The sequence below is a fragment of the Symphalangus syndactylus genome, chromosome 18 (assembly GCF_028878055.3).
Source record: "Symphalangus syndactylus isolate Jambi chromosome 18, NHGRI_mSymSyn1-v2.1_pri, whole genome shotgun sequence".
Lineage (NCBI taxonomy): Eukaryota > Metazoa > Chordata > Mammalia > Primates > Hylobatidae > Symphalangus > Symphalangus syndactylus.
The window spans coordinates 91,367,662-91,622,134 of NC_072440.2; the positions used below are offsets into that span (position 1 = coordinate 91,367,662).

A 254,473-nucleotide genomic window follows, 5' to 3' on the forward strand; every position below is an offset into this window, starting at 1 on the left:
CCGCACCTCAAAATGTCCCACCTGATTGACTCTTTCTGTACTTTCCTTCTCCTAGGGTAAAATAGGTCAGACAGCCCAGCCCATCCAAGCACCTCAAACTCCCCCCATTTCCTCTCCTCTCTTCTCAGGGGTCCTATCCTACAACTGCAGCCTCCCAGGGCCCTCATGCTTTCTGTAACCTGCAGAAATGTCTGCTCTGAAAGACAAAGCAATGCTAGCCACTTACCCCAACAAGACAGTCAGTCTCCATCTTCTGGGATATTCATTCTTACCCTGAATTCTAGCCAGGACAGGAAGGGTTGTCCTCTGAGAAGGGATTTCCAGGTTCATAGGAAGATCAAGTGGAGGAAGAATGTCTGGGGATGGAGGAGTCTGCTGGGGGTCCATTAGTCTATTCTCCCTACAGGTAAGAACCCCAGAAAGGGCTGCCTTAACACAAGAGGGGTCACCCTTAAAGTGTTGTCTGGAATTGGTTGCTGAGCACTCGCCAGATAGAATCAGCAGTCAGGAGGGAGAGGTGAAGAGAAGACTGCAGCAGCCATGAGTGAGCATCCAACACACCCAAGAGCAAGGCTTCTTCTTGCCTCCTCAGGTGAAAAGTGGGCAGGGTGGGCCCCTCTGTGACATTCTGTCCCAGGTCGTGGCTCACTGGGTAGATGCCATCTGTGGGCTGAGAATTCATGGAGGCCACTTCTGCAGCCTGCAGGAGGCACAATATGAGATGGCTCAGCCAGGAAAAGTAGGAGTTTGAGAAAGGAAGCTGCACAGCTCTTGATATTCAAGTTGAACACTTAGAAAATGACCCGTCGTGTTCGGCTTAAACTTTTCCATACGCTCAACATTATTAGAATTTCTTCTTAACGACACAAATCATCCTCAGGATCCGGGACAGCTGGATGAAAAAATTTTCTGTTCCCCACCCTTTCCCTTGAGTTCTTATAATGAAGGTGCTTAGTTAACACAAATTACCAGCTTTGCTTTCTACTTTTCTGACAGATGAACAAACATAAAATCATCATTTTATATAGGCCCTGCTGGCCAAATCCATTTCAATTATCTATCACCAGGGCAGAATTCTCCTGGAGAGATGGAAAGACACTGATGGAGGTTTCCGGGTTGTACTATGAACTCCGGTAAGCAGCCTGTTTCACACTCCGTGCTGGAATGTAAGAAGACCTCAGCTATAAACCAAACTACAGAGTTGGGATGTCTAACTTATTTTTAAAAATAACGAAACACTTTTTTACTAGCATAAGTTAGGAGAAAGAGATAGAGAATACAGTTGAAGGAGGCCTAGGTGAGATGCAGGAGGCCTAAGTTCTCATCCCAGCCCAGCAACAATTCTCTGTGGGGCCTGGATGTGTCCTTGGCACATTCCGGGCCTCAGTTTATTCATCTGTAGTGTACAGGGGTAGACTCATTCAGTGTTTTCATATCATGTGCTTTGGATCCCAAAGACCCATGAAGTTACTTTATGGATTTCAGAAATGTTTCATTTCAAAACTTAATATACAAAAAAAATTTTTTTTGTCATTGATAACACTGTGATTTAATACAATCGACAAGATAGCCAGTCCTAACACTGTGCAGATGAACAACTAAAACACTGTGTGACCAGAGGAACTCATTTTTTTTTGAAATCTCATCACAGAGCTCCTCCTGCCACTTGTCTGATTAATTGTAGGGCTCTGAGGTCACAAGACAGACTGTCACAGAACAATAATCATTTGCATCTACTCAGCACTGAAAAGTAGGATTTTCTCCAAGCTGTGAAAACAAAATAAAATATGGAGGTAAATTGGATTCTGAAACTGAACTAAGACATGGATCCCCATAAATGCCCAATTTCTAATTTTGGTGCTGATTAAAACAGCTTCATTGTGCTTTTCTATTTGTCATAAGTTTGAGATAACAAAATATATTTGTTGACATGATAAATTAATTTATTATTAGTCAACGATTAATATAAATAATAATAAATAAATATGCATATCTTCATAAAATAATGCTCTGTCTGTTTTTGTAGCTTAAGGATTCCATATTAAATTTCATTTGAAAAAGTGGTTCCAGTCCTTTATGAAGTCTGAAAACCACTGAACTAATTACCTCCTATTTTCCTTCCCACAAGAGGATACTTTATTCAAATCTTTCTCTGGGGATAGAAGAATTGTATGACTTCAGGAAGTTTCTAGCTTAATCAGAACATTCGTAAGAAAAACAAACAAACAAACTTGGTCCCCACAGCTACAGCTTGCCCTGCTCAGCGCTGCCCCTTCTCCTTGTGAAGGGGTTCAAGGTGGCCCTGGTGTGAGCCCGTGCCCTGAGCCAGTCAGTTACTGTGCTAGATGCAGAAGGTGCCAGAAGACTCCCTCGATGGCTCACCCAGCCTAGTGGCAGAGACTTATCCTTCAGTGTGCACAGTGATACATGGAAAAATGTGCTCGGGAAGGGAGGCAGTCTAACCTTGTCTGAGCATCTCTTCCATGCCAGGCTTCGTAGTGGGCATATTACACATGCTATTTTAAAAATTCTATTTATTGCTACTCAAAATTCTTTGCAATATTGTTTGCCTCTTACAGGAGAAGTGATGGAGGAGGTTACACAGGCATTGGGTGGCAGAGGCAGATCTCAGTTCATCACTACCCATACTCCCCACCAAAAGTAAGCTCCAGGTGGGTGGTAAACAGCATCGCACACTCCCCAGTGTGGAGTCCAGAGAGAGGGCCATTTTTGCAGACCCTGGCAGTCAGGGAAGACTGCAAGGATGAGTGGCATCTGAGCTCAATCTTGAAGGATGAGTAGAAATTCTCCAGGAGGGAAAGAGAGAAAAATTTTTCCAAGTGGTGGAAACAATGTGAGAAAAACAGAAAGGTTTTAGGAGAATGGATGTTCAGCTGGCACACACACACACACACACACACACACACAAAGCATCTTATGTAGCAGGGATGAGAGGTGTGGGTGAGAACACAGGGACCAGCCAGGCAGGGTGGTGACAGCCAGGGTCTTCAGTGCTAGAGACTCAGCCCAGTATTCTGGGCCTCCACACTGCCCTGGTCTCCCACCCTCACTTTCCACTGCCCTGGCACAAAGACCCTGGCCACCAGTGACTCAGACTGTCCTCTATGCCTTTGTTCCCACTGCCCTGTCCACCTGGAGAGCCTTCCCTTGCCCACTTCTGCCTAGGAAAGTCTTTGCTGAGGTCCCAGTCCAGCCAAATCCCACCTCTTATCCGTAGCCTTCCACACCTGATTCCCTCAACCAGATGAGATCTCTTGCCTTTGAAGACCCAGAGTTCTAATATTAGATCAAAGTAAAGCCTCAGTGGATGATCACACAGTGAATGTGTTGTCTTGGCAAGAAAAATGATTGAGGAAAGATACTGAAATAGAGTCTGCGGCCTCAGCCTCAGTAGCATCTTCAGGCCATCTTCACAATCCAGTTAGCAGGCCAACAAGCTCCGCACCCAGACTCTCAGCCCCTTCCCCAGCTCTTATAGCTTCAGACACTGGAATCCCTATCCTTGAAGCCAGGCAGGACCCTCACGGAGCTGGGCACAGCCCTGCGTATAGCGTGCTCCAACTCTCCTTTCTGCAATTTCAGGACATTTCCTTTCCCAATGGCAGAGGTCTAGCATCTAGGAGGTGCTCAGGAAATGTTTGAATGTTTCTTGAACCCAATTGAACTGGAGCTGGGGCCCAGAACTCCCCCACCCGCGCTGAGGGAAACATTCAGAGCAACCCTACAGAACAAAGCCTGGCCTTGGTGGCCAGCTCAGTGTGCCCAGAACATCACATGACTGGACATGAAAGGGCTGAGGAGGATGCTTGCTGGAGGGGCACTTAGCCTGGAAAACCTGAAACCATCCCCTTGACTGAGAGCCGCTAACCACAGCCTCAATGAATGATTAATGATTATGACCGGAGCTTATTGCAAACAGGCATGTGACAGCAGAGCCACTACCCACCCGCAGGACCTGCCCATGTGATTGATGAGCCACCGAGGTGTGCAGGGGGCTGCAGGGAAAAAGGGGCAGCTCAAGCAGCAGCTGCCGGTGGTCACCCATCCTTGGGTTGCGGCGGGGGCGTGCAGAGTGATGCCGGTGCCTGTGTTCTGGGCTGCAGCTCATCTCACAAAAGCCATACCAGCCAACCTGCACAATCTACCCAGGCGACGACAGGAGGGCATGGGGGCCTGGGTCAAACACTAATAAGGAGTGAGGTGCAGAAATAGGTGAGATGGCCCTGGAGGGATCCCTATCTGGTGTGTGCATCGGATAGGATAACTGCAGTTTTGGAACTACAAGGAGGGTGCAAGGTGCTCTGAGAGAAAACTATGGGCTCTGCGTGGACAGAGCAGCTTCAAGAAATGTGTTATCTGGCCTAAGACATTCCCCCTAGCCCTCCACACAACCACTGCCAGCCAGAGACGGACTTTCCTAGGACCCCATATCGCCTTTCAACAGGATCTGCAAAGGAGAAGGGGGGTGGCTGAAGTCAAGTTTCCATTCTGATGCTTTCTCTCTCCTCCGCAGGGCCAGTCCACAGCCAGAGAGCTAAGTCAGTACAACGTCCTCACCCTGCTGACCACTCCCAGCCAGAACCCTCCAGGATGCCCAAGCCGAGCTTTCTGTTTCCCCTTCCAAAGCCATGTCCAGCAGGAGACTGGGCTTGGCTCTCTGATTGATTCAGGACAGGGGACAAATCAGCCACATTCATGGAGCAGGGACTGTGGGAGATGAAGAAGGCACAGCGCCTGCCTTCAGGAGTTTGTGTTCTTGTTAGCAAGACAAGCTTCCCTCCTGCCAGACAAGCTCAGACTGAACAAAGCATCAGCCCCAAATGTGCTGCCGAGAGGGAATGAGAAAAGGGACAGTAACATTGGGTTGAGAGGCCTCCGGGAGAGACCAGGGAACCTGAGAAGGGCTGTTGAGGCCCCTGCTGGGCTGCAGGCTTCTACCCATGACAGGGCCACTGCCCAATCTGGGCCACCAAAGTATACAAGGCCACCATTCCCACCCAGGTCTCCAGAGGCACCTCTGAGTGGCCCTGAGGCAGTGGCAGCAGGCGAGTTCAGCAGGGAACCGAGACCTCTTTGAGACAACGCAGAGAGCCAGCCAGGAGCCCAGGGACAACCCTTGTGGGGGCCGGGCTGCTCTGTGGATCTGGCTCCGTTTCATCTTAATACACTCCTGCATGTACCTGATATCTGATACTCGTCTTACAGCATGCAAATCTAATAAATTCTTGGCTCCTGCAAGTTTCTTCAAAAATATAAAAGAGGATCATATATAAAGAATTTGATTAATATACACCCCGCTAAAACAGCCTGGAACATCTGTGTATTAAGTTCATTTATTAAATTACACCAATCTGTATTTTAATGAGTGAAAGATACAGTACTTATTCTGTCATCCATCAAAATAAACTCAGGAAATACTTAACATTATAATCATTTTTCTTGTTTGAACATGAGTTATGAAATATGAATCCCACACTAAGAATGCTGGGCTTGCCGTCATGATCAAATATGTTTTCACAGGTGCAGCAAATATTCAGTTTTCATTTCTTTCTCCAACTGTTGAAAATATAAACCATGTTTTCTATTCCTCCACTGGGTAACTCTGCCTTCCCTCCACATGGCACCCATTATTGCAGACTTATTACCCCACCGTCTTTTTTCCCCCCAAACACACTCCTCCTAAAGTTGCTTCGTAATGAAAACACAGGCTTCTGTGGGGCCCCCACAGTACAAGCTCTTCCCTGGGGGGGCGGGGGGTGGTCTTTGGGCTCAGGCTGGGGCACTGTCCTTTACTTCCATCCTAATGGCAGCCACGTCCTCTTGGTTGGAGCCTGAGTCCTGGAAGCTGTTTGAAGCAAACAGTCCATCTGGTCAAAAACACAAAAGGCATGGAGCCCTCCAGCCACAGTGAAGCCAACAGTGAAGCTGGAGCATCTCCAGGTCCACTGGCTGCCTCTCAGAAATATCCCACTAAGACGAGGGGGCAACTTTAATAGGAGCTGAAGCCTCAGGAGTGAGTCTAGAGTTTACCTGGGTTCAGCTATCCTTAGACCAGAAGTCTCGGGACCCTTGGAACAAAACTACTCACAAAGCAGCAAGTTTCCAGGAGCTGAGGAAGGCCAGTGCCTGTGCCCAGTGTCAGTGGGAGCTCATCGTGTCGGAGGGTTCTGGGAAAAGCTCCAGCTATGTAATCTGCTGAGCAGGGCCAGCCCTATAGGAGGCACATGAACCCAATGACAAGCTGGCCAGGCTTCTTCCTGAATAACTCACTCTGTGGCGCCCCATCACCAGCAGGGAAGTCACACTTCCACCACACGGCTTCTGCCTCTCTTGGATTTCATTTCTGGCTGCTCCTACCTGGTCCCCTAACACATCCACGACTCACACACTTTACCATTCAGACCTGCTGAGCTACCACCTGCTGGGGCACAAATCTTCCATGTTCTCTCCTACCCCAGGTTTTGCTCTTGCTGTTCCCTCTTCCTAGAATACCCTTCTTTGTTCTTCTTTTTCTTCACCTGGTTAATTATTTAACTTTGATCCCAGGACTCACACCATGGGAAAGCCCTGTGGAGAAGGCCACTCATTTTGACCACTAAGAGTCAGGGAAACCTCACAGAGAAGGTGACGTGGACCCAAGAGCCAGAACTGTCCAGGAGGGAAGGATGGGGAGGCATTCAAGGCAGAAGGAAGCCTATTAGCAAAGGCACAGGGTGCAGAGCACTAGAGCTATTTGCAGATGGAGGAGAGGCAGAGAGAGATGGGTGGGGCACAGGAGATGGGACAGGGATGAGAGTTTTGGAGCCAGATTAGGGAGGATCTTGTGTGCTGGGCCAAGGGATCTTATGCTATAGATAAGGAGAAGTTTCGAAAGGCTTTAAAAATTCAAGGGATGTGTTCAGATTTGGATTTTAGAAATGACGGCTACTGGTGATTCAGTGTAAATAAGGGCATTTGTGAGAGATCCTGGAGCTGGCAGAGAGGCTAGTGGGACCCTGCTAGAGTAATGGAGGTAGGTGTCTTGGGCCTGGGTGGAGGCAGTGCAGGGCACCTCCCCACATGCCAGGAACGTTGCACAGGAGGTGTGCAGGAGCAATTCTGAGGAATTGCACTGATCGCCCAGGCTCCCAGCCTCCCCAGGAGCAGGCTCTGGCTCTCCTGTGCCTGAGGAACCCAGTCTCCTCAGTCCAACCTTCTAGGCCTTGGATCTGTTTGGTCAGTGGCCAGAAGACCTGCTGATTCTCGTAGGATGCAAGCCTAGGGACCTTCCTCCCCAGCCCTCACTTCCCCTCCCTCCCCACTCCATACCCACCTTTAACAAGATCCAGAAACCTGAAACAGCGTCCTTCTGGGTGATTTGAGAGTGCACTTTTGACACCCCGTACAAAGATGGGAACAAGTCATAAATAGGCAATTCACAGAGAGGAAGCATCAGTAGCTAATACTCCCTGTGATTTTCTGAGTAGTTCACAGCAGATATGGCACAGACGCTGACCAATCCAAACAGGTTCAGGCTGCAGCACTGTTGCAGAGTCATGGGAGTGCCCCTCAGGGCCAGGCACCCCTGTGAATACTAGATTATGGGGAGGCCCAGGGCGGAGGTCCTAGTGGAGGGGCTGCGTTGGGGAAGCCAGTGCGGAGGAGCATTTGGGGGCTCAGACAGAGGCTATTTCAACAACTGGCTCCTGCTGGCTGAATATCAGCTTTACTAACGAGCACATAAAGAGATGTTGAAGCTCAGCCATGATTGGGGAAATGCAAATGAAAATAACAATGAATTCCCACTTCACAGGTCAGATTGGCAGGGAGATATCCCCCAGATGCCCATTCAAAGAAGGGAGCACAAGGCATGCATTCAGCAAACAGCCTCGCTGCGGGTCAGCCCCAGCTGCAGAGGAAAGATGGACTATGACAGCCTGGCCATCTCAGCAGTACTCACTCCAGGGCTCCACAGGGTCAGCTAAGGCTTTGCCGTGCCCACTTCCTAGTTCAACTTCTTCCACTACTCAGTCTCACTTCCTCCCGCTTTTGCTCGTAGGTGCTGATTCCTTATAATCAGCTTTTTGTTCACCAACCACCTTCTCAGTGTCTCTGGAGAACCCAGCCTGCAAACCAGAGGGAGTCAATGCTCACACATTGCTGGTGGGAGAATAAGCTGGTGCAGGCCCTTTAGAGAGAAGTCTGACAACACCTAGTGAGATGAAGTGTGCATACTCTCTAAACCCCAGCAATCCCACACCTGGGTGTATGCCCCAGAGAGCCTAGCTCACCTCCCTCACCCACCCACAAGGAGAGGCGGCCAAGCATAGCTGACCCAGCGTTATGTCTGATAGCAGACAGGCCATGGGCAATCTCAGCATCTGTTGCCAGGGATATGGGTGTGTTGTATGTAGTGATGAGCACATGTTGGGATTCCATGTGACAGTCAGACACACTGAAAATGTGTCTGCATAGAGCAACATGTGGAGTTCTCAAGTACGGGAGAACTCAAGATCAGAACACAAGGCAAGGATTTGAGTGCAACTCATTTGCTCAGGCAGTGATCTCCGGAAGCGCTGGTGGAGAGCTGGGTATTCTCACCATGTTGATTGAGGGCCGCTCCAGGGCATTCATTGCCGTGCACTTCCAGCCTGCCTGTCTCTTACCACCAGAGAGAGCCCTCAAAGACTTCTAGGAGCACACAGTAAAAGCCACTGGCACATCCAGGAACAGTGGGTGACAAAGGAATATGGATGCAGCCCTGAGAGCAGCGCTCAGATAAGCGACAGTGAGATGTAGAGCACAGAACTTCATGCAAGGTGCAAGCACATGATGTATTTTAAATGTCTATGCAGATGTCTAAAGAAAGTATGGAAGATGGTCTGGAAGTGCATGCATTAGCACCCTAGAGTAGTGCTCTCATCACCTACTATTCAGGCCCTTGGTGAAGGAGGAATTCCCAACATCGGATAGGTGATACTGACAGCAGCTTAGTCACGTACACTCACAGCCAGGAGAAGAGGACTTGGCACACCATGCAGGGCCACATGGGGGTTGCATTCGGGAGCTGAGTGACCTAGAAGGGGCAGCTTTGTAGTAACAGGAGGCTGGGGTACACCCTAGTTACCCAGAAGGATGTGGTTGGCTTGTTTGAATAATTTCCTGGGTTGGCAGGGAGGTGAAACCCCTTGGGCTGGGGATTGGGTGGGGCACAGCTGGCACAGTTGATAGGGGATTTAGCTAGGCAGGGAGCCTTTCAAGCTGGGTGGGAGCATATCTGGCAAGAGCAAGGGAGCTCACAACTAAGCCTCAGGGGCCTGTGAGGCTCAAAGGTGTTGATGTAGGACCTTAGAAGTGGGTTCCTATGGAAAGAGAGAATGGGACAGACATGGGGACAAAATAAAGCAAAACAAAAGACAAGTCTTGATGTTAGTGTTACGGGGCCTCTTTCTATAAACTTGAGGCCCTCAGAAGTAAGAATACTATTTTTTTAAATTACAGGAAGGGAGAATGAATGGGGTTCAGGTTGGGGGAAGGGATGGAGTAGGCTGTCAGATACAACCAGGCTGCAGGCCAGGGGTCTGTGTTCTCATGGAACAGAAAATGCTCTTTGTTACAAAATGTCCTGGGAGCGATTGCCCATTGAGATAGCAAGAATAGAGGGGAATAAAACTTCAAACAGTTTAATGGATGAGCTAAGCCGATTGGGTGGTGAGACAGGCTGCTCTGAGTGAGAGCAGAGCGGGAGAAGAGCCGGAGGCAGAGGCTGCTAGGGGATGCAGCGGGGCTAAGAGCTTGTTTTCTCTGTCACTCAGACACCTTCCTCTGGAAAAAATGGTAGAGTTACCTTCTGGTGTCCAGAGGGAGCAGTGTGAAGACCTGGACACCTAATAAAATATAATGAGGCAAGTTATAATTACGAAGCTTCTAGACATTGGGACTTTTCTGAAACTTTGACAGGGACAAGGCTGAGATCAGCAACTACAGATACTTCACGCTGGCCTGTGTCACTAGGGTGGGAGGTGGGGTAGGGGGATAGCAGGAGGCCATGTGTCCTCTGAGCTGTCATATCACTCTTCTGAAATCCAGTAGGAAACCCAGGTTAGACTGCTGCACCTATAGATAGCACTCCCAAATCAAAGCCTGCTTTTCTATCAAAGGAGCCCACTAGTCAGAGATTAGTAGCTCTCTGACTGCACCCTCTTCTTTCGGATATGGCAAGGAGTATCCTGGGCTAGAAAGCCCTCCAGAGCCCCAGAGAAAGTCTTTCTGTGCAGAACTGAAAGGGTAGCACTCTTCTGTCTCCTCTCTCTCTCTCTCTCTCTCACACACACACACACACACATACACACACACACACACACACGCAATCCTGGCCTAAGGAACCCTGAGAGCACACACACCTGGTACAGTGGAGAGAGACTTTGGAGACCTGAAATCTGGAAGAGTCTACACTGCAGATCCACACCCACCGCTGTCTGTGTCCTTGGACAAATTACTACAAGACCCACGCTATGTGGCCTTGGGGAAAGGTTCTTCCCTTCCAAGCCTCTATTTCCTGGCAAACAAGAATAAAGTCTGTCTTGCTTAGCTTTCACAATTGGGTGAAAAATTCAACTGGATAACGAATGGGAAGTAACCTAAAAATACGAAGCCCTGGACAAATGCAGTCCAGGCAGCCACCACAATCTGCCCTGTGTGAGATTCTCATGGAAACTGAGGCTAGGACTCCAAGTGGCCAGAGGGAAGACAGGCTGGTTATGCTGTTGATCAGAAGGGACCTGGGTTCTCCCTTCACTCAGCTCTTAGCCAAATGCAACCACCCTGCCCCAACCACGTGGCCACATTTCCCTCAGAGGACACCTCCCACTGACCCTCCAGCTATCGGCTGATCTCACTGGCAATAGCGCTGACAGACATTAGTCCTACTATCTGCTTTGATGTGGAAGCCTCAGCAATGTTCCTAATTGTTTCCTGAACCACTTGGCCAGCTCCATGGTGTTTCCCCTCGATGGCATGTGCAGAGATGCCATAAAACAAACCCATTTTTTAAATCAACCCTGAGAGGCTGCTCTCTGGAAGTGGCCTGATTCATTTTTTTTTTTTCTACAGGGTCACAGACATAACTCAGACTTAGATGTGTCCAAAATGAATTAATGTGTACATTATTCTTGAAATATGCAGTTCCAGATTGTGTTTCATTCGCATAGGCAGCAAAACACCAAAACCAAGATGCTAAAGTCTAATCCTACTGAATTCTAGCCCAGCAATTCCTAAAGTGTGGTCTATGGGGCTCCAGGGTCCCCAAGACCCTTTCAGGAGATCCAGGAGGTCAAGACTGATTTTCATAGTAATACTAAGACAGTATTTACCTTTCTCTGTCCTGACATTTGTATCAATGATGTACAGGACAGTTGAATTCTTCACCTCCACACATTCACAGGAATTTTTTTTTAAAAAACATAGCTTGAATTAAAAATGTTCTTGAAAAGCCCTATTTTCTGGGCTATCTAATACAGTAGTCTTATGTGGCTGTTCTTCACTTTTTCTAGTCTGAATTTAGGAGCTCTATGAGAGCAAAATGAATAACAGATTTCAAAGACAATACAAGAAAAGAATGTCAAATATCTCATTAATAATGACTATTGATTATATGTTGAAATAATATTTTGAATATACTGGGTTCAATAGAATATGTTATTTTAAAAAACAATGTTCTTGATGAAACCGTAAAAGTTATCAATTTTATTGAAGCCAATCTTTTTAATATTCTATGTGATGGGGGTGGAGCCAAGATGGCCAAACAGGAACAGCTCCAGTCTACAGCTCCCACTGTGAGTGACACAGAAGACGGGTGATTTCTGCATTTCCAACTGAGGTACCGGGTTCATCTCACCGGGGAGTGCCAGACAGTGGGTGCAGGACAGTGGGTGCAGCGCACCATGCTTGAGCTGAAGCAGGGCGAGGCATCGCCTCACCCGGGAAGAGCAAGGGGTCAGGGAATTCCCTTTCCCAGTCAAAGAAAGGGGTGACAGATGGCACCTGGAAAATCGGATCACTCCCACCCTAATACTGCACTTTTCCAACAGGCCTAACAAATGGCACACCAGGAGATTATATCCTGCACCTGGCTTGGAGGGTCCTACACCCACGGAGCCTCACTCATTGCTAACATAGCATTCTGAGATCAAACTGCAAGGCGGCAGCAAGGCTGGGGGAGGTGTACCCACCATTGCCCAGGATTGGGTAGGCAAACAGAGCGGCTGGGAAGCTTGAACTGGGTGGAGCCCACCACAGCTCAAGGAGGCCTGCCTGCCTTTGTAGGCTCCACCTCTGGGGGGCAGGGTACAGACAAACAAAGGACAGCAATAACCTCTGCAGACTTAAATGTCCCTGTCTGACAGCTTTGAAGAGAGTAGTGGTTCACCCAGCACGCAGCTTGAGATCTGAGAACGGACAGACTGCCTCCTCAAGGGGGTCCCTGACCCCCGAGTAGCCTAACTGGGAGGCACCCCCCAGTAGTGGAGGACTGACACCTCACATTGCCGGGTACTCCTCTGAGACAAAACTTCTAGAGGAACGATCAGGCAGCAGCATTTGTGGTTCACCAGTATCTGCTGTTCTGCAGCCACGGCTGCTGATACCCAGGCAAACGTGTTCTGGAGTGGACCTCCAGTAAACTCCAACAGACCTGCAGCTGAGGGTCCTGACTGTTAGAAGGAAAACTAACAAACAGAAAGGACATCCACACCAAAAACCCATCTGTACGTCACCATCATCAAAGACCAAAAGTAGATAAAACCACAAAGATGGAGAAACAACAGAGCAGAAAAACTGGAAACTCTAAAAATCAGAGAGCCTCTCCTCCTTCAAAGGAATGCAGCTCCTCACCAGCAATAGAACAAAGCTGGACGGAGAATGACTTTGATGAGTTGAGAGAAGAAGGCTTCAGAAGATCAAACTACTCCGAGCTAAAGGAGGAGGTTCGAACAAAAGGCAAAGAAGTTAAAAACTTTGAAAAAAAATTAGATAAATGGATAACTAGAATAACGAATGGAGAGAAGTCCTTAAAGGACCTGATGGAGCTGAAAACCATGGCACGATTACTAGGTGACGAATGCACAAGCCTCAGTAACCAATGTGATCAACTGGAAGAAAGGGTATCATCAATGGAAGATGAAATGAATGAAATGAAGCGAGAAGAGAAGTTTAGAGAAAAAAGAATAAAAAGAAGCAAACAAACCCTCCAAGAAATATGGGACCATGTGAAAAGACCAAATCTACATCTGATTGGTGTACCTGAAAGTGACAGGGAGAATGGAACCAAGTTGGAAAACATTCTGCAGGATATTATCCAGGAGAACTTCCCCAATCTAGCAAGGCAGGCCAACATTCAAATTCAGGAAATACAGAGAACGCCACAAAGATACTCCTTGAGAAGAGCAACTCCAAGACACATAATTGTCAGATTAACTAAAGTTGAAATGAAGGAAAAAATGTTAAGAGCAGCCAGAGAGAAAGGTCAGGTCACCCACAATGGGAAGCCCATCAGACTAACAGCTGATCTCTTGGCAGAAACTCTACAAGCCAGAAGAGAGTGGGGGCCAATATTCAACATTCTTAAAGAAAAGAATTTTCAACCCAGAATTTCATATCCAGCCAAACTAAGCTTCATAAGTGAAGGAGAAATAAAATACTTTACAGACAAGCAAATTCTTAGAGATTTTGTCACCACCAGGCCTGCTCTAAGAGAGCTCCTGAAGGAAGCACTAAACATGGAAAGGAAAAACCAGTACCAGTCACTGCAAAAACATGCCAAATTGTAAAGACCATCAAGGCTAGGAAGAAACTGCATCAACTAATGAGCAAAATAACCAGCTAACATCATAATGACAGGATCAAATTCACACATAACAATACTAACCTTAAATGTAAATGGGCTAAATGCTCCAATTAAAAGGCACAGACTGGCAAATTGGATAAAGAGTCAAGACCCATCTGAGTGCTGTATTCAGGAAACCCATCTCACATGCAGAGACACATATAGACTCAAAATAAAGGGATGGAGGAAGATCTACCAAGCAAATGGAAAACAAAAAAAGGCAGAGGTTGCAATCCTAGTCTCTGATAAAACAGACTTTAAACCAACAAAGATCCAAAGAGACAAAGAAGGCCATTACATAATGGTAAAGGGAACAATTCAACAAGAAGAGCTAACTATCTTAAATATATATGGACCCAATACAGGAGCACTCAGATTCATAAAGGACGTCCTTAGTGACCTACAAAGAGACTTAGACTCCCACACAATAATAATGGGAGGTTTTAACACCCCACTGTGAACATTAGACAGATCAACGAGACAGAAAGTTAGCAAGGATATCCAGGAATTAAACTCAGCTCTGCACCAAGCAGACCTAATAGACATCTACAGAACTCTCCACCCCAAATCAACAGAATATACATTCTTTTCAGCACCACACCACACCTACTACAAAATTGACCACATAGTTGGAAGTAAAGCATTCCTCACCAAATGTAAAAGAACAGAAATTATAACAAACCGTCTCTCAGACCACAGTGCAATCAAACTAGAATTCATGATTAAGAAACTCACTCAAAACTGCTCAACTACATGGAAACTGAACAAGCTGCTCCTGAATGACTACTGGGTACATAACGAAATGAAGGCAGAAATAAAGATATTCTTTGAAATCAATGAGAAGAAAGACACAACATACCAGAATCTCTGGGACACATTCAAAACAGTGCGTACAGGGAAATTTATAGCACTAAATGCCCACAAGAGAAAGCAGGAAAGATCCAAAATTGACACCCTAACATCACAATTAAAAGAACTAGAGAAGCAAGAGCAAACACATTCAAAAGCTAGCAGAAGGCAAGAAATAACTAAGATCAGAGCAGAACTGAAGGAGATAGAGACACAAAAAACCCTTCAAAAAATCAATGAATCCAGGAGCTGATTTTTTGAAAAGATCAACAAAATTGACAGACCGCTAGCAAGACTGATAAAGAAGAAAAGAGAGAAGAATCAAATAGATGCAATAAAAAATAACAAAGAGAATATCACCAACAATCCCACAGAAATACAAACTACCATCAGAGAATACTATAAACACCTCTATGCAAATAAACTAGAAAATCTAGAAGAAATGGATAAATTCCTGGACACATACACAGTCCCAAGACTAAACCAGGAAGAAGTTGAATCTCTGAATGGACCAATAACAGGCTCTGAAATTGAGGCAATAATTAATAGCTTACCAACCAAAAAAAGTCCAGGACCAGATGGATTCACAGCCAAATTCTACCAGAGGTACAAGGAGGAGCTGGTACCATTCCTTCTGAAACTGTTCCAATCAACAGAAAAAGAGGATATCCTCCCTAACTCATTTTATGAGGCCAGCATCATCCTGATACCAAAGCCTGGCAGAGACACAACAAAAAAAGAGAATTTTAGACCAATATCCTTGATGAACATCGATGCAAAAATTCTCAATAAAATACTGGCAAACCGAATCCAGCAGCACATCAAAAAGCTTATCCACCATGATCAACTGGCTTCATCCCTGGGATACAAGGCTGGTTTGACAAATGCAAATCAACAAATGTAATCCAGCATATAAACAGAACCAAAGACAAAAACCACATGATTATCTCAATAGATGCAGAAAAGGCCTTCGACAAAATTCAACAGCCTTTCATGCTAAAAACTCTCAACAAACTAGGTATTGATGGGATGTATCTCAAAATAATAAGAGCTATTTATGACAAATCGATAGCCAATATCATACTGAATGGACAAAAACTGGAAGCATTCCCTTTGAAAACTGGCACAAGACAGGGATGCCCTCTCTCACCACTCCTATTCAACATAGTGTTGAAAGTTCTGGCCAGGACAATCAGGCAGGAGAAGGAAATAAAGGGCATTCAATTAGGAAAAGAGGAAGTCAAATTGTCCCTGTTTGCAGATGACATGATTGTATATCTAGAAAACCCCATTGTCTCAGCCCAAAATCTCCTTAAGCTGATAAGCAACTTCAGCAAAGTCTCAGGATACAAAATCAATGTGCAAAAATCACAAGCATTCTTATACACCAATAACAGACAAACAGAGAGCCAAATCATGAATGAACTCCCATTCACAATTGCTTCAAAGAGAATAAAATACCTAGGAATCCAACTTACAAGGGATGTGAAGGACCTCTTCAAGGAGAACTACAAACCACCGCTCAATGAAATAAAAGAGGATACAAACAAATGGAAGAACATTCCATGCTCATGGATAGGAAAAAACAATATTGTGAAAATGGCCATACTGCCCAAGGTAATTTATAGATTCAATGCCATCCCCATCAAGCTACCAAGGACTTTCTTCACAGAATTGGAAAAAACTACTTTAAAGTTCATATGGAACCAAAAAAGAGCCCACATTGCCAAGTCAATCCTAAGCCAAAAGAACAAAGCTGGAGGCATCACGCTACCTGACTTCAAACTGTGTCCGGAATTGGTGGGTTCTTGGTCTCACTGACTTCAAGAATGAAGCCGCGGACCCTTGCGGTGAGTGTTACAGCTCTTAAGGTGGCACGTCTGGATTTTGTTCCTTCTGATGTTCGGATGTGTTCCGAGTTTCTTCCTTCTGGTGGGTTTGTGGTCTCGCTGGCTCAGGAGTGAAGCTGCAGACCTTCGCGGTGAGTGTTACAGTTCTTAAGGCGGCGCGTCTGGAGTTGTTCATTCCTCCCGGTGGGCCCGTGGTCTCGCTGGCCTCAGGAGTGAAGCTGCAGACCTCTGCGGTGAGTGTTACAGCTCATAAAAGCAGTGTGGACCCAAAGAGTGAGCAGTAGCAAGATTTATTGCAAAGAGCGAAAGAACAAAGCTTCCACAGTATGGAAGGGGACCTGAGCAGGTTGCCTCTGCTGGCTCAGGCAGTCTGCTTTTATTCTCTTATCTGGTCCCACCCATGTCCTGCTGATTGGTAGAGCTGAGTGGTCTGTTCTGACAGGGCGCTGATTGGTGCTTTACCATCCCTGAGCTAGACATAAAAGTTCTCCACGTCCCCATCAGATCAGTTAGATACAGAGTATCGACACAAAGGTTCTCCAAGGCCCCACCAGAGCAGCTAGATACAGAGTGTCGATTGGTGCATTCACAAACCCTGAGCTAAAGACAGGGTGCTGATTGCTGTGTTTGCAAACCTTGAGCTAGATACAGAGTGCTGATTGGTGTATTTACAATCCTTGAGCTAGACATAGAGGTTCTCCAAAGCCCCACCAGAGCAGCTAGATACAGAGTGTCGATTGGTGCACTCACAGACCCTGAGCTAGACACAGGGTGCTGATTGGTGTATTTACAATCCCTGAGCTAGACATAAAGGTTCTCCAAGGCCCCACCAGAGCAGCTAGATACAGAGTGTCGATTGGTGCATTCACAGACCCTGAGCTAGACATAGGGTGCTGAGTGGTGTGTTTACAATCCCTGAGCTAGACATAAAGGTTCTCCACATCTCCACCAGACTCGGGAGCCCAGCTGGCTTCACCCAGTGGATCCTGCACCAGGGCTGCAGGTGGAGCTGCCTGCCAGTCCCGCGCCATGCGCTTGCACTCCTCAGCCCTTGGGTGGTCGATGGGACTGGACGCTGTGGAGCAGAGGGTTGCGCTCGTCGGGGAGGCTCAGGCTGCACAGGAGCCCATAGAGGGGGTGGGAGGCTCAGGCATGGCGGGCTGCAGGTCCCCAGCCCTGCCCCGCAGGAAGGCAGCTAAGGCCAGGTGAGAAATCAAGCGCAGCACCGGTGGGCTGGCACTGCTGGGGGACCCAGTACACCCTCCACAGCCGCTGGCCTGGGTGCCAAGCCCCTCATTGCCCGGGGCTGGCAGGGCTGGCCAGCTGCTCCAAGTGCGGGGCCCGCCAAGCCCACGCCCACCTGGAACTCCAGCTGTCCCTCAAGCCCTGCATGCAGCCCCGGTTCCTGCTGGCGCCTCTCCCTCCACACCTCCCTGCAAGCTGAGGGAGTGGGCTCCAGCCTTGGCCAGCCCAGAAAAGGGCTCCCACAGTGCAGCGGTGGGCTGAAGGGCTCCTCAAGTGCCACCAAAGTGGGAGCCCAGGCAGAGGAGGCACTGAGAGCAAGCGAGGGCTGTGAGGACTGCCAGCATGCTGTCACCTCCCAAAACTATACTACAAGGCTACAGTAACCAAAATAGCATAGTACTGGTATCAAAACAGAGATATAGACCAATGGAACACAACAGAGCCGTCAGAAATAATACCACACATCTACAACTGTCTGATCTCTGACAAACCTGACAAAAACAAGCAATGGGGAAAGGATTCCCTATTTAATAAATGGTGCTGGGAAAACTGGCTAGCCATAAGTAGAAAGCTGAAACTGAATCCCTTCCTTACAGCTTATACAAAAATTAATTCAAGATGGATTAAAGACTTAAATGTTAGACCTAAAACCAAAAAAACCCTAGAAGAAAACCTAGGCAATACCATTCAGGACATAGGCATGGGCAAGGACTTCATGTCTAAAACACCAAAAGCAATGGCAACAAAAGCCAAAATTGACAAATGGGATCTCATTAAACTAAAGAGCTTCTGCACAGCAAAAGAAACTACCATCAGAGTGAACAGGCAACCTACAGAATGGGAGAACATTTTTGCAACCTACTCATCTGACAAAGGGCTAATATCCAGAATCTACAGTGAACTCCAACAAATTTACAAGAAAAAAACAACCCCATCAAAAAGTGGGCAAAGGACATGAACAGACACTTCTCAAAAGAAGACATTTATGCAGCCCACAGACACATGAAAAAATGCTCCTCATCAATGGCCATCAGAGAAATGCAAATCAAAACCACAATGAGATACCATCTCACACCAGTTAGAATGGCGATCATTAAAAAGTCAGGAAACAACAGGTGCTGGAGAGGATGTGGAGACATAGGAACACTTTTACACTGTTGGTGGGACTATAAACTAGTTCAACCATTGTGGAAGTTGGTGTGGCAATTCCTCAAGGATCTAGAACTAGAAATACCATTTGACCCAGCCATCCCATTACTGGGTATATACCTAAAGGATTGTAAATCATGCTGCTATAAAGACACATGCACAGGTATGTTTATTGCAGCACTATTCACAATAGCAAAGACTTGGAACCAACCCAAATGTCCAACAATGATAGACTGGATTAAGAGAATGTGGCACATATACATCGTGGAATACTATGCAGCCATAAAAAATGATGAGTTCATGTCCTTTGTAGGGACACGGATGAAGCTGGAAACCATCATTCTCAGCAAACTATCGCAAGGACAAAAAACCAAACACCGCATGTTCTCACTCATAGATGGGAATTGAACAATGAGAACACATGGACACAGGAAGGGGAACATCACACACCAGGGACTGTTGTGGGGTGGGGGGAGGGGGAGGGATAGCATTAGGAGATATACCTAATGCTAAATGACGAGTTGATGGGTGCAGCACACCAACATGGTCTCTCATGTATACATATGTAACAAACCTGCACGTTGTGCACATGTACCCTAAACCTTAAAGTACAATAAAAAAAAAAGAATTCATCTGGGAAAAAAATATATATATTCTATGTGATAAAATGGGAGATACTTACCTTGCACTTCTACTATGTCCCCAGGACTACGGTTGGCTCAAGAGAAAGCACTTGTACCATTGTTTGAGTTGCAAACTAAACAAGCCTTTTTCTTTTCTTGTCTTTTTTCATGGAGAACTACCTTTACTCAGCCGAAAAACTGACGATGGTTATTCAAACTTAGGTTTTTGGCAGATATTTCTTTGAAAATGAATAAAGTAAGCCCATCATTTCAAGAAAAACTAACGGTTTTGTTGCTACTGATAAAATTCAAACTTTTAAGTGAAAATTAAGAATTTGGAAAACTTGTATCAGTTACTATGGGCTTGACAGCTTTCCAATACTTACTTTTCTGATGAGATGGTGTATTAGTCAGGGTTCTCTAGAGGGACAAAACTAGTGGAACATATATATATATATAGTACCCCCAAATCAAAGCCTGCTTTTCTATCAAGGGAGTCCACTAGTCAGAGATTAGTAGCTCTCTGACAGCACCCTCTTCTTTCAGATATGGCAAGGAGTACCCTGGGATAGAAAAAAAATTATATATATATATATATATATATATATATTCCATTAGTTCTGTCCCTCTAGAGAAACCTAATACACCATCTCATATATATATATATATATATATATATATATATATATATGGGAGTTTATTAAATATTTATTTACACGATTTATTTACATGATCACAAGGTCCCACAATAGGCCAACTGCAGGCTAAAAAGTGCAAGTGGAGTCAGTCAGAGTTCCAAAACTGAAGAATCTGGAGTCCGATGTTTAAGGGCAGGAAGCATGCAGCATGGGAGAAAGATGTAGGCTGGGAGGCTAGGCCAGTTTCTCTTTTTACGTTTTCCTGCCTGCTTGTATTCTAGTGAACTGGCAGCTGATTAGATTGTGCCCACCCAGTTTAAGGATGGATTTGCCTTTCCCAGCCCACTGACTCAAATGTTAATGTCCTTTGACAACACCCTCACAGACACACCCAAGATCAATACTTTGTATCCTTCAATCCAATCAAGTTGACACTCAGTATTAACCATCACAGATGGGTAGCAGTATTAATGAATGAGATTATTTTATATTAATAAAATATCTTGGTCAACATTTAGAAGATCTGCATAACTCAGTGAACCAATATTTTCAAAATAGCCTAAGTAAGTACAAAATATATATGCATGAGATTTCTATTTAAAGCAAGATAAACCAATAGATCTTAGTGTAGCAGACTAAAAAAAGTTCATTAATGTGGTTTCAGATTTCACAGTGTAACTAACTCCTAGGTACTGGCTGAGTTTGGTATAGTATCACAGAAGAATATCCACAATTATCTGAAAAGATTAGTAAAACACTCCTCCCTTTTCCAACTATATATCTGCATGATGCTGGACTTTCCTCATGAACTGACATGTCTCTTACAAGAATAACTACTTATAGATGTGGCACATCCCACTGCCACTCAGATCCCGATGTCCTACTCTCTGGACATAGGACCCAGTCAGTGTCAAACTCCTCTTCATCTGTGTCTGCAGCTTGAGGAGGCCACAGAGAAGTATCAATGGTGAGAGGAGTGGAGGAACTAAAAATACTGAAAAGTGCATAGAAAAGGTTAATTTCCTGCTAGCTTGTCTCCTATTCCTTACTATGGAAGCGGTCTGTCTCTTGCCCACACTTGAGTCAGATTGCACAAAAAATATTTTACTCTATCCATCTTAGAAGGCATCAGGCTTAAAGAAAAGGGGGTGGGAAGGAAGAGCTCACATTCAGATGGAGAAAAAGTTGGCAGTGTGTGTACCAAACCCTCTTTCTTAGTGGTAGCACTATCTATGAGAAGCATTCTAATATACCTGCATTTTGCATAAATATATGATCTATGACATTTCTAACTAAAAGAATAGCAAAAATTCTTCAGGTATGTGAAGGCATGGAGTGATGTTTAAAGTGTGGTCAAAGTCATTCACTTTGGTCCCTACAAATGTGCCTGGAAATGTGCATGAGAGAGCTCTTAGAGGACAGCTGAGAGGGGACAGGGTGACTGTGTGCAGTGGGGCCAAGGGCTGGCCCTGCGCAAACTCAGAAGCCTCCAAGGAAGAAAGAAGGAATTAGAAAGGCAATCACTAAAGAAAGGAGAAAAGGGGCTCCACGATGGCAGGTCCTGAATCCTGGGACTTACACTCACTCATTGACAGAGAGATGTCGTTTTAAGCTGGAAAGCCCTGTTCACATGGGAAACGTTGCTGTTGTCATTATTAGGGGAAGGGGATGAAACCCATCAAAAGCTGTAAGTGTAGAAAAGAAACAACCCAAAGAATAAATGTCAAACATTGTCACAGAGTTATAGACATTGAAGGGCTGAATGAAACCTAATAAATTATTCTAGGCCAATCCCCTCATTTCCCAAGGAAGCATCAAGGACTTGAAGAGGTTTGGGAACGTGTTGTGGCACACTGCAAGCTGGTGCCAGAGCCAGGACCAGAATCTCTGCCCCAGCACTGGGCTCACTTCCTTACAGCCTCAATGACAGCTGGTGGGTACCAGCCCCAACGGCCATGAAGCCTGGCTGTGTGGAGTCACTTTCATTCAGAAGCCAGAGCAGTGGCCGTGGATTCCAGGGAGCAACGAAGCCTCATCCAAACTCTGGAGACAGGGCTTGAGCCTCCACGGAGCAGATGCCGGAGGTGACATGAGCTGGAGAAATCCTTGCTCCGTGTTAAAATGGCCTACCCACATCTTGTCCTGACCACCAGATGGAGTATGTGAAGCCCTAAGCTGAGCTGACCCTCCAACTAGTTTTATGTTCAATGACACCTGGCCTCAGATCTGTAGCCCTCACCCCACCCAGCAGCCCCACAGCACTCACTGGCTTTCACAGGTAGACTCTCAGAAAGGAGGCTAGAGGGAGAGGGTGGGTGGAGCAGAAGGAAAAGGTGAGAAACGGACCTGTTTTATACCTCCCTCGCCATACTTCCCAAACCCACTGTCCAGCATGGATGTGTGCAATTCTTCTGTCTTTCTATAACTTTGTGTGTATTTGGGGGATGGTAGAGGTTTAAACTCAAGTATTCCTTAAGGCATGTCTGGTTTCCCCAGGACTGTGTCTGTCTTCTGGGAAGCTCCTAATACCGACGGCCTGGGAAGGGAGGTAGCATCGTGCCCACACAGGCACTGCTGAGGTGCCCATTTTCCCATCTGCTCCTCAGCTTTTAGTCCATACCAGTCCCCAGGAGGGCAGCCCTCATTCCAGGCATAAGACCCTTTAGATCCGACTATTCTGTCAGCTAATCTGAACCACCCTTGAGAGCACAGGACTCACTTTCTGCCATGCTGGGGCACGGAGATCTTCCCAGAGAGAATTGCCAACAGGTAGAGCATAGAGCTGCTTATCAACTCCTTCTTCACCCAGGGACACCCTTCCCAAAATGGGCAGGAGTGAAATCTCCGCTGTCACTCAGGATGTCCCTCCCATGTTGGATACACACGGAGTCCTTTCCACTCCCTCGAGAGTATCAGCTTCTGGAAATGCCTGTCAAGACAACTCTTTGTTTTCTCTGCTTCCTACTTCTCCTATATCTGTCCTGGGGGACTGAGCATCAAACGGCTGAGTGGAAGCAGAAGAGGAAAATATATAACTATGGTGGGGGGGAGGAATCCTACATAAGTTAATGTAGCAAAATGTTGTCATGCTATATTTCACATTCTTATAGGGTTTGGGTGTGCAATAAAATTCCTCATGTGTGCTGAATATCTGCAAGCAGGAATGTCACAAAAGAGGCTGAGAATAAATAGAGGAGGTCAGAGACTCGGAAGAAGTGGCCCTAGAGGAGAAATTCCTCCATCTCTCGTCTTTTCTTCTTGGGTGGCAGTGGAGAATTCTGAGAATCACTTGGAGGCTGAGGGCCCTGAAGACACCAGACATGGTGAGGGGCATGGTGGCCCTGCAGGGGCTGCTAGCACATGTTGTGCAGCACCTCTGGGCAAGAGGGTGCCCCTTTGAGATTTCTTTCCCTTTTTTTTTTTTTTTTTTTGAGAAAGAGTCTCGCTCTCTCGCCCAGGCTGGAGTGCAGTGGCGCAATCTGGGCTCACTGCAAGCTCCGCCTCCCGGGTTCACATCATTCTCCTGCTTCAGCCTCCCGAGTAGCTGGGACTACAGGCACCCGCCACCACGCCTGGCTACTTTTTTGTATTTTTAGTAGAGACGGGGTTTCACCGTGTTAGCCAGGATGGTCTCGATCTCCTGGCCTTGTGATCTGCCTGCCTTGGCCTCCCAAAGTGCTGGGATTACAGGCAGGAGCCACCATGCCAGGCCTCCCCTTTGAGATTTCAAATTACAAAAAGATGTCCTGTCCTCTGGCCTGACACAGCTCAGGACCAAAGAGAAGGGCCTAGCAGGCAGGAGAAGGGCTGCATTCCAGCCCGACAAGCCCCCTCGGCCAAGCACTGTTATGCCTCACACAAACTGAATGACCCTAAGTGGGAACACAGCTCCCTTTCATTACAAAACCAGGTTGTATTTTAGATAAGATTACAAGGGAACCTGCAGGAGGGCCTTGATTCCATATTCAATAATCATGGGTAGTTAGGGAACTCAAAACCCAAAACAACAAGGCAATCAGGCATTGGCTCTGCACCTGAGTACCTAGTTGTGGTTTGTTGTTTTGGTTAAAGGAATCTCCACCTCTCAAGTAATATGCTAAAGCCTGAGAATGAACTATTCAAGAAAAATCCCACACTCAAAAGCTTCCTTGCTAGTCTAAATGGTTTTCATGTGCCTATGTATCTCTGCTCCTCAATGTAAATGTCATGGGACACCCTACAGGGACCACAGAGCTTTACAATTCACCTCCCAAGGTTAAACAATGATAAACAAGAGAAGGGAAAAGAATAAAGAAATTAAGCCAGCCCCTGCACATGCCCAATTTTCTGGTAACACAGATCATATCTGAAGCAAAAGCTGCTTCCAATCAGAGTTGGTTGCATAGCTATTATAATACTTTCCACATTGGACATTTTAACTAGTGCACAGTGCATTAGGAGGCCTGTGCATACACTGACTGTCAGGGTGAGGAGGTGCTCTCTAAGGAAAGTCTGCATAAACATGTACGGATTAATCAACCTCCAAGAAACGCCTCCTATCCCTGCTCATCACAATCCAGTGCAAAGTTGTTGTGCAAGTTGCCATGCTAACCTGATTTCAGGCTACTGTTCACACTGTGAAAACAAACTACTGTACCTGAGGAGCTTTCCAGCATCGGCTCGGAGAGGCACTGGTGACATGGCCTCAGGACGCTAGACACTGTCAAGGAAATGCCCAGTGGGGCACATCACTGAGGGCTGAAGTTTGAAGCTCTCTCGAATTCATATGTCCAGAAGATGGTTGGCTTACAGGTGAGAGGCTGTCTGGGCCAGAGCTCTCAATCTCATCCCAAATCCACAAAGCCTCCCTGGTTAGTCAGTCTCTCTCTCAAGAACCTGTCCTTTGCAGCCAACAACTTCTTCCCTCACCTCCAGCTGGCTCCTGAGCAGACACTGGGGAGAGCCGTCCATCTGCATTCTCAAGGTGACTGTGGCAGAGGAACACCACTGTGTTTGCCACATACAAGCTGCAGCACTTTCCATCCTCCCCTGAAGTGAGGGAGAGGCATCTGGCTGAGTTTGTCCAGTGGAATATGAGCAGAAGTGACAGGCGGCACATCTGTGTTAACACAGTTAAAGGCCAGTGTGCCTTCAGCAGCGTTTCTTTCCTTTCAGAGCCCACATATTTAAGACTGCAACATCATAAGTTAAAGGAGCCAGGATTCCTGAGTTACTGCACGGGCGAGTATGGCCAATAAGGACCCCATTTAATCCACATCCGACTTTGAGAGTAAGAAATAAAACTTTCCTGGTCGGGCACAGTGACTCACATCTGTAATCCCAGCACTTTGGGAGGCCGAGGTGGGCAGATCACCTGAGGTCAGGCATTTGAGACCAGCCTGGCCAACATGGTGAAACCCTATCTCTACTAAAAATACAAAAATTAGCCCAGCGTGGTGTCAGGTGCCTGTAATCCCAGCTACTCAGGAGGCTGAGGCAGGAGAATCGCTTGAATCTGGGAGGCAGAGGCTGCAGTGAGCCAAGATTGCACCACTGCACTCCAGCCTGGGTGACAGGAACAAAACTCCATCTGAAAGAAAAGAAAGAAAGAGAGAGAGAGAAGGAAGGAAGGAAGGAAGGAAGGAAGGAAGGAAGGAAGGAAGGAAGGAAGGAAGGAAGGAAGGGAGATGAAAAGAAATAAACCTGTCCTGTGTGAAGCAGCTGAGTCTGCAGGAGTCCTTGTTATAAAGTTAGAGAAGGTGATGTTGACTAATCCAATGGCTCTCTGAGATCATTAGAACCAAAAGTTAATCAGCCCTCCTTTACACCTGGCCCTTCTTTCAACACGCTTTCATTCAACCCCAAAAATGCCCTAGGACTTGATAGACTACAGGCGTGAAGAGTACGTTTCCATTAAGGGAGGCTTCCCAAGAAGGAGGCTTTCAGAAAATGAGAAAAATATGTGTTCTTCTGTCTGGGAAATTCTTTTTTCACTTTCTCCTCCTCCTAGAGGCTAAAAAGGCAACTTGGAATAAATCGGTTTATATTGCCAGACCGATAACAAATGTATAAGTAACATGTGAGGTGTTGATAGAGGCTCTGAAGTAACATAAAAGAGGGTAATGGGATAAAGTGCAGAGGGAAGGGAATTACCATTTTATATTAAACGGTCAAGGTAGTCCCTCTTATAAAGTGGCATTTGGACAAAGATCATAAGGAAGAGCATAAGCCATGTGAATACCTGTGGGAAAGGTGTTCCGGGCAGAAGGAAAAACAGGTGCAAAGGCTCTGGGGCAAGGGCAGAATTTGAGGAAAATTAAGTCATCCAGTGTAGCTGCAGCAGAGTTAAAAAGGGGCCAAGTGCTAAGATATGGGGTCAGAGGGCTGGCCAGAGGCATATCCTGCAGGGCCTTGCAGGCCAGGGAAAGGATTTGGGTTTTCTCTGAGAGAAAATTGGTTCTGTTCTTTCCCACTTCAAATTCTCTGTTTCAGTTTGTACCCAGCAGCCAGAATGACTCTGTTTCAACCCAAGTCATATTGCATCACCTATCTGCTCAAAGTCCCTGCTGCACCTTCACATCAGAGTAAAATCCACAGTCCTCACAGTGGCCGCAAGGTCAGCCCTTCCTACGTGCTCTGGCCCCCATTGCCTCTCTGACCTCAACATTCCCCACTCTGCCTTGGCCATGGTGCCCCCTGGCTGTTCCTCAAATTAAAATTAAAAAAAAAAAGTGACATCGGCAAAAATGGCAAAGACCTCTGAAAATTATCTCTGCTTTAGAAGCAATTGGGAAAACTGGCAAAATTTGTCAAAATCGGTTTTTTCATAACTTTGGAAATAAACACTGGCACCAACCAGGATAGTATTTATGTGAAAAAAGTTCAATTTTGAAAAGAACAGAGTGATTTTAGGCATTTTAACCTGCCCTTTTTTCATCACTCTTGCTCCAGCTCCAGCTCCATGGAAACCTTGAAAACCAACAGCCTTAAATCACACTAAAAACCATCAGCCTGGCAGCCTCTGGAGGGGTAGATTGGCGATGGAGTTCCCTCGAAGCCTAATTCCCAGACAACTACCATTACCTTACCTGGATGTGTGGTGCTTCCCTGGAAGACCCCGTCTACAGGGCTGTCTTTATTTAACCTAATTCATAATTTACCAGCTACAAAAATCCTTTTCCCTAGGAATGTTTGCCAAAACAAATTAGAGGCAATTGATTAACTTTGCAGCTTTGAGGCAGTGGAAACAGTTGGGGGAAACGATATGCTAATCAAAAAAGTTTTTTTTTTTTTTTACTTTAAAACTTTTGTCATCCACAGTTGTTTTAATTTAATTATTTTCTTTTTTTATTATACTTTAAGTTTTAGTGTGCATGTGCACAACGTGCAGGTTAGTTACATATGTATACATGAGCTAGGGAAGGAATTATCCATAGGGGATTTGAAAAGTTATGACATATACCTCGGATTGTAGAAGGTCATATGCATGTGTAGGGCTGTGCACATTCTCAGTAAAGACCTGAGAAAGCCCTAAACTCTCTCTGTGGGCTGACCTTGGGCTCTGGACAAGCATGAAGTGAAGGCAAAGACAGAGTCATCAACAATCTGAGTTTTGGAGACACACACCAACACACACACAGAGCCCCTAGGCAAAGACTGGAAGAATTATTGGTTCCAGACATGTAAGAAAATCCCCATCCAATAATTAGCTGACATGTAAGCTAACCAAGCAGAGACATCAGTGTTCACACACAACAAAGAATACAGACTTTACAGAATTAGTTCAGAAGTCTCTGAAGAAACAAACAATCACAAAAAGAAACAGCAACAACAAGCCAGAGGAAGGGGAGATAACCTGATTTTTAGAGTTGCCACACTGTATTATTTAATTTGTCTGTTTTTTGTTTTGTTTTGTTTTGTTTTGAGACAGAGTCCCACTCTGTCGCCCAGGCTGGAGTGCAGTGGCGCGATCTCTGCTCACTACAAGCTCCGCTTCCCAGGTTCACGCCATTCCCCTGCCTCAGCCTCCCAAGTAGCTGGGACTACAGGTGCCCACCACCACACCCGGCTAATTTTTTGTATTTTTAGTAGAGACAGCATTTTACCATGTTAGCCAGAATGGTCTCAATCTCCTGACCTCGTGATCCGCCCGCCTCGGCCTCCCAATGTGCTGGGATTACAGGTGTGAGCCACCGCGCCCAGCCTAATTTGTCTAGTTTTTAATAAAATATTATGAGAGATACAAAGCAACAAGAACAAGTATATCCCATACAGGGGGAAGGGAGTGGAGAAGCAGCCAACAGAGAAAATCCAAGCATTGTACTTACTAGACTACCACTTTCATTATTACAAACGAGTTAAAAGAACTAAAGGAAACCATGTCTTAAGAACTAAAAGAAAGTATAAGAAAGATATTGCCTAAAATAAATAACATCAATAGAGACAGAAATTATTAAAAAGGAGCCAACTGGAGAATCTGGAAGTAAAAAGTGTAATAATTAATTTAAAATTCACTAAAGGGGCTCAATAACAGATCTGAGCAGGCATAAGAAAGAATCAGCAAACTTGAAGATAGGACAATTGAGATTACTCAATCTGTGAAACAGAAAGACAAATGAATGAAGAAAAATGAACAGATCTTCAAGTACATGTGAAACACTGCCAGGCATACTAACATATGCTTGATATGGGCAGAAAAAAAATATTTGAAGAAATAATGGCTAAACACTTTCCAAATTTGATGAAATACATGAATCTGCACATTCAAGAAGTTTCTAGAACTCCAAGCCTGATAAACTCAAACAAATTGACACTCAGTTACATTGTACCCAAATTGTCAAAAACCAAAGATAGAGAATTTTATAAGCAGCAAGAAAAAAGTGACTCACCATGTACAAGAGACCCTCAATAATATCCAAGGCTGATTTCTCATCAGAAATCATAGAAGCCAGAAAGCAGTGGGATGAAATTTTTTGTTTTTAGACAAGATCTTTCTCTGTTGCCAAGGCTGGAGTGCAGTGGTGTGATCATAGCTCACTGCAGCCTCAACATCCTGGGCTCAAGTGATCCTCTCACGTTAGTCTCTCAAGTAGCTGGGACTACAGGTGCACACCACCACACCAACCAAATTTTCTTATTTTTTGTAGAGTTGGAGTCTTGTCATGTTACTCAGGTGGTCTTGAATTCTCAGGCTCAAGCAATCCACCCACCTCAGCCTCTTGAAGTGCTTGGATTACAGGCATGAGCCACCACGCCCAATCCTGAATGAAATGTTTAAAATGCTGAAAGGAAAAGTCAACCAAGAATTCTATAGCTAACTAAATTAAACGTCAAGAATGAAGAAAAACTAAGATATTCCTAGATAAACAAAAGCTAAGAGATTTTGTTTCTAGTAGGCTTGATCTATAAGAAATGCTAAAAGGAGTCCTTCAGGTCAAAATGAAAGGACATAGAAACTCAGAGCCATATGAAGAGATAAAGAACACTAGTAAAAGTTACACAGTAGTTGCACAGGTCATTATAAAAGCCAGTGCCATTTGCTTTGTAATACCTGTAATCTTCTGTATGATTTAAATGGCAAAATCGTAATTATAAATCTATGTTAATGGCACACAATGTATAAAGATGTAATCTGTGATAATAACTATATAAAATGGAGGCATTGTATAGGAATACAGTATATACTTTTGAAACTAAGTTCATATTATTCAAACTAGTTTGTTGTAAGTTTAAGATATTAATTGTAATCACCAGGACAACTACTAAGAAAATAAGTAATAATCCCAGCACTTTGGGAGGCCGAGGCAGGCAGGTCACTTGAGGTCAGGAGTTCCAACCAACACAGTGAAACCCTGTCTCTACTAAAAATACAAAAAATTAGCTGGGCGTGGTGGCGGGCACCTGTAATCCCAGCTACTTGGGAGACTGAGACAGAAGAATCACTTGAACCCAGTAAGTGGGGGTTGCAGTGAACCAACATTGCACTATTGCACTCCAGCCTGGGTGATAGAGTGAGACTCCATCTCAAAAAAAAAAAAAAAGAAAAGAAAAGAAAAGAAGAAGAAGAAGTAATACACATCAATATATACAAGCATAAAATGCTTTACAGAAATAAAAGGGACTATTTGTAAAGAAACAGCAGGGAATTAAAATGAAACAGTAGAAAATATTTAACATCAAAGAAGGCAGTGATAGAAGAATATAGGAACATAAAAGATGTAAGACATAGAGAAAACAAATAATAAAATGACAGAGGTAATTCCCATCATGGGAGTAAATTACATTAGATGTAAATATATTAAACATTCCAAAGGCAAAGTTTGTCAGATTTTTTAAAAGGACCCAAATATATGCTATCTACAAGAGTTACACCTTTTTAAAAAAATGTTCAGCTTTTATTTTAGATACAGGGAGTACATGTACAGGTTTGTTACATGGGTATATCGCACCTAGGTAGTGAGCATAGTACCAAATAGTTATTCAATCCACTCATCCCTCTAATATTCTTCAGTATCTATTGTTCCTATATTTATGTCCATGTGTGCTCAATATCTAGCTTCCACTTAGAAGTAAGAACATGCGATAGTTTTCTGTTCCTGCATTAATTCACTTAGGATTATGGCCTCCTGCTGCATCCATGCTGCTGCAAAGGACATGATTTCATTCTTTTTTATGGCTGCATAGTATTTCATAGTGTATATGTACCACATTTTTCTTCTCCAATCCACCACTGATGGGCACCTAGGTTGATTCCATGTCTTTGCTGTTGTGAATAGCACAGCAATGAACGTATAAGTGCATGTGTATTTTTGGTATAATGATCTATTTTCCTTTAGGTATATATTCAGTAATGGGATTGCTGGGTTGAATGGTAATTCTATTGTAAGTTCTTTGAGAAATCTCCAAACTGCTTTCCATAGTGGCTAAACTCATTTACATTCCCATCAACAGTATATAAGTATTCCCTTTTCTCTGCAGCCTCACCAGCATCTGTTGTTTTTTGCCTTTTTAGTAATAGCCATTCTGACTAGTATAAGATAGTATCTCTTTGTGATTTTGATTTGCATTTCTCTGATGATTAGTGATGATGAGTATTTGTTCACATTTGTTAGGTGTTTGTATGTCTTTTGTGAAGTGTCTGTTTCTTGCTTGTTCATTTGTTTAAGTTCCTTATAGATTCTAGATATTAGATCTTTGTTGGATGCATAATTAGTGAATATTTTCTCCCGTTCTGTAAGCTGTCTGTTTGCTCTGTTGATGGTTTCTTTTACTGTGCATAAGCTCTTTAGTTTAATTAGATTCCATTTGTCTATTTTTATGTTGCAGCTGCTTTTGAGGACTTAGCCAAAAATTATTTGCCAAGGCCAATGTCAAGAAGGCTATTTCCTAGGTTTTCTTCTAGAATATTTATAGTTTGAGGTCTTTTGTTTAAATCTTTAATAGATATTGAGTTAATTTTTTAATATGATGAAAGGTGAACGTATAGTTTCATTCTTCTGCATATGGCTACCCATTTATCCCAGCACCATTTATTGAATAGGGAGTCCTTTCCCCATTGCTTGTTTTTGTCAGCCTTGTCGAAGATTGGATGATTGTAGATGAGCAGCTTTGTTTCTAGGTTCTGTATTCTATTCTGTCGGTCTATGTGTCTGTTTACCATGCTGTTTTGGTTACTGTAGCCTTATAATATAGTTTGAAGTTGAGTAGTGTGACTAGAACTGATAAAAAATTTTAGAAAGCTTTCAGGATATAAAATCAATGTTCAAAAATCAGTAGCATTTCTATATACCAATAAAGTCCAAGCTGAGAGTCAAACAAGAACACAATTCCATTTACAAAAGCCACAAAGAAAATAAAATATCTAGTGATACAGCTAATCAAGGAAGTGAATGATCTCTACAAGAAGAACTACAAAATACTGCTGAAAGAAATCAAAGATGATGCAAATAAATGGAAAAAATCCCATGTTTATGGATTGGAAGAATCAATATCTTTAAGATGACCACACTACCCAAAGTAATTTACAGATTCAATGCTATTCCTATCAAGAGTTACGCTTTAGATTCAAAAATGAAAACAGGTTGAAACAAAGAATTTTTTAAATGCCAAAGGTAACTAGAATATTAGACAAGAGAGTTCAAGACAAAAAAAAAGTTAATAAAGACAAGTAAGAACATTTACAATGATAAACAGATAACATTAATAAATATCTAACAATAAAGCCGCATAAGAAGCAAAAACTGACAGAATTAAAGAGGTAAATAGACCATTTAACAATAACATTTTGAGACTTCCATATCCCACTTTTAATAATGAAAAGAGCAACTAGATAGCATATCAAAAAATCAAAAGTATAGATGACTGAAAAGACCTGAACAGCACTATTAACCAACTAGACTTGACTCCACTCAATAGCATAATACATGTTCTTCTCAAGTGCTCATGGAATATACTTCAAGATAGACCATATATTAAACCATAAAACAAGTCTCAATCATTTTTAAATGATTAAAATAATAAAAGGTATTTTCTTTTACGATATGGAATGAAATTATAATCAACAAAAGAAGAAAATGTAGTGAGTTTACAAATATGTGAAAATTAAACACACTCCTAAATAACCAATGAACCAAATTAGAAATTACAAAGGAAATTATAAAATACTTCGAGATGTGTGAAAATATAAACACAACACAACAAAAAAGTCTGACAAAAAAAAACAAAGGCAGAAGACTCAAATTACTAAACTCAGGAATGAAAAGCTTTACGGAAATAAAAGGAAATATAAGGGAATATTATAAACAATTGTGTGACAACAAATTAGATAACCTAGATAAAATAGAAAAATTCATAGAAAGACACAAACTACTGAAATCTCAAGAAAAAAATAGAAAATCTGACAGTCCTATGAAAAATAAGAGTTTGAATAGGTAATCAAAGCACTTCCTTCAAAGAAAAGCCCAGAATCAGATGTCTTCACTGTTGAATTCTACCAAACATTTAAAGAATAATTAACACCAATACTTCACAAATTTTTTTAAAACACAGAAGAGGAAGAAGAGCTTCCCAACTCATTCTATGAGGTCAGCATTTCTCTGATACCAACCAAAGACATCACAAGAAAAGAAAACTACAGACAAAAATCTCTCATGAATATAGATACAAATATCCCTCAACAAAATACTAGAAGACCAAATCTAGTAATATATAAAAAAGATCAAGTGAGTTTTATCCCAGAAATGAAACATTGGTTCAACCTATGAAAATTCAACCGTATAATACACCATATTAATATAGTAAAGGACAAAAATGCATAATCATCTCATTTGACAAAATATAAAGCCCTTTCATAGTAATAAAAAACACTCAGCAAACTAAGAATACAAGTAAATTTTTTCAACCTGTTCAAGTGCATCCACAAAAAAAAGAGAAAAAAAACTAGAGCTAACTTTATACTTAATGTTGAGAGAATGAAAACTTTCCACTGAAGATCAGGAATGAGAAAAGGATGCCCTTGCTTATCACTTATATTCAGCATTGTACCTCACACCAGGACAATTAGGAAAGAAAACGAAACAAAAAGCATCCATATTTGAAAAAAAAAAGGAGAAAAACCATTTATATTTGTAGATGGTACTGAATATAATAATATACACACACATATATATGCACACACATAAACTATTAGAACTAATAAGCAGGTTCAAAAGGTTGAAAGATATAAAATCAATACACAAAATATAAAATATAGCATACCAAAAATCAAGTGTATTTCTACAGTAGCAAAGAACAATTCAAAAAATAAATTAAGAAAACAATTCCATTTTAAAAGTATCAAAAAGAATAAATAAAATAACAAAGATGTGCAGGATTTGTACACTGAAAACATCATTAAAAGAAATTAAAGACCTAAATAATTGAGAAGATATCCTGTGTTCCTAGAAGGAAGATTTGATATTTTTAAGGCAGCTGTGCTCCCCAAATTGATCTAGAGATGCAAAGCAATCTCTATTAAAACTCCAGCTGAATTTTTTGCAGAAATTGACAAGCAGATTCCAAAATTCATATGGAAATGCAAGGGACTCAAAATAAACAGCACAGTCTTGGGAATATAAGAACAAAGTTAGAGGACTCACAACTCACAATATCAAAACCTACTACCAAGCTATAGTAATCGAGACTGTGTAGAATTGGCATTAGGATATATATATATAGAAAAATCAAATAGAATGAAGAATCCAGAAATAAACTCATATATTCTACCAGTAATTAATTTAAGACAAGAATGCTATGACAATTAAGTTGGGAAGGAACAATCTTTTCAACAAATGGTATTTGGTCAAGTGGATATCGACATGTAAAGGAATGAATTCATATCCCTGCTTCACACAATATACAAAAGTTAGCCCAAAATGTATTAAAGACCTAAATTTAAGAGTAAAAACTCTAAAACTCTTCAAAGGAAATATAGGTATAAATCTTCATGACCTTGGATTAGTCAATGGTTTCTTAGATATGATACCTAATGCACAAAAAAACAAAGAAAATATAAATAAATTGGACTTCATCAAAATTAAAATATTTGCTTTTGAAAGTACATTAGTGGTTGCCAGGCGCTGGGAGAAGGTGAGAGAATGGAGACTGACTGATAATGGCATGGAGTTTCTTTTATTAAAACCTTTTTAAAAAATTTAAAAAATATCTTCATTGAGATAATCAATAATGATTATATCTTTATTGAGAAAATAATCAATAATGATTATATCTTTATTGAGATATGGCCGGGCACGGTGGCTCACGCTTGTAATCCCAGCACTTTGGGAGGCCGAGGCGGGCGGATCACGAGGTCAGGAGATCGAGACCACAGTGAAACCCCGTCTCTACTAAAAATACAAAAAATTAGCCGGGCGTGGTGGCGGGCGCCTGTAGTCACAGCTACTTGGAGAGGCTGAGGCAGGAGAATGGCGTGAACCCGGGAGGCGGAGCTTGCAGTGAGCCGAGATCGCGCCACTGCACTCCTCCAGCCTGGGTGACAGAGCAAGACTCCGTCTCAAAAAAAAAAAAGAGATAATAATCAATAATGATTATATCTTTATTGAGATAATAATCAATAATGATTATATCTTTATTGAGATAATAATCAATAATGATTATATCTTTATTGAGATAATAATCAATAATGATTATATCTTTATTGAGATAATAATCAATAATGATTATATCTTTATTGAGATAATAATCAATAATAAGGCCTGGCCCAGTGGCTGACACTTGTAACCCCAGCACTTTGGGAGGCTGTGGCGGGTAGATCTTTTGAGGTCAGGAGGTCCACACCAGCCTGGCCAACATGGTGAAACCACGTCTCTACTAAAATTACAAAAATTAGCTTGGTGTGGTAGCGCATGCCTGTAATTCCAGCTACTCAGGAGGCTGAGGCATGAGAATCTCTTGAACTCGGGAGGCAGAGGTTGCAGTGACCCAAGATCTAGCCACTGCACACCAGCCTGAGTGACTGAATGAGGCTCTGTCTTAAAAAAAAAAAAAAAAAGATATAGTCATTCACATTTTATACAATTCACCTAAAACGTAAAATTCAATGGTTTTTAGTATATATTTCAGAGTTGTGCACCCATCGCTACAATCAATTGTAGAACATTTTAATATTCCCAAAAGAAACACTACACCCCTTAGTCATCACCGCCCAATTCCCCTTCCTTTATAGTCATAGGTAACCACTAGTCTATGTTCTGTCTTTATGGATTTGCCTCTTCTGGACATTTTATATAAATAAAATCATACAATATGTGGTCCTTTCTTATTGGCTTCTTTAACTCGGTGTAATATCTTCAATGTTCATCCATGTTGTAGCATGTATCAGTACTTCCTTTCTTCTTATTGCCAAATAATATTCCACTGTATGGACATACCACGTTTTATTTATCTGTTCATTAGTTGATGGACACGTGGATCATTTCTGCTTTTTGACTAGTATGAGTGATGCGGATACAGGGTTTTTTTTGGAATGAAGAAGACATCCTGAAATTAGGTAGTGGTGACTTTGTGAATATTCTAGAAACCACTAATTTGTAGACTTTATGACATGTGAATTATATCTCAAAAAAAGAGTCATACTCTACTTTATGGCCTTTTCACTTGCTGTTTCCTCTTCTAGAATCATCATCCCTAGATACCTATCTGGCTTCCTTTCTACCTGCTCTAATTTCACCTTTAAATGTGTCCTCCCCTTGCCATATGTAATATGTTATACGTATTTATATATCCTATATAGTTTAGTGCTTCTTTTCTTTATTGTCTGCCTTCCCCCATTAAAACAGCACTTGGAATAATGCCTAGCGCAAAATAGCCAACAAATGTTGGTTGAATGAATACATTAGAGGATTTTGTGCAGAGTTGACAAGACCTATCTTAGGTTTTAACAGAATCACTCTGGCTATGTGTGGCAAATAGACACCAGGAGAGAGAGAGTAAAAACAGGAAGACCACTTAAGGTTATTGCCATAGCTCTGTTGCAAGATGTTGATAGCTTGGACTACATGTTCCAACATTTTTTAAAACAGAAACAACTGGTTTTAACTTGTCCTAGGACAAGTTTTCAAATATTTTCTCCCATCCTGTATGTTGTCTGTTTACTCTGTTGATGGTTTCTTTTGCTGTGCAGAAGCTCTTTAATTAGGTTCAACTTGTCAATTTTTGTTTTTGTGGCAGTTACTTTTGAGGACTCAGCAATAAATTATTTGCCAAGGCTGATGTAAAGAAGAGTACTTCCTAGTTTTTATTCTAGGATTTTTAGTTTGTGTTCTTACATTGAAATCTTTAAAGCATTTTGAGTTAATTTTTGTATATTGTGAAATATAGGGATCTAGCTTCAATTTTCTGCATATGGCTAGCCAATTATCCCAGCACAATTTACTGAATAGGGAGTCCTTTTTCCATTGCTTTTGTCCATCTTGTCAAAGATGAAATAGTTATAGGTATGCAGCTTTATTTCTGAGTTTTCTATCTGTTCCATTGGTCTATGTGTCTGTTTTTGTAAGAGTATCATGCTGTTTTGGTTACTGTGGCTACACACTATAGTTTGAAGTTGACTAACGTGATGCCTCTGGCTTTGTTTTTCTTGCTTAGAATTACTTTGGCTGTTTGAGCTTTTTTTTGTTGTTCCATGTGAGTCAACCCAGGTGCCCATCAATGGCAGGGTAGATAAAGAAAATGTGATACATATACACCATGGAATACTACACAGCCATAAAAAGAATGAAATGTCCTTTGCAGCAACATGGTTGAAGCTGGAGGCCATAATCCTAAGCAAATTAATGCAAGAACAGAAAACCAAAATTACATGTTCTCACTTATAAGTGGGAGCTAAACATTGAGCACACATGGACATAAATATGAGAACAATACACATCGTGGACTACTTGAGGATAGTGGAGAGGGGCTGAGTTAAAAAACTACCTATTGGGTACTACGCTCACTACCTGGGTGACAGTATCTATACTCCAAACCTCAATGTCACATAATATGCCCATGTAACAAATCTGCACATGTACTGCCATAAATTTGAAATAAAAGTTGGGGAAAAAAAAACACCTGAAAAGCATGACTAAGAAATTTTGGAAACTATGAGGGTGGGTTAAATGTCAATGAAGAATTAAGATAATTTTTCACAGGAGACACAGGGCCTGGTATGCCTTTGAAGGAAAATGTAATCAGTGCCCAACTGTGAATTGTTTCCATGTGTTTGTCAGCAACCTAATAAAATAATACAAAAGTGTTGATGATGTCCCAGCCCTAGATCTGCCAACTCAGGGTGCTAAGCAGCCCACCAGGCTTGAGGGATCCAGAATCTATTTCTTTCTACTGCTCTGGGATAAACCTTCAACCCTCAGAGTCAGGATGATAGGAATTCACTTCAGTGGAGACTTTGCCTTTTTCTCCACCAATCTGTTTCTCATTCTTCCCCAACACACGCAGAACATGAATGCCTTCTCTTCTCTGCTGGGGCCTCCTTCTTTTATATAGAAAAGGGTCCAACTTCCCTGTCACTGAAAGGGTTATGAGAAAGGGTTTTATTTTTTTTAAGTATAAAAACAACTGGTTTAATAATGGAAAGGCCTAGCGTTTGTTCAATCCATAAGCCAACACTCTGACCCTCTGGTACCATGGAAAGGGATATTACAGGGGCAATCCTGGGCCCAGCCTCAGACAGGGTAATGGTCTTCACCAGGACAAATGAACTTATATTGACCACAGTCATTGACAAAGACTTATACTTCACCTCTCAATGTTTTGTAGTGTTCAGCGGGTTATAAGGATGCTTTTACCAGAGATGCTCTCCTTAAGGCCATCAGTCTATTTGGGGAAGAAATAAGCACAAGTCATCCTGTCCAGCTCAATTGTTAGGTGTTTCTGAGCTGTACATTGGAAAGACTCTCACCATGGAGTGCCCAATATTTTATCTTGATATTTCACAGAGAACATCTGATGAAATAACGTGTGCTCATTCTGGAAGGCCTCAATTACACAATCCCCTATATGTCTCTTGGTTGGCACCCGTCTGATGATCCTAAGCCTCTAAGGCTTCACACACACATACACACACACACACACACACACACACACACACACACAGAGCAATGTGTTTCCATTATTAGAAAGTAACTTCCCAATCCGGCTCTGAGGACCAGTTACTTCAAATCTTCATTTACTCATACATATATTCATTCATTCATTCATTCATCACTGATGGATTAATTTATCCAAATTTCCTAAGGGCTTTCTGTATGCCAGGCATGATGATAAACATCAGAAATAGGTGTGCTGCCCTCAGGGAGCATGCAGTCCAGTTGATGAAACAGAAATATTATTTGACCAAAGGGCAGACACAGGGAGCGCAGAGGAAGGGCTGTGAAATTCAGTCTGCCAGGGATGGGAAGACCTCACAGAGGTCAAAGCATTTAAGTCGTGTCTTCAAAAATGGGTAGGAGTTGTTGAGAGACAAAATTTAAAGGGTGTTCTCTTGTGAGGATCATTAACCATTTTCAGTGTTTAGATTTTCCTATTCTTTGTGGAACCTGACCATACACCAGTTTATAATTAACCATATTAAACCCTCAGCTTTCCCTAAGAGGCTGACAGTTACCACCAGGGTTGGCTGCTTGTAGCTACAATGCTCTGGCATTGGGTGGCTGTTGCTTGTTCTATAAGTACCAGACCCTGAGTCAGTCGACCCCAGGGGAGTCCATCTCATTCCCCAGGCCCATCTCATTCTAGAAAGATCTCTGAGCACCCAGTGTGATACATGGCCTGTGTATTCTCAGTTACCATATGGCTGTGTTAATCTCACTTATTGTTCAATTTAGGAAAGAAGCGAGTGGGTCCCTAGGGGCCTTTCACCAGCACCTATACTTGCCCATGCCTGTCCTTAGGCCTCTTTTCTTTCCCCTCTAGGGTGGTATATTAGTCTATTCTCATGCTGCTATGAAGAAATACCAAGAATGGGTAAGTTATAAAGAAAAGAGGTTTAATTGACTCATAGTTCTGCATGGCTAGGGAGGCCTCAGGAAAATTACAATCATGGCAGAAGGCACCTCTTCACAGGGCAGCAGGAGGAGGGAAAATGAGTGCAAGCAAAGGAAATGCCAGATGCCTATAAAACCATTAGATCTCATGAGAACTCATTATCACGAAACCAGCTTGGGAAAACTGCTCCCATCATTCAGTTATCTCCCACCAGGTCCTTCCCATGACACGTGGGGATTATGGGGTGTATTAGTCTGTTTTCACATGCTGATAAAGACATACCTGAGACTGGGCAATTTACAAAAGAAAGAAGTTTAATGGGCTTACAGTTCCAAGTGGCTGGGGAGGCCTCACAATCAGGTTGAAGGCAAGGAGGAGCAAGTCATGTCTTACATGGATGGCAGCAGGCAGAGAGAGAGTTTATGCAGGGCAACTCTGCCTTATAAAGCCATAAGATCTCATGAGACTTATTCATTGTCACAAGAACAGCATAGGAAAGACCTGCCCCCATGACTCAACCTCCCACTGAGTCCCTCCCACAACATGTGGGAATTCAAGATGAGACTTGGATGGGGACATAGCCAAACCATATCATGGGGATTACAATTCAAGATGAAATTTGGGAAGGGACACAGCCAAATCATATCAGGTGGTGAAAGCCTTCACTCTCACACTGAATTTTCCTGAACACGGTGTCTCCTCTGCACCCCATACCTTGTTTTCTAACATAGTAGATTACAAGGATGGCAGCTAGAAGACCAAGGCTCCTCCAGCTTATAGGAGTGAAGATTTTGAGGGTGGTGCAAAGATGGAAGAACAATATATTTTCCCACATATAGGGGAGGCCATCTGTTTTGCCCATAGTTAGTTGGGGATTACTTCTTTGCTTCATAAGAACTTCAAAATTAACTTATCTCTAATCTGTGCTGTCAGTCACCAAATCTTCCAACTTGCTCAGGTCCTCTACCAACAGCCACTTCAGTTACCTGTAGCTGTTGGATACAAATACTTGAGAAGCTCCTTATAGGGGAAGCTGGTTGCATAATGTTTTCTGGAGCTCCTCTCAACTGCAACAGTCCTCTAGCTCAGGACATTCACTCTCAGGACATGGGTGTTTTGTTAATACCCTTTCCTACGGAGGCCTGGCCAAATCACCAGGGGATAACTGGCAGGTAGACTGAAGAACAGGGAGCTGCAGATGGATTCCCAAGGAGCTGTGATATCTAAGGCACAGGAAAACGATTCCAGAGTGGAGAGTGGATGTAGCCAGGTGGTTGCAGGGAAATGAAAGGAGTGAAGGGTGACAAGGCAGTCTCTCCACAAGGGAGCAGTGGCACCAAGTGTCAGATGCCACAGAGAGGTCAGTTAAGCAAGACCTGAATCCTTGAGAAATTGGGAGGCTGCTGATGAGCTCCACAAGAGCAGTTCTAGTGAAGTGGTGGAGGTGGCAGCCAGGTTGCAGGGAATAACACAGACAGTGAATGGCGGGGTGATGGCTGCACAACAATGGAATTTTCTTAATGCTGCTGAAATGTACACCTAAAAATGGTTAAAATGGTAAATTTCATGCTGTATAGGTTTAACCACACACACACACACACACACAAAGACTAGAAAGTGGTCAGAAGAGAGACAGAGAGAGACTCTGGGACATAAGGAAAGAAGAGAGCTAGAAAGAAAGAAGATAGAAGCGATTTGGTCATAAATTTCTATTTTGCTTTAGGGAGGGAGCAACTTGAGCAAGTTAATAGGCCAAGTGGGGGGAGTTGCTAAACATACATGACAGAGGACTTGATGGTGCAAAAGAGGGAAATGGGGAAAATGAAGTCAAGGGCAAAGTAGAGTGACTGATCTTGGAAAGGAACTGTATTTGCATTATCTTCCAAAATCAGAGGGGAAGCAGGGAGGCTGTGGAGCAAGAGAGATGCAGGCACTGAGGCGTGGAGGAGAGGGGAGAAGGAAGGCTCAGCTTCTGAGCTTAGTGGGCTGTGGCAATAAGGGGGTTGGTGGGGTGGACAAGGCTGAAACCACCACTGTGGGCCTGGATAAGGTGATCACCCAACAATATAAAAAAGGACCTGATTTTTTTGTACTGATTTTATCAAGTAGCAAAGGGCAATGAGGAAATGCTTTTTCTGGTGAGCCGTCTTTCTGTCTTTTCTTGGTCACTCACTCTCAGCTGTGAATTAGTTGTCTTGACTCCAGCTGCCAGAGTCTCCTCCAGAGAAAACTTAGACAAATGTTCCTCCACCCATTAGGCCGGTGTCTCCAGGAGCCTCCAGGTTGACTTAGCTAGAGTTGTCCACAAAATTCAGACTCGACTCCCAGGCTAAGCTCTGGGCAACCAGACACAGGTGTGAGGACAGTCCTAGGAGCAGCCTTGGCAGTACATCCAGCAGAGCTGCTGAGACCAGTAGGCTTGCAGTCACTGGGCCCCATAACTTGGGCTTCCTGCTTAATCAACAAAGACAGTACACACACACCAGGCTGGACAAGACCAGTGTCAGGATTCTCCCTTTGATTCCTGCTTTTCCTCTTTTATTATCACATGGTTGTTGTGATTGCTATTATTACTGTTATCATCACCATTATCATTGTAGTTGAATTCAACCCCATGGGATTTGGAATCCAACACAGAACATAGATAAATGCAGCATAAAAGCATTTTTATCTAGCCTGCCTCGTATATTTTCAGCTTTATAGGATTAAAACCAGCTGAGGTCTGAGGTCTTCCTCAGGCCCACTTGACTACCTTCAGGCACCCTGTGTGGTTTGCCACCCACAGTGGAGAAGACGCTTCTGGGATGCAGATGGCAGAGGATTGGAAAGGCTGGCAGGTAGGTGGTTGGAGAAGTCTCTCATAGCTTCTCCGGCCTGCAGCCATGGGATCCTAACCTCTGCTGCTCAATGTTAACATTGCTCAAATCCCAGACCTCAGGCAAGACTCCAAGGGACAAGAAAACCCAAGGGGCAAGAGAAAAGGGAAGGATAAGGGCCCTGCACCAACGGAGGGAATAGGGGCTAGTTTTGGGAAGTGGGTCAGGTCTGGCTTAAGGTGAACCTCACCATCATTTGCAGGCTACAGGCATTTGTACTAGCTTGAGAGGTGCAAAGGGGGAAGAAATCAAAGAGCAAAATCCATCATCATGGTCGGGGTTTGACCAGCAAGAATAAGCCCCTGGGAAAACGAACACTAAATGCCTCCACCCTGCTCCCCGCATTTCTCTTTGGAATTATGGCGGTATCCCTGGGGCTTCTGGCAGAACTGATGCACTTTGTGGCTGGAGTTCTGAAGCTGGAAGTGCAAGACAACAAAGACACTCTACTCCAAACCCACCTCACCCCCCCAGCAAGGCCTGCTGTGCTGAAAGTCTCTCTTTGTGGAATAATTCTCTGTTGGAAACATTCATTTCTTCAAGAAAACACATTTATCAAATTCTCACATACACCTGCTTAAAACACAAGGCCTCTGAAGGATTTTACTCTGAGTGACCATTAGAAACGGTGTTCACACTGTGAATGAGTTTCGGTTCTCTGATAGGCAGTGTCTTCATCCCATCAAGCTGCTATAATAAAATACCATAAACTGGGCAGCTTATAAACAACAAAAATTTATTTCTTACAGTTCTGGAAGCTGAAGTCCAAGATCAAGGTGCTGGAAGATTCAGCGTCTGGTGAGGACCCATTTTCTGGTCCATAGATGGTGCCTTCTTGCTATGTTCTCAGAAAATGGCAGGGGTGAGCTAAGCTCTCTGAGGTCTCTTTCCTAAGGGCACCGATCTCATTCATGAGAGCTTTGTGCATATGACCTAATCACCCCCCAAAGTCCCCACCTCCTAAAGCAATCGCCTTGGAAGCTAGGTTTCAACATAGGAATACTGAGAGGACATAAACATTCAGATCACAGCAGGCAGAGAGCTGGGGGTATGTGGTAGTGGAGTGGTGGACTGGGATCTCAGACAGGATAAAGGCCTTGACACTGCCCATAGGCAAAATTCCTTGGACTTCATAACGATCTCCAGAAGGCATTTAAAGACCACTTTCAACTCTAAATTTCCAGAGGCTGTGATGAGTCTCTTACAATCTGGATTCCAACCCAGAGAGCCCTGGTTTGAAAGTATATGTTCTTCCAGATTTACTTCATTCTGCAATTCTCTTTTACATGCTCCTCCAGGATGTCTCCTAGGACAGCCACATTCCCTGGTTTTCTTAGGAGATGGGTGTTCCCGTTGTCTGTACTTAGAAGATGGATTGAAGTCACCAAGTCTGCAGAAATGAAAAGAGAGGAAATCAAGCCTGTTGGTGCACAGATCCTTGCCCTTCTAACCCAGTTTGTGCTCATATTTCCTAGAGGAAGGATCCAGGCAGAACCCAAGGGCCAGAGGACACCGTGTTTTCAGAGAAGCTCTTGGTTTCCTGGGAGCTCTTACTGATGTTTTGAGAGGAGAAGTGGACAAGACTGGGGAAGCTGGAGAAGAGACCCTAGTCCCATCCTGGAAATAGATGAATGTCATTGTGATATCCCAAAAAGGAATAGAAATTGATTTTTTTAAGAGAAAAACGGACTTAGGAATAGGAAGAATAGACTTCTATGTGAACGGCATAGAAACGTAAGATCAGAAGGAAGAAGTGGCAAAAGAATAAAAAGTACAAGCAAGATATTAAAAATGAAGAGAAATTACATGAAGATGCTAAGAACAATGAGGTATGTCTTTGGAGAATATCAAGCCTTTAATTTGCATTTTCTTCAAGATTAAAGAAATAATTATGGCCAGGCGTTGCAATCGTTGCATCCAAGACCCTGGCCAGAGCCAGGGAGGTGGAGCTGGGGCTGTATACTCTGCAAACCGGTGGGACAGGAACAGGCAGGAGCCCCGCCCCCTATCGAGTTGGCAGGGTAGGAGCCCTGAGCTCCTGGGCGCAGCTGCAGCCACCCAGCCAGGGCTCTGGGCATCCAGAGCCTGCCCCCATCCTGAGCTCAGCCCCCATCTTGAGCTCTGGGGGCCCAGGAAGCGCCCTCTGCCCCTGCACGCTGAGAAGTGCCTGCTCCCACTCCAAACCTCTCCCTGCTCCCAGTGCCCACTCCAGTGTGGAGCACAGTTGTGGCCAAGCCCAGATGCTTTCCTGACCTGGCCAGGTGTGCACATGCTCTGGGCTGCATTGACGTGCCAGACCCTGCCACCTCAGCCCCCTCCAGACTTTGGGCGCTGACAAGCACAGGAGAAAGGCGGGAGTTGGGGGAGCCGAGGGCAGCTCCGCATGGGCCTGTAGGCACCCCTCTGCAGGAAGAGCCTGGGCACCGTGGAGGGCATATTGATGGCAGGAGGCAGACAGGTTCCCGGGTGGAAAGGGTGGGGTCCCCGCTGAAACCCCACCTTCAAGCCAGGAAAGGCCTGAAGCCTGGGGGTTGGGCTGCTAGTTCCAGGTGAAGTCTGGGGCGTGAAGAAAGGACTTTATCGCTGACAGTTCAGCCAATAAGATGGTGCTTTTTTCAGGCCCACCCATGGCCACCCATGGACCAATCAGCACACACTTCCTCCCTTCTGTGCCTATTAAAATCCAGAACTCAGCCAGACTCACAGACATCAGGACTACCAGCTGCGGAAGGGAGCAATCCTCTTTGGGTCTCCTGAGAGCTGGTCTGTTGCTCAATGAAGCTCTCCACCTTGCTCACCCTCCAGTTGTCTGCGTACTTCGTTCTTCCTGGGTGTGGGACAAGAACTTGGGACCTGTCAAATGGTGGGACTGAAAGAACTATAACACAAACAGAGCTGAAACACGCCCCCTGCTCACCACATTGTGGATGATGAGGAGGAGAGAAGAGCTGCGGCCCTTTGGGAACCCTAGACTTAGGGACTCCCAAAGCCAGGGTTGTGACACCCTCTTTGGGGCTCTGCGATTCCTGGTGTCTCCAAGCTTCTGGGTGCCACCATGTTCCCCAGTGCCCACAATGGAAGCTGCTTGTGGTAGGCCTGGTTCAGCCACAGCCTTGCATGCAGCTGGCACTTGTACCAGTGTCTGGAGCTGCCCACCCTGACACAGTTGGCATGCTTGGCTGTGCACAGTGGCCAGACCCCATGCTCGCTTGCTCACACACCTCTTGCCGCTCTGTGCCTGGCTCGCCCATGGCAGGCATGGGATCCAGGCTGGTGGTGCTAGCTGAGCTCAGCCTGCCAGGCCAAGTGGGCGGAACGAGCCCAGTGGGCTTGAGCAAAACTCAGGCAAAGGCTGCACCAGTTACAGAGGTTTCTGGCTGGAAATGTGACAACCTGAGGATCATGTGACAGTAGCATAAGGGCTACACCTTTGCTGTGCTAAGCCCCTGGATATCATAATTAATTTGTTATCACAGCAAAACTTATCTTATCCTGACTGATATAGTAACTATTCCTTGGAACTATCCAAACAAAACCTCGACTAGAGCTTTAAGATCAGAGTCAAGAGTAGCAGGCTTTAGGAGCAGTGATTGCATTCTATTATTCTTTTCTCAAATTGATTTTTAAAATCAACTAATAACTTTCAATTACTCTCTTAAATCTAAAAAAAAAAAAGTACTTTTCGTATAATTCCAAACTCTTGCATCTGTGTGAGGGTGACATGGTTTTCTTTTCTTTTTTTTTTCATTTCTTGTTTAGTTTTTTTTTGTTAATTTTTGTGGGTACATAGCATGTATATATATTTATGGGGTACATGAGATGTTTTGATAAAGTCATGCAATGTATAGTAATCACATCATGGAAGATGGGATACCATCCCTTCAAGCATTTATCCTCTGGACCACAAACAATCCAGTTATACTACCCCCAGTTATTTTAAAACGTAAAATAAAATTATTATCAACCAAAGCCACCCTGTTGTGCTATCAAATACCAGGCCTTATTCATTCATTTCAACTATATTTTTTGTACCCATTAACCATCCCCACCTCCTCCTCACCCTGCCATTACCTTTCCCAGCCTCTGGCAACCATCCTTCTACTCTCTTGAAATGCTTTTAGGTCTTCAAAGTTCCTCTTATTTTTAGACTGTCTTTCAAGCAAAGGGACTTTCTGTAATAACTAATAAGGACATCCCAAATGTAGTGTTCCAGAATTAAAAGGCAGAACATTTGGAGTTGTGTTTCATTTGTGTTACAGAAGGAATTCACCAGATATTTTTGTAAAGTTAAGGTAATTGAGCTAATGTTTATAATATAAAATACTGATAACAACTTAAAAAACAGAGCATCTCTCTGCCAGCCTCATGATTTATGTGAGACAACATGGTGAAGGAAGAATGTTTCACAATTCATCCAACCCAGCTGGTTGCAAGGAGGAGACAAACACGGGTCTGTGGTTAGAGTTCAAGATTATGCAGTGAGAATAATGTGCTGCTTGCTGACTTTCTCAACTCCACAGAGGTTTTATGAAGATTAAACAGTTAAAGCACTTTGAAGATGACAAATGCTTAAGTACTAAGCATTATTAGTATCTGAAACTATTACTACATCAATTCCTTGTGTAATCAAGTATTATTATTGGAAACTCTGCAAGAAAATCTAATCTTTGGAGATTTTTACTCTGTTTGCAGAACAAAGAGGCATGGGTATCATTTATCCTCAGTACTTTAGACATATGAATCAAGGATACCTAGACATTGAGTGAATATTTCTTGTTTGCCCATATTTCAACTAATAAGAACTTTGTATTTATTGGCATGGCTCAAAAAGCAGTATGGTACTTTGGGGAGGAAATAAAACCCAAAATGATTTAAATTCTAGAATAATTAGAAAGTAAACTGGAAACTACTCAAACATTTTGCCTAAGATTAAAACCCCTCTAATACATTGCTCTTTGAGTAATTAAAACTATAACCTATGGTCTTTAGTAAATTCTGATAGTTTATCTGTACTCAGTTTCAAGTATTTTCTGGTTGGCTTCTTTCCAAAGAGTACACCTGCATGTTAGTTGAACAATGTCTTACTGAAAGATGAAATTAACAAATTTTGTTTGATTTGGACCTTGGTTAAATCTCTGAAGTTAGATACTTATATGCAGAGCCACATAAAGAATACTAGCTTAAATTATTCCACCAGGGACTATAGTAAGATTTTCATTTAGCTAATAGAACGTTAGAATATGCTTAGCTAATGAAAATGATTCATCTCTATTTTTCTATCAAATGTAAAAGTTGGAGGAGGATAAAGATTATTATTTAGGTATAGAACTTCTGGTATTTTAACTTTCTTCCCTTCCATGCTACATTCTCTTCTTAAATTTATTCACTTTGTTTCTGAACTTTGAAAAGTTCTTGACCTATTTTAATTCATGAAAGCGCAATAAAACATTGTTTTGATTTTAAATAATTGGTCTTTAATGCCTTTGATCCCATTTTCCATGTAAAATAAAAGCCTAATGATTCTCATTAAATGGAGGGAATAAAGTTTACTCCAGCAACTATTTTCATTTTATGAGGGCAATTTAAAGTTTTCGCTTTTGTCCATTAATTATATGAGAATGTTGCAAATGTTGGAAGATGGGATTTGTTTCCAATTTTGATCTCAATTGCAGTTACAGCTTTGTACAGAATTAGCACATAACTAAGAGGTGCACCATCCACCCCTCCGTCATCCTCCAGAGTACAGGTGTGTTCAGTAAGAATCTGGCGTCCTTCACAGCTATGCTACAATATCTGAGCAATTACGCTTTCCAGTGAGGCTTGCACCAGAATGACCCCATCTTGCTGCCAGAGCGTGCAAACTCTCCTGACAGTCCAACATGTGGACTTTACCCAGCCTTGACAGAAAAGAACATTGCTGGCTTTTCCTGCCATGCTCTCTGAGGCCCAAAACCATGATGTAGTCAAGATTGGGAAAGAAACCTCAGTAAGAAAAGAGCCTTTTGGTTGCAGCTAGTGTGCCTCCTAGGTTGCATCTCAAAACTTTTGCAAACTGCCTTGGAAAAAGTAATGAATGTTTGAGATTTTTTAAAAAAGATTATTCAATTCTACAATAAAATATTAGAGAAACAAATAAATAAGGACAGATGAAACTAAGCATAGAGGTAGGTATCATGGGGGACATATTAGACAAGAAAGAAGTAGAGCATATGTGTGCAAAACATGGACTGGAATAGACAGAAGGATCAAGGAGGAACTCACTATTCATGGGGCATGTAATGCATCGAATTTTTATGAGGCTCTAAATATTCATGAGATATTTGAATAGCCACCTGGTGATGGTACCCATTTAACCTCCATATTTTCTCAACCCACCACTTAGTTTGGAGTGCTTTGTTATGCAGCAATAGTATTTGGGGGACACTGTGACCCACAGGACACTAATACTCTGCAGAACCACTGCCCAAAGAGAAGAAGTAGTATCTGCATTTTTGAAGGCCATATGTCTCTAGTTTATATATTATAGTATATAGCATATATTATAATTCTATTAATATACATATATAAAGAGCTCTTATAAATCAATAAGAAAATATGAAACAATAGAAAAACTTGGCAAAAGTTGTAAACATACAAGCTCACAGTAAAAGAAAAATATGCATTAAAACATATGTTTTAAAAGCAGTGAATGTTAAAGAGCAAAGGAAGAGAAAGGGAGCAAGGGGAGGAAGGGGATAATCTGGCTTTCACACAGTTGCCCTCTTTTGGCTTCTCCAGCAGCAGGGTGGCAGGAGGGGGAGGAAAAGGAGGAGTCATGTGGCACCTCCTTCTGTGGGTTGCTGGATCAGGCAGGAGACACAATGCTGGCTCCCCTGAGCAGTACAAGTGTGATTCCTTGAAGGGCCACATATTTCTCTTAACTCCCAGCAGGTTTGCCAAAAATATAGATATTTCTAGGCATTCCCAGGGATGTCTCATCTATGCTCAGTTATCCACTTAGATTTCATGCAGCCTTTCCTGTTTCAGGCCTTTGGAAAAGAAATGCTTGTCTCTGATGTGAGAGTTTTACAACCATGAAGCCGTGGTGTTTCCCTCCACAAAATGGGGAGAATGAATGACTCCAACACTCTGTTTGTCGCACAGATTTGAGAAAAGTAAATTGCTAACATTCTTTTTTTTTCTTTTCTTTTTTTATTATACTTTCAGCTCTAGGGTACATGTGCACAATGTGCAGGTTTGTTACATATGTATACATGTGCCATGTTGGTGTGCTACACCCATTAACTCATCATTTACATTAGGTATATGTCCCAGTGCTATCCCTCCCCGCCTCCCCCTACCCCACGACAGGCCACTGTGCATGATGTTCCCCACCCTGTGTCCAAGTGTTCTCATTGTTCGATTCCCACCCGAGTGAAAACATGTGGTGTTTGGTTTTCTGTCCTTGCGATAGTTTGCTCAGAATGATGGTTTCCAGCTTCATCCATGTCCCTACAAAGGACATGAACTCATCATTTTTTATGGCTGCATAGTATTCCGTGGTGTATATGTGCCACATTACCTTAATCCAGTCTATCACTGCTGGACATTTGGGTTGGTTCCAAGTCTTTGCTATTGTGAATAGTGCTGCAATAAACATACGTGTGCATGTATCTTTATAGCAGCATGATTTACAATCCTTTAGGTATATACCCAGTAATGGGATGGCTGGGTCAAATGGTATTTCTAGTTCTAGATCCTTGAGGAATTGCCACACTGACTTCCACAATGGTTGAACTAGTTTACAGTCCCACCAACAGTGTAAAAGTGTTCCTGTTTCTCCACATCCTCTCCAGCACCTGTTGTTTCCTGACTTTTTAATGATGGCCATTCTAACTGGTGTGACATGGTGTCTCATTGTGGTTTTCATTTGCATTTCTCTGATGGCCAGTGATGAGGAGCATTTTTTCATGTGTCTGTGGGCTGCATAAATGTCTTCTTTTGCGAAGTGTCTGTTCATATCCTTTGCCCACTTTTTGATGGGGTTGTTTGATTTTTTTCTCGTAAATTTGTTTAAGTTCTTTGTAGATTCTGGATATTAGCCCTTTGTCAGATGGGTAGATTGTAAAAATTTTTTCCCATTCTGTAAGTTGCCTGTTCACTCTGATGGTAGTTTCTTTTGCTGTGCAGAAGTACTTTAGTTTAATTGGATCCCATTTGTCAATTTTGGCTTTTGTTGCCATTGCTTTTGGTGTTTTAGACATGAAGTCCTTACCCATGTCTATATCCTGAATGGTATTGCCTACATTTTCTTCTAGGGTTTTTATGGTTTTAGGTCTAACATTTAAGTATTTAATCCATCTTGAATTAATTTTTGTATGAGGTGCAAGGAAGGGATCCAGTTTCAGCTTTCTACATATGGCTAGCCAGTTTTCCCAGCACCGTTTATTAAACAGGGAATCCTTTCCCCATTTCTTATTCTTGTCAGGTTTGTCAAAGATGAGATGGTTGTAGATGTGTGGTATTATTTCTGAGGGCTCTGTTGTGTTCCACTGGTCTATATCTCTGTTTTGGTACCAGTAGCATGCTGTTTTGGTTACTGTAGCCTTGTAGTATAGTTTGAAGTCGGGTAGGGTGATGCCTCCAGCTTTGTTCTCTTGGCTTAGGATTGACTTGGCAATGCGGGCTCTTTTTCGGTTCCATATGAACTTTAAAGTGGTTTTTTTCCAATTCTGTGAAGAAAGTCCTTGGTAGCTTGATGGGGATGGCATTGAATCTATAAATTACCTTGGGCAGTATGGCCATTTTCACGATGTTGATTCTTCCTATCCATGAGCATGGAATGTTCTTCCATTTGTTTGTGTCCTCTTGTTTCGTTGAGCAGTGGTTTGTAGTTCTCCTTGAAGAGGTCCTTCACATCCCTTGGAAGTTGGATTCCTAGGTATTTTATTCTCTTTGAAGCAATTGTGAATGGGAGTTCACTCTTTATTTGGCTCTCTGTTTGTTACTGGTGTATAGGAACGCTTGTGATTTTTGCATGTTGATTTTGTATCCTGAGACTTTGCTGAAGTTGCATATCAGCTTAAGGAGGTTTTGGGCTGAGATGATGGGGTTCTCTAAATATACAATCATGTCATCTGCAAACAGGGACAATTTGACTTCCTCTTTTCCTAATTGAATATGTTTTATTTCTTTCTCCTGCCTGATTGTCCTGGCCAGAACTTCCAACACTATGTTGAATAGGAGTGGTGAGAGAGGGCATCCCTGTCTTGTGCCGGTTTTCAAAGGGAATGCTTCCAGTTTTTGCGCATTCAGGATGATATTGGCTATGGGTTTGTCATAAATAGCTCTTATTATTTTCAGATACATCCCATCAATACCTAGTTTGTTGAGAGTTTTTAGCATGAAAGGCTGTTGAATTTTGTCAAAGGCCTTTTCTGCATCTATTGAGATAATCATGTGGTTTTTGTCTTTGGTTCTGTTTATATGCTTGATTACATTTATTGATTTGCATTTGTTGAACCAGCCTTGCATCCGAGGGTGAAGCCACTTGATCGTGGTGGATAAGCTTTTTGATGTGCTGCTGGATTCAGTTTGCCAGTATTTTATTGAGAATTATTGCATCAATGTTCATCAAGGATATTGGTCTAAAATTCTCTTTTTTGGTTGTGTCTCTGCCAGGTTTTGGTATCAGGATGATGCTGGCCTCATAAAATGAGTTAGGGAGGATTCCCTCTTTTTCTATTGATTGGAATAGTTTCAGAAGGAATGGTACCAGCTCCTCTTTGTACCTCTGGTAGAATTCGGCTGTGAATCCGTCTGGTCCTGGACTTTTTTTGGTTGGTAGACTATTAATTATTGCCTCAATCTCAGAGCCTATTATTGGTCTATTCAGGCATTCAACTTCTTCCTGGTTTAGTCTTGGGAGGGTATATGTGTCCAGGAATTTATCCATTTCTTCTAGATTTTCTAGTTTATTTGTGTAGAGGTGTTTATAGTATTCTCTGATGGTAGTTTGTATTTCTGTGGGATAGGTGGTGATATCCCCTTTATCATTTGTTATTGCATGTATTTGATTCTTCTCTCTTTTCTTCTTTATTAGTCTTGCTAGCGGTCTATCAATTTTGTTGATCTTTTCAGAAAACCAGCTCCTGGATTCATTGATTTTTTGAAGGTTTTTTTGTGTCTCTATCTCCTTCAGTTCTGCTCTGATCTTAGTTATTTCTTGCCTTCTCCTAGGTTTTGAATGTGTTTGCTCTTGCTTCTCTAGTTCTTTCAATTGTGATGTTAGGGTGTCAATTTTAGATCTTTCCTGCTTTCTCTTGTGGGCATTTAGTGCTATAAATTTCCCTCTACACGCTGCTTTAAATGTGTCCCAGAGATACTGGTGTGTTGTTTCTTTGTTCTCATTGGTTTCAAAGAATATCTTTATTTCTGCCTTTATTTCATTATGTACTCAATAGTCATTCAGGAGCAGGTTGTTCAATTTCCATGTAGTTGAGTGGTTTTGAGTGAGTTTCTTAATCCTGAGTTCTAGTTTGATTGCACTGTGGTCTGAGAGACAGTTTGTTATAATTTCTGGTTGTTATAATTACCGGTTGTTCCTTTGCTGAGGAGTGTTTTACTTCCAACTATGTGGTCAATTTTGGAATAAGTGCAATGTGGTGCTGAGAAAAATGTATATTCTGCTGATTTGGGGTGGAGAGTTCTGTAGATGTCTATTAGGTCCACTTGGTGCAGAGCTGAGTTCAATTCCTGGATATCTTTGTTAACTTTCTGTCTCGTTGATCTAATGTTGACAGTGGGGTGTTAAAGTCTCCGATTATTATTGTGTGGGTGTCTAAGTCTCTTTGTAGGTCTCTAAGGACTTGCTTTATGAATCTGGGTGCTACTGTATTGGGTGCATATATATTTAGGATAGTTAGCTCTTCCTGTTGAACTGATCCTTTACCATTATGTAATGGCCTTCTTTGTCTCTTTGGATCTTTGTTGGTTTAAAGTCTGTTTTATCAGAGACTAGGATTGCAACCCCTGCTTTTTTTTTGCTTTCCATTTGCTTGGTAGATCTTCCTCCATCCCTTTATTTTGAGCCTAAGTGTGTCTCTGCACGTGAGATGGGTCTCCTGAATACAGCACACTGATGGGTCTTGACTCTTTATCCAATTTGCCAGTCTGTGTCTTTTAATTGGAGCATTTAGACCATTTACATTTAAGGTTAATATTGTTATGTGTGAATTCGATCCTGTCATTATGATGTTAGCTGGTTATTTTGCCGTTAGTTGATGCAATTTCTTCCTAGCCTCAATGGTCTTTAGGATTTGGCATGTTTTTGCAGTGGCTGGTACCAGTTTTTCTTTTCCATGTTTAGTGCTTCCTTCAGGAGCTCTTGTAAGGCAGTCCTGGTGGTGACAAAATCTCTCAGCATTTGCTTGTCTGTAAAGGATTTTATTTATCCTTCTTTTATGAAGCTTAATTTGGCTGGATATGAAATTCTGGGTTGAAAATTCTTTTCTTTAAGAATGTTGAATATCGGCCCCCACTGTCTTCTGGCTTGTAAAGTTTCAGCCGAGAGATCTGCTGTTAGTCTGATGGGCTTCCCTTTGCGGGTAGGCCGACCTTTCTCTCTGGCTGCCCTTAACATTTTTTCCTTCATTTCAACCTTGGTGAATCTGACAATTATGTGTCTTGGGGTTGCTCTTCTTGAGGAGTATCTTTGTAGTGTTCTCTGTATTTCCTGAATCTGAATGTTGGCCTGCCTTGCTAGATTGGGGAAGTTCTCCTGGATAGTATCCTGCAGAGTGTTTTCCAACTTGGTTCCATTCTCCCTGTCACTTTCAGGTACACCAATCAGATGTAGATTTGGTCTTTTCACATAGTCCCATATTTCTTGGAGGCTTTGTTCATTTCTTTTTACTCTTTTTTCTCTAAACTTCTCTTCTAGCTTCATTTCATTCGTTTGATCTTCAATCACTAATACCCTTTCTTCCACTTGATTGAATCAGCTACTGAAGCTTGTATATGCATCATGTAGTTCTCATGCCATGGTTTTCAACTCCATCAAGTCATTTAAGGTCTTCTCTACACTGTTTATTCTAGTTAGCCATTCATCTTATCTTTTTTCAAGGTTTTTAGCTTCTTTGTCATGGGTTCAAACGTCCTCCTTTAGCTCAGAGAAGTTTGTTATTACCGATTGTCTGAAGCCTTCTTCTCTCAACTCGTCAAAGTCATTCTCCATCCAGCTTTGTTCCATTGCTGGCAAGGAGCTACGTTCCTTTGAAGAAGAGGCACTCTGATTTTTAGAATTTTCAGCTTTTCTGCTCTGGTTTCTCCCCATCTTTGTGGTTTTATCTACCTTTAGTCTTTGATGATGGTGACATACAGATGGGGTTTTGGTGTGGATATCCTTTCTGTTTGTTAGTTTTCCTTCCAACAGTCAGGACCCTCAGCTGCAGGTCTGTTGGAGTTTGCTGGAGGTCCACTCCAGACGCTGTTTGCCTGGCTATCACCAGAGGAGGCTGCAGAATAGCCAATATTGCAGAATGGCAAATGTCACTGCCTGATCCTTCCTCTGGAAGCTTCATCTCAGAGGGGCACCTGGCCATATGAGGTGTCAGTTGGCCCCTACTGGGAGGTGCCTCCCAGTTAGGCTACTTGGGGGTCAGGGACCCACTTGAGGATGCAGTCTGTCTGTTCTCAGATCTCAAACTCGAGGCTGGGAGAACCACTACTCTCTTCAAAGCTCAGTTGGAAATGCAGAAATTGCCCATCTTCTGCGTTGCTCACACTGAGAGCTGTAGACTAGAGCTATTCCTATTCAGCCATCTTGGAACCTCCCTGCTAACATTCTTATAAGAGGGAATTCTGTCATGGAACCCACTTAAAGAGATTTAGTTGTGGAAGAATCCAAAGGATCCCTCCATGGAAGTGGTCCTAGGGCATGACAGGCAGGGAGAGTGCTGGGGTTTATGACCCTCCACTCACCTTCATTTCCTTCTTCATTCTTTTACTACCTGAACTTCCATTTATAGCCTTAATACCTAAAGTGGAGTTCGGCAGCATTGTATCACCTTGGAGATTGTTAGTAATGCAGCATCTCCATCCCATCCCGGATTAACTTTGTCAGAATCTGCATTTTAACAAAACCCCCAGGATATTCCTAAACACATGTAAAACCAAAGAGGTACCAATGTATAGAGCTGAATTTGTGAGTTCTCCTGCTCCACTTATTTACATTCACATTCATTTTTAGCTGGGTGGCTCTAGAAAGAAAAGCACTATTCTTCCTTCTTTCTCTTTCTTCATCAAACCCCACCTTGAACAAAGCTGTGGTTGGCAGCATTTTACTCCTGTACCCATCTTTTCCCATTTGCTGTTCCCTTCCTGTTGATAAATGTCTGCACAGGCTCCTCAGACTCCATATATCCTCCTCCCAGAGAGGCTGGAAACACACCCTTAGAAGCAGCTGTGGTGGCCTGGTGAGGCTGCCCTGCATCTTCTTGTGTCAGCTGTCATGCCCAGGGTACAGAGGTTTATGACTTGTTTCTTGTCCTTCCAAATGTTCAGTCAAGATGCCACAGTGTTGAGGTGGCAGGACTGATGACTTATTTAAATATTTTCCCAACTCTGCTCTTTCAGACCATTTCTTCCAGGTTGATGTCACTTGTGTAGGAATATGAATGTAGTGAAATCATGAGGATCATTATCAAGTTTGCCTTTTAACTTTTATATTGATTAAGTCACTAGACTGGCAGTTTCCACCAGCTTTAAATCTACTCTGAAAGGAAGAGTATTTGCAATTGGCCCTCAGATCTTTTCATAGGTGTTTGGATGTACTCTAGGTGTATGCTTTTGCTTCCTAGACATGGCAAGAAATTGTTTTTTAAGTCCAGAAAGGGTAAAGATGTCTTTTGGTATCTGGGTTACTTGGAGAATCCACCTGTATCCACAAAGTTAAAATGCTTTCACCTGAATGCACACACACACACACACACACACACCCCTACATACAGGAACACAATTTCTGTGCTTTATGGTGCACACTTATTATCCCTGAAGAGCAAAAGATGAAAAATAACAGAAACACAAAGTTTATCTCTGGGAAGAAAAACTAACCATAATGGTATGTATAACTGGTGATGTTATGCATGTCATAGGCATTAGAATACTAAGGACAATTCAGCTGACAAGACATTGCTGGTTATACAATCCATGTGATGCCCTCTTAATGATACAGAAAACAGTAGTTTTAGTTGAAGTTAAGGTGGTTAGAAGATTAAATTTAACTGATGAAGAGTAAAAGAGAAACCAGCCATTGTTCGTTCTCTTTGGGCACATGTATCTCTTAGAAGGTAAAAAACAGAGAGTAAGAGGGAATATCAAAAGACATTTAAAACAAGCTTAATGTAATTTTCACTTATAATTTGGTCAGCCACCTAGATAAACTGAGACCATCTCGGACCCTGATTAAACAAACAATGGTTCTGAAGAGCATTTCCTGATGAGACCAAGGAGACATCTGAGCTCTCTCTGCAGACTTCCTCTGCCACCCAGAGTGGATATCTGTACCCTGGACCCACCTCCATTAAACAGGTTTTTCTACTCTAGCCATGGGAACCGAGTTACTCAGAGATTTAAATGTTCGGCAACACAAACCCACACTGCTTATCCAACATCAACAAATAGTCATACTAAAGATCAAAACCAACATTCACATAGACAACAAAAGAAAAGTAGATATACTGGACCTCATTAAAAGTTAAAACTTTAAGGACACTATCGACAGAATGAAAAGGCAATCCACAGAATGAGAGAAAATATTTCCAAATTATAAATCTAATAAGGTGTTAATTTTTGGAATATACGAAGAACTCCTACAACTCAACAATAAGAAGACAAACACACCAATGAAAAAATGAGCGTAGGACCTGAATTGACATTTCTCCAAAGAAGATACACAAATGGCCAATCAGCACATGAAAAGATGCTCAGCAACATTAGTCATCAGGAAAATACAAATACAAATCACAGTGAGGTACCACTTCACCCCTACTAGGATGGCTATAACATTAAGAAAAATAGCATAACAAGCATCTGTGAGAATGGAGAGAAGCTAGAACTCTTGTGCATTGCTGGTGGGAATGTAAAATCGTGCTAGAACGCTGGAAAACCATTTGGTGGTTCCTGAAGAAAATTAAACACAGAATTACCACCACTGATCCAGCAATTCCACTCACAGGTATATATCACAAAATAATTAAAAGTGGGGACTCAAACGGATAGTTGTACGTCAATGTCCAGAGTAACATTATTCACAATAAGCAAAAGGTGAGAACAACCGTTGTGTCTATCAATAGATGAACGCATAAACAAAATGTAGAATATGCATACAGTGGAATATTATTCTGCCATAAAAATACTGCAGCTCTGATACATGCTGCTGCATGAATGAGCCTTGACAACACTATGCTAAGTGAAATCAGCCAGAAGCAAAATGACAAATATTGTATGATTACGCTTACATGAAATATCTAGAATAGGCAAATTCATAGAGATGGGAAGTAGATTTAAAGTTATTCAGGGCTGGGGGGCAGGAGAAATCAGTTATTGCTCAATGGATACAGTTTTTGTTTGGGGCGATGAAAAAGTTTAAGAAATAAATTGTGGTGATGGTTGCATAGCATTGTGAATGTAATTAATGTCACTGAGTTGTACATCTAAAATGATTAAAATGGCAAATTTTGTGTGTGTATATAGATATAGATAGTGCGTGTATATATGCAGATATGTGTGCATATATACACATTATATATACATATAGATCCATCTATAATATATACACATATATACACACATACGTACATATATATCATGTATATATACACATCTGTAATTTTTTTTAACACCAACACTTAGCAGACCAGGTATCTTCATAGCATTACTGATACCTAAGTGCCCAGTATTCTGGTTACTTTTACAGGTGATATGAAAAAAGACATCAGGCATTTGTGAAACAAGATAACAAGACTCCAGAAGAGAGCACTGTAACTAATTTATGCATTTGCAGCAATGAAGAGTATCTCTCAAATCTGCTCCTGTCCTTGTGGTCTCATCCTAGTTTAGACTTCGCCTCTTACCTGGCTACCTCCATATTAGTAGCCACATAAACCATCTTTATGCCTCTGGCCTCTCCCTTTCTCAACTTATCCTCCTCAGTGTGAGTCAAATCACCCCAAATGCATTCAAAGGCCTCTCAGAGCCTTCAGAAGGAGGGGCCATGTGGGAGGAAACCACAACCACAGCTGTCTTGCCCTGGCCCTGCCACCTCCACCTGCTCTCCCTACAATGTACCAGGGACATTGACTGCTGCCTCTAGGGGAGCTTCTCTCAAAGGGTGGAGGGAAAATACTGCAGGACAGAGGCTACCAAACTGCAGCCATGGGCCAAATCCAGCTCACTGCTATTGTTATATGGCTTATGAGTTAAGAATGGTTTTCAGGGCCAGGTGTGGTGGCTCAGACCTGTAATCTCAGCACTTTGGGATGCCGAGGCAGGATCATGAGGTCAGGGGTTCAAGACTGGCCTGGTCAACATGGTGAAACCCCGCCTCTACTAAAAATGCAAAAATTAGCTGGGTGTGGTGGTGGGAGACTACACTGGGACAATGCTTGTAAGATTCTTAGAAGCCCTGTGTTTCATTTGTGTTGTCTGTTTTTACACTCTTTTAAAAACATTTTATTTGGAAATACTTTCAAACTTACAAAAAGTTGCAAAAAATAAAAACAGTACAAGGTATAGCCTGTATAAACTTTACTCACTCAGACTTGCCTTTTATATTAATTTCCTAGGGTTGCTGTAACAAATTACCACAAACTGGGGAGCTTAAAACAACATAAATTTATTCTCTCACAATCGTCTAGGCTAGATGTCCAGAATCAAGGTGTATGGGGCTACGCTGTTTCTGAAGACTCCAAAGGAGAATCTGCTCTGTGCTCTCTTAGCTTCTGATGTTGCCAGCAATTCTTGGGATTCCATGGCTTGTGGACACATCTCTCTGATCTCTACCTCCTTCGTCACATGTTCTTGTATGTCTCTTCACTTTGTCTTCCCTCTGTGTATGTCTGTCTCCGTATCTCCTCTTCTTTCCTTATGAGGATATCAGTCATATTGCATTGAGTCCACTCTAGCTGGGTGTGGTCACTCTCACTTGTAATCCTAGCACTTTTTGGAGGCCAAGGTGGGAGGATCGCTTGAGCCAGGAGTTCGGGACCAGCCTGGGCAACATTGGGAGATCCTGTCTCTACAAAAAAAAAATTTTTTTTTTTTTGAGACAGAGTCTCGCTCTGTCACCCAGGCTGGAGTGCAGTGGCGCAATCTCGGCTCACTGCGAGCTCCGCCTCCCGGGTTCACACCATTCTCCTGCCTCAGCCTCTCCAAGTAGCTAGGACTACGGGCGCCCGCCACCACGCCCGGCTAATTTTTTGTATTTTTTAGTAGAGACGGGGTTTCACCGTGGTCTCGATCTCTTGACCTCATGATCCACCAGCCTCAGCCTCCCAAAGTGCTGGGATTACAAGCGTGAGCCACCACGCCCGGCCTCTAAAAAATATTTTTTTAAAAATTAGCTGGGCATGGTGGAGTGTACCTGTGGTCCCAGCTACTCAGGAGGCTGAGATGGGAGGATTGCTTGAACCTGGGAGATGGAGGCTGAGCTGTGATCATGCCACTGCACTCCAGCCTGGGCAACGAACAAGATCTTGTCTAAAAAAATTAAAAAAAAAAAAAAAAGAAAAAGGAAAAGAAAAAAAAGCCTACTCTACTCCAGTATGACCTTATCTTAACTTAATTACATCTGCAACAACTCTGTTTCCCAACAGAGTCACATTCTGAGGAGGATATGAATTCTTAGAGGACATTATTCAACCTAATACACCTATTATTAACTTTTTATCCCACTTGATTTATCAGTTGTACTCTCTCTTTCCTCTCTTTCTCTCTTTTCCTTCTCTGCTTATATACATTATTCTTTTCCTGAATCATTAGATTACATTACATGCACCATAGTCTTTTTACTGTTACATAGTTAGTATGTACTTCCCACTAATAGGGGTATTCCCTTGCATAACCACAGTTGACAAGGATCAGCTTTGTAAATTTACATCTGCACTTTTATTTATGCTACCATTAGTATTCCAATTTTGTTAGTTAATTGAGTAATTTCCTTTAAAGCATTTTGCCCCTCCAAAACAATGTCTAGTCTAGGGGAAAGTATTGCATTTTGTTGTTATATCTTTCTAAGCTTCTTAATCTGGAACATTTCTATAGCCTTTCTTTATATTTCATAACATTGACATTTTTTAAGATTACAGACTGCCCCTAGTTTTTTTTTTTAACAGTGCATTCTTCATTTTGTATTTGTCTATTTTCTCCTATTATTAATTTGAAATTGTGAATTTTATCTGGAACACTGGATAAGTGATGTTGTGTCCTTCTCATGGGATCGTATCTGGATATACACAATGTCCATTTGTTCTTCATTGGTGCCATTAATTTTGATCACCTGGTTAAGGTCTTCATCAATATTTCAATGGTGTGATTGTTTTTTTCCCTCTCTTCCAATGATAAGCATCTTGAAGAACCATGCAAATATCCTGTTCCTCATTAGAATTTCTCTCTGAGTTTGCTATCCATTGATGATTCTTTACCATGACGGTTATAAAATAATAATTTCTTATCCAGGACTGCACTGACATTTACCAGTAGCTCCCTGGTATTCTACTGTAAGTGAAAGACCTCCCTTTCTGTTGCCTATTTGTTTATATATTATTGTAATAAATGCATGGAATCCTATTTTTTAATGGTTTAGAATTACCGCAGCTAATTATTTGGAAGATCAACTTGTCCCACATTTGGCTAGTCAGATGCCCCTTCAAGCTGGCGCTTGTGTTGAAGCTGGCTCTTGTGTTGTTGGCACATGTTCCCATAAGACTTTTCAGCACTTTCTGACTTTCTGGTTTAACAAGTTGTTTCAGGCTTATCTTGTACCTGTCTTAGAATCAATCAGTTCTCCAAAGAGCCCTGGTTCCTTTTAGTGGGAAATGGTATTAGAAACCAAGGAATGGGTGGAAAGGTATGCTCATCCCTACTGGTCCTTTCAGTGGACAGAGCTAGGAAATATACGGGTGTATGTACACACACACACGTACATACAAATGTAAACATGCACATACAATTACATACAAGTATTTTAGAAATCTTAAGTTCAGCCTGATGCCTCCAATTCCAACCCACACCCGCAAGATGTTTTCTTGCCTTCCCCAATCTCATATTTGTTATTCTCTCCCTCTATAGTGAGAACCCTGTTTCCCAACAACATTGGCATATTTACTCATTTGCTCCATAATACGTGTAGGATAACACATTTGAGATAGTTCCAAATTTGCTTCTCCTATAGCACTACAATGAAGAAATCTACTGCGAAGAGTTAAGAATTTATTTGCACTTCTCCCCATCTCTTCCACACTCAGCTCAATGTTTAGCTTCCACTTATAAGTGAGAACATGCAGTATTTGGTTTTCTGTTCCTGCATTAGTCTGCATAGGATAATGGCCTCCAGCTCCTTCCATGTTGTTGCAAAGGACATGATCTCATTCTTCTTTATGGCTGCATAGTATTTCATGGTCTACATGTACCACATTTTCTTTATCCAGTCTATAATTGATGGGCATTTAGGTTGTTCCTATGTCTTTGCTATTGTGACTGGTGCTGTGATGAATATATGCATACATGTGTCTTTGTGGTAGAATGATTTATATTCCTTAGGGTATATAAACCAAAGTGGGATTGCTGTGTCAAATGGTAATTCTGTTTTAAGTTCTTTGAGAAATCGCCAAACTGCTTTCCATGATGGCTGAACTAATTTACATTTTCACCAGCAGTGCAGAAGCATTCCCTTTTCTCCACAACCTCGACAGCATCTGTTATTTTTTGACTTTTTAGTAATAGCCCTTCTGACTGGTTGAGATGGTATCTTACTGTGGTTTTGATTTGCATTTCTCCAGTGATTAGCAATGTTGAGCATTTTTTCCATATACTTGTTGGCCACTGGAATGTGTTCTTTTAAAAACTGTCTGCTCATGTTCTTTGCCACTTTTTAATACAGTTGTTTGATTTTGGCTTGTAAATTTAAGTTCCTTATAGATTCTGGATATTAGACCTTTTGTCAGATGCATAGTTTGCAAATATTTTCTCCCATTCTGTTAGGTTGTCTGTTTATTTTGCTGATAGTTTCTTTTGCTGTGCAGAAGCTTTTAGGTTTAGTTAGGTCCTATTTGTCAATTTTTGTTTTTGTCACAATTGCTTTGGTGTTTTTATCATGCCAGGATTTCCCAAATTATCTTCTAGGGTTTTAATAGTTTTCAACTTTAGATTTAGGTCTTTAATCCATCTTGAGTCAATTTTTGTATATGGTGTAGGGAAGGGGTCCAGCTTCAATCTTCTGCATGTGACTAGCCGGTTATCCCAGCACCATGTATTGAATAAAGAGTCCTTTCCCCATTGCTTTTTCTGGTGAATATTGTCAAAGATCAGGTAGTTGTAGGTGTGCAGCATTATTTCTCTATTTTGTTCCATTGGTCTGTGTGTCTGTTTTTCTACCAGTATCATGCTGTCTTGGTTATTATAGCTTTGTAGTATAGTTTGAAGTCATGTAATGTGATGCCTCCAGCTTTGTTCTTTTTGCCTACGATTGCCTTGGCTATTCAAGCTTTTTTCTGGTTCCATATGATTTTTAAAATAGTTTTTTTTCTAATTCTGTGAATAATTCAATGGGTAGTTTGATAGGAATAGCATTGAATCTGTAAATTGCTTTGGGCAGTATGGTCATTGTGACACTATTGATTTTTCCTATCCATGGGCATGGAATGTTTTTCCATTTGTTTGTGTCATCTCTGAGGCAGCGTTTTGTAATTCTTGTTGTAGAGGTCTTTCACCTTCTTAGTTAACTGTATTCCCAGGTATTTTATTCTTTTTGTGGTTGTTATGAATGGGATTGCATTCTTGATTTGTTTCTTAGCTTGGATGTTGTTGGTTTACAGGAATGCTACTGATTTTTGTACATTAATTTTGCATCTTGAAACTTTGCTGAATTTGTGTATCAGATCAAGGAGCTTATGGGCAGAGATTATTGAGTTTTCTAGCTATAGAATTATATCATCTGCAAACAGAGATACTTTGACTTCCTCTTTTCCTATTTGGATGCCTTTTATTTGTTTCACTTGCCTGATTCCTCTGTCTAGGATTCCGAGTACTGTGTTGAATAGGAGTGGTGAAAGAGGGCATCCTTATCTTGTTCCAGTTTTCAAGAGGAAGGCTTCCAGCTTTTGTCCATACAGTATGATGTTGGCTGCTCCATTCCTATTCTTATTAACTTAACTTTATTCTTATATTTGAAGAATAATGACATGCTTTCAAAAGTCAAGGAAGTTTCATTCCCTTTCTTCCCATTTACACTCCATTTTCCCTACCTCTAACTGGTTACTATTTTCTGGTTAATCCATCTTGTATTTCTTTTTTGTAATGATAAGTAGTTATATGTACCTTTTCTTATTTTCCTTTCATCCTTTCACAAAACTATATAGCATACTATATATAGTCTTATATATATCTACTCCAGATATAAGTACACGCTAGTATAATCTAGGCATACTATATGTACTCCTTAGCACTTTGCTTTTTTAAATTATTGTTTCCTAAAAGTCACTCCATAACAGTTCATAGAGATCATCCTTATTCCTTTTTCATAGCTGCACATTACTCTGTTGTGTGTATGCAACCAATCTCCTATGCTTCGTCATGTAGGTAGTTTCCAACAGTTTTCAATGATAAATGATGTTACCATGGGTAGCATTGTGCATATAAATTTCTGTATCATTGGAGATATGTCCCCTAGGTAAATTTCTAGCAAAGGTATTTCTGAGTTGAAGAATAAGTACATATGCAGTTTTGTTAGAACTTGCCAAATTTCCCTCCATATGGGATTTATCCCATTTTGCAGATCCAACAGCAAAGTACAAAACGTCCTGTTTCCCACAGTCTTACCAACAGAGTGTATTGTCACACTTTTGAATGTTTGCCAATCTATTGAGTAAGAAATGGTATCTCGGTATAGTTTTAATTTGCATTTCTCCTACTATGAGTGAGGGTAAACATCCTTTCTTATGTTAAGGTCATTTTCATATTAGTGCCAGGCTATTATTAAATTAATCTAAGAATGTGAAATATTTGTGGGCCAAGGCTATGGATAATATCAAAGGAAACTAAGTATACTGAAACTGCATGATGTCTGATGTGAAATATCTATAGAAAATTGGAAACTTCCTTCCTTTGCTCTGGCTCATGGTGGGTTTTAGACTGCATTTACCGACCTGGTTCCTGTCTGAAACTCACAACTATCTTATGGGGCAGGAGGCTCAGAAAGTCCCTGTCTTTTTGAGGGGTGAAGAATTTTAACCTCAGGAGGGTTTGTTGACCTTCTAAGGTTTTCCAGCATTATTGGCAGGTTTTGGACTGAAACACAGACTTCTAGACTCTTCATCAAGTGCTCTTTCTCATTCTAACATCAGGAGAAAAGAAAACAAAGCATAAGAAGAAAGAAGAAGAAGAAAGTTTAATTTCATAGGTTGTTACAAATGATAGGCTTATATTAAAAAGTATTTTAAAATGTAATAAATATGGTGAACTTTGTCATAGATTTCCTGCGAAAAGTTTCTAATAGTTCAATGCATTTACACATATCAGTCTTCAAGATCCAGCCCTTCTCAGTCTTTGGAGGCAGAAGAGGATAAAAAGAAGGCACCTGGGCCTAAAGCTCCCTGTTCAGGCATATTTCCATGTTCGATTCCAATGTCTGCACTAGCTGCCAGAACAGTCTTCCCAAAACACAAATCCAATCATGCCACACTCATTTAAAACCCTTCTGGTATTCTGCCCCAGCTTCATCTCCCACCTTTCAAACAGTCCACACTGAGGCTCTTTTATGTTTCTTCATCTTTGCTTATGTGGCCCCTTCTACCTGGAAAAACAAAGAAGCAAAGAAACAAACCTACTTAGCCTCCAAGGTTCTGTTTTGATATCTTTTCTTCTGTGAAGGCTTCCATGATCTTCCACCCTTACCTGTGTTTCTAAGACAGAATTAGGCCCACTCTTCTGAGTGTGCCCACAGACCACAGTGCTTACTTACAGGTTACATTGCAATTGTGATGCAGGCCTATACATAAGTGCAGAGATTTTCTGCAGGCTCTATCCAAGGAAACGTTAGTTTTCTATCAGTTGATTTTGGGTTCCCAAAATGTGTGCACATACACATTTTAACTATATTTTGAGCTTCTTGCTGGCTGAGCCTTGTCTTCTTTCCACATGTTGCACAGTGCCAGCTCTTAGAAAATGATGAATTAATAAACTCAAGAAACAAATGCAACAGTCCCAGAAGAACCACAAGGTTTCTGGTCATCTGGTAGTTCTCTTTACAGAAGAGAATGTGAAGAGTGTCCCAAGTTCAAAGGAGTTTCATTTTGCTCTGACTTCTTATGTGGAGATTAAATACAAAAATGTTGAGGGTAGGGAAGAGTCCAAGGGAAGGCATGAGAGTTGCAGACATTGCAAAAGCTGAGGTCACTATAAACCTGGACTTTAAAGCTTTGTAAAGCTTTGAGTGACATTATTTCATTCTCTTAAAGGAGAAACCACAAGTAAAGTGAGTACCTGGCAGATAATTGATGCTCAACAAAAGTAAGGTCCCATCTCTGTGTACTTATCTGATGAAATGCAATCTACATTCTCCTTAAACTTATTCATTCCATTACTCAGCAAATGTTTACTGAGTATCTGCTCTCTGCCAGGCCTGTGCTAGGCTCTTTTCCAAGAAGAATGTATGGAAGAGAACAAAGACAAGAGTAAGTCCTTGGGAGATGTTTGCTGTCCAGCCTCTGTTGTCTTCTATACATTCTTCTTGGAAGAGCTCATTTATTGTGGGGATTTCATCTACATGTTGAACACTGACCATTTTATCTCTCTCCCAGATCTCTCACCTGATTTGTATATCCAATGCCAATTAGCCATCTCTACCCACAAACACAACATGCCCATGGCTGACCCTGTTATATTCCTTGCAATGCCTGATATTTTTCCCTTATCCCAGGAAATATCATTACCAGTCACTTATACTCCAAACCCTGGAATCACCAACTTCAAAGAATATTTGTTGAGTGTCTCCCTTGGACCTTGCACTAGGAGAATATTTTGATAAACATTGTCTGATCTTTGTTTTTTTCTTTTTCTTTATACCAGCCCTTCACTCCCACTTCCCCATATCCAGCCTACTTAAATTTGATTTGTTTGATTCCTACAAAGTTTCTTTTCCCTCCTCCTCTTCTCCATAGCCAATGTCCTGACTAAAGTTTTCAAAACCTCTCACTTTTACCATTGGAATATCTTCCTCTTCTCAATGCTTCTAGAGAATTTTGTGAAGTCTCTGATGGCTCCTCTTTCTTGCAGAATGAAGTCTACCCTCAGTTTGCCATCCAGAGTCCTAAATGATCTGGTGACAACCCACTTACCTAGCCTTATCCTTCTGTGCCTTTCCCCACTCCAGAACCTTGATCTCCAGCAACATTAATTAACTTATTTCTTTTTAAAAAATAGGCCCCAATATTTTTGACTATAGCATCTTGCTTGAGGTGTTGATCTCCTTGGAGGGCCTTTCTCCCTTTGAAATCTTGCGTAGCCTGAAAGGTCCAGCTTCATCTCCTATCTTTCCTGTTTTTCAGGATATCCTTAGACTATAGTAATGTTTCCTTCCCTTATACTTCCAGAGGGCTTTCTTTGTGTCATGGTAGTCAAGCCACCCAGGAGAGCTCAGTGTAAGTTCTAGAGAAGACAGGCTCTATCTACAGTTCATCCGTCTGGTTCCACTTCCAATTTCAAATGGGACATTATATAACTGATCATAATCCTTATGATCTTAGGTTATTGTGTTCTGAATTTGTGAAGCGAGAACATCCCAAACCAATGAGCCTCCAGGTGCTTTGCTGCTTGATTTAGTTAAAAAGGAAAAAGTTATTTGGAACACATAAATGTCCTGTGAAAACAAAACAAAGCCAAACCTCGTATGAAGTATGGTAGAATCATTGTGGGAGTTTAAAGGAAAAGGGCAGGGAGTGGCTAAGTAGGTTAGGGAGGTTTAGCTGGAGAGAATAATAAAATGAAATGACTAGAGCAGTGATAACATCAAGGCAGGTTCTTAAGCAATTTTCATGCCGTTTGTTGGGGTACATTAGGTAATTGTCCTACTTTGTCCCAGCTGGTGTGAAGCAAAATAACTTGGCAATGATTACCACACCAAAATATGAAGGCAATAGAGGTTGTAGGTATTGTTAGAACTTCATCTAGAGTTAGAGGAGGTTTGACCCAGGGTAAAAATCAACAGACTGAAAAAATACAGGAAATAGAGGATAATTTGATTCTCTCTATAGAATCTATTATTTTCTATATACAGAAAATAGGGCAAAACAATAACAAAAACTATGTTTTCTCATTTATAGTTTACCTCTTGGAATACGTAGAAAATCACTTCAAAACTGGTTTTCTAGTAAAGCCGTGCACACTAAAGTAACTGACACTTGAAATCATTCAGACAGTGGAAGATAAAACCATCCACTGAAAACCTGTGGTGCCATTGAAACAAGCAAACATGTCTCACCTCAAGATGCTATTGAGTTATGAGGTCAGGTAATATCTGCTCTGTACAGCGCTTCCATCCTCTGTCCCCTGCCACCCTGCCCAGGTAGTCTCTTTCTTCTCTCGCCTCCCATAGTCTCACGGGCATATATCAATTACAACATTTTCCAGACTGCCTTTAATTGTGTTTTTTGTTTCTTCTCTAGACTGAGTATTCCTCAGGGATCTTTAGGCCATTTCTCAAATGTTTTTGCATTTCCTCCGACAATGAAATTCCAAGTTTTGTTTTGCCTTTTTATAATTACCTTTACTTAATGAGGAAAGAGGGCAGAACAAGAACTTGGAGGAAAAATGTGAGCTGTTTCAACTGGAGTCCTCCCATGCCAGAAAGGAATGAGATGAAATATAAACATCAAACAAATACAATTTGATGGTCCATTATAAAGGGATGAGCATCTGCTGAGGATCTTTCTTAGGAAGGAAGAAGCTGACTGTATCATTATAAGTCAGGGTTTAATGAGGAAGAGCTGTTCAGGACTCAGAACTGCATCAAATCATACAGCTCCAAAGGCCACGAGACCAGACGGGAAATAGAACACTGCCTTCCCCCAAATGGGGAACAGGGTTCCTCTTCTGGGTCACTGGGATGGCTGCCTTTTTGTGAAAACAGAAGAGGGGCTGTACATGTGAGGAAGAGACTGAGGTGTACTGCAAGAGTCTGCATTCCCCCAGCAGGCAGTACCTCTTTACTGAAGAGACGGGGCTTAGCGTCTGAAGCCCAGTTTTACATGCAGGTACCACCAGCAACCAACTGGGTAACCTGGAGCTCTGAGTCTGTTTCATCATCATTCTAAGTTGGCGTGGAAATTTCCTGTACCTCAGTCTTAGAGGGAAGCTCTGAAAGCCAATGAAGTAAAGGATGGAAAAGTGCTTTGTATTATCATGTCTTACGCTCCATAGGAGCTTGTTACGGACGGCTTTGCCTGGAAGGGGTCTAAACTTATCAGTCATTAACTTTTTGAGTTGTTCCTGAGTTACTCTCTCTGGGAAAGGGGTTTAAAGGGAAGATGAAAAGAAGTGAGTCTTGAGGTCCAGTGGTCTGAAGGAGGAGTGAGGGAGGAGAGAAGAGGAAGACCCCGCAAAGCACAGTGTGAGAAAGACCGATGGAAAGGGATGGAACATCCTCCCTCAGTTGGCTCCTGAGCTAGCCTTGCCCTGGAGAACCAGGAGATTGAGCCAGAGACCCAGACTGTTCAGCCTGACTTGGGGTCCTCGCCCAGGCACTGGGTCTGGGAGCAAGGACACAACCTGAGGCAATCATGGCCTTTCTCTTCACTGAGGGCTGGAGTCAAGTTCATAAAGAGTTGGTGGATGAGGGACTGTGCCAGAGAAAATAGATGCACAAAACAGAGCCTCACCCGAGACTTCAGGCAGAGAAAAGGAACATAGGAACATAGACTTCTTTCTGAAACAGGAGTGTGGGTATACATGGCAAAACATGTGAAAGCCCTATTGGAGAAAGACAGTATATGAAGAAAACCAGTCTTTTCAAGGTCAGTGTTTGTCTTGGAAGCACACTCCATTTTTACCTCCTCAAACAAACAGCCTTGCCAGGTGCAGTGGCGAGCGCTTGCAATCCCACAGCTACTTGGAAGGCTGAGGTGGGAGGATCTCTTGAACTCAAGAGAGTTTGAGACCAGCCCAGGCAACATAGGAAGACTCCATCTCAAAACAAAAAAAGAAAAACAAGCAGCCCTTAAAGCAGGATTTCTCAATCTCAGCATTATCGACATTTTTGGGCCAGAAAGTTCTTTCTTGTGGGGTTGTCCTATGCATTGTAGAAAGTTTAGCAGCATCCCTGGCCTCTACCCGTGAGATACCAGTAGCACCCTCTCCCGACTTGTGACACCCAAAAATGTGTCTGTGTTCAGTGGGAGTGTAAAATTGTCCCCAACCGAGATCTACTGGCTTAAATGTTCTAAAGGAGGAGGTTTCTTTGTTAGTTTGTTCAACTACTGTCTTATCTCAGTTTTTCCTTTTTTCCTCACTGGAATAAGTTGTTAAATCCTGCTTTACATAATTAATAAATTTGCTCATTCATTTAACCAAGTTTCCTCCTCATTAAGGTGGTAATGGTAATAAGAAATGATATTTTGGAGGTTCAAATGAGACAGTGTTTGAGCAAATGGTAGATAAACCGTGTCTTATTTAACTACTTAGAAAGTATAATTAGCATATTTGCAAAATTATTGATGGAAGCAGTGTAGAGCTCTTAATTGAAACACTGAACCTGGAGTCAGAAACCCTGTTGTCAAGTGTCTGCCCACATGTGTAGGCTATGGCAACCCAAGCCTAGAGCCTTAAGATCCTAATGGGTTTAATGTGGTCATGTGGTACATTACTATGGTAATATCATTTTATTTTTCTACTTTCTTGAACCTAAAAGCAAAAAGCTGTCACTAGTAAGTTTTCTATAGTTGTTTGCCTTTGCCAAAATAGTAATCTTATGAATTGCATCAAACACGAGTGGGACTAATTTGTATTGATGAACCCATAGAGACATGTAGGTATGGAAAAAACAAAGAAAATAGTAAAAGAGAGGTAAGAAATCGCCAAAGGAATCAACTTGATGAATTAAATTGATCAGTGAATCCATAACCATTGAATCAATATATGAATAACTGCATAAATTCTTAATAAAAATAGGAAAATAAAACAGAAATACTTTTAACAAGGGACTGAACCAGAAAAAACACTTAGAAAAAATACAAAACTTCACGAGAGGCTGAAACTGATCTGCTTCATAGGAGATGCTCTGAAGGTGAAACCTTAAGAGAAAGGTAAGTGAAAGCAGCTTATGGCAAATAGACCATGAGCAAGTTGGCTATATGCAAATTGATTTTAAAGGCATTAATTTTAGGCCCATTGGCTTTAGTTAAGCTGTTTTCGTAGAAAACTGCACTGCTCTGTTGATTCTGAGGTTAGAAGGTCAGTTTTTGGAGTAAAAATTTAAAAAAGTATAGGCAGATACAGGAAAAGTGAAATAAGGCAGACTGAAAGCACAGATTTCTGCAGAGAGACTACATCCTGTAGTTCTGGCACTTGCTGAAATGGAGACATGGCTGAGGCTTACCCCCAGTGGAGGTCCCCTTAGCTGACATACTTTCCCACTTTCCCAACCTGTCTGTCACCAGCTCCTCATCCTGCCTTATTTGTTTCTCACAGTATTTGTCATGTCCTGAGTTACATATTTATTTGTCTATTTGCTTATTATAAATCTCCTGTACCACCTCAACCCCCTGCAGACACACACACACACACACACACACATGCACACACACACACTTGTGCACACATACATGCACACACATGTGCAGGAATGTAAAGTCTTTAATTACTATTGTCTTCTGCAGGGCTTTTCCTTATTTGTCAGGATACTTAGGCATTAAAATTATTATTAAATTATTAATATGAATTATAAATATTTCTTAATTTAAAAACTATTAAGTTATAATCAATATTTGTTTGTTTAGCCACTAGCTGCTGGGTCTCTTATGCCCTGATCCCCGATCTTCACAATAGCTTTGCAAAGCGGGGATCATGTCACATCTTCAAGAAACTCACGGGTCTAAGCGGGCAGGTTAAATGTATTCACAGTAAATATTTGTTTGTTCAGAGAGGTTTAGAAGCAAACCTAAGATCACACAGGTAGTAATTAGCTTAGCTAGTATTTAAAGTTGGGTTAACTGAAGTCTTTCCAAAATGCCTTAGTGCCCCAAAGGAGCAATGAGCATCAGGCAAAGAAAGGCCTTTCTGTTCTAAAATATCCTTAAAATTCCACCAGTTTATCTTGTGATCTTTTGGTCTGTTCCATGCTCAAGTGCAGATCAGAGCACTAGAAGGCCCTTGGAAGGTCACTTGGTTCAAGTGACTGACCTGGCCCAGGTGGGAGACACCTATGCAAGGCCACCAGCTCGAAACTCCAGAACCTTTTAGAGATGATGCTGAAGTAGCACTTTCCAGCAGAAATACAATGCAAGCCATAAATAATTAAAAGTATTCTAACTGCCACATTAAAAAAGGTCAAGTTAATTTTAATAATATATTTTGTTTGACACAATATATCTAAAATATTATCATTTCACTATCCAATCAGTATAAAAAAGAGTAATGATATATTTTACAGTAATTCTAACATTAGATTAATTAAAATAAGCCAAAACATAAAATTCTGTTTCTCCGTTGCTCCAGCCACATTTCCAGTGCTTGACAGCCCCGTGTGGCTGATGATGGCTTTCATAACAAGCAGGATGTCAGAGAAACACTTGGTGCTGGCCAGTCAGATGGAGGAGCTTCCTTATGGGTCCTTTGTGTAATATCTCCTTGAGGATTTTGGAGTCTCTCCAGCATGGCTGCTCTGGGTGGACAGCCTGCTTACCCAATGGCTCTGTGTTCCAACAAACAAGGCAGAAGCTTCATACTTTTCACAATCCTCAAAAGTCATGTTGTGTCACTTCTTCTGTACCCTGGTGTTTCAAGCAGATGCAAAGTCACCCAGATTCATAGGGAGAGGCCATAGACCCCCCTTTGATGGAAAGAACTATCAAATAATTTGGGGCCATGTTTTAAAACCACCACTTCTCTTTAGTGGGTTGATTTGTGTCCTGTAAAATATGTCCAAGTCTTAACTTCTAGTACTATCAATGTGACCTTGTTTGGAAATAGGGTCTTTGCAGATCTAATTAAGTTAAAGATGTCAATATGAGATCATCCTGGATTTAGGGTAGATCCTAAATCTGACAACTACTGGGTTTTTTGTGGGGGGAGAGGAGGGCAAAGTCTCTATGGCCCAGGCTGGAGTGCAGTGGCGCTATCTTGGCTCATTGCCAACCTCCCAGGTTCAAGAGATTCTCGTGCCTCAGCTCCCAATTAGCTAGGACTACAGGCATGCACCATCACACCTGGCTAATTTTTTTTTTTTCCTTTAGTAGAGATGGGGTTTGGTCATGTTGCCCAGGCTGGTCTCAAACTCCTGACTTCAGGTGATCTACTGCGTTGCCCTCCTAAAATGCTGGGATTACAGGCATGAGCCACCACACCCAGCCAAGATAACTGGTGTTTGTATTGAAGAAAGAAAGAAGAGGGGCATTTGAGACACACAGACATAGAGACCTAGGAAAAGCATGTGAAGATGGAGGCAGAGACTAAAATGGTATGTCCACAAGCTAAGGAATGCCTGAACCACTGAAGCTGGAAGAAGCAAGGAAATTTTCTTCCCTAGAGTCTTTGGAGGGAAAGTGCTCTTGCTGATATCTGGATTTTGGATTTTTGGCCTCCAGAACTGTAAGAGAATAAATTTCTGTTGTTTTAAGTTACAAGTATGTGGTAATTTGTATAGAAGACCAAAGAAATGTAATCAAAGGATTACAGGGTTGTGGGAGTGGGTGAGTTTTCTGCTTTTATTTTTTCCAGCCAATAGAGATTGGAGGGTGCAGGTGGTGCACAGTACATCTCTCTCCTCCACCCTTCTTACAATAATATGGCTGGATGCAGCACTGTCATCCTTGACTGTCCTTGGTGTCAAATTATGTTCAACAGCACCTCTGCCATCACTCTGCTCATGAAATTCCTATTGCTCCCAGTAAGGACTTGATTTTGCCTCCAAGAATGGGCTGTCCTCTTTGGAGAACCGTTCTCTGCCACCTTTCTCTGAGATGTCCAGACACAAGCACCATCTCTTGTTTTCTCCCATGACCCTGTTTGATCCCCACTGCATTTCTCATAGACTGGCTCAAGGTTACAGATAGTTCCTCTTTTGTTGAAGATAGAGCTTATATGTCAGTCTGATTTTTGTTCTCTTTGTTGCTTTGAGATGATTTCCAAGACAAGAAGATAGCAACATCTTAACTTTATCTAGCATTTAAAACTGGGAGTCCACATCATGCCATCCAAAATTCTGATATTCCACAGCAAGGGTCGACAAACTTTTCCTCTCAAGGGCCAGATAGTAAAAATTTTTGTTTTTTTACTGCAACTACTCAACTCTGCCATCGTAGTATAAAAGCAGCTGTAGACAACATATAAACAAATTAGTATGGCTGCGTTTTTATAAAACTCTGTTTAAGGACACTGAGTTTTGAATTTCATGTAATTTTTCTGTGTCACAAAATATTATTCTCCTTTTGATTTTTTCCCCAAACATCAAAAAATGTGAAAACCATTCTTTTTTTGTTTTCTTTTTGAGACAGGGTCTCACTCTGTCACCCAGGCTGGAGTGCAATGGCACAATTTCTCCTCATGGCAGCCTCGACCTCCCAGGCTCACGTGATCCTCCTGAATAGCTGGGATTACAGGTGGGCACCACCATGCCCAGCTAATTTTTTGTACTTTTTGTAGAGACTGAGTTGCTGCCCAGGAGGGTCTCAAACTCCTGGGCTCAAGTGATCCTCCAAAGTCTTCTGATTACAGGCGTGAGCCGCTGTGCCTGGCCTAAAATCCATTCTTTTTTTCCCCCTCCAAAACAGAGTTTTGCTCAGTCACCCAGGCTTATCCAGAGATTTTCGAGTGTGACGTTTGCCTAATGGGGAGGATTATACATTGATACACAAAAAGCTCACAACATTTTCAAAGGAATTTTATCAGTTTACACTGAAAACAAGGGATGGCACAAAATGAAAAGAGGCCTTTGAATTCCCAAACTAAAATGGGCGTCTAACAGTCTTAGAAAACTAATCAACTTGTGGGGAGAAGGGAGAAAAAAGAAAAGAAAACTACTCAGTTCTAAGTACAAGCCATTTCTTATGGAAAAGAAAAAGTGGCTCGGACAGCAGAACCGAAAGCCCAGAGAGAGCTGATAGCCCTGGAGATCAACCTCCTTGTCAACAGAAAAGCACCTTAATCAAGGTACCTGTAACCTCTGCCTTGCTGGATTTCAGAATTGCTCTGGACAAGTAACTGCTATGTACTTCGTATTTTTCCTATTTTTGAATGGGAATGTCTATAACAGCTGCCTTATATTGGACTCACTATTGTATGTCAAATATGTAAGGGACAGATAACTCCTCTCCTCTCTTCATAGGTCTTCAGGTTGAAAGAAAGAATACTCAAGGAGTTGTACTCAAGAAACAGTACTGTACCAAGGAGCCTCAACCTCAGCTGGACCTGCTCTAGAGAATGAGGTCCTGGACTTCAAGTTGATTTTTAAAGGGATGAGACTTGGTGGCCCTGGGCATGAGCGTATTTCACACATGAGAGGGCTGGAAATTGTTGTTGCCTGAGGGTAGGCTGGAGCAGAGGGTATTATACAAATATAAGCACAACAATACTGTCATTCCATGTGCTCATATTATGCAGTGACTTTGACCCTCCTCCCATCAATATAGGAGGCCTGTAATAGGTTACTAGAGTCAGCAAATAAAAATATGGGAAGACACACACATTTTTAGTATAAGCATGACCCAGATATTGCTTGTGACATATTCAATACCAAAATACATATTTGTTATTTACCTGAAATTCAAATTCAGCTAAGCATCTTTTATTTTATTTGACAACTCTAGAATTTCTTCCCCTTAAATCCAGGCAGGTGGCCATGGAAGGTGGCTCACACCTGTGATCCCAGCACTTTGGGAGGCCAAGGCTGGTGGATCACCTGAAGTCAGGAGTTTGAGACCAGCCTGGCCAACATGGCGAAACCCCGTCTCTACTAAAAATACAAAAATTAGCCAGGCCTGGTGGCACACACCTGTATTCCCAGTTATTTGGGAGACTGAGGCAAGAGAATTGCTTGAACCTGGGAGGCAGACGGTGTGGTGAGCCGAGATCGCACAACTGCACTCTAGCCTAGGTGACAGAGTAAGACTCCACCTCAAAAACAAAAACAAAAAATCCAGGCAGGTTTGTGGTTAGGGCAGAAATGATGCTGTGTGACTTCCAAGGCTGGGTCCCAAAAGACGGTACTGTTTCCTGGTTCTATCTCAGGTCATTTGCTTTGGAATACAGTCACCATGCTGTGAGCAAGCCCAAGCAGCCTGTAGAGGGGCCTGCATAAAGAAGAACGGGGGTTCCTGGCCAGCAGCTCTGGCTAGGATCCCAGACAACAGTCAGTTTCAACTTGCTCACCATATGAGTGTGTGAGAAAGCCATCTTCTAAGCACATCTTTACTTCAGCCCACAGTTGAGCCATTCCAGCTGTGCCATGTGAAGCAGAAATGAACCAGCCCCACTGAGTTCAGCCCAACTTGCTGATTTGTAAGCAAAACAAATGGTTGCTCTTATCATAACCACTAAGTTTTAGGGTTGTTTGTTATGTAATAATGAGATAACTAGAAAAATAGGTCACACATTGTATTAGGGTTCTCTAAAGAAACAGAACCAACAGCAGATATACACACATACATACATACATATGTATGTGTAATAAATTACACAACATATTCAACACTTTGCTGTAAAATGAACTTTGTGTTAGATGATTTTGCCCAACCGTAGGCTAGTATAACTGTTCAGAGAATGTTCGAGGCAGGCTAGGCTAAGCTACAATGTTCAGTAGGTTAAGTATATTAAATGCACTTTGGCTTACGATATTTTCAACTTAGAAATGGTTTATCAGAATGTAACCCCATAATAAGTCTAGGAGAATCAATATCTGTACCTATATATGTATGTATACTTATATATACTTATATCCATGTAAGTATATAAGTATACATACATATAGTATATATATAAGTATACATACTTATATATATAAGTATACATATAAGTATACATACATATATAGGTACAGATATTGATTCTCCTAGACTTATTATGGGGTTACATTCTGATAAACCATTTCTAAGTTGAAAATATCGTAAGCCAAAGTGCATTTAATATACTTAACCTACTGAACATTGTAGCTTAGCCTAGCCTGCCTCGAACATTCTCTGAACAGTTATACTAGCCTACGGTTGGGCAAAATCATCTAACACAAAGTTCATTTTACAGCAAAGTGTTGAATATGTTGTGTAATTTATTAAATACTCTAGACAAAGTGAAAAACAGAAAGGTTGTATGAATACTCATGGTTTCTACTGAATGCATATCACTTTTCCATGGTCATAAATTTGAAAAGTATTAGGTCAAATCATTATAAGTTGAGGATTGGCTATATAAAGAGAGATTTATTTTAAGGAATTGGCTCATGTAACTGTGTAGACTTGGCAAGGCCAAAATCTGCAAGACAGGCAGCCAGATTGGAGATTCAGGGAAGAATTGCAGTCTGAGTCCCAAGGTCAGTTGCACCCAAGTGGAAATTCTTCTTGCTTGGGCGAGTCAGTCTTTGTTCCATTAAGACATTCAACTAGTTGGATGAGGCCCACCAACAACATGGAGGACTATCTGCTTTACTCAAAGTCCATTGTTCAAATGTTAATCTCATCAAATATGTCTTCAAAAAACATCCAGAATAATGTTTGACCAAATATCTGAGCACTGTGGCCAAGCCAAGTTGATACATGAAATGAACCATCACACACATTAAAGCCTCCTAGGTCAGAATTTATCTAAACCAGCACTCTTCCTCTAGGGCCCACAGAGGCCTCGACACTTTATAATGTACAAGGTCACTGGAACTGGCAGTAGTACCTGCTCTTTGCTACCAAAATTTACCACTGATGCTAATTACCCAAATTGCAACTCTGGGGATGTAACATTCACATAGATGATAGAACAGAGATGAAAATTCACTTTTTAATGTCACAGAGAAATGAATCCAAGCAAAACATATCTTCATCAGAACTCCATGAACTGTGAAAGTAGGGCAAGTTATAACCTGAATAAGAAGCACACAGGCATTAATGATTTGACTGTGATGACCAGAGTGTCCAGAGATGAAAATCAATGGGAGGGTTAGTTAACACTTCCACCTCCCTCAGTAATTCCCTGACCTCCAGAAAATGGGAGATGAGAATGTGCAGCCCTGCTCCAGCAGTATTTCTGGAACATATCAAACAAGGGATGGACATGACAAGAACATCTCTGAACCATATGGAGGGCAGAGGAGCATCCTGCTTCCAGGGGGCCTTTCCTCTGCTCTCTCACCTCTCTTCCCTTATGCCTTATGCTAGCTCCCATCCCTCATCTTGCTTAGACAAACCAGTTTCCCTTTATTCAAGGAAAAGGAGAAAGGCATTTTACATTATATGCCAGAAACTACCCCAAAATAATCTGGGTTGAGAGTGACCATTGCACTTTCAGAAATCCAAGCAAAAGGTATCTTCATCAGAACCTCATGAACTATGAAAGTAGGGCAAGTTATAACCTTAATAAGAGGCACACAGGCATTGATGACTGATAGACAAAGTGAAAAACTTATGGGAGGAGGGTAACTTATAACCTTGATAAAAGGCACATGGATTTAAATGATTTGATTGTAATGACCAAAATGTCCAGAGACGCACAATGTGTCTGTTTTTACTAGGTAGAACTCGACTTTCAATTTGGATTAACACTACAAATTCACATTCCAGATACCTGGACCCTGAATGTCTAGTTGTTTCATGTCCACGGTAGACATATCTCACATGCAGAAGAGTATTGACCATATCCACAAGGCCCTACCACTTCTTAAACACTTTGCATGTGAAACTCTCTCACTTTTTTCTCTAATCGAGCAGTCACTCATTACCCTAAATTCCCATGATGCTTGTACATTATTTCATTATTTTATCCACTTCTTTGATCAAAGACAAAATCAGTCTAAGTTGGGTCACCTTCCTAAAGTTTGAATAAATTATTTCATTACTTACCATCCCTTCTTACAGAAGTTTCTTCTTCTGTAAAAGTGACCGTTGTAACATGACAATTGCCATGCCTGCCTCATAGATTGCTGTGACTATCAAATAAGACAAACTGGGGAAATGCCTCAAAAATGGAAAAACAAAGAAAGACAAACATACGATATAAAAGATACTGTCGGATCTGCTCAGAAAACAGAAATGTAATCTGTCCTACCTTTCAATAACATCACCCATTCATTGTTCCAAACTCCTAAGGTCAAACTTACTTAATGCAGTAGTATGACCTTGGCTCACTGCAACCTCCACCTCCTGGGTTCAAGCGATTCTCCTGCCTCAGCCTCCCGAGCAGCCAGGATTACAAGTGCTCACCAACGTACCTGTCTAATTTTTGTATTTTTGGGAGAAACGGGGTTTCTCCATGTTGGCTAGACTGGTCTTGAACTCCCAAACTCAAGTGATCCTCCTGCCTCGGCCTCCCAAATTGCTGGAATTATAGGCATGAGCCACCGCACTTGACCATCTAAGGTTTAACTTTTGAAGTCATCTTTAATATAACATTCTTTTTCACTAAACCTTTGACTGTGTTAGTGGTGTCTCAAATCTGCTCCATGAAAGGTCACCAAACCTTTCAAAAACTTCCTTTATCCTTTTTTCACTTTCCAAGAATGTCTTTAATTTACCCCCCTCCCCTGGCCAACCACCTCCAAATCCAATCTTTCTGATACGTTACTGTCATAGTGCTCTTCCTAAGCCATGTATGTTTAAATTCCTACTCCAGAATTACCAATATATCCTCTATTTCCTGTAGGACATATTTCAAAAGCCATCATTCAGCTCATCCAGCCTTATCTTCCACCTCTCCCCCTTAGAATTTTCTGACCAAGCAGTAAAATATTTGTTCACTTTTGATCATTCCAATGCTCATAACCTCCAATACTTTTCTTATACTACTTTTTTTTATCCTAGCTGGCCCTTGCCTTATTCTACACTAATAAAAAAGTTTAATGTGATTTATAGGGCTCAGCTCAGGCATAGTCATTAGAGAAAGGAAGAGATATTTAGTCTGCTCTTATAATAATGCAAGTTTCATCAACATTTGCTAATGTCCAGCTTCTCTGTACACATGAATCTGGGAAAATTACTTAGTTAGATTTACAAGTACACCTTGTTCCATAATACTAAGCCAAAAAAGATAAAAGCCATTTGAACATAAATGTCCTACGATTTAAAAAAAAACTGGTACATGTGGCACAAATTCCTCTCCATTTACATCTAATGTTATGACTATTTAGAGCGATAAAAAATTTTTACAAAATTTTCCACATATGTAAGTATACATGGAATTCATATAGCTGAAATAACTTTAGAATGCTTAAATCAATTTTCTAATAGATATAAAACTATTAATCTTCTAAAGCTCAATAAGGTATTCTCCTCTTTTCTACAATACAGAAATCAATTTTATCTCTACCAAACAAAATTAATTTTCATTGCTACGGACAGTGATCATATGCGTTACAGGTTAACTTCTACTCCCACAGAAAGTTGATGAAAAGGCAACCAAAGGAGCACACCTGTTTACAATCAGACAATTCCCCTAGTGTATGTGTGACAAAACCCAGGCCTCCCCTGATAGGACATACATCAATCTCTTTTGCCCATTTCCATGTCTTGGATGATTTTTACTGATGATCCCAATGGGGAACATTACTTACGGGGGAAAAGTAAGCAGGAGTGGTCTCTAGTTGGATGGGCCATGGCTACAGAATGGGGAAAAGGGGGCAGAGTTAAAGCTGAAAAAACTGATGCCCAACTAAAGTGCCATGGATGGGGACAGGTGAACCCCCACCAACTTAATGGCAGCTTCATATTCAACCCCCTGATTCTAGGACCTTTCTGTCACTGCGAACAATAACCCTGATTCCTATTTGCAACTCCATAACAACTTCCCAACACAATCAGACCACCAAGACATGCTTTACCACAGCCCAAGATGTGGTGGAGTTCTTTGAGCTGACTGTGTTCCATTCAACCTAAACCTAAGGTCATAAGACTTTGGCTCACACTCACCACCAGACTTCCAGATCAGGATGCCGCTTCCACTTTGGAGGGATTATGGCTGTCTTAAGACATCAAGTGAGAGGTTGTCCCACACAGAGTAGGTTCAGTAGAAGCCAATGAAAAGCTCTGAGGAACGTCAGCAGTACTCCTGCTGAGGGACATAGATGGCATGCTGACCACTGCCCAGGAAACTCTTCATTAGGCAGCTAAACCCAAGAAAAGTAGCATAGCTCCTTAACCCAGGGAATACTCCAAGGGAGACCAGACACCTGGGTGCACTGACTTAACTCCTTTATGACTCATGAGTAGTGAATATTCTTGGCTGCTTACTCAAGTGGGACACCAAATGCTCTCCAATGCCATCTCTTTTCTTTCCCCATGATCCATGAATTCATGAATTTCATTCTCAAGGGCCTGGAAAAACAGATGAAGTTGTGATGAAAACTGCTAGTCCCAGGCATAGTTACTATTTGTAGCTATGAATAATGGATGCCCTTGTAAATTTGATTTTAAAACAACAAACAATTTATTCTACATAAAAATGCACAAATGCATAATTTTAAAATTTACTTTATTTCATTGAAAATTGATTTTGTTCTGCTACTGATGCAGAAAAGCTCATGTAAACTCAATGGATCTTGGTTCCTCATCTGTAAAATGAGAGAGTTGGACCAAATAATTTCTACATGTTCTTTCAGGATGATCACACATGCTCATGATTGAAGGGAAAGTCAGCATTCATTAATAGAGGATCTTGTGCTGGACACAGGCACTCTTGGTGCAAGGGATTACTAGCCTTCGACTTATCCTTTCCTCTTGAGCTTCCCTTACTCTCACGGTCCCTGGTTGATTCCCACTGCTACCATCATGCTGACTTCAAAAGGATTCTGAATACTCTCACACCCAAGGTGGACACAAGCCTTTGCCTTGGCTCTCCCAAACAATGCTTCGTTAAAGCGGAAATATTTAAAATGGAAATACACAGAGTAGTTTGCACACATGTAGAATAAATTGGCTTATAAGCTATGACTTATTCTTACTCTTCTGATTCACCACACTGAGCCCACACAGATTAGGCCTCTATCTGCCTCTAGGGATAAAAAGGCAGTCTCAAGCATGTCTCACCTAAAAGTGTCTTTAGGGAAACACAGAATCCTCAAAACTCAGGCTCAGAGAGAGTAAGAAAGGCCCAATCAACTGAGGCCCACCTTACAGTGTTCTGGTCCTATCTGAAGACTTCGCCTCTTTTTGAGATGAAAGATACCAGGAATGGCCATTTGGAAGACCCTATCCTCACTTCCCCACTCCCGTACCACCAGTTCAAGAGTCATGCCCTAGGACGACTCAGCATGATAGCCATATTATATTAGAACAAAACACAGTAGCCCCAGCACTCTTGTAACGAAATAATACAGTGAGACATATATATATAAGAGAATGGACCTATGGGCATGGTGGCTCACACCTGTAATCCCAGCACTTTGAGAGGCTGAGGCAGGCAGATCAGTTGAACTCAGGAGTTTGAGAACAGCCCAGGCAACCTAGCAAAACCCTGTCTCTACTCCGCCACAAAAAAAATACAAAAATTAACTGGGCATGGTGGTATGTGCCTGTAGTCCCAGCTACTTGGGAGGCTAAGGTGGGAGAATGGCTTTAGCCCAGGGGGTAGAGGTTGCAGTGAGCCAAGATCCTGCCACTGCACTCCAGCTTGGGCAGCAGAGCCAGACCTTCTCTCAAAAAACGAAAATGGACCAACATTATACACTTGGGTAATTGCTCTAATTCAGATGTATTAGCCAAGATTAGAGTTGGTACATGTAAGAGAAAACCACAATAAGGGTAGGACAAACAAAATTAATAAACCTCTATCACTCAAGTGAAAGAAGCTCAGAGGTACATAGTCCAAGGCTGGTATGGCAGCCTCATAGTGTCAGTCTTGGGATTGTTCTTTCTGCCCCACCATCTGTAATGCATAGTGTTCATTCTTAAGGAAGCCCCATGGTCCAATATGGATGGTGGAGCTCCAGCCAACACATCCACATTCCAGGCAGTGTGAAAAAGGGGGTGGCATAAAGACAAAAAGAGCCAGAGCCAGATATCTGTCCTCCTTTTGAGATTTCTGGGAAGTCCTGTTCAGCATCTATTTGCATTTTCTTGGCCAGAACTTGGATGCTTAGACACAAGAAGGTTGGAAATTGGGCACACTGGCACTCCAGATAGTATCAGGAATCTTTTAGCGGGGAAAGAGGAGAGAATGGATGTTGGATTGCCTGTCAATTTGCCGTCTCTCCCTCAGCAAGTGTATACAAAGTAGAATGAGAACAGGGGAGGGTGCCTGGGACAGGCAGAAAAGGACTCACTGAAAAGGGAGCATTTGAGTTAAAACAAAAAGAACTAATTAGCCTCCTCAGTTAGCAAAGAACATCCCTGGCCACACAAATAGAGTGTGGTAAAGACAGAGAGGTCAGAATGTAGCTTGTAAGGAAACTCTAGGTAGTTTAGACTCTTGGAGGAGGGAGATAAGATCAGAAGGGGAGTTAGGACAAGATCACGAAGACCTCATAAGCTGGAGACAGAAGTGTGGGTTTCATCTTGCGGATAAGAGGGAGCTGATTCGCAATTTTCATCATGAGACTGACACCGTCTGATTTTTACAACTAAAAGATCTTTCACCACCTACTCTAGGATGCATCTATCAGTGAGAGATGCAAGGAGAATTCTGTCTCATCCCAAATGGGCCACCCCAATAGAGAGTCACTAATAGATGCTAAGAACATCTCTGGTGGTGACAGAAAAAGGAAAGAGGAGTAAGGCAAATAACTGGGACTCCCTTGCCTTGCAAAGAGAACACACACATGCGCACACACACACACACCAAACAAACCCAGTTTAGACACACTCCAAATCTGCAGAGGTCTAACAGTAAACATTGGGGCTTGAATAAACAGAAAAAAGGGAAAAGATTAAGAGATGGATTTTAAAAAGTAACAATTTAACTCTGATCTATTCTTTTGTTCTGTCTTTTACAGATCAGTCTTCTACCCCTGCCCGCCCACACACACTTAAATCCTATCGCACCCTTAACATAATGGAGAGCCAATTTTTAAATCAAAAGCGATTTTTAGGATCAAAGAGAAACATATTTCTAGGCGGGTAGTATGTTAGTTATATCTTGTAACATCATATGGTGAGGCGTATTCAACTAAAATTAGAGATGATATTCACTGAAATTCTCAAAAAATCAAGTGCCTCCAAATCCAGGGGGGAAGGAAATGGAATCTTTTTTCTTGTGGGATATTTTTCTCAAGTATTACCGGAAGTGCTAATGAGAGACAGGCCTCCTTGCCATCCAGTGACAAATGTAATAGGTCACATGAAACCACAGAAAATGAGTCTATTTAAAAATGTCAGATACAACACTAAAGGAAAACTCAGCCTTGCATTTTTTCCTCTTGATCATGGTCTAATAGAGACAATTCAGAAATTATTTCTTCTGAACCTGGTGATATTCATGATTAAAATCGTGTTGCTAATGGTAACAATGTGTAGAATTATTACACAGAAAGTACTAATAATGCAAATCATATGATCCATAGTTGCAGTTCCCCTATAGATTATTTTTCTCTAGGCATATTTGATTCCTCAGAGATTAGAAACAAATCTCAGATTTGTACTAACAGATACAGAACTGGGGTTTAAAAGAACAAGATTAGAGAATTCACCAAATTTTCACTTATGCCAGTTTCCCCACATACAATAATGGCAATGTAATGCAGGGGGGCATTAAACAAAAAACATTCTTTTCAGATCGTTTTGGCATTTGATATATTCTTGCTTAGATCTATCTGTGGGATGTGAAAACAATTATAACATTACATGAGTACTGGTGAAATCAAAGGCACAACTCAATCTTTGATGTAAAAAATATAATGTTCACTTTGGAATCTTTAACTTCTTAACTATGTTTTCAAGAAAAAGTTAGATTTTTTTCCCCTATTTAGAAGAATTATAAAAATTATCTTCATATCTCATACTGTTTGTATATCTGTTAGTTCTTGGAAATTATCTTTCTCCTCTGTAAGAAACACTTTTAAAAAGCTTGGTAGAAATTTTTATTTTTAAAAGTTGTCTTATTTTATTTTAAAAAATTATTTATCTTTGACTTTCATGGGCATATAGTAGGTGTATATATTTATGGGGCACATGAGATATTTTGATACAGGCATATAATGTGTAATAATCGTATCATGGTAAGTGGGATCCATCATCACAAGCATTCATTATTTCTTTGTTGAAAGCAATCCAATTATATTCTTTTAGTTATTTTTAAGTGTAAATACATTATTGTTGACTGTAGACACCCTCTTGTGCTATCAAATACTAGATCTTATTTATTCTATCTATTTATATTTTTGTGCTCATTTGCCAACCTTCCTCCTCCCTCCCCCATCCACCACCTACTACCTTTCTCAGACTCTGGTAACCATCCTTTTACTCTCTATCTCCATAAGTTCAATTGTTTTAATTTTTAGCTCCCACAAGTAAGTGAGAACATGCAAAGTTTGTCTTCCTGTGCCTGGTTTATTTCACTTAACATAATGACCTCCAGTTCCATCCATAATGTTGCAAATGACAGGATCTCTTTCTTTGTATGGCTGAATAGTACCCCACTGTGTATATGGTACCACATTTTCTTTATTCAGTTGTCTGTAGATGGACACTTAGGTTGCTTCCAAATATTGGCTATTGTGAACAGTGCAGAAATAAACATGGGAGTCAGAGATCTCTTCAATATACTGATTTCCTTCCTTTTGGGTATATACCTAGCTTTGGGATTGCTGGATTATATGGTAGTTCTACTTTTAGTTTTTTGAGGAACATCCAAACTACTCTCTGTAGTGTTTGCACTAATTTATTTACATTCCCACCAAGATTGTATGAGGGTTTCCTTTTCTCCACATCCTCACCAGCATTTGTTATTGCCTATCTTTTGAACAAGATTAATTTTAACTGGGTTGAGATGCTATCTCATTGTAGTTTTTTAAATAAAACAGCAATAGCTCAGGTAGAACTAAATCATGGTAGTTCTGATTTGCATTTCTCTAATGATCAGTGATGCTGAAACAATACTCATTTTTCTTTTCCTTTTTATTTGTACAAATGTATAGGGTATATGTGCAAGTTTGTTATGTGCATAGATTGTGTAGTGGTCAAGTCAGCACTTTTAGGGTATCCATCACCCAAATAACATATATTATATCCATTAACCAACTCTTCATCATCCTCCCCCTTCTCACCTCCAGACTCTTCCAAGTCTCCATTATCTATCATTCTACTCTTTACAACAATGTGAACAAATTTTTAGCACCCAATTATGAGTAAGAATATGTGGTATTTGTCTTTCTATGTCTGTCTCATTTCACTTATGCTAATGAAATCCAATTTCATCAATGTTGCTGCAAATGACATGATTTCATTTTTATGGCTGCATAGTATTCCATTGTGTATACATACCACATTCTCTTTATCCATTCATCTGTTGATGGACACTTAGGTTGATTCAATATTTTTGCTATTTTGCATAGTGTTTCAATAAATATATGAGTACAGGTATCTTTTTGATATATTGACTTGTTTTCTTTTGGGTAGATGCTCAGTAGTGAGATTGCTGGGTTGAATGGTAGTTCTATTTTTAGTTTTTTGAGAAATCTCCATACTACTTTCCATAGAGGCTGTACTAATTTTCATTCCCATGAACAGTGTATAAGCCTTTCCTTTTCTCCACATGCTCAAAATATTTATTTTTTGAGAGACATTTATAAAAATATATGATGTCATTCTCCTTATCAGTTATTTCTACCTATTTTAAGGACTGATAAAATCAGAATTTGAAAATGACAAACAAGAAAAAAATGTCTTTTTTTATATTAATGAATTTCTAGAACTATGTTCCAAAGCTGATGCGTATACAGCAATGGGATTTCCTCAAAGAAACGGAGCTGTAATAGGGCAATTTTTTTTTTACCAAAGACTTGGCATCAAATGAGTCATGACTGTCTGCAAAATTTGTCATATAACAAATAGCAAATTTTGCATATAGCAAAGGCACAGCTATAAATCTTTATAGCAATAATTTAAATAACAAAAATTGTGTTTCAAGTTGCATAAAATGTACTTATACATTATTGGTTGAAAAGATGTTACTATATCATATTTAGATGTACCTTATGTATTATATGTTGCATGTTGTATGTAATACAATATTTAAAGGTACATACAAAGGATATATATCTATATATTTTATATGTCCTGTATTAGGCACTTTTACTAGCTTTGGCTACAATAAAAAATAATCCCAAAATCTCAACAATTTACAACAACAAAGATTTATTTCTTGCTCCCATTGCATGTCCTTCCTAGGTTGGCTGCACCCCTACTCCACATCTTCTTCATTCTGGGACCCAAGACAAAGGAACACCCCAATCTGGGACATGCTGATCTTGAGGCAGAGAGAAAAGAGGAATGTCAGAATTCCACAATGGCAGAATCCCACAATGGACTATCTGTTAACATTCCATTGTCTATAACAAGCCACAAGGCCAAGCTTGATTTCAATGGTGCACAAAATACAGTGTCTCACTGGGAAGGGCAGAAAATTATTGGGAGTAATTTTTTTGTTTAAGAGACTTCCTGAAAACATATTTATCCAAAGGACAGATCACCCAATTATCTCCACAGGACAATGATCACTCAACTGAACAAATGTGCTTGCTTATCAAATGACTGTTTACTTGTCAGTACATCAGAGAATGGGATCTAATCAAAGCAAAGCTCAAAGGAACATTCACCACTGGAAGATTTATATTTACAAATAGGACTCAGGTTAGAAAAAAAAGAATCCCAAGGAAAGGTGAAGAGAAGAATCGTACATTTTTTTAAAAATCAGTATTAAATTTAATAAGAGAAGCTTATAGCACAAATATGTAAATTCAAACACTGTTTCTACTGAAAATCTTAAAAATATACAAACATGGCCAGGCACACGCCTGTAATCCCAGCACTTTGGGAGACCGAAGTGGGCGGATCATGAGGTCAAGAGATCAAGACCATCCTGGCCAATGTGGTGAAACTCTGTCCCTACTAAAAATACAAAACTTAGCTGGGTGTAGTGGTGCGTGCCTGTAATTCCAGCTAATCGTTTGAACCCTGGAGGCACAGGTTGCAGTGAGTCAAGATCACGTCACTGCACTCCAGCCTGGTGACAGAGTGAGACTTCGTCTCAAAAAAATTTAAAAAAATTTTTTTAAATAAAAATATATATAAACATAAACCATTACTTAATCTTACAAGTGGAGAAATAGGCGACATCACAAAAGCACAAAAGTTGGAAATGCTAATGGACTAACCACAAATATATTTAAAAATTGAAAGATTCAAAAACAACTATTTTGTTCAACTCTAAGCAAATAAATTTGAGAACCTGAATTAAAACGGTGATTTTTAAGAAAATATAAATTGCCAATAATCAGAATATTATTTAAACTTTTCCAAAGCATAGATTATAAAAGAAGGGAAACTTCTAAATTATTTATATGAAGCTAGTATTATATTGGTAACAAATATCCTAAAAGAAAGCCACAAATGTATCTTACTTAAAAATATCAGTATAAAGTCCTATATAAAATATTAGCAAATAGAATATAGTACCATATTAAAATAACATTTTATGATTTTTTTATTTTAGGGGACCCCCAAAATAAGTAGCCCTCATCCCTGAGTTTTGAAAAAAAACTGAACCATCAGACTAGGAATAAAGCATCTGGAGACCAAAATGTCATCTTTATTTCTGATAAAGGCTATATTAGGGTCCATAGTACGAGAGTCAAAAGGGCCTGCCAAGAAAACTCCAGAATTAGACAGACTTACCTAGGCAGTCACAGACAATGTTCTCCTGGGTTGGAGATTTTCCCAGGTTATTCTTAGATCCTGGGGAAACAAAGACCTCCCACTCCCTGTGGGAAGCTAGCTTCAAGAAGACAACAGATGATTTAAGCATTCAGTTATTTTTCCAAACTTTAGATATCAGGCAAGTCACTCTATTTTCCCTGGGGCAGGGTAAGGAAGGGATTGAAGCCTAGATTGTTCCACTAATTGAAGTCACTCATCATAGAAAGGAACATTGGAGATCAGGTGCAGGGTTTCACATCTGTAATTCCAGCATCTTGGGAGGCTGAGGCAGGAGTTTGAGACCAGCCCAGAAAACAGCGAGAACCTGTCTCTACAAAAAAGTTAAAAATTATCTGGGTGCAGTGGTGCATACCTCTAGTCTCAGCAACTTAAGGGGCTGAGGTGGGAGGATCTCTTGAGTCCATGAGTTAGAGGCTATACAGTGAGATATGATCATGCCACAGCACTCCAGCCTGGGCGACAGAGTGATAATCAGTCTCTGGGAAACAAAAAAAAAAGAAACACAGAATGGAAAATATATTCCAGCTTGTTAGTTTTGTTTTCGTTTTATTTTTTTTCTTTTTAAAAAACTCACTTGGTTTAACCATTACCCTATGGCCTACATCCCTCAAGAGACAGACTCCTCAGGAGAGTCCTGCTCCTAGCCTCCATAGACTGCACACCAAGAACTGTTCTATGGGTGTCCTTCAGGAACTGCTGATGGGCAAGATGGGTATTGCCCCCTGAAAGCTATGAACTGGCTCAGAACACATATTTGATCAATCCAAGGTCATCTCGTGCTCAAGACTGAAATTTTATTCTCCATTTTGTTTTCCATTTTAAATTTTGTCCTTGCTGTGTTGTCTCAAATAACCTATCAGAGCTTCTGCAATGAGATTAAATGACAACATCAAGGTACTCCCTTAGTAAAATGTAAACAATTATTGTGCCCTGGAAGCTTCAGAATGGAACCATGAGGATACAGTCAGTCAGCCAAATCCATTTTTAAGAGATTGAATATCTACTGGATATTAGAAGATATCAGAGTTATTGTTAATTTTGTGTGATAATGGTATTGTTGTTCTACTTCTTAAAGTCCTTACCTGTTTAAGATTCATACTGATGTATCTAAAGTTAAAATAATGTGATATCTGAAATTTGCTTTTAAGTATTCCAGCAAACAAACAAACAAAAAATAGTGCTGCGAACATACTGCAGATGTGATAAGTAAATGATCTTGAGATTACAAGAGCCTAAGTCTGCCTAGGAAACTTAGGACAGTGATATTTGAGGATTAAAATATGTGTAGAAACTTTCTGGGCTAAAAGGGGTAGGGTAATCATGGAAGAGAACAGTATACTAGGCAGACAGCATAGGCTATGTGAGGGTACAGAGGTTTGGAAAAGAATGTTGAAACAGACAAAACAGAGCTCAGGGCAATTCTGTGGCAGAAACTGTGCCCAACCCTAGTAAAAACATTTGAGGTAAAAGTGTTACCAGTCGTGATTGTACAGAGTTGAGACAAGTCCAGTTGTCTTCACTGGATCATGCTTTTTCAAACCATTTTATGTATTTGTTAAATTAATCTCTCATCTAGAATGCAATTTTCTCTACTTTATGCAAATACTATCTTTCAAGGCAGAGTTCAAGAGTATTCTTCAGTCAAAAGCCCTCCTTGCCCATTTATAGTTCGCTGGACTCCCCTTCTTCTGACTCTTACAAGTGTGCTCTTCAGTATAGTTCTTGAGGATGAGCTGGTCGATAGAATGAGCACAATTTTACATGGGCTAATATCTTCTGGACTAGAAGGAGTTTTCTCAAACCAAGCCTAGCACAATGCTTAGGATGTTATATGACTCATCACATGGGGGCATTCTCCAAACAGGAAGAGAGCCACATCCTCACATGGGCCGCCAAAAAGTTAAAGTACCTACTTAGTCGCCACAGGCACTCTTTGGAGCTAATATATCAACCTCACCATCTTGGGAAAAGAAAGAAACAAAAAGAAGGAAGGAAGGAAGGAAAGAAGGAAGGAAGGAAGGAAGGAAGGAAGGAAGGAAGGAAGGAAGGAAGGAAGGAAGGAAGGAAGGAGATAAGGAGGGGAAGGGGAAGGGGAGGGGGAAGGGGAGGGGAGGGGAAGCGGGAGGGAAGGGAATGAATGTGGTTCCCCCATTTCCCTGAAATGTTACACAAAAGAGATGACTCCAAAATTTTAATAATATTAGAAATTCACATTTTAAAAAGATTTTAGTTTAACTCTGTGAATTTCAGCTAAGAATTCTAAAGCAAATGAAAACGGAATCTAAGAATGGTTTTGAACCCTGTGCTACAGTGTGCCTATATTTTGGTAATTATAAACTGACTGTGAAAAGGCAGGCAAACATGAGACAGCTTTAAAGGTATCTAAATTCAAGAAAGCAAAAGTGTAACAGAGAAACGATAATAGTACTTTGGCAACAACTAGTGCTCTGAAGCTTGGGATTCTCTAGCTAATATCATTCATTTGTTTTCAAAACAGAAATGGTCTGAGCCTTCATTTAGTTGATTTATTAGTTTCCTATGGTTGCTGCAACAAATTATCTCAAATTTAGCCCTTAAAACAATACTAATGTATTATCTTACAGACAGCTCTGGAGGTCAGAACTTCAAAATCGTTTTTTTTTTTTTTTTTTGAGGCGGAGTCTTGCTGTGTCTCCCAGGCTGGAGTGCAGTGGCACAATCTCAGCTCACTGCAAGCTCCATCCCCCGGGTTCACGCCATTCCCCCGCCTCAGCCTCCGGAGTGGCTGGGACCACAGGCGCCCGCCACTGCAAAATCGGTTTTAATGGGCTAAAATCAAGATGTTGATGGGCCTGTATTCCTTCTGGAAGTTCTAGAGGAACATTCACTCCCTTGCTTTTTCCAGCAATTGGCTACCTGCATTCCTTGGTCTGTGACCCCTTCCTCCACCTTCCAGCCAGCAGCATAGCATCTTCCAATCCCTCTCTTTGACTAACAGCTGCCTCCACCATCACATCTCCTTCTCTCCCCGTGCTTCCAAAGTCACAGTATCATCTCTGATTCTGATCCTCCTGTGTCCCTCTTACACAAACCCTTGTAGTTATATTAGGCCCACCTAGAAAATCTTCGATAACCTCTCCTTTTCAAGATCCTTAACACTTCTTAATCATATCTGCAGAATCTTTTTTGTCACATAAGGTAGCATCACAGGTTCCAGGGATTAGGACATGGACATCTTTGGGGTGCCATTACTCAGTCTACCACAGTTGGTTAGGTGGATGGTATGGAAAGGTGTTTTGTCTATGAAAGATTCCATTCTTATTTTACTGGGGAATATAAAGTCTCCATTAAAAAATAAAAAGGAATGATTTGTGAAAAGTCCTGTAACACTATTATTAACCCACAAAAGCTTTGTTGAATGGACAATAAGTTTCTGAGGAATCCAATAAAATGGGAACATACTGTACTCTAAAGGGATATTCATCTGCAGCTAGTCCTACAAATCTCTACTTTGTTTTTAATTTATAGAGATAGTTGAACTGCTTCTCCCATATTTTTCTTATCCTCACCCTACCCTGTCCTGCCACTAAAAGCTTCTTTATGATGTGCTTTCACTGAGGAGGGCTAACGGGTCATATCATGGATTAATACAAAACATTTGGCATTGCAGTTATACTAAATGGTGAATTACCTTGAAAGTCTTCAAAATATGATTTTAGTTTCTCTCTATAATATACATAAACACATATATATACAAATGTATGTGAGTATATACATATATTTTGTATAATTTTTGATGGCACAAGCATCTAAATGTTGGTGTTTGCCAGGTTTTCTTATTCATTTTACAAGTCAAGTGCATGTATGAAGGCAGTACTATCAATGAATAGCCTGCCAACAAGAATCTCCAAGTCTCACAGCTCAAGTGTGCTGGCTTTCAAGACCACCTATTTCTTTGAGTCTTAGCATAATTAAATGCCAGGAGGAACAGCTTAGCTATAATATGGGAGTTAAATATGGCTTTGTCAATTTTTAGCTATTATCTCTATTCTGTGCAGATTTTTAAGGACTAAAATAATACATGTTTATAAATTTAAAAAAGAATGGATCTTGATTTTTAATTTATGCTTAAGATGAATCATTATGTGATCTGTTTTTCTGACCCAAAGTGTTTGAAAAAAGAATTAATGTGGATCTCAGGATATGCCAGTGTCATTTTGTGGAGGGTTGCATTAAATAATCATATGTTTTAAAGCATTTATAATTATCCCTATTTATAAGCATATAAACAAGAAAATTCAGCATTAGAGCCAGTGGGAAACCATAATTCAAAATTCACTAACATTTAACACTCGTGGTCTGATCTCTAGAGTACACATTGAAGAGAAATCTTTGCCTTCTATACTTTGAAAAAAAATCTTTATTTTTTTCTCTCATCTCTTTGTTCTTTCTTTCCTTTTTCTTCCTCTTGTTGCCTTTTATATAATCATCAACCACACATACTAATTCAGCAGATGTCTAAACCAGGAGTTTCCACTTTTTGTGGAATGGAATAATAAGGTAGAGGGGGACATTTTTGATTAATGAGCACAGGTCCTTCTAGCATTCTAATATCCACCAGATTATTCTCTTCTACCATGAAGATCTGAGTATTACCCATTTCTCTGGCTTGCTGTTATTGTGACATCAACAGCCTTGCTATGAAGTGTCCCCAACTAATCCCTCACCCCCACTAAATGTTCTCTAGCAATTGTGGCAGTTCCTAGGAGTTTCCTTCAAGGGTCTCTGCACTGTTGATCTCAGACATATGAGGAATGCAGCATTTTTCCTCTCTTTCTTCTCAATGAAGTTGCCCATGAAATGCCAAAAGGTTCTGTATTATCTCCACTGTAACTCCCTGTAAGTGCTGCATGTGGTTGGTGGTTGATAGACCTCTGAAATCATTTCATGTTTGTGGGACACTTTACTGGATTTCTCTGTTCTACAAGAGGCAGCTTTTTCCCTTCTGCTATATTCCTTGGTACCAAAACCTGTCACAGTGGTTCTTGACACAGAGGATTGCCTTGGGATCCCAAAATCTCTCCTAGACTTTGTGGAAAAATTATTTATTTCTTCTTGCTGCTAGAGCTTTCTCTCCATAGGACTCATACATGAGACTATATGGATTGGGCAAAGAGGGGCCATTTATGCCTGAGACCATCATCCTCAACTTGCCCTCTAACTTCTTTGCCCCTTCTAGACTCATGTAAACCATTTTGACATTTCTCTGTCAAGTCACAGAACTTAACATGCAGCAGATATTGTCAATTTGACAAAAGTACCTCCTTCTGATCATTTACAGATTCCTTAACATTTCATAATTAGCCTATTTTACAAGTCTCAATTTACATTCTGGAGCTTCCTTTCCATAACTTATTTCCTATCACCCAATTATGAAGTTAAATAATCAGGAAACCCTTCATTGCATCTTTTTGTGGCCACTGCTAAACTAAATGAAACGGGCAGTCAGCCCTTCATGGCTTTTATGATGAGTCCTCAGATACCCCTAGAGTAGGTAAGGATGTATCAGGAGGCTCTCTGCTGGAAATAACACAACACACCTGAAACTGACTTAAAAATAGGGCTTTCTTGGCTCACACAACTGGAATGTCCAAAGAGTAGCAGACTTCATGCATGATGATCAGAACCCCGCCTCCATTTCTCTGTGATTCTCTCCATGTCTTACTTCTCCCTATTTTCACTTTGCATCATGGAGACCAAACGTCTGCAGCAATTTTAGACATCATATTCATATAGCACATTATCTGGAAAGACAAAGAACACAACTTGCCTGGCATCCCACGCTTCACCCTGACAGAATGGGCTTAGGTTACAGATCAAGCCAGGAACTAGTGACTAAGGCCAGGGAAGGGGAATATGATGACAGATTAAGCCAATCAAGGGCCGTCCCAGAGCTTCGCCCTAAACACATGAGCTTCCTAGAAGACAGAATAAGTATTATTAGAAAGGAATAAGAGGGTAAGGAGCAGTGGCTCACACCCGTAAGGTCAAGACAGGAGGACTGCTTGAGCCTAAGAGTTTGAGATCAGCCTGGGAAACATAGTGAGACCTTATCTCTAAGAGAAAAAAAAAATTATCCAGGCTTGGTTGCTTGCACCTGTAGTCCTAGCTATGTAGAAGGCTGAGGTGGGAGGATTCCTTGAGCCCAAGAATTGGAGGCTGCAGTGAGCCATGATTATGCCACAGCACTCCAGCCTGGATAACAGACAGAGACATTGTCTCAAAAAAAAAGAGGTGGGGTGGGAATAGATAACTAGACAAGAGAAAGAAATGTCCCCATGTCACCCATTGATTCAGTTTTGTTTATTCCAATGCCATACTATCAGCCAAAATGTCACTTTCTATTCCATTTCTTAGCTGGAACTATGCTCAGCTTTGCTATCCAACCAAATACACCATACAGGATTACACATTTCTCTATGTGCCTGTATTAGTCCATTTTCACACTGCTATAAAAATACTACCAGAGACTGAGTAATTTATGAAGGAAAGAGGTTTAATTGACTCACAGTTTCGCATGGCTAGGGAGGCCTCAGGAGACTTACAATCATGGTGGAGGGTGAAGAGGAAGCAAGGCACATCTTACATGGCAGGTGAGAGAGAGAGAGAGAGAAAGGACAAGGGAAACTGCCAAACACTTTAAAAGCATCAGATCTTGTAAGAACTCACTCACTATCAGGAGAACAGCATGGGGGAAGCCACTCCCATGATCCAATCACCTCCCGCCACATCCCTCCCTTGACATGTGGAGATTAGAATTCAAAATGAGATTTGAGTGGGAAGTCAGAGCCAAACCCTATCAGTGCCTTACACTAAGATCTATATTAGATTTTAATAGATTTATTTAGTATTAGGAATAACAATAATAATAATAAACCAGTATTTTGAGTTGAATACAAATCAATAATGAATTAGAGCAACTAATTTAACTGCATGGTTTTTACCCCTAAAAGTAGCAGCATTCCCTAAAATTTACAATTTTAGAGAAAACTTTAAAATGCTTAAAAATTCCAGCCAGGTGTGGTGGCTCACGCCTGTAATCCCAGCACTTTGGGAGGCTGAAGGGGTGGACAAGTTGAGCCCAGGAGTTCGAGACCAACCTGGGCCACAGGTCAGAACCCTATCTATAGTAAAAATAGAACAAATTATCTGGGTGTAGTGGCATGTGCCTGTAGTCCCAGCTACTCCAGAGGTTGAGGTGGGAGGATCACTTGAGCCCGGGAAGTCAAAGCTGCAGTCAGCTGTGATCACGCTACTGCACTCCAGCCTGGGAAACAGGAGTGAGACCCTGCCTCAAAAAATAAAAAATAAAAATAAATGAATAAAATGCTTTAAAATTCCATGTAGGTATTAAATAACAATTCAAAATAGTACTACAGAGACAGTATCAAGGGAGCGTATGATTATCTTATGATAATTTAGAAAATATGAGCCATGAGTTCAGAATCAAAGCAAGAGGCATGTGAGAGTAGAGTATATAAGGATTCTCCCACTCTCCTTATCCAACATTTATTTCCTAGTTTCATGCAGCTCTCTTCTCAAAATTACCTAAGACAGGATTTTTCCTGCCTGCACAATATAAACTAATGCACCATTGTGGCAGCGCATCTCCACAATGGTCCACAATGGTCCCCAATGGCCCCAGCCTTTTAGAATTCACATATCTTCCCACATTAAATAGCATATAGAAGTGATAAGTGATTCATTTCACTGAGGGAATGATGCAGCAAGCCAATTCTGAGATTAGGTTATAAAAGACTGTGGCTTTCATCTTAGGTGCTGTCTCTGTATTCTCTATCTCTTCCTCTGATGGAAGAAAGCTGCCATATTTCAAACAGCACTGTGGAGAGGTCCTCATGGTGAAGAACTGTGGCCTACAGCCATTGAGGAAGTCTGACCTGCCAACAACCAAATAATCTAGTCTTGCTTCTTCGGCCCCAGTCAAGGCTTGAGATGCTGTAACCCTGAGCAACTGGCTTAACAGGAACCTCATGAAAGACGGCTAGAACCTCTCAGCTAGGCTGCTACTGGTGTCCTGACCCTTTGAAACTGTGTAAGATAATAAATGTTTTATGTTTTAAGCTGACATATTTTGGTGAATTGGATAAACAGTAACTAATTCACTCCTTGCTCTCTGTTTCTAACCTTGCCTTTTAATTCCCCTTGCACTGTCATTATATATTAATTTCTTTAGTTTGTTTATTGTGTCTGTGAGAACAATCACATTTCTCTTTGAGTTGCCTTTGTATTCCCAGCCTGGAAGAGTGTTTGGAATGTAACAGATAGTTAATAAAAAATGGATGAGTAATGACAGTCTAAAATTTTTATGCAAAAGATGATAGCTTTTCATTTACTGTTTTTAAGTCAGTCTACAGTGGTCTGACTTTATGGCCATTTGTGATTATAGTAGACATCTTTGTGGGATGTCTGCCCCATTCACTATGATCCTCTTACTTATGGCAAAAAGTCAATATGACCACAAGCACTTGTCATTGACAACTGAATGATTACTGGACACCAGACCTGCTATGTTGGTGACTGGATCATGAGGGATCTGCCGTTATGAATGGATTAATCCATTCATGGACTAAGAGATTAATGGGCTAATAGATCAACAGGTTATCACAGGAGTGGGACTGGTGAGAAGGCTCTCACCAGCTTCGGTCTTGCCCTTGGCCTTCTCAGCCTCTGGAACTGTAAGAAATAAATTAGTTTTTAATTATTTATTGATTTATTTATTTTCGAGATGGAGTCTCACTCTGTCACCCAGGCTGGAGTGCAGCGGCACCATCTCGGCTAACTGCAAGCTCCACCCCCCAGGTTCACGCCATTCTCCTGCCTCAGCCTCCCGAGTAGCTGGGACTACAGGCGCCCGCCACCACGCCCGGTTTATTTTGTTTTTGTATTTTTAGTAGAGACAGGGTTTCAACGTGTTAGCCAGGATGGTCTCAATCTCCTGACCTCGTGATCTGCCCGCCTTGGCTTCCCAAAGTGTTGGGATTACAGGTGTGAGCCACCGTGCCCGGCCTAATAAATTTGTTTTTAAAATAAATTACCCAGTTTCAGGCTGGACACAGTGGCTCACACCTAGGCAACATGGCAAGACCTTATCTCTAAATGTGTGTGTGTGTGTGTGTGTATAAAACTTATATAAAACAGTGGCAGACTGATATAAACAAATATATATATATATATATATATATATATATATATATATATAAATTAGCCAGGCATAATGGCACATGCCTGTAGTCCCAGCTCTTCAGGAGGCTGAGGCAGGAAGATAGCTTGAGCCCAGGAGTTCAAGGTTACAGTGAAAAAATGAAAATGAAATGAAATAAAATAAAATATATAAATTACCCAGTTTTAGGTATTCTGTTATAAGCAACAGTAAATGGGCTAAGACAGAAAATTGGTACTGGGTTTGAATATTTGTCCCCTCCAAAACTCATTTTTGTAGTCTGTTTGTGTTGCTTTATAGGAACACCTGAGGTTATGTAATTTATAAAGAAAAGAGGTTTGTTTGGCTCATACCTCTGTAGGCTGTACCAGAAGCACGGTGCTGGCATCTGCCTCTGGTGAAGACGTCAGGCTGCTTCTACTTATGGTGGAAAATGAAGGAGAACTGGTATGTAGAAACTGCACAGCAATAGAAAGCAAGAGAGAGAAGGGAGGGGGTGCCAGGCTCTTTTAGCAACCAGCTCTCATTGGAACTAACAGAGCAAGAACTCATTCACTCTTGGGAGCATGGCACCAAGCCATTATGAAGGATCCACACCCACAACCCACAACCCAGACACTACCCACCAGGCCCCATCTCCAATACTGGGGACCACATTTCAATCTGAGACTTGGTGGGGGCCAAACAAACCATATCCAAACCATAGCATTCATGTTGAAATTTATTTCTTTTTATTTTAAAGAATTTGTTTTGTTTTTTATTTTTGTGGGTACATAGTAGGTGTATATATTTATGAGGTCATGTTAAAATTTAATCCCCAATGGGGAGTATTAAAAGATGGGACCTTCATGGGGTGATTGAATCAGGAGGGCTCTGCCCTCATGGATAGATTAATTCATTCATAGATTAATGGACCAATAAGTTAATGAATTAGATTAAGGGGTATCATGTGAGGGGAATTGGTGGCTTTCCAAGAAGAGAAAGAGAAACCTGAGCTAGCACACTAAGCTCCCTGGACAAGTGAGGCCCTGTGCTGCCTCAAGACACTTCAGAGAGTCTCCACCTGCTTTCACCAGGTATAGACCCTTGACCTGGGACTTCTCAGCCTCCATAACTGTAAGAAATAATTTCTTCTTTATAAATTAGCCGGTTTCTGGTATTCTACTATAAGCAACAGAAAATGGACTAGGACAAGACCTGAGCTGAGCCAATCAGAAATTCTTCCCTGGGTATTAGGAATTAAAATCGAAAGAGGGAGAAAAAAGAATCTCTGTGTGGCTGTCACTCTGCATCAATCTGGACAGGCTGTGTTGCACTGGGGTAAGAAACAACAGCAACAACTTCCAGAGCCTTAAGCAACAAAGGTTTATTTCTTATCACAATATGTGTTGCTATGGTTTGGATATAGTTTGTCTCCAAAAAGACTCATGCTGAAATTTGATCCCCAATGTGGTGATTTTGAGAAGTGGGGCCTAGGGGGAGTTGTTGGGGTCATGGGGTGGATCCCTCGTGAACAGATTGTTGCTGTTCTCGCCAAAGTCAGTTCTTGTTCTGAGACACAGCAGAGACCCCTCTTAAGGGCTTGCGGGGTACCCTCCACCAAAAGATGAAAATAAAAAAAATCTTGACTTCCTTAAAGAAAATTCCAGACATCTAGCTAGTCCTAAAAACAAAAACAAAAAACAAACAAACAAAAAAAGCAAGAAGCTAATAATAGCTTAAAACAGTAGCCAAAACATTAATGTCATGGGATATTTTATTCCCTATAAAAACTAAAGGTAACATCTTAACATATGTCCCAAGTTGTTTTTCAGAAACCCAGATCCCCACTAAATGGATCCACTGGCACATAGGCCTCAAATAAGGGAGAACTGAAGACTAAATTCTGACTACTATTCTTTGTTCTAAATTTCTTCTTGAGGAGCCTAAAGGAGGCCATGCCCATGAGCCCAAGCTAATATCCTTTTCTGCTGAGTTTTAGACAGTTTATGCAAAATTTATGCAAATTTTAGACAGTTTCACCTTAACAAATCACAAATCAGAAAATCTTTAAATTCCACCTATGACCTGTGGGCCCCCCTCTTTGAGATGCCCCACCAATGCATGGCAGGCAAGCCCCAAATTGGGGATTTGCCCAGTAGAGTTCTTAGCTTCGCCAAGAAAGAATTCAAGGGTGAGCTGGTGGTGTTAAACAGCAACTTTTACTGAAATAGTAGTGTCCAGAAGCAGCAGAGATACTGCTCCTTGCAGAGCAGGGCTATCCCATAGGCACTGTGTCCACAGTAGCATCTCAAAGGCAGTTCTTCTGTCATATTTATAGTCATTTTTAATTACAGGTAAATTAAGGGGTGAATTATGCAGAAATTTCTAGGAAAAGGGTGGTAACCTCTGGGTTGTCAAGTTGTTGCCATGGAAAGGGGCATTAATATGGAAAGCTGCTTCCTCCCTGCCCCTGTTTTAGCTAGTCCTCAATTTGGTCTGGTGTCCAAGTCCTGCATCCTACCTCACTGCATTTTTAGGTTAAGCCAATATATAACCTCCATATATTGATTTATGACTTTGCCTATAACCTCTGACACCCCTGCCTTTAAAAACCCTTACCTATAAACAATTGGGGAGTTCAAGACTTAAGCACTAACTGACCAATTCTCCTTACTTGGGACCCTACAATAAATGCCTCACTTTCTTTCACTATAATCCTGATGTCAGTGTTTGGTCTTGCTGCACGGGGTGATTGGACTCCAGTTTGGTTTGATAACAGCTCTTGAGAGATTGGAAAAGAGAGAGTCCCCGAGACAGTGGGTTGTTACACAGTGAGCTTCCACCTCCTGTTTGGTCCGTTTTCACATGTATCAGCTTCCCCTTTGACCTTCTACCATGCTGTGACACTGCACAAAAAACTCTAACCAGAACTTGAGCAGATGCTCACACTATGCCCCTTGAGCTTTCTAATGTGCAGAAGCATGAGCTAAGTAAACCTTTTTTAAATCCAAGTATACCTTGAAGATATTGGGGGTTCAGTTGCATACTACCGCAATAAAGCAAACATCACAATAAAGCAGTTCACACAATTTTTTTGGTTTCTCAGTGCATATAAAAGTTATATTTACACTGTACTGATTATTGTGTACAACAGTATTATTATTGTCTAAAAAAATGTACATACTAAGAAAAGAAAAATAGCTCAGAGCTGTCTGAGCAATGTGAGGTATGCAAAATTTATTAGGCCCGGACAGAAGTAAATACTGGCTTCCGCCACGCCTTTCCACGCCTAAGGGCAATTGTTAAAGGCATTTTGTTCTTTATTAGCTGCCTCACGCATTATCTTTATGTTCCTGGAATTTGTGATACAAGAAGAAAGCAGAGCCAGTCAATACCTTAAGTTTTTTAAATACAAATTCTTGGTAAACAAGATCTGCCTCCCCTCCTTTCCTTAAAAACCTACTCTGACTGCTGCTAATTGGAGTGTATATTCAAGGTAACTTGAATCTAAGCTCCTAAGTGGCCATTCTCAAGCACTGAGCCCAAATAAACTCTATACTTAATACTATTCTCTGAATTTTCTTAAAGTTGGCAACACCTTAATTAAAAAAATACTTTATTGATCATGCTTATGAACATGATCAAATGAGAATCAACTTTTCCCGTGTATGTGGGGAACATATGCAACTAGTAATGCAGAAAGAGGGAAATGGGAAGAGGAAGAAAAGAGGGACAGACATGAAACAAATGAGAGAGAAGGAAAGGGAAGCCAGAAGTATATCAAGGATGACAGAAAATAAGAAGCGGATAAGATTCAAATGAAAAAGAAAGGAAAACCTCGACACCCTCCAACAGGTCTCTCTGAATCTGGACCACCGGCTCCAAGCCACGGTCAGAAATCTCCCAGCCCGCTGTGCGCCGCGCGACCGGCTGACATCGGCTTCCCGGATCAGCTCAGGGCGCGGTAATGTGACGTCACCTGAAAGGGAGCACTTCCGGTCTCGTGCCGCCGTCCCAGGACCCTCAGGGAGAGCCGGCAGCCTTCCAGGCGGACAGGTGAGGTACAACTTCCCGAGCTCAGGGTGACTGCCCAAAGGAAGGATGGGTGGGCAGGCACGCGGGATCTGGTGCCCCTTCTCTATGGTTCCTCGCAGAGCACCTGTTGCCCTGGGCCGGATGGCCCGTAGCAGCGAAAATAATACTGTTCTGACAGCTCGCGAGTTCGGAGCCACTTGGCGTGGGAGTCTCTTGAGCTGCAGGCTGGGCAGTCGCTCACCCGAGCGCGGGAATGCAGCATTTGAACCCCTAAGTGCAGCCCACCTATAGGGAGTCTTATGGTGCCCCCGTGGAGGAGTAGAGGCCAAAAGGTTGGGCAACTGGCCGGGAAGAAGTGGCTAGGAGGGGTCAAACTCTGGGCCGGGAATGTTCTTTGCCCCTGGCGTTTAGTGCTCACGCCGCCTTTTATTCACGCTGAAGACCTTAAACGTAAATTCTCACCCTTGGGTCTTAGTTTGGTTTTGTTCCCCACGCAAGACAGGATAGAGATCGGAACACTTTATTCCTTAATTCGTGTCTTCCCTCACAAGTAGTTACCGGACACCTGCTTTGTGTCCTGTGTACCAAACACAAGAGTTGATAGTCCTGCCCGGGCGCGGTGGCTCACACCTGTAATCCCAGCACTTTGGGACGCCGAGGCGGGTGGATCACTAGGTCAAGAGATCGAGACCATCCTGACTAACATGGTGAAACCCCATCTCTACTAAAAATACAAAAATAAATAAATAAATTAGCCGGGCGTGGTGGCGGGCCCCTGTAGTCCCAGCTACTCGGGAGGCTGAGGCAGGAGAAAGGCGTGAACCCGGGAGGTGGAGCTTGCAGTAAGCCGAGATGGCGCCACTGCACTCTAGCCTGGGTGACACAGTGAGACTCCGTCTCAAAAAAAAAAAAAAAAAGAGTTGATAGTCCTTTACTTGAAAGAACAAATCTGTATGGAAAAAGAGCTACAACCAAAAGAAACCCAGAAGATTTAGAAGCATCTCCAGAATGTTTATTCTCAAAAGCTGTTTTTTAATTAAACTTCTTTCTGAAATTATACGTAGGAGTGTCTCTTGTGTGTTCCCCCATTTTTCCACCTAAAGGTTAAAGACTTGGAAACCTGCTAAGGCCCCTGTTTCCAGCATGTAGCATTCTAGGGGACAATCAAGGCAACACAATGAGTGCCCATCTAAAATTTTATATTTTAATATTTTGCTTTTTGATAACCTAATGCCTTCAGACTGGAGGACCTTTTTCTTTTTTTAAAAAAAAATTTTTTTATTATACTTTAAGTTCTAGGGTATATGTGCACAATATGCAGGTTTGTTACATATGTATACATGTGCCATGTTGCCGTGCTGCACCCATTAACTCGTCATTTACATTAGGTATATCTCCTAATGCCATCCCTCCCCCCTCCCCCCACCCCACAACAGGCCCCGGTGTGTGATGTTCCCCTTCCTGTGTCCAAGTGTTCTCGTTGTTCAATTCCCACCTATGAGTGAGAACATGGGGTGTTTGGTTTTTTGTCCTTGCGATAGTTTGCTGAGAATGATGGTTTCCAGCTTCATCCATGTGCCTGCAAAGGACATGAACTCATCCTTTTTTATGGCTGCATAGTATTCCATGGTGTATATATGCCAATTTTCTTAATCCAGTCTATAATTGTTGGACATTTGGGTTGGTTCCAAGTCTTTGCTATTGTGCGTAGCGCTGCAATAAACATACATGTGCATGTGTCTTTATAGCAGCATGATTTATGGTCCTTTGGGTATATATTCAGGAATGGGATTGCTGGGTCAAATGGTATTTTTAGTTCTAGATCCCTGAGGAATCGCCACACTGTCTTCCACGATGGTTGAGCTAGTTTACAGTCCCACCAACAGTGTAAAAGTGTTCCTGTTTCTCCACATCCTCTCCAGCACCTGTTGTTTCCTGACTTTTTAATGATCGCCATTCTAACTGGTGTGAGATGATGTCTCATTGTAGTTTTGATTTGCATTTCTCTGATGGCCAGTGATGATGAGCATTTTTTCATGTGTCTGTTGGCTGCATAAATGTCTTCTTTTGAGAAGTGTCTGTTCATATCCTTCACCCACTTGTTGATGGGGTTGTTTGTTTTTTTCTTGTAAATTTGTTTGAGTTATTTGTAGATTCTGGATATTAGCCCTTTGTCAGATGAGTAAATTGCAGAAATTTTCTCCCATTCTGTAGGTTGCCTGTTCACTCTGGTGGTAGTTTCTTTTGCTGTGCAGAAGCTGTTTAGTTAAATTAGATCCCATTTGTCAATTTTGGCTTTTGTTGCCATTGCTGTTGGTGTTTAAGACATGAAGTCCTTGTCCATGCCTATGTCCTGAATGGTATTGCCTAGGTTTTTTTCTAGGGTTTTTATGGTTTTAGGTCTAACATGTAAGTCTTTAATCCATCTTGAATTAATTTTTGTATAAGGTGTAAGGAAGGGATCCAGTTTCAGCTTTCTACATATGGCAAGCCAGTTTTCCCAGCACCATTTGTTAAATAGGGAATTCTTTCCCCATTTCTTGTTTTTGTCAGGTTTGTCAAAGATCAGATGGTTGTAGATGTGTGGTATTATTTCTGAGGGCTCTGTTCTGTTCCATTGGTCTATGTCTGTGTTTTGGTACCAGTAGCATGCTGTTTTGGTTACTGTAGCCTTTTATAGTTTGAAGTCAGGTAGCGTGATGCCTCCAGCTTTGTTCTTTTGGCTTAGGATTGACTTGGCAATGTGGGCTCTTTTTTGGTTCCATATGAACTTTAAAGTAGTTGTCTCCAGTTCTGTGAAGAAAGTCATTGGTAGCTTGATGGGGATGGCACTGAATCTATAAATTACCTTGGGCAGTATGGCCATTTTCACGATATTGATTCTTCCTATCCATGAGCATGGAATGTTCTTCCGTTTGTTTGTGTCCTCTTTTATTTCATTGAGCAGTGGTTTGCAGTTCTCCTTGAAGAGGTCCTTCACATCCCTTGTAAGTTGGATTCCTAGGTATTTTATTCTCTTTGAAGCAATTGTGAATGGGAGTTCACTCATGATTTGACTCTCTGTTATTGGTGTATAAGAATGCTTGTGATTTTTGCACATTGATTTTGTATCCTGAGACTTTGCTGAAGTTGCTTATCAGCTTAAGGAGATTTTCGGCTGAGATGATGGGGTTTTCTAAATTTGCAATCATGTCATCTGCAAACAGGGACAATTTGACTTCCTCTTTTCCTAATTGAATACCCTTTATTTCTTTCTCCTGCCTGATTGCCCTGGCCAGAACTTCCAACACTATGTTGAATAGGAGTGGTGAGAGAGGGCATCCCTATCTTGTGCCAGTTTTCAAAGGGAATGCTTCCAGTTTTTGTCCATTCAGTATGATATTTGCTGTAGGTTTGTCATAAATACCTCTTATTATTTTGAGATACATCCCATCAATATCTAATTTATTGAGAGTTTTTAGCATGAAGGGCTGTTGAATCTTGTTGAAGGCCTTTTCTGCATCTGTTGAGATAATCATGTGGTTTTTGTCTTTGGTTCTGTTTATATGCTGGATTACGTTTATTGATTTGCGAGGACTTTTTTCTTCTAAAGTTTTTCTAAACATTTAAACATTTTCTAAAATGTTGCTCTACTTTCAGTATTTTCTCCCTTGTAGTATTACCATAATGTATTAAGATTAAGCACTTAATTCTGAAGTCACTTTAAGTATACCTCAACCAAAGGGAAGTTAGTATACTATTTCTAGTGAGTGTATTTAATATAGGTAAGTAGTTTGTACACTTGTGAAATTCTTGGCATTAATTGATGTCCAGAAGCTGAAAGCTGCTCTCTGGCACATTAAAAAAAAATTGTGTGTGTAACTACAAGAAAGTTTGATGTCATAGTTGCAAAGGAGTTGTGCAAAACAAATTGCCTTCTTCCAGTAAAGATAATTCAGCAAGTTCATCTTGAGTGTAGTGTGTGCTTTAGTTTTTAATATGTCCTCAGCAGTAGTCATAGATTTTATCTTCATCATTTAAGCTTTATTTTCTAGCCCACTTGCACAGATTTAAGAAGAATCTCACTGGGGTTAATGTGCAGTCATTCAGATAGCAAATATAGCAAAAGTAGGTGAAATGTAAAAGTCATTAAAAAAAGAATTGTGAAATTGCTCATCTCACAACCACATCAAGCAGGAGCAAAGACAACTATACAGAATCTTGGTGTAACATATACTCATTACCACTTGGACTTTCTCCTACAGTATTTTGCAGTTTGTTTTTTGGATTCTTTAGTGTTATATAATATTTCAAAGTAATATGTGACTGGGAAATATTGGAATAGGTAGCAGAAGACTGTAGAATTTATTTTGCCATTTAAATGCTTATGTCCTTGAACAAAAAATGTAAACATCTTTTGTCAAATTGAGAAGTTTTCAGCTATTATATCTTTGATTATTTTTTTCAGTGCCATACTTTCTTCTCTTCTTCTAAAACTCTGATTGGATGAATGTTAGGTCATTTGTTTTTGTCCTACAAGTCCCTGATGCCCTTCTTGTTTCTTTGTCTGTTTTTCTCTGTTCAGACTGAGTAAATTCTGTTGATGTGTTTTCAAGTTCACTGATCCTGTTCTCTGTCAATTCCACTCTACTGTTGAGCCCATCCAGCAAGTTTTTAATTTTAATTAGTATTTTTTCAATTTTATAATTATTTTTGGTTCATACATTTTAAAACATTTCATCCTTCAAGGAGAGCTACTTTCAATATACATGGAATTTCTTGGAAAAACTAATAACAGTTTTAGGTTATTTGTATATATGAACTAATGTTACTCAAGATTTTAAACCTTCTCTGCAAAGTTATCTCTATAATTAGCAGATGAAGCATGAACATATATAATTTTTTTCTCTTTTTGTCTCAGGTAATTCCTTGTTAGAGGCCCTAATAAAAGGGAAACGGAGAAGGAAATGGAGAAGAGAATTTAGGCCTTGGCAAATTGAAAATCGTCTGTAGTATCTCACTGACAGGTAAAGTAGGAATTTTGAAACTAGAGAAAAGGAACATAAATCTACAGAGTCTAGAAGCTGAGAAAACCCTAAGTTTTTGGCACCAGGGACCCCTTTTGTGGAAGACAATTTTTCCACAAATGGTGGGGAGTGGGGATGATGGTTTTGGGATGGAACTGTCCATCTCAGATCATTGGGCGTTAGGTTCTCATAAGGAGCACAAAACCTAGATCCTTTGCATGCACAGTTCACAATAGGGTTTGCGTTCCTGTGAGGATTTAATGCCTCCACTGATCTAACATGAGGCGGAGCTCAGGCAGTAATGCTTGCTTGCTGCTTATCTCCTGCTATGTGGCCCGATTCCTAACCAGTTCCGGTCCATGGCCCAGGGATTGTGGACCCCTGTTGTATACTATGTCCCCCTCTTCAGCATTCTCAGTTCTTACCAGTGTGCTTTGAAAAAGTTCCTCAGAAGTAAAGCTTATGTGCCTTTGTGTTTAACTTACCTTTGCAGATTGTGTTGTCCAAAGATGGCCACAATAGTAACTCTCATACCACATGTTCTTTTTACAATATGACTTTGACACTTCTTCTACTGACCCCTCTCAGTAGACATGTCAAAGTCATATTGTACAAAGAACATGCTGTCTTTGAATATTGATGAACTTCTGTCTAACATGAAAGTGATGCTATGTGACTTTTGAGGGTAGGTCATAAAAGGTGATACAACTTCAATCTGGTACTCTTGGGACATTTGCTCCTGGAACCCAGCCACCATTTTCTGAAGAAGCTTAAGTAGCCCATATTGGCAGGCCAAATGGAGAAGGCACTTGCAAGTGTTCCAGGCCAACAGCCTACGTGACAACAGCATCAGTCACCAGGCATATGAACAAAGATACTTCCAGATGGCTGCTGCCCCCAGTGATCAGATCACACCCAGTTGTTGAGTTTTCTCAGCTAAGGCCCCAGACTTTGGATCAGAGATAGGTTATCTTTGTTGTGCCCTTTCTGAATTCCTCACTCACAGAATCCGTAAGCATAGTAAATGGTTGTCTTAAGCCACTAAGTTTTTGAGTAATATTTTAGATAGTGAGAGTAACTGGAACACCCAATGTTTCCTGAGAACATTTTATTTTCTTAAGTATGGTAACTGGTAGCTTGTGATACATGTTCTTTGGAAACCTGTTTGTGGAATTTCTGGTTTTCTAATTTTTGAGCTTGCCATTCAAGGCCTTCATAGTGAACAGTAGGACAGCTTCAGTATTGGCCTATACATATCCAGCAAATCAGTCTCCTCCCTGAATGGTATTTTATTTATAGTTTCTGTATCAGTATGCTTTTACTCTTCTAGAAAGCCCTTATGTTTATTTGCTATCTGATAGTCTCTTTTGTGAAGTGCCTTTTCAAATATTTAGCCCATTTTTCTATTGAGTTGTCTCACTGATTTGTAAAAGTTCTTTGTAATTCTGGATATGTGCATGTTGGGAGAAAAATCTGTATTATATATCCTATGTGTATATATGTATTTCCCAACAACAGGCTCGTTTTCAGAATACTATACATATGTGTATATATGTGTGTGTGTATATGTATAGTGTTCTCCCACTCTGTGACTTGCCTTCTGACTCTCTTAATAGTGTCTTTTGCTAAATACAAGTTCTTAATTCTAATGGAGGATGGAATTTGAACATCTTTTCCTTTTTTTTTTTTGTATTTGAGATGAAGTCTCACTCTGCCGCCAGGCTGGAGTGCAGTGGCGCGATCTCAGCTCACTGCAACCTCCGACTCCCTGGTTCAAGTAATTCTTCTGCCTCAGCCTCCTGAGTAGCTGGGATTACAGGCACGTGCCACCAAGCCCAGCTATTTTTTTTTTTTTTTTTGTATTTTTAGTAGAGACGGGGTTTCATGATGTTGGCCAGGATGGGCTCGATCTCCTGACCTTGTGATCCACCTGCCTCAGCCTCCTAAAGTGCTGGGATTACAGATGTGAGCCACCACGCCCGGTGGTCTTTTCCTTTATGGCTCATGTTTACTATTACCTTGTTTAAGAAACCTTTGGCCACCCTAAGCTCAAAAAGGTATGTTCCAATGTCATCTTTTGGAAGCTTTATTGTTCACTTTTCACATTTAGATCTGTAATATACCTAGTACTATATTTTGTCTATGGTGTAAGGAAGGAGTCATGATTCATTTATTTTCCACATGGATATCCAGTTGAACCAGCATCATTTATTTGAAAGACCTTCTTTTCCTTACTCCTCTGCAAGAACACCATTGTCATAAATGATGAAGATATATGTTTGGATTTGTTTTTGGATTTCTTGTTCTTGTCCACTGTTTTGTCTATTTTGTCTTTAATAATGGTATATTTTTATTAAACCTGGATATAGGGTAAAGCCCTCCAACTTTGTGATTGTTCTTCAAACTTGTCTTGGCTATTCCTTTTTTTTTTTTTTTTTTTTTTTTTTTTTTATTATACTTTAGGGTTTTAGGGTACATGTGCACAATGTGCAGGTTTGTTACATATGTATCCATGTGCCATGTTGATTTCCTGCACCCATTAACTCGTCATTTAGCATTAGGTGTATCTCCTAATGCTGTCGGCTATTCCTTTTTTTTGAGACAGAGTCTTGCTCTGTCGCACAGGCTGGAGTGCAGTGGCACAATCTTCCCTCACTGCAAGCTCCGCCTCCCAGGTTCAAGCGATTCTCCTGCCTCAGCCTCCTGAGTAGCTGGGACTACAGACGCCCGCCACCATGCCCTGCTAATTTTTTGTATCTTTAGTGGAGGCGGGGTTTCACCGTGTTAGCCAGGATGGTCTCAATCTCTTGACCTTGTGATCCACCTGCCTCTGCCTCCCAAAGTGCTAGGATTAAAGGCGTGAGCCACCGCACCCAGCCTTGTCTTGTTATTCTTGACTTTTTGCACTTCCACGTACATATTAGAATTAGCTTAACAATTTCCATTTTTTTAAAAAGGAAAGGGAAAAAAACCTGATTTAGATTGGAATTTTACAAATCTAAGGATTAATTTGGAGTTTATACTAGTGAGTCTTCCAGTTCATGAATACGGTTTGTCCCCTTGTTATTTAATTTCTCTCAGTAATATCCAGCAAACCATATAGCTTTCTGTGTAGAGGTCTTGCACATCATTTGTTAGATTTATTCCTAAGTATTTGATTTTTTTGATGCTGTTATAAGTGGTCTCTTTTAAGTTTTATTTTCAAATTGTTTGTTGCTGGTATCTAGAAATATATTTGATTTTCATATATTGACCTTTTAGCTAATGACCATGTTGCATTCACTTATTAATTGAAATAGTATATGTAAGGGTTTTTTTTTGCATTTTCTATGTATGTCATCGTGTTTGTGAATAATCACACTTTCTTCCTATCCAATCTAAATACATTTATATCTTTTTTTGGTTTCTTATTGCATTGGCTGAGACCTCAAGTGTAGAAGTGTTGATAGCAGACCTCCATATCTTGATCCCAAACTCAGAGAGGGTTTCAATATTTTACCCTTAGTAAACATTTACTGAAGATTTTTACTACTTGTATTATATGAAAAAATATGTATTTCATATTTATATTTTATAAAAGATTTCTTTATTTCTCACTTTTTAAGAATTTTTTCATGACTATTGGATTTTATGAAATATTTTCTGTATCAATTGAGATGACTATATAAGTTTTCTTTACTCTGTTAGTGTGATAACTTAAACTGATTAAATTTTGAATATTTAAACAACTTTTCATTTCTGGTATATACACAATTTGTCATCTATTACCCTTTTATATAGCACTAGATTTGGTCTGCTAATATTTTGAATAGTTTTTGCATCTATCTCAACCTTAATTATAATGTACATTTTAAACTAAAAATTACAAAGAATTGCTGATTTCATAAAATGAGTTGGGAGGTGTCCCTCTTTTTCTATTCTGTGGACAACTGTATGTAAAACTGGTATTATTCCTTTCTCAGGTGTTAATTTCATCTGGACCAAGAATTTTATCTTAAAATATAAGTTTATTAAGAGTCTTCTAGTCTTTTTTCTTTTTGTATCTGTTGGATTTGGTTTTTTTGTTTGTTTGTTTGTTTGTTTTGGAATTTGCCCATGTCAAGTTTATTGGTATACATTTCTTCATAATATTTGTTTATTATTTTTTGATGTCTGTAGAATATGGAGTGATATCCTTTTTTAACTTCTGATATTGATTGATTGTGCCATCTCTTTTCTTGAGAAGTCAAGGGTTTACTTATTTATAGGTGTTTTCAAAGTAAAAACTTTTGGGTTTGCTAATCCTCTCTAATGTAAACAATTTTTCCTATTTCATTAATATCTACTCTTCATTATTATCTTTTTTCTATTTTCTTTATTTGGATTCATTTATTTTTTTTCTAATTCCTTAGGCCAAATGGTTAAGTCCTTTATTTGCAGCCTTGTTTTCTAATACATGCATTTCAAAACTTTGAATTTTCCTGCATTCATATCTTTATCTGCATTTCATATATTTTGTGTCGTATTTTCTATTCTCTATTGCTTCTCTGCTTTCTGCTTATTTCTATATTAATTATTTTCTATATTTTATTAATTTGTTATACAGTCTTGTAAATTCTTTCAGTGGTTACAGATTTTTTTTAACATTTTTAAAAAGTTTTTCTGGCTTTTCTAATTGTTCTCAATGGAAGATTATTTGGGATATACAGATCACCAGCATGTTTATGTTGGCTTCTAGGCCAATTTTAAAAAATGACTAAAGTAAAACTTCTGATACCAATTAAAAATTTTGTATTTCTGCCCTGGGCCTTTAAAAGTCAAACCTGCACTTGACCAGTCACCATATATTTTCCAAGTAGGCTTAATATTAGTGCCTAGGAATAGCACTAATGAAGGTTCAGACACATGCAAAGTATATGCTCTGCTCTGTGTCATTGTGGCACAATAACAGAGTCCACAAAATTGTCCACATTTAATATTATTACGTTTAAAGTTTTTGGCATTTGAGGAAGTTCTGCTGTGTGGCATTGTGGGACAATAACATAGTCCACAAAGTTGTCCACATTTGATAATATTAGGTATAAAGTTTTTGGCGTTTGAGGAAGTTTTAGAAGTTTCCTGTTCATCTTACATATGTAATAAATAATGTAAGTTGTGATTAGATATTGTTGGTACTTTAACTTTGAAAGAAAACCATCTTATTACCTCTTTTTCAAGTTTTATTGAAAGACTGTCTGGACATTTAATTGAAAACTATTTGGACATTGCAACACAAACCTTAAAAAAATTGTTATCATCTACAGTTCTTACATGAATAAAGCAATATTCTTACCAAGTAGCCAAAGTAAAATGCAGACATTTTACTGTTTGCTGAAGCTGATTAAGATGTATTATTTATAACTCCACTTTTAAATATTTTATTTATTAGTACATTCTTACTGTTCTCAATGGCTAACTTTATAATAAATAAATATTATAAGTATTTAACTACATAGAATCACTTAATGTATATTAAGTATATATTTAAACATATAAATAAATCAGCCCATGATGTTTGTATTATAAATAGTATAACAAATATTATAAATTTGAACCTCTAAAATTTATACTAGTCAAATTATCTAGGTTTGTATGAGATTTAATTGGAAAAAATCCCTCTTACCAAATAAAATTAGAAGCCCATTAAGCAAATTAAAACCTATATTTAAGAAAATAGGCTTGCGTAAGTTGCACAGATTGTATCCACGCTTGGTTTTTATCCAGCACAAGTCTTACTGCTTATGAAACTTGATTTTATTAAAGATTGCTTGTGGGCTGAGACTGAAGGCGTGCCATTATCCTTTACCAGTATGTAATTACAACGTACTCTCCTTTGTTAATCTGACAGTTATTTGCAGAACTGAACTACCTTGGATTCTTAGGTAGGGAAGAGTTTTAATTCTCATGCCTCAGATTTTCCACTGCTGCTTTTACATGGGTGTGTGAGATTCAGAAATATGAGAGTGAAGCAAAATAAAAGATGCTTTATAAATACATGGAATTAGGTGCCTACAGGGGAAGCTATACAGCAGCTAGCCAGCATTTTAATTCCATGTTTCTCAGCTTATTTTATTTGAGGTGTTAGAGTTGTACTTTTTTGTTTTCCAGTGTTTGCAGACTGAGCTTGATTTTCATATCTACTTGAATTCTCACTAATTTTGTGGCTAATCAAGCTCCCACTGTGTCATTTACTTGAAGTTAAGTATTGATATTTATGATTTGAATATATTTAACAACTTTATAGTTAATAACTTTAAATTCTCTTCTGGTGAAAGTATTCAGTTTGGCCAGTGTCTTCTCAGTCAGTGCTCTAATTTAATACAGTGTTTACTGCTAAATCTAATATTGTTTCTAACACATTATAAAGGTCAGAACTTACATAAATATACTGTAGTTTGTGATAGTTTTGGAGAATGGGCTACAGTGGCATTTATTAGTGAAGTAAAAAATCAGTCCATAAGAAAATATGAAGTGATACTTTATTTAGTCCATATATTTTTAGTGGACAGTGGTCTCCACTTTCTAAGTGGGGATTTTTCATTTTTCTAAGTATTCTTAAGAGAATCAGTTTTGGACTTTTGGTTAAACATAGAGGTTAGAATAAATATGTTTATTTCCTCCTAAATTCACTAAATTGACAGAATAAACAATAAAGGAATAAACAAAGAGAATGGAAGAGGCAATATAACATCAGGCTAGAGAAGTGAAATTTTAGAAATGTTAGAAAAGAAATGCATAAATTATAACCAACTTAGCAGAGCAGTTTTGATGGAACATAATATTTGATCATTATATTGAGTTACAATTTATTTAATTATTCCTTAATATCGAGTCATATATATAATTTTTTTAGTGTCTGATAATGGGTTATCATAATTAAGCATTCATCTATCAATGACCATTTAGTTTTTTCAGCTTTTCACTGTTATAATTAGCATTCCATGCATCAGTCTTAAAATATTTTAGGTTTTTTTCAGAATTGAATGACTGAATCAAAGTTTATACCTTTTATGAGTATTGATCCATGCTGCCAGATTGCTTTGCGAAGCCATTTTTATTATTTCCATCAATGTGTGGAATTTCCCATTTCACTACAACCTAGCCAGCATTGCATTTGCCTTAGGGATGTTCAATCTGGGCAGGGACACATAGCCCTTGCATCAGTTGCTTGTCTGTGGTGCTGTGGGAAAGTGTGGCAGGACATGACAGATTTTACCAGGTGAAGCTTAGCTGTGTGCCTTTACCACTGCCACCTTATAATAAAGACAGATGCTGTGAGTTTAGAGGAAGAGGTGATTTCCTTTGTTTACCTGGGGTGCTCAAGGAAGGCTTCATGTAACAAGTAGAATTTGAGCTGTGTATAATGAGGGAAAGATTCATAAAGAAAAATTTGCACAGACACATGAGAGATATATCAGTCTGGATCAAACCAGAAGACAGAAGCCACATAGTAACTAAAATTGTTAGTTTAACTTAAAGAATTATTAGGGTACGATAAGAGAAAAACTATGAAGTCACTCTATAAGGAGAACTCCAAAAGGTACCGTAGGACTGAGGAAAAGTACCCAACGAAGGATGGAATTGAAATGAGGTTCAGACCTCATTGAAAGTGTGGCTATAGCCCATTGGATGGTAGAAAAATTTGCTGGGTTGTCTGAGCTAACGCTGGTGCACAATCACAGTGTGAGCAGGTGAGTTAAGAATGGTAGGAGAGCATGCAAAGGGAATCAGGGCAGTGCTGCAGGGCCACAGTAACAACCCTTGGGGTGCAAGTGAGTTGAGGTTGGCTAGTTAGTAGAAGGAGTTGGAGCACCATTTTAGATACCACCGGAATTGCAAGTTGGAGAGGCCTCCCTGTGTAGCAGTCTAGAGCACTGCTGTGTACAGCTTGGGGCAGGACAATATACCAAGCTGCTGTGTGGAACAAAGGTCAGGTGGCTGGCTGGCCAAGCTGGTGCATATGGTTTGAGGAGAGGGGCCGGGGAGTAGCCACCTGGTCTGGGGCTCCTGGCTATAGTGCTGCCGCTGCCTGAGTAGAGAGCTGGAGAAAGAAAGCACACAGCCGCTAGCCAGATGCTGGAGAAAGCTTTTCCCTGCAGGCACCTAGTACTACAGCAGTGTTTTTTTTCAGCCTTGGCATTATTGACCTTCAGGGCTGGATAATTATTTGTTGTGGGGAGCTGTCCTGTGTATTGTAGGATATTTAGCAGTATCCTTGGCCAATATTCACTGTATCCCAGTAGTTCCCCAAGTTGTGACAATGGAAAATATCTCCAAATATTGCTATATGTCCTCTGAGGGCAAATTGTCTCTAGTTGTGAACCACTGCAATAGAGAAATCTCACAGCAGTGGAACAGTGGAGGGGTAAAATATAAGCTCTCCAGAAACCTGCTGAGAAAACTCCTTCCTTCCCTTTCCAGTGCACTCTATTGACAGAGCTTAGCATCATGTCATACTGGCAAACGAAAAATATTTGAAAGGCCCAGATCCACTTTGCCAGATAAGACAATGAAGGTTGAATTTGGAGTAGAGAGGTAATAAACTGATAGCTGTACAAAGTGCAGTTATGGGATTAAATATGGTTGGAGAATTAAATATGAGCAAAGTTATAGAAGCAGAAAAGCATAAGGGCACTAGGGAAATTCAAAGACAAGAATACTAAAGTGCAAGGCTGATGTAAAGTGGTAAGAGGAGAATGAGCTAGAAGGGCCCTTTGAATCTTAACTCTGGAGTGCTTTGAGTGAGTGGAAGAGAGGGGAAGAGAAAGACAGAAAGACCAATGAAGGTTTGAGATTTGGTGCTGTCTGTAGATGAGGAAGGCAGAGGCAGAGGTGGAGGAGTGATAGAAATAATTGGGGCCTACATTTTTGCACATAACTAATTACTCAGGAAATGGTTCATGATAGTATATCCTGGGTTTTTTTCCACCTATCCATTTCATAATTTAATGTAGTGCTTTAATACATAAAATATGCTTATTGGGGCTGCATGTGATGGCTCATGCCTGTAATCCCAGCACTTTGGGAGGCCAAGGTGGGTGGATTATCTAAGATCAGGGATTCAAGACCGGCCTGGCCAACATGGCAAAACCCCATCTCTACTAAAAATACAAAAATTAGCCAGGTGTGGTGGTACGTGCCTGTAGTCCCAGCTACTCAGGAGGCTGAGGCAGGAGAATTGCTTGAACCTGGGAGGCAGAGTTTGCAGTGAGCCAAGGTCATGCCACTGAACTCCAGCCTGGGCAACATATATATATAAATATATATATATCAACATATATATATATACACACACACACACACAATATACATACATATATATATATAAATATATATATTTAATATATTTATATATATGTATGTGTATTGTGTGTGTGTATATATATATATAGAGAGAGAGATAGTATGTGTGGATATGTATGTATATGTATATATACATATATATATACACACATATTCATACACACACACACACACACACACACACACACACAGAATTTGGGAGAAGAGAAGAGTAATATGAGGAAATAAGAAACCACAGGGAGTTCATTGTCCCTCTTACTCTTCTATGGGGTGAATGCAAGGGCAAGCCAGAACCTCTGCACTTTCTCACCAGGTGAAGGTAGGGGAACCTGTCTCATGGTAATGCACAGAGCTAAAAGAGAATTACAGCAGAGGGAATTTGTGGAAGTTATGGTTTTGACTCAAACCCCTCTATAGTCTTTCATTTTTCCAAGGATATGTCTCCTCCTTTCTAAGTACTTTTGTGGTTTGTTTTACTTGTCTTGCAATCGTATAATCCAGCATCACTGAATAGTCTTATAGTTTCCCAGATGTCCTTATGGCATTTCCTTCTAGGTATATTGAAATTTGCCCTTTTGGTTCTTAAATTTTGTCTTTGGCTCAAGGTTTTACATTTTACTGACTCGTCATACTACTTTTCTCCCCTTATTTAGAAATGGACTCAGAACTCAAGGAAGAAATTCCTGTGCATGAGGAATTCATTTTGTGTGGTGGAGCTGAAACCCAGGTTCTAAAATGTGGGCCCTGGACAGACCTCTTTAATGATCAAAGTCTCAAAAGGCCTAAGCTGCTTATTTTCATTATTCCTGGTGAGTATAAAAGTCTGGATGAGGAGACTTTTTATAGATACTCATAACTATGTCTGATTTTAAAGTAGAGAGAATTTGGTAAATATAGAAAACCTTGGTGAAGGAATTAAAATTGCTTGACCCATAGTTAACAACCACCCTTAATATTTTGATGGCTGGATTTTGTGTTTTTCTTCTATGTATTTACATTATGTTGTCTGTTGTGTGTGTGTGTGTTTGTGTCACAGTTCGAAGTATATACTATATATGCAGTTCTGTAATGTAGTTTTTAAAGCATTTCTTAATATTTAAAACTTCATCAGTATTTTTGCCAGTTTTCTAAACTTTTTCTGCCTCATTTCAACATGATTATATGTTTATTATAGAATATTTGGCTGGGCGCGATGGCTTACGCCTGTAATCCCAGCACTTTGGGAGGCTGAGGTGGGTGGATCACAAGGTCAGGAGATCAAGACCATCCTGGCTAACATGGTGAAACCCCATCTCTACTAAAAAACGAAAAATTAGCTGGGCGTGGTGGCACATGCCTGTAGTCCCAGCTGCTCGGGAGGCTGAGGCAGGAGAATTGATTGAACCTGGGAGGCAGAGGTTACAGTGCACCCAGATCACACCACCGTACTCCAGCCTGGGGGTCAGAGCGAGACTCCGTCCCAAAAAAATATTTAAAAAACTAAAAATTAGAATATTTATTCTGATATTTGGCAGCTGAGTCACTTGTAACTTCTGCTAGATCATTGTCAATAGAATTAGGGACAGATGCTTGAGGGATTGCAGGTATTCGAAATGCATTTTAAATTGTGAGTTTGAACATACATGTTTATTCTTATTCTGTGAATTGCCAGTTTGAAACTCTTGCCCATTTTTCAATTGTGTTTTCAATGTTTTCCTTATGATTTTCAGTTGATTCTTCCACAACTGTAAAATTGTGTTATATCTGTCATACGTGACAAGAATCTTTCCTGGTTTGTCTTTTGACATCATTTACAATGTTTATTTGGTTGTATAGAAAGTGTCATTGTTATGTGGCCAAAATGCTAACTCTCTTCCTTTAAGACTTCAGGGTTTTATGAGTTTCTTAGAGAGGGCTTTCCTACTCCAAGATTATAAAACAATACTGCCATGTCTTCTAGTATTTTTACAATTTCATTTGTGATCTTTAAGTTGATGCATCTAGATTTTAAGGGCAGGCACTGAGGAAGGGATCTACTTTTCTTCTCCCTCTCCTTTGGATAGCTTATTACATGGTCCACAACCATTTATTGTATAATCTGCCTTTCTCCTACTGGCTTGCAATGCTAACTATATCGTAAAGTAGATTATCCTGTGGCCGGGAGTCTCTTTCCATGTTTTTCACCTCTTCATGTGTTCTTCATATTTTTTAATAAATGCAGTTTTATGATACTTTTACATATTTTTTGGAACTTGTTCATTTTTATTCTTTTCCGGAATATTCTTTAGCTTCTTTTCTTTTGGCTTCATTAGGAGGAAAAAAAAAGCTTAAATGATCTTTAAAGTCAACTTTCCCAAAATTGATCTCATAAAGGCAGAGAGTAGAATGATAGATACTAGAGGCTGGGAAGGGTGCAGGGCTGGGAGGAGGGATGAAGAGGGAGGTGAACAAATACAAACATGCAAGTTAGATGAAAGGTGTAAGTTCTATTGTTGGAACTTATTTATACCAACAGAATTGGCATAGTCAGCAGAGTAGACTGACTATAGTTAGTAGTGTATTGTATTGGTATAAAGTAGCTAGAAGAGAGGCTTGGGATTTTTCTCAACACATAGAAATGATAAATACTCAAAGTGAATGTACTAAAACACCCTGACATGATCATTACACGTTCTATACAGGTAACGAAATATCACATGTACCCCGTGAATATATAACATAAATATCAATATCTTTAAAAAATAAATAATAACCAAAAAATCAGCTTTTCTAGTTCTAACAGATGTTCTCAGAGGCAACCACTTTTAACACTGGCATATTCCTGTGATATTTACTCCACATTCTTTTTTTTTTTTTTTTTTTAGACAGAGTCTCACTCTCTTTCCCAGACTGGAGTGCAGTGGTACAATCTCAGCTCACTGCAACCCTCCACCTCCTGGGTTCAAGAGATTCTCCTGTATCAGCCTCATGAGTAGCTGGGATTACAGGTGTCTGCCACCATGCCTGGCTAATTTTTGTAGTTTTAGTAGAGACAGGGCTTCACCATGTTGGCCAGGCATGTGTCGAACTCCTGGCCTCAAGTGATCTGCCCGCCCCAGCCTCCCAAAGTGCTGGGATTATAGGCCTGAGCCACCATGCCTGGCCTTTACTCATTTCTAAATGAAATACTTATATTTCTTCTTCTTGAGTTGTCTTTTGTTTTGTTTTGAGATGGAGTCTCTCTCTGTCGCTTAGGTTGGAGTACAGTGGTGTGATCTCGGCTCACTGCAACCTCCGCCTCCCAGGTTCAAGCAATTCTCCTGAGTTTTTAATATTAGATATTATCTATTGTCTTCCTCCATGAAAGAAAAAGATTAGCTTTCTTATACTTTCCCTTCTCCATGCACAATCGTATACCCCTCCTTCTCCATCTATATTCCTAGTATGGGAATATTTCAGTTTTTTGTTAGGTCAATATTCAGTGCTTTTATTATTATGACTATATATTATATTATGTTATGTATATTATATTATATTATATTATATTATATTATATTATATTATACATAGCTAAGCCTATAGGGAATTACGCATGCATTTCCTTTCTTATATATTTTTGTTTGTTTTCCCTGGGTTAATGATGTTCTGTTATTTTTTTGCTTAGTTTTTTGTGCTTTAATCACTTATTTATCCTAGAACTATTCTCTAGAAGTGAAAAGAATCCTTTCAATGCATTTGAGTCATCAGTCAGTTTTCAGAATGCTCTGTCCTTTGGCTCCAGTCTGGACTGATTGCTCCCTGGGCCTGCTGCATAGTTGCCATCCTGGGGACTTCTGTCACTTTCTCCTGGCTTGGATCCCCTGTTTCTCAGATCCCACATTTTTTATCTTAGTTTATTCTCTTGTTTTTGATAGAGCATATCTTCTAGTAGCTTCCATAGAAGAGGTACAAGAGAAGTAACACAGCATGCTGGGAAGTGTGTTACTTTCCAGTATGGTACTTCCATTCTCAGCTGGACTAAGATTCCTGATCCAGAATTTCTCTTTGTTTTAACCACTAATGGGAATAAACTATTCTTCAGCCAGGATGTAACAGTCTTTCTGGAAGTCAGTCCGTTCAGCATCTATTAACATAAAAATACATGTACTTTTCCAGTAGTGAAGGAGAGTTTGAAATTATAGGCATGGCAAGTGCTGTTTGATGGAGCAGAGATTTGGAATAGCATATAGCATAGGATAGAGAAAATAAGTAGAAACATTATCTTGAACTGGAGAAGGGATATCCTTCTAAGGCTAGAAAGAAGGAGGTGAAATTGGTTACTAAAATGGAAAAGTATAAAGGCGTATCAGAGGGAAGTGAAGTCTCCTGCTTCCTGACCGCTGTTTTCTCTGTTAAGAGTTGAGATCATGTTTTGGATACTAATCATTTCCAGCTTATGAAAAGATCTAGGCCTGTGGTTCTTAAAGTTGGTGTCAGGATCAGAAATATTGCTTGAGAACTTTAAAAATGCAATTCCTGGGCTCTATCCTGACCTTCTGAACCAGAAAGTCTGGGGGTTGGGCAATCAGTGTTTTAACAAGCCCTGTGGGGAACTGTGATACGCATATCTGATCCAGGATGTAGTCATGGGAATGAATTGCTTAAGTTTAATGTAGGTGAAGTTCTTTGGATTTCATCATAATAATGAATTATGGGACAAAGTTTTTGGCTTAGTCAGTCCAACTGGATTTTGAAATGTCCTGACATGACATGTGAAACTGTCATTTAAGGGTCAAGGCTTTCAGAGAATGTGTGACTAAAAAGTTGATAGATGGAAATAGATGGCTTGAGTCTTAAAGAAGAAGAGGTTGTTCTAATAGTGAGGTGAAATAGTAAGTGGGACAGACAACCCACCCACTTCCCCGCCTTGAGATAGTATTTATTCCCTCACTCTTTTATCCCAGGTGCTAGGAACACTGTGTTGCATTAAGTCTTCGCTCTCATTGAGTTATATGTGGTGTTAGAGAAGAGTGACTGAGGCCTCTGCTGAAGAGGATTGAAAGGAAGAGAGCCCATTACAGGGGAGAGCCAGATTTCAGATATGGTGAGGAGATAAAGGGAGTATTCAGTGAAGACACTGAGAGTGGAGGGAAGCATAAAACATTTGTAGTTTGATAGTCTCATTGTTTATAGTGCTTTGACATTTTCAGATCATATTTCATTTCCTAGTGTTCTTTTATGTTTGCCCTGCTCATTAGTTTGTGGTATTTAGAATTGTATTTTCTTTTTCTTTTTTTTTTTTTTTTTTTTTTTTTTTGTGTGTGTGTGTGTGGCAGGTTTCGGGGGAGCTAATCTGTTTACACTGTGGGAATAATCAGGATAACAGTATTTCAAGGATTGTGAAGCCACTATGGACACCATGTTATGTCCATCTCTGATAGACTGACATAACATTTCATTTTAAATCACATTGCTTTTGCAGCTAGCAAAATTAATTCTTCACTTCTAATTTAGTAATGATAATGGTGAATTTTCTTTTCTTTTTTGTAGTCTCTTGTTTAATGGATGCAATATCATTTTCTTTTTTTTTTTTTTTTGCATTTGTAAGAATTTTTACTGTGTTCCTTTTTTGATCAGAATCCACAGATTGAAGAACTTTTAATTTAGTTTCATTTTTTCCGATGAACCTCAGATCTTGGATTTCTGTAAAGTAACATTGTCCTTGGACTTTCTTTAAGTAGTGAAATGAACAAAGGGAATCAGATTGAGAACTCACCATAGAGTACACAGAATCGTAATTCTTAGGAGGTCATATGGAGATAACAGAATCATGTGAAGTATCGAGTGCTGTGAGCACAGTGGTTGGAGATCTAGCAGATAAGGCTCCATGAATGAGTCCAATAGGTCTGTCTACATGGCAACCTATTATATAGATACTGTGCCATATTAACTTGATATGTGCCAGTTTTCCTTCCTCTCCCTACAAAATTAACTGGAAGGTATAAGTCTATACTTGCAGTGTTGTATAGTTGGAGTTTATTAGCAGTCAGGGCCTAGAGATTATCACTACAACTTCTGTCATACATTGCATGGGTGTTTGACTGATTTGACTGTTATGAGCATGTTCAGTTGTGTGTTTATAACACATTTTGATGTAAACTTTTGATTAAATATTTTACTTGCATGTCTGCATTGGAATGTTTTCCAACATCCTTACACCTGGACCTCCCCCGTACCCCTCCGTGTGTGTGTCGTGTTTAGTTGCATAAGCATAGGCCTTTTAATTTTCTTTGTGGTTTCTTAAAAAGGAGGTTTAAGTGGTGAAGTATGAAGTACTGTATGCAATGGTATTTAAGCATTTTGCATTGCATTTTCCACTTCTGTCTCTGTTATAAGTTAGACCTTTATGTTACTTGCTATGCATTCAGTTTGAAAGGATTTATTGTATGTGAGTGCCACGCACCCAATCTAGTGCTGCTTGGTGCCACTGGATACAGAGAACTATAGCAAGTGATGGCTACTTTTAAAGAAGTTAAACTTTTAAGTTTGGTACATTATACATGCTACAATATTAAGTATATTTCTGACAGGATAAAAATTCCATTTTTTTCTGCATCTGTTGAGGATCGTATGGTTTTTCTTTTACGGTTGGTTAATGTGGTGGATGATGTTAATTTTTGAATGTTAAACCAATCCAGCATTCCTGTGATAAATCCCACTTGGTCATGATGTATTATGCTTTTAACATTTTGATGGACTCAGTTTGCTAAAATTTTGTTTAGAATTTTACCATCTTTGTTCACAAGGTATAGTGGTCTGTAGTTTTCTTTTGTCTTTTTCTTTTTGCAATGTCTTTATGTGGTTTTGGTATGAGGGTGATGCTGGCCTCATAGAATGAGTTAGAATATATTTCTTTCTTGATATGGTTTGGCTGTGTCCCCACCCAAATCTCTTCTTGAATTGTAACTCCCACAGTTTCCACGTGTTGTGGGAGGGGCTCAGTGGGAGGTAATTGAATCATGGGGGCAGGTCTTTCTCATGCTGTTCTTGTGATAGTGAATAAGTCTTATGAGATCTGATGGTTTTATAAAGAGGAGTTCCCCTGCACACACTCTCTTTCTTTTTGCCTGCTGCCATCCATGTAAGACGTGACTTGCTACTCCTTGCCTTCCACCATGATTGTGAGGCGTCCTCAGCCATGTGGAACTGTGAGTCCATGAAACCTCTTTTTTGTGTGTGAGTTGCCCAGTTTCGGGTATGTCTCTATCAGCAGCATGAAAACAGACTAATACATTTCTCTTCTATTTTCTGAAAGAGTTTTTATACATTGGTCATTTTTCTTCCTTTAATGTTTGATAAAATTCACCAGCGAAGCTGTGTAGGCCTGGATTTTCTTTGTGGAAAGATTTTTAACTTAAATTCCAATTAATCCAATCAATTTAGGGCTTTTTAGATTATCTGTTTCTTCTTGAGTGAACTTTGATAGTTTCTGTCTTTCTAGAAGTTTGTCTATTTTATCTAAGTTGCTAAATGTATTGCTATGAAAATTTTCGTATTTTTCCTAATTACTCTTCTAAGATAGAAAATTTTTTTTTAATTTAAATCTGATTATGCCTTAACCCTGCTCAATCTCTTTTAATGTTACTTAGATTAAAAGCCAAATTACTTAATCATGGCCCAAAAGGTATCACATGATTGTATTTCTCTTCCTCTTCAACCTGATCTCATACAAGATTTGATATCTCTCATTATGCTTTAGCCACACTGATAGATTAGATGCAAAGGGAGGAACCAAGGATTATGGACTGTCTTCCATTTCTTCAAGAGCTAAGATCTTTATTTCTCAAGGGCCTTTGAATTAGCTCTTCAAGAGCTAAGATCTTTATTTCTTGAGGGCCTTCTCCCTCCTTAGTATTTATTCTCTTCCCTCAAATTTTCACAAGGCTTATTTCTTGCCATTTTGGGGTCTTAGCTAAATGTCACCTCCTCAGACCTTTTTCTCACTCTATTCTCTTCCCTTCTCTATCACATGTGACCCTATTTATTCCTTTTATAGGAGTTCTCACACTCTTTATCTCACCTATTTAGTTATGTGTTGTATATTCTCCCACTAGTACATAAATTCCAAAAAGGCCCTCATCTGTCTTTTGCCTGACATAGTGACTTTCATACAGTAAGTGCTCAATAAATAATTGAGGGCTAAAAGAAGCTGTAATTCTGAATAGAATGAATGAACATAAGTAATTGGCATCATCATTTACTTGATGATGATAAAATTGTGGATCAGAAAGCTTAAGAACTCAGACTTAATCCCAGAGATAGGGAGAAAACTTTGTTTTATTTATTTATTTATTCTTCTTCATTTAAAAAAAATACGTTAAGTTCTGGGATACATGTGCAGAATGTGCAGGTTTGTTACATAGGTATACATGTGCCATGGTGGTTTGCTGCACCTGTCAACCCATCATCTAGGTTTTAATGCCTGCATGCATTAAGTATCCATTATCTAGTACTCCCTGTTTTTTGTATATCCTGTCATTGTAACTTACATCTAAATCATGGGGTTATCTTTGGTGTCTCCTTAATGTTACACCAGTTTTTAATTGTTATAATAGCTGTAGTATTAATAGCTGCCATTTATTCAGCCCCTACCATGTGCCAGGTTTTGTGCAAGTGGCTATCCATTTGTTATTTCTCATGAAAATACCAACTACTTTATAGAGATATTGTAAGACTAACTAAAACAAGGAAGGCAGAAGATCCTACACCAGATTACTGATGTTTTTTAAAAATTCAGTATTATGATTTTCTTTTGCATATACTTTCAGTCATCAAATATTTATTTAGCACTTACCATATATGTGATGTTGGCTAAGTTATTTAACCTCTCTGTACTCAGTTTCCTCATCCATAAAATGGAAGTAATGATAGTGCTACCTCATATGATAATTAAATAATATATGTAAAGCACCTAAACACTGCCTGGCATGTAGTAAGTTATAGTACCTAAAAATATTAGCTATTATTATTTTCTAGCCATATGAAGAAACCTATGAGCAACGTAAGACATGTGAATATGGGGTATAACATATTCCTAGAAGGTTATACTCAGTAATATAAAAATATAAAATTTTTGTAAAGTAATATATTAATGAGATGAAATTTTAGTCACAATCCCAAAGAGATTTTTAAGAATTGAAACTAGTGAAAATAACTCTAAAGTTTATGAGACCAGCCTAGAAAATTTAGAAAAAGAAAAATAAAGGGAAGGGATTTGCCCTACTGGTTAACATTTAAAAAAAAAATGTAGTAATTAAGACAGTATGGTCCTGGCAGAGGAGAAAGGGAAAAATAAACTGAATTATTTGGTATCGCAATTAGCAAGTGAATGTAAAAAGCTAGTATTGGGTCTGAAGATATTTCAAATCAATGCAGAAAGAATGGATTATATAATAAATGGTCTTGGAACAATTGGCCAGTCACTTGGAAAAAAGTTAGATTGCTACTTAGTATTTTATACTAAAAAATATTCTAAACTTACTGAAGACTTAAATGCATAAAACATGAAACAGTGCCACCCACAGCTTCCATAGATGTTAATGGCCCCTGTGCTGGTATGCCCTTCCTCCCTTCTTTCTTCCTTAGCTATACAGTGGCCAGTAAACTGACCAAAGAATATATTTCTGCATTTGAGGAAGTTTTCATCCTATTTGACAAAGAAGCCAAAAGCACCATCACCAAAAGGAATTTGGAACTTGGGTCACTAGGTCAGAATGCAACAGAAGCAAAATAATATGGATGCTACAGCCGTTGTATATTACCATTATAGCTAGACGTTGTTGTACAAGTTTGAATACCTAACATTTATATAATACTTTCTATGTTTCAGGCAGTGTTACAGTGCTTTACATATATTGATTCACTTAGTCTTCAAATGAGGTAGTACCGTTATTACACATTTTGTGGATGAGGAAACCAAGGCACAGGGAGGTTAAATAGCTTGGCCAAAGCTCACACAGTTGGTAAGTGGCAAAGCCAAGATTCCAACCCAGATAGTCTGGCTCCAGAGTCTATGCTCTTAACCACTTTACTACATTGCTTATCTAGCAAACTGAAAGATATAAAAATGGAGTAGAAATCAGTGAAATTTGACAAGGATGACAATGGTTATTTACATCAGGCTCCAGAACCATGTCATGTAATTGCAGAGACCAGAAAACCTAACAACATGAAGAAATAGATAAACTGATCAGAGAAATAGATATTGATGGAAATGGACTAGTAGCTGTGAAGACTTTATATAGATGATGATTACAAGATGAAAATCCCATTTCGTTGTAATTTCCCCCTACAGATCTATCAGATTGAATGTTTTTAAAAAGATCATTTATTTATTCTGTTTCTTTATAGCAAACTCATGTCAAAAATAACTTCTGTACACACATAAGAAAAATCTACATGTACTTGTAGACGTTTGTTTCCCCAAAAGATCAAGCAGTACACCTGTTTACAATTATAAGTGCGAGTGATAAGTGACAAGGAAACAGTAGACTCCTTAAAGCTCTCCCTGTGCATGCTTCTTACACTATTTTGGCTGTCTTGTTTTTCTGGTTTTCATGCGCCTTGTTAACTGAGCATGACCAAATCTTGAAGTGCCTTATATGCAGTATTACTGATTTTAGACTTTTTCCAGATGACTTTATCTGGAAGACACTGAAGGGTGTTTAAATAGGGTACTGCTGTGATTTTAAGGGATGTTTGAAGATAATCTCTCTTGGGTTCTCTGAAGAATTCAGAGGAAAGTGTGAAAAGAAACAGACCCATCTTTTCTAGCCTGCGTGTCATCTTATGCCTGTTTATTACTTTGATTAATCTAAGGTCTGTGTTTCTTTTTTTAGGTAACCCAGGTTTTTCTGCCTTTTATGTGCCATTTGCAAAGGCTTTATACTCTTTGACAAACAGACGCTTTCCAGTTTGGACTATCAGTCATGCTGGGCATGCGTTGGCTCCCAAAGACAAGAAGATTCTTACAACATCAGAGGGTATGTCCGTGTTAATATCTACTTTCCTTTACAGTGAGTGGAGGGTCATGTTTCTAGCAAGCCTGCTAAGGTTAAGAGTTACACCAGTGGAAACTTCTGCTTGTGGCATTAGGCCCATGGTGCCATATTTCGGTAAACTTAGGATTTTTAGAGACATTTTAACTCTTCAGGTAATTTTCTGTAAGAATATGGGTAGATAAAACAATCTATGACTTGTCTTCTTTGTTTACCAATTAGTAATCAACTGTGTGTTTTTTGATCATGTATTATTTTTCCAGGGTTGTTCTAGCAGGAATGGTAGGGAAAAAGCAGTCCCCAACCATTTTGGCACCTGGGAACCAGTTTTATGGAAAACAGTTTTTCCACAGACTGGGGAGGGGTGGATGGTTTCGGGATGAAACTGTTCCACCTCAGATTATCAGGTGTGCAACCTAGATCTTGCATGCACAGTTCACAATAGGGTACTCCTATGAGAATTTAATGCTGCCGCTGATCTGACAGGAGGCAGAGCTCAGGCGGTAATGCTCACTCGCCCATCGCACACCTTCATCTGTGTGGCCGGGTTCCTGACAGGCCACAGACAGGGGTTGGGAACCCCTTTTATAAATCTTTACTTTAAAGAAGGTTTTCCTCTCATATTTAGAGAATAACTAAGGGATAAACCGTGGCCTGCTAATCATATAGACACCTAACGGGTAAACAAAGGAGAAAACACAGTTTGGGTTAAGGAGAGACTTTGTGGAGTAGGCGTGTGTCTTAGTCAGTTTGGGCTGCTATAGCAAAATACCATAGACTAAGTAGCTTTTAAAAATGATTTCTCATAGTTTCTTGAGACTGGACGTCCAGTCCAGTCTGCACTGGCAGATTCCATGTCTGACGAAAACCTACTTCCCGATTCACAGATGGCATTCTTGCTGTCCTCTCATGGTGGACAGAGGAGGCAAGCTCTCTTGGGACTCTAGTGGGCTCTATCCTCATGACCCCATCTAATCCTAATTACTTCCCAAAGACTCCCCTCCACCTCTTAATAGCATTTGGGCATAGGGTTTCACCTATGGATTTGGGGGCCATATAAGCATTCAGACCATTACAATTGGTTTTGACAATTGAATAAGATTTGGATTTAGGGCATGGAGGTGGGTGCAGAGGTACAACAAATAGAAGGAGTAGCACAGAAGGGAGCAAGATTTAGTAGGGTTGTTACTGCTAAGCAGGGCCAGTTTGAGAGGGACTTTGAGAGCTGGAGAAAGAGCCAGGACTCCATGCTGGAAGGCTTCTAAATGGAAGAAGTAATACCATGCAGATGCAAGCTACCTCCTTTAAATCTGTGAGAATTCTGGCATGTTCACTGTTCCAAAAAATAAAAAATGAGAGAAAAAATAACAAATATAAGTTTATAAAACATAAACATAACTTTATAAAAGTACAGCATATTCAAGAGTTGAGGGACAATTTCAAAAGGTGTAACATGTGGAATGCTCTCTAGGCATTCCATTCAAGGGCGTTTTGTCCTAGGGAGTTTCCTTTAGTTAATTTGAGGTGAGATCAAGGTGGCTGTGACTTCATTGCCCAGTTTGCTTCTGGTTCTTGTGCGTCTCTCTGGTGGTATGAGCATCTTTTTGTGTTTATTAAGCTTCTCAGTTTTAAAGATATTTTACAATAAAGTTACATTTTACATCTATAGTCTTCATTACTATATATGCATGATTATTTTAGACATTGATGTACAAGGTTGAACATACAAAAGCCTGTACTCTTTGAAGGCTAGTTTTGATTATATTTATTTCTAATTGTATTCTCTGACCTCAGCCTATGATCCTCATATCAGATACAATTTTTTGTTTCTATTTTAAAATTTGATTATGGTGGCAATAAATATGGTTGCATATGTGAACTCTTCTGAATACTTTCTGAAAAACATTAGTTTACTAATCTGTTATTAATTTGTGTAAATGTTGCACATCAGATAAACAGTATCAATTTATCTAGTTTTATCTAATTGTTAACCTTGTATTTTGCAGCTGACTGTTTCACTGCAGGAAGTATGTTGTGTAATTTTCTATTTATTTTCTAAATGGATTACCTTCCTTTATTGTATTTTTATATTAAAAAGTTATATGTGCTTATTAAACAATTTAGTATGGAAAACTGAATAAGAAAATAAAAAATCAGTGTCCTAGAAGTTAAAGGTTGAAAAGAAATACTAAAACTTCATAATGTTTTAATTATGCTTAAACATTTTCAACCTAAAGCCTAACGTTAGCACCTTGGCACTAAGAGATGAGATTTTTCAATGAATAATACTTTGTGTAATAGCTCAGATATTTTCTAGGCTGAAGTAAGCATCTAGGAATAGCAGCACCAGGGACTATATTTTTAGTGCTTTTTCCCCATGACAATATCATGATGAAGTATGTATCTTAAATGTTAGTGAAGTAGTTACATTTAGATTTTCAGGGTATTTTTTTTCAACATCTATTTGCTTATTACCTGTTCAAAACTTGTATTTGGCATATGTTATACATTAAGAAAATATTTAGCATAGAATTTTTTTTTAAATAAATAGTGGACTTCCAGTTTCAGCTCTGACATGTAGAACTTGGAATTTGTCACTTCTCTCCTCACAATAAGAAAAATGCTGAGGCGGAGTGTGGTGTCTCATGCCTGTAATCCCAGCACTTTGGGAGGCCAAGGCAGGTGGATCACGTAAGGCCAGGAATTTGAGACCAGCTTGGCCAACATGGCAAAACTGCATCTCTACTAAAAGTACAAAAATTATCCAGGCATGGTGGTGCTTGCCTGTAATCCCAACTACTCGGGAGACTGAGACATGAGAATTGCTTGAATCTGGGAGGCAGAGGTTGCAGTGAGCCGAGATTGTGCCACTGCACTCCAGCCTAGCTGAAAGAGTGAGACTCTGTCTCAAAAAAGAAAGAAAAAAAGAAAAGAAAAAAGTTGAACAAAACTAAAAATTATTTTTCTTAGACCTTTCAGAGAATTGAGGTCACAGGACAAATTGTCACCTAAAATCTGGAGAGACAAGGAAATACAATGAAGATCAGCTTATCTGAAGCAGAAGACAGTAGTGCCATTTATGTAGAATACATAAATGGTGATTTTGATGAATTGCTGGGGGTAAAGTACAGACTATTTTAAGAGTAACAAACTTCTGCAAGCCTATTCTTGGGGGACTTCTTCACTTTCATAGGTATTACTTCTAGGAACCTTATCAGATTCTTTTGTGAAACTTTGAGAAATGTCCCCTATGGTTTTTTGTTAGGAGTGGAAGAGAAGTAAGCATTTTGCAGTATGCCCAGAATATTCTCAATAACATGGCTTACTTTCCAAGGGAAAAAGAGTTCCAGAGCTTTATCCAACCTGGGGGAAGGGCAGTTAGCCAACTCTGTCTTCCCCTAGCCTTCCTGTCTCACATGCTGGAGGAGAAAAAAAGATGACAAAAACTTTTGAAGATCACAGCACAGGCATTCAGGCCCACTGAAAGACTGAGGTTTAATCATTACATTATAGGATGCTTCCCTCCTCATTTTACCACCATGTCTACAGGCCTCTACTTAATAATAGTTCATTATAACTATAGGAGCTACAAGACACAAACTCTATTTAAGAAGGAGTTCTTAGGGAAAACCAAAGGCAATGGAGGAAAAAAAAAACAAGAACATTAGAAGAAACTGAAGTTTCTGATACCTGTAGCTACAGAAAACATTAAGCATAGCCCTGGCCAGGCGTGGTGGCTCATGCCTGTAATCCCAGCACTTTGGGAGGCTGAGGCGAGCGGATCGCTTGAGGTCAGGAGTGCTTGACCAGCCTGGCCAACGTGATGAAACCCCATCTCTACTAAAAATACAAAAATTAGCCAGGCATGGTGGTGCAAGCCTGTACTCCCAGCTACTCAGGAGGTTGAGGCAGGAGAATTGCTTGAACCCGGGAGGCAGAGGTTGCAGTGAGCCAAGATAGTGCCACAGCACTCCAGCCTGGGCGACAGAGTGAGACCCTATCTTAAAAAACAAACAAACAAAAAAAGCATAGCCCAGCTTCTAGCCACATTAACATATAGCCTCACATAAAAGATCTGTTTACCTCATTCCTATTACTCAATACATCATGTCCAGCTTTAAGCAAAAAATAAAATTAGAAGGCATTGTAAAAGGCAAGAAAAAACAGTCTGAAGAGACAAAGCAAGCATCAGAACCAAAGTCAGATATATACTAACTACCAGTTTTAGAAACATCGGGAATTTAAAGTAACCATGATTACTACGTTGAGGACTCTAATGGAAGAAGTAGCATGCAAGAACAGATGGGTAATGCAAGCAGTCAGTAGGGAACTCTTAAGAAAGAATCAAAAGGAAATATTAGAAAACACCGTAACAAAAATGAAAAATGCCTTTGATGGACTCACCAGCAGGCTGGATGCAGCTGAGGAAAGAATCAGTGGGCTGGAAAAATAGGTTAATAGAAACTTTCCTAACTGAAATGCAAAGAGAAAAAAATAATTTATGAAAGTACAGCACATCCAAGAGTTGTGGGACAATTTCAAAAGGTGTAACATATGCATAATTGGAATACCAGATCAAGAAGAAAGAGAAAATGGAGAAGATAAGAGTTGAAGTACTTAACGCCAGATGACAAAACACAGGTTTAGGAATCTCAGAGCACACTAAGCAGGGTCAATACTAAGGCTCAACATCTACATATGTCATACTTAAGTTGCAGAAAACCAAAGACAAAATCTTGAAAATAGGCAGAGGAAAAAGTACCTTACCTGTAGAAGAACGAAGATGAGAATTACAGGGAACTTCTTGTCAGAAACCATTCAACAAAGAGGAGAATGGAGTGAAATATTTAGTGTCGAATGAAAAATAACACTTACCTGGATTTCTCTATCTAGTGAAATCATCCTTCAGAAGTAAAGGAGAAGTAAAGACTTTTTCAGACCAACAGCAGCTGAGGAAATTAGTTGCTGGAAACATTCTGTGCAAGAAATATTAAAAGAAGTTCTTTAGGGGAAGGGAAAGCGATAGAGATTAGAAACTCAAATCTGTATAAAGAAGAGCATGAGAGAAGGAATAAAGGTTTAAAAAGTTTATTTTTCTTCTTCCAAATTGATCTGGTAGATAGTTGTTTATTCAAAGTAATAAAAGTAACAGTATGTTGGGTAATTACAACATGGGTAAATGAAATGAATGTCAATCATGTTATAAGGGATGGAAGAGAGGAATTGGGAATACTCAGTTGTAACATACCTGGACTAAAGGTGAAGTGGTATAGTGTTACTTCAGATGAACTTGGTTTTGTTTGTTTGTTTGTTTTGAGGCAGGGTCTCCCTCTCTCGCCCAGGCTGGAGTACATTGGTACAATCTTGGCCCACTGCAGCCTCAACCCGCCAGGCTCAGGTGATCCTCCCACCTCAGCCTCCCAAGTAGCTGGGACTACAGACGCATGCCACTACACCTGGCTAATTTTTGGATTTTTAGTAGATGCAGAGTTTCACCATATTGCGCAGGCTGGTCTTGGAACTCCTGGGCTCAAGCAGTCTGCCCGCCTCAGCTTCCCAAAGTGCTGGGATTACAGGCATGAGCCACTGTGCCCAGCCAAAAAAAAATTTTTTTAGTAAGTATAATTATTATGAGAAGAAGAGAGAATGTTAGATCATTTAAAATGCTCAATTAAAGCTAGGAATAGAGTAGGATTTTAAAAAGAAAGAACAAGTATAACAAAGAAGAAACATTTATAAATACGATAGCTATTAATTCAACTATGTCAGTAATCACTTTATTTATTTATTTAGAGACACAGTCTCACTCTGTCACCCAGGCTGGAGTGCAGTGGTGCCATCGAGACTAACTGTAGCCTGAAACTCCCAGGCTTAAGTGATCATCCCACCTCAGCCTCCTGAGTAGCTGAGACCACAAGTGTGTGCCAGCATGCCTGGCTAATTTTTGTATTTTTTTATAGGGACAGGGTTTTGCCATGTTGCCTGGGCTGGTCTTGAACTCCTGGGCTCAAGTGATCTACCTGCCCTGGCCTCCTGAAATGCTAGGATTACAGGCATGAGCCACCATGCCCAGCCTCAGTAATCACTTTAAATGTGAATGGTCTAAATATACCAATTAAAATACACAGATTGTTGGAGTGGTAGGGGGAGATCCAACTATATGTTGTCTACAAGAAACCACTTTAGGACCAGGCACAGTTATACACGCCCATAATTCCAGCACTTTGGGAGGACGAGGTCAACAGATTGCTTGAGCCCAAGAGTTTGAGACCAGCCTGGGCAACATGGTGAAACTCCATCTCTACAGAAAAATACAAAAATTAGTCAGGCGTGCTGGCCTGCACCTGTGGTTCAGCCTACTCACGAGGCTGAGGTGGGCAGATCACTTGAACTCGGGAGGTTGAGGCTGCAGTGAGCCGAGATCATGCCACTGCATGTCTGGGTGACAGAGTGAGACCTTGTCTTTAAAACAAACAAACATTTTAAAACAAACAAAAACTTAAATATAAAGACACAGATATGTCGCAAGTAAAGGGATATACAGAGATATACCATGGTAGCACTAGTCAAAAGAAAGCTGGAGTAGCTATTTTAATTTTAGACAAAGCAGGCTTCAGAAAAAGGAAAATGTCAGGGATAAAGAGGAGCATTACATAATAATAGCACCAGTTCTTCAAGGAAACATAACAATCCTTAACAAATATGTACCTAACAACAAAGGTCAGAATGCAGGAGGCAAAACTGATAGACTGCACTGTTCTAAGTGGAAACGTCAGCAATCCTTTTTCTGTAATTAATAGATCCAGCAAACAGAAAGACAGTAAAGATATAGTTGAACTGAATTGCACCTTCAGTCAACTTTATTTAATTGACATTTATAGACTACTTCATCTAACAACATAGTCTTCTCAAGCACACATGGAGCATTCACCAAGATAGACTACATTCTGGGCCATAAAACATACGTTAACAAACTTAAAAGAGTATAAATTATATGCTCTTAGACCACAGTGGAATTAAACTAGAAATCAACAACAGAAACATAGCTATGAAATCCCAATATATTTAGAAGTTAAACAACACACTTTTAAATAACACATGGGTCAGTGAAGTCTCAAGAGTAACATAAAAATACTTTGAACAAAATAAAAGTGAAAATACAACTTATAAAAATTTGTATGATATAGCAAAACTAGTACTTAGAAGGAAATTTATAGCATTGACTGCATATATTAGAAAAGAAGGAAGATCTAAAGTCAGTTACCTAACTTTCTGCCTTTAGGACACTGGAGAAAGAACAATTTAAGCCTAAAGCAAAGAGAAGAAAAGATGATAAAAATGGGAACACAAATCAATGAAGTTGAAAACAAGAAATTATTAGAAAAAAATCAACAAACCAAAAGCTAGTTATTTAAAAGACTAATAAAATTAATAAACCCGTAGTCAGGCTAACCAAGGGGGGAAAAAGAGAAGACGCAAATTACAAGTATTCAGAAAGAAAAGAAGATTCATTGCTGCTGATCTCTTAGATAATAAAAGGACAATAAACTTAACTTAGCTAAAATGGACCAATTTGTTGAAAGATACAACCTCCCAAAACTCACACAAGGAAAAATAGATAATCGGAATAGACTGTATCTGTTAAAGAAATTAAACCACCAAAGCTGAATAAGGACAAAACAAGAAAAGTGTAGGTCAGTATCCTTGAGGGACATACATGCAAAAATTCTCAACAGAATACCAGCAAACTGAAGTCAACATCACATTAAAAGGATATGGTCATGATCAAGTGAGCTATCTTAAGTCATACTAAAGACAGAAGCGAACATTTGAAGAGACCATGAATGGCAACTTTTAAAGTTGAAAACAGACTCAGAGAATCACCCTTGATCGGGTGTTCTCAAACTTTGGCATGCATCAAAATCACCTGGAGGGTTTATTAAAACACAGGTGGCTACCTCTGAGTTGTTGATTTAGTAGATCTGGGGTGGGACCTGAGAATTTGCGTTTCTAACAAGTTCCCAGGTAATATTGGTGCTGCTGGTCCTGGGACCACATTTTCAGACCCACTGCCCTAGATATTCACCAATAAACACTGATAAGGAAAACCAGTAGAAAATATCATCATGTGTCTGAATTTTTAGGAAACAGCTTTAATTCTTATTTTAAATTGACATCTTATTATTTATAACTTTACTTTGAATATGTTTATCACTACTTGGCCTGCTTGTGTGCTATTGAGTTAATAACTTAGTAATTGGAGTCTGGGTTCTTTGCTACCTAATGAGAATAGTGCCATCTAGAGGCATTAGCCCAAAGGGCCACCATAGGGCCAAAGGAAGCTGTGGTTTCTGGAGAGGGTGAAAGGGCAACTCATTATCATCAAGGACTTATTGACAACCTACTAGGTTATTAACTGTCGTGCTACAAGGGTATACAAAGAGTTAGAATTGCTTGCCAGTCTCCACCTTTTAGGTTCGTGACTTTCTGTATCTGAGTAGCTCAAAAGTTCTGTGAAGGCTAAGTAGGGCTCTGGGCCTTGGACCAGCCCCTGTGTTCGGCTAGAACAGTTCTGCTCTCATCTGTTGTACACATTGGAGGTTATGTTTGCAAATGTATGCTATAGTGGCTTTGGATAGGCAGCACAGATATATTATTTGCTGTCCAAGATTGTCCTAAGGTACTGGTTTTCTGGCATACAAAATAATGGCGTGAAAAATATGTAATCATTGAGAAAAAGGGCATAAGCTATAACCACACATCAAATGTTGAAAGTATGTTTTGCTTCATATTAGCGCATGTTAAAATTATGAACAGTTGGAAATAATATTCTAGTAGACCACATTATCACAATCATAAGTTGAATATAATTGGAAGAACAGATGTTCACCAATGTCAGAAGGGGATGATTCGAGGGGAAAAAAAAAAGTGTGAAAAGAAAATTTGAGGAGTTGGGAGTATAAACTGTTTTCTGGATTTGATTTGCTATAGAGTCAGCATACATGATGGGAAATTCATTATCAACTATTTCAAGTCATTGTTTAGAAAGTATGAAATGAAAGCTAGAAATCATGCTGGTTTCGTTTTAGCAGATAAAAACATTACCTAAAAAAGTTACACAATCTTGCAACTAATGATGAATTTGAGTCATGCTTATCCAAAGAAACAATAAACTACTCTCACTGCAGTCCCCCAAATAGGAAGAAAGAGAGAAAATCCAGTAGAGCTTTCTCTCTTGCCAGGACTGGGAGTGGTAGGGCAACAAGGAGGTAAGATGGAATGACTAGATGAGCCCAAGGCAGGAACAACCAATCAATCAACTCTCAGGGCTCACAGTCCCTAGAATTGAAAGCACGTAAATCTGTGGGTCTGAAGAGCAAAAAACCAAAGTGCAGAGCAAGAGAAGAAGTTAGGAATCAAGCAAATTGTTAAGAGTCCCAGGGCAGACAGAAGTAGAGAGAGTGAGCATTGCAGTTAACGTCCATAACACAGACCAGATTGTGCGCTCCTGTCTTGGCAATCTATAGGTATCTTCTCACTGATCACAGAACCGAGTCCAGACTCCTTGGTGTGAAGTTCAGTTTCCTACTTCATCTATACCCAACTTTCCTTTTTAACCTTATGCTTCACCTTTCTGTATAACCACACATAGCCACAGAACTCATGGCTTTTTCCAAGTAACAGCCATGGAAACATGGCTGTTTCCAAAATAACACTTTACAATAAAAAGTAACACACTTTTTATGCCTTTTTCTTTTATTGTTTGCTAAGTCTATAACATTATGTTCTCCTTGCTGAATCTCTCTCCTGTTTCCTGCTAAGGACTGTTGAAGTCCTTAGCAGATAATTGGTTTTAGTGAAGTGGAAAGCATAATTTGATGACTGTGGTTTTCACCATCTGTTTGGAGAATAATAATTAAAAATTATTTTATAAAACATATGCTTGGGGTTTACAAATTTTGAAATTTGTTTTCTAAATAAGATAGCAGTGTTAAATAGAATAATTATCTCCCATCCCCCTCACTGTGATGCATACTTTAAGAGCTAACAGAGTTGTACCCGTGTTTAGATACAGGGAGCTTACAGAATACTTAGGGAGGGAGCTGGGAATTGATGAGAGTGTACTCTCATTTCAGCCTAGTAACCTCAGGACAGTTGTGAAAGGAAGGCCTTATGGATCGATGAACTAGATAAGCATACAGAATTAGGGACCACAGTTCTCATTGAGCCAATTCGCTGGTATTCAGTACGAACCCAGAACATCTTTGGGGGCTTCTGTATTCCATGTGAGAAAGAAATGAATGGTGATTTTCCCTACAAAATAGGTGTAAGATATCTAGGAACAACAGCATGTCAATGCATTCTTTTTTTTTTTTAATTTATTTTGAGAAATTTTTAAAAACGTAGAAAAATAGTTATATAACAATCAAAGATTCTATTACTCACAATTGACAGTTAACATTGCCATATTTACATAAATATTTTTGTTAACAAAATAAGTGAAATAAAACAATACAGAAAAAGTTTTGTTTTTTGTATCCCATCTCTAGTTCTATCATGAATTTAGAGTAAATATTTCATGTCTCTTTTTATATTTGTAGTTATATATATTTATATATATGTATAGCATGGTGAACAACATAAGATTTTTTTGTGTATTTGAAAGAAATTAAGGAGGAAACATTTTAAATTTTATTTCTTCTTAAAAAAAAAAGGAATACATGTGCAGAATGTACAGGTTTGTTACATAGGTATACGTATGCCATGGTGGTTTGCTGCACCTATTGACCTGTCCTCTAAGTTCCCTCCCCTCACCCCCTACCCCCCAACGGCCCTAGTATGTGTTGTTCCCCTCTCTGTGTCCATGTGTTCTCAATGTTCAACTCCCACTTATGGGTGAGAACATGCTTCACAAGGAAACTATATTTTCATCTTGATCAAAGAATTCTTTAAAATATGAAATATTATTCTTAGCCTTTCAATTTTTACATGTAAGTTGTTTAATTAAAGTTATTAAGATACAGCTTTGGAGTAATGACTAGGGGCAGGATGGAAGAGTTCAGTAGCTGAGCAAATTCTGGTGTGAGATGTAGTTACTGTCTGCAGACTCAGTCCTACCAAAGGCATGTGTAGTGCTAATCTCCAGTCTTGTCTGTTCTTTGGTCAGAGATGACCTATAAATACTGTTTGTATGAAAATAAATAGTTGAACTTATATGTTTATATTCAGTATATAGCCATATATATATGAATGGCAGTTAAATATATAGTTAAATTTAAACTGTTTTGCTTGGATTCAGATACATAGTTAAATGTATACATTTATAGTAATATACAGGTAATAAAGAATATCTTCTAGTTATTTATCTTGGGTAGAGTGGGAAAAGGTACAGTACTTTTTATGAATCAAAGGGCCATTACCCTTCTATTGTGATCCAATAAACTGTGTTCTTTTCTCACGCAAATGCTTGAGATACTTAACTTTGGCATTTAATAATTGTGTTTTTATCTACGTCTGTTTCCTGTTAGTAGATTATGATCTCCTGAAAGGCAAAGGTAGTATATTTTATTTGTGTCTGTACTTTCAATAATACCAAAGGCCAATTAGTCACTGTTTTCTGTCAGAGTAGTCAATTCAGTTCATGTAAAATGAAGAAAATAATAATCATCAGATTTATCTGTGTTCTGAGGCTGTAAGGGAATTTAAAATTGAAAGCAATTTTAATGACTGCTTAATAACTTTAATAACTGGAGCAGCAAATTTGAACGATTAGACAAAAAGTTAATGTGAAGTACTGATATTATTTAATTTCTCTACTAACTATTTCAGAACAAGTTGTGGGTACCTTTTGAAATAAACTCTAGAACCGTTAGGTGAGCTGTGAAGTGATATCTAATAGAGATGGGTCTAAGAAATAGGCTCAGGTTCTAAGAGAAAATTGTTAATATGATATTGGGGCTGGGGTTACAGATTAACAGCATCTCAAGGCAGAAGAATTTTTCTTAGTACAGAACAAATGGAGTTTCTTATGTCTTCCTCTTTCTACATAGATAAAATAACAGTCTGATCTCTCTTTCTTTCCCCCACAATTTATTGGTAACAATATGGTGGATTGGATTGTCATCCACCAATTTAGAAACAGATTATGTTCCAAATGTGCTTCGTTGATTATAACTTGGAGTACATTTTCCTTATAGAAAGAATGGTATAAATGATTTCCATATTAGCATTCTTCTGGTTTTGATACAATTGAATGTAAATTTTTCTGCATTTTTTGGAGAGTAAGTTAATAATTACTAGCATTTTCTCAGAATATATGACTATTAAAATAATAGGAATGAAAATATATAATATTTTCATATAAAAGTATATAGTCTTTTAACCTTTCGTTTTCTGCTAGTAAAATAATATCTAGAATTTTATTTACTAGTAAAATGAAAAAAGATAGGCTGAGAGTGGTGGCTTACGCCTGTAATCCCAGCACTTTGGGAGGCTGAGGTGGGTGGATCGCCTGAGGTCAGAAGTTTGAGACCAGCCTGGCTAACATGGTGAAACCTCATCTCTACAAAAATTCACCAGGCCTGGTGGTGCACGCCTGTAATCCCAGCTACTTGGGAGTCATGAGAATTGCTTGAACCCGGGAGGCGGAGGTTGCAGTGAGCTGAGATTGTGCCACTGCATTCCAGCCTGGGCGACAGAGTGGGACTCCATCTCAAAAATAAATAAATAAAAATAAATTTTAAAAGATAGCACATTTAAATTTTCATTCATTGTTCATTTTTAGAAAGTACTTTCCCCATTAATCTTACCACTTCGGCAAACACTAACAAGTACTGTGTTCTTCTTGAAAATCTACTGAGTAGTTCCCAGAGGTAAAGCCAGATCTACCTCTGAAATATTCTGATTTATAATGTCCTTTAAAGTTTATCTGAAATACAATGTTTTAGGACCTTATTTATGATGTCAGTGAAATTTTAGAATATTTAGCCCATTTTCTTTCTCTTTGCTCTAACCATGTAAATGTTCTTGGTATATATTGGAGGAGGACTTAAATAACAGGAATTGAAATGATGGCAATCATAGCTTTTATTTATCTGCTTATGCCAGACACTTAAACAACAGCCATTGGGGGCTAGCATTATTATCTCTATTTTGTGCATGAGGAAACTGAAGCCTAGGTTAAAGGATTTGCTCAAGTCACACAGTTAGGGAGATGCTGAGCTGAGATTTAAACCCAGATTTATCTCATCTCCAGAGCCTGTTTATCTTTGTACTGCACCTACTGTCCCAACAGAAGGAAAACTTGGATATTTCCAAATGCTGCATATTTTGAAAAAGAACTTGGGATGCAAATATTAACATTATTGTGGTTTTTTCATATCAAAGAATGATATGATCACTTTTGGGTAGAGTGATTAGAGAAGCAGGGTATAAACTATTCAAACCTAAATATAATATTTCGTGCATAAAAAGGTGGATTTGGAGCCTTTAGAAGTCCTACCAATGTCAGATTCCAGATTCTCTCTCTTCCCAGTTCTGTTGCATGCTGAACTTCCTTGTTAAGTGGAGAATGAATTGTAAGCTGACCTGGGAAAAAGAGTGAGAGCATAACATGTTTAACATGGGAGATTAATAGTACTATGGAAATAGGGAAGTAAGCCTCATTGAGTCAAGAAAAAGCTTTTCAATAACTGTATGCTGGACTTTGGGGAGCAGTGATAAGCAAGACCTGAATTGTAAACTAGGAGTGAATTAGGAGTAGTTTAGTGAGATAAATAAACAGGGATGTTGTGGAAACTGAAAAGAGAGCCACTTTACTCCTCACATAATGAATCATAAAAAGGTCTCTCAGAGGAGATAACGCTTGTTTCAAGTTTGTAGGATAAACAGGACTTAGACTAAAAGGGGAGATGAGCACACACACACACAAAAAACCATATACAAACAAAACAGAAGAGTAGTTTTTCTGAGTTTGGGGTGCCTCTTGAATGAGCCATACCGATTATAATTCCCATCAATGCCTTGCAAGTCGTGAGAGCAAGAAATTCAGTGTTCAGTCACTCAAATTTTAGGAAACAGTTGACTGTCTTGTGATATTTTGAACTATTACACCCTGTCATTGGATTATGTATATGTTCATAGGGAAAACCTATTCAAGTTTTCTACACTCATAGACTATTAGAGTGGCCAGTATCCTCAGAGATCATCTAGTCAGTTCCAGTTTTCATTCAGCCATAACATTTGCTGTGTACTAGTCACAGGACACAGATGAAAAGATGGACGTTGTCTTCAAGGAACTCACAGCCTAGGAGGAAATAAACATACAAACAGACAATGCACAAGCTTGATAAAGTGCTATAATAAAAGAGGTACTGATTAAGCACAGAAGAGAGCTCATTAATTTTTCTTGAGGATTAGCTAGGTAAAGTTTTAATTAGGTCTTGAAGAACCTAGAAAAGCAGTTCATTTGTGACACAGAGGGAGGATATTTCAGGTCAGGACTGCTGGTTATTTAAAAGGGACAGTTTTTAACATTTCTACCTAAGTTTTTCAGTCTGGATTCTTTAAATAAATAAAGATTATCTAAAATAATTAAGTCATATCATGGATTTTCTTAGTTGTCTATTAGTAATATAAATTAGCCTAAGCAGCTGGTTCTCAATGTGTGGAACTGGGACCCAGTGCATCAACATCTCCTGGAGACTTGGAAATGCAACTTCTCAGGCCCCAGCCTAGACCTACTGAAACAGAAACCCTGGGGTGTGGAGCCCAGCAATATGTTTTAACAAGCCTTCAAGGGGATTCTGATGTATGCTCAAGTTTGAGAACCACTGGCCTAAGCTAACAGTAATACACAGAATTATTGAAAGTTCATGGACTTTGAGGATTTGGAGACCTGAATTTGAATCTCACCTCTCCCACTTAATAAGTTTGTGACTATTAATCTGTCACCTAATATCTATGAGCATTGGGATTTTCACCTATCAGGTGAAGGTTATAATGTTTCCTTCCCAAAATTGTTGTGAAAATTGGTTAATATAATGAATGCCTAATATTATCACTGGCACACTGTAGGCTTTTGATAAATGTTAACTGCTTTTTATCATGATTGTTATCTTTTTCTTGATCTTTTTTCAGTGATTACTTTTACTTACTTAATGAAAACATGCGCATATTTTTGCTTTTAGATTCAAACGCTCAAGAAATTAAGGACATTTATGGACTAAATGGACAAATAGAGCACAAACTAGCTTTCCTGAGAACTCATGTGCCAAAGGACTTGAAACTTGTGCTCATTGGCCATTCGATAGGCAGCTATTTCACACTTCAGATGCTGAAGCGAGTCCCTGAGCTCCCGGTAAGTAGGTCTCCAGAGGTAACTGTGGGTGCTGGACTGTGTGCCTGCACAGATCCTCCTCACCCTTCCTATGTTCTTTTGTCTCTTGTTCAGTTGATAAATAGAACAGAGAGAGGGATATTTGCTTTCTGCCTTTATCCTTATCTCCATATTACGATGGGCTTATGTGAATGTATGTTCATAATGTTTCAGAGAATAATGCTGAGGGAGATAGGAAGTTTCTGAAAGAATGCCTTTGAATCTAGGGTTATCGGAGTTCTTATGTTACACATTACTTGCTGTTTTTTATAAAGAAATATTTGTCTAGGTAAGACCTAGACAAGAATCTGTCTTTTGTGGGAAGGTATTTTGTAAATATTCTTGCCTTTTTCAGAAGGAAGAAATGTATCATCATCATCATCATCACTGATAGGCAAACAGCTGTCTTTATGGAACACTACATCTTTATTAAGTCATAAGTTCAGATTCTTACCTATTCTGTGTCTTGGCGGCCTTTTTGAGACACATATTCACAAATACTCACAAATATTTGTTGGATACCACTATGTGCCAGATATTAAGTGAGGCGCTAGAGACGCAAAGACCTATTTAAAGTACCCAGGAAAGCAAGTGAACTATAAGAGATATAAAACAAAACAAAAAAATTGTACTTTCACTAACATATACCATTAAAATAACTCACTGAATGGATGCAATTCACAAGATAATTCATTTCTTTATTCAACAAACATATATTAAGCTCTTTCCATGTGTCAGATCCTGGGCTATGTTTTAAGGACATCCCAGTGAGTAAGACAGTCTTTGAAGTAGGAGAGCCTGGAGTCTGCTTGAGGAGACAGTCTAACCAATAGATGTGATACCTGCTGTCTTGTTTAAGTTCAGGGGGTGTGGGAGCATGGAGTGCTGGTAAACCTAGTAATCTGAAGCCAAGATAGGATGTGATCGCTTCGTGGCCACTTTGTGCTAGGTTTTTAACTGTTTCTCACTCCATGGGATAAAATATCTTCAGTGGGGTCTCAGAGCTCACTAAGCACTCGCTCCTTTTCTTGCCAGCTTCACCTGCTTACTTCTTATTCATAATTGCCCTTAGGAAATGTACAACTGTAGCCACCCTTGCTGTGGTTTTTAATACTAAATGGAGGTTTTAAATTATTATTGGGTATAAGAAAATGTGTTTTTCGTTTCTAAGTGTGAATTCAATAAATTCAAGATTGTACTCTGTTCTCTGTATTATTGTCTACTGTGTTGGGTGTTTTTTCCCTAAATAAGGTGTCTTAATCAGAATGCAGGCTTTATTTTTGCTTTTAGCATTTTGCACAGCTTCTAATCTCTTTTGTGCCTTTGAAGTCTCCTCTAGTACTATGTCATGTGGTTGCCATCTTTATGGTGTCCACCTCTGCCTCTTAGTGGTTCTACTTGCACAGCTGTTGTGAGTTCTGGCACTAGAACCAGGACACCTAGGTTCCAATATTTATTGTCATTTTTTTAGTCTGTCTGATCTTAGACAAGTTATTGAGTCTCTACTTCAGTTTTGAGTCTCAACCTCAGTTTCCTCATTTGTAAAATGGTGATAATAATATGCTCTTCAAAGGATTTTTGTGAGGAATTATATAAAGCATCAAGAATGATATCTGGAACTTTTAACTTTCCAAATAAGTATTAGCTATTATTATTATTAGGGAAATAACTCTAGAGTCATTGTCTCAGTCATTAGGTTAACTATTGTATTAGGTACCTATTGCTGTGTATCAAATTGCCCGAAAACTTAGCAGTGTAAAACAATACACATTTCTTCACTCGTAGTTTCTGGTCAGAAGTCTGGCCACAGCTTAGCTGGATTCTCTGCTTCAGGGTCTCTCCCCAGATTTTAACCAACATGTCTTCCAGGGCTGCAGTCTTATCTGAAGGCTTTAGTTGAGATGGATCTGCATCCAGGCTCACTCTTGTGGTTTTTGACAGGATCCCATTCCTTGAGAGTTGTTGGACAGAGGGCCTTCATTCAGCAGTGGCAGTTGGGTGGAGGCCACCTTCTTTAACATGTCGGCCTGTCTAGCTTACTTCATCGGAGCACGCCTGAAAGAAGAGCCAAGGAGACAGCCTGCTAGCAGATGAAAGTCACAGGCTGTAACCCAGTTACAAAGTGACATCCCATCACATTTCCTGTATTCTTGTTAGAATCAAGTCACTAGGTCTAGCCCACACTCAAGGGGAGGTAATTACACAAGGGCATGAATACTAGGAGGTGAAGGTCATCGGGAGCTGTGTCAGAGCTGCGTACCCCACCATTCTAAAATTAGGATTTCACTTGTGTGTTGTGCAGTCAAGAACATGGACATAGGATGTACATAAATTGTTGCATTTATTTACTGGTATAGGCAATGACTTGGACGTGTCAAATAAAATGTAGCAAACTGACATGAAATGTAATTATTTGTTGTTAGTTGTTCCAGGTGTCTTAAACACTTTAAAAACATTAAAAAGGATACTTGCATATTTGAAATAATAGCGTTACTGTTCTATAAACATAGGAAAGAAAATATTCATTTGGGAGCCCATCACAGGCTATTATTAACTTAATCACAGATCTGCTTTGATTTTTGTGTTTGCTCCAGATCTGTTCTGCATGTGATGTGTGGTTTCTCTTTTGTGTGTTTGAAAATGATTGTTCAACACGTTGTCTTGAACCTTTCTCTCTTTTTGGACTCATATTCACAATGTCTGTTGGGAAAGAAGTAGAATGCATCTCAAGGTTAATGTGCTTTCTTATAGCTTTTTCAGCATCATAACTTTCTAATTATTGTCCTGCCTTCAAGTGTCCTTGCTTTTGCAGGAATAGTGGTGAAAAGGGGAAACAAAGATGAAACGTGAGCTTAACCTACTTTATTTGTGGAGACACAACTCAAACTGATTATAGAGTCTTCAGAAAGACATGTGAAGCTGTGTTTTATCTTCTTAAAAAGGGTGTAGGCTAGAAAATAATGTGTGCAATAAATTGTCCCAAAGGTCACCTCTTTTGGAGGGTAGGAGGGGCAGTGAACATCTGTATGATTTTTAAATTATTATTCAGAAGCTTTATCTGGTTTCAATTAACTACATTGTTGAAATTCCCTACCCCATCCCCAGCCCGCATTAAACACCTGGGTCAGTGAATATTGGTGGTGTGATCCCTGCCAAAGTGTTGAAAGTTCAGTGTCTCTGGGCTACTCTAAGACACCGCAGCGCCTGCATGCCTGAAGTTAGCATGACATGCTCCATTTAAGATGCATTTGACAAATACGTTTGTGTAAGCCAGAATGTTACAATCCTTAATCATTTTGCCAAAAATAAGTTAGCTATTATGTTTTATAACATATGAAGTGTGATAATAAGAAACTTGTGTTTCCATCTCTTCTGTTATTTTTTACTGGAATATTTGACTCTTGTAAGATTTTGAGGACATATGTGTAGTTTAGTAGCTAGCTGGTTTATTTAGTTTTATTTTGGTTCAGCTTTTTGCAATATTTTCATAACTAATTATAGGCAACTTGGTCTTAAATCATTTTAAGAGACTTATTGTATATGTCAGATATATTGTCTGACCTGTATTTTAATATACTAAAAAAAAGGTGCCCCTTTAAAAAAAATCTGGTATTTAAAGTTATTTGTTTAAACAAATTCCATACATAGAATTAGAGATATTCTTCATATATTTTGAAAGTAATGCTCAGTATAGGAAATTTAAAGAGAAATTTTAGCAAATAGGTAATTGGAAGACTGTTAAATAGTAGCTATCATGACTTACAATAATAAACATAATTGAAAGTAATGCTCAGTATAGGAAATTTAAAGAGAAATTTTAGCAAATAGGTAATTGGAAGACTGTTAAATAGTAGCTGTCATGACTTACAATAATAAACATAATTATAAGCATAATTATGCTCATAAACAGCATAATTGTTTTTAGATTGATGGAATCTTAGAACTGAGATAGGCTTTAGAGACAATCTGGCCCCATCTTTCATTTTATCAATGGGAAGTGAGAGAAAGGTCCCTTGCCAGGATTCAGCCTTGGCTCTGCCTGACTCTGGGGTGGGGCATACTGGTATTAGCTGTGAGTATAAAAAGAATCCAAGAAGGTATTGATGGCTCCTTCAACCTGTGGATGATAGCAGAGCCTATAGCTATTACAGTATGCCCTGCAGTGTACACAACTGCTAGGTTCGTGTGACTCATTGTGTTGGTGCTCCAAGAGTAGGAAACCCCGTGATTGCTCTAGCAATTTCAGGATTGTGTGTTGGGGTGGGGGGAGAATAATACAGAAGCAAAAATGTAGTAATTTTATCTCCACTGTTAAAAATGTGTCACCTGATTTTGCCAGTAAATCTTTTTCATAAAGTTCAAGTTTGGGAGTTGAGTTGAAAGCCCTTGATTCTTCACTGAGTCTTGGGGTGAACTTCAATTAATATAACTTTAATTTTCCTCTAAGAATTTATATAACCTTTAATGATAACATGTTCTTCTCTTCGAGGGATATCAGATCCTTCACAAACTTAATTTTTTATATTATTTGGCCTTCTTGTGTACAATAACGTAGAGTTTCCTTTGTCTGTCTGGTTGGCAAAAATGTCTTCTCTCTGAGTGAAATTTCTGGATTACTTAAACTCACTCTCTTAAGTACCAGACTGTTTTATCCAACTGAATAAAAATTTGTCTAAAATATATTACTTACTTATCTGCCTTCAGCAATGCATATTGACTATAGAGGAATTTTTTCTTAGTGATTTAAGGGCAGTGGTAATAACACTATTATTTTGATAGTGTTATGCTAGAATAAAATGTAATCAAAAGGAATGTGCCTGTGTCCTGAAATTTCTTAGGTGATAATGCTTTTTCATTTTTTTAAAAAAAATGTTTCATGTATGTCTATTTTAGTTTTTCTATCTCCTCTCTCAGTGTTAAGTATCTCTTCTCTTCCTTACTTGTAATTTATTGCTACTAATTTGCTATGGGCAGAGAAAACCAATAACTACATTAGAATTTTTTTCAGTAGGAATGTACAGGTCCTAAATAGATAAAGGAGTAAAATCGACAGCAGTAAATGTGCGGGCATTGTTATCACTCAGCCTTCTTTTCTCTTCTTTTGAGATCCTCAAAAAGGATGTTTTGGGGCATTTTAAGTACTCAAAATTTTAGAGACTCAACATACAACCACAGCTGAGAAGCTTACAAAACTTTACTAAAAGAATTAGAATAACATGTTAGATCATGTATGTTTTGATTCAGGAATATACCTCATCCACACTAAGGAAAAAATAGCTTCAATGTTCTCCAACAATGAGATTATTGAGACTGTGGTTTACTTACACTATTCTACTGAGCCTTCATGTCTGCTGTCAAAGTAAGACATGCTTGTAAGAAGCATTCATATTATGTCACTCAGCTGTGTTTAACAGTTGAGATAATCTGGAGGGAGGGAGAAAAATAGGAAATAACTCAATTGTCATAGTAAATTTTGTCAGAATCCTATCCCTAGATTCAAGTGACAAGTGACAAGACATGGAAGGCAAAATGAGGCAGTACTGTAAGGCTCAGAAAGTTTTGTGGAGAGGGATGTCTTCTACCTGGGAAGCTCAGAAAAAGCTTCCTGGAAGAGCTTCAGGGCCACTGAAGGACGAGTTGTATCTGGAAGCAGAGGATTTTAGATGGTGGCTAGGGGGTACTGTGCATTCTAGGCAAGGGAGACAGCATGAAGAGAAATGGTTTTCATCACTGGGCACAGGGAGAGGGCAGTGGGTGGTGTGACTGGGTTGCGGCAGAGTGTGCATGGAGGGGTCAATCGGGCATGAGATTCAAGGTTGATAGAGATGGACAAAAAACTGGGCTAGGGAGCATGGGCTCATTTTCTGGACAGTAGAAAGCCATTGAAGGATCTCTGATGATAGCAGTCATGCATCAGGTAAATTAATCTCTCAGAGAAAAGGAAAATGAGATGGAGATAGAAAAATTGCAGTACAAAAAGTGAACATCCAGGTGACAGGAAAGTTTACTAGTCCAAGTAAGAAATAATAAAGACAGTGTAAGGGATAAAATTGCCCAGGGAGATTGTTGAGAAAAGAGAGAGGTCATAGATGTATATCAGCGGAATGATTTCATTTGCCATAAAGGAGTGTTACAGGATCTTTGGGGTGTTGCTGTTCTGCCAAAAAACCTGTGGTTGGTGGAACCTTTGCCTGAGTTTTGCTCGGGCCCACTGGGCTCATTCCACCCACTCTGCCTGACAGGCTATGCTCAGCTCATGCTGCCGGCCTGGATCCTATGCCTCCAAGGGAGACTAGAGTCAGGCGTGGAGTGATGAGGGGTGTGTGTGAGCGAGTATGGGGTCCAGCCACTGCACAGTCAGACATGCTGGCTGCTGCCATGGGGCAGGCAGCTCCAGGTGCCAGCATGGGTGCCAGCTCTCTGTGAGGCTGCAGCTGGACCAGGCACATCGTAAGCAGCTTCCCCGGCTGGCACCAGGGAATGCGGTGGCACCCAGAAGCTTAGAGACACCAGGAACCACAAAGCCCCAAAGAGGGAGTCACAGCTCTGGCTCAGGGAGCTCCCAGGTCTGGGCTCCCTGACGTGCTGCAGATTTTCTCTCCTTCTCTTCACTTGCAACATGGCGAGCAGGGGGCATGTTTCAGCTCTGTTTGTGTTACAGCAGCTCTTTTAGCCTCGCCACTCATCAGGTCCTGAGTTCTTGTCCTGTGACCAGGAAGAATGAGGTTTGCAGACATGCAGAGGGTAAGCAAGACAGAGAGGAGCTTTACTGAGCAATAAAACAGCTCAGAGAAGACCCGCAGTGGACAGCTCCTCTATGTAGCCAGGGTGTCCCAATGGGTGTTCAGCTCCTAGCAGAGAGGGTAGCTCCTCTCTGCAGCTGGTCGTCCCGACAAGTGTTTAGCTATCAGCAGAGAGGGTAGCTCCTCTCTGCAGCTGGTCATCCCATCCTGCAGCTCTCAGCAGAGAGGAGGCCCTACAGTAGGTGGCTCCTCTGTGCAGGCGGGTCATCCCTTTGTCTGGATCTCTTGGCAGAGATAGTAGCTCCTTTCTGCAGCAGGTCGTCCCATTGTCTGTGTCCTCTGCTCTGCTCTGGCTGAGCCCAGGGCTTTTACAGGCCTCAGAGAGGAGGAAGTGCCCACTGATTGATCCATGGGCAGCCAGGGGTAGGCCCAGAAAGGGCACCACAAGTCCCCTACTCTGGTCGCTGGGACTGGCAGCCTGGCCCCTAGCCTTCAAACCCTCCCTGGCCTGCAGGTGGGGCCTCACCAGAGACCCTACCCCTTCTGCCCAGTGGCCCATCTGCCTCCTGCCAGCATCTAAGGCACCGAGGTTGCTTGTGCCAAGGGGCACCTGCAGGCCAGTGCCGAGCCGCCCTCAACACAGCCCCTCAATTTCCCCTCATGCTTGTCGCACCCAAAGTCCAGAGGGGGCTGAGGTGGCATGTCAGTGCTCCTCAAGTGTGCGCACATCCAGCCGGGCTGTGACAGTGCCCAGGCTTGGCCCCAACCCTACTCCAAGATCAGAGCAGGCACCAGGAGCAGGGAGAAGTCAGGGAGTGGGAGCAGGCCTCTCCAAGCCTTCAAGGGCAAGAGAGGGGGGCCTTCCCAGGGGGCACAGAGAGGCCTGGGTCCACAGCCTTGACTTGTGCTGCTGCCTGCTTCTGGCTCTAGTGGCTCCATGGAGCATGAAGCCCAGCTGCACCCCCTCACAGCCTGGGGCAGGGGCTCTAGGTACTTGCTGGGCCTAGGCCAGTGTCAGGGTAGGGGCGACATCTCCATGAGCTCCCCCAGTGGCCCTGGCATTCAGGGGCAGCTGGGAGCTCCCCCTTGCCCAGATTGTGGCCCTGCCCAGTGCGCACCTCTAGGAATGGATTGCAGGCCCTGGCCTGGCCGTCAGGAGTGTCAGGCCTGGTGGTCACCCTGATGCAGGGCAGACCCTGGGGACAGAGCCCTGGGCGGCCCTGCGCAGAGCCCCCTGCTGAGGTGCAGGAACCCTGCACCGCTGGCCGGTCCCCGAAGCAGGCGTCACAGTCAGCTGCCTCGGGGACATGGGGCACAAGGGACCCACCACCGCCATTGCTGCTCCTGTAGCCACTCCTGCTGCCACTGTCCATGCCTCCCCTCTGTGGACAGCCCCCTGCTGCCATCAGGAGGGGGAAGAGGTGGAAGTCACAGAAAGAGGCAGAAGATATAATAATTTTCCAAACTATTGGCTGCAATCCATTAGTGGATCCCAAAATCACTTCAGTGGGTTGCAACCAGTGGATCAGTCAAGACAGAGTAGACTGTGCTACAATGTCAGTAACACAATGTCAGTGGCTTTTAACAACAAAGGTTTGTTTCTTGCTCATGATACAAATCCTTTGAGGGTAGACTGCCCCTATGAAGATCTCTCTATGCAAGCTTTCTCCAGAATCCAGATTGATGGAGTAGCTCTGTCTGGAATATTCAAGTCCCATGGCAGAGGATATAAAGTGAATAGTGAACCACACCTACATTTTAAAACCTCTGCCTGGAAGTGAAAATTTTCACTCCTCAAATTTTATTGGACAGAGCAAATCATATGACCAAGTCAGCCATCAATGAGGCTGTGAAGTACAATCATCCCTAGAGAATGGAAGCATATGTTTGTGACCAGTGAAACAGTGTTTTTAAACAATGTATAATAAAATCGAGTAAAATAGAATAGAATAAAAATATGTTACAGTAAAGGCATGTATTATGAAACGTTTGTTTCACTTTGTGTGTGTGTTGATAACATAGTAGATTATAATGTCGAATGTATATCTTACTGTGAGTTAAGGTAAAAAAAAAAAAAAAAAAAGTTTAAAAACCATTCATCTGGGCTAGAGTACACCACAGCAGCTAAGAACAGAGCAAGAATGTCAAGAAACGGGTAGATATATGGAGGATTACAGATGGCCACAGATTTTTTGGTCATTCCTCTCAAGAAATGAAACCTGTTTCCCTTCCCCTTTAAATTTAGGCCGAGCATGTGACTTATTTTCACCAATAAGATACAGTGGAAGTAATGTACTTCTGGCAGCTTCAAGTCCAGGCCTTAAGAGGACTGGGATCTTCTATTTCCTCCCTCTCAGAAGCCAGCTGCTGTGTAAGAAGGCCGACTGCCCTGAGACCACGAGGCTGAGAGAAGCCCAAGCTAGCTACGTAGGAGGATCATGAGGCACCAGGCCTGAGTGAAACCTTCTAGGGTCTTCCAGCCCATCTCAGCCCAGCCCATCCACCACTGAATGCAGCCAAATGAGTGACCCCAACCCACACCACATGGAGCAAAAGAACCATCCAACTGAGCACTATTTGAACTCCTGACCCACAGAATTGTGAGAAAGCAAAATCATCGTGATTTTAAACCGTAAGTCTAGAGATGCTGTGTTATATAGCAGTAGATAATTTAAACAAGGTAACAGGGTTGAATGTAACAAATGTTGAAGGCTTTAGGCTTCTGGAGTAAAAGGTTCTTGATGTCCTTGAAGATAGACTTTTTAGTGAAATAATGGGACAAGGGGGTTGCAGGAAGTTAGGTAATAAATGGACAGTGATTCCACTGGCCGGTGAAGGAGAAGAACACATAATAATTTAAGGAAGAAGCTGGTCAAGGGAACTTTTTTTCCTGTAAGTAGGGGAGAATTTAACATGTGCTGAGGGGAACAGCCTAAGCATAGAGAGATGTCGAAAATGAAAGACAAATAGGAACTTTTGTTGGAACAGGTTTCTTTCCATTTGCCTTTTAGTCTACATACTTGAAAACTTGGAAAATGGAATTTTTCTTAATATTTATGTCTTTGCAAAAGTGGTTTACCCCTTCCCTGGGGTGTAGGGGGAACATATATTAGATATTTGGTTCTCCTTTTCCATCTAGAAAAAGTCTAGCTCAATTTTTAAAATTGATGTTATTGTCATTACTAACAGTGATTATACCTAACATTCATTTGAAATTTATAAAACATGTTCACATGTAACAAGGTATTTTAACAATCTGATTTTTCCCATCTTAAAGATGAGACTGAAGTGCCAAGGAGCCATGTGTCCAACCCATATGTCAACTAGTAGAAAGTAGCAGAGCTGGGACTCTGTATTCTGTTTTCTAACTTTCCCGTTATCTGTTTTCTAGGTGAGTTAATTAGAGAGGTGGTGATTACAGATGGTTAGACTAAGTTGCTTTCACAGATCACCAAACTATTTGGCCTAAACTTAAGATTTCTATTTTTGCTTTTTTAATATTTGAGTTCTTCAAATACAGAGTGTTTTAGTAGGAAGCAGGTGAATGCATTGGGAGGAGTTCAGAGAGAACTGAGAAATGACAGCATGTGTGAGTGTTCTGGAGCATAGGAGATACAGAGACTGTTGAGGCGTGGGCCAAGGGCAGAAATTAAACTGAAAAGATAGTAAATCAGAGTCCTAGAATTGAGCTGGGAACAGAAGGAGTATGAAGGAAATTGGAGGATTCTGCAAACATAGTGCATAGTAGTTTGACAATTACGTCTATGTGACCCATTAATAAATCCTGCTGCGTGAAAAACACAGGCTTAGACAATCAGCACCTAACTACTCTGATTTCTGAAAGATTTTCCATTTCAGAAAACCGTAAGTCTCTTACTCTAAGTTTGTATTGTAGATGATGAAATGCTATTTTTCCAATCACTTATGCATTTATTTAAGTATCTATGTATCTGCATATTTGTGTGCACACACACATTATCTTTTCTGAATTACCCAGAATACCTTGCTAAAAACTGACACATGGACAGTTTCAACTTTTCAACTTCAGCCATTTTTAGTTATCTGTGTATTTTTTTAAATCCTGAAATTGCTTTCAAAGTGGAAAAATTGTGTGGGCTTTTTTCATCTTTTCATAACTCAAAAACGACTTAATATGTTTTTCTCAAACTTTGCAAAAAAAAATCACCTTTGGGCTGAAACCAAGCATGGAAAATTTCACCACAAAGGGCTAATTTTTTGGAAAGCTGCAAGAAAGTGAAAACAGGGGTTTATAATAGAACATTCTTCATGCATGTTAATACTTAGTACTTTATCTAATGCATTTCATCTGAGAATTTCTGAACACTTCAGATTTAAATATTGAGCCATTTTAATATTTGTGTACCAATGATATATTGTCAGATATCGAAAAGTTCCCCCATCCTCTCAGATGTCTAATAGCTTGGGAATTAGTGAGATGTGTTTAAAATGACAGGTAGGGCAAATGAAGTTAAGTGGCTGCTAGCCAGAGAAAGCCATATATTTACTGCCCAACACATTTTATCACTACCTCTTCTTGGCCCAGGAGTACTGTAGTTGTAAGTAAAATATAATAGATGACACTGGGCACAATTTGAATAAGCCAACATGTCTCAAAGTAGTATCAACAGCACCTGTGATCTTGTTAGAAATGCAAAGTCTTCCCCCTCTTCACCCCAAGGGGTGGGGCTCACCAACCAGCATTTAACTAGCACTGCAGGTGATTCTGATACATGCTTAAGTTTGAGAACCACCTACCTAAGCTTGGAACAGAACGCATTGAAATGCTGTGGACAGTTAAATCTGTCCTTGGTCTTTCTGTGATGTCAGCTCTGTCTTCTCATATCCCTTGGAAGCAGGAGGAATATGAATCAAATTCTCTGAAGGAAAGGTCTTCTGTATTAATGTGCTCTAGTTCTTTCCACCTATGACGTTGTCCATAAACACAGAGACTCCCTTGAGTAAATGTGCTGATATCAGCTTGTTCAGGGTAACAGCACTACCAAGACGTATTTTCTCATTTCCTTGAATTATTAGGGTCAAAACTGAAATGGGACTATAAATTTCTTTCTTATTTCTTTGAAATCTTTTAAGTTCTAAGATGGTATCAGATGTGTCAGTGGAAGTTGATTGAAGCTCTTTGGTGTGTAAATTCTCAATCTGATGCTTTGCAGTAGCCCTCTGCATTTCAGCAAACTCCACGGTCTATATTTTTGTGTCTTCAGGCACTGAAATAGTTGTTTACGTGGCATTGTAACAAGTTTTGAAAATATTACCCTGGTGATGGAAGTCACTAGTCTGTAGTATGTGGGCCTTTAGCTAATCCTTTTAGCTTAGGTTAATTTCTTACAATAAATAATTTGTAGAAATTCATAAAAAGGACAGCAAGTTCTCAAATAAAGATGCAAAGGATGTGAACAGATAATTCACTGAAGAACTAACTAATATATCAAAAAGTGTGTGCCTACCACAATGTGTGATACAGTGTTTAATGAATTAGTATACAGTAGTATACTTAATGATGTCTGTTTATATTGAGTATGGTAGTATTTGCTAATGTTCATTTGATGAATGAACCTGAACAGTTATCAAAATTAACTATTACTATTACATAGTCTAAAAGAAAAGTTGTGTTGTGTATCTGTGTACTTCGATGTCCATTTTAAGTAAGTTTGAACAGGTAAATACCAGGTGGCTTATAGTAGTTTTCTCTGGTGGTTAGGAGTAAAGGTTGTATTGGACTGAAAACTCTACGTTGTTTCTGCTTTTCTTTATAATTGTCATGTATTATCAGAAAAAAATAATTTCCATTAAAAAAGTATTCATACCGTTTGAACCTACTAATTCTTTTCTTTGGAATTTATATTAAGAAAACAGACAAAGATAGAAAAAATCATGTGCAAAACTATTATCTATTATAACAAAAAATTGGAAACATCCTAATGTCCAACCTTAAAGACAAGGTTAGGTAGAGTATGGAATGTACAGCCATTAAAATTATATTTGCAAAAGACATTATAATACATAAAAGTTAATTATAGAATATTAAGGATGTCAGAATACATAGAGAATATGTGAATACAACTGTATAAAAATCACACATGGAAAAGCTTGATAATTATAAAATGAATTTAGTGGTTGTATTTAAGTGGTGAGTTTGGGCTTTTTTTCTATTTTTTCTTTTTGAATTTTCTGTAATGGCATATATTTATTTACTATTATAGTCATTTAATGGTCATGCATTTTTCTCTTTTTTTTTCTTTTAAGGTGATTTTTTCATGTTACTTTATAGCAGAAAGTTGTTCCAGGATAGATCTTTTTTTAAAATTTAATTTAATTTTGGATTCATAGGGTACATGTACATGTTTATTACATGAGTATATTATGTAATGGGGGGGACTGGGCTTCTAGTGTACCAGTTACCCAAATGGTAAACATTGTACCCAATAGGTATAAATTATGTTTGCTTTGTATATTGTCAAGTTCAGTGCAGTCCTTCTTAGGGCTCAAGTTATCCTACAGGGCCCATATTAAATACCAACCTTCTTAAGTCCTTCTGGGTACAAGATAGTTTATAAATAGACAAAAGAACAAATAAGTCATTAGCCAAATGTCACTTCCTGCATGAAAACTTTGCTGATTGCTCTGATAGAATATAACTTCTGCTACTTTTGGGCCAATCATATTGTCTCCTGTTAGCTTTTCTGTTGTGGCTTGTAGCTTAAGTGTAATTTTTTTTATAGCCACAAGAACAAGAGCTGGCTTGTTTTCTTCTTTGTACCCTTGCAAGTTCTAGCATAGAGTCTTACACATCCCAAAAGGAAGACATCCATTTTTTTTTCATTTAATTAAATTAAACTATATGAAAGTTACATCAGCAGCTTCTGCTGGTAAAATTCTCACTTGGTTCATAAGTGCCACTGACTTCTTCTGTTCATATAGATTAACCACTGCATTGACCTTAAGGAAACATTTGTCTTGTTCGACAGTGGAAGAGAGTACAGATCAGCAGCAAGAGTTAGCAGCTATGTGCATCCAAAGGAGCAATACTAATTCAGCTTCTATAAGGTAGAATTGAAGAATATTATTATGGTCTTGGAATAGTTGAAGATTTCTTAAATTGAACAGCACAAATGTTTATACAAAATACTGCTGTAAGTGAAAGGAAAGAGCTTAGGGGTATGGTGGACAGACTTTAGGGTGGGTGGTGCCCAATGATCCTCACCTCCTAATGTTCATTCCTACATGTAATCCCCTCCATAAGTGGATATGACTGATGACTTGCATCTAACCAACAAAATATGATAAAGGTGACAGACAGGAAGCACATGATTATGTATATGTGATTTACATACCCAAGATTGTAAAGCCTGTCTTGCAGAAGTCTCTCTCCCATGATGGCTTTAAAAGCAAACTGCCATGTTGTGGGTTGTCTATGTTGGGCGGCCTATATGGCAAGGAATTGCAAGGGGCCACTAGAAGCTGAAAGCTGCCTTCCATCAACATCCAACAAAAAAACTGAAATCCTTGATCCTGCACTACAAAGAACTGAATCCTGTCCACAACCTTAGTGATTTGTATCCTTCCCCAGTCAAGCCTCAGATGAGACTGCAGCCCTAGCTGACACCTTGATTGCAGTCTGGTAAGATGCTAAGCAGAGAACCCAGCTAAGCTAGGCCTGGACTCCTGATGTGCAGAAACTGTGCAATATCAAGTTTGTATTGTTTTAAGCTGCAAAGTTTTAGTAATTTATTACCTAGCAATAGATAACAAATCAAGAGGAAAGTAAAAGGGTAATAGCAACTCCTTGTTTTCTTTGCAGGAAAATCCACCTCTAAGACCAGTAGTGGCCCTAAGTTAGTATCAGTGTTATAGCAGTAGCAGCTAGCCTAGCTTTTTCCCCTGCCACTTTTCCCTGCTTTTACGCTATCTTGCCCACTCTTCCTACTCCACTCAATTACCTAGACTTTTGATCTTCCTTGCAATTTTTTTATTAACATTACTTCTCTCCCCACCTCAAAAAAAAAATAATTTGGGTTGTTGATAAGCATGCCTTTTGATAGCTTGCCTGGTGATTATTTGATGTAATAACAAAATCACAGGTTGGGATTAATTAGCATCATTCATCCTACTCTAGGTTGAAGCAGATTTTATTTGAAAGTGTTGCCATATTCAAATCTCATCTGACCAAGAGGTTAATAGTGGTAGGATATTGAGAGGCCCTGTGGTATGAGAGAGTGGCCCATGCTAAGGCAGAGGTGATAAATTTGTGAATTCCCTTGCATTTGGGTGGATATAGGTCTGAAAAATGTCGCTTGTACCTGGCCACGCTGAAGCCTTGCTCATAGAAGAGCACATTCATAGAGCCTCAGTGGACAGACTATAACTATCAGAGAAGACATAAGAGGGAGGGGAGTGGAAACAGATGAACAACATTCTGTGAAATTGCCTCTTTCTGGCTTTTGTTTAGTTCAGATAGAAGCTTCTTTCTAGGTCTGTTTGTGGAGATGAGAAGTATGATTGTGATCTTTAAGAAGGGAAAAAGCTCTCTAATATGGTTAACCAGCATGTATGAGGTTGTTTTACGCTCACTTCTAGCTTGTATGGAAAATCTGTGAACAATATGCAGTGTAGGCCACAAAAAATTTCCTGAAATGGAAAAAGCCTAGCAGGCACTAAATGAAAGCTAGGCACTAAATGAAAGATGCTTCACAAGAACAAAATGTGGTTGCTTTGAGATCTCACATTCCAGGCCATTTCAGACCAATTGTATTTGTTTGGGAAGAAACAAGATTGTCAGGTATCAGGAAGGTGTATTGATACATAAAAGACGGAAGCCAGCATCATACTGTGAACCTCTCCCTAGGAAGCCAGACAGTAAATCATTTTCCAGGATCAGTCATATAGAGACCAGAGGGAGCATGCATGAATTAAGACACAGTCTAGAAACTCCATTTCAACCAATAATTTCTCCCCTCACCAGTACTGTTATGGGAGCTTCTGCAAAAAGCCAAATTGAGTGTTAGAGATTCAGCCTTTTCCCCTTTCATAATCTACTACCCTCAGGAAGATGCTGAGGAGCTTCTTATAACCTCTTACAAAGGAGAAAGTCTCTGAGAGCTTCAGTAATATTATATTAATGTCAATAGACATTTTTTCAGAAGAGATTTCCTAAAAACTTAGGGACATATTCTGGTTATCTGGGTACCAGGAGGGTTCTCCTTAAGGCCCTTGTTTCCTTCCATTCATAGTTTCTGTGTTTGCCTTACAGTCCCTGCACTTAGGGCTCCATCCTGACTTTATAATTTCTCATTGTCTAGATATATATTTTCCTATCTATGTGCCTTTGTTGAGCTACTTCCTTTCTGCTTTGTCCCACACCATCTAACTGATGCCTCCTGTTCTTCTGGAAAATCATCTCAAACATGAGCTCCTATGTGACTCTTTCCTGATTCTTCCAGTCATTTTTACTCTGTCTTTCCTTTGGTAACACTTTTTCTCATAATTCTTCTATATTCTACCCTATTTTATAGGCATTGCGTATTTCTTTGATTTTTCCTGTTAGAATTTTCAGCTTTCCTTTTAACTAGAGCATAATCTACATACAATAACTGTTTTGTTTGTCTCCCTGCCTCATTCTAGATATTTCTTCTGACTTAACATTCTACTTCACTAATCCTCACTTGAGCTATTGATAAACACCTTTAAACTCATCTGTTACATCCTCAATTTTAGTTATTCTATTTTTTGCCTATAAAATTTACATTTTATTGTTATAATTACTAATTCCTGCAAATCTCCATCTTGTCATTTAATATCTTGATCATATTATAGTTGTTTTAAACTCCCTATCTGACTTTATTCTCCTTTGCACCATCAACAATTTTTTAAATTATCATTACTTTTATAAAAGTTCAGAGATCATATATTTGACATGAAAACAAATAAAGATTGTGTCTGATAATTCCAACATCTAAGTCTCATGTGGTTGCATTCCTACTTCAGCTTTTTCCTTTGCTTTGGTTATATTATCTTGTCTATCCGTATGCCTGTTTATTAGTCCAGGTTTGCCAGAGAAACAACTGATGGGATGTACGCACATGGAAAGAGCTTTATTATAAGGAATTGGCTCACATATTTATGGGGGTTGACAAATCCCAAGATCTGTAGTCAGCAAACTGCAGACCTAGGAAAGCCAATGCTGTAATTCTAGTTTCAGTCCAAAGGTCTGAGAGCCAGAATTTCTGATGGTTTAATTCCAATCCAAAGGCTGGCAGGCTCAAGACCCAGGAAGAGCTGATGTTTCATTTTGAGTCTGAAGACAGAAAAAAAAAAAAAAGTCCCAGCTTGAAGGTGGTCAGGCAGAAGGAATTCTCTTTTATTAAACCTTTTGGTTCTAGTCAGACCTTCAACTGATTGGATGAGGCTCACTTACATTAGGGAGGGCAATATGCTTTACTCAGTGTACCATTCAAATGTTAATCTCAGCCAGAAACACCCTCACACATCCAAATTATTTGACCAAATATCTGGGCACCCTGTAGCCCAGTCAAGCTGGCATGTAAAATTGACCATCACAGCTTGGTAAGTATTTTTTTAAACTGAATACCTGACATTATATGTGAAAAATTATTAAAACAATATTAGAATCTTATCTTTCTCCAGGGAGGATTTACCTTTGTTTTTGCAGTTATTCTTAGGGTAGGTCACTTTGATGTCATTGGGAATTGGGCTGAATCAAAGCTATCTTTGGAGGGGCTGGCCTATTTCTAGTTCATCGTTACTTCTAGGGTATAGTCCTTTAATAGTTTCCACTGAAAGCCTAGAGTGCCTTCTCTTTTATGGGCACAGAATTCCCAGGTTTTTCCTTCAAGCTCACAAGATTTTTCAGAAACTCTCTTCAGCTTCTTGGCTTCTTAGCTACTGCTTGCAAATCAGCAAATAACAAAGGAAAGCTACTTCAGCACTCCTCTCTGATGTTCCTTTTTCCCTAGCATTTTAGCCTTCAAATCTCCTCTGCCTCTGATGCCTTCAAGGGGACTTTAAAAAATTTTCCCAACTTTTCTAATTGTTCTTGGCAAGGAGATTGCTCTCCAACAAGATAGCCTGCCATCTTCACCTCCTATCAACACCATTAGCAGCTGGTGCTGAGCTTTAAGTTCTTCCAGCTCTGCTATTGAGAAGTATGTCATTTCAAATTTTTAATTATTTTTGTGAACTGTTCTCTTCCTCTAGAAAGTTTTAGAATATTCACTTTATTCTCAGTATTATATTTTATGATGATATTCTTTGGACTACTTATCCTTTTTAATCCAGAAACTGGCATACTTACACACTGAAAACTCTTGTATTTTTTTTTCTCTACTTGTTTTCTCATTATTTGTGTGTTATACTTTCAGAAAAGATTTTCTTGATTTATTTTCTTTTCTATTATCCATTTCTTTCGATTTTTGGTTTTTTGCAATGAGAAATATGGGATATTTTCCCTACTTTATCTTCCAATTCATCTAATTAAACTTTTGATTTTGGCATCTACACAAATAGTTTGTAAGGAATTTCTTGTTCTTTTCTTCCTTTTTATAATATCCTTTTTATTTTTACTTCATGCATCTCTCTTTCTCTGTCTCTCAGGAAAACATTTTTAGAGTTTTTGGGCTCCTGCATTGCCTGTATTCATTCTGAATTCCTTTCTTCATGCTTTTAAAAAAAATACTGATCTGTCTATTTTAAGCGAAGCTTTCCTTAAATGTCTGGTACTTATTCATTATCCACTCATATTTAAGAATGAGGCACCAGGCTGGGCATGGTGGCTGTCACCTGTAATCCCAGCACTTTGGAAGGCCGAGGTGGGTGGATCACCTGAGGTCAGGAGTTCGAGACCAGCCTGACCAATATGGTGAAACCCCGTCTCTACTAAAAATACAAAAATTAGCCGGGCATGGTGGCGCACACTTGTAGTCCCAGCTACTCGGGAGGCTGAGACAGGAGAATTGCTTGAACCTGGGAGGCAGAGGAGGTTGCAGGGAGCCAAGATCGCACCACTACACTCTAGCCTGGGTGAAAAAGTGAGACTCTGTCTCAAAAACAAAGAAAAAAAGAATGAGGCACCAAAACTATCAGGAGGTTTTGTATGGGAGTGGGTTTGGTCAGTTGGTCAGCTGTACTACAGGTAATTGGACAGGTATCCAACTTTTTTGGTGTGGTATTATCCAGTGTACATATTTTTTCTGGAGCCATTACGTCTCTTCAGAAAAACATTTTCAAACCACTTATCTAACACACAGCATCCTGAAGCAAACAGCTCAAGGAGCTGGAGTTTGCATGTAAGAATGTCTTACACTTAGTGTTTTGGCTTTCACTTATATTGTTTTTATGATGTTCTTTTTCCCATGCCTTTTTCTATGCCCTGTGTGTCCAGGTCAGGAGCCTCTTTCTTCTATTTCTACACAGAATAAACCTCCAGGCCATGATGGGGTTGTGGAGAAGTTGCTTGAGGGTATTGGATGAGGCAAGTGTTCCAGAGGACTCGCTGCCTGTCAGCCAGCCTTTCATTCATCAAGTCTGCTCTGTGCCGTGCACTGTTACTGGCACCTGTTATGGTCTTGGATCCATCTGTGAACAAAATAGGAAAAGAAACAAAAAACAAACTCTGCTTATGCAGAATTTACAGTTTACTAAGGAGAGATGGCAATAAGCATAAAAATGAGTAAATTAATATGTTCAAAGGTGATACTGCCTTGATATAAAGAGTGGAGCAAGATAAAGGGGATTGGAAGCACCATGGCTGGGGGATAGAGGGCAGTGGTGGACTGCAAGTGATTTTTAAAACTTTTTATTTGGAAATAATTTCAAACTTACAGAAGAGTTGTAAGACTAAGAATAGTGCAACAACACGAGATGCACTTTTACCAGATTTACCTGTTGTTAATATTTTACCTCATTTGCTTTATTTGCTCCCCTACACATACACACATGCACGCACACACACACACACACACACACACACAAACACAGACACACAGTATTTCTTCTTGAACCGTTTGAGGATAAATTGAATATATTATTGCCCCTTATCCCTAAATACCTCCTTAAGTTGTTCTTAAGAATAAGAATATTCTCTTGATCAACCACAGTACGGTTATCAATGTCAGTAAGTGTAATATTGATATAATACTTTAATCTACCTTGCATATTCCCATTTTGTCATTTGGCCCACTAATGTCCTTGACAGCATTTCCCCCCCGCCCCCACTATGGTCTGGAGAATCAGGTATTGCCTTGAATTTTCATGTTTCTTTATTCTCCTTTAGTATGAAACATCTCAAGAGTATTCCTTTGTTTTTTCCTAAAACTGACATTTTGAAGAATATAATTCCTTTTAAAAAAGAGATTATCCTGATTTTGTATTTGTGTCATGTTTTCTTTTGACTAGATTGAGGTTTTGCATTCTTAGCTGTAAAATAATACCTCATAGGTGATGCTATGTCCTTCTCAGAGTAGGTCACCTGTAGGCACATGACATCCAGCTGCTCATCATTGGTGATATTAATTTCAATCACCTAATTGAGATGTTATCCAGAATTTCTCCACTGCATACTTTACTTTTCTTTTTCTTTCTTTTTTTTTTTTTTTTTTTTTTGTGGCAGGGGGAGTTGGAGTCTTGCCCTGTCACCCAGGCTGGAGTGCAGTAGCGCGATCTCGGCTCACTGCAAACTCCGCCTCCCGGGTTCAAGCCGTTCTCCTCCCTCAGCCTCCCGAGTAGCTGGGATTACAGGCACTTGCTGCCGTGCCCGGCTAATTATTTTTTATTTTTTTAGTAGAGACGGATTTCACCGTGTTGCCCAGGCTGGTTTCAAACTCCTGAGCTCAGACAATCTGCCTGCCTCAGCTTCTCAGAGTGCTAGAATTACAGGCGTGAGCCACTGCGCCCGGCCTGCATACTTTACTTTTTCTTAGCAATGAATAAAGAGTCTGTGGGGAGGTACTTTTTTTTCATGTCAATATCCTGCTCTTCAACAAAATTTTCTCCTAGATTCAACATCCATTATTTATCCTTGCCTGATCCAATCTTTACCAAGATTTTCTAACTGTAGTACTTTCTTCACATAAACCCATTAGAACTCGGTATTCTTTTATAAGCAAGAACCTTCCTTCTTATGTATGTTTAATTTGTATGTATATATGTATTTATCAGCATGGACTTATGAATTTTGGATTTATTAAAGGTATATGATTCATTACTATATTGATTTTGGTGATAAAATTATTCCATTTTGGCCACTGGGAGCCACTTAAGTCTGGCTCCTGTTGTAACTGCAATTTTAAGCAAGATGTTTATTAGGTGTCATAGAAGTGACCTGCTGGAGGTAGAGTTAGCCACGTGGCTATCTAGGGTGCAAGGGTTCTACACAGCAGAATAGTTATTACAAAGGCTTTAAGGCCGTGAGTGTGCCTGTTTGAGAAACAGCAAGGCCAGTGTGACTGGAGCAAAGTGACTAAGGTGTGAAGTAATAAGACAGGGAAACTTTCATTGCATTTGCCCTCCCCATACTCTTCGATATCCTGTGGTCCAGAAGAAACATTAAATACACCCTTATATCCACCAACAAATAAAGAAGTAAAACCTGCCATTAAGCCAACTTCTTGAATTTATTTTGTATATTGTAAAATCCAGATAGCTACATATAGATATGTACTTTTTGAAAATGTATCCCGTCAGCCAGTGATAGTTGTATTTCCATGGAGATTATTCCAGTCACCTGTATTTGAACAATTATACAGGATCTGACTGTAATTAGAAAAAGGAGACAGAGGCCAAGTCAACCTAGTACAAGTTTGGATTTCACATTTTAAATCATTGGTTACATAAAAACAAAGTGAAGATGAAAATGTTTCTTTTATTAAAAAAGATAAGAAAATATAAAATTGGAGCTTTTATTAATTCATACATGTCTCAGAGAAATAATAGTCACAGAGAAGTAGCAGACAGTGGCATGCACTTATTAGCTTCTCACATTGTTATATTACGCTGGAAACATGGGCTGTTACTGTATGGTGAAACTGGAGTTTAAGGTGGATAACCAGATTGACCTAATGCATGTGAGTGTTTATGAGTTTCACATTGAAGGTGCCTAGTTTTTGTTGTTGCTGTTGTTGTTGTTGTTGTTGTTGTTTTCTCTCCAAAGAATACAGCTTAGAATGAGTGAGGCAAGCTCAAATCATGTAGCTGTAACTGTCAACTTGGTGAATTTCTGAGTTACCAGAAGGTGAGACTCTTTAGGCATGATGAGGCCGTAAGTCAAGGAATATCAGCAGCCATCAGAAGCTGGAAGAAGCAAGGAATGGATTCTCCCCTAGAGCTTCTTGACACAGGGCAGCCAGGGCATCTTTATTTCAGCCCAGTGATACTGATTTGGCCTCCAAAACTGCCAGAGAGTGGATTTTTGTTATTCGAAGCCACCCATTTGTAGCAATTTGTTACAGCAGCTGCTGGAAACGAGTACATTGCCATTGACATTTGATGGCTATTTCAATACTAAGACCTGTGTATCTGTCTTGTTCAGTTTGGGGGAAACTTTCATGCATTATTTCTGTCATGTTCCCTTCCCTCCTTCCCTGTCTTTCCTTTCTAGACCTCATTTAATAGGACATTAGTTTTCCTGGATTGGGTGTCTGATTTTCTTTCCACCTGCTTATCTCTATGCTTTCAGTGGAATTTTTTTCTACTCAATCTTTTTCACTGATTTTTTTTAATTGAAGTATAATTTTAAAAAAAAAAATACTACTGTCTTGACCAGGCACAATGGCTCATCCCTGTAATCCTAGCACTTTGGGAAGCCAAAGTGGAAGAATTTCTTGAAGTCAGGAGTTCAAGACCAGCCTGGGCAACATAGTCAGACCCTGTCTCTACAAAAAAAAACAAAAATTAGCCTGGTGTGGTGGTGCACACCTGTAGTTCCAGCTACTTAGGAGGCTGAGACAGGAGGATCACTTGAGCCCAGGAGATTGAAGCTGCTGTGAGCTATTATCATGCTACTGCACTCTAGCTTGGGCAACAGAGCAAGACCTTGTCTCTATAAAACTAAATAAATTTAAAAAAGAAAAAGAATACCACTTTGTTTACTGAGTGTTTCTTTTATATCCCACTCATCATTGATACAGTATTTTCTCGTAGCTCTAAGCAAATTACAATTTCGTCTGATTCTTCATTGTCTTTTCCTCTGAGTTTCTTCTATATTTGTTGTGCTGTCTTTCATGTTAGAGGCTTTACCTAATATCTGTCAATCTGTTGTTTCTTTATATTAAGGAAGTTTTTCCCCCTGAAATCAATGGATGAATGGGAATTATATTTTTAACTTATTAGAATAAGTTAAAAATGTGTAAATAGAATAAATGCGTTTGCAGGGCATTTACCCTTCTAAGACTGAGGGAGAGCATATGTGTGTATTGTGGCTTGTTGTTACAACTATCTCCTAGATTCATTGAAGATAGAGGTTACGTTTGTTTCGTAGTCTCCTCATTGGTTTGTAGTAATTTTTCAAAAGAAGGAAGGAAACATTTTTACCTTACAATAAAAGTCTGAAACCACATATTTTATGGTGATCTGTAGGAGGACTAATTGGAAGCAGTCACAGGGTACTGTCCCTAACAGAATGCACATCTTTCATGCAGTAATTATACTTTACTAGTGGAAACTACATTCCAGGAAACCTTTACATAAAGGTTTTACAATGTTGAAAATAAAAGATATGCTTTTTACCTTTAAAAAGAAAGGTGGAACTTAATCGAGAATATTATATAATTATTTCAAAATCAGACTGCTTTTAAAAAAAAAACTTCAACTTTTATTTTAGATACAGGGGATACATGTGCAGGTTTGTCAAATGGGAATATTGCATGATGCTGAGGTTTGCGGTACAGATCCTGTGACCCAGGTAGTGAGCATAGTACCCAATAGGTAGTTTTTCAATCGCCCCATCCTCAAGTAGTCCATAGTGTTTATTGTTCCCATGTTTATGTCCATATGTGCTCAGTGTTTAACTTCCTTTTGCAAGTGAGAACATGGGCATTTGGTTTTCTGTTCCTGCATTAATTTACTTAGGATAATGGCCTCCAGCTCCATCCATGTTGCTGCAAAGGACATGATTTCATTCTTTTTTATGGCTGTGTAGTAGTCCATGGAATATATGTACCATATTTTCTTTATCCAGTCTACCACTGATGAGCATGTGGGTTGTTTCCGTGCCTTTGTTATTGTGAATAGCACAACAATGAACATAAGTGCATGTGTCTTTTTGGTAGAATGACAAAATTAGTCTTTGATTTAATGGTGACAAATGTGCTTAATTACTTAACGCAAACTTTTGCTGTATGCATTTGAAAAGCATCAGTTGGTTCTATCAATTGGAAATATTAGCTGTATTTATTGAACAACTGTCTAGAGCCATTGAGTTAGGTGAATCTCTTGGTTACTGACTAACACAGAGTATATGATCCCCAGTTTCATCATAGAGCATTTTCCGATACCGTGGGGGTACTTTTGATGGACAAAGGCTATCAGCAATGCTATCCAGTCCCATTAGGGAAGTTAAGAGTCTCCCCAGAGTCAGTTGTCCTTTCTCTAAGCTCTGCAGAAGCTGAGACCTCAGAAGTTTAGTAAGGCAGGCTGGGCTCAGTGGCTCACGCCTGTAATCCCAACACTTTGGGAGGTTGTTGAGGTGGGTGGATCACCTGAAGTCAGGAGTTCAAAACCAGCCTAGCCTATGTGGTGAAACCCCATCTCTCCTAGAAGTACAAAAATCAGCTGGGTGTGGTGGCAGGTGCCTGCATTCCCAGCTACTAGGGAGGATGAGGTGGAAGAATTGCCTGAACCCAGGAGGCAGTGGTTGCAGTGAGCCAAGACTGCACCACGGCACTCCAGTCTGGCCTACAGAATGAGACTTTGTCTCAAAAAAAAAAAAAAAGTTTAGTAAGGCAGAGGTAAAAATCAGGAACTAAATTTCGGTTATTGCTGAGTCTGGGAGATACCATGGTACCACCAGGAGGGATGCTACCCTTATGAACCTGTTCTTTCTGGGAGTAAATGGGAGGAGGAAACCCCCTTCAGAGACCTGTGAGGAAGAAATAAACATCAGATATGTCTTCTTTCCTGAACCAAGCAGGACAGATCCTAACCTGTTCCATTATCAAAGCTGATATGGGGACTTACACACTTCAGCCATTTGGGCCTAACCTTTTGTGTGTGAGTTAACTGCTTATATTCCTAAGGTTTAGTCTCTATCTCATGGGGTCTTAGCTGCCCTAACTGATGGATTTGCTTCTTACCACATAACATTGAACACGAAAGCTGTACTCTTTGCCTTCCAGTTGACTTCCTAGATGCTGGGAGTGTCCTCTGGCAGCTTCTGTGGCAGAAGTCCCTTGTGGCTGGGGCTCTGCTGTGTGCCCTATACATGCCTCTGGCTATGGGCCTTTGCATTGTATTATTCATCCTTGGCCTGAAACCCTGTCACGGATACCTTTGCCTCATCTAAGTACTGGTATAAAAATGGCATTTTAGTGTATGGAACTGAAGTATACATGTTTCACAATATCTTTTAGCAAAGTTAAATAGGGAATAATTTTTTTTAGTGGTTTCGCTGAATAACCCTGTATTCTATCATCAGCACTTTGCAGTGTTTGTCAAGAAAATTTCTTTCTGAGCTGCTTTTCAAAGGTTCCTGGACCCTTATAGAGAAGAAATTTTGAGTGCCCATTTTGTATGTTTCTATTTTACTCTTCATTTCCCATGTCCTGATACCTCTCTAAATATCTCTTCCACTAGACTTTATGTTCTCTGAAGGCAGGGACTTTGTCTTGTCACCCCTGTGTCTCCAGCACTCAGCACAGCACCTGGCATACCGTAGGTACTCAGTATATCTTCATGAATGAACAAATGAACAAACCAATGAACAACCAGTAGATCTAATGAATGGCTCCCCCTCCCAATCATGCTAGGCCTGCACTTTTAAATATTGGGGTTTTTAACTTAGAACAGTCCCAATGCCATTGCCAAACATATTGGTGGGGTGTGTGTGTGCTTCCTGACCCGTACATAGCACTCCAGCTCTAAGTTTATGCCAAGTAGCAGTTTCTTGATCAGCAGAGCCATCCTATCACATTTTTTGTAGCTTTACCTCTAGGAACCATGAGAAAGGCCTGATATTGCCAAAGGCCATAGTAGTCATGTGAGAATTTTGTAGCTATAGACCTTAAGGTTTGCTATTCACTATTCACTGAATTCTGAGGCTACCTGGAGAACACTGTTTAATTCAAAATAACAGATGCCTAAGAGATAGTTGTACTGTAGAGCAGCAGGTAAAGAATAATTTGCAGTGAGCCTGTGAGCATCATTGTTTTCTGAATGAGCTCTCAGTGATTCTGAATCGGAGCACCCCAAAACGAAGTGGTTTCCACAAGATTTCAAGCTGAGGAGAATAGCATTTTGCATTCAAAATAAAAATAAGTGCAGAGAATATAAAATGATAAAAGCTTGAAAAGAATGGGCTATAGGAAGATATTGAAGCTAAGTTTCAGATGTTTGTGCAGTTATAAGTTATGTAAACACCTCTGCAAATATGCAAACATTCCTTATATTTAACAACCGTGACATGAAGATTAAACGTATGAAATGGCTTTTTTTTCCACATTCAGGTAATTAAAGTGTAGAAAAATCTCTGCCCTGGAGGTCTGAATATAATTCACATGAATGGAAAATGGCAAAAGTGGTTAGTTTCTTGAGTACCATCTTAACTGAAACATACTAAAATGGCATAATTTTGTTTCAGTAATCAGTTGAAAGATCTCATGCTTTACTTCTTAGGATATGGGTTTAATTATTTCTGGAGCTAAATGATTTGAGACACTTGTAAAGATTAGCCCATATCTAACAATAATAGTAGTAATTGGTTCAACCACAAGAAAATTGCCTCCAAACAGTAACAATTACAAATAACTTATTTTGTATGTAAGTATATAATATATATAAAGGTTAATGGCTTGGATTCAGAAGTCATCCTGCTTGAATTCATATCTCTGTCACTTTGTGGCTGAACCTCAGTTTTTTCTTCAGTGGAATGAGGGAATGTCATAAGGTTTTTGTGTGTATTAAATGAAATAATATATATAAAGTGCATAAGTGTAGTACCTAGAAAATAGTAAGCTATCACTACTACTGTTAATCCAAGTACTTCCCTGTGAGGCATATTCTTATCTTTCTGACATACGAAGTTTTTAAGACAGTAGAAAATCTCAAAAAGCAAGCTCTTGATTAAAATGTAATGGCATTTGCAGTTTATAAACTGCATACTTAGTAAATAAGCTGACTAGCCTTGTGTTTCCAGTGTGATCCTAAGGAGAGGAACATATGGCCTTATGGGAAGAGGAGATAAACTAAACTAGGATTACTTCTAGACCTATGTTTTGACAACTAGCAAGTTTATCTTTGAAGGCTGTCTGGTTGACATTGCATGTTGGCTAAGACATGCCTTACAAATGTTGCAGTCATATAAAAAGAGAAACTGTGTGCTATTTTTTTTGTTTTCTGCTTGTACAGTGGGGAAGCACCCTGCCATAACTACATCAGATGGGTTAAACTAATAAATGAATAGGCAGAGTGGCAGTGATAATGTTCTTTTGAAGATGTTGAAGTACTATTTGTTGCAGCTTCACTTAGTCATAACACATAGGCATCATTGCTGCTCTCCCAGAAAAATGGATGCATCTGTAATAAGCTATATAAACAGGTGAAGTCTTTTAAGGATTTTTAAGATTGACTGTTTTTTTAAAGCCTATTTAATGAAACAGATTGAACGCAATCCACACCTCAGCACCATACTGCTTACCTTGTGGCTATACCTCAAATTGTTTCTTAGCTTCTTTTCAGAAAAATGATTACAACAATAATAATAAATTCAAGAAAAATAAGCATCAAAATACTTTCCTCTAAACCCTGCAAATGTATCCAGTATAAAAAGTCCCAGTGTGCGTATTCACCTTCCTGTACTGTTCAAGAAAACACGGTTGTACTTCATTATCAAAAGTTGATTCTGGTAGATATCAGAAGAGAATGTGAAATATGCGAAAATGTTTTCTTAGGATAGAATGAATTGGCTAACATGGGAGTTCTTTTTTTAATGAGATAGTAACATAAGAAAATGTTTGGTCATGTACACAGATTTGGAAACCTTCACCACATAGCTGTGTTATCATATTAGGCATACTTCCTTGACTTAGGTGATTTTTTTTTACCAATATGAAGAATGAAAAATTTTTATTACTGTGACTTACCAAATTTGGACTATAAATTTCACTGAAATTATCATTACAATATCTAGGAAAAGTTTCACCCAGCAGGTAATAATTGTTGTTCTCCAAAGGCAAGAGAGGAAAACCAGTCTCATCAACTAAGTATTAGTTGTGATAAGGTCTTTGGTCTTCTTATATTTTTACAAGGCAATGACACATTCAGTGTACATATTAGAACTTCGTTATTGTTTTGGTCCATTCCCATTATTTCAGAGTGCATTTTAATTCTCAATTTGTTATTGATATAGATCAACCAAATATAACCCTGTGGTTGCTTATATATTTTTAGAGTTTCCCTTACATGCAATTTTGCTTAACATGGGTCACAGTAAAGGATCGTTTATAAAAGTAATGGATTGTTTCCTGTTTCTGCCAGCTGATTTGATCAAACTGAAGTTCCTTATGTACTATGGGTTACATAACCAGTCTGGAATCTGTGTGGTACATTCTTCTTTTAGTTTGGTATTAACTGAATTAACCATTTATATTCTTTAAATCACCGAGGACATTTTAATAAACACTTGAACTGCTCTCTTCTTCATGTACCCTGCTCCAGCAATCCTGTCCACCTGGCTTTTACTCAAACACACCACATTAGCTTTCTATGGCCTCTGCACATGCTCTTCCCTCTCCCCACAAAATTTATTTTTCTAAGCATCTCTTAGCTCACTCCCTAACTGCCTTTGCACAAATGTCACTTTTCATCAAAGCCTTTCCTAAACACCCTATTTAAAACTATCCCACCACCCCCAGCAATTTCTAGTCCTCTTTTATTATTTTATCTGCCCCGTCATAGGACTTGTGACTTACTACCACTATACATATTTGATTCGATTATTATTTATTGCTTAAATTGTTATGATCATTTATTATAAATCATTTATTATGGCTAATTAACATACATATTATGCTGAGTCATTTACTTGATTAGTTATTAGCCTCAATTATATTTTATTTTTTAATATATATTTTTATTTGACAAATAGAAAGTATATAGATTGGTACAATATGATGTTTGGAAATAAGCATATATTGTGGAATGACTAAATCAAGCTAAATAACTTATGCAGTACCTTACATGCTTATCTTTTGTTGTGGTAAGAACACTTGAAATCTATTCTACTGTCTTAGCAATTTAAAAATGGGCAAAGGACTTGAATAGACATTTCTTCAAAAAAAATGCAAATGACCAACAGGTATATGAAAAGGTGCTCAACATCACTAATTATCAGAGAAATGCAGATCAAAACCACAATGATATATCACCTAACACCTGTTAGGATGTCTATTAGAAAAACAAAATGTAACAAGTGTTGACAAGGATATGGAGAAATAGAAATCTTTGTACGCCTTGTACACTGTTGCAAGAGCATTGGTAGAACTACTTGGGAAAACTCTTTGTAATTATCTGCTAAAGATGAATATATGCCTACTATATGACCCAGTATTTCTACTTGGAAGTGATACAGCCAACAGAAATACATGCATACATGCACCAAAAGACATATACAGAAATGTTATTAGGACTTCTGGTTTCCAGTTCCACATGTAGGGAGCTTAGAAGTTGCCACTCCAACCCTAACAAGTAAAAAGCTAAGCAAACTGAGAAATCAATTCTTATTGGACCCAGGATAGGGGAGGACACAGGGAAAACCACTGTCCCCAAAAGACTAGAGAGACAGACTGGCAAATACCGAGAGCCACAAGTTACTAGAGCACGCAGTCACAAACAGAAGCCCCCACAGGAAGCAGTGCCATGGTAGAAAAACCTGAGCTGTAACTGATGAATTATAGGAGGTTCAGTATGAACAACTCTGAAAGTTTAAAACTCCAGGGGGACCCACTCATGGGGAAACACCACTATTTTGTTAGACTTACCTACATGATCTCAATTAGATTCTCCAAGTAAATATTGCAGAAAAATCCCTATGTGCTTCTGGCAGGGGGAGGGTGAAATGAACCATTTTGAAATATGCCAGAGCACTGTGCTCTTCTTAACAAGGTCTGCCTCCAGGAGAAATTAGTTAGCTAAATCCTAACCTGCTAGGGTATTACTAGAGCCTGACCCAAGGGAAGGGAAATACCTAACTCTTGTCAGCTCTAACCTTCTGCATCAGAGAAGGGAAATACTAAACTCCAGACAACTCTAGCCATCCTGTCCCACCAAAGAGGGGAGAAGAATACTGAGGAAACACTTAGAAGTTTGTAGACCAGAGGCATATGCTTACTAAAAGACTGAGACTTAATCATAGGATGATAGAATGTCTCCCCTCCCCTTTCCCCCACCTAACTACTACAATGCTAAAAGCTGATTTACAAAAGTTCCTTTTACCTGGTACATCATGTCCATCTACCAAGAAAAAATTACTAGGCATACCAAAAGGCAAAAAAAAAAAAAAAAAAAAAAAAAAAAAATCTGAGGAGAATAGAGCAAGCTTCAGACCCAGACAGGTAGGGATTCTGGAATTATCAGATCAGGAATTTAAATCCACTATGATTAATATACTAATGGCTATAACAGATAAAGAAGGCATCATTCAAGAATAGGTGGACAATGTAAGAAGAGAGATGGAAATCCTAAGGAAAAAGCAAAGAGAAATGCTAGAGAGTAAAAACACTGTAAAATAAAAATGCCTTTGATGGGCTTATCAGTAGATTCAACATGGCTGAAGAAAGAGTCTCTGAGCCTGAGAATATCTCAACATAAACCTCCAAAACTGGAAAGCAAAGAAAAAGACTGGGAAAAGAAAAAAAAAGAGTAAGGACTGCAGGACAACTACAAAGGGTGAAACATATACATAAGGGGAATACTAGATGGAAAAGAAAGAGAGAAAGAAACAAGAAATATTTCAAACAATAATGACAGAGACATTTCTTAAATTAATGTCAGACATCAAACTTCAGATCCAGGAAACTCAGAAAGAAAATAATAGGGGTTTGAAACTCAGATCTCCATAAAGAAAAGAAGAGCATCAAAGAGGGAATAAACAAAGACTAAAATGTTCATTTTTCTTATTCTTAATTGATCTAACTGATAAGTTTGTTCAAAATAATAGCAACAGTGCTTTCGATTATGTATGTTTATATGTTATATGTATGCTTACATACAAGTGAAATGAATGACAACAACACAAGGAGCAGGAGGGAAGACTTAGGATTATTTTGTTTTTGTATGATACACTACTTATAAAGTGGTATAATGTTATTTAAAAGTGGACTGGGACTAGTTGTAAATGGATATTGCAAACTCTAGGGCAACCACTAGAAGAATTTTTTTTTTAAGTATAACTGACATGCTAAGAAAGGAGAGAAAATGGAATCACATAAAATGCTCAATTAAAACCACAAAGGCAGAAAATATGTGGAAGATGAAAATAGAAAATAATGACAAATATGGTCGATATTAATTTAACTACCAGTAATCACTTTGAACATCAGTGGTCTAAATGCACCAAATAGGCCTGGTGTGATGGCTCACACCTGTAATCTCAGCACTTTGGGAGGCTGAGGCAGGAAGATCACTTGGGCCCAGGAGTTTGAGACCAGCCTGCGCAACATAGGGAGAGAGACCATCTCTACAAAAAATTTGAAAAATTAGCCAGGCATGGTGGTGTGTGCCTGTAGTCCCAGCTACTCAGAAGGCTGAAGTGGGAGGATCTCCTTGAGCCTGGGAGGTCAAGGCTGCTGTGACAGAGTGAGACCCTGTCTCAAAAAAAAAAAAGAAAAACAAAAGAAAGAAAAGAAAAAGAAAAGCACTAATTAAAAGATTGCTAGAGTGGATCAAAAAACAAGACTCAACTATATGTTGTTTACAAGAACCCCACTTTAAATATAAAGACACATGTAGATGAAAAGTAAATGGATGGAGAAAAATATACCAAGCTAACACTAATCAAAAGAAAACAGGAGTAGCTATATTTCAGACAATGCCAACTTTTCAAAGCAAAGAAAGTTATCCAGGATAAAAAAGGTAATTACATAATGATAAAGAGGTCAGTCCTCCAAGAAGACATAACAGTCCTTTACATGCATGTGCCTAGCAGCAAAGCATCAAACTATGTGAGGCAAAAACTGATAGAATTACAAGCATAAATATATGCATCCACTATCATAGTTGGAGATTTCAATACCCCTTTATCAGAAATGGACAGATCCAGCAGGCAGTAAATGCGTAAAGACCTAGTTGAATTCAACAACACCATCAATCAACTTGATATAATTGACATCTATAGACTACTTCATCCAACAAGAGCAGAATACACATTCTTCTCAAGATCACATGGAACATTCACCAAGATAGACCACATTATGGTCCGTAAAGCACACCTTAACAAATTTAGAATAGAAATTATATAATGCCTGCTCTCAGACCACAGTGGAATTTAACTAGAAACCAACAAAGGAAAGATAACTGGAAAGTCTCAAAATACATGGAGATTAAACATGGATTAGAAAAGGAATTTCAAGATAAATTAAGAAATAATTTTGAACTAAATGAAACTGAAAACACAACTTATCAAAATTTATAGGATGCTGCAATGAGCCAGGATCGTGCCATAAAATAAAATTAATGTATCAGAGATGTATGTACTCCATGTTCTTTGGAACAACCCTTCACAATAGCAAAGTTAATGGAATCAACCTGTGTCCATCAGCGGATGAATGGATAAAGAAAATGTGTATGTACACAATGGAATACTGCTCAGCCTTAAAAAGAAGTTTTGTCATTTGCAACAATGTACATGAAGCTGGAGAATATTATGTTAAGTGAAATAAACCAGACACAGGAAGACAAATACTGCATGTCCTCACTTATATGTGGAATCTGAAACAACAGAACTTACAGAGTGGGGAGTAGAATGGTGGTTACTAGAGTCTGGGGTGGTGGGCAGTGGGAGAATGAAGAGAGGATGGTTAGAGGGTACAAAGCCTCAATTAGACAGAATTAATAAGGTTTTTTCCTTTGGGATATATTGCACAGTACAGTGAGTATAGCAAAAACAGTCTTTATAACAAATGATGCTGGAACAACTGAACGTCCATGTGCAAGAAAATGAATCTAGACACAGACTTTATACTTATCACAAAAACCAACTCAAAATGGATTATAGATCTAAATATGAAACACAAGTATAAAATGACTAGAAGATAACATAGAAGAAAACCTAGATGACCTTGGATATGAAGATGACTTTTTAGATACAAACCAAAGGTACAGTCCATGAAAGAAATAACAGATAAGCCGAACTTCATTAAAATTAAAAACTTCTACAGAAAGCAGGGTCAAGAGAATAAAAAGATAAGTCATAGACTGAGAGAAAATCTTTGAAAAGACACATCTGATAAAAGACTAATCCAGAATATACAAGGAACTCAGAAAACTCAAAATAAGAAAAATATAAAACCTATTTTAAAATGGGCCAAAAACATTAACAGACACCTCACCAAAGAAGATATACAGATGACAAATAAACATATGAGAAGATGCTCTGCATCATATAGCATCAAGGAAATGTAAATTAAAATGACAGTGAGATAACGCCACACCTGTTAGAATGGCCAAAATTCAGAACACTGATAATAAATGCTGAAAAGGATATAGAAACAGCAGGATATGGAGCACCTGTCATTCATTACTGGTAGGAATCAAAATAGTACAACCACCTTGGAAGACAATTTGCTGATTTCATACAAAACTAAACATATTCTTACCATGTGATCCAGCAATTGTGCTCTTAGGTATCTACCCAAAGAAGTTGAAAACTTAGTGCACATGGGCATTTATAGCAGCTTTATTCATAAATGCCAAAACTTACAAGCAACCAGTATTTCCTTCAGTAGGTGAATGAATAAATACACTATGGTACATTCAGGTGATAGAATATTTTTTAGCATAAAAAGAAATGAGGGGGCCTGGACATGGTGGGTCACATGTGTAATCCCAGCACTTTGGGAGGCCAAGGCAGGAGGATCATTTGATCCCAGGAGATCAAGACCAGCCTGGGCAACATAGGGAGACCCTGTCTCTACAAAAATATAAAAAATGAGCCAGGCATGGTGGTGCACACCTGTAGTCCCAGTTATTTAGGAGGCCGAGGTGGGAGGATCACTTGCACTCAGGATGAGGCTGCAGTGAGCTGTGATTTTGCCTAGTTACAGGCTGAGATGGTGGGGAGTGGTGGTTCTTCTCACTCTGAAGAGATCTCTAGTCATTCTAAAACCCAGTCATTTGTCATTACTGTATAGAAGAAACAATAAGTAATGGACCTATCCTTTAAGAAAACCTCTCATCGAAGTATGCTTCTTTATTGCAGGTAATTCGCGCCTTTCTGCTCTTTCCAACAATTGAACGAATGTCTGAGTCACCCAATGGCAGAATTGCCACTCCACTTTTGTGCTGGTTTCGATATGTTCTCTATGTTACTGGCTACTTATTATTGAAACCGTGTCCTGAGAAAATCAAGTCCTTGCTAATCAGAAGGGGCCTTCAAGTAATGAACCTAGAGAATGAATTTTCGCCATTGAATATATTAGAACCATTCTGCCTTGGTAAGCACAGATTTTAAAATGTATATGTTTATTCTTGTATCACAAAATGTTTACACAATACTCTCTGACAGTGGACAAATATCAAGCAAGCGATTATTTACTAGTTTTTTTTTTTCTTCCAAAAGTTTAAAACTAGAAATAAATAAAATTAGAAATAGAATGAAGGAATTTTTTCATAAGAAATTAGACAGAAAAGCTTCATCACGCTTTAATTTTACCTTATGTTTCTGATTCTTCACTCTAGCTGCAGGACGGTGAGAAACACTTCTTCTGCATACAGTACATAGTATATATGGAGTCCCTACAGGAATCCTGGGTGTGCCTGTTAGCTTAGTGGGAGTACTTTACAAAAAACAGCACAAGGACACAGAGCCTAATATTCTTGTAGAGTTAACGGGTTGTTTTTATTTTCCTCCTTTAAATGTTTTGGGAGAATTTAAATCATAGAAGTAATAAATAGTTGTCATGGTAATGTATTTTAATACTGGGTGCTTTGCTGATTTTTCTGAATATGGTAGGAAATGTTTTTGTGACTTTACTTTTTGGCTTCAAAAGTTGTTTTAAAATGTAGTCTACCTTTTTAGATCATGCTATTTTATACTATATTTATAAATGACTTTCATAATAAAGTCATCCTAGTTTCTTAATCTATAAGATGGGGATAACAATACTCCGTACTTCAAAAGGTTATTCTAGTGTTAAATGTGATAAAATATGCAAAGCTTCTATCTAGTATTTTATTTATAACAGACCTCCAATGAACGATGTAACAGTTAGTTACAGCAGTAGCTAATGGCACTTTCTAAGCTTTTACCTGTGTTCCTCAAAAGAACTAATAAGGTTTAGTATTGCTATTGTCCCCATTTTAGACGAAGCAACTGAGGTACAAAGAGGTTACATGATTGCCCAAAGTTATACAACTAGTATGTAGTGTCGAAACCCAGGCATTCTGCCACCGTATTGCATTTCCTTTCACCATAGCTGGTGCTGTTGCCCTTGTTAATGATAACAGCAGGACTCCTGAATAAAGTTTTCCATGCTCAACTGTATTAAGAATGCCATAAGGTCACATGCGTAATGAACTAGAAACAAGTTAACAGCCCTGCCTGTTGAATTGTACAGCTGCAGTTCATATGGGAGGTGTTTTTCTAAATATGTAACAAGAAGCAGTCCTCAAACATACAAGGTTCAGTGTATTTGTCCTATTGATAGATTTTTTTCCCCCTTCCATCTTCCCCCAAATTTCCATTCTTTAATATAGCCTTAGCATAGTGGTTAAAAAAGATGAGATAGGAAGAGGGAAAACAAGGGCTAAGGACAGTCATAGAAACTGCCAGAGGTTGAAGTTGGAAATATCCCTTAAAGACCATTTGGTCCAACCGCTCATCTCTCCACCATATTGTTAAGGAAAGGGGTCCCGGTCCGGACCCTAAGAGAGGGTTCTTGGATCTCGCGCGAGAAAGAATTCAGGGTGAGTCTGCAGTGCAAAGCAAAAGCAAGTTTATTAAGTAAGTAAAGTGGTGAAAGAACAGCTCCTCCATAGACAGAGTAGGATATTCCTGAAAATAAGAGGAGGGATGCACCCACCCTAGGTACAATGCTTATGTATATAGGGAGATGTGTTCTGCTACAAGGGTTTGTGATAAAGGATTAATTTTCTTAATTACTATATTTTGCAAGAATCGATTTATTATTATTATTATTATTTTGAGATGGAGTCTCACTCTGTCGCCCAAGCTGGAGTGCAGTGGCGCGATCTCGGCTCACTGCAACCTCCGCTTCCCAGGTTCAAGTGATTCTTCTGCCTCAGCCTCCTGAATAGCTAGGACTACAGGCAAGCACCACTGTGACCAGCTAATTTTTGTATTTTTTTTAGAGACAGAGTTTCACCATGTTGGCCAGGCTGGTCTCAAACTCTTGACCTCGTGATCCGCCCACCTCAGCCTCCCAAAGTTCTGGGATTACAGGCATGAGCCACCGCGCCCGGCCCAAGAATCGATATTTTTATCTTTAAAGCAAAATTAGGAATGCCTTTGTTCTCCAGATATCAGGATATCTGGACACTCCCAAGTCTGAGTCTGTTTTAGTAAACATTATTAATTTGTTCCCTTAACTTTAAACATCTAGAGGCTCGGAATGCCTTACTTTCTGAGAATACAGTCCAGCAAGTTTCAGCCTCATTTTCCTAGCCCATACTCAAAATGAAGTCTCTGGTTCAAACGCCTCTGACAATATTATGGAACAGATGCCTACTGGTGAAAATAGTACTGACAGGGAATCAGAAACCCTCAACTCTCATTTTGGTTCTGCCCTAGAGTCACTATGTGGCTTTTGTTTAGTTACTTTCCCTTGTTGGTTTTCAGTTGTTGATTAAATCAAGAGTTAGGGCCAGTCTACCTTTGGAAATTACTTGAGACCCAATGGAATCAACATTTGAAATTCTGGCAAATATATGTAAAATTCTCCACATATACTTTGATAAGGTCATTTTACTTCTCTTTACAGGTTTGTTTGTCCCTCCCAGCCCCCTGTTGCTTTTTGTCATTTTCTTTTTGCCTTGTGGAATGTATTTTATAAAGCATTCTTCAGTTATGGATTCCATTTTCCTCCTGGGACTTCTGCTTCCAGGAAGATAGAGTAAATGGACTTTCCACTATTTCTCCTGCTAAGTACTAAAAACCCTGGATATTATCTGTAAAACAACATCAAGAAGACTATACAAGGTAGAGAATAGAAAGCAGGCTATGTAGGGACTTTGGGACCCAAGGAACAAACACGGTGGTGAGTTCCCTGGGTTTTCTTTTTACCACATATATCCCGGATGTGGAGCCAGCAACCCAGAAACACCAAAGAGTAGAGACTTTTAAAGGTCCTAACAAAAGCCTACTCTCTCTAGCCCAAAGACCAGGAAAGGAGCAATGTTTTATAGAGTAGGAAAAAATAGTCTTCTCCCTACCTTGTATAGTTCTTACTTGGGGCAGATCTTTGTTACAAAAGACAGATTAACAAAAAAAGTATAAATTTATTAACATTTATATTTCATATGTACATGGGAGATACCCAGAGAAATGAGTAAATCTCAAAGAGGTGGCTTCTGAGTTCAGACTTAAATACCATCTTCAACTAAAACAAAGAAAGGAGGTCAGTAATCGGAGGTGACCAAGAAAAGCACTGCACACAAGACAAAAGTTCGTTGTGCAGATTTAAGTTAGTGCCCTTTGCATTGATAATAGAGTCCATGGTGATTTAGAGTCATCCTTCATGGTACAGAGAGGAAAGCACCCATACAAATGGAAATGTCCTTTATAGATGTGAATTTCCCTTTAAAAAGGGAACTTCTCCATTTTTAGAGCTTCTCCTGTGTCTCCAGTTTCTCAAAATACTCAGTTTAAAATAATCCTTTTGCCCAAGAGACATCTTTAGGGATGGTATATTTTGGTCCCCTACAGTCATTTTGTGGCAGTATATTCTGGCCTTCAATACTTTCTTTCTTTCTTATTATTATTATATATTTTTTGAGACAGAGTCTCACTCTGCCACCCAGACTGGGGTGCAGTGGCTCAATCTCGGTTCACTGCAACCTCCGCCTCCCGGGTTCAAGCAATTCTCCTGCCTCAGTCTCCCATGTAGCTGGAACTACAGGTGCCTGCCATGACTCCCAGCTCATTTTTGTATTTTTAGTAGAGACGGGGTTTCACCATATTAGCCAGGCTGGTCTCAACCTCCTAACCTCAGGTGATCCACCCACCTTGGCCTCCCAAAATGCTGGGATTACAGGCATGAGCCACCGCACCTGGCCTCTGGTCTTCAATACTTTCTAAAAGAAACATTTAGACAGTAACTGCTCTACTCTACTCCAGCCATCTCCAGTCATGCCTGCAAAGATTGAGTGGACTTTACCCTCTCTCCAGCAGTAATGAAGCACCCCCTCTCTTTCCCTGCTGTAGGGTACTGTAGCAGAAGAGGCTGAGTAGAGAGCGAAGACTTTCATCACTGCCCTGCAGTAATGGGGCCACCATCACCACTACCCCCATATTATCAGTAAAGGTCATGTGGGGAGAAGTAGCAAGGGACTCCCCACTCGTCCCAGCCAAGATGGTAACAGTGGAAGCCTAGTACAGAGTCAGAATTGCTTCCCCTACCCAGCAGCTATGAGGAGCCTCTTCATCCCTTGGGTGTCAACCGAAGTCAAATGGGTAACTTAGACTCTACCCTACGTGGCCATAATGAAAAAAACATCTAAAACATAAAGTTTAAGTAAGATCCAGAGTCTCAGAACATAATACTCAAACTGTCCATGTTTTAGTTGAAAATCACTTGTCTAACAAAATCTCAACTTGACTGAAAAAAAAAAATCAATGCCAACACAAAAATGACAGAGATATTATCTGACAATGACTTTAAAGCAGTCATTATAAAAATTATTTAACGATCAATTAATAAACATGTTTGAAACTAATGAGAAGATAGAAAATCTTAGGAAAGAGAAGATTTAAAAAAAACTGAATGGAAATTTTAGAACAAATTTAAAATCTCAATGGATGGAACCAACAATAAAATGAGAGGACAGAGGAAAGAATCAGTGAATACGAGATTAGATTAATATAAATTATCCAACAGACAGAAAATAGACTAAAAAGGAGAAAAAAAGGAACAGAACCTCAGGGACCTGTTGGACTACAACAAAATATCTAACATTTGTGATAACCCTAGTCCTAGAAATAGAGAGTAGGTCTGGAAAAGTATTCAAAGAAATAATAGTTAAAAACTCCCAAATTTTGCAAAAGATATGAATTTACAGATTCAAGAAGCTGAGCGAATTTAAAACAGAATAAACTCAAAGAAATCTACACTAAAACACATCATAACCAAGCTTTTGAAAACTAAAACAAAGAAAATGTCTTGAAAGCGGCCAGAAGAGCAAAGCGATGCATTATTCGTGGAAGAAATTCTGTTTGAAAGACAGCTAGTTTTTCATCAGAATCCATGGAGACCCAAAGGAAAATGACAAAATGCAAAATGAAAATAACTATCAATCCAAAATTCTATATCTAGCAAAAGTATCTTTCAGGAAAGAAGGGGAAATTTAGCATTCTCAAATGTTGAAAAACTGAAAGAACTTGTCAACATTAGATCTATCCTAAAAGAATAACTGCAGGAAGTTAGGAATCTGGGAACGTCAAAAAGAAAGAACAGTGAACAAGTTAAAATGTGGACAAATGCAACTTTCTTTTTCTCTTAAGATTTGTAAATTATGTTTAACCGTTAAAGCAAAAATTATAGCACTGTCTCTTATGGAAATGATAAAAGAAGGAATCTGGGAACGTCAAAAAGAAAGAACAGTGAACAAGTTAAAATGTGGACAAATGCAACTTTCTTTTTCTCTTAAGATTTCTAAATTATGTTTAACCGTTAAAGCAAAAATTATAGCACTGTCTCTTATGGTTCTAAATATACACAGAGGAAATATTTAGGGCACCGATTTTATAAATGGGAAAGGGTACAGGGACATAATGGCATGTAAGGTTTCTACACTTTACTTGAACTGTTAAGATGTAACCACATGTAGATGGTAATAAGTCATGTATATATGTAATGTAGTACCTAGAACAGCCATTTCAAATGCTATTCAAAAGAGATACTCAAAATCACCATGGATAGATCAAGATGGAATTCTATATTTAGACACACATTGATTGGAAGGCCAGAAAAAGAACTCAGAGACACGACACAGAACAAACAGGAAACAAATAATAAAATGATCATCCATGATTATATTCAGTGTAAATCTAAATATACAATTAAAAGAAATTGGCAGGGTAGATTAGAAAACATGACTCAATTGTATGCCGTCCTCAAAAGTCTTAGTTTAAATATAACAATATAAGTAGGTTGAAAGCAAAAGGATGAGAAAAGATACATTATGCAAACATTTATAAGCAAAGGAAACCAAGAATAGCTTTATTAATATCAGATAAAGTCGATTTCAGTGCAAAGAAAATTACCTAATAGACATTTGTAGAACACTCCACCCAAAACCGAATTGATAACAGCACGTTAATATCATTGAAACCATACAGAGTATGTTCAGTGACCACAGTGGAATCAAACTAGAAATCAACAACAGAATAACAAAAGTTAGATCTTTAAATACTTGGAAAGTAAACTGCACACTTCTAAACAACTCATGAGTCAAAAATGGAAATTACAAAGAAATTCAAATAATACTACATGTAAATAATAAAACTATAGCTCACAACTGTAATCATAGCACTTTGGGAGTCTGAGATGGAAGGATCGCTTGAGCCCAAGAGTTGTAGACCAGCCAGAGCAACACAGTGAAACCCTGTCTCTATAAAAAATTTAAAAATTGGCCAGGCACTGTGGCTCATGCATGTAATCCCAGCACTGTGAGAGGCTAAGGTGGGCAAATCACTTGAGTCCAGGAGTTCAAGACCACCCTGGGCAACATGATGAAACCCCATCTCTACTAAAAATACAAAAATTAGCTGGGCATGGTGGCGCACACCTATAACAGGTCCTAGCTACTTGGGGAACTGAGGCAGGAGGTTCCCTTGAGCCTGGGAAGTCAAGGCTGCAGTGAGCCGAGATTGTGCCACTGCACTCCAGCCTGGGTGACCAAGTGAGATCCTGTCTCAAAAAAAAAATATATATATATTAGCCAGGCATGGAGGTATAGCCTGTAGTCTCAGCTTCTCGGGCAGGCTAAGATGGAAAGATCACTTGAGCCCAGGAGGCCAAGGCTGCGGTAAGCCGTGATCATGCCACTGAACTCCAGCCTGGGTGACGGAGCGAAAGCATCTCAAAAAAAAATAAAATTATTAATAATTAATAATAAAACTCAAAATGAAAATACAGCATATTAAAATTTGTGGGACACAGCTAAAACAGTGATGAGACAAAAATGTATGCTGGTGTCAGAAATGATTACATTAGAAAAGAAGAAAAGTCCTAGTAACCTAAGCTTCAACCTCAAGAACCTAGAAAGAGAAGAGCAAAATAAACCCAAAAGGAGGAAAAGGAAAGAAATAACAAGAATAGAAATTGGGGTTAGGAGCAGTGGCTCACATCTAGAATGCCAGCACTTTGGAAGGCCTTGAGGCAGGAGGTCTGCTTCAGGCCAGGAGTTTGAGACCAGCCTAGGCGACATAGTGAGACCCTGTCTCTACCAAAAAAATTGAAAACAAAAACAATAGAGAAAACTAATGGAACAAGAAAGCGGCTACTTTGAAAGAGTAATAAAATTGACAAACCCTTAGCAAGACTGACAAAGAAAAAACAGCTGAAGACACAAATTACCAATATCAGAAATGAAATAGAAAATATCACCATAGAGCCTGCACCCATCAAAAGGATAATAAAGGCTACTGTGAACAACTCTACACATATAAATTTGACAACTGGAATGAAATAAACCAATTCTTCAAATGTGGACACACTACCACAACTCATCCAAGATGAAATAGATCATTTGAAGAGCCCTATAACTTTGAAGGAAACTCAGTTTGTAATTTTAAAACTTCCAAAAAAAGACATTTAGAGGCTCAGACAATTTCACTGAAGAACTATACCTAATGTTTAAAGAAATATTAACACAATTCTACCTATTTTTTAAATAGAAAATAGGAGAGAACACATCCCAATTCACTTTTCGAAGCTAGTATTATCTAATATCAAAACCAGAGAAAAATAATACAAAAAAAGAAGAACCTACAGGCCAGTATCCCCTATGAGTATAGAGACAAACATCTCTAATAAAATATTAGCAAATAGAATTCAGCAATATATAAAAAGAATTATATACTATTCTATTACCAAATGTGATTTATTCCAGGGATGCAAGGCTGGTATAATATTCAAAAATCCATTAATATAATCTAACATTTTAACAGGCTAAAGAAGATAAACCACATGATTCTATCAACCGATGCAGGGAAAAAAAAAATATTTTGAATGCTTTTCTTCTAAGACTAGAAAAAAGACAAAGATATCTGCTCTCAGCACTCTTATTCAACATAGTGCTGGACGTTCTAGTCAGTCCAGTAAGGTAAGGCAAGGAAATAAAAGATATACAGATCAGAAGAGAAGAAATTAATCTTGTTTGTAGATGGCATGATTGTAGAGAAAATCCCAAGGATGGTTCTGTGGCTCTGCCAGGGAATAAAAATATATCAAATGATTTAAAAAAAAAGAAAAACTAAAAGAAAAAAATGACAATCCCAAGGAATCTACCAAAAACAAACTTTGAGAATTAATACAAGTTCAACAATGTCACAGGATAAAAGATAAACACAAAAGTCAATATTATTTGCATACACTAGCAACAGTAACCAAAATTTAAAATATAATATACATTTTTAGCCAGGCAGAAAAATTAAATTGTTAGGCATAAATTTAGAAAAACATATACATAATTATATGCTGAAAATGATGACTATTAATAAAGAAACAAAAGAAGACCTAAGTAAATGGAGAGACATACCATGTTCATGGATTGGAAGACTCAACATAGTAAACATGTATTAATGCACTCTCACACTGGGTAATTTATAAAGAAAAGAGGTTTAATTGTCTCACAGTTCCACAGGCTGTACAGGAAGCATGGCAGCATCCACTTCTGCAGACGCCTCAAGTAGCTTTTACTCATGGCAGAAGGCAAAGTGGGAGCAGGTGTCTAACATGGCAGGAGCAGGACAGAGAAAGAGCAGTGGGGGAGGTGCCACACACTTTAAACAACCAGATCTTGAGATAACTCCATCATTATTGCTGTAACAGCACCAAGGGGGATGGTGTTAAGTCATGAGAAACCATCCCCATGGTTCAGTTACCTCTCACCAGGTCCCACCTCCAACATTGGAGATTACATTGAGGACATGAGATTTGGGTGAGGACACAAATCCAAACCATATCAGATGTCAATTCTTCCTAAATTGATATGCATATTAAACATAGTTGCTATCAAAATCCAAGCAAGATTTTTTTGTAGCTATTGACATGATTATTCTAAAATGTATTTGGAAAGGCAAAGGAATAAGAATTACTAAGACAGTTTTGTAAAAGAAGAATAAAATGGAAGGCGTGAGTCTGTCTGGTTGCAAGATTTATTATGTAGCTACAGTAATCAAAACTTTGTGATATTGATAAAGGGATTAATGCATAAATCAATGGAACAGAGAAGAGAACCTAGAAATAGACCCACACAAATGTGTCCAGCTGATTTTTGACAAGAGGGCAAAAGCAATTTGATAAAAGAGGAATTGCCATTTCAACAATGTTGCTGGAGCACTTGGCTCTTCTTAGGCCAAAAGAAAAAAAAGAAGAAGAAGAAACGAAGGAAGGAAATGAACCTCAACCTAAACTGTAAACCTTACACCTTATAAAAAAGTTAACTCTAAATGAGCCATGAATTTTAATATAAATCTTAAAACTACAATCCTTTTAGAAAAAAGGGAGAAAATATTCAGGATCAGGATCTAGGACTAGGCAAGGACTAGCTGGGTGTGATCACAGTGAGATATCATTACACACCTATCAGAATGGCTAAAATAAAAAAATTAGCAACCACAAATGCTGGTAAGGATGCAGAGAAACTAGATCACTCATACATTGCTGCTGATAATGTAAAATGGTGCACCCACTCTGGAAAGCAGTTTGACAGTTAAAAACCTAAACACGCAGCTACCGTATGACCCAGCAGTTACACTCCTAGGCATTCATCCCTGATATGTGAAAACTGGTGTTCAGAGAAAAACCTATATATGAATGTTTATTGTAGTTTTATTCATAATAGCCAAAAACTGGAAACAACCCAGAGGTATTTTCAATGGGTAAATTATTAAACAAACTGTGGCAAAGCCATACCATGGAATTCTACTTGATAGTAAAAAGGAACAGACTTGTAATACACACAACAACCTATGTCCATCTCCAGAGAATTATGCTCAGTGAAAAAAAAAACAACCCTTAAGGATTACATACTTTGTGATTCCATTTATATAGCATTCTTGAAGTGATAACATTATAGAAATGAAGAACAGGTTAGTGGTTGCCAGGAGTTAAAAATTAAAGATAAAAATTTAGCTAGGCATGGTGGCACACACTTGTAGTCCTGGCTACTTGGGAGGTTGAGGTAGGAGGATCGCTTGAGCCTAGGAGTTCAAGGTTACAGCGAGCTGTGATTGCACCACTGCAATTCAGCCTGGGCAACAGAGGAAGACCCTGTCTCTTTAAAAAATACATACATACATATCCTGGCTGTAACATTATACTGTGGTTTTGAAAGATATTACCATGGGAGAAACTGGGTAAAAGGTACGTGGATTTCCCTATATTATTTCTTACACCTGCATGTAAATCTACAACTATCTTAAAATAAAAGTTGAATTAAAAACAAAAAGCATTCTCCAGCTGGGGATACCACTTTCCTCCCTGGAATAGGTGTTCCCCTCATCCTGACTGCCTGAATTAGGAGCTTCTTGTCCTTGAGACATTGAGAAGGTTGAGGACCCAGAGTCCCAGGGCTGAGGACACCATTAGATATGCAGCTGTACTTATGCCTCTTTAGAAATATTTTCTAAACCCAAATCAGGACATGGGATATACATTTTATACATTTTTAAAATTTATATATGAAAAGTCTAGCTATGACAGATTATTCTTAACAGTATATTTAGTGAATACATAATATATCACATATATCATATAATCAAGTGTTTAATGTTTTTAATTAAAACAGGAAATTATGTAAAGGTATTTTCCACTTTTTCTGCATCAGAGTTATATACACTTCAGGAGAAGGAGGCTCCAAAAGCTGCACTTGAAAGAAAGGACTTCCTTTTAATTGCAATAATTGACCTCCTACTGCATCTTCCAGGAGACCAAAGTTTAGGCAGCAGGGAGCAAGACAGTTTAGGCATAAGACATATTTCACTCCCCAATCCAAGGCAACCAGAGTTTTACACTACATGGTTGCTTGAAGAACCCTGGGCTTCCTTCCTCACACAACCCTGATATATGAAATACGTTTTGTAAATCAGACTGAATATTCAGCTACATTTCTTCATCTCTGTTCTAAATAACAAACTAGCAAACAAATTTTTGGAGCACAGTCCTCCTATTTCTTATATCCTTTCCTTTTCTGATCTTTTAATCCCTTGGCTCTAATCTGGCCTTCTGATAGCCAAATAACTACTACTTCAGTGGTCTCTGATTTTTTTTTTTTTTTTTTTTCCCATAACCTACCCAGTGTGTGTAACCTTGGGTAAAGGAAAATGAGGCAATAGTTACCTGTCTTCTTCCTTCTTTGGGTTATTGGTTCATTCCCTACTTGGGTTCATAGTTCACTTCCTAGTAGCCAGCCTCTTCCCTCTAGATCTGCAGTGCCACCCCTGCCTCCTCTTGCAATAACCCTCACAGAAGCTGCCTTCGCCCAGGCTAGCCCTCACCATCACTTTGGTGATTCCTAGTACCTTGCTTCCCACAAAGAGAAGGTCCCAACTGAGAGAGAGCAACACTCAACAGAAGACCCTAACTTTGGGAGATGATTAGTGGGCTCTGCTAGAGTTTACACTCCATGAATAGTGGACATAAATAATGTTCATATCAGCTACTTGCATCGGCATAATTTTCGTGGTTACACGAAGAGTGGGGTTATCAAGGGAAAAGAAGATCAGGTCAGAGATCATTCCCAGCTGGGAATCTGGTCCAGCTGGATATTTCCCCCTGGCCCCCACAGACCTGTTTCTCTGTGGCTTGACTGTCATCCAGACAACGACCTTTTAACCTGCCAGCATGCCTTTTAGGAGGCTTTGCAGTGTTTGCACATTATGTAATGTCTGTGCTTCAGTAAAAATCTTACGGAAACAAATGGAGGAAGTTTGCTAGTCCAAGCAGTGGATAATAAATCCTGCCCTATCTAGATAGAAACTGGTTTTCTGTATCCTTTAGTTTATACACACATTTTTGTTGTTGTTGTTGTAAGCTCTGAAAAATTCTAGGAACCAAAATATTCAAATATTTTAAATCCTGCTGCCCTTTTGGCAAAGATGGCACATCCTTTCCTGTAGGCTTGAGTTCTGGGGCATTAGCGTTCTTCTCTAGTATGAGTGAGTGAAATGTCATTTCCTATCCAGCATTCAGAGAAGAGTAGCCCTACATCAGTTAGCGTACATTATAAACTTTACCACAGTGTTCATCAATGTCATTTTGTTAACTAGGTTGTTTTAAATGTTATTTTTAAAGAACATATATGGATTTTTTCTTCAGTTTTAATTCTGGAATGTTTGCTACTCTGTATTTTCTTTAGATGTTCTTCCACTTCATGAAAAATAGGCTTTTCACTGAGACAGCTAAATTGATTTTCTGATCAAAGCTAAGAGAAAGTATGTCTTAGTTCAGCAGTATAGCAGGTCAAAATAATTAACTTTAAAAAATATTCTAGGGTCTTTTCGTTAATTAGGCCAAATCGATATTTTATTTCCTTTCAGTTACCCAACTAGAAAAACATAGTACAGAGACATAGAGAATTTCTGGTAGATTACATTACTTTGTTGAATATATTCTTGTAAAAGAAATTTTCATAATTTTTTCTTTACTTAATATGGAATCAACTTTTTAAGATATAAAATGAACCATTAAATGCGATGACAGCATAAGCATTTGCATCACTAAAGAATCACAAATTTCTTCTAGAATATTTTTAACTCAATCCCAGAATAATTTTTGAGTAAGACAAAACCAGACTCTCATGTTACCTATTCTCTCATTTATCTGAGCAGCTTACAAAAATCTGTTTATAAAACCCAACTGTGGCTTTTATTTATTTATTTATATTAGAGACAGGGTCTTGCTATGTTGGCCAAGCTAGTCTCAAACTCCAGGCCTCAAGCAGTCCTCCCACCTTGGCCTCCCATAGTGCTGAGATTACAGGTGTGAGCTGTCATGCCTGGCCCCAACTGCAGCTTTTAATGATTCATGCAAGTATAACCTAAAATTCAAGAATGAGAGAAAAGGTTTTTTTGTTTGTTTTTGTTTTTGTTTTTCGGTCAGTATTAGGATTTAGGACAAGAGGTGATTAGTGTGGTACTAGGATATAATCTCTGGTTTAGAAGTTAATAGCCCAATGAATATCTTATTTTTTCTAAAGAAATTTTTATATTTCAAAATTAACGCCAGTCTAAAAAGTTGCATTATTTTTTAAAATCATACAACACCTCCAGTTGTTTTTCACTTTGGTGAACTCAGTGTCACTTAGGTAAGATTATCTGTTTGCAGACTAAATTGATTATCGTATTGACCACAGTCCTGGCTTATAGAGAAATACGTAATAAACTATGTTGACTAGGAAACATTTCTCCAAATTATGCAGAAAGTTTAGAATAGGAGAATTTTTTTTTTAGGTCTAGTTTTCACTTGGTTGCAACTTGGCACCATTGGAAAGGTGGAAAACAGCCTGGAAATAAATAAATAACCGCTGAAGAATTTCCCCTTGTAAGAAGGTTTCTAAGACTATCTGGTCCTACTTAACCTTTTGACAAACCCTGCTGGTATAGCCTTTCTGAGTACCCAGCCTTACTCTGCCTACAGCTGTGTTGGCATGTGGGGCTGCTCATGTCTCCAGAATCTTCTAGTCTTGCAGCCTGTCCTCAACCCTAAATTTTGTTCCCACACAGCCCTGCTTGACTTGAACCTTCCTAACTTCCCTACACTCAGCACATCTTGCCAGCCTCAGAAATAGTCAGAATATGTGCTAGGAGGAGCTTTCCTGAGAAAGGCTCTTTTTCAGTCAGCTCCTACCCTGCCTCCTCTCAGGCAAGCCCTGGATATGTGCAGATGCCACTTTCTCCCCCACTCAAGTACCAGAGCCTGATAGGCAGTTAAGCACATCAACCACCCTTGTGCTGTGACCAAAAACACCCAGAATATTCAAAGGCCCTATTTCTATTCACTTTTATCATCTGGGATTGAGTTTGACTATAGATAACAGAAAACCAAATTACAGTGGCCTAAACAGATAGGGATCTATTTTTCTCATCTGCCAAGAAATCCAGGCATAGGCAGTCCAGAGGTAAATAACATCTCAACAGTGCCATCAGGGACATGGGTCCTATGTTTCTACCCTGTTGTCCTTTACACATCACATAAACCTTTATCCTTGTGGCCTTCATCTCATGGTCACATCATGGCTCCTGCAACTCTAGGCCTCATTTCTAACATTCAGCCAGAAAGAAGGGGAAAGGGAAGAAAGGCAAAAGGCCTACTCCTGATTAGGCTTTGGCTTATTTAAAAAGAGAATGTCCTCCTTAGGAACTTTTAGATTAGTAGCCAAAATATCGCTTACTCTAAGGAATAGAGAAAAGCCATATGTTTTGATTTCCCCATGTCTCAGTAGAGTCAGTCAAGGGAAATGAAAATTTTTGTTGGCTTTTAGGTAGTTACGTTGTGTCTACTATATCCACACTGCAAGATGGTCTTGAGATTCAACATCCATGGACTTCAGTCACAGAATAGGCCACCTACCAAACACTGAGGTAAGACAGTCAGTCCACCATAACTAAAATCCATCATTGCCATGTTCCTGCAGAATGCCTTCAGGCGTTGTAACCCTTGGCAAGATAAGCTCACACTGAGGTCTACCATTTATTTCTTAATTGTGACAGGTCTTCTTCAAATCTTGTCTAAATAAGTACCCATCCACAGTAGAGCTCATCTCAGCTCCCAAGATTATTGTACTTTTTATTTTAAAGGGAGTTTTAAAATGTTTGGCATTTCACCAGTATTAATGGGCTTACTAATGACTATTCTCCCCAGCCACCCCCCATCATGGAGCTGAATCTACCAAAGCCTTTTCCTAACTTGTCAAACCTTTTCATGAGTACTTTAAGAAATTGATTTTTCCTTGTAAACATGGTGGTATATTTTGGACATGTAGAATCTGTCAGACCTTTTAAATAAGATCAGAGTGACTAGAAGTAATATCTCAGTCAGCATAGACCAAGAGTAAAAATCACATATATATTGTGGTATATACACCCACAATGGTTGATTTCCTACCTCCCAAATTCACCTGTACTAATGAAACCATGCCCATCTCCTGTAATTCCCCTTGCTTCGGTACCAACAAGTCCCTCTCCTCAATAATGGCAAAGCCAAACAAACTGGGGCATTCTACTATGAATCATACTAGTGGTACTAGGCTACGTACCACCAAAACAGCAGGACAACTTGGCTTGCCACCTTGCAGTTCTACTTGAGAAAACTATTTATGCATCACCTTCCATTTTATGATTAGTTGTGGTTTAAATTGCCTCTACATTGTCTCTGGCTGTTATAACTAGTGTGTATGTGGCCTAGTTTCTGGCTAGTCCCAACAGGAGCTGTTAGACTTGTACTCTGGCCTTCAATTATTCATCTCACTTTTATACCAGTACCTGCCAGCTTGGCTTACCAGTGTCAGTGTGTTTCAGCCTCTAGTTCTGGCCTCCATCATGATGTCAGCTCTTGGACCACTTCCTCCCCACCCCGCTTTCCAAAACACGAACTGAGTAACCTTCTCTGTCAGTCTCTTCCCATTTATTTCACTTAACAACCCTTCCTTACTGATAGCTGCTGTGAGCTAACTGTTCAGATAAGCATTGGAGAGAATAATTAATGAAATATAGTTCCTGCCCTTAAGTTACTTACACTGGGATAGAAGAGGAAAAAAATGAAGAATTTTAATATATCACAGTAAGGGCGATCATAAATCAGATACGAGGTATGAATGGTAATGAGAAAGGAGAGATCAGTTCTATTAATACCTAGGTAAGTAACAGAGGACAAGATGAACGAATTTGGACTTGAAGATGAGTTGGGATTTTTCCAGACAGACAAAATGGCACCAGGATAGGCAATTAGAAGGCAGCCTTCTGTTATGGATTATGTGTACTTGGAGAATTGGGTGATAACATTTGACCCGTGAGATGAATGCCCTATTGGTCTTCTAGCTTTGGCCCTCACTTGGCTATTTCAAACCTTTTAGCCGGCCTAAGTTAAAGTTGTATAGTAATATTTGGACATTAAGCAAATCTTAGAAAATAATGTTAGTAAATAACGTTAGACTCTTCAATTAGTCTTTTTTATACCTGTGTTTAGATTTGTAATGGAGCAAAAGTAAAGAATTAACATTCTTCCAAATCATTCTCTTTCCTTCATGTTTTTGTTTCCATTACTACTGCTACTAGACATTTCCTTCACTGTAGTGCTTGAAATTCTGAGTTCTGCTGGATTTCCAGGAATGCTGTTGACATTCATTGCCAAGAGAAATGTGTTTTCCACTTAGGAAATTACACTTCTATTTGGTATTATTATTTCTGACCACTATGTTGTATTATGAGCATTTCTGAGGAATGACAAAGATGGCTTCCTTGGAGCAATTACTGGAAAAGAAGCTGGTGTTCTATTAAACAAAAATATATGCTTAGATAGGAAATTACCAAGAAATAAATAAGGGTAGGAACAAAGGTGGGATGGAGTACATTCCCTGATGAAAAAATTTACTTTCAGAAAATAGGACTCCTTACAAATTATTTGAATTTTTAAGTTTTTTTTAAATTTAAGAATAACAAAAAAGTACCTAAAACATAAATGTATCCCCTCATGAATTATCACAAAACAAACTTCTATTAACTGCCACCCACTCAAGAATCACCATTGCCCGAGTCTCAGAAGACCCCCTTATGCTTCTGCCCATCTCGCTTACTCCATTTTCCCAAATGTAACTACTACTAACATCTAGATGTACCTGGTTTTGGACTTTAAATAACCGGAATTATATAATGTATACTTATTTGTGTCTGACTTCTCTCAGTCAACATTGTATGTTGCATGCAACTTTAATTATTTCATTTTTATTACTAAATACTTTTCCACTGGATGAATGCACTACCGTGTATTTATTTATTCTATGATTGATGAATACTTGGGCTGTTTCCAATGTGGTACTACTAAAAATAATACTGTCAAGAGCATTTTTATGCTTGCCTTTCAGTGAACTTATGCACATATTTCTCTTGGGTCCATCCAGAGAGGAAATGCAGAGGTCAGATGGTATGCATATGTTTAGCTTCAGAAGACAATACTAAATGGTTTCCAAAGTGGTCGTACCAATGTGTACTCCCACCAGCAATATATGAGTTTTATGTTGCTTCATTTGCTCACCAACACTTGGTATTGTCTGTATTTTTTGTTTTTGCTATGTTTTATAATTTGGGTCAATCTAGTAGGTATATAGTGCCATCTGATTGTGTTAAGGTTTTTTAAAAAATATTTTGAGATTTTTTTTCATTGATTACATAATAGTTGTACATATTTTAGGGTACATGTGACATTTGAATATCTGTATACACTGTGTTATGATCAGATTAGGATAAATGAGGTATCCATCACTTCAAATATTTATCTTGGTTTTGAGAACATTACAATTCTTCTCTTCTAGCTATTTTGAAATATACAATTACTATAATTTTGCCACTGCATTATCAAATACAGGAACTTATTTCTTATATCTGATTCTGTTTTTGTACCCCTTAACCAATTTCTCTCATCTGTTCCACCCCACTTCCTTTCTAAGCCTCTGGTAGTGACCATTCTACTGTCTACCCCTGTGAGATTCACTTTTTTTTTTTTTTTTTTTTTGAGACTGAGTCTCATTCTGTTGCCCAGGCTGGAGTACAGTGGCGCAATCTTGGCTCACTGCAAACTCTGCCTCCCGGGTTTAAGCAATTCTCCTCTCTCCCAGCTTCCCCTGCCAGTAGCCAGGATTGCAGGCACACACCACCATGCTTAGCTAATTTTTGCATTTTTGATAGAGACAGGGTTTCACCATGTTGGCCAGGCTGGTCTCGAACTCCTGACCTCAGGTGATCCGCCCGCCTTGGCCTCCCAAAGTGCTGGGATTACAGGCGTGAGCCACCACGCCCAGCCATAAGATTCACTTTTTAGCTCCCACATAGGAATGAGAACATGTAATATTTGTCTTTCTGTGCCTGGTTTTCACTTAACATAATAACCTCCAATCCCATCCATTTTTCTGCAAATGACAGGATTTCATTCTTTTTATGGCTGAATATTATTCCATTATGTGTATATACCACATTTTCTTTTTTCATTCACCAACTGATGGACATTTATATTCATTAGTATCTTGGGTACTGTGAACAGTGCTGCAATGAACATGGGAATGCAGATATCTCTTTGATACACTGATTTCCTTTCTTTTGGATATAGACCCATCAGTGGGATTGCTGAACTGAACTATGTTATAGTTCTAGTTTTAGTTTTTTGAGGAAACTCTAAAGTGTTTTCCATAATGGCTGTACTACTTTACATTCCCAACAGTTTACAGGTATTCCCCTTTCTCTGCATCCTCACCAACATTTGTTATTTTTTGTCTTTTTCTTGATAGCCACTCTAACTGGGGTGAGATGACACCTAATTGTGGGTTTTTTTGTTTGTTTGTTGGTTTGTTTTTAATGTTTTATTTCCATAGATTTGGGGGAACAGGTGGTATTTGGTTACATGAGTAAGTTCTTTAGTGGTGATTTGTGAGATTTTGGTCCAGCCATCACCCAAGCAGTATACAGTGAACTTAATTTGTAGTCTTAGTTTTGATTTGCATTTTCCTGATAGTGATGCTGAGCATTTTTTATGTACTTGTTGGCCATTTGTATGTCTTCCTTTGAGAAATGTCTATTCAGGTCTTTGGTACATGTTTTATTCAGATTATTTGTCATCATGCTATTGAGTTGTTTGAGTTCCTTAAATATCCTGGTTATTAATCCCTTGTCAGATGGATAGTTTGCAAATATTTTCTCCCATGCTGTAGACTGTTTCTTCACTATATTGATTGTTTACTTTTCTATGTGTAGCTTTTTAGCTTGGTGTAATCCCATTTGTCTATTTTTCGCTTTTGTTGCCTGTGTTTTTGAGGTCTTACCCGAAAAAAATCTTTCCCCAGACCAATGTCCTGTAGCATTCCCCCTAATGTTTTCTTTTAGTAGTTTCATGTCTTATTTAAGACTTTAATCCATTTGAGTTGATTTTTGTATGTGGTAAAAGGATCCATCTAGCTTCATTCTTCTGCATATGGATATCTAGTTTCAATAATGTTTATTAGAGAGACTATCCTTTCTCCAATGTGTGTTCTTAGTGCCTTTGTTGAAAACAAGTTGGCTGTAAGTATACTGATTTATTCTGAGTTCTCTATTACATTCCATTGGTCTGTGTCTGCTTTTATGCCAGTATCATGTTGATTTAATTGCTATAGCTTTGTAGCATGATTTAAAGTCAGGTAGTATGATGCTTCCGGCTTTGGTTTTTTTTTTTTTTTTTTCCCTTTCCTCAGGATTCCTTAGCAATTCGGCATCTTTTGGGATTCCATACAAATTTTAGGATTGTTTTTTCCATTTCTGTGAAGCATGTCATTGGTATTTTGATAGAGATTGCATTGAATCTGTAGATTGCTTTGGGTCATATAACATTTCAACAATATTAACCCTTCCAATCCATGAGCATGGGATATCTTTTCCTTTGTGTGTGTGTCCTTTCCATTTCTTTCATCAGTGTTTTATAGTTTTCCTTATAAAGAAAAACTTCTTTTGTTAAATTTATTCCTAGGTTTTTTTTAGTAGCTATTGTAAATAGGATTGCTTTCTTGATTACTTTTTCAGATTGATCACTGTAAACATATATAAACACTGCTGATTTTTGTATGTTGATTTTGTATCCTGCAACTTTACTATCTTTATCAGTTCTGAGGGTTTTTTGATGGAGTCTTTAGGTTTTACTAAATAAAAGATCATGTCATCTGCAAACAAGGTTAATTTGACTTCTTCCTTTCCAATTTGGATACTCTTTGTTTCTTTCTCTTGCCTAATTGCTCTATCTAGGACTTCCAATATTATGTTGAGTTGAAGTGGTGAAAATGGGCATCTTGTCTTGTTAGGTGTTAGTGGAAATACTTTGTTCACTGTTCAGTGTGATATTAGCTGTGAGTCTGTCATATATTGCCCTTATGGTATTGAGGTATGTTCTTTCTATACCCTGTTTGTTGAGAGTTTTTATTATGGAGGGATGTTGAATTTTATCAAACACTTTTCCAGCATGTATTGAAACAATCATATGGTTTCTGTTCTTGATCCTATTGATGTGATGTATCATGTTTATTGATTTGTGTATGCCGAACTATCCTTGCCTCCCTGGGATGAATTCCACATGATCATGGTGATCTTTTCAATGTGTTATTGAGTTCAGTTTGCTAGTATTTTGTTGAGGATTTTTGCATTTATGCTCATCAGTTATATTGGCCTGTAGTTTTCTGTTATATTCTTGTCTGGTCTTGGTATCATGGTAATGCTGGCCTCATAGAATGAGTTTGGAAATATTCCCTCTTCTTCAATTTTGTTAAAGTAGTTTGAGTAGAATTGGTATTAGTTCTTCTTCAGATGTTTGGTAGAATTCAGCAGTGTTTCCATCAGGTCCTGGGCTTTTCTTTCATGGGAGACTTCTTATTATTACTTAGATCTTCTTACTCATTATTTGTCTGTTTTTCTATTTCTTTATGTTTTAATTTTAGTAGATTGTATTTTTCCAGGAATTTATCCATTACTTGTAGGTTTTCCAATTCATTGGCATGTAGCTGTTCATAGTAGTCTCTAGTGATCCTTTCTATTTTTGTGGTACCAGTTGTAATGTTTCCTTTTTTGTCTCTGATTTTACCTATTTGGGTTTTCCAGTATGTTGGTATTGTCTATCTTAAAAAAAAAAAATTTGTTTTATTGATCTTTTGTGGTTTTTTAGTCTCCATTTTATTTATTTCTGTTCTGATCTTTATTATTTCTTTTATTCTACAAATTTTAGGTTTGGCTTGTTCTTGCTTTTCTAGTTCCTTGAAGTGTATCATTAGGTTATTTATTTGAAGTCTGTATTTTTTTGACATAGGCATTTATTGCTATAAACTTCCCCTTAGTACTACTTTTGCTGTATCCCATAGGTTCTGGTATATTGTGTTTCCATTTTCATTTGTTTTAAGAGTTTTTAAAAAATTTCTCTCATAATTTCTTCATTGACCCATTGGTCATTTGGGAGCATGTTGTTTAATTTCCATGTATTTGTACAGTTTTCAAAGTTCCTCTTTGCAAAGATTCTAGTTTTATTCCATTGTGGTCAGAAAATATACTTAATATGATTTCTGTTCTTTTAAATTTGTTGAGACTTTTTGGTGACCTAACATATGCCCTATGCTGGAGAATGTTCCATGCACTGATGAGAAAAATGTGTGTTCTGCAGTAGTTGGATAAAATGCTCGTAAATGTCTGTTAGGTCCATTTGGTCTAGAGTGTAGTTTAACTGCAATGTTTCTTTGTTAATTTTCTGCCTGGATAATCTATCTATTGCCAAAAGTGAGGTGCTGAAGTCCCTTACTATTACTGTATTGCAGTCTACCTCTCCCTTTATGTCTATTAATATTTGTTTTGTATATTTGGGTGTTCTGGTGTTAGGTACATATATATTTATTAATGTAATATCCTCTTGCTGAATTGATATCTTTATAATTATATAGTGGCCTTTTTTGTCTCTTTTTATAGTTTTTGACTTAAAGTCTATTTTATGTGCTATAAATATAGCTATGCCTGCTCTTTTTAAAGTTCCATTTGCATGGAGTATCTTTTTCCATCTCTTCACTTTTACTCTATGGTTATCTTTATAGGTGAGATAAGTTTCTTGTAGGCAGCATATATTTGGGTCTTGTTTTTTAATCCATTCAGCCATTCTATGTCTTAATTGGAGAATTCAGTTGATTTACATTCAATGTTATTATTGATAGGTAAGGACTGTCATTTTACTTGTTCTCTTGTTTTGTAACCTTGTTTTCCTTTCTTACTCTCTTTATTTGTGGTTGCGATTTTCTCTAGTAGTGTGTTTTAATTCATTGCTTTTGATTTTTATTATATTTTAGGTTTTTGCTTTGGGTTACTATGGTGCTTACAAAAACATTTTGTAGTTATAAGAAGTTATCTATAACTAATCTAATGTTTTTGTGAGCACTCCTGTAGTCCCAGCTAATTGAAGGCTAACGTGGGAAGATCTCTAGAGCCCAGCAGGTCAAGGCTGCAGTGATCTGTGATTGCACCACTGCACTCCAGCTTAGGTGACAGAGTGAGAGCTTGTCTCAAACACACACACACACACACACACACACACACACACACACTGATAGCAACCTAACTTTGATCACAAAAACAAGAGAAAATAAACAAATAAAAAACATACACATTAACTCCATTCTCCCCCTACATTTTGAATTTCTGATGTTACCAAAAATAATAAAAGAATTTACTTTTAAATTTAATAATGTTTTCTTTTATAGAGGCAGAAAAGCATATAAATCAAAGATTGACCTGTTCTTGTGGTAGTCAATTTGTCTGTGAGTCCATTTGGCACTCTAGCATGTATCATATTGGAAGAGTTTCAGATTTTTATATTTACATTTCCATGATAACTAATGAGGGTGAGTACCTTTTCATAATTTGAGTAACGTCTGAAATTTCTGCTCTTGTCTATTGCCCATCTTGATGTTTGGTTGCCAGCCTTTTTCTTACTTGTTTGTAGAAATTTTAAGATAAATTCCAGGTACCAGTACCTTTGACATATGGCACATATCTTCTTCCACTCTGGATTGTCTCGTTAGTCTCTTAATATGGTCTTTTTGCTGGAAAAAAAATTCTAATTTTAATGTAATTTAACAATCTTCTGTGGGTACTGTTGTAGTGTCCTACTAAAGGAATCTTTTCCTACCCCAAAGTCATAAAATATTCTCCTATGTTATCTTCTAGAAATTTAATCCTTTTGCCTTTTACCTTTTGATCTACAGCCTACCTACAGTTGATTTTTATGTGAAGTTGAAGGTAGAAATCAAGTTTGTCTTTTCTTCTCCATAGGAATATCCAGTTGACCCATCATCATTTAGTGAAAAGACCATTTATTAATTTTTTCTTGCTGTGTAACAAATGAACACAAGTTTAGTGTCTTAAAACAACACCCTTTTATTAACTCACAGTATGTAGGTAAGGAGTTCATGCTGAAATCAAATTGTTAGCCAGGCTCTTCTTGTCTGGAAGCTCTGGGAAAAAAAAAATCCAATTCTGAACTTGCTCAGATTGTTGACAAGACATCCATTTTGTGTGGCTTTAGACTGAGGTCCATGTTTTCTTGCTGGCTGTCAGCCAGGGTTCTTCTCTACTCATATATATATATACTTAAAGTTCTGGGATACATCTACACAACATGCAGGTTTGTTACGCAGGTATACATGTGCCATGTTGGTTTACTGCACCGATTAACTTGTCATTTACATTGGGAATTTCTCCAAATGCTATCCCTCCCCCAACCCCCACCCCACGACAGGCCCCAGTGTGTGATGTTCCCCTCCCTGCGTCCAAGTGTTCTCATTGTTCAATTCCCACCTATGAGTGAGAACATGCGGTGTTTGGTTTTCTGTCCTTGTGATAGTTTGCTCGGAATGATGGTTTCCAGCTTCATCCATGTCCCTGCAAAGGACATTAACTCATCCTTCTTTATGGCTGCATAGTATTCCATGGTGTATATGTGCCACATTTTCTTAATCTAGTCTATCATTGATGGACATTTGGGTTAGTTCCAAGTCTTTGCTATTGTGAACAGTGCCACAATAAACATACATGTGCATGTGTCTTTATAGTAGCATGATTTATAATCCTTTGGGTATCTACCCAGTAACGGCTTCACTGGGTCAAATGGTATTTCTGGTTCTAGATCCTTGAGGAATCGCCACACTGTCTTCCACAATTGTTGAACTAATTTACACTCCAACAAACAGTGTAAAAGCATTCCAATTTCTCCATATCCTCTCCAGCATCTGTTGTTTCCTGATTTTTTAATGATCACCATTCTAACTAGTGTGAGATGGTATCTCATTGTGGTTTTGATTTGCATTTCTCTGGTGACCAGTGATGATGAGCATTTTTTCATGTGTCTGTTGGCTGCATAAATGTCTTCTTTTGAGAGTGTCTGTTCATATCCTTTGCCCACTTTTTGATGGCGTTGTTTTTTTGAAAATTTCTTTAAATTCTTTGTAGATTCTGGAAATTAGCCCTTTGTCAGATGGGTAGATTGCAAAAATTTTCTCTCATTCTGTAGGTTGCCTGTTCACTCTGCTGGTAGTTTCTTTTGCTGTGCAGAAACTCTTTAGTTTAATTAGATCCCATTTGTCTATTTTGGCTTTTGTTGCCATTGCTTTTGGTGTTTTAGTCATGAAGTCCTTGCCCATGCCTATGTCCTGAATGGTATTGCCTAGGTTTTCTTCTGAGGTTTTTATGGCTTCGGGTCTAACATTTAAATCTTTAATCATCTTGGATTAATTTTTGTATAAGGTGTGAGGAAGGGATCCAGTTTCAGCTTTCTACATATGGCTAGCCAGTTTTCTCAGCACCATTTATTAAATAGGGAATCCTTTCCCCATTTCTTTTGTCAGGTTTGTCAAAGATCAGATGACTGTAGATGTGTGGTGTTATTTCTGAGGGCTCTGTTCTGTTCCATTGGTCTATATATCTGTTTTGGTACCAGTACTATGCTGTTTTGGTTACTGTAGCCTTGTAGTATAGCTTGAAGTCAGATAGCATGATGCCTCCAGCTTTGTTCTTTTTGCTTAGGATTTTCTTGGCAATGCAGGCTCTTTTTCGGTTCCATATGAACTTTAAAGTTTTTTCCAATTCTGTGAAGAAAATCATTGGTAGCTTGATGGGGATAACATTGAATCTATACATTACCTTGGGCAGTATGGCCATTTTCATGATATAGATTCTTCCTATCCATGAGCATGGAATGTTCTTCCATTTGTTTGTGTCCTCTTGTTTCGTTGAGCAGTGGTTTGTAGTTCTCCTTGAAGAGGTCCTTCACATCCCTTTTTAATTGGATTCCTAGATATTTTATTCTCTTTGAAGCAATTGTGAATGGGAGTTCACTCATAATTTGACTCTCTGTTTGTCTGTTATTGATGATAGGAATGCTCGTGATTTTTGCACATTTTTTATCCTGAGACCTTGCTGAAGTTGTTTGTCAGCTTTAGGAAATTTTGGGCTGAGACAATGGGGTTTTCTAAATATACAATCATGTCATCTGCAAACAGGGACAATTTGACTTCCTCTTTTCCTAATCGAATACCCTTTATTTCTTTCTCCTCCCTGATTGCCCTGGCCAGAACTTCCAACACTATGTTGAATAGGAGTGGTGAGAGAGGGCATCCCTGTCTTGTGCCGGTTTGCAAAGGCAATGATTCCAATTTTTGTCCATTCAGTGTGATACCGGCTGTGGGTTTGTCATAAGTAGCTCTTATTATTTTCAGATACGTTCCATCAATACCTAGTTTATTGAAAGTTTTTAGCATGAAGGGCTACTGAATTTTGTCAAAGGCCTTTTCTGCATCTAATGAGGTAATCATGTGGTTTTTGTCATTGGTTCTGTTTATGGGATGGATTACATTTGTTGATTTTCATATGTTGAACCAGCCTTGCATCCCAGGGATGAAGCCAACTTGATTGTGGAGGATAAGCTTGATGTACTGCTGGATTCGGTTTGCCGGTATTTTATTGAGGATTTTTGCACTGATGTTCATCAGCGATATTGGTCTAAAATTGTTTTTTTGTTGTGTCTCTGCCAGGCTTTTGTATCAGGATGATGCTGACCTCATAAAATGAGGTAGGGAGGATTCCCTCTTTTTCTATTGATTGGAATAGTTTCAGAAGGAATGGTACCAGCTCCTCTTTGTACCTCTGGTAGAATTCGGCTATGAATCTGTCTGGTCCTGGACTTTTTTTGGTTGGTAGACCATTGATTATTGCCTCAATTTCAGAGCCTGTTACTGGTCTATTCAGAGATTCCACTTCTTCCTGGTTTAGTCTTGGGAAGATGTATGTGTCCAGGAATTTATCCATTCCTTCCAGATTTTCTAGTTTATTTGCGTCAAAGTGTTTATAGTATTCTCTGATGGTAGTTTGTATTTCTGTGAGATTGGTGGTGATATCCCCTTTATCATTTTTTATTGCATCAATTTGATTCTTCTCTCTTTTCTTCTTTCTTTATTAGTCTTGCTAGTGGTCTATCAATTTTGTTGATCTTTTCAAAAAACTGGCTTCTGGATTCATTGATTTTTTTGAAGGGTTTTTTGGGTCTCTACCTCCTTCAGTTCTGCTCTGATCTTAGTTATTTCTTGCCTTCTGCTAGCTGTTGAATTTGCTTGCTCTTGCTTCTCTAGTTCTTTTAATTGTGATATTAGGGTGTTGATTTTAGATCTTTCCTGCTTTTCCGTGTGGGTATTTAGCGCTACAAATTTCCCTCTGCACACTGCTTTAAATGTGTCCCAGAGATCCTGGTACATTGTGTCTTTGTTCTCATTGGTTTCAAAGAACATCTTTATTTCTGCCTTCATTTCATTATTTACCCCATAGTCATTCAGGAGCAGGTTGTTCAGTTTCCATGTAGTTGTGCAATTTTGACCAAGTTTCTTAATCCTGAGTTCTAATTTGATTGCCCTGTGGTCTGAGAGACAGTTTGTTGTGATTTCTGTTCTTTCACATTTGCTGAGGAGTGCTTTACTTCCAACTAAGGGGTCAATTTTGGAATAAGTGCCATGTGGTGCCGAGAAGAAGATATATTCTGTTGATTTGGGATGGAGAGTTCTGTAGATGTCTATTAGGTCTGCTTGGTGCAGAGCTGAGTTCAAGTCCTGGATATACTTGTTAACCTTCTGGCTCGTCGATTTGTCTAATATTGACAGTGGGGTGTTAAAGTCTCCCATTATTATTTTATGGGAGTCTAAGTCTCTTTGTAGGTCTCTAAGGACTTCCTTTATGAATCTGGGTGCTCCTGTATTGGTTGCATATATATTTAGGATAGTTAGCTCTTCTTGTTGAATTGATCCGTTTACCATTATGTAATGGCCTTCTTGGTTTAAAGTCTGTTTCATCTGAGATGAGGATTGCAATCCCTGCTTTTTTTTCTTTCCATTTGCTTGGTAGATCTTCCTCCATCCCTTTATTTTAAGCCTATGTGTGTCTCTGCACATGAGATGGGTCTCCTGAATACAGTGCACTGATGGGTCTTGACTCTATCCAATTTGCCAGTCTGTGTCTTTTAATTGGGGCATTTAGTCCATTTACATTTAAGGTTAATATTGTTAGGTATGAATTTGATCCTGTCATTATGATGTTAGCTGGTTATTTTGCCCGTTACTTGATGCAGTTTCTTCATAGCATCGATGGTCTTTACAATTTGGCATATTTTTGCAGTGGCTGGTACTGGTTGTTTCTTTCCATGTTTAGTGCTTCCTTCAGGAGCTCTTGGAAGGCAGGCCTAGTGACAAAATCTCTCAGCATTTGCTTGTCTGTAAAGTATTTTATTTCTCCTTCACTTATGAAGCTAGTTTGGCTGGATATGAAATTCTGGGTTGAAAATTCTTTTCTTTAAGAATGTTGAATATTGGCCCCCACTCCCTTCTGACTTGTAGAGTTTCTGCTGAGAGATCCGCTGTTAGTCTGATGGGCTTCCCTTTGTGGGTAAGCTGACCTTTCTCTCTGGCTGCCCTTAACAATTTTTCCTTCATTTCAACCTTGGTGAATCTGACAATTATGTGTCTTGGGGTTGTTCTTCTTGAGGAGTTTCTGTGTGGTGTTCTCTGTATTTCCTGAATTTGAATGTTGGCCTACCTTGCTAGGTTGGGAAAGTTCTCCTGGATAATATCCTGATGACTGTTTTCCAACTTGGTTTCATCCTCCCTGTCACTTTCAGGTACACCAATCAAACGTAGATTTGGTCTTTTCACATAGTCCCATATTTCTTGGAGGCTTTATTCATTTCTTTTTTTCTCTAAACTTCTCTTCTCACTTTATTTCATTAATTTGATCTTCAGTCACTGATACCCTTTCTTCCACTTGATGAAATTGGCTATTGAAGCTTGTGCATGCATCATGTAGTTCTTTTTTTTTTTTTTTTTTTTTTTTTGAGACGGAGTCTCGCTCTGTCACCCAGGCTGGAGTGCAGTGGCGCAGTCTCGGCTCACTGCAAGCTCCGCCTCCTGGGTTCACACCATTCTCCCGCCCTCAGCCTCTCCGAGTAGCTGGGACTACAGGCGCCCGCCACCACGCCCGGCTAATTTTTTTGTATTTTTAGTAGAGATGGGGTTTCACCATGGTCTCGATCTCCTGACCTCGTGATCCGCCCGCCTCAGCCTCCCAAAGTGCTGAGATTACAAGCGTGAGCCACCGCGCCTGGCACATCACGTAGTTCTTGTGCCATGGTTTTCAGCTCCATCAGGTCATTTAAGGTCTTCTCTACACTGTTTATTCTAGTTAGCCATTCATCTAATCTTTTTTCAAAGTTTTTAGCTTCCTTGCAATAGGTTCAAACATCCTCCTTTAGCTCGGAGAAGTTTGTTATTACCGACCTTCAGAAGCCTACTTCTGTCAACTCATCAAAGTCATTCTCCGTCCAGCTTTGTTCCGTTGCTGGCGAGGAGCTGCAATCCTTTGGAGTAGAAGAGGCACTCTGGTTTTTAGAATTTTCAGCTTTTCTGCTCTAGTTTCTCCCCATCTTTGTGGTTTTATCTATCTTCGATCTTTGATGTTGGTGACCTACAGATGGGGTTTTGGTGTGGATGTCCTTTTGGTTGATGTTGATGCTATTCCTTTCTGTTTCTTAGTTTTCCTTCTAACAGTCAGGTCTCTCAGCTGCAGGTCTGTCAGAGTTTGCTGGAGGTCCACTCCAGACCCTGTTTGCCTGGGTATCACCAGCGGAGGCTGCAGAACAGCAAATATTGCTGCCTGATCCTTCCTCTGGAAGCTTTGTCCCAGAGGGGCACCCACCTGTGTGAGGTGTCTGTTGGCCCCTACTGGGAGGTGTCTCCCAGTTAGGCTACATGGGGGTCAGGGACCCACTTGAGGAGGCAGTCTGTCCGTTCTCAGAGCTCATACGCCATGCTGGGAGAACCACTGCTCTCTTCAGAGCTGTCAGACAGGGACATTTAAGTCTGCAGAAGTTTCTGCTGCCTTGTGTTCAGCTATGCCCTGCCCTCAGAGATGGAGTCTGTAGAGGCAGGAAGCCTTGGCGCTGCAGTGGGCTCCACCCTGTTTGAGCTTTCCAGCCGCTTTGTTTACCTACTCAAGCCTCAGCAATGGTGGACGCCCCTCCCCCTGCCGGGCTGCTGCCTTGCAGGTCAATCTCAGACTGCTGCGCTAGCAGTGAGCAAGGCTCTGTGGGCGTGGGACCCACCGAGCCAGGCACCGGATGTAATCTTCTGGTGGGCTGTTTGCTAAGACCGTTGGAAAAGTGCAGTATTTGAGCAAGAGTCTCCCGTTTTTCCAGGTACGGTCTGTCACGGCTTCCCTTGGCTAGGAAAGGGAAATCCCCCAACCCCTTGTGCTTCTGGGGTGAGGCAATGCCCCGCCCTGCTTCAGCGCGCCCTCCATGGGCTGCACCCACTGTCCAAGCAGTCCCAATGAGATGAACCACATACCTCAGTTGGAAATGCAGAAATCACCCGTCTTCTGTGTCAATCACGCTGGAAGCTGCAGACTGGAGCTGTTCCTATTTGGCCATCTTGGAACGCACCACTTCTCTACTCTTTTTTTTTTTTTTTTTGAGACGGAGTCTCGCTCTGTCACCCAGGCTGGAGCGCAGTGGCGCAATCTTGGCTCACTTCAAGCTCCACCTCCCGGGTTCACTCCATTCTCCTGCCTCAGCCTCCCGAGTAGCTGGGACTACAGGTGCCCACCACCACGCCCGGCTAATTTTTTGTATTTTTAGTAGAGACAGGGTTTCATCATGTTAGCCAGGATGGTCTCAATCTCCTGACCTTGTGATCCACCCATCTCGGCCTCCCAAAGTGCTGGGATTACAGGTGTGACACTTCTCTACTCTTTAAAGGCCACTCTCAGGTCCTTTCCATGTGAGCTCCATCTTCATACCTACTATGGTGCATTTAATCCTTCTAGTGCTCCAAATCTCTGACTTCCTTTCTGCAACCAACCAGAGAAAACTCAGATTTTAAAGGACACCTGAATAGGTTAGGCTGGGCCCACTAGCATAATTCTCCCTTCTTAAAGTCAACTCTGCCAGATAACATGACCTATCATAGGAGTAATATGTCATATTCACAGGGTCAAATATTTGAAAGACATCTTAGAATTCTGTTTACCACAAACCGTCTTTTTCCCACTGTTTTGAAGTGCTACCTATGCCAAAAACAAAATAGTCATATATATATGAGTGCCAACATGATCCTACAAGTGGAAAATTTCACACATGACTATATGTAATGGGTTGCCGTCAAAACATTTTTCATGCACAAAATTAAAAATATTGTGCAAAGTTACCTTCAGGCTATGTGTATGAGGTGTATATAAAATATAAGTAAATTTTGTGTTTAGACTTGGGTCCCATTCCCAAAATATCTCATTATGTATATGCACATATTTCCAAATCCAAAAAAATCCCAAATCCTAAACACTTCTCGTCCCAAGCATTTCAGATAAGAGATATTCAATCTGTACAAATGGCCAATAAGCATGTGAAAAGATGTTCAACATCATTAGTCATCAAGGAAATATAATCAAAACCACAATGAGATACTACTTCACTAGGATGGCTATAATAAAAAAGACAAACAATAACCAGTGTTGACAAGATGTGGAGAAACTGTAACCCTCATGTCTTGTCTATACATGTATATATATGTGTGTACATATATATACACATGTATATATATGTGTGTACATATATATACATGTATATATATGTGTGTACATATATACATGTATATATATGTGTGTACATATATATACATGTATATATGTGTGTACATATATATACACACACATATATACATGTATATATGTGTGTATATATATACATGTGTATATATATGACTATATATATATATACACACACATATATATAGTCTGGGGTGAGTCATATATATAGTCATTTCCAGGAAGAGTTTATGTAGAATCAATATTTCTTCCTTAATTGTTCATTGAATTGACCAATGAAATCATCTTGGCCTGGGGTTTTCTTTGTGAAGAGATTTTAAATTACAAATTCCATTTCTTTAGTATATGTAAGACTATTCAGGGTGTCTGTTTCTTTTTGAGTAAGCTTAACATTTTTGTCTTTGTGCAGACTTTATCCATTTTGTCCAAGGTGTCTACATTCATGACATAAAGTTGTTCACAAAATTATGTGATTATCCTTTTGATATCTGGAATCTGCAGAGATGTCACTTCTCTCTTTCTTGATATTCGTAATATCTTAGTATCTTTTGTCTTCTCATATTTTTTTCCCTGATCAATCTGGCTAAAGACTTATCAGTTAGATTGTCTTATTGAAGAACCAGCTTTTAGTTCCATTTATTTTCTTGATTATTTTCTTGGCTTCAATTTCATTAATTACTTTCATTAATTTCTGGTGTGAACTTTATTTCTTGCCTACTTCATAGTTAATTGCTCTTCTCTTTCTGGTTTCTTGCAATGGAAACTGAAATAATTGATTTTGTAATATAAGTTTTTAGTGTTACAGATTTCTAACTACTGCTTTGGCCCTGTCCCACGAAGTTTGATATGTTGGAGTGTGACTTGCTTCTTTCACTTAGCATGTTTTCAGGGTTTATTCATGTTTTAGCATGTGTCAGTGCTTCATTACTTTTTATTGATGAATACTATTTCATTGCATGACTTTACCATATTTTGTCTTTCCATTCATCAATTGATGGACATTCAGATTGTTTGCACTCTTTGGCTATTATGAATAATATTGCTGTAAACATTCATGTACAAGTTTTTTGTGGACTTATGTTTCTAATTCTCTTGTCTATAGGTGGAATTGCTGGGTAATATGGTAACTCTGTATTTAACATTTTAGGGAACTGCCAAACAGTTTTCCAAAGTTCCTGTACCAGTTTATAATTCTAACAACAAGACATGAGGGTTATAGTTTCTCCACATCTTGTCAACACTGGTTATTGTTTGTCTTTTTTATTATAGCCATCCTAGTGAAGTAGTATCTCATTGTGGTTTTGGTTATATTTCCTTGATGACTAATGATGTTGAATATCTTTTCACATGCTTATTGGCCATTTGTACAGATTGAATATCCCTTATCTGAAATGCTTGGGACGAGAAGTGTTTAGGATTTGGGATTTTTTTGGATTTGGAAATATGTGCATATACATAATGAGATATTTTGGGAATGGGACCCAAGTCTAAACACAAAATTTACTTATATTTTATATACACCTCATACACATAGCTTGAAGGTAACTTTGCACAATATTTTTAATTTTGTGCATGAAAAAAGTTTTGACTGCAACCCATTACATATAGTCATGTGTGAAATTTTCCACTTGTAGCATCATGTTGGCACTCAAAATGTTGAATTTTGGAAGATTTCAGATTTTATGTTTTTACATTAGGGGTACTCAACCTGTATATCTTCTTTAGAAGATATTTAGAAATGTCCGTTGCAATCCTTTGCCCATTTTCAATCAGATTGTCTCTGTTATTGATTTGTAAGAGTTCTTTATATATTATAGCTAGAGATCTTTATCAGACATATGATCTTTTCTCATTCTGTAGATTGTCTTTTTACTTTCTTGACGGTGTCCTTTAAAGCACAGAAAGTGTTAGTTTTGATTAAGTCCAATTTATTTATTTATTTTTGTCACTTGTGCTTTTGGTGTCATAGTTACAAACCATTCTGTAATCTAAGGTCACAAAGATTTATTTCTCTTTCCTACTGAGAGTTTTATAGATTTAGTTGTTACATTTAGGGCTATGATCTATTCTGAATTTATTTTCTATATCATGTGAGGTAGTGATCCAGCTTCCTTCTTTTGCATATGTATATCCACTTGTCCAAGTTCCAGTTGTTGAATGTTTATTAATTTTATTATCCTTGTCATTTCTGCATCAGTTTTGACTGATCAGTTTTTCTCCTCATTTGGGTTGTATTTTCTTGCTTTGCATGCGTGATAATTTTTTATTGGATAGCTTACATTCTGAATTTTACCTTGTCAGATGCTGGATATTTTTGTACTTCTATAAATATTATTGTGCTGTGTTATGGGACACAGTTTTGTTATTTGGAGATGGTTTGATACTTTCTGGTCTTGCTTCTAAGCTTTTAGTTGGTACCAGAATGGCATTTGGTTTAGGGCTAATTTTACTCCACCACCAAGGCAAAAACCTCTCTGAGTTCTCTAGTTAGCAGTCCCCAACCTTTTTGGAACCAGGGGCCGGTTTTGTGGAAGACACTTTTTCCCTAGACCAGGCTGGGGGAATGGTTTGGGGATGATTCAAGCACATTACATTTATTGTGTACTTTATTTCCATTATTATTAAATGTTAATATATAATGAAATAATTATACAACACACCATAATGTAGAAAAGTGGGAGGGAGCCCTGAGCTTCTTTTCCTGCAGCTAGACAATCCCATCTGAGGGTGATGGGAGACAGTGACAGATGATCAGGCATTATATTATCATAAAGAGCACGCAACCTAGATCCCGTGCATGCGCAGTTCACAGTATGGTTTGCACTCCTCTGAGAATCTAATGCTGCCAGTGATCTGACAGGAGGTAGAGCTTAGGCAGTAATGCAAGCAATGGGGAATGCCTGTAAATACAGATAAAGCTTCACTTGCTTGCCTGCTGCTCACCTCCTGCCATGTGACAGTACTGGTGCTGCTCTAGTGGATGCATTGTTGGTTATGACGTTCTCTGGTGGACTGGTAGAAACAGTAACTATTCTCAATTCAGGGATTATTCCCTCTAATTCTTTCAGATGATTCCTTCCTCCAGCTTCTCAAAGTTTCTCATACAATTATGCTGATCTGTACCTAGCTGAAATTCAGGGGGTCCCCTCCGCAGATCTCTGGAGCTTTCTCTCACTCACTACAGCTTTTTCCTTCTACAACTCTGCCCTACCAAAAACCACTGCAGTAGCCTCCCCAAACTATCACCTCTATCTCCTTGATTACAAATGCATTCTTTTAATCAGGTATGTTAACATGGCAAGCATGGAGACAACTGCCTTTGAAAGAAGAGTTACTTACAATTCTTGAGAGGAGGGAGCATTCCACACTAAGCAGGGCCTCATGGGGAAGCACCCAGTTGGGGAAGGAGGCAGAAGGAGCACAGGAGAGCATGGCCCAGAGCCTTCATTGTGGTCCCCATGGGAAGGAAGGGATGAGGCAGGTTAGGCAGCTGAGCAGGTTTAGTTAGGACTGGCTGGTATGAAAAATTCTGGTGGGCTTTGAGCTATAGGGGTAGTTCCTAGATGTCTTATGTCCGGTCCTGAAATAATTTCCAGCAGGATTTAGAGTGATTTAGAGTATTTGGCTTGTTGTGTGAGAGTTTTCTAAAGGAGGTGGTTAGTGGGTGTGGCCTTTGGATTGGTTGTTTGCATATGAAAGAATTGTTCACTGTGGAATCATTTGCTATCTCTAAGAATTAGCTAGTCATGGGAGGGGCAGCCTCTCTCGGACAAGCAAGGCCTCCAAGATGTCAAAGCATCATAAAATGAAGACAATAAAAAACAATTAATGCACTTATCAACTGAGGGAGATTACCAAGCTCTGCTTGTACTTCTCCTTTTTGCACTGTAGCCTGAAAACTTTTCAAATGATAAGCTGAGACAATCATAAGATTCCTCTCATTCGTTTCTCTTTTCTCAGGGATTGCTGTCTTTTTGTTGCTCAATATCCAGTGTCTTGAAAACTTTTTTCTTCATGTATTTTATCTTTTTTTTTTTTTTAGTTGTTTCAGGATTTTAGGTAGGAGGGTAAATCCAGTCCCTCTTACTCCATCTTGTTCCGAAGTAGAACTATGGGAGATCATTTCCATTTGAAATTAAAATTCAGTTGAGATTTTTGGGAACCAATAACAGTTTAAACAGGTTTGGCTTCTATATTGATAATTCAGCAGTCTTTATTAACAGATTGGAGTGTTAGAGCAAGGTAGCGAAAAGTCAGAGCATCTAAGCCAAGACAAAGGATGGGTGGGAAGACTTCAAGTAGACAGAATGCCATGAACAAAATGGTTGAGGATGCAAATTTTATGTGTTTAGAGGATAAGTAGCTCACATTCACTGGAAAGCATGAGTCTTCAAATGGAGCCAAGTTTCAACATAGGTTGGGATCAGATTTTGTAGAGAAGGCTAATGGGAGTTATAAAGAAAATGAGAATTTCTCTTTCCATAAAATCTGTCTTTTCCTCATGGTGTTCCCCAAACTTTTTTTTCTCCTAAGCCCTCACTAATATTCATTTTTCATTCCTTCACCTTCTCCTAATATCTAATCCATTTCTTAGCTCTGTAAGGTCGGCCTTATTTGTAGCTCTAGAACTTCACTGTTCAGTAAGGTAGACATTAGCCATATGTGGCTACTTAAATGTAAATGAATTAAATCAAATTGAAATTTCAGTTCCTTATTGTCCTGGCCACATTTCAGGTGTTCAAGAGGCACATCTAGCCAAGGGCCTTTGTATTGGTTGGATAGCACAGGGAACATTTCCACCATCACAGGAAGTTATATTGCATAGCACTACTCTAGAATGTGCTCAGAGGCAAAATTTTAAATTTCATATGCAGTATAACTATGTGAAAACTAAGACTTAACAATAAAATTTTAAAGATTTAAATGAAGTCATCAAAATAGTAATATTGATTATTTTTCACTAAGCTCTTGCTAATCATTTCTTCTACTCATATAATTTCTGTGTTTTAGATACAGAGCACATGTTTATAGTAGGAAAAATTATGTCTTTGATCATTTATTCTTTTTCATACTATAAGCACTTTAAGCCTTATTCTCTCCCCACTAGACAATATCATAGTATTTTAACTAGTCTCTTAGAAAATAATACAAATTGAAAAAGAGAAGGGCTATAGAAGAAAAATGACTTAGAGGATTAGTCTAAGAGAGCCAATACCCTACTAGTAGGAGTTCCAGAAAGAGGGGATAGAGAAAACAGGGGAAGAAATTACCAAAGAAATAATAAAAGAAAATTTTCCAGAAAGAAAGTTGGTAAGTCCAAGCAGTGAATGGGTCTGCTGGATTTCCAGTCTAATTAAGGAACAGAAGACTTGTATTAGGGCATATTCCTATGAAACTTCAGGATTCTAGAGTTAAGACAGCTGAGTTTGAGGATAAGGAGATGGGATAGGGGCAGGGCAAAGGGAAGTAGTCACATTCCAAGAAACTAAAATTGAAATCATTAACCTTGGATGCTGGAAGATAATAAACTGGAGGGTAAGCCCCTTTCAGCTTAAAATTCTATGTACAGCCAAACTATGTGATTCATGTGGGAAAAGAAACAAAAATTAGACATGTAAACATTTACAAAAATTCCTGTGTCTTTTTATTAGTTACTGGAAAATGTACTTCAGTAAAGTAAGGGAATAAACCAAGAATGAGAAAGTCATGAACAGAATCCATAAAACAGGGAATCCAGTCCAGAGAAGTGGCAAAGGGAAGTCCAAGGATGACAGCTATGCAGCAGGCCTGGAGAGCAACCCGTCCAAGATTGGATCAAAAGAATGGAAGGCTCTGTGGGGGGAGGAACAGAATAAATGAATTATTGGATGTGTTTGCACATTTGGGAATAAAATCTGATGCATTTTTGAAGAAAGTAGAGAATTTTCATTGTCTACCCATGAAAAAAGAAAATCAAGTAAAGGCAAAAATTAATTCTAGGGAAGACAAAACGACGTACAAAGAAAGAAACTATAACCTATTTGAAAGGGAGGCAGGGAAGTGAGAGGAGAAGAAAGGACAGGCAGATCACCTGGGATTCCATCAACCAGAGAAAATGTGTTGTTATTTTATTGTTTATCTTTTCAAATAAATCTGTACCATACACATAATGTATCTTTACAATAGTGGGATCATACTGTACTATTTCATGGTTTGCTTTTTGTCAGTTACTATTATTTTTAAATATGTATTTGACATTATATATTCTGCAGGATAATTTTTAATAGGTTATAGAATAATTAATTTAGTGAATAGACCATAATGTATTAATCAAATCTCTGTTGCTTTAATTTAGTTTGTCCTTATAAATTCCCTGAAATATAGTAAAACAAAGACAGCTCTGATTTTGGAACCAGGACTTAGAGTCTTATAGTCCAGCTTCTTAGTGTATAACTGCGACTAAATATCCTGTCCTGATTTAGGAGATTAGGCCAAGAAAATGCAGAATATTTACTCCTATATGTACTCATGCTAACATCACAGACAGGCAAGAATGATTAAAGTGCTACTTTTTAGGATTACATCATGGCTGTATTTAAGGGAGCATCTCCTACCCTATTCTCTGTCTAGAGTGCTGCTAACCCAAGTATCTGCATGGTCCATTTTCTCATTTCATTCAAGTTCTTCTCTGTTCACACATCCCCTTATCAGGGAGGTCTTTTCAGTGAACTTTACATAAAATAAGCCACTTCTGTCACTGCACAGAGTTATCTCCTAAGCTGATTTTATTTTTCTCCATAGCACTTTCTCACCATCTATCATCCCAACACTAAAATATAAGCTCAAGAACAGTTTTTCTGTCTTGTTTGTTGCTCCATCTCCGGCGCCTAAAATAATGCCTGGCATAAAGTAAGTAGGTGCTCAGTCATCTTTGAATGAGCAAATGAATGAGTTAATTAACTGGGACTTAGAAAACAATAGGAACAACCCAAGAAGGCAGTGAAGGGAAATTCTAAGTCGACAGTGGTCCAGATTAGAGCAGAAGGTCTAAGGGTCCTGGAAAGGAGGTCTCCAGGAAGAATTGACTCAGAAAAATATTGAGTAGAGTTAGAGGGAAAAAAAGGTAACTGTAACAAAAATAAATGTTGGAGGACAGAGACTTGTAAGAATGGAAGTGTGGTTCTAGATACCAGTTGGCTCAGCAGTGAACAATATTTAGAAGTAAAGGTGTAAGTATATTATTTAAGTAAGAATAGAATAATTCAAAATAAGATATAAACATGTTGAGAAGATGGCAGGAAGGAATGGTAGGGCCGTAAAAGTAAGCTAAATCCTAATCTCTAATAGCAACTCAGCAAGGGTAATGAATAAATTATCAAGAAATGACAAAATGATCGTAAGTGTTTAGAGGTTAGAAGATAACTGGTGGAAGGACAGCTAAAAGAGTTCAGAGAGGCTTCCTCTAGGAAACGGGTCTAGAAATAGGAAATGATGGAAAAGGAAACTATGGTTTGGCATTACAACCATTTCTGTGATATTTGATATGAAACTATATATGTGTGTGTGTGTGTGTGTTACCTTGATAAAACTTTAAACAAGGAAAGCAGAGGCAAAATGTAAAAATTAATAATCTGGGAGCTGGGTGCGGTGGCTCATGCCTGTAATCCCAGCACTTTGAGAGGCCAAGGCAGGTGGATCTTCTGAGGTCAGGAGTTCAAGACCAGCCTGACCAACATGGTGAAACCCTGTCTCTACTAAAAATACAAAATTAGTTGAGCATGGTGGTGCGTGCCTGTAATCCCAGCTACTCTGGAGGCCGAGGCAGGAGAATTGCATGAACCCGGGAGGTGGAGGTTGCAGTGAGCCACGATCGTGCCATTGCACTCCAGCCGGGGCAACAGAACAAAACTCCATCTCAAAAAATAATAATAATCTGGAACTAAAATTCCAGATGGTTGAAGCCACAGGGATGGAGGCAGGATGGCAGGATGGGAGGAAGGCATGGGGAAAGTGTAAGTATGCTAAGGTCATGCCTTGTTTAGATGAGTAATTCCAGACAGCAAGAGAAAATAAAAAGTAAGTTTGCAGTTTTTAGGTAAGGCTAACCACTAGATAAATAAAAATGGAATTTATACTTTCAGATTGTTAATGAAGAGAAATTTGTTAAATCCTCGGTGGGGAGGAAAATTCATCATTCACACTAAAGATAAGAGTCAGAAATAACAAGAAAGCATAGGGTATATAAAGCAAGATGACTGGAGTCAGACCAAATAGCTTTGATCTCAATATATGTGAATATGTTTAGTCCCTCTATTTAAGAAACAGAGACTTTAAAACTGCATTTTTAAAGAAGTCCACTTACATGATTTCAAGAGACATACTTGAAACAAAATGACAAAAGATTGAAAATGAAGGGAAGGACAGATGCTGGCAAAAAAGAAAACAAGGTAAGAATAATAATACCAGCCAAAATGGAATTGAAGGTACAAAGCATTGAATGAAAATTTTCTTACCAGTACAAGAAAGCCACATAAACTCATGTTATCTCTGGCTTTCTTCCTCTTTCCTAGGTATTTGACATCTTGAAAGTGAGCATCACTTTGCTAATTTTGCAGCCAGTATAATGGGACTAACCCTTATTGAAAACTCCTGGAGATCTTTAAACGTATTTTTAAAAATAAATAATCCTTTTAGTTGTTTCCTTTTAAAAAAAAAAAAAAAAGCCAGTATATTTTCATGTTAGTAACTGTTTGCATTTTCTTGGTATACATGATTTATTGGTAACAATTTGTACTTCTAAGCCCTAAATCAAAATAGCACATATTGGTCTGGTAAAATTGCACACATCATCTGCTGTGGTATCTGACATTGGGCTGTGGAACTGTTAAACTTTCGCTATGGAGAAGCCAGATGAGGTTGGAAGAAGGTTCTTTTAAATGAAGTGCTCTTGTTTCCAGAGACTGTGTGCATGTTGCCTGACTCACCTTCCTCTGTTGGCCTCACCAGTATCTCTCATCGGATAGCACGTGCCAAAAGAAAGGAGGAACATGAATTTACTAAAATTAATTTGAAATTTGTGTTTGTTCTATATATTCTAAATGTTTGACTTTTTATTTTTTAAATGTAGCTAATGCTGCCTACCTTGGGGGCCAAGAAATGATGGAGGTGGTGAAGAGAGATGACGAAACCATAAAGGAGCATTTATGTAAGGTAATCACTTTAGTGCTGCAAGGGGATAGATAATAAGTAGATGGGCAGAGATACTTACTGAGGGCAAAGGACTAGAACTAGTTAGAATCTGTAAGACTTTAAGGGTTGGTAGAATGACATAGAGTTCTACTTCCAGTTAAAATTGAAATAATCCTTGAAAGTTGTGTAGAGAGTAGTAAAGCTGATTGCATAATAACTTACTTTTTATCACCTGTTTTTGTTGAATTAATTTTGGAATCAATACTTTTCTATTTTGTCAATGCATTTTAGCCTCTCTAGGCCTTCTACTGAGAAAACTCCATAATATTTATAGAATAAATAATGTTGGAATATAAATGAAACAAAATACATTGTATGTTTTCTGATCTCATGACTAGTGAGCCTTTCTTATTCTCTAATGTATTAGAGTAGGAATGTCCTGCTCTGACCCTAAGACCAGTTTTGTGAAATATTCAACATTTGGGAGTTATCCTGCAAATACTAGAATCTTGCACACACACATTTGGAAGCACCAATCTCTGAAACTGTAAGACTAAGGTTTAGTATATGTCTAAGGTCACCCTAGAATTTGGATGACTGTGGTACTCCTGTGGCATCATTTGTCTGGCTGTCCATTCTGAGTAGGACAGAATTGTACTAATATTATAGCCACTAGCCACATGTGGTTGTTTGTGGCTAGCCTTAATTGAGTTGTGCCATAAGTGTAAAACACACATTGGATTTCAAAAGTTTAGTTCCCCCAAAAGCAAAGTATTTCATTAATTTTTATATTGATTACCTGTTGAAATGATACTACCTTAGATATAGTGGATTAAGTAAAACATATTAAAAGTAATTTCACCCATTCCTTTATACTTTTTTAAACATTGTAACTAGGATATTCTAAAATTGCATATGTACCTTGCTTTATACTTCTGTTGGACAGCATTAGTCTTAAACTTTACAATTGGTGCTGAACTATGATACCTGCTGAAATGATCCCTGCTGAATGGCAAACTCTCATAGGACTCAGGAGCAATCCACAAGTGAAATACGAGATAACCCACTGGACTTAGAATGTCTTTATAAACCTTGATACATTTGACTTAAACTTTTCTACATTGTTAATCCTGAATTCCATAACCTCCCAATACAATTATCTTAAAACAAGAAGTGTATATGTTCTTAAAATTTTTTTTTTAGAATATTGAAAATATTCACCCAGAGAGGACTTTTGAAAATGCCAGTGTGTTTTTGTCTCATGGCCGTAGTGGTCATCATATCTCTGAAATAGCAATTGGCTAGAGATTGAAATTTGGAAACCAGAAGGAAGCCCTCACTAGCCGAAGGGAGAGTGCTGGGGCCTCAGGAGGGCCCACTCTCCAGGTCTTTCAGCTACTTCCAGTCATTGAGCGATGTGAAAATACAAGAAAAACAGTATTTTATTTTTCATTTAAACTATAAGTGAATCTGTTTCAAAAATGCATTTAAGTTCTTCCAGGTTGGGAGTTCATAAAAACAGCTCAACTCTCAGTTAATAATAAGACTGGCAGATGCTCACTTCCAAAATTCACACTTGCTGAACAACTAGACCCATCATGTGTCAGAGCCTGCCTTACCACCTGTGGAAGCCAGCTGCTGTAAAATACTCATCATTTCTGGATTCAGCTTGTGTGTTGTGCTCAGAAAAAGGTCAAAGAAAGGTGCTAACTTATTCTTGTCCTAAGTGAAATCCATATGCAAGTGTAATCATTCCCAGATAGAGGGCTGTTCATGGTAATTATGTCAGGACTGTAGGTTTACTGAAATTTTATGGGGAAATACGGGGGTATAATGGTAGACGGTAGACATTTCAAGGTTAATATTAACACACAGTCACAGGAATAAACTTTTTCAACTCCAGGCAATAGTTTCGTTTTTGAGAGAGCGTTAAATATACTTCTAGAATATGGGGAAACAAAGCATTGTTTCATTTAATCATGCAAAACTACCTTGCAGTTAATTCATTATCCTTTCTACCAGCAAAATTCAAGCTCTCCACTAGAATAATACAATTACAGCTCCTGAGTGAAACTAGGTACAGAGAGACAGGAAGTTTATTGCAACTTTTTGTTTCTGTAATAAAAAGAGGAAACATGCTGTAATTTAATATTGGTGGAAGTTGAATCAACATATGTCCCAGTCTGCTTGAGAAAATAAGGAAACTTAAAAGTGCACATGTTCTAGGAAGATAGTGGGCATTGCCTCCTGCCTTCCAAACACCCCCGATAACTAGTCAAACTAAAACCAGTGCCCAGGATTAGAAATATTCCTATTTAGGTATCTTAATTGAGGATACTGTTTCCCATTTCCACCCAAACAAAGTCGTTCAGAAACTTCAGAACTATCCAGAACTGTCCAGTGTGAATAGTCATCGAGCCACACATTTTGTTGAAAAATCATTTCCTGTATCTCAGTTATTCAACTAAAAATAGTTCTGAAAAATATATCTTTGTGCCATCCAGCCAGAATGCCACAGGAAAGTTAGTCTAAAAATAAGCTTTCTACTGTATCATGCGGACAGCTTTCTACTTCTTTCTCCTCCCCAAGAGAACTATCATACCATAATCTGCAGGCTTTGGTTCTAAATTCAAATTTTCTACCACTGGATTTCCATTTGACACAAGAAGAGAGCTTTTTATATGCTTGAGGAAAATGGGCATTTTTATCTCTAAAAGATCTGTTGGGCTGATTATCCTCCTTCTGAGGTCCAGTGACTTTATACACAGTATTGGACATAAAGTAATTTATTTTATTAAAATAATTTTTCTTTCCTGGAGCAAATATAACAGACTCATAGTTGTTTCCAAAGGAGTATACCATGGTTTATGGCATCATAGGTTATTTCTTTTTCCTTTTTTTGTGTTTTTGAGATAGAGTCTTGCACTGTCGCCCGGGCTAGAGTGCAGTGGCATGATCTCGGCTCACTGCAACCTCCACTTCCCAGGTTCAAGCGATTCTCTTGCCTCAGCCTCCCGAGTAGCTGGGATTACAGGTACCTGCCACCATACCCAGCTATTTTTTACTAGAGACAGGGTTTCACCATGTTGGTCAGTCTGGTCTCAAACTCTTGACCTTGTGATTTACCCGCCTCGGCCTCCCAAGGTGCTGGGATTACAGGCATGAGCCACTGCGCCTGGCCTATAGGTTATTTTGTCATTTGACTAAATCCTGCTTGTCTAGTGTCATCCCCAAGAGGCCTTCCCAGTCCTTGGTTTTGGTTAGATGTTACTCCCTATGTAAAGTTATATTGCATTTATCACACAGTATTTAAACAATCAACCTTCACCTTTCCCCACATTGAGGTAAGGAACTGTGTCTTCTTCATCTTGATATCCCCTAGGGCCTAGCATAATTCATACCTGGTAAACAGTCAGTAAATATGTGCTAGAGAGATGGATGGATGGGGAAGCCATTAATTAGAGTGTGGATTCTAAACCTTTTTTGTGCCATGCATCTCTTTCACTCTCTCATAAAGCTTTTGGATTCTACTCACAATGATGTTCTGAAGTGCATAAAATATACAAGATTACAAAAGAAAGAAGTTGTCGGATATTGAGATATAATAGCAATCAGAATTTTTTTTTAATTTGTAATGATGAGTATAATTTTTTAGTTACCTTGAGCAAGTTAGTGTGATTTAAAAATACGTATCATTTGTATAGATGACAAAATATAGGCATTACTAATATTATAGCTTGTTGCCTGTATTCATAATTGAAAGAAATACTAAATTTTGGTTAGATATTAACAAAAGTAAACATGTAAAATTTTCTCAAGTTTACATAACCCCTTCTCCAAACCTCTGGACCTGTACACAGCAAGCAAAGAAGCCCTGCGTTAGAGAAACTAAAAAAGGTTAGGTAGCATGACGTTGTGGCTTAGGCACTGGCCTGAGAACAAGAAGTCATGATATGCCACACTAAAGAGACTGTTTTGGGGAGCTATTGAAGGGTCTAAGCATGGGGGTAACAGGGTGACAGTCAAAACATTTGACAACCATATGATATAGGGATTGACCAATCAGAATGTATGCCAGCTATGAACAGCCAGTTCAGGGGCACCAGTTCATATCAGTTAGCCCTAGGAATTTGGTGAGATTAACAAATGAGAGGGATTATTCTGAGGGCAAATGTGTGGTATAATACTAGAAAAGGATGAAATATGAGTTGGGGATCCTGTTTACAAAGCTTTTATAAGAACTAAGGCATTGGGATTGAGGATGGGAAGATTTAGGAGATAGAATCAAAGGTACTGAGTACTAACAGGATATTGGGGAATGGAGATGGAGGAATCTAAGATTATTTCTCTGTATCTGGACTTAAGACAGGGAATATGGGAAGAGAAGCAGCAGCAAGTTATGAGAGATGGCTGAACAAGTGGTTCATTTTGGTACTTATATTTGAGATGCCAGTGGGACATGCAAGTGGATCCGTGTCTGGCAGGCCCTGGATGTATGGGTGTAAAGCTTAGAAAGGTATTTGAGGCTGTCTTTTGGTTGAGGAGTGATGAGGCTGTAGTTAAAGCCAAGAGCATGGGTAATAGCAGCCTAAAGAAGTATACAGAATAAGGAGAGAGGACTTCTAATGACTGATCGTTGGGGAACCCAGCTTAAGGGTTGGGAGGAAGACGAGGAGCCACTGAATGAATAAGATGGGAGGGGAGGTAAGAAGGGTGGGAATGAGAACCAGGATGAAATAAACCAAAGGAAGAGAATCAACTGTGCGTTTTCGCCATCCCAATCCCAGCTTGTCTGGAAACCTCTGGAGTATTCTCTTTTATGAGGCACCTGGTGTGTCGGAGGCAAGTAAGAGGTCAGCACTCCCTTGTTCTGTCACTGTTCTAAGCCATAAGGGATGCATGTCTCATTCATTGAAAAGCGAACTCATGTTTGGTTTATAAACTTGAAGTTTTCATTTCAAACCCACTTAGGGGGGAAATTCTAAACTGCCATGACCACGTTTGGCCCAGGCTTATGGAAACAGCTGGTGTGTGCTACTGCCAGACTGAATCTGAGCATCACTATCAGTAAGTAGGAATCTGAAATTGCTCCAAAGAGAACACATGGAGTGCAGCTTTCAGATGAAGTTAGGCAGTAGTAGGGGGGCTGCCTGTAAGGTGGTGCTGCCCCTGCCCCCAGAGGGCCAGGCCAGGGCTACAGTGTGGCTTGGGAAAGGGGCAAGTGTCCTCAAGAACAGGAACTCCTCTGCTATTGCTCTGTCCCCATCCTTCTTAGCCTGCCTTAGCCCAAAGGTGTGTGTTGTCTTTGGGAGCAAACCTTGTGCAGTTGTTTGCAGATTGGGGCATGCAAATCCTTCTGACATGCACATGTCCTGCCTGCTGCAGCATAGGAAGTGCTTCCTGGACCAGTTCACCAGGCCTGCCTTTCCACCAAGCCTCGGTATTCTGAAACGGATTGTGTTAGTTCTGCCTGTTTAATCTGAAGCCTGTCCAGAATGTCATAATCATCCTGAAAATAGATAGGTTTGTTTTTATCTCAATATTTTGACCTTGAAAGCTTTATTTGGGCAATTGTGTTAACACACCCTGGGGTTCTGCAGTGGAGCCTGGTGACTGAGGGGAGGCAAACGTGCTGGAGAGCTGGGCTCCCAGAGTCTCAGCCAAGCTTCAAACACCAAATCCACCCTTGTTCATGACCCTGCTTAAGTTACCGGACCTCACTGTGCCTCCTTTGTTCATCAATAAAATGGTTTAATAATAGTATCTAGCCTCATACAGCTATTCCAAAAATATGCTATAATTCATACCTTGTAATTCAGACCTTATAAGAGTATCCGTGCCAGGCACGGTGGCTCATGCCTGTAATCCCAGCACTTTGGGAGGCCGAGGCGGGTGGATCATGAGGTAAGGAGTTCGAGACCAGCCTGGCCAACATGGTGAAACCCCGTCTCTACTAAAAATACAAATATTAGCCGGGCATGGTGGTCCATGCCTATAGTCCCAGCTACTCAGGAGGCTGAGGCAGAAGAATTGCTTGAATCCAGGAGGCGGAGGTTGCAGTGAGCCGAGATCATGCTACTGCACTCCAGCCTGGGTAACAGAGCGAGACTCTGTCTCAAAAAAACAAAAAAGAAAGAGTGTCTGGAATGCACTAAGCATTCAATAAATGTTTTTATTACTATTACAAAGTTAGTTATAGCCTAGTTATGCTTCTAAGTACTTTAAAAAGACTATTTGCCTAACAGTTCCTCCTCTCACATCCCCTTTTCAGATATTTTCATTGTGTTAATGAAAGGTATTAGTGATGCTGAGTATGTGGCCAAGAGACCCCGGAATGCCCAATGCCATTCTAAATAACAGCCACCACTCCCCATAAGATGCCTCAAGGAGCTGTTGTATAGGAACCATAATGAGGAGAAAACACAATAGTACTTGATTTTTACCAAGGCTTGGGCCCCTTATTCTAGTCCAGAGAAGTCTAGTGAACTGGACTTAGCCTTTCTCTCAGTTGAGTAAAACCATTCCAGTACATTTGCCCCCTTTTGGGGGCACAGATCCAGGGAAAGACAGAAACACAGGAGGAGACTGGCGCTCAGGGCCTCTTACTTTGCCAGAGGGCCTCACCAGAGGAAAGCAGAGGCCCTGGGTTAGCATCTCAGTGCAGTCCCACGTGAGAAAGACAAGCCAGTCACATGATGGCCTCGTGGCTTGTATGTGGGAGGGAGAGGATCCTGGCCCTTTACATGTTAGCCACACAGAAAGGAGAGTGCTGCTCTGCACACCACTGTATACACAGATGGTTGTTCCAGCTACTGGAGAGTGAGCCACACAGTGCCCCATAGGACCTACTCCTCCTTTGGCGCTCCCATTCCCGCCGCTCCCCTCCGTGCCTGCAGAGAGAAGCAGGGTTCATGGGCCGGAAGCATTTATGTTTTCACCTCCATCCTCAGCCACTTTTTAAAAATCTTTGGAGATTTCAGTTCTCATTTTCTCAAGAATGGTAATTGAGTCAGTCAGGAATAAACAGAAGAGAGGAAACAAGGTAACTGGAAAAACCGAAGTCCCTAAACCATCTCCCTTTCTTTAGCAATTCTGCAAGTTCCTAAAAACAGAGGCTCAGAAAGACTGCAGTGAAATGCTGACACTTTGCAGCTGCCTGTGTCTCCGACAGGGATAAGATTTTTTAAGTAACTGAAAGGAGATGTTTATATCACAGAATCGGTTTCCTTTAACATTGCAAGTTGGGGCTTACATGTCTTTGACTCTGAGGGGAGGGGAGAAGTGGAAGCCTGCTGCTGTCATCCAGACTGTCTAGACTCTCCCCAGAAATGGGCATGCATTGGAGGACCTAACAGTTTATATCCTGAGCTCGGGAAAGCTTCAAGGGGATAAAAACAGGAGATAAAGGTAGGGCAGGGGGCCCTAGCTGGGAAGTAGGGGGCCTATATGTGTAGGTACTAATTTGATCCCTTGGTATGCAACCGACTGCTTTATATCTGACCTTTTGCTTTTTTCACACAAGTAATGAAACAAGCAAAAAACCTGCTCTAGTGGGAATTATTTCAAAGAAGGAAAGAAAACCTGGAGAAAGCAGGAATGACATATTTTTCTTAGACCTCTGGAAGAAAGGCCAAGAAGATAGATCTCTCTGAGAATCTGTGTCACTCCTCTTTGGTCACTGTCTCTGGTGCTGGCTTCCTGGTTGCCCTGCCATGCAGTGTAAGCTGCCAGGGAGCTACAGCTGTTCATGAAATGCTAACAGAAAGCCTTGCATTGCTCAGAAAAGTGGTGGGCATTACCTTCACTGCTGCAAGAACCCACAGGCTCACCCTGTGAGCCCACCAGGAAGAAAAGTCGGTGCCTTTCTTCATTTGGAAGATGCTCAGCCAAGGATAGCCAAAGGGCACTATAGCTTAGGCTCCAGGTCTCCTTTATAAGGAAAAGTAGGTTTTATTATAAAAGTGGAAGAATAGAATCCACTCTAGGAGCTGACTGTTAGTGGCGGCTTGAGGATAGGGATGTGCTTCACTGTTTATTTGGTTCCGACTTGTCTTCTACCCCATCTGTCTTTCTCTACAATCATGTCTGGGAATACGACATGTACATTTTTTAGATAATGAGTAAGTATATGGTAAAACAACTTTGCTTTCGATTTTTAAAAATGTTTAATACTTATATTTTCTGAGCCTATGTCAAAAGCAACTTATCAGAATAAATATATTTTCTCAAAGGCTAATGTAAGGTCATGTGCATTCTTTTTCCTTGACCAGGGCACAGCTCCCACGCCACCCCACCCCACCATTGCCCAGTCTGTGTCGAGGAGCTCCCTTTGTCCTCACCTGTAAAGCAGCAGCCTTTAAGAGTGCCCACCATGTGTAAAGCACTTGATACACTTTGTTTTCCAGTCCTCAGCACTAGCCCACTGGTAACTAGTTCTGTCTTACCTTACAGATGAATAAGCAGGCACAGGGAAGCTAAGTAACTGGTCTGGGCTCACAGCACCAATAAATGGCAGAACCAAGATTCCAGTCCAGGTGGATATGGCTCAGGGACCTGTACGGTCTTAACACTGCACTCACTGCACTATGCTCTTCCTGGCTGCATAAGGAGCTTGAGTAGTTTCACAAATTACTTTAGAATAATATAAATACAATTATTTTACCACACTGTGATATAAAGACATTATGAGAAGCCCTTTCACTCTCAGCATGACACCCCCAGAAATGCCATTTACCACCCTGCTCAGGCCTGCACTATATCACAAAACAGGCAGCCCACAAATTGACTGCCCGAAGTAGTCTGTGCCGAGGGCTCATCAAGCTGGATTTCTCGTTGGAAACATTTCAAGTTGTATTGATGAGTTATTGTTTGTACCAAACTTGACTTCGTGGTGAATTATGATTTAAAGAGCTTCTAAAATTCAGTTTATCCATAAGGTTAACGCCAACAACAAATATATATATGCAAAAAATATATATATATGCAAAACTTTCATTTTATTAGCCCTTTTATTCCTGTAATGCCTGTAGTCCTACTGTCCTATTGAATAGACAGAAATAATTCAGATAGAGATTTTTATGTGTGGCTTTTAAAATTTTTATTATTTTAAGATGTTGCTGTGTCATTGAAAGTGAGTTTTGTTATTAGCTAAATCATAAGATGCTTCTAATATTTATTTGTTCTTACTATAAATCCTCTATTAGTAATGCATAAAAGCACACAACTCCAAATGTATACTAAAACAAAGCTTTGTTCACGTTCACTCCCTCAGGGCAGAATTTGGGTTTTCCTGCTTTGGGGTCCCGTAGGGCTTTGTCCATACCTCTGTCTGCCTGTTGTATTTAAGAGCCAGTTTATACAGGCCTGTTCTCTCGCCTAGTCTGTGAGCTGCTCCAGGACAGAGTCCATCTTACACACTTCTTAATGTCAGCCACTTAGCCCAGTACCAGATATGGGATGGATTCAGAGTCATTTTTGGTGGAGCTCATTTTAATCTATCAGCTTCAGCAATTCACTGTCCAAAAGTACCGTTTGTAGACCCCCCAGAAAGTGGGGGGGAAAAAAAACCACACAGAAGAAAAGACAGATGTGGGGACAAGCTGCAGCAACCTGCAGGGATATTTTAGGGGGGCCCTGTCTCCTTAGGCACACACTAAACAGTTAAAGGGAAGTTCATCTATAAGCACAGAGACCATAGTAACCATAAATCCACTTTCCAGCAGAAAACTCAGGAGGAAAAGCCAAAGCGTGGTTCTGGGGAATCAAAATCTAGAACTGAAAAAAAGTTAAATTTTGTGCTTAATAGAAAACAACAGGTTACTTAACATGACAATTTGGAAACAGAAAAATTTCTATCTCAATAATGTATACTTTTTATCAATTCTCATGAGTACCAAAACAAGTGCTAAGGAGAAATAAACTACAGGAAATAATTTATTTTCTTCTGGCTGGGCGCGGTGGCTCACGCTTGTAATCCCAGCACTTTGGGAGGCCGAGGCGGGCGGATCACGAGGTCAGGAGATCGAGACCACGGTGAAACCCCGTCTCTACTAAAAAATACAAAAAATTAGCCGGGCGTGGTCGCGGGCGCCTGTAGTCCCAGCTACTCGGAGAGGCTGAGTCAGGAGAATGGCGTGAACCCGGGAGGGGGAGCTTGCAGTGAGCCGAGATTGCGCCACTGCACTCCAGCCTGGGCGACAGAGCAAGACTCCGTCTCAAAAAAAAAAAAAAAAAAAAAAAGAAAGTAAACATCTTGCTGATTGCCTGTGATTCTTTGTTAACAATTCCAGTACTTTCATGGCAGTTATCACCCCCATGACACACAGTGCCTCAGAAAACCTACCTAGACTGTGAGAAGGCTTTCAATAAAGGTAGTTGGGAAGGCTGGGTGCTGTGGCTCATGCCTGTAATTTCAGTACTTTGTGAGGCAGAGGTGGGTGGATCACTTGAGCCCAGGAGTTGGAGACCAGCCTGGGAAACACAGGGAGACCTCGTCTCTACAAAAAAAAATTAAAAATTAGCTGAGCATGGTGGCATGCGCTTGTGGTTCCAGCTACCCTGGAAGCTGAGGTGCAAGGGTCACTTGAGCTCGGGAGGTCAAGGCTCCAGTGAGCTGAGATCACACCACTGCACTCTAGGCTGGGCCCAGAATAAGACTATCTCAAAATAAATAAGTAAATAAAAATAAAGGTGGCTGTGTTAGCTCCTGTTTACAACTCTCATACTCTATTAGTTTTCATATCCAGTTTAAGACCTGCCAGTTGTCAGGTTTTATGTTTTTATAACGGGTCTATTTACTGGAATTGTAAATAGTAGCAAAAGGTACAGGTTAGGAATGTTGTCTGTGGATTTGTAGCCCAGCTCTTCAAAGCAAAATTGCTTGAAATAAGCAGGTTAATCTTGCTAAGCCTCAATTTCCTTTTCTGTAAAATATAGATACAATACTTAGAGTATTGTTGTGAGGATACAACGAGATAATACATAGACAGTGCTTACTCAGACTGGCACAGATCCTGGCCATTGCTTTCGGCCCATCAGTTCGTCATGGTGCATTGCAATTCATTTTTACATACCAATAAATAAAGAGTATGCACTGTTAACCACTATGTTTTTGGTGTCCAGTTGTTTCTCTTTCTTTCTACTTCACCCCTCCTCCTCCATCCCCCGCCAGTGCCACCACACACTCCATACTTTCTCATTTTCCTGTTCAGGGCTGCAGGTGCAGAGTCCTCTGGTCAGATCTATTGCCTGTGACTTATAATTTATAGGGAAAAGGAAGTATCTCAAGCCAGTGTGTGTAACGGCATTAGATAACCACGTGTTTTACTTGTAAGCCAAGGCTTTCATAGGAAGCTGTTTAGAGAATATATAGCCTGAAAAAGAACTTGTAAAAGAAAACAAAATTTTAAAAAACGTGAGCCCACCCCCATCATCGGTTAGGCGTTTAACCAAATGGGGCCCACTTCAAACGGTTAAGGATTGTAGAGAATCGAGAAATAAAATCAGATAAGCATACGGGAGGTCTAGACTCCTCACTGTCCTGCTGTCTTGAACACTGACACCTCAACCTTTGTTGAGGTTCCTAGCACATGCCTTGGACAGCGTATGCCCCATAATTACTTGGACATATTTGTCTCTTGATACCCTGAGGTGGGTGTCAGGTCCCTTAATCCATGTTGATCACCCCTGCTCAAATCACTGCCTTAACTGCATGTACGGGGATGGTGTTTGCTCAGTGCTGAGGGCTCATCAAGCTGGACTTCTCATTGGAAACATTTCAAGTTGTAATTGCATCACAGAAAAGTAAATGGTACGTTCTTCATGGAAACAGTCTTTGAAATGTCAGACAGAAAGCAACAGCGGTGCATACAGTGACGCTCTTCTTGTCAAGGAGACTGTATTAGATGAGGTCTTTTCTATCTGGCTTTCCTTTGAGCTGACTGCCGTTATCATAGGACTTCACACTGTAGCTTGTACTGGAGTGAGGGTCCTAGAGTAGCTTTCTCAGGGTCCAGGGATCTTGAGGCGAGAGCGTGCCTTGCAGCAGAGGAACAGACCTGACGGGTACGAACCCAAGTCTGACTTTCCAGATTTCTCAGCAGTGTTCCCTGCTCTGAGGAAGTGCTGAGTAACTGCATAGCGACTGTTCCCTATCCTATTTCCTGAATACAATCGAAAAGATTGCTCGTGGTAAGTGTAGGGAGTAGCTTAGAGACAGCCTAATATTATCACTACTATTGGTAGATAATTAATACCTGCAAATAGTTTGTACTCTTGACAGAATTTCACGGCAAAGCTATAGCAGGGTAGTTGCTGAGAGATCCAGGGAAACGTGTTTTTCTACTACTGGACAGAATAGTCTCCCACTGGTTGTGAAGTTGCAGCATTTTAGAGCTATAGAAAGAGCTGAGACCAGGAGGAAGAACCAGGCAACTGCTAGGCTCTCATATTCTCTAGGAAGCAAAAGAAGTTCTTACTCTGCTAAGAACCATGGCAAAATGAATTTTGGCTTTAGGGGCTTTGGAATGCCCAGAAATGGTTGGAGTGAGGAAAAGTAGGAGAATGTGAAGGATGAATTAAGTGATAAATCCGTAAGTTGCAGGTCCTCTGCAGCGTGCAAAACTGGAACCCCAGGTAACAACCAAGAAAATCTCCATGAAGCTGGAATACTATGGAGTCATAAAAAAGGATGAGTTCATGTCCTTTGCAGGGACATGGATGAAGCTAGAAACCATCATTCTCAGCAAACTGACACAGGAACAGAAAACCAGACACGGCATGTTCTCACTCATAAGTGGGAGTTGAACAATGAGAACACATGGACACAGGGAGGGAAACATCACACACTGGGGACTATTGGGGGCTGGGGGCTGGGGAGGGATAGCATTAGGAGAAATACGTAATGTAGATGAGAGGTTGATGGGTACAGCAAACCACCATGGCACGTGTATACCTATGTAACAAACCTGCACGCTCTGCATGTGTCCCAGAATTTGAAGTATAATTTAAAAAAAAAAAAAGGAAACCTCCATGAAGCGATTCGGAGTAAGTCTGCCACTTGAGGTTTACTTGTTCATAATTTACTCTCTGGAGTACTACGTTAAATTTTTTCCTCTATAAAGTGTTTTTAACTAACCATCTCTTTAAATATTGGTTAAGGCATCATGTTATTGTAATAAAGGCCATTGTTTTTGTAAGATCAGTCTCATCTGTCCCATATTCAGGTCATGGATTTAATAATTGATACACTAAAACTATCCAGTAAGCAATAACGCCTATTTCCCCGCACTCTCCTCCCCCACCACTTGATCCCCTCCAATCTCTCTTCCTGTTGTGGCCAGAGTGGTTTTCCTGACATAGGGACCTGAGCATGTCACTTCATTGTGCAGTCTTTTTTGGCTTGTGGGCTTCGGGATAAAGTGCAACCTCCTTGGCATGCATAGAAGATGCTGTCCATGAGCTCATCCCTCTCTGCCTCTCCAGTCTCCCACCACCCTATATTCCAGCCATGTGGAATTCCAGTTCCCCACACATGCCATGCTCTTTCAAGCTTTGGTTTGCTTGGTCTTCTCCCCACAGTGTGCTCCCCCAGCTTGAAGACTCAACTCAGGCATCAATTCTGGGGAATCTTTCCTGCCCACTACTTCTGACCAGCTGCGCCTCACCTGAGCTCTCAAATTGTCTTGTGTACATGGAGTCCCCTTCTCCCCTTCCCCAAGACTGTCCTATCTCTATTTTCCAGGTTCCTAATACAAAGTAGGTGCTCCATTTGTATTTGCTGAACAAAGGAATGAGTAAGCAATTCAGTGTCTGAGTGAAGGAGCACATTTGGTGTATTAGGGAAGCTGCAAGTGACTACAGCTGGCCAACTAGGGCTGGAGCTGGGCACAGCTCTTTCTTTCAGTGATACAGAGGTCAAAGGATCCTTAAGATTTAGTTCTTGGTTTTTGTAGAAATTGCCACTATCTATCCTTCTGAATATAAGATGTTGCTTTGTTGCCTTTATTTTTAGAACTAACAGAACTAGAACATAGCAGTTTTTCAGTGAAACACAGCAGCCTAGAGCAATATATACATATATATATATCACGTGCGGGTCTAGGTAGATATCCATTCAGGGTCTTGGTAATGCCACAGAGGAGGCTCTGTCTCCATTCAGCTGCTTGCTGTCAACTGAAGTATGATTATTGCACTTCCCCACTGAATCAACATACAGGCTGCAGAGAGCCTTTTCTTAGAAATGTCATAAAACTCTCTCAGGATTCTGATCACATTTCATCAGCTACATTGGAAAGCCTGAGTCTATCTGATCCATATTTGTATTCATTCAACAAATACATCCCATATGACTACCATGTGGCTATTTGGAAACAACTAAGTTTATTAACTGGTCACTAGTCATTCGGTGACTATGTCTCAATAATTCTCTTCGTCATCCTCACTGGCCTTCATTCCAGTGTCCATCCCAACCTCAGTACACAAAACTTTCCTGGTAAGTCCTTTCAGTGAATTATGAGGGATCTATCACACAAGAGTCTCCCAGCATGGGATCTTCCCACCAAATTCTTCTAAGTGCACTCCTGTACATCGTGAAGCCTTGCTGCCTTGAGAGAGCCACACTCTGGAGAGAGCTTGGGGACTTGCTCCCAGGGCCAGGCATAGGTGCTGTCCTCAGAGCACTGCCAGCTGCTGGTGTCATATCTGTGTCGGGAAGGGAACGTGTTTTCTAATAAAATGTTTTTGTCTTGTATTTCAGCTTACATTTTATTATGGTACTATAGATCCTTGGTGTCCAAAAGAGTACTATGAAGACATTAAGAAGGATTTTCCAGAAGGAGACATTCGACTCTGTAAGAAAAACATACCTCATGCTTTCATCATCCATTTTAACCAGGAAATGGCAGACATGATTGCTGACTCCCTAAAGGATGACCTGTCCAAAATGTAAATTGGCCTGAGGAACAAGCCCCCACTGCCAGTACATGGAGGCAGTCGGTATACTAGACTTAGCAGGTAAATGTTTAATTTTGAAGACTGATATTAGAAATGAAGAAAGTGAGAACCTTTGTCTTACAAACCAACTCTCAGCTCACCATGTTACAGGCTGAAGTAAACACAGTTGATGGATCATTCCACAGGTTTAACCGTACATTTTCCAAGACTCGGGGAACACAGTGATCTACACAGAGTCTCGTGTTTGCGCAAGATGCCCAGTGGCACCATATGGTTTATTTTGGTAGGCAGGATCTTTGCAGATGAAAAAAAAATCTACATGTACTTGATTTTAATTGAGTTACATTGTAGAATAGGCTCTTCTGGAGGAAATTATGAAATACCTACTAGAAAATGTAAAAGAAATCAGTGAATGTTAAGAGTATAGTTAGATATGTGAAGTGTATGAGATTATAACAAGGATACACTCATGTCCCAGGAGCAGGAAGTGAACCTGGGTCTCCTGTAAGACAGAAGATGAAGATGAGCCCAGACTAACTTAGCAGAGATCTTGGCTGAGATCATCAGTGTGACATCTAATGTACCTGCACTAGACAGAGAATAAAGTTCACCAGACATTACTCTGGTCAGCTAACCAGATAAAGAGTTGTTGAAGGACCCCAACTGTGCCTCCTGCCACAGGGCAACTAGCAAGTTCTATGCTGAGCCTTAGTCCGCCAGGTTATAAGCTCCCTGTAGGCTCCTCCTCTCCAGAGCCAAGATGGAGAGGCACTGGGCTGTCCCAAAGCAGGCTTGGATGTGCCAACGTGCAGTTGCTCCTTCTGTAATTCTTGCACTAAAAATCCATTTAAGACCATCAATGAGCCAAATAGTGTGCTAGCCATTGAGGATAGAGTTCTTAGCTACTTAATGATTCTTCTGGAAATCTTCTATTGAATAATTTTTAAAAGCATCTTTTAAACTGCTGAGTAAAACATTACCATACATTCGTTCTCCATTTCTGCATTAACTTCATTTGCTGGAAAGAAATTATTTTGTTAATGAACCAAACCCAGCCATTAAGCTATGTGAATTCACCTTCTCTAGACACATTGAGGTCTGGCAGAGAAGACACATGTTCCCTGGCCTAGAGTGGGCTGACAATATTGCTGCCTCCCCTAAATTGACTCGATCTTGAGAACCACGTACTGCGGTGACAGTTGATGACGCATCAGAAATAATTCCTTTTTCTCCTAGAGGAAATCCCTCATGGCGTTATCATTCCCTAAGGACAATGAGATGTCCCTCCCCTCAAATCCTAAAGCCCCCTGATGAAAGATTCAGCTCTGATTTGCTGCCAACTTATTGGTAAGTGCTGAATGAGTTACTGTGCTTTGGCATGGCTTCTACATCACAGCAAGTGACTTCTCAGAGGGGAAAAGCCAAGCTCCAGACAAGGAGTGCTATTAGCCCAAGGGGTAGAGCTAATAGATACATAGGCCATAAGCACAGGGCTGTACACAGAGCCTTTATTGGCGTCTGCATGAGAGGCCTAGAAATCGGATGTTAGAAGCTAGGAATCATGGCTCTGAGTGCCTTGCATACAGGAGATACTAATACTAAATCAAGGCAGGTAAACAATACTGGGTAAATCATAACCTACCAGAATAAAGAGTAACATTCAGAGCTTTTCTTTTAGCTGTTAACTTAAACATTACTCCATATTTCAAAAGTCTGCATGTATGAAATTGTGTCTTATTTCTGATTTTTAAAGCCTAAGAAAGATACTGGTTCTTAATTCCTATTTATCATCTGAACACCAAATGAATTTTTGAAATAAATGTTTTACCAGCATTTCTGACCTCGTCTGGCCTGATGTCTGTGTTAGGGAAGAGCGTACAATTTGAGCAGTTCTCCTGAGTTTGACTCGGCTCAAAGTGTCTCTTTTAAAGTGAAAAGCCACCTTTCTCATTGCTTTTTTCATAGATGGAAGAATCAGATTTCAAGAGACTGAAGTTCATTCTGTTTCATTAGGGATTAGACTAAAATGGACAAACAGTGGATGAAATCCATTTTCCAGAAGCAGCTCTGCCTGTATTTCCCAGTCAACCACGTGGATGGTCTTTGTGGAAGTTTTAACTTCCTGCAGTTACCTAGTGCTCAGCGATTGAGCCTTGACCACGCCCATGTTTGTTCCTAGTCTGTTCTGAGCCATAAGAATCTCCACAAGCCCTCTGTGGCTTGTGCGGCCTGATGTCCATGGCCACCAAGGGCCTCTCACCATACGCTTCTCCACTCAACCTTTGGAGAGACAGGGACCACCAAAGGCTTGATCTTTCTTCATCCTACATTATATTCGAAACAAAAACAAGCTGGGTGCCATAGCTCACATCTGTGATCCCAGCACTTTGGGAGGACGAGCTGGGAAGATCACTTGAGGCTAGGAGTTTGAGACCAGCCTGTGCAAAAAATGAAACCTCTGTGTCTAGAATAATTTTTTAAAAAGAGCAAAAAAAAAAAAAAATTTCAGATTGAAGGAGACTAAAGAGACATGACAATTGGACACAACATCTGATTCTGAATTGGATGTTTTTGTTATAAAAGACATTGTTGGGACAATTTGCACAACTTGAATGAGGTCTGAAGATTAGCTGGGAGTAAGATGCCACTGTTAATTTTCTGATTTAAGTGGTTGTACTGGGGAGAAGTAAGAGAGTGTCCTTGTTTGTACTGGAGACACACTGAGGTATCTGGGGGTGAGGGGCATCATGTCTGTTTACTGTCACATGGTTGAGGGGGAAATAATGTTCTTTGTACTTGCAGATTTTTTGGAAGTTTGAGATGTTTTAGAATTTGTAAAAATAATTATTTTTAAAACCCCACCATGCTATCTCCTGCATCCATGTCTCATTGCTTCTTTTCCAAAAAGGCTATTTCCTCTTGTATGCAGTAAATGAAGACCTGGGTTCAAATCCCAGATCTGTCATTTGTTAGGTTTGTGACATAAGACTTCACCTCCCTGAGTCCCCCAGCTCCTCATTTTTTTAATGGAGATAAAATGAGGTCATGCATATAGCATTTAGTACGTTGCCTGGCTTATGGTAGATGCTCTATAAAATGGTACCTAAAGGAGGATAGCAAACTTGTTTTTCCTTTTTTCCTCTCATTTCTCTTCTCTTTAGTATAGTAGAGGACCCTGTGGTATCTCAGTCCCTGCACTGTTTCACCAGGCTTGTAACTTGATTCTAGCAGTCAACATTTTGGCTCTTACGCAGGGATAACACTTGCTCACCTGGCTCAGCTTTCTGGCCTCAGCCCATGCAGGCCTCCCTGCACACAGCCCAGGATGTTCTAACAGTCGATTTAGAAAAGATGCAGGAAGCAAAGCATTTCTTAGATGGCATGAGACATCTTCATCCCTGGCCTTCTCTTGCAGAAGAGAAGAGGTGAGGATATATTTGGGCTGCTCCTTCCCTTGGGGGTGGGCCTTAAGGAGAGGTTGGAGGCTGGGACTGAGTGTGCTCTGTGAACAAATACATCTGTGGGACCTTGAATGAAGCTCTTCTGCAGGAGTGCTGAGGACAGCAAAGCTCATATGAGTGTTCTTCTAATCACTTTTTAAGAGGACTGAGATTCCTGCCTGTGCCCCATACAGACATGGGTAAGTGATCACATTGGCCCAGGTGAGGAGCGTCTGTGGGACATGGGTCTGGCCCCTCCCACCATGCTGAAGGCATCTCTAGAGCAAGACTGGTGTCACTGAGTGTGATGCTGGGTGAGCATCCTCAGAGCATGAACAAGGGCCAGAGAAAGCTCTGGGTGGTTCTATGGTTCTATAAAGGGTTCTATAAAGAGAAAGCTCTTGGAAGAGAGAAGAGGATGAGGTTGCCCCTAGTCCTAGAAGGACAGGTAGAACTTGGATAGGTGGTTTGGAATAGATGAGAGCTAATCCAGATAAGGAGTCTGCTGCTCACACCTGCACCTTCACAGTGTCTCACTTAGGCCTCCCAATCTTGTAATGTTCTGACTATGCCCATTATACAGATTACCACTGAAGTGCCTTGCTAAGGACCTCACAGTTAGTAGATGACAGAGCTAGGATTCTGCTGTAGTTGCACATGTCCTCCAAAGTTCATGTGTTAGAAACTTAATCTCCCATGCAACTATTGGGAGGTGGGTCCTAATAGGAAGTGTCTGAGTCATGAGGGCCCTTCCCTCCTGAATGGATTAATGCCAGTGATAAAAATGCACGATATTAGGCTGCAAGTTTGATCTTGTTCTCTCATGCTCTCTTGCCCTTCCACCTTCTGCCAGGGAGGATGCAGCACAAAGGTCCTCACCAGATGCCAGCCCCTCAATCTTGGACTTTCCAGCCTCCAGAGCTGTAAGAAATAAATCTCTTCTTTATAAATTACCTAGTCTCTGATATTCCATTATAGTAACAGAAAATGAACTAAGCCAGATTCCAATTCAGGCCTCTACTCCAGAGCCACCACTTCATCCTCTTTTTCCACTGCATCATGCTGCCTCCTGGAGGCCACAGTGGGCAAGCCTAGCAAAAGTGGAGAGCTGGGAAAGAGAGTCATACAAAGGGCAAACGAGGACCTGACTGACAGAAGAAGTGAAGAGTAGATAGTTGGTAACAAATGAGTAGTTTTAAAAGAATGAAAGCTATAACAGAGACCAGTTTTCAGAGGGCAAAAAACGCATCAGGCAGTGGATTGAGAGAAAGCAAGCCCACATGCTGGGAGTCAGTGCTGTGGTTGCAGCCACATGGCTGGCACCTCTGCAACTCTTCCATAGCCACCTGGTCTTATGCCAGGCACGGGAGCTTCCTGTGGACTCCTCTGTACAGGAATCCTGCTCCAGCTTTAATAACGCCCATCTTCTGCCCCACCCCATGAGATGTGGCCCAAAATACCAACTGCTTCTGCCTCCCAGAGCAGTCCTTCCCACCCTTCCATGCCCTGCCAGTCTTCATGACCCCTGGCCTGGCCTGTGTCTACTGAATGACTTATCATTGCTGTGGGATTGTGTCTCTGCAGTCTGCTCCACCCTGCCTCCACCAACACCCCTTCTCTCAGGAGAGTCCTAGAAGATGGCCTTCTGTCTTAGTCATCTCTGTACTGTCAGGGCATATCAAATATGGCCTGCTACACAGGGTAGTCTATAAATTTTGTTATCTAAATTAATAAAAAGTTTCTACCATACCTAATAGGCAAGCTATGAAAAAGTGCAGTTTTCACATTGGGTCAGACTACCAGCAAATCACATCTCAGGGCCTCTTCATCTTAAAACTGACACATCAGTGGGAGTGCAGACATGGACACTTGCTCTTTTATCCTTTAAGTGTTTCCCCAGCAGAGCTGTGCACAACTGGGTCAGATAGATTCAAGGATGTCTGAATCCTTGCAGACTGTTTTTGTCTGGCACTGGGGGACTGCAAGGAAGCAAGGCCACTATCCCTTGTGTCCCATTCATCTTGTCTGATATGGCTGCAACTGTTACTTTCATTCTTCTACAATTAGAAAACCTCTGGAGTTTGGGTATTAGCAACTACCAAATATGTAGTTTATTATTTGCTGAGCACTAACCCCGCACAGCACCCCAAGTGGGAATTACAGCAACAATACACACGACTGTGCTCTGGGATAATCGAGCATTTTCATTTTGTGTTGCATTCCTCAAACATTCTGGCAAAGGGGCCTGTGTTGACCTCCCCACGTTGGGACAGATTTCCTTGCTGGGTAAGTCTATGGGAAAATTCCTCTTCCCTGGGATGAGAATGTGACCCTGTGACTGGGCGTCCATTACAGCCAGGGGGTGCGGTGCACCTGCAGGGTCTCCCCCCCCTCACAGAGGGACTAGAATCCTGCCTCTGCAAATCCACCCAGCTCAGGCTCTGCAGAACATCTGGGCTTCCTCCTACGGCCACTGCGAAGGGCTGCGCACCTGCATGTGATTAGGACTCAGCAGACACCCACAGCCTACAGGGCTGCATGCTGGTGGCACATCACAGTAGACAAGTTTCTCCCCAGATCATTGTCCTTTCTGAGCATATGAGTCACAGGGTTCCTAGGGCACAAGAGCACGTGCATCCATGACCACGTTGGGCACCACCCTCAATGGAACAGCAGTTGGAGGCATCTTTGCCTTGGCCTGCTTGGAAATGAGCAAGCATCAGAGGCAGATCCAGGACCTGACAGGACCAGGGAAGGAGTGGAGAAGTCAATCTTAGTCGCTTTTACCATTAGTCATGGACGGGCCTTGTAGATTTGCTCTTATCAGTGTCTGGGAAATTGGATTTTAAATGCCACCCCTGACTTTCCTTTCTCCCTGTAACTATGCTACTGAAAGTGTGCTCTAACCACAGAGTGCTGTGGTAGGTCAAACGGAGACTGAAAAATAAGAAAATGAAAAATGGACCAAAGATGCTTATAAACAAAGCATGACAAGACATTCCAGTTTTCGATGGCAGGGTTGTAGAACTTACACATTGATTGTACCTGCCAAATGAGTTAGTTGAAAGGGGAACACGATTTTTCTTCCAAAGAAGAGACTCCTTTATTTAGTAATATGAAATTGAGTAGTGACAAGAAAGCAGGCTTTCTTGATCTTTCACCAGAGAGAGAAAGTCACATGATCACAGGGACCTGCATTAACAAACTGGGATACTGAATTCACTATGAACATGGGCTGCCATCACTGACGAAAAGGTGGGTCACTCCAGCAGGCTGCATATCCCAAAAGAGGTAATCCTGGTAACAGTCACTAATAATGCCAAGTCCCTGTCGACTTCCTACAATTCCTGCTCTGTCATTAGTCCTCTCCCAGAAATATTTAAGGAACACATGAAATAGATTTCTCCTTCATCTGTAGGCAAAAGTCAGGTGTGAGAGCTGGGATAGCAACAGAACGCTGTGTGGTTGATCCTGTCCTGCTGCATCCTTCGTGGTGTCACAGAGCACAGGCTTTTGTACTTGTCTCAAAGAGTACTGGGCAAAAAAAAGGCCTGTCGAATTTGCTGTAGGACCTTATTGGGTTCTGTGACATATGTAATTGGCCTTGCAGAGGAAGCGGCTTCCATGGGACTTTATGCCCTGGGATTTCAGAGACTTAACTGTGCAGCCTCCAGGTGGGGAGGGCTCACGCTTTCTGGAGTGAGACAGGTCCTGCAGCAGCCTGAGATGTATAAACACAGAAAACCTGTCCACCCAAACTGCATTTGGAATGACCGTGCTCACTGTACACATTATCCTGCTCATTTCCCAAAGAGAAAATGTTTTCCACTGCATTTTGGCCTCCTTTCCTGAACCCAAGCTTGATGTTTTTTACCTTGCTCTGCAGTGACTTCATGCCGTGTGAGGCTGTGTGCGGCAGCATCCTATACAGTTTCATACCAGTCACCAAGACCCCCATGCCAGAGGCCCCCAGCCTCACACCTGATCTGACAATACAGGGAAATGATCGGCACAAAGGCAAGTGGAGCCAGGCCTGCTATGTCACTCCCACTGTTAAAATGCAGTCAGTCCTAATGCCTCAATAGCTGGTCGCTATTCTATTCTATTAATGAGGACTACAGTAACACAGAAAGGCTGAGTAACAAAAGCTGAAAATGTTTTCCTTTAGAGACCAGTCATGAGCGGTTTTATGAATAAAATATTTAATCAACTTATCTGTACAAAATATTAAAATGGTTAATGAAGAGTATACAAGCATGTTTAACAAATATATACTGCTATATAATAGTTAAGAAAAATAGAGATTGCTGTTTTACATGTCATTTACATTTCACTATGTACAATCTATTTAAATTTGAGAATACATATACACATAGGTTTCTACCAGCCCTGGGAGGGCTCCCTGCTAGCTGGCCTGGGCATCGGCAACACTTCACAATGTCAGCTTGCATTGCCCAAATAAACACCCAGGCCAGGCAGCAAGGAGACAGCCCAGCCTGCAAGCCTCGGAGTTCTGCTCTGGCTACACCAGCAGGAAGACTGCTGACGAAGGAGATTTCAGTTTGCCTTAAATGAGTTTTTAATGTCCCCCCCCACACCCCAATCTGCTTACTCCCAAGCCAAGCTAAGAAAAAGTGGGTGTCACTGCAAAGCGAAAGGATTTCTATCCCCTCACCAAAATAATAATTTTTCTCTTTAGCTGCTGAGGAAATGGCGTGTTATTGAGCCTTGATGGCATTACCGGCACTTTGAGTTTTACCGTTTCCTTAAAATCACAGTACTGGAATCAGATGAAATTTGCTTTTTAAGCTGCAGGCCACTCGTCATGTGCAGAATTCTGCTGCCCACCCAAGGCCTGTTTAAACAGCATCGTTTTGTAAGCTGGTACAGGAGCTCTGCAACAACCTTCACAGAGAAAGGATCTGCTGCTTTATTTGTATACAAAAAGAAAAAGGCTTAGTCCAAACTTTTCAGAATCCCCTATTGTCATCTGCTGAAAGGGCAAGTTGTAGTTAGCATGTTAATCCTTGTAAAAAAAAAATGCATTAACTTTTCATTTAGGGTGAAATGCTTCCAGCTAAAAGACCTAAAGTGACTCAATTATGATTCTTTGTCCAAGAAAATATAAAAGCTGTTTGCATTACAGTGTAAAGTGAAATACAAAAATAAAATTATTCTAAGGATGCTCATGTTTAATCCATGATTTATCCAAGGCAGAGAATGCCAGAGAATTCCTCTCTTGAGAATCTCTGTTCCTGGCTTAGAACACTTGAGTATTTCCCCGCCAGAAAACACATTTTATCCTGAGCTTTCTTTCTCACTGAACTGCATCATCATTTTCTAAACAGAATGCTGAAGGGCTGACTTTGAGTCTGACAGGCCCTGACCCAGGAAATGAGCCCTGCTTGTGGGCAGCCCCTTCCTCAAGCCAGCCTACTTACCCTAAGCCCAGCTGCTGCTGCTGCTGCTGCTGCCCCAGGCCAGGGGAGGATCCAGGACACGTGCATCGTCTGGCCTTGGCAGCCCTCAGTCACTCAGAGATAAAAAGGTGCAGGCAAGAGGAAGCCCTCAACACACCTTGTCACTGCTTTTCAGACTCATTCACCAAAAAATCCAGGCATGGGCTGCCCATAGCCCATGAGAGGTCTCCCCAGGATGACCTGTGAGTACTAAAAAACAGAGAAAAGGTGTGTGCAGTTGCACCAGCTCACCAGCTTCGGTGCTGTCCCTTCCCATGTTGCAGCTCAGGAAATGTCCTCGAGGGAAGTTTTGCCCCGTGTGCTTCGGATTTGTTCCCGTTTCCTTCTAATTCAGCAGGATGCCTGTGAACGAACCTTACTGGGAAGTCTCGCTTTGGTCAGCCATAGTTCTAGATTCTGGCAGCCAAAGGTCTGGGCAGGAGCTAGATGCAGAACTGGGTGTGGCTGTTGCCACTGCTGGTCAGATGGAGCAGTGCAGGTATTCTGCAGAGAAGACAGCCACTTGCCCACGTCCTGCCAGGCCAAATCTCCAGCCCCCACTACGTAGCACTCCTGTTGGCCCACAGCACAAAAGGTAATGAAACAGGAATGAAGATGCAAAGCAGCTGGCCACGCCCTGACCTCTCTGTACCACTCTGCCAAAAGTGGCCTGGGTGTGACAGTCAGAAGCTTCTCCTTGTTTTTCTAGACAGTTTATTTCAGCATCTCCTTACTGACGTAGAAAAGGGATTAAAAGTTTCTGTAATACAGCTTCTATCAGGTGGCCCTCTCTGGAGTGAAGCATTTCTAAACTAGCAGAAGGAAGTTCATCTCACAAAAAAAAGAGTGAAACTGTACTTCTTATATCATCACACCAAGCTGTCCTGCCAACAAATTCACCTGACTGTACAGAAACACCTCTCTGCGGAAGTTTCTGTGACCGCTGCAGCCCCCTTGCCATTGTCAGGGAAACGTGTGAGAGAAACCAGCCCTTTCTGTTGTCACAGACACATGCACGCCATGCACAGATGCTAGAAGAGGCCTGCAAGCTCTGCAGAGGCAGGAGGAAGTGGACCACCGCATGCTGCTCTGCTGCTCTAAGGGCATATTTTGCTTTTTCAGCAACTGTGAGCATAACTTAAAACTCAGTGTGATTTTTCAGTGACTTCACACCCATTTTTCAATGACCACCCATCCTGGGTTGCTCTGCTGTAATTGCTCCTGCCGCCATGAAGCACCAGCCCAAACTTTGCCCAGCCAAAGTCCTGTCGCCAAGTTGCAGGCCACAAGCCAAGCTCTGATTAAGGTGGGTACCTGCAGGTCATGGGCAGACAGCACCCCTGAATGATGATCAGAGCTCATGTGGCAACTTCTAGGCCCTCAGTCACCCCTCTGATTCACTAGGCCAACTTTCAGCCCTCTCCCTGCAGTCTGTGTCCACCAGGTGTCTCCTCAGGCTAGGACGGTGGCCCTCCTGAAAAAACAGGCTTCTTTCACTACAGCCTCACTCAGTTACTATTTGTGATGCACTAAGGTGTGCACACAGATTAAAGTCCAGAACAGCACAGAGGGAGGAAGACAGCTCTGCTGCAGCCTACGTGGTCAGGAGGTTCCAGGTACAAGATGCCAAGCTGTCTGAAAACTTAGAAATAAACATCTTTTTGGGTCTTCCCTTCTGGTGCTTCTTTATGTTAACTTCTCCAGACCATAAAAAGGAAGAGAGAGACAAGCTCTTCTGATGCCACCCCAGGGTCACTCCCCTGGGAAGCTGCAAGGGGACCTCAGAGCCAGACATGGGCATGGTGGTGAGGAGGGGGTGGGGACCCAAGGAGTCCATTCTGGGACAGTCCTGCCTGCCTCGTCCAGGGCTTCTGGGACAGTCCCAGGCCCCTGTTTGGGTGACCAACCAGGCACAGCCTTGCCTTTCCACTTCTGCCTGCAGAGGCCCCAGCAGCAGGTAGAGCCCTTGCCAGCACTAGGTCTCTCAGACAGTCTCAGCTTGAGTGTGGCTCTGCCCACCCCACTGAGCACAGGAGGAACTGCAGCTGGATGGTCAGTGCCCTCAGCCAGCTCCTGGCTCTGGGTAGCCAAACCCCACCCTAAAGGTGCGGGCCTTCCCCGCACCTACCTCAGCCCAGGGGAATTCAAAGCACATCCACGAGGCACCTATTAAGGATAGGAGTAAAAGGGACACAGGCATACCCATGCACACGCACAGGCAAGAGCTGCGAAACCGGTAAGATGAGGCTCTGGGACTGGGATTGGGAGAGGACCTTCTCCAGGAGCCATCACATTTGCTCTGCCTTCAAGCTGTCTGAGTGGGTTTTGGGGCAAGGTAAAATCCTAGAACCCTGGAACTGGAAAGGGCGTCATTTTACACGGCAGAAGATGAAGCTCCAGCAGGGAGGTGACTGCCCATAACTTGCCTCAGATATCTCTCAGGAGACGCCTTGTGGTGCCCTGGCCCCTGAATGGCCTCCCCTGGCGGGCGCAGTCCATGCTGTGGGAGCAGCTGCCTCTGGGCACTCGGAAGCCCACAGTGGGCTCTGACTGGTGCAGCTCAAATATACCATCCACCAGAGGGATCCAGTTTCCACTCGCCCAAAGTTTGGCTGCTGGGTTCGCTCGGCAGCTTCCTCTCTTCCCTTCCCAATCCAGACATTTTCTGAGGGGTAAGCGCAGGCCCAAACTCCTTCTGCTAGACTGCCGCTTTCAGAGCCTCGCTCCCTCCGGCTCACTGCACGATCTGACTCAGGCCTCTTGGCCTATGGCCCACTGAGGGCCAGGGGCAGGCCTGTCTCCCTGAGATGACAGGTTCTCATAAGAATCAGCGAGGCCCAGTGATTCTCCCTTCCTGCCACTGGATTTCCTGGAGACCAGATTCAAGCACAGGAAAAGCCTGACCTTATCTGTGCACAAGCTGCTCTTGGAAAGAACATAATTTTTCTCCCTGCTCTAAGAAGAAAATCAGTCTACAAATCCTAGTTGTTTTCTGCTGTGAGTTTAAATGAAATTGCCAACAGCAAATACAATGTGTAGGGATTGAATTACACTCCCTCCTGTTCCATCCACGGGATTATCGGTACTCTCTTCAGTACCCAAGGTGAGGCGCCCACTCCTGCCGACACCATGACAGCTGCCAGGGATAAGTGAGTGCCCTAGGCTTCGTGGAGTCTGGATTCTCCTATCACACAATCCATACCTCATATCATTGCCAGGAGAGTATGGTGAAGGGGAGCATGGATACAATGACTGGGCACAGCTCAAGCCTGGCTTCCCCAAGCTAAGATGGCAAAGCCTGCCACCTTCTCTGGAAGACCCAGTGCAGCTGTTTGGAAAGTCAGAATTCAACAAGGCAAGTGTGTTTGGGCATCAGTGGAAATGCCCGTCTGCCAGTGTGGGTGATCCTCCTTAATACGAAAGCCCTGGCTTCAAGCAGCAGTGATCAGGCCATCTTTGTGTCTGACAGACCCAGCACCAGCCCCCCTTGGGCCCCAGCTGGCCTACCCCGAGCTCCCTAAGTAGGGATGCCAAATCCTACTCACTAGCAGGAAATCGTGGTTCAAATGATGTCAATTAGTAGTGCACAATTCTCCCAACAAAACGGAAAATTCTGTTTAGGAGGGAGACTTTGGTGACCTCAGGTTGGGGTTGAGGGGACAGCCTTTACTCACAGTCTTGACATGCTTTCTCCCTGCCTGTCGGTTCTCCCATCCATGGTGACTGGAGATTCCAGCTGGGGGTTGCAACAGAGAAGCTGGGTTCATGCCAGTCACCCAGGCCTGTCCCCTGCTACCTGGAAGACAGAGAGCTCAGGGTGCTACTACCAACTGTGCTGGCAGAACGCTTTTCTCCACGTCTCAGCAATGCTAGTTAAACCACATCTTAGCAGCAAAAAGCCATCTGCCCCACATGTGTTGGCCCTTTGTTGTCATTTCTACAAAGTGAAATGGATCCTCTGCATTCACCTAGTGAATGGACTGAGATGCCAGAGGGCTGGGCAGAGTGGCCCCTGGGGGCTTCACCTGCTCCAGAGGAAATCTGGGAAGCATTCCTTTCATCCAGTAAACAAAGAGCACACTGAGGGTATGGGGCCATGGAAGGAACAGTCACTGTCCAAGGACAACACCCCTTCCCCCAGGTGCCACCTGAACTCAAGATGCAGGAAGGTACCTACTTCCCACACCACTCACAACACATCTCGTTAGAAGGAGGTCATCAGAAGGAAAGAGGGGAAATTGACAGTTTTTTTCCCTACCATAAAAAGGCCAGGCTAAATCAAGACATTTCTGCCCAAAAAATTGCTTTTACTAGTCACTAAAAAAGTATCAAAATGTTTGCTTTTATCCAAAGATATTAAATACCCTAGACTTTCTTCAAAATAACATTTAACTGTACTTTGTCATTAACTTCCTTTCTAAACCTTCTAATACTACAACTTTTAACACTGTAGTGCTTTTTTTTAATATAATTCTTCATTATGACAAGCTTCATTTAAAAAATGAGAGTGAGGCATCTCTGGCAAAATTCACAGATTTAGGGACCATCTTTGCCCAGTCACTAAAATAAGATGGAATTGTACCAGAGCAGCCACTTTGGGATATTTTTAAAAATTTTAACCTGAAGAGACTGTTCATGTTCTGGTTATTTCTAGCTACTCATACAGCCACAGAATATAAATTCACATAATGGGGGGGGGGGATCTTAATTTTAAGAGTAATTTACACGTGTACTTTTTTTCTTCTGGGAGAATTTTACAGGATGAAAACCAATTCAGGTACGGCTCCTAAGTAAATTAGCTGTATCTAAATCGTAAGTCTGTCTTCTCTCTCTCAAGAGTGTAATCACTGAGAATCAAAATGTGTATGAATTGTCCTGCATCCAACACACGGTGGAATTAATGCTCCCCAGGACTCTGAAGGGGAAAGTCCTGCACAACATCACACAGATGCACCGGGAGGGCTGCGGAGCTTTTCTAAGAAGCCCTCACCCCAGACAGCTGGAGTCCAACTAGTTTCCCTCTCCCAACCTATTGACAAAAAGCCGCAAAGGATTCCCAGGCATAAACAAATCAAATCAAACAGTGAAGGCTGAATGTTCGAACTCACTTTTACATGCCTAGAAAATCCTCCCATCAATAAGACCCTTTGGGGCAAAATATGGGAACTGGGGGATATTCCACCTCTGCTCCCCCACACCAAGGCCCTGCCCTTCCAAGGGCACAGCAGCCAAGCCAGGGAGCCGATGACGGGAAGGGGCAGACCTTCCCCCTGCTCTAAAGATCTGGGTTGTGAGTTGAAGTCTGACAAAAGCACTTTTAAGTGGCTTCACTTCCCGTTACTATCACACTGCCAAAAACTACAGCAACAACACAGCGAAAGCAGGTAAAAAGCGGAGGCCGACTTACTTAGTAACTAGCACAAGCCCGCCTACCTGGCTGACAAGCCGCAGTCCTCCGCTGGAGTGGGCCCCAGGACACCTCCTTGCCTTTCAAGCCCTGAGAGCCTCTTCCCTGGCTTCTTAGGAAAACCTCCTGGCAGGTCTCTAGGAAAAGCAGTAGCTCCCCTCCCCCAACCCCACCTTCCCCATGCCTGGCCATTGCACTAACTTCCTCCTGAGCCACCCAAGGCATGGCTATCACCTCCCCCTGACCAACTGGGGAGCTTCCAATCCTGGCAGATCCTATCCCACCCCAATATCCTGTTAGATCAGACTCAGCCGTTTAAAAGAAAAATATCCTTTCCACCTTCCAGAACATTTCCAATTGGAATTGATTTTAAAAAGGGGGGGGCGGGCGGGGGGGGGGAGGGGGCGGTACCGACCTTTGCAGAAATCTGGGAAGCTCCACAACACCTACTTTCAGACAAAACTTCCCTTTCAGAAATGAAGGAGGGGCACGTTAAATTTTAAAAGTTAAAAAAGAAAGATGCTTTTTGCAGCAGTTCCGGAGTAAACGGCCCCATGCAACACAAACCCTCGGAAAGGGCATTACAGCCTTGCAGTGGGTCACGGAGTGCACCACGCGGCGCTCAGCCCCCCAGGGAAGCGACGCCCCACATTGGGCCAGAAACAAAAAGGAGTGAGATAAAACATGCTCGAGTACCCCTTTGGTTCTCCCATTCTGGAGCTCCCAATTTCCTAACCCGTTGCTACCTGATTTTCCTGCCTGTTACTGCAACATCAGCACAAACACCTTCCTCTCCCCAAATGGGGGCAGTGGGCGCCATGGTTATCTGTTTGCAAAATACACAAGGCTTTGACACTTGGGACCGGCAGATCATCTCTTCCCAAGGCTTTCACATACTGCCCCCGGTAAATATGTGCGTGACTGCACGAGTGTGTGTGAGTGTGAACGTGTGCTCTCCCTCCTTCGAGAGGGCGCTGGGTCACATCGGACATGAACCCACGCTCGGTGACAGGCTGGCCCGCTGCTGCTCATCAGCTGGGGATCCTCGGCCGCGTGGCTGCCCCCTCCCCGGCCCGCGCGCTACCTGCAGCCGCAGGCCTCCACCACCATGTCCTCATATTGCTTGTAGACAACGTTGTTGGCGGCGTCGATGTAGAGGATGCTGATGGGGCTGAGGCGTGCGGGCACACAGCAGGAGGCCGGCGCCGCGTCAGGCGCCATGGAGTTGAGCAGCGTCTGAATGATGGCGTGGTTGGTGGGCTCGAGGTGCGAACGCAGAGGGAAGTCACAAAGGCCCTCGCAGTGGTACGCCTCATAGTCCAGCGGCGCGATGATCCAGTCGTCCCAGCCGAGCTCCTTGAAGTCCACGTGCAGCGGCTTGCGGCTGCAGCGGCTCCGGCCCCTGCGCCCGTGGCCCCGGCCCGCTCCCCCGCCGCTGCCCTGCGCTGTCCGCGTCCCGGCCAAGGCCGTCCTCCTCCGTCTGCGGCCGCCAATGACTGCCCTTGGCGACCCGGTGCCGGTTCCTGGGTCGGGCGGCTGCTCTGAGGCCAGAGCGGCCCCGAGTGCGCGGGCCTGGGCGCGGATCTCTCGGAATAAGCTCTCTTTCCTCTGCGTGCGGGAGGAAACGACTAGCAGCGCGCGCTCCTCTGCCGCAGAGCCCCCTCCGCCCGGCCAGCCGAAGCCCAGCCGCCGCAGTGCCAACGGGCTCCGCACCGGGCCTGCCACTGCGCGCAGCAAGAGGCAGAACGCGCGGGGGGGGCGCGGTTCACGACGGTGGCGCCTCATGGCGTCCGCCACGTCGAACGCCTCCCAGCGCTGACCGACTATGGGCTCAGCTGCCCGCGAGTACAGCAGGCGTGGCGCTCGGGCGGCGCCTGGGCACGTGGACAGCAGCAGCAACGGCGGAGATGTCCAGCTGCCTGGGCCCGGCTCTGGAGATCCCCGGCGCAGCACGCGCAGCTCGGCACCCACCACCTCGTCTGCGTCGTTAAGGCTGGACACGTCGAACAGGAAGCTCTGGCCTGTTTCGGCTGCCGATTCGTCTGCGGGGGACCGGCAGGGACAGAAAGAAAGAGCTGAGTAAGAGCGAATCCTGCACACTGTCAGCGCCGGGCCTCCTAACAGCAAATGGCCCAGCTGTCCTCGATGTGGGAGCGAGGCCTGTTGGAGCCAGCGCCCGACCCCGCGTCTCTGCCCCAGCCTGAACGCTGCCAGCCTGGCCCAGAGCACCGGACGCCTTCGCCCGGGCTATCGGAACCGAGCTTTGGTTTAGCAAGCCAAAAGTCCCAACACGCCAACAACCCATGGTCACTGCATATCCCTGAGCCGCGGGACCAGGAGCGCACCCCTACACCCAAGCAAGACAAGGACTGAAGGCTGCTACAGTTCCGCGGCCTGACCCAGAGCCGCGGGCCAGAATCCGAGATCAGAGTTCGGGGCTGGGGTGAAAAGAAGTCGTGCACCCCCTCCTGAGGTCCTGGGCCTTAAGGAGACTTACCGTTATTGCTCTGCTGATCCCCCAGGAGAGCCGAGAGTCCTGGCTGTGCGAAAACGGAAAATTCCTGTCTCCTGAAAACTATTCCGCTACCTCTGTTCCCCCAACCCAGCCTGGACATCCCCGCTGGCCACCGTCTCCCATGCAGGCTGGGGCTCGGCGATTCGTCCAGGAGAATTCGTCTGCACGGCCGCAGAGACCCTCTAGTCCAACCTCGCTCTGCTGAAGGGGAACTGAGGCCCAGGTAGGGGCCAGGCTCGCCCAAGGTCTCAGGTCTTGCAACAATGGGCGCTGCTGCTCGCGATCGCAACCCCAAACGCACCTCCTCCCGGTGCTCCCGCGGCCTCTGAGGGAGGGGGAAAAGCAGTAAAGGAACACAAGGAACCTCCCGAAGGGGTGCGGGGCATCCCGGAATGACCTTGCTGCAGTGAGGGCAGCGTCCCGAACGAGGTCTCGCTTCCAGGAGCCGCCTGTCTGTCCCTTCGCGGGCTCATTCTTCCCTCTGTAGTGACTTAACTCGGGCTTAGGGGTTTTATTTCCAGTGTGGACACTCTTTTTTTTTTTTTCCTTTTTGGGCTCAGAAAAAAAAAAGTTTAAAATTCCACCACGCAGCAGATAAGGAGCTCCCTTTGAAGGGGGTCATATGGTTTCGTTTTGCCCCTAAACTCGGAGAGACTATGCAGGTTCCCCCCACCACTGGGGATTTGCTCACCGGCCGCGAACGTCAGGCCTTGATACCTGAGGTCCCGGTTCTATCCCTATCAATGGCTTCTGGGAACCTCAAGCAGCCCTGTCCCAAGTTGAGACTCAGGGTGGAGAGGGAGGCCGGAGAGGCACACTGGGGCTGCACGAGGAGCACTTTCTCTGAGATTCCCTGCAGATCCTCTGCTTCTCCCTGCTCACCAGCCCTGCCACTCTGTTTCCCCCAAGAGGGAGGAGGGAGAGGAGGCCTCTCAGGCTCAGCCAGCCAAGCTGAGCTCCCCAGAAAGGATTTATCTCCTGTCTGAGACCATGATAGAACTAGCTCAACCTTAAGAAGACTCTGGTGCCTGTGCCCACTTAGAGCCCAGCACACCCCCCTTCTCCTGCAGCCTGGGAGCCTACAGGGCCCCCTTCAGTCTAGACCCGTCCCTGTCCCTGTGCACCAGAACTAGGGCTTCCTGTAAGTATCCCAGCATCCAGCCCAGGGGCCATGTCAGGCCGTCGGAGAAGGCTTGATAGCTCTAATCGAACCATAGGGCCATTTGGGGATTGGGTACCAAGATTTCCAGGTACCAAAAATAAGGCAGTCTGTGCTAGGCACTGGGCATGTGCTGGCGGGGATGGATGACCTGGTCACTGCAAGGCCTCTGCCTGCCTTCCCAGGCTAGGACCTGAGGTATGCTGACCGTCAGTGGCTCCCAAGCAGGGCTGCCTCAGCCCCACCCGCTCACTTCCCAGCCCTATTCGCCTTTCTTTCCCTCCTGCCCTCCATGCTGGGTCTCTGGCTGGATAGAATTAAGGCCGAAATTACTTGCATTTCCGCCTGAAATTAGGTAAATTTTCTCTATCTGTCTGCTTTAATGATTTCAATGGCGATTAATAAAATCCAGATGACATACAGCAGCCACCCCACAGCCTCACCTACATCTTATCTTTGGAAGGCCCAGGGTAGAACAAGGTGGGGTGCTTGGTCTAAGAGAGGCCTGCATTCCTGCAGGGTCCCCAGCAGGCCTCTCCTCCCCACACCACTATGATCTTTGACCTCTGGCTCTCCCAGGGGCCCAGCACCAGACACAGGCACCCATAGCTACACACGCCACACACATACAAACCACCACCACCCAGACCAACCTGCTGAGCAGGGCACTCCTCATACCTGGTGATGCCACCAGCCTCTCCAGGGCCATTTACTTTAGTCTGATACCTGCCTCTGCCCTAGTTTTCCCTGGGCTTCCCCCAGTTTGTGTGGCCCCCAGGAGACTGGAAGCTGCAGAAATTGCTGCAAGGAAGCAGCCATCACCCTCACCACTGTGCAGTCCCTCTCGGTGTGACTCCCGGGAACACAACTCTTGCCCTCCTTTCTTCTCTGAGGGCTCCGAGGCCACTCCAGACCATTCCCCAAGACGCGAATCTTGGCCTCCGCCTGCCTCCTCGAGGGGACCAGCCGGCCTGCAAGGCCAGGGAGAGCTGGGAGAGGGACCAGTCAGCCCTCTGGGACTGGCCCCGGGAGCTGCCGCGACTCTCGCCACAGTCCAGGTGCAGCGGGCTGGAGAGTGTTGGCCTCGGCGAAGTTTCTTTCTATCACCTGAGGGTGGGCCGCAAGGGGCCGCAGCTCCAAATGTAACGGAGCTGCGGCACGGCTCCGGGGCTGGTCTCAGCCCAGGACCTGACGGGATGGGCGGGCACAGAAGAGGCGTAAGTACCTTGGGTCGCCTGGTCTGTGAAGCCGGTGATCGTGTCCGCGCGACCATGGCCCGAGGCGGAGACAGCGGCTGCCCCGGCCGGAGCCCTCCCGGCCAGGCTCCGGTAAAGCGACATCATGAAGTGGTGCGGCACCACCGAGCCGTTCCTGAAGCCGGAGCCCGCGGCGCGGCGCACGGCGCGGGCCCGGGGAACCGCGGCGGCCGGGACAGCCGCGGCGCCCGCAGCCTGGGCAAGAGTCCGCCCGCCGCTGCCGCCGCCGCCGCCGCCCCCCGGGCTCCGGACCGGCCCAGCCCCCGCCGCTCGCAGCACAGCGGCCGCTTCCAGCCCGTCGCGGGGGCGGCAGGCGCTCAGCAGCCAGAGGCACAGCGCGGCGGCGGCGTTCAGGTCCATGGGATCCGTGGGCTGGGCGGGCGGGCGGCGCGGGCTCCGTGGCTCCGGGAAGTCCCCCGGCGCCTTTTGAACATAGTGTTTAATAATGGGGGAAGTGTGCGCGGCCAGCCGCGGCCCCCCCTCCTGGCCCACCCCACCCCCGCCCAACGCCCGGAGCAGCGCCCCCTGCTGAAAGCTCCGGCGGCCGCTATGCGCCCCCGACCCCGGCCTAGAGTAGAGACCAGGGCCGGAGCCTCCTCCCGCCACCGCAGCGCTACGCCCCCACCCTCGCCAAGCGAGTGCCGCCGGCCCCAGCCTCCCGACACGCCCGGGTGCCCCGCCTCCCCTCCCCGCGGCAGTGCGACCCACCCTCCACCAGCCCAAGACCAACGCGCCCTCCTTGGTTCCAAGCTTGGAGCACCGCGCGCACCCGCCCAGCTTCCTCCCCACTCCCCCGCAGAGAAACACCCGCCCCCTCCCTGCCCTGGTTCCCAATGCCGGGAACCAGGCGGCAGAGTTGCGGCCGCGGAAGGGCTCGCCCTCCAGACCGCTTCGCGCCGCGGCCGGGTAGCCGCGCGGAGAGAGGCCACAGGATGCTCCCGGCGGCCGCAAAGGCGCGTTCCGGATCGCGGGTCGGCAGTTCCCTACTCGGCCACAGACCCCAAAGGATTGCAGCGGGCGGCCAGAGCAGGGGAGGGGGCCGGTAGGGGAGGAAGGGAGGGCGAGGAGCTGAAAGGGCAGGCCTGTAAGAGACCGTTGGACGCGGACCGCCCGTCGTAAAAGCAAGGTTTGGGCGCGGAAGTTGCGCTTCAGCGGAAGCCAAGCTCTAGAAGGAGCTCGGAATGAGGACGGCAGCCCCGGGTGATGGGGGATCTCGCGCGGGAGTGCGCTGAGAGTTTGGCTGTGCGTCCAACTGGCGACCTTCCACCTGCCTTCGGGGTGAGAGCAGCGGCTAACGGAAACCAGCTACCGGCTGTGTGTGTGAGCGGCCAGGAGCCGGGAGAGCGGACGGCGCAGAGCCCCGGGATGGCGCCTCCGAGCTTCTTACACCGCCGCGGTGATGGCGTGGGTCCCGGGGTGGATGGAGGGGACGCCCGGCAGCGGCGAAGCCCCGGGGCGCACTCGCGGGGGCCGCGGAGCACTTTGCTCCGCTGCTGGGGCAGGTTGCGGAGGCCAAGTCTCAGGGGAACGCGCAGGAGAGGGGGTTATCGGCTCTGCTCGGCCGGCAGCGTGGACATCCCCCTAGATCGGAAACTTTCAGCAGATCGAAGGCCTGGGCCAAACGAACTGCCGAAGAAGGGCAGGCGGGTCCTTTTCCTTTAAAATTGCATTTGCTGCAGAACTCAAAATCTAGACCGGGTCGGCACGTCGTGATCACCTTGAGCGGGTGATCAGCTTCAAAGCGAGGTCGCCCGCCGAATCCAAAGTCGCGTGGGTCCCGACGCCTGCCTGGCTGCGCTGCGCTTGGACCCACAGAGAGGCCCGGGCCAGGCTCCCCGGTTGCCCTGCTCCACTGCTTCGTCCCAGACGAACTCCTCAGCCATCGCCCACTCGGCCACCGCGGAGACGCGGCGCCTGCTCAGCTTGGAGCATTGAGCCGCATGACACTCGAGAATGTTTGCGCGTGGGAGAGAGAGGCCTAGTGAGATTCAGTCCTCGCAGACCCCAAGGCCGATCGATGCCAAGGAGAAAGGCCTGACATTACCGGGAAGGGAGGACCCCTGGACCAGGGTCAGCGCTGCCGGCGCTGAGCGACTTCTCGTAGTAGGAACCTGGGGGATCTGGGATGATCGAGCTGGGATAGTCCACCCTGCTTCTAGGACTGGGGTTGGAGAGTCGGTAACAAACACCGCCGCCCCCACCCCGCCAGCCCCCCGGTCTCTCCCTGACGCGGATGCTGGATCCTACTGTGTTACTTGGCTTCCTTTCCCCCTGCAGCCATGCGCCCGCGGTGTTTGGGTGTTTTACAAATCAATTCGGCTAAGATTTGTGCAAACACGCGGGGAGCCTGGGTGACAGCAAGTCGCTTGCCTTGTCTTGGCTTCAGTTTACCCGGCTGTGTAGAGCAGAGAGCGGAGGGGTCCTAGCACATTCTTGGCACAGCCAGTGACAAACGTTTGTTGATTACATGACACCCCTGCCACGTTGGGGCTTAGGAATGAGGGATGGATTGGAATCCCTGC

The 254,473-nt window shown here is 40.7% G+C and overlaps 2 protein-coding genes across 7 annotated transcripts; one reads left to right on the forward strand and one right to left on the reverse strand.

Annotated features, from left to right (window-relative positions):
* The first annotated feature begins 102,308 nt into the window (after window positions 1–102,308).
* LDAH (lipid droplet associated hydrolase) lies at window positions 102,309–234,548 on the forward strand. 6 transcript variants are annotated; one of them, XM_063622768.1, is made up of 9 exons: window positions 102,330–102,408; window positions 107,288–107,393; window positions 117,368–117,523; window positions 127,550–127,693; window positions 142,897–143,066; window positions 177,504–177,738; window positions 217,702–217,784; window positions 232,519–232,775; window positions 233,952–234,548. In XM_063622768.1, the coding sequence occupies exons 3-8, from the start codon at window positions 117,370–117,372 to the stop codon at window positions 232,708–232,710; spliced, it is 978 nt and encodes a 325-aa protein (XP_063478838.1). In that variant the 5' UTR covers window positions 102,330–102,408; window positions 107,288–107,393; window positions 117,368–117,369; the 3' UTR covers window positions 232,711–232,775; window positions 233,952–234,548. The 6 variants fall into 6 exon arrangements, with proteins under 6 accessions (XP_055107494.1, XP_063478838.1, XP_055107496.1 ...); XM_055251519.2 differs by having other exon boundaries at window positions 102,309–102,408; window positions 232,519–234,548; XM_063622769.1 differs by lacking the exon at window positions 107,288–107,393 and having other exon boundaries at window positions 102,346–102,408.
* A 12,871-nt stretch (window positions 234,549–247,419) lies between these two features.
* Window positions 247,420–252,311, reverse strand: GDF7 (growth differentiation factor 7). The gene is made up of 2 exons (XM_055253688.2): window positions 251,921–252,311; window positions 247,420–249,063 (listed from the first exon to the last, which is right to left on the reverse strand). The coding sequence occupies exons 1-2, from the start codon at window positions 252,309–252,311 to the stop codon at window positions 248,102–248,104; spliced, it is 1,353 nt and encodes a 450-aa protein (XP_055109663.1). The 3' UTR covers window positions 247,420–248,101.
* Between the last annotated feature and the right edge of the window lie 2,162 nt (window positions 252,312–254,473).

Excerpts from the sequence above, each read along its gene's own strand:
- LDAH (XM_055251519.2), top strand. The coding sequence starts at position 117,370 with ATGGACTCAGAACTCAAGGAAGAAATTCCTGTGCATGAGGAATTCATT. Across the intron at positions 127,694-142,896 it reads GATTCTTACAACATCAGAGG|ATTCAAACGCTCAAGAAATT; the intron begins GTATGTCCGTGT and ends TTTTGCTTTTAG. Across the intron at positions 177,739-217,701 it reads ATTAGAACCATTCTGCCTTG|CTAATGCTGCCTACCTTGGG; the intron begins GTAAGCACAGAT and ends TTTTAAATGTAG.
- GDF7 (XM_055253688.2), bottom strand. The coding sequence starts at position 252,311 with ATGGACCTGAACGCCGCCGCCGCGCTGTGCCTCTGGCTGCTGAGCGCC. Across the intron at positions 249,064-251,920 it reads CACAGACCAGGCGACCCAAG|ACGAATCGGCAGCCGAAACA; the intron begins GTACTTACGCCT and ends GGTCCCCCGCAG.